At 36.5% G+C, this 251,809-nt stretch overlaps 8 protein-coding genes and 1 long non-coding RNA gene across 25 annotated transcripts; 5 read left to right on the top strand and 4 right to left on the bottom strand.

Moving 5' to 3' along the window:
- The first annotated feature begins 13,886 nt into the window (after positions 1 to 13,886).
- Positions 13,887 to 50,832, top strand: NTN4 (netrin 4). 3 transcript variants are annotated; one of them, XM_026693968.2, is made up of 10 exons: positions 13,887 to 14,497; positions 21,519 to 22,048; positions 29,727 to 30,005; positions 36,796 to 36,922; positions 38,151 to 38,339; positions 39,976 to 40,189; positions 41,095 to 41,210; positions 42,609 to 42,677; positions 48,347 to 48,517; positions 49,299 to 50,832. In XM_026693968.2, the coding sequence occupies exons 1-10, from the start codon at positions 14,302 to 14,304 to the stop codon at positions 49,430 to 49,432; spliced, it is 2,025 nt and encodes a 674-aa protein (XP_026549753.2). In that variant the 5' UTR covers positions 13,887 to 14,301; the 3' UTR covers positions 49,433 to 50,832. The 3 variants fall into 3 exon arrangements, with proteins under 3 accessions (XP_026549753.2, XP_087824249.1, XP_087824250.1); XM_087968124.1 differs by lacking the exon at positions 13,887 to 14,497 and adding an exon at positions 16,283 to 16,557; XM_087968123.1 differs by lacking the exon at positions 42,609 to 42,677.
- Positions 50,833 to 63,972: 13,140 nt separating this feature from the next.
- USP44 (ubiquitin specific peptidase 44) lies at positions 63,973 to 75,249 on the top strand. Of its 4 annotated transcripts, none has more exons than XM_087968129.1 (7): positions 63,973 to 64,091; positions 64,219 to 64,397; positions 65,246 to 66,733; positions 70,601 to 70,799; positions 71,253 to 71,319; positions 73,906 to 74,111; positions 74,671 to 75,249. In XM_087968129.1, the coding sequence occupies exons 3-7, from the start codon at positions 65,321 to 65,323 to the stop codon at positions 74,868 to 74,870; spliced, it is 2,085 nt and encodes a 694-aa protein (XP_087824255.1). In that variant the 5' UTR covers positions 63,973 to 64,091; positions 64,219 to 64,397; positions 65,246 to 65,320; the 3' UTR covers positions 74,871 to 75,249. The 4 variants fall into 4 exon arrangements, with proteins under 4 accessions (XP_087824255.1, XP_026549722.1, XP_026549727.1 ...); XM_026693937.2 differs by having other exon boundaries at positions 71,211 to 71,319; XM_026693942.2 differs by lacking the exon at positions 64,219 to 64,397.
- A 2,321-nt stretch (positions 75,250 to 77,570) lies between these two features.
- On the bottom strand, positions 77,571 to 91,524 carry METAP2 (methionyl aminopeptidase 2). The gene is made up of 11 exons (XM_026693960.2): positions 91,327 to 91,524; positions 90,331 to 90,435; positions 87,811 to 87,876; positions 86,185 to 86,287; positions 85,007 to 85,168; positions 84,362 to 84,543; positions 84,187 to 84,281; positions 84,001 to 84,097; positions 82,420 to 82,523; positions 81,459 to 81,574; positions 77,571 to 79,966 (listed from the first exon to the last, which is right to left on the bottom strand). The coding sequence occupies exons 1-11, from the start codon at positions 91,487 to 91,489 to the stop codon at positions 79,714 to 79,716; spliced, it is 1,446 nt and encodes a 481-aa protein (XP_026549745.1). The 5' UTR covers positions 91,490 to 91,524; the 3' UTR covers positions 77,571 to 79,713.
- Positions 91,525 to 103,061: 11,537 nt separating this feature from the next.
- Positions 103,062 to 105,271, bottom strand: LOC148130203 (uncharacterized). The gene is made up of 2 exons (XM_087969104.1): positions 105,241 to 105,271; positions 103,062 to 103,843 (listed from the first exon to the last, which is right to left on the bottom strand). The coding sequence occupies exons 1-2, from the start codon at positions 105,269 to 105,271 to the stop codon at positions 103,062 to 103,064; spliced, it is 813 nt and encodes a 270-aa protein (XP_087825230.1).
- A 1,630-nt stretch (positions 105,272 to 106,901) lies between these two features.
- VEZT (vezatin, adherens junctions transmembrane protein) lies at positions 106,902 to 135,582 on the bottom strand. 6 transcript variants are annotated; one of them, XM_026693901.2, is made up of 12 exons: positions 135,410 to 135,582; positions 126,688 to 126,822; positions 122,772 to 122,861; positions 121,507 to 121,682; positions 120,791 to 121,066; positions 117,052 to 117,201; positions 116,737 to 116,884; positions 115,065 to 115,396; positions 112,597 to 112,790; positions 111,423 to 111,523; positions 108,437 to 108,641; positions 106,902 to 108,077 (listed from the first exon to the last, which is right to left on the bottom strand). In XM_026693901.2, exons 1-12 carry the CDS (start codon positions 135,443 to 135,445, stop codon positions 107,560 to 107,562), a joined length of 2,361 nt encoding a protein of 786 aa, XP_026549686.1. In that variant the 5' UTR covers positions 135,446 to 135,582; the 3' UTR covers positions 106,902 to 107,559. The 6 variants fall into 6 exon arrangements, with proteins under 6 accessions (XP_026549686.1, XP_026549693.1, XP_026549700.1 ...); XM_026693908.2 differs by having other exon boundaries at positions 117,052 to 117,189; XM_026693915.2 differs by having other exon boundaries at positions 126,706 to 126,822.
- Positions 126,091 to 126,483, bottom strand: LOC148130202 (uncharacterized). The gene is made up of 2 exons (XR_015750084.1): positions 126,366 to 126,483; positions 126,091 to 126,225 (listed from the first exon to the last, which is right to left on the bottom strand). It is a non-coding gene; the product is annotated as an uncharacterized LOC148130202 (long non-coding RNA).
- A 15-nt stretch (positions 135,583 to 135,597) lies between the features above and the next one.
- Positions 135,598 to 200,743, top strand: FGD6 (FYVE, RhoGEF and PH domain containing 6). Its single transcript, XM_026693893.2, has 21 exons — positions 135,598 to 135,951; positions 150,560 to 152,930; positions 162,658 to 162,814; positions 164,008 to 164,075; positions 164,169 to 164,199; positions 170,396 to 170,547; positions 171,373 to 171,529; positions 172,367 to 172,454; positions 175,234 to 175,284; positions 178,070 to 178,128; positions 178,543 to 178,614; positions 180,129 to 180,197; positions 183,571 to 183,654; positions 190,269 to 190,348; positions 190,482 to 190,584; positions 191,368 to 191,511; positions 191,619 to 191,721; positions 192,331 to 192,458; positions 196,952 to 197,080; positions 198,063 to 198,211; positions 200,504 to 200,743. The coding sequence occupies exons 1-21, from the start codon at positions 135,939 to 135,941 to the stop codon at positions 200,538 to 200,540; spliced, it is 4,245 nt and encodes a 1,414-aa protein (XP_026549678.2). The 5' UTR covers positions 135,598 to 135,938; the 3' UTR covers positions 200,541 to 200,743.
- A 4,088-nt stretch (positions 200,744 to 204,831) lies between these two features.
- Positions 204,832 to 240,281, top strand: NR2C1 (nuclear receptor subfamily 2 group C member 1). Of its 7 annotated transcripts, XM_087968118.1 has the most exons (17): positions 204,832 to 204,888; positions 215,461 to 215,614; positions 217,340 to 217,395; positions 219,304 to 219,379; positions 219,556 to 219,663; positions 221,988 to 222,215; positions 222,778 to 222,859; positions 223,372 to 223,551; positions 225,465 to 225,612; positions 225,700 to 225,790; positions 227,240 to 227,424; positions 229,284 to 229,449; positions 230,917 to 231,038; positions 232,177 to 232,316; positions 233,359 to 233,496; positions 234,742 to 234,847; positions 238,037 to 240,281. In XM_087968118.1, the coding sequence occupies exons 4-17, from the start codon at positions 219,326 to 219,328 to the stop codon at positions 238,209 to 238,211; spliced, it is 1,923 nt and encodes a 640-aa protein (XP_087824244.1). In that variant the 5' UTR covers positions 204,832 to 204,888; positions 215,461 to 215,614; positions 217,340 to 217,395; positions 219,304 to 219,325; the 3' UTR covers positions 238,212 to 240,281. The 7 variants fall into 7 exon arrangements, with proteins under 7 accessions (XP_087824244.1, XP_026549645.1, XP_087824246.1 ...); XM_026693860.2 differs by lacking the exon at positions 215,461 to 215,614; XM_087968120.1 differs by lacking the exon at positions 219,304 to 219,379.
- A 501-nt stretch (positions 240,282 to 240,782) lies between these two features.
- Positions 240,783 to 245,878, top strand: NDUFA12 (NADH:ubiquinone oxidoreductase subunit A12). The gene is made up of 4 exons (XM_026693884.2): positions 240,783 to 240,904; positions 241,947 to 242,029; positions 243,299 to 243,386; positions 244,447 to 245,878. Exons 1-4 carry the CDS (start codon positions 240,816 to 240,818, stop codon positions 244,625 to 244,627), a joined length of 441 nt encoding a protein of 146 aa, XP_026549669.1. The 5' UTR covers positions 240,783 to 240,815; the 3' UTR covers positions 244,628 to 245,878.
- The last annotated feature ends 5,931 nt before the right edge of the window (positions 245,879 to 251,809 follow it).

The raw sequence follows: 251,809 nt of genomic DNA, 5'->3' as shown, positions 1-251,809 counted from the left end.
TATTGTTTTGTAAAATGGACTACTGTGCAGAATTATAGCTAGCTTATCAGGTATTTTCAGTTGTACTTCATATTTCCTTCAGAATTTTGCAAACAACTGTAACTCAGAAAATTCAGAAAGTTGACTATATATTTTTTGTCACAATTATCATGCAATAAATTCATTTGAAATATGTACTATAAAATAGCTACATATTGCCTTCTCTGAAGTATCAAAAATGTACTGAAACACATAGCTTCCCATGAATACAGTATGTTTGATAATAATTTTATTAAACATCTGTATTTTCAGTCAAGATAATTAAGTAGATTCATTCCCCACTTTCTTTCTTAGGCCAACATTAATCTGATTAACTCAGACTTAATAATTACATTTTATTTTTAAAATGTATTATAGAACTTGTTTTAAGAGTGAAGAGATGATATAGAATGATCTATAATTATTATCCTGATGGATGTAAACTAAATTTAGTTTCAAATATATGAACTGAATATAATTGCTACACATTCTTGAACAGTAAAATTATTTGACTCTTGAATTCATACTTCAAAGCAGGGCTTGCCAAACTCATAATTTTACATCCCAGGGACCACTAACTGGTTCTGTGGGTGTGGCCTAATTTGTGGGCGTGGCTTGGTGGTCATGTGATTGGCTGGGCATGACTTGTATGTAAATATTATAAATATTGATATAAATATTGATTTTTTTATTAAAAAAGAGCAACTTTTATCTAAAATCAGGCAAAGCAGGCAGGCAGATTGAGTTGCTCACAGAATCACAGATTCATTTAGAAAACTATCTATCTGCCATTGGCTAGCTGAGTCTGTCACATAAAATTTGCTTGCAAGCAAACTCACAAAATTAACTCACAACACACCATGTATGTAAATATTGAATTTTTATTTTAAAAAAGAGCAACTTTTACCCAAAATCAGGCAAAGCAGGCAGATTGAGTTGCTCACAGATTCATTCAGTGATCTATCTATCTGCCATCGACTAGCTCAGTCTCTCAAATTTGCTTGCCGTGAGTCTGCACTGAATTTGCTTGCAAGTAAACCTTCAGTCCTAAGGGAGGTTCGGCTGTACTTAAAAGCAGAGCCGAAGATCTAAAGACTAGCTAGAAAGCAAGAAATCCAACCATTTCCTGCTTCCTAGCTAATCTAAATCTTCCAGCACAGCAGAACAGATGATTGTTGGAAAAAGGAAAAATAGCAATTTAGCAGGCAAGTTTGCCGGGTAAGGAGTGAGTGGGTGGGGAGGGTTCCCGCGGGCCATGTGGGCAGCGCAGCCTTGTGTTTCTGCGTAGCCTGGATTAATTGCTTTTGGGGGGGTGCTCTGGGGATGAGATTTCTCTGGGGCCCAACAAAATTTTCTCATGGCCCACCAGTGGGCCGTAGCCCACCGGTTGGTGACCGCTGCTTTAAAGCACTCCCCCCCCCCCCAAAAAAAAACCACATACGAAAATTGCTTTGAAACGCTTTGGCAGGCACTGGTGTCTATGTTGTGTTTCATTGTTTTATATTCATTTGAGATAATTTCTCCCAGACAGCCTTACAATTGACTGTGGTGAAAAAGGGAAAAACATGACTAGAAACCTGAAATGAAGGGGCAGAGATACCAGTAGTGAGTAAAAAAATCCATTTATCAGTTCAGTGGAATAGAGAAGGATATCTAGGCATAGCAAGTATGATGTAATACCAAATGTATGCGAAACATAACAAGAGTTTGAGAGGAAGACTCAGTATGTATTGTAAGGAAATTTGAAAGGGTAAAAAAATAGTTGAAATGAAGAAAACAAAGCACATTATAATTTATGTAATTAAAAAGTAATTACAAAAGTAAAGTAAAAATAGTTATTCTGGTGCCATCTTTGGGGATACCTCAGAGAGAGGGAGGCAAAATATAGAAGATCATAAAATCCATGGAAGGCTATCTGAATTAGCTTTATAGTCTGCAGTAGTTTTTTTCTGATCTGGTGCCATTAAGATCTGCAGGGATTAAAGCTTTCTGGAGATCATAGTCAGTTTTGCCAGGAAACTGTGGTTCTGCAATTGAATCAATAAAATGAAATTGGAAGAAAAATGCATTTATTATGAATCATAGGGTGGAGACAGATGCTTCATTTTTGAAAACAACGCAAGAATTTGGAAAGTGATCTTTCTCATCACAAAAGGATTCAACCCACTTTTACAAATGATAAAGACTTACTAGTGTTATATTGCTTGACATATCTTTGAAAATGAAGACAGCTAGGAGTGAGAGTGGTATTAAAAAAAATACATTCCACTGTGTACTGCAAAAAACAGTACTTCTCTCCTATTAGCCATTGTTTAACATCAATCATTCCTCCAGGGAAAATAGCTAAGAACTATTTCTGAATCCTATAAGAATAAAACTGGGGTCACCACAAGCACATTCTTTTATTCTCCCTACTTCCTAAGCTCATCTATTTCAAAAGTTTGAACTATGGAAAAATTTAAAATCTCTAGTCCCTACTATGCAAATGTTAGTGTTAGCATAGTGTGAAAAAATAGTACTACAGTCCATGGTCTTAGGCTACAGCCAGTCTGAGATATTTCATTGGCTTAAGTAAAGGTGTGCCTCACCCCAAATTCAATTGAAGAGGAAATGGCTGGATTGACTCAACTGAATGCTGAGAAGAGGATAGAAGCTTCTATAACTGAAATGGGAAAAACTTTTGTGGCCTGGGATAATCCAATTGGGCAGGTTGAGGATGCAAAGTAGGTGGGACAGCTGGTCATTGTCCATCATAAAAGATTTAATAAACAGAATTGGATGGGTTATTTTTTTTCCTCTCTCTTTTATTTTGTGTTAAATCAAATGACCGGAAACCACACTGCAATTTGGGGCAGTTGTTTTCGGACAGGGTTTTGGGGGGTTGTAAGTGACTTACCCTCTCTTTAAGATTTGGAGTAAGTGAAGCGGTTTAGGAAACTCTGGGCTGGTTCTGCAGCATTTACACTTTTCTTTTCTAACAGAGTGGAATGTACCAAGTAGGTTACTTTTCATTTTCCTTCTGAGTATTAAAACTTCAAGTACAGAGAAAATATAGAAAGACAGAATGCCAAACTGTCTCTAAAAGCTGAACTTTTAACAGTCTCTAAATACTCTATAAATCACAGCCCTTGTGTGCACACCCATACTAAAGGAATCTACTGCAAGATGCAAGAGCAGATCCCCCTCCAGGGTAACTGTTCTAGTTTGGCTGTATTTTGTGTTGTATCCTACCTTTTACCTTGCTAAGGAAACTGGCAAGGAACCAAGTGGCTTGCAGCCATAAATGAAAGCAAAGGAATTCTTAGCATTTTTCATTTAAAGGTTATGTGCCAATAGAAATTCTTTCTTCTGAAGTACTATTTAAAATTACCAAGCAGCTATTTTAGTCAGCAAACTCACATGCGTTGGGCAGGTAATGAGTAACAAAACCTGTCTACTAGGCGCAATAATAGTAATATATTGCTTTTACTTTTTCAATTGAAAATAACAGTACTGCAAACAAACATATTCTTAAATTTTCCCAAATGATCCTTTTTGAGTATGAAAAGGCAAAAGGTTGAAAAAAGCTGATCTAGCTCATTTGTCACAAGCAGCAGCAAATAGTAGCAGTTCTCAACTGGACAGCAATATACTGTAATTAACAGGCATGACATCCATTATATGTTTCTTTGATCAATATGTATTATTTCTCTACTGATTTAGGCACATTTCAGAAAAGTCAATTTCAATTATTTCAGAAGTTCTAATGCAAACTAACTGTGCAATTTGCTGAACTTTCCAATTAAGTTAAAAGGCAAACTCAAATTTGAAACAGAGTTCATTTGTCTTCCTAGAGCAGGGGTGTTAAATCCTATCATCATGGCAGCATCACATGAGGTATTGAGATTTCCACCCCCTTTGCTAAAGTGGGCATGTCCAGAGCATGATGCATCCGACCCATGGGCCGGGAGTTTGACAGCCCTGTCCTAGAGGCTCTAGAACTGGAATATATTGCCAGTCAGAACAAGTCTGAGTTCTTGAAACAAATAATAAAACAGCAATAGATGCAGCTGTTTATACATTTTTAAATGAAATCCACCATCATGGTAGTTTAAGAGGGGGGGGAAGAGAGGGGGGAAGGGAGGGAGGGAGGGAGAGAGAGAGAGAGACGGGGACAGAGAGAGATGCTGATAAATAGTTCTCATTCTGAAAAATCTGAAAATTTTTACATTCTCCTCTATAATGGAATTTAACATGATCTTATTTCTAAGTTGTTTTCTTTAGAAATATTCCAAGTTATCATAAAGTATTCTAATAAACATATAGCCTTAATATTAATTTTAAAATATAATTTATAATCCATTATAGAACTTTCCCACCTTTTCCAAATGAGGATTTGGGAAAAATTCCATATGGCTCTAAAATATATAAACTGTCCATTGCTGAGGCTTTCTTTACATTTACTTATCAAATTTAGTGGAGAAATGATTATATATTCACAATTATATATAATGATTATTCATATGTTCATATAGTATATATTCATGTAGCATAAATGATTATATATTACTATTCACTGTAACATTTTTGATGGCTAAAATTCATATCCAGAGATCAATGGAAAGATATTATAAAGTATAATTTGTAAGTTACTAATAATATACTGAAGGTGACAAATATGAACAGCAGTTAACTGTTCTATATGAAGTTGATTCAATGACCCATATAAACTAGATTCAGAAATCAACTTCTAGTATGTCATTTTTTAAAAGTATTATTTGAATTTTGACCGGTTGATTCTTGTAGCTGACACTAGATGTCACCATCATTATTCAATTATGAATAATTCAATTTTAATTAGGACTTCTCCACATAATTTATGCTGGATCCCACTATCTCTTGTTATTTAGTCTATTTTGTTTCATGTGTACACCTCCCCTGTGATTGAAATTCAATGCCAATTCTTCATTATTTTTGATAAATTTTAACTGAACAGTTAAAGCTGAACAGCTGAATAAATGTTCTGATTTCACTGGTGGAATTCATAGTGGAAAATTGTAAAAGTGATAAACACAATGATTTCTGTACTTTTCAGTACTTTAGTCATGAACTATACAAACAAGAAAAATTATTGAAAAAACTAAAGAAATTAGAACATGACAAGAAAACCCCCAACAACTCACAACAACACCTGAAACAATTAGTGCACAACGTTTCCAACAGAGAACTCACCAAAACAGAAACAGATGTCCTAACCAAAGGATTCAATTATGCTATAGCACCCCAAAAAATCCCCACAGAATCCATCATATGTGCAGTAGAATCCAGCCTAACTAAATTAAATACAGATGAAGCTGATAAAATAAGACACCAAGTTACCAACATCTTATGCACAAGCAAACCACCAAAAAGCAACTTACAGAAAAATGAAATCAAAGCACTACAAACCCTGAAAAGAGATAGCAGCATAATCATCCTCCCAGCAGACAAAGGGAATGCCACTGTAGTAATGGACAGAAAAGACTACGAAACAAAATTGACAGACCTACTCCAAGACTCCACATACAAACCCATAAACACAGACCCAACCACATATCTGGAAAAATTAACCAAGAAGAAAATTATAACCAGCCACATAAGCAAAGAGATCCAACACGCGATCATACCCAGAGAGAAATCTTCCAGATGCCCCAAACTATACGGCCTCCCAAAAATACACAAAGAAGGCATACCTCTCAGACCCATAGTCAGCTCCAGAGGAGCACCACTACAAAACCTAGCTAAACACCTAGCAAAAGAGCTACAGCCCCATGCTGAAACAGCAGCTTCTCATGTAAAAAACTCATACCACTTCTTGGAAATGATCAAAGATCTACACGTGGAGCAAGAAGATCTGCTTGTAAGTTTTGACGTGGTTTCACTATTCACTCAAGTCCCGATAAAAGAGACCCTTGAAATCATCAAAAATAAATACCAACCAGCTAAACACCTCATGGAACTAACAGAACACTGCTTAACCAACACATATTTCATATACAAAGGACAAAGATACAAACAAATAGAAGGAGCTCCCATGGGATCACCACTGTCACCTGTCATTGCAAACCTGTTCATGGAAGAATTCGAATCCAGAGCCCTGGCCAATGCCATCCTCAAACCCAAATTATGGTTAAGATACATCGATGACACATTCGTGATTTGGCCCCATGGACAAGAAAACCTAAACAATTTCCTAACACACCTAAACAGCGCACACCCCAAAATCAAGTTCACCATGGAAACAGAAACAAACAAACAACTACCATTCCTAGATGTACTAATCTACAAAAAAACAGATGGCACACTAGGACACACCATATACCAGAAGAAAACCCACACCAACCGCTACCTCAACGCCCAATCCCACCACCACCCAGCACAGATAAACTCCGTGGCTAAAACACTAATTACCAGAACCAAACGCCTGGCAGACAAGACACACATTAAGACTGAACTATGCACCCTGACTAAAGTACTGACAGCCAACGGCTTCCACAAAAGCAAAATCACCAGCTTGATCCACAAAAACACACTGAAACATAATAGAGACCCAGAAGATGAACAGACCTATGGAACAGCTGTCCTGCCCTACATAAGAGGTACTACAGACAAAATTAGTAAGGTACTACACAGACATCACATCAGGACTGCCTTCAAAACAGACAGAAAAATAGCAGCCATCCTTAGCAACCCCAAAGATAAAATTGACCTGGAAAACCAAGGCATATACGAAGTCCCCTGTGCATCATGCCCGGCCACATACATTGGACAGACCAATAGAAGAATAAGCACCCGCCTGGATGAACACAAAAAATGCAGTCAAAAAGCTGGAACACACTTCCTCACTAGTCCAACACATGGAAGCCACAGGTCATAGCATCAACTTCAATGGCACCAAAACCCTGGCCACTATAGAAAACCCTAATCACAGAATCATCAGAGAAGCCATAGAGATTGAAAAAGACCAGAAAGCATGAATAGAAGAGATGATTCCACCAGGCTGTCAATCATTTGGAAGCCTGCACTCACAAACAAAAAAATCTCCACACCACAAGCCAGGCAAACACCTGGGCACAAACAGATCCCCTGATACCTCCAGCTCAAACACATCCCAACCAGGCACCCAGATGAAACCCAGCTTCCTAACTAATGATAGCCGTCCATTTACCCGAAGCCAAGCTGCACTAAAGGCCTCCATTAAAGCAACACAATGCTGCCAGCCAATCAAGATACAAAAAGAGCCAAAAAACAGACAGAAGATATTAGAGACACCAATCAAGCAGAACACAGCAAACTCCGAGACCAATAAACACAGACCAAGACTCCCAACCAATCAGGATGAAGAAAAAACCATTCTGGCACAGCAATAGGCTGCCCAAAATTCAAATCTGAAACCACTGTAAAAGTCTGACTCACAGACGGACACAATACAGAAGCCTGATGATGGCAGATGAGATTCTGCTGAAACGTTGCTACAACTTTAAAAGAACAACTACAATGACGTGGGAAAATACCCAACCAAGCCGAACACCATACATGTAAGTACCGAAAACTTAGAATTATATATATATATATATATATATATATATATATATATATATATATATATATATATATATATATATATATATATATATATTAGTCTTGCAATTTAACTGAATTCTGAAAATGTTGACAACTCATATAATTGTATAATATTGAATACATTGTGTATACTGAGGGATAGGGTATTGCCAGTAAAGGGAAAACTTTGAAGATTCAGTATTGATATGATGCTTCATTTTTCTCTTCATAAAGCAATAAATGAAAGAGACATGGAGACAGAAATTAACTTTTCCATAAAAGGTCATAGAGGAATTTTGATTGAGTGTTAGATGCCCAAGTAGGAACCTATTTTTCAGTCTCTGCCTTTCATCTTTATGAATTATTAGAGGTCAAGTGGGGCCTTGAGATTCTGTTTAACTTTTCAAGCTAGGTTCACATGGGTAATAGGTTTTTTAAAATTTTACTGAGGAAAAAGAATTAGCTGGTTATCAGAAATAGTATATGTGTGTCAGGTGAGAATAACTATTTTTACTCCTTTTTTATAGTGAATAGCATAGTTTTAAGACTAATGGTTGATTTCAGGTAATATTAATTCTAATATAAGAAATTATACTCAGGCATGGAATCCTGTTGGCTTGAAAAGATTCCAAAGCTTTCTAAAAGTAAAATTTTAGTTACTTTGCAGTCTCTTTGGTGAATTCATATAGTAGAGAAAAACCAAGGAAGAGAACACTCTAACAACAAAATTGGCTGTGCTCCTTATTTATGTTTTTTTTAATGCTTTTTAGTATTGAAAAGCATATGGCACAGGTGGATGGGCATTAACAGAGGATTGATTTCTCCAGACTGTTAGCTTGCCTACTGCGTGTTATGACCATATGCCTCCTGATTGGCTAAAGCCACCTGGGAAGTGTCATGTGGCTGGATTCTGGCAGTGGTGAATTCTTCCTTAAGGTACAGGATAGTCTTACTATCTCTTAAAGAGTCAAGAAGTCATTGCTAGATGAAAAATTGTCCAGAGTGACAATTTTCATCCAATCTTTGTGTGCATGATGAGTCCAGAGAATGATGGAAGGAGCAGATTATCTGGATTCCTTTCAGATAGGATTCAGACCTGGGTACAGAGATAAAAGCATTGACTGCACTTGTAAATTATTGTTGATGGGAGCAGAATAGGTATGGGGCATCCATCCTTAGTTTTCTGGCCTCTGAGCATCAATCAAGGTATCCTTCTGGATCAGTTTTGTGATTTGGGAGTAGCACTATTGTGTTATGCTGATACTCTTCCTTCTCTGCGATTACAATCAGTATTGGTGGGGAGATAGGTCCACCATACAGCCCCACTCATACAATAGTTTGTGTTGTTCTATAGGGTTTAGTACTATTTCCACTCCTATTCTATATGAAGGTACTGGAGTGAAGTCATTCACTTCACTATAGTGAATGCCTCACAGGATGAACTATCATTAGTTTGCTGATATTACCAGGTAAATATTATCTCTTCTCCACAGTCCAAGTGATATTGTGGAGATTCTGCTTCAATGTCTGGAAGCTGTGAGGATTTGAATGGAGAACAATAGACTTCAACTCAACCCTTGTAATACTGAATTACTTTTGAGTATAAGGGCCTCCATGGTTTCAGGCACTTTCCATCTTTAGTTCTGGATGGAATTGCACTATCCCAAACAGAATAAATGTGAAATTTGGAAGTCCTCCAGAACTCAAGGCTCTTGTTTTGAGGTGGCAGGCGTGGTCAGGAGGACTTTTGCACACTTTTATGTGTACCAATTGTGGCCACTCCTGGACAAGAAGACTTCTGATAGTCATGCTTGTCTTATTTACCTCCCAAAAGGACTATTGCAATTTGCTTTACATGGGGCTGCCCTTGATGAATATCAAGAAGCTAATACAAGCAGAGTGTGTCATCTGGCAGGACCCAGGAAGATAGCATTTTCTGTTATGGTACTTATTCTTTGGAACATTAATCCCCCTCTCCCCCCGCTCCAAGATTAGATTGGCCTAAATCTGGTAGTATTGTGTAAGATGCAGTTTTTTACTCAGTTTGGTGATCTGGATCTATAGCAGAAGCTGCATAATGGTTATGTTAATTAGTTGTTGGTTGTTCCTTTTTTGCTCGATATATGTTGTTAGCCATACAAAGTCATGGATTTGAGATGGGTCATGGATTTGAGATGGGTGGCCATACATATTGAATACATTCAAACAGTTACTCCTTGCTTAACGACTGCCTTTTTAGCAACTGTTTGAAAAAACAACTTTACGAGTCTTCACACTTACAACTGTTGAAGCATCCCTGCTATCATGTGATCAAGGTTTGTGCACTTTGCAACTAGTAAACATATAGAAACATCACAGTGTCCTATAGTGATACAATTGCCATTTACATGCTTTACAACAGGTTTCAACAGGCAGAGTCAATGGAGAAATTGATAGCAAACCAGTGGTCACATGAAGTCTTAATGATCTTGTCACTCAGTGATGGAGTTGCCAGTCCCAACTGTGGTCATTAAATGAGGATTATACATACATGCATACATTGCAGTGGAACTTCACTGGAAAAAAATGGGAAGAAAATTGACACCCCTCCCCCCAAAAAATTGACCATACCAAGCCAAACACATGACACAAATTCAGATGGCTAAAAGAATTTGAATAATTGCACCCCATGCAAAGACATCCTGTTAAATTATAACAAGAATGCTACATACTTATACAGACACCAATATATTAAATAGTGAACTTTGGTCAGGCTTGTAGTTAAAAAATAAACGCCACTGTCCACTTTTAATTATTATAATAAAATGTTTAATAATTTAAATCACCCTAATAGAAAAGTAAAAAGTAAGTATACATTTGTTTTTTTAAAAAATTAAACATTCTTTCCTAAACACTTCAGAACTCCAACTGTTGTTCCCTTTGTCCACCAGTAGAATATTCTATCTGCTGCCAAATCCGTAGCTAGTCCAGGCAACATTTTCTGTTTGCCCAGTTGCCAGAATGGGCTAACTGTCATTTTTTGAAAGCAGGAATAGATATCATTCTCTTCCACCCATTTCCAGGCCACAGTACATGCTCCTGCCTGCATTTTGAAACTTTGCTTTGCCTCAGCCATACTATTTCCCAAACTAAGCTGTCTTAAGGCCTTCTGTCTCAAGGTTCATTCCAGTCTAGGAACATCCTCAATTTCAACTGGCTACAGTATCTGGCATGCCCATATTTCTAGCACCTGATTATAGTATGGCTGTTTCATCCCAGGTTGCTGAATTGCTATGTTCTCAACTGGTCAGCAGCTTCCTTTATCTTTATATATTCCAGTTACCCCAGGGATGACCCATAAGGACCACGAAGGGCAGTAAATCTTCAGGCTACCATGTTTTCTCCACCTCTTCACCCAGCACACCTTCATTCCACCCTGGCATCTCCTAATGGACATTCTTTCAGTTTCTCTCCAAGCTGGGCAAAGTGTACTCTTTTCTTTGTGCCCCATCTAATCGTCCCCTCCCTTCCCCTCCCCTTTTTCCCTTCTTATCTTTAAGTTGCAACATGTGCATGTTGAAATCAAGTTACAAAGTACCCCTAAATGCTCCTTGTTCTTATCTGAACTATCAGTTCTTGCTTACTACAATGTTTCAATTGTCCCAAGGTGTAATAAAGAGACCAAGAAACAAGCATTTGTCCTTTGTTTTAATCATGGCAATACCAAAGAATCAATAATACAGTGAGGGCGGAGGGTGCATTAGTATCAAAGGAGAGATTATGGGAAGGGAGTGTGAAGGCATCTAAGTGGTCAAATATCTGGGAAAGTGAATGAAAAAAAAATGGGGAACCAGCAAAAAGGTTTTGAAGGAAAAGGCAGGTACTGGTAAACTAGCACATACAGATACACACACACACGCGTGCACACACTAAAACAGAGAATGAGGCTTTCCTTTCCCCTCATGGACGTGAAAGGCAAGGAGCAGGGGCACAACCAATCAGAGCCTGCAGTGGTTGTTGTCTGGACTCAGACCCACCCTGCCCCTTTGACAAATTAGTACAATCCAGACAGGAATTTTTTAAAGTTGCTTCAGAAACATTGAGATAAGGCAACATTTAAAAATCCTGTCTGGATTGCACCAGTTTGTCAAAGGGGCAGGGATGGTGCCAAGTCCAGACAATGACCATTAGAGGCCCAGATTGGTTGTTTCTCTGCACTATAGAATAACTTTGGATATGAAGCGTACTCCTTCTTTTCCTTGGCTTTTGGATATGATGCCAAGTCCTTTTCTTGAAAAGGGGTGGTGGCTAACATTATTATGATTGGGCTTGTTTTCCATGGGGGGATTTCTCATTATCTCCCCTGCCTCCAACATCTCTGCTAGGTTGTAGCATTTCATTTCCATTGGAATTTAATCATTACAGCAGCTGCAATCAAGCTATTCTCTGTCCACAACAACATCATCCAAAACCAGCAACAACAAAAGAACATAATATGCTCCTCACTACCACCAAAAAGGACCATTTGAAGAAGTATTCTGCACCTACAGTTTTACTCCCTTCTGCCAATTTTAAATCTCCAGATGCAAAAGAGTCGTAAGAGATAAAAACAAGCCCTTCACTCCATGGAAGCCCTGACCTGCCACCATTGAAATGATGCCATAATTTGCCAAAGTGATCTGCCTATTTCAGGTAGGTTGGGCTGCTGTTTTCTATGTTGAGTTATCAGGTAATTCAAGCTGAGCAATGATCTCATAAATATTCTGTCTGCAAACTGTAGATATATGAATACAAGCAGACTAAAAATATTTGTAATCTGCAATGGGTACTAAAAGGGTCCAAAAGCTATAATACGGCAAAAGTAATTTGTATGTTTACTACAGGAGCACTATGGCACAGCACCAAGCACTGATCAAGCCCTAGCTAAACATACTTAGCTAGCAGTCTAATCCAGCTGCCCCTGTGTTTCTTATTTTAAAAAGGCTTGACAATTAAAATAAGTGGAGAAAATTCTGAACTTTATTAACAAATATTGTACACTACAGATAATCCAAAGAGAATGGGTCTACTATTACATGTCATGCTAGAAGTTGCCAGTGGGTGGAAGACATTCAGCAGTCACACCATGTCTTTGGCAGATTATCTTTTTGCAGTTGGCTATTGCTATTGGCTATCAACCCTTGCTCCTAAGCAAACACAGCCCTGCTTCAGACATAGGCAAAGCTGGAACAAGTTTCTACAATACTCCAGCTTTGATTGGACAAACCTAATCAGCTTGCTTTTTTTTAAATGAGTTCCTTCTGAGACTATTGCAGTTTACAGCTTGTGAATCCAGTGAATAAAATGTTTTCATAATAAAAGCAAAAAAAAAAAAAATCAAAACCTTATTTTAGTGGAATTGAATTGTTGTACAGGAGCAAAGTAGCTTAGTGATTAAGATGCTGGGCTTGTCAACCAGAAGGTTGGCAGTTCAAGACCCAAGCATGGCAGCATGGGCTCCCAATCCTGCTCCACCTCTTGAACTTAGCAGTTTGAAAGCATGCAAATGCAAGGAGATAAATAGGTCAATTTCAGTAGGAAAGTAACAATGTTCTGTGTCTCAGCTTATAGTCATGCCAAACCACTGAAGCATCTTCTGACAACACTGGCTTCCTTGACTAGGAAACAGAGCTGAGCATGGCTCCCTAGAATGGGACAGTACAGGGGAAATCTTTTTATCTTTTAATTACTGTGTGCCACCAGAGCTGCTTTTGGGGAGATGTGTAGCTGTACAAATTTAATTAATAAATACAAATATTGTTTTCTGAAGACTTAATATGTGTAAAATGAGCAATGGACAGCATTCATGGCCAATGCAGTCAAGTCTGCACACTCCGTCTTTAATATCTGGACTGGAGACATTGGTTTAATTTTTGATTATTTTTTTTTAAAAAGTGGATTAGGAAGATGGTGCAGGAAGCAATCAGAGAAAGAAAAAGAAGGCGGCCCAGGTGGCCTTTTTTTCTATTGTGTCAAGGCAAGAAGTACCTTCCAGGGAAGATGGCCGCGGTGACTGCGGGTTAAGGAGGTCAGTCGCCCTCCGAGGTAAGCTGGGAGGGAAGAAGGCAGCGGGGTGATAAGGCTAAAAAAGAAGAAGAAGAAGCGAGGAAAGAAGCGGAGAAATCCTCTCCCTTCTCCTTGCCGCCCGCCCGGCTGAAGCACCTTGGCGTGCCGCGAAGTGACAGCGGACAAAAGTCAGTGGGTTTGAGGAATGCCGCGAGAAGAGAGCCGGGAGGGCGGCGCTGGGTCAGGGGGCAGCCCGGTCTTTGCAGTACCAGGCCCCCTGGAGGGCCGAGGCCGGCTGGGTGGGGAAGGAAGGCAGGCACCGGGGGCGACCAGGCGAGCGGGGGACGAGAAAGGCGGTCTCCACTATTCCCCAAGACAGACGGGAGGGGTGGGAGCAGCTGGAGCCGGCCCTTCTCTTCGTCCTGGGGCGCCGCCGCCGCCGCCGCCGCCGCTCTAGTATGAGCCTCAGCCTCAGCCGCTGCCACTCCCCTCTCAGGCTGTCACTCGGGACGAGGAGACGAGCCGGAGGGGCGGGATAGGAGGATCGGCGCCGCTTCTTCATGCACCTGGCCGGGGATCCCCCAGCGGGGAGAAATAGGTGGCGGCAAAGGCGACGAGGGAGCAGAGCTGGCGGTGATCGGCTACGACTAGGAGCGAAAAAGATGCCCGCGGTTGCACATGCCGTTCGGGTTGGCTCAAACGGTCCTCGGGCCGTCGCCCTGTGGGGGCCTGTGGCGAGGGAGCCTGCCTGTCGTCCTTAGCGGCGCCCAGTTCGAGAGGGTTCGCGCCCACAGGACTGCATGCCTGCTCGGTGCCCCGCGCTCCGCCATGGGGAGTCCCTTCTGGCACCTCGTGTTGCTGGGCTGCTCTGCAGGTGGGTGTCTCGGAGCCCGCGGGAGTGCTGGGTGTAGTAGTTCTCCCCCCCCGCAGGTCTGCTGATAGTTGGAGAAGAGACGCTTTTAGAAACGGTTCCTCGCGGGGGAGGTTGGCGCGCGGTTGACTCTGGGGTGCTTCTCCCGCACGGTTCCCTACCCTGCTTGGGACAGAAGCTGAGCAATGTCCCCTGTCACTCGCAGAGTTCCTCCTTCGACTGAACGCAGAGCAGAGGTGCTTGTATTGTAAATAAACGAGATTAAATTCGCTTTCTAAACTAAACGATGGTAGTGGTTCCGTGAGATTAGAAGAAAATCATTAAAGGGCTGGAGCTGCGCAAGAGAGAAAGACGAATTTCTTAAAACTATTCGGCAGATATACTATAATATACTACGTTTTTGCGTATGATTATCATAACCTTAAGGAAATGGAATTTTACAATCGCCGATTATAAATGAATTTTGTTATAATATTGCAGCTTTCCTTCCTCACTTGAAAAATAGTGGAATAGTGGGTATTCTATTGTAATGGGTGTTCAGGGAGAGCCAGTTTGGTATAGTGATTAAGGCACCAGGCTAGAAACTGAGACCATGAATTCTAGTCCTGTCTTAGGCACAAAGCTATCTGGGTGACCTTGGGCCAGTCGCTCTCTCTCAACCCTAGGAAGAAAGCGATGGCAAATCACTTCTGAAACCCCTTGCCAAGAAAACTGCAAGAATAGATCAACACTTACTCAAAGGCACAAGGCCTGTCCAAAAAAGGTATGCAGAACTGTTGATCTTATTAGTTCATTCACTGGCAGAGTGCAACAATATATGCACTCAGAAAATAAAGAGTATTTCTATAGAAAGTATACTGTACACAGAACTAAACATATAGCCCTGGATCCTAAACGGGCCTTATTAGTTCCTCAGAATCAACAAAAATGTGTAATGTGTCATTTAAGTGGAATTAAAGAAAGACTAACTAGCATACCTATGTGGAATGTAGGATGACAGAATTTACTTACTACTTACTACTTCATTCTTTACACATTAAGTAAATAGTACAATTGTTTAAAGCAGAAAAAAAGATACTTAAGGTAATTCCAGTGGCATGATTTCAAGACATTACAGAGAATTACTCTTTGGAATGTGTGTGACAGTTGTTTTCTCTGATTATCATTAGTTGCAATGAACAAATTAGAGATTATTGTGATCTACTGGCATTCTTTGTAGATTGTACATTGATTTTCCTTCTGAATATTTATACCCGAGGACTATACTTTTGCACTGATATCCATTCCATGAATGCCACATGCTGGCATTTTTACTTTAAATAGTGGAAAATAGCTCATATAGATTTGAGGAATAAAACAAAAACAAAAAAAGAAAGCTGTTAATGCAGCTACATTATTTATATTCAGACCAGGCAATGTAATATAGAAAAAGTGCAGCAAGGATTAATTAAGGGACTTGGACTACACTGTCCTGAAACTAGGAAGCACGAAAAAAGAAACTCATACTAATTCCACCTTGGGTTTTCCTTTGAGAGAAAACTTTGGACAGGTTTTCAAGATTCTGTTAATATACCTTACAACAATAAAGTATTTCTTCCCCTGGCCTACTTCAAAGGGTTGGCATCAATCTGGAAATCCTGTCCAAATTTTTCTCTGTTTTCTTTTTGTTTATACAAAACAAAATCAAGGTGGGGTTATTCTGAGTTTCTTTTTCATGCATCTTTCTATCTCTGGACTGCATAATCTCTTGTCAAAGACTCTCCTTAATGGCTTACTCCTTTCTTTCAGGCTTAATGGCTCCTTCATATCTTTCCCAAGATCAGCTCTAAATCCTTTTACAGTATTACCTCATGCAGGGTCTTGTCTGATACTACAGATTTCAGTCCTGTATGGTGTATGAATAATCAGTCCACCCTCACAGGACTGTTGTGAGAAAAAGAAGACAAAGGAATATGTACACTTCCTCGAACTCTTGCATTAACACAGGATTGAAATCTAACAAAGTGCAGCTTGACAATAAACTTTGGACTGAGAGAGGAAGAAAAAAAAGAAATATAAAAGCAGTAAGTAAAATAGGGAACTGATGTCAAAAATGTTTTTCATAATGTTGTGATTAGCTGATTAGATTTTTCTTTTTTAATTGAAGTTTATTATATAAAATACAGATAGAAACAGATATTAATGGAACTGGGAAAGGAAGGAAGAGAAGGGGGAAAGATGTAAAGTAAAAGGGAAAGAAAAAAGCAGTGACTTAAAACTTTTTCAGTACAGTGGAATATAAAATACAGTTACAACCTCAACTTTTTTGCTTTACATATTAGTAAGTACTAGCCATTTATATAACAATAAAATAATCTAATCATCAAAGCATAAGATCAACATTTCATTTTTTGTTTGAGCATAAAGTCCAGAAGCAGTTTCCAAGTAGAAACAAAACTGGATAAGTTATTTTCTTTAATTAAAGCAAGTTTTGCCATCTCTGCCAGTTCCATCGCTTTCTCCGTCACATCTTCCATTGTGGAAATGATGTGTATTTCCATTTGTGTGCCTATAAGCCACAGTCAACATATGCAGTAACAAAGTTCCACTTTTTCTCAAGTTGTTTATCCAAAGTCCTGAAAGAAAATGTTTCAATTTTATATTTGTTTTAAGGATCTTCTGAATTAAGAACAACTGGCTTTTGTTTCTTTTTTAACACTATGGCCCTGTGCGCATCTTATCAGGAGACACAAGAACCTTACTGGCATAAAATTCACAAGATTCTTCGCAAAATAATTGCCTCCTGTTTTTATGAGGTGCACTTCACCACATCACTGAGAGTATCTTTTACTGCTGAAGACCATGGTTTAAGAATCCAAATCTTTCTTGACAACACCATTTTCATAGCCCCAGGATTTCACCCCCAAGATTTTATTTCCTTTATTGTTCCTTGACAACACTTCCTACAATCCATATAGCTTCATCTTTTTACCCTAGTTTTTTTTTATTTTTTACAACCCTCTTTTAGCAACATTGCTTAACCACACATGGATAAGCAGGAATGGATCGTGATCAGATTGATGAGTCTTGGTAATCTTTCCTTCATATTCTGAATTTGTGCACCAACATGGAGTTCCCCTTACTATGGCTCCTTATATCTGGTATACTAGTGATTTTTTCACCACTACCATCACTGCACTTCTTTTCCTCCTTAGTGGAGGTTTCAATTGGGTTTCTTGGTTTTGTTGACCAGAGCTGGAGAGGCTGGAATAATAGAACTTTCTCAGGTAGATGGTGCTTGGCTTCCATGTTTGCATTCTTTGATCAACTCCTTGGTTTGGAGGACCATCATGTTCACCCCACTGTTCTTGCCACAATCCTCCAAATTCTCAGCCCTCCCCTGAAGTGCTTTCTTCCTTCTTGTGCTGCTCTCTTATTGACCTTGTCTCGAGATGACTTCCTGTGCCCTCCTCCTTAAAGGCCTCATTCTGTCAGCCTTTGTGGAAAGCTGTTTGTGCAGTTCTGCTGTGATTGTCACAATCCCTGATGTGTATGAAAAAGAATGGCTAGCCTCCAGTTCTTTCACCCTTTCCTTCTGCAAGGAGAAATGCTATTGTTTGCCACAGAGGTAATTAGCATAATTTTCTGGTAAACACAGCACACAGCTTCCAAGTTCTCATTGCTCCACTGATGCCACTGATGCCATCCTTTTGACAGTATCTCAAGCCAGCTTCTTCCTCTCCTGCTAAATTCTCTGACAAAGCTCTTATCCCTGTTTGCTCTCCTGATTTCTTCCTTTGATTGCGAATTTCCCGCTGCCTATTTTTCTAAAGAGTGTTGACCAAGACTCATGAAGCATAAGCCTAATTTTGCATGTTTTCAGTATTTTATCTAATCCTGTATGGACTAGACATTTGAGTTTAAAAGGCAAGGGAAACTTTTTCAAAAAAGACAATGTATTTTAACTCATAGGATATACATAAGATTACTTATTTTCTCTAAGGTAAATTTTTTATGCTTCTGATTTTTCCTTTGCTAGATTGCAAATAAATGGAATAGATTAAGCTGCTACCCAAAGATGCTTTTTCAAAAAGCAACTAGACTTTGTTTTTCCCTTGAAGACATTTCACTTCTCTTTCTTCTTGGATGAGAAGCAAAACATCTTCAAGAAAAAAACAAAGGAAGCCCAATTGCCTTTATTACGACCATGGGTAACTGAAAATCTCCATAGACATCAAATTGCTACAGGAAACCTGATTATATAGTAGGTAAAGGGCCTATGTAGCATAATGAAAGTGAATAATTTAACAGCCAGCATGTTAACTGAGGCAATTTATGGCAATTGTGAGTGATAACACACTTTGAAAATATTTCCTTACTTCTCAGGAGACCTATATAGATTAGTTAATGTTTGTACAGCACTTTGAAAAGAGTTGGATATTATAATGTGACTTTTACTGGTGTACTTATTTACTTTTGTAGGCTTAAGCATGCTGTCTGCATCTAAGATAGGACAATTTTTCCTTTCAAAGTAAAAAAATCAACCTTGATCCTAACCATGTTTTTTTCTGAGAAATAAGCATAATTTATTGCATATGAACATTCCATTGTTTAAGCAAAAAGTGATAGGATGAACAGAGCAGAAGAAGAAATGGCTGGAGTAGACAGCCTCTGAAAATAGTATGCATACATTTGCTGTTAACTATTGATCTTACCCTCCTATTTTAAATTTGTTTTTATTGAGTGTTTATGTAAACAGAAAACTTTGAAATACATTTCATGAGTCAAAAAGAAAAGAAAAAGGGATGCCTTAGGCATAAAACAGACAATAATATTATTATCTATGTATTCTTGACATGTATTTAATAATGATCTTCCATTTAACAATTTTTAGTAATTTCTTGGTAATGCGCAGTATATCATTTTGTAATGTTTAGACTTGCACGAGAACTTAAGTAGTTGCTTTATACTGAGCCAGTAATCCATTCTTTCCCAAATAATTGTCACTGACTGGCAGGGGTCCTTCAAGGTTTCTGGCAGAAGAGATTTGTACTTAGTGATGTTAATATTTGAACATGAAAAGTATGTGTTGTACAACTTTATAAAACGTATTATAACTGAGCAATCCTGTAAAAGAAGACCTGCTTGGAATTAATTTAGTTACCATGAAATTGAGTATTTCAAGAGTTTTGTACAAATTCATTTCTTAGTAAAAGCATTTGATATAAATGGTCAATGTTTTTAACAAAAATTATCACAATATTCCTTAAAACAGCCTTATAAAATAGTTGAGTATTATTATCTATCTAGATATACAATGGAGCTGGTCTGAGATTGAGAGTATAATGGATCCATTGTTTATTTAACTATGTTTTCTTACTGTATTTTGTATTTTGTAAGAAAACAAACTCAATATCTCACTGTGGATTGGATACATATTTTTAATCAAGTTTTTTTGTTTCAATCTACACATACACAACAATACATAAACAGTGTGGCATCAGTACATCATACATTTTAGTATAAGCAAAATTAATAATACCAATCATGTCTCTTAATAAACATATTCACATTAAATCATAATCCTTCATTGATTATTTTCAACATTTCAGTACTCTCTCCTAGTGCCAACCACCATATCATTTAAACATGCCTAGTAATTTCATTATTCAATTTCCTCTCCTATTTTTTATTTTAAATAAAAATTCTTATTTGGCAAGCAGTTTGGTTTCAGGTTTCACATCTCAGTACAAACATGACCGTAGTTACCTATTCATTTTACTTATTCAATTTCATATCCCAGTACTCCTTGTTAATATTAAATTCCTTAGACTTATTTTATCCAATCTCAGTTCATATTATAACTTATTTAATTTTTCTTAGGATATTCTCATATCTTATTTTACAGTGTTATCTAAAATTCTTGTCTCACTTCTATATTCATTTCCCATATTGCCTTTATCTGTCACATTTGCAATTTTATCAATCTTTATTCTATTAATTCTTAAAATTGTCCCCTTTGGTTAATAATTCAAGCTAACCACCCTCATTCTACTTTAATAACAATATTTCCCTATTTACTACATATCACACATACACATATTTTATATCAGATTCTGCGTAACATTTTCTTGATCACCTTATAAGTCATTTATACATTGCAAAAATATTAATATAATCAATTAATTATAGCAACTGATAAATCTTTCCATAATAATTCTCATATTTTATGCATCACTGATCATCAATTAATATATAATATTCTTATTATAAATTCCCATTTATTTCATTAAGTTCCATATCTAATGTAGCGATAATCCTTTAGTTAAAAAGAAGAAATAAAAGAAATTTAAAAAACTGATATCAGTTACAATCTTATCTATTTTCAATACTTATTCTTATATATCACAACATATTACCTTGCGGAATCACCTTCCCTATCCTTTTTTTTTTACCCATTATCTCTCACTCTCCTAACAATATAATTCCTTTTCATTCTTGTTTGCTTCCTATTTCTCTTTATTTTCTGGTCCTTTCTCTTAATTCCCTTTTTTCCCATTATTATTCCCCTCCATTTCTCATTCCAATTATTTAATTTATCTCCCTCCCTCTCTTGGTCTTTCTTCTGCGCTTCCCTTTTCTGCTTTTTCCCTTTCCTTTTTTTCATTTTCCGAACCATTCCCCCTTTCATTATCACATCAGGACCACAGATTTTTAATTTTAATTATTCCCCCACCCCCCGCTTAAATGATCGTTGTTCCACTTGATCTTCAAAGCTGGCTTCCTCTTTGTTTGACTCCTCCCCCTCTGGTTCTCTTTGTTCCTTTGCAAGCTGAATCGCCATTTCTAACTTCTGTAATAAATTGTTACCCATTTCCAGTTTCATTTTCATCATTTCCTTTATATCTTGCAAATCCCATCTTATTTCAACAAATAATTCCCCCATTGTGTCTGCTCCTTTTTTCTCCCCCCCCCTCTTCTTTGATAAATGTATGGATTGGATACATATGAGGAGTTTCATTGAAGCCTTTTTTTTCTTATTTAGGACTGAATAGTATCCTTGGAACTGGGTCTCGCTGTGAGAAGGCATGCAATCCTCAAATGGGAAACCTGGGTCATGGACGTAAATTGTGGACAGATACAACATGTGGATACAACTCCACAGAATTATACTGTTCTTACAGTGAAAATGCAGACCTCCTATGCAAGCGGCCTAAGTGTAGCAAATGCAACTCTATGAATATGCATCTGGCTCATCCACCTTCTGCTATGGTTGATTCATCTTTTAGATTACCACACACATGGTGGCAATCCGCACAAGGAATACAAAGGGAGAAGATCCAGCTCAATTTGGAAGCTGAATTTTATTTCACTCATTTGATCATGATATTCAAGTCACCGAGACCAGCAGCCATGGTCCTAGAGCGATCTCAGGATTTTGGAAAAACTTGGAAACCTTATAAGTATTTTTCCATCAACTGCTCAGCAGCCTTTGGGTTGGATGATGATGTAACTAAGAAAGAGGCACTTTGCACTTCAAGATACTCCAGCCATTTCCCCTGCACTGGAGGAGAGGTGAGTTCATTAAGATATCCCTGACAACAAACAATTCAGTGTTGTTGAAAAACTGTAATGTCCTCCACTTTCTATTTCTCAGTAAAAGGTAAAGAAGTTTCCAGTCTAGCCTACAACACTAATATTACCGGGAAGTGTCCCATCCAATTATTAAGCAGGTCCAACTCTGGTGAACTTCCAAATGCCAGGCAAAGTTGGCCAGATGCTGCCACCTGCATCTGAAACCTTGTTTTTAAATTACTATGTTTAAAAAGAATATCAGTTTTTGTTATACTAAATGGAAAGATAAAAGATGAAGATTGCTCATTTATATTTCTAGGCACAATATTGGTTGCTTGAAGACTTGTGAGCTTTGTTTTCTTTGTCTATAGCTGGGTATTTTATTACCATTCTTTGCAAATGACACTCATTCTCTTTAAATGTTGAGAAAATTATGGTAAAACAAATTGCTATAATAGAAAACCAACCTATTATTGGTATGTAGAGTGTACTTATCAAATTCTTCATCTCACACCCTGAATGCCTGATATCAGCCATTAGCCATTTCCTGCTATTTTATTCCTCTTTTTTGTCAGGAAGTCATACTAAAGAAGTTAACTGTCTAATGTAGCAGTTGATTCACTCATAGTAGCAAAACTGTTGGTAGATGTAAGTTTATTTTATCTATTAAATTTGTTTGTCACTCGTCCCAGTGAATGAAGATATCCTTGCTGTGCTAATTATGTGCTTCTCTATTTGATCTGAAGTTCTTTCAATTGTTCTAGAGTATTGTCACACAAAAATCAAGTGACCTAGTGTAACAAACAGACTTCTAGAAGAAGGTAATAAAAGATTTTCCTCTGTACTCATATGTTTTATAAACTGAGATCAAGTTATTTAGTATAGGCTGGACAATCACACTACACAAGCTCAAGAATTAGTAACTAGAAGAAGTAAAATATCTTTAGTCTTAATAAAAGTAGGCATAGACACCATGGAATGCAAACATTGGTTGGGAAAAGTAGTGATCAATTTCAGAAGCCTAAACAGGAGAATTAAAGACCAAAAGCTCTTTGCTCCTTTCCATGAAAACCAAAAATGAAATGTAAAATTGTCAAATAATTATGCTAATAAAGTGGTTTATATACATTGCGTCAGTCCATATTTTGTATGGAAACATGTCTGTGTATCTTGATGCTGTGTCTTTGTATATATAAAGTTAATATTGTGCAAGTGCATACACCTATATGTGTGCTTCATGTGCCAAATACACACACACACACAAACATATGTGCATATACATACACAAACACCACAAAGTATATGTGTCAACTCACAAGAGGAAAAAGTGATTATCCATTGCTTTCCTGGAAGAGAAAGGTAGAAAGGCACAGCAGCAAGAGAATTGTCCAATGGATGATGTAGTAGCTTGCTGTCTAATCTGAATATAATTAAACTAGTCCTTGGGTTGTGAGGGCAATTGGAGCAGAATTTCCATCACTAAGTGATGTGGTTATAAAATACAATGTCATATGACCAAATTTATTTTATTTATTTATTTATTTATTTGATTTGTCAATTGTTTACAAGATAATAAGTATACGTGTATACATAGTTGTGAATACATGAGATGGGTACATATAAGAAAAATAAAAGAATAGAGAAACAATAGGACAGGGACGGTAGGCACGTTGGTGCGCTTATGCACGCCCCCTACAGACCTCTTAGGAAAGGGGTGAGGTCAATGGTAGACAGTCTAAGGTTAAAGTTTTTGGGGTTTGGGGAAGAGACTACAGAGTCGGGTAGGGTATTGTTTAGTGACAACAATCCTGGCAGTCCCAGTTGCCATTGTAACCCCCAGGACCACACAGGTTATTAAGTGAGAACTCATGCAACTATGACTGCAAGGCCAGAACAGTTTAAACAGCAAGTGTAGATATAAATAACTAAATTCATAACTGTCTATGTCCCGTTGCACTTTATAATCAGGAGGTTGTGAAATGCAAAAAAGTTGGTGCCACTGAAGATTCACTTCTAATAGTTTAGTTTCCCTACTTTTAACATCTTGCATGCATTGTTTGCATTCAGTGCACTTGGGAAAGGCAAGAGATGCCCTTGAAGAACATCTGTTGCCTTCTGGGTCATTGCAGGTGTGGGAGCAGGAGAAGCAGGAAGCAAGCAGGGACTAAAGATTTAATTTAGAGGTTTTCAACTTTAAAATATTCAATATGACTTACTTTTTATATTTTCCCATGTGCTTTTCATAAGTTGACCAGAGTCATTGAGAAAACTTTAATCCTCCTCCTCCTCCTCCACCACCACCTCCACCTCCACCTTTTTCATTTGTTTTCTATGGCTCAAAAACAGAAAATGATTTTAGCCTGCCTTGATTTCTCAAGGGGCCAATGGCAAACAGAAAAAATGACATAAAAAGATGAAATTCCATTAAATATTCATCCTGAATATTTTAAAGTTAAAAACCTCTAAATTAGATCTCCAGATGAAATTAGTAGAAAGTCTTAGATAGCTACCTTCAGCTTCTCTATATGTGGTCATCAAGCCCCAAGGAAATCATAATTTAATTTCTGTCTTCTCCAATTATTTTATTGTCTGAGTAGTTGCTGGTATTCTTCCCATTGAGCAGTTATGAAATAATAGATAAAGGAATGCATATTTTCCTCCCAGAACTGAGAAATTTCAGTGGCTGCTTTTGTATGTTGTTACAAGGTATATACGTACATGATGCATTCATGCATATATTCATGTATGAACTTCTACTTGCATATTCTGTAGCACCTCAATTAACCATTTCCTCATACATGATCTTGTTAGCAAGAAAGATACTTATCCAGTAATTAAAACAGCTGCAACAATGTAGATTTGTTACAGCCTCAATATGTTAACAAATATTTTCTCTAATAAAATGTGCCACGTTAGAATTGCTTCATTTTTTAGAGTTAGATGCACATTATTAATTATGAAACATCTGAATGAGTCTATGCAAAAAATATGTACTTCCAGAAATCACCCAAGGCTTGTAGTTCATCCCAGATATTTACCAGGCATCTATATTGGGCAGCAGCAGTATAGCAGTATGCTTTGGGAAGATGGGTATCAGAAGAGAAGATCTATTTAGAAGAATTAGAAAATGAACTCAGATCAGCATTCCAGTCATTACTAAATTACAAGGGTACAGGAATCTATAGAATCATGGCAAGCAACCCAAAAATAGCTAGCTAGCATATCTGAGAAGAACAGTAAAACCAATGTCAAAAAAGGACACCATTTTAACAAAGAGTTCAAAGTATCACACTATTTCACATGCTAGCAAAATTATGAATAGGATCATGCTGATATAGAAAGGAGATGCCAGGTGTTTACATTCTTTGTAAAAAAAAAGAAGAATATTATTATTGATGTTTGTTGGATAATTAAGAAGTCAGTATCTCCTTTATTAACTATAGAAAAGTCTTAAATTATATCAACCAGGTCAAGCTGTGGAATATTCTTGGGAAAATGAGAATCTCAGAATGTAATTCATTTTCTTCATGCAAAATCTATATAGACTGGATGGAAGCCACAATCTGGACTGAATAGGCAAAACAATCTATTGAAAGATCTAAAGGGTCTTCCTATTAAAGCATTTTGTAAGTGGAATATATTAATTTATTCCATTGTATATGGAAGATACTAATAAAAATATTTCTGTACTCACACTGCTATTTTCTGTACTCACATTGCTACCCTACAAGCACAATGTTGATGATGGTTTTGCAGGCCTTTGCTTTTGTACATATGTAGAGCTCAGTAATAGGAGATTGTTCTGTGAATGTTCTGATGGTTCTTTATCCTGGCTAGAAAGTAAACTTGCTCATTCTGTCCCTTACTCTTTGACTTAGTTTTGGGTTGAAAATTCATGAAATTCATTTCTTTTAATCTGACAAATATCCACACACAATGATGGCATGCTGACTCCTAAGAACACAAATCTTTGGACAAAGGAAGAAACTTGTCTGAGGAATATTTATATGTCCCCATTAGAGGCCAAAAACCTTCAAAGTTCAAGGTAGAAGGGGTGATTTTTATTTTTCCCATTCAGGATAGAAAACCTCTTTTGAAAATACATTGAAATATTCATATAAAATAATTGCAAGATTAAAGAACTAATTAAAAGGAATGTATTGACTCTATCTACAAATACCTGAGACCCTCCTATTCTGTTCTCAATGAAATTTTTATCAACATTTGTCAAGAGAAAAATTTCCAATTGCATAACATCCAGACCCAGTAACTCTGAAATAGATGTTTCTTACAAGAATGCTGGCATTTGTTCATACAGCAACTGAAGAATAGGAAATATGCTGGCAGAGACAGAATATAACAACAAATAACCTATATGGGTTTTTATAGTTCCTCATCATAGAAATATTTTACCTTGTAATGTGGTTTTTTTGATCAGTTTTTCTTAGTTGTTTTAATCTAGTTTATGCATAATGGGATTATGAACAGAACTAAAGAAGCTTATAAACCTGTAAAATAAGCATGTAAGAAATGGGATGTATTTATATAATACTGACAGACACTTGCAATTCTGTTTATGACTTAGAAGAACAAGAAAAATGTATTAGCAATAGTAGTCATCTGTCTGGAAATACCCCAGCTCAACTAATGAGATTAAATGGGTTCTAAATAAATGTTTAGCAATAGTATATAGCCTTCTGAAGCATTTTTTGGAAATCAGAAGTGTTGCACAGCACTACATATAAATATTTTAAACAAATTTCATAAAATCTAGATGTGGCTAATTAAACCATTAAGGTTGATCCTCTGCCCAGTGCAAGGATCCAAATTAAAGCAGATCAATCAAACTACTCTTGCCATTTGAAGCAGATTCAGCTGGAATCTTCTTTTATATAACTTTAATCCATTGATACTTGTTCTGGACTCCAGAATGATGTAGAATCAGATTTAACCTTCTGTATATTATTGTTTTACTGTTTAGAGTGATATAATAACCTCCAACCCACCTCATCTCCTTTTCTCATGGCTAAACATTCCCAGTTCCTTCAGTATAATTTCATGGGTCTTAAATTTCTACATCTTAATTATCCTTTTTAAAAGCAAAAAAACTCTGAGACAGTATGAGCATGTCTTAAATTTTCCCGAAACTGCATTTAGTATTGTAAATGGTATCATAAATATCATTTATATGGTAAACGGAATATCTAAAAATTGTTAGAGTTCAAAAATTCTGATACAAAAGAAAATTTTACTGTAAAGGTTCTTGTTTTGTAAGTTTGCATATGTATGCATTTTGATGCTTGCTTTATTTTTTTATAAATAAATTTAACCTTTCTCTCTGTTTCCTTTCCTTCTCTCTCTCTCTCTCTCTGTTTATTATTATTATTATTATTATTATTATTATTATTATTATTATTATTATTATTATATGATAAAAAACCTTAGATATATATATTCAAAACTCATGCTTGCTGGCATTCAAATATCCAGTTGAGTTTGTCTCTGTCACATTGGCTCCTGCCTAATTTGGCATGCTGACAGAATAGACAAAAGCATGATGCATTCATTCTGTTCAGAAATGTAAATTATCTAAATCCTTTCTTTTCTCTTTCAACCCCTCCGTACCATAAGTGGCCCCAGTCTCTAAGGGAAGTTTGGTAGTTCAAAAAGGAAGCCAATACTGGGTCAGCAAAGAAACTTCAGCCTGATAAAAAAAAAGTGATTAGATATGACAATTTTGGAATTAACACCATATCTCTACAGCAGTTAGAAGGTGAAACAATCTGACAATTGGGTGTGCTAGTGGAATCAGAAACCCAACTAAATCATTCCATTAGAATTAATGAAAAGATAGGCTTTGGACAAGATTGCATCAGTTTTGTATGTCAATTTGTACATCACTTTTATTATTTTAAAAAGGGTTGTTTTTTTCCATAGAATCTTTGAGTTTACTTCTTCCATTATAGGTGAAATTGTGGCAGAATGTGGGAATGGAGTCAAGAGAGGAATCAACCTGAATTTCTATATAGCCACAAATGGACTTAATCCAACCCCTCCGTTAATCCTTATCCAGTGCCAAAATAGTGCTCAATGTTACTTTGAATACATTTCTGTGCATAGGCATAAGCAATAAATTAATTTAATTGGAACTTTGTATGCGATCCTGGATTTTTGTGTCTGACATCCATTACTGTTTTCAATGACTTACAATGCTGATTACAATTTATTGTATACTATAAAATTGAAGGAAAGAACCAGTGATTAGGCTCAATTCATATTTATCATCTGTAAAAAATCCTGGAAAACTGAGACAGAAGTTGCAACCAGATTCATAAAAACATAATGGCCTGATTTAAACCTTTTGAGTTTCAAAGTATGTTTGGTTGCATAACTTATTTATTTAGTTCCGTTTATATAATTCACAAGGCCACCTGCCTCAAACAAGCAGCTCTGAGTAGCTAGCAAAAAACAAAACCAACAAAAAACAGCAGAAAACACACAAACAAAATTCAAAATATCAATCAGCTGATGTGATTTTTAAAAATGAGAGAGAGAGAGAATGAGAGAGAGAGTCACCAATACAACCATTTCAATACAATTATTTCACGGGCTTCAACTGATCCTACAACCCCATACTTTGAACATAACCACATTTTCAGAGACTTGTAAACAGCCTACAATGTCAGAGCCAATCTGATCTCTTGGGGTGGCGGGTGTGGAATGATATTCTCTAGAAAAAGTGGTACAACAGAAAAGCCTTCCTTCCTGGGTTCCACCAGATGACAGCCTTTAATGGATGGGACATAAAACATGCTTCTTCTGCTGCAGTTTAATACAGAATACATATATTCAGATGATGTTGAGATATTACTGGAACATATTTGTTATATCCTTACTTCAGGAACAGGGATTATGATGGCAAAACGATTGGTATAGATGAGTAGTTGTATTTACATTTCACGTTTGTAGTGTACATTGAAACTAAACTACTGCAGCATTATTCAACAGAAATTTAGATGATCATTATTTCTTTTCCTCTCCCTGGATCTAGAACTTATTTGTTTCATGATTAACATAGATACAAATGTGTGATTCCTTTATTATTAAGGGAAGAAAGACAAGCTAGCAATTCTGTTTCATAAATGTATGAAATCTTGTTCATGGTGAAATATTTTACAGCCTCAAGGACAGGACAAAGCTAGGAGCTTTATTATTGGTTTATTCAAAGGCATTTTTCCAACACTAAAAACCCTCATACAATGACAATCTTAAAATCTAAAATTTAAAATCTTTGTAAATAAAGTCTAGAGGTCACAGGCTTTCAATAAATAAAATCTGCGAGGAACTATATCTTGCTCTATGTTTGAGGTGCTAACAGCTTCACAAGCTGTCAGGAACAAGAAATCAGGAGCCAAGGCAGTTCAAATGAATATATGCTAAGACTTTCTTCAAGAATTTGATTTACTAACAGTCAAAACAAATTGACTGTTGAAAAGTCAACAGAATTCAAGGCGGGATAGATTTAGATCTCTTGTGGGTGCAAAGAGACTTGAAACTGATCATAAGTGTAACCCCTCTCTCAAGCTCAGCCTGGTCATATACACAAACATTTTTAAATTCTGAGTTGATGTACTTGTTTTATTTCACTGATTAGTTTCAATTTATTTATTATTTTCAGGTTATATATCGAGCTCTGTCACCTCCAAACTCTGCTGATGACCCTTACAGTCTTAAAATTCAGGCACAGTTGAAAATCACGAACCTTCGAGTACAACTGCTTAAGCGACAATCCTGCCCATGTCATAGCAATGATCTGAATGCAAACCCACCACAGCTAACTTACTACGCAATCTATGATTTTATTGTGAAGGGGAGCTGTTTTTGCAATGGACATGCAGATCGCTGTGCACCTCTTAAAGGTTTTAGGCCTGTCAAAGCAGCAGGAGTCTTCCACGTGGTAAGTTTGTAATGTTCAAATCTTGGAAGAGCAGATAATTCTTTGAAAATCTTGTGCTCAACTAGATGCCATTTTGATGGAACATTAGAATTTCCAGATGACTTCTCTGAAATATTAAATGCCTTAGAACAGGCTTGTCCAACCCGCGGCCCATGGGCCGCATGCGGCCCAGGTCGCCTCTAATGCGGACCCAACGCCCACCCCAACCTTCATGAAAGATCCAGCAAGGAGGAGGAGGAGAGGCAGGCGCGAGGCGGGGAGGCGAGCACAATAGAAAAGGCGGGCAGCCGCAGCCCAAAGTCCCGCCCGCCACCTCCTGCTGTTGTCGCCGCCGCCGCCACCGCTGCTGCTTCTGCCCCCGTCGCCACTGCCGCCGCTGCTGCTTCTGCCCCCGCCGCCGCTGCTGCTTCTGCCCCTGCCGCCGCCCCCGCCGCTGTTGCTTCTGCCACCGCCACCGCTGCCGCCGCTGCTGCATTTGCAGGAGGAGGGTAGGCGCGAGGTGGGGCGAGGCGAGCAACAGAAAAGGTGGGCAGCCGCAGCCCAAAAGTCCCGCCCTGCCACCTCCTGCTGTTGCCACCGCCGCTGCCACCACTGCTGCTTCTGCCCCGCCGCCACCACCGCTGCTGCTGCTTCTGCCCCCGCCGCCGCCGCTGCTTCTGCCCCTGCCACTGCTGCCGCCGCTGCTGCATTTGCAGGAGGAGAGGTAGGCGCGAGGCGGGCGAGGTGAGCAATAGAAAGGCGGGCAGCCGCAGCCCAAAAGTCCCGCCCTGCCCCTCTGCTGTTGCCGCCGCCGCCACCGCTGCTGCTTCTGCCCCCGCCACCGCTGCCGCCTTTGCAGGAGGAGAGGTAGGCGTGGCGAGAGCTTTCTTCCCTCCCCCCACCCCACAAAATTTGGCCGGAAAATTAATAAAAAATAAATAATTTGCAGGAGGAGAGGTAGGCGCGAGGCGGGCGAGCTTTCTCCCCCCACCCTGCAAAATTTGGGGAAAATTATAAAATAAAAATAAATAATTTTTAATAAATAATAAATAATAATTTTATTTTATTTTATTATTTTATTAATTTAATTTAATTTAATTTAATTATTTAATTTAATTATGTGCGGCCCAAACCAAATTTTCATCTTCTAATGTGGCCCAGGAAAGGTGAAAGGTTGGACACCCCTGCCTTAGAATAATAATGAAGAAAAAATGATTCTTTATTAGGAGCCTATACTTTAAAATGTTACAGTGACAGCCAATAATGTCAAAACAGACTACTGTATATTAACAATCAATATTTTGGCAGACATCTTAGCTATATTAGGATCCATAACACAAACACTAGAACAAGCTAATAGCTTTATTGATTTTATTTTGAGAAGTACCCATGTCAAAAATATTTAGAAACTGTAGGATCCAGTATGAGTGAAGCTTTAAGTTTTGTTTCTTGTTTCTCTTTGCAACTTCTGCTGTTCAAGAATTATGTTCAAGAAACTAATTTAATAAACGCACTTAGGATTTAAAAATGTCTTTAGTATGGGACTAATTGGGGAATACTACTATTTGTATTCAGCCTTAGATTATGATTCCACTTAATATATGCATATCTATTAAATATGAAGGGGCAAAGACCCCCATTGGAGCAGAAAAATATCAGACAAAGAAAAAAAGGCATTTGTTTAATTTACAAAAATAGGAATTCTAGTTTTTATATCACACCCAACTATTATTTTAACAATATGAGCATATTGTTATACAAGAGAGAGGTGAGGTCTAGGACTTTGTATAATTGTATAATTACAATTCTATAATTCTAATCTGCTCTAGTGTAATAACAATACCTATCCTAACATGAATCACACAAATTATTCTTCACTTCTCCCAAAAAACTCAAGGGATTTGTCTGGAAAATATAATTATCCACATAACTTTAGTGACAAATACTATGGTTTTTATGGAACTTGAGGTCACTTTGAATTAAAATTGACTTATGAGTTCATTTCTGCAAAAGGCACTAATTACAAAGATTTGGCTCCATATAGATGAGCCAGTTATAATGACAGCTTTTGCTTCTCTTAGCTTACGTCATCAGGTGCCTCAGGCTAAAAGAAGATGCAGAAGTCTTGCTAGCACTTTGAATGGAATGGGTATACATATAAATGGGTATACATATGTACATACATATTTATATGCATATAAATGGATATGCTTATTAATAAAATAGATAAATATACAATGGTTGTTACTGAATCAATTCAGTAGGACCTCAAATCCCAATCTTTTGAAATGGCATTAAAGTTCTTGAAAACCTATATGGGCTGCATGCATTTATCTGTCCCTTGGACCTGAACACTTGTTTCAGATAGAAATTTTCTCCTGATTGACTGCTTTGTCGAAACTGGTTATGCCACTCCTTATTTCTGGAGGTTTTAGCATACCCGTGATCTTTTTTCCATGATCTTTTTCCAGTTGCTTGAATTATAAATGATGTTCTTTTCCCTTTATCCATGCACAATTTATGATTATCATAAAAGGTTGCCTGCTGGGTAGCAAACTCTCTGCCTAAGCTGCTGGAGACAGACTAGCTCACCCCATTTGTTCTAGTAGAAAGGGCCTATTTCAGATGCTAAAGATTTTTTTTTTTTACTATATTGGATTGAAACCTTTTGACCATTTTCTACTATGCTATGTTTTTAAATTGCTGAGCCTTCTTTCCTTCTCCCTATTATGGCCATTTGCAGTGTCCCATGGTCACATGACAATTGCAACATTTATTTCTAGTTTCCAGCAAAAAAATTGGAATAATCAGGTGTAGTCATGTGATGCCAAGGATTACTACTGCAAAGAGTAACAACTGTAATTCCAGACTAAATTACAGTCATAAATCAAGGATTATTTCTATAATAACTTCAGTGTTATTAAAGATATAGTAAATAATATCAATGTTGCAGAAGACTGGATCCAGGAGGGAATCCTGAGCTATCTCCCTCCGTGTAAACATAGATTTAGATCCAGGCACTGGATATGGTTGTTCAAACACTATAACTCCACCTGGTAGTGGGATTATCCATCCCATATTGTTTTGTTTATTAAGAAGGGAGGTTATGGTCAACTTTAACAAATGCTAAAGTTTACCAAAGCATTTTTTGATCTATTAATCAATTTGTCAGAAAAATAGTTTATTCTGCCACAATCCCATGTGGACTTCTAGTGATTGCCTTGTCTCTTCTAAGCATTTACCAACTTGCTGGTTACCTTTTTTAGAATTTTTCCAGATATTAAGGTCAAGCTGATTGGTCTGTAGTTTCATGGGTTTCCTTTGTTCCTTTTTTAAAAAAAAATAGGAACGATGTTAGTTTTTACTACAGTCTTCTGGCATTTCCCCTGTACTCCAGAAGTTCTCAAAAATTACAGTTAGTGGTTCCAAATCACACCTTCCATTTCTTGGCATGCAATCCTTCTAGCCCTAGCAACTTCATTAAAAACACCATGTTATCTCATAACATCTTTGCTAATTTGACTGCTGTTTGTCTTTTATCCCCCATGGTGCATTTTTTGATAGATTGGACTATTTTTTCTTTTGATTAAAAGGAGATGCAAAGAAGTAATTAAGCAGTTCAGCCTTCTCCCTATTATATCTAACTCTTGGCATCTTTTCCCACAAGCACTCTGATAATTTCCTTATCTTTCTTCAAGTTCCACGCATATCTAATAAAACCTTTTTTGTTCTTTTTTATAATTCATTACAACCTCAGTCTCAGAATTCTTAGCCCTTTTTAGGACCTGGTCATAGGGCTATTGAAATTACCTTCTTAGCAATCTTTCAGATAATTAATTTAAATATTTTTAAAGTTTCTTAAAAAATACTACACTTTTGTCAGTCGGTGGATGTAGACAAATAACTAGTTCAAGTTGTATAACTTGTTGGTATTTAAATGTTATCGTTAATGAATTCTTTATCTAATGAAATCTTTCATTTGTAATTTTAATAGGATGTAGGATTACTTATTCAACAGTAGAAATAGTAGAAAAGCTAATATCCAAACTGGAAAAGCCTTTTTTATTTAGGAAATATATTTGACCTCACCCCATTCCTAAGAGGTCTGTAAGGGGCGTGCATAAGTGCACCATCGTGCCTCCCGTCCCTGTCCTATTGTCCCCATTTATTTGTACCTATTTCCTGTATTCTTACTCATGTTTATACTTATACCTATTATCTTGTAAGTGATTGACAAATCAAATAAATAAATAAATATATTTCCATTTAAACATTCTCACAATCACAGTATAATTATACACTCAAAAGAAAAAGAAAAATGTAGTTAATCAAACCAGTTTCAAAGTGGCTTCAAGACAAGTCATACAATACCAAAAAAAAGCCTTTATTTTGTGTAGTTTCAGAACAGAATATATTTATTGCTGTGGCATTTTGCCTCTCATTCTCTTGAAGAAAGTGTAGTGCAAGATTGATAGTTTAAAACCATTTCCTAAGGATGGTCTTCTGTTATTTTTTTGCTATTGCTTCAAAGGCTTTTACTTTTTCAGCATGCATTCCTCTGACATCTATTAAAAACAAACCTCCCTGCACTTCTAAATTAAAACCCAAGGCATCTTTCAATACAATTAAGAATAATAAAAGGGGGTATAGAGAAGGCAACTTAGTCTACAGCTGATTAGTCACTCCTTTCTTGATACAGTATATGGAGGAACATAAGTCATGAGGGATTTTCTTAAAAAACAACAGGCAGTTTGAAAAGAACTAATTGAATATATTAATTCAAGAACAAAAAGGCAATGGAAGGAAACATGCCCTAGCAACTGTCTTCATGTGTGAAAATCAGTCACTCGTTTATCTTACATAGGTCAACTTTTGTAACACTGTTTGCGTTGTATAGCATAATAAATGACATTACGAGAGAGCTGTCAAGCTAAGAAGAAAAGCAGTCTGAGAGTGAAGTGAAAGGGAAAGGTCTAGTGACAGAATGAAAAATAGCATGTGTGTAAAAGGATTCTGGTTAAATGAACTTGCTTGTGTTGATTCACAAAATAATGAAACAGCCTGGGAAATGTGTCTGTTTAGCCATTCCTTAAGACATTTTCAAATGGAAATATTTAGATCAGTGTTCATCTAGTATCCTCTAGAAATGTTGGGATGCAACTCGTAACTGACATGCTTTTTATGAATATGGTACCACATGATGCACTATATGGGATATTGTCTTTTCCATATCACTGAGCAGGAATACTGAGATTTTTCATATTTACAAAAGGAAATGTCTATGAAGGTTCTCAGTCATCCAGGTCATGGTTGTCCCAAAGGTGCTTTTTCAAGAGACAACTGGACTTTCTGGTTTTTCTTTGAAGACATATCACTTCTCATCCAAGAAGCTTCTTCAGTTCTGAGCTGAAGAAACTTTGTGGATGAGAAGTGAAACATCTTCAAAGAAAAACCAGAAAGTCCAGTTGCCTCTTGAAAAAGTATCTTTAGGACTACCAAAGGAAATGTTTACATTCCAGAATTAACTACAGATGTTAATTGGTAATCATGCAAAATACATTTATATATAAGAATTAGGGGCTTGAAGTCTCTGCAAAAAGTCATCGTTCGTTGAAGCTGGAAGGAAACCTACTGTTATGAATGCCTCCCTTGGATTCTACTTCCAATCCTCTATATAGGACACTGGCTTCAATATGTACATTCCATCATCAATGTAAATATGTGCAATGATAAATCAAATGCAACTGAATGTCTTGTTTGAATATCCTAAATCATATAGTTGACATGTGGGTATAATAACATTGAAGTATTAAGTCCATTAAGTCTTCCCTGCCATTATATACCCTTGTCACAATATTCTAAGCAAAATTGAATAATGTTGCACTGCAGGATCGTAAGAATATTTTATAATATGGCTTCCATAAATATCCTTGCAATACTGTAAATCGTTTCCCAACACAATCAGGCCTTCTTAAGAAAATATCTTTGTCTACAATACTTTTCCTAGTCCTCCACAGATTGCATTTTCATCTTCTAGCTTGACTCTACAACACATACAGTATGATGCATGAAGTGTGTAAAGCAGATGACCACTCTTTTTTACTACTTTGGAGCCAAAATAAATCTGAAATTACAAAATACTAAGAAAAATAATATAAAAAGGAACAGACAAGTATTTAAAGGAAGGTCAATTACAATGGGTATAATTTTATATAAACTAGTTTGTTTAATATATGTATATCTTATTTTTAAATAGAATTAAATAGGAATCAGTCATTCCAAGATTATTCAACAAATGCAACAGTATCATTTATTTGCTACAGGGTGTGTTTGTGATGCTTAAGTGATTCTTTCTTTCAGAAAAATACATTTCATTTTTGGCAGAATTTTTTAAGTATTATTGCTTCTATGTTGAGAAAGTTGTGTAGTATAAGTATGTAATAGAAGACTGAAATGTGAATAATAGTTATTGTGTGAACTATAGCAGCCTCTCCCTATTCTTAGTTTCCCAGCATCTATGCATTTGCTTAATTCTATAAATGGGTTGTGTAGGAAACAGCATTAAGAATATTAAATACTCTTAAAACTAGAAAGTATTACATGCCATGAAATGCATGGTACAGAAGTGTGCTGATTATCTATTGGATGAGCTCTCAGTCATCAGTTTTCAAAAAGGAATTATTTTCGTTCCAAAGGGACGAAATTTATTGCTTTAGAGTAGTACATATTCTGTGAAATTGTGTAATGGAGATATCTGAATGTTGAAATCTGTATACATGCTATTGTAGACATGGTTGTTTTCAATTGTTAGGTCCATGGGAGATGTATTTGCAAACATAATACTGCAGGAACTCATTGTCAGCATTGTGCCCCTCTTTACAATGACCAACCATGGCTTGCTGCAAATGGCCGAACAGGTGCTCCAAATGGATGCAAATGTAAGTATAAGACCAAAGTAATGAAACAATGTATAAGCTATTGCGTAAAAACAAAGTTCTCTTCTGCAAATGATAGTTCAAGACAAATAGTTCAAGACAAAACTAAAACTACCATCTGCATCCTCTTAAAGATTCTCAGTTTTAAAAAATAAGAACAGATACTTACTGAGAAGGTATTATTTGAAGTTTCCCTGAACTGGTGGCCTTGATATCATGGACTACAACTCTCCTAATTTCAAATAGACCATGTTAGCTGAGAATTAGAATCATCATGCTCTAGAATATATTATTTGGAAATATAGGTAATCTAATTCCATTTATTGCTCAGTGATGGGATCCTGTTTGAAAATACTGAGAGAAAGCCCATTGGTTTAAAAAACAGTCCTTAACAGATTATTTAGTACTGTATGGAAAGCATCAGATTGAAGAAAGTCATATTGTTTGGTCTACTGAAAAGTCAAGGAACTCTTACTTATATTTTCCCATAGCATTTAAATAAAAGTTTCTGAATTAAAACCAGAAGGTTTGCAGCCTTCATTTAAAATATAAAAAGTACCTAGAAATAAACACTGTTTATAGCAGTAGTGTCAAACTCGATTTCATTGAGGGCAACATCAGGGTTGTGTTTAACCAGGGTGTGTGTGTGGCCAGTGGGCATGACCATCTCATCACCTGTGTCAGGGGGTACCTGTGGTGGCCTGAGCACTCTTGCCAGTGAAAACGGGCTCCTGAAGCACTGTGGGCCGGTCCTTCGCTGTTTCGGGGTGATCCCACGGGCCAGATCTAAGCAGCCTGTGGGCCGGATCCAACCCGCGGGTCCTGGGTTTGACACCCCTGGTTTACAATAATCCTAAATGTATGCCAAGAAAAACTTATTTGAAATTTGATTAAATTTAACATTTTTAAATGACAATGAATTTTTATTGCATTATCTTGCTTTTACAGTATTTTATTGGAAATATTATTAAAATAAAAATTATACCTGTCTATTTATCCATCCATCTATCCATCCATATAAAATCATAATTTTATCAATTTCACATATGACAAGCTAAATATACTAGAAAAATTAAACAGTAATACAATCTGCTCATTTTATGAAAGCATATATTCTAATATCATTTGCTTACAATATTTACAGTTTCCATGTTGTGTACCTTTCTTTACAAAACAACAAAATCCTGATTTTCTTTCTCTTCCACCCTCCTTAATCTTGGGTATGTTTCAGCTTGTAAATGCAATGGGCATTCTGACACTTGTCACTTTGATATGGACACATGGCTGGCATCAGGGAACCAAAGTGGGGGCATTTGTGACAACTGTCAACATAATACTGAAGGACAGCACTGTGAACGTTGCAAGCCAGGCTATTATCGAGATCTTAGAAAGCCTTTTTCTGCTCCTGACATCTGCAAATGTAAGCCAATACTAATTTTGCAAGCTTCCAACATTTGGATGATTTCTAAAATTAATATATTAGGGTTTTTACCTTAGGCCTCTTTTATGTATACATACCTGAAAGATGCATTCTAGTATACTTTGGATATTAAAAAAAAAATACAACTAGCAAGTACTGCAGAGGAAACAGTTCATTTCTTGCTATGGTTTAGGAGAGAATTTAAAATATACTTATTTTACATGTTATTTAATACCAATATTTTAGGTTCTCTAAATAAATACTGGGCACAATATTCATGCAACATAGAGTTGGAACAAGGGAACCTGAGTTTTAATTCAATCTCAACTACATTTCTGTTCAACCATGAATTTTATTAGCTTTAACCCAGGCAAATAGAGCGGTCAGACTTATTTATATAATTTTAGAGCTGCCATTAGAGGGATTATGTGCTTTGCATGATGATGAATTGTGCAGTGCTTTGGATTCAGTTTAGAAGGAATATAGAGTACAGTGAACACAACTTCTATCTACAATGCATTGAACAGGCTTTGTTTTATTCCTTAAAGTAGCTACACAATCCTGACAAATTACCTCTAATGAATTGCAAATAGATGCTTTATGTACATTCCTATATGTCCCAAAGTATTTTTTCAAATTTAAACCTATATCATTACCCTGATCTCATGTTTATAATTTTATTGTTCTTAATTCTTAAAAACACAACAAAACAGCAATGAACCCTTTTTTTAAAAGTGGGGATTACATTCGTAAATGTAAATTGGTTTGTTTTAATTCATAATCTCAGTATCCAGTTAAGCAGAGAGATGATTACAGATTCTGGTGGTATTTAGCTCTTTATATCTTTTTTATAAAGTTTGCCAAATGTAATTCACACAATTAATACAAACAGATATCATTTGGCATTTGTTATACAGTTGCTTTCCACATTAATAAAGTGGTAAACATCAAATAATATAAAAATCCTCAACTATACATACATTAAAATGAATTTGGTCTTTTCAAATATTAAGAGCACTTCAGAGTTTGTTGAGTGATGCCAAAAAAGATCTAAATAATATGTAATGTTACAGCCAAATCAGAAATGATGGAATCAAAGATGCCTTTAAAGCATGACATTCTAGTTAGCTGAAACAGAGAAATCAATGTAATGAGCAGAGATATTAGAAAAATGGGAAGGAAAACAACTGATGTTTATGTACACACTGGCCTTTACCTCAAATGTTTATTTCTAGTGTTATAAATGAACTGAATTCTATTACATGAGCTAAGATTAGAATAAAGCTTTTGCTGTATAATGTGCACATTATTTCATACACCTAATTTATACATGTCTTCTTGAACCTAATGCCCGCTCTGTCTATATTGTTGGGATTGAAATGTACTCATTTAATTAATTTAACCTTTTTTGCTTCGTATTTAGCTGTAAACTCATATATTTGAGAAGAGCATAATTTTCAGGAGAAGCTTTAAAGGAATATTTGGAAGACTCTAGAGGAATATTTCCCCTGGATACTATAAATAAATTAAATATTCAGGAAAAAATAACCAAGAGAAACAATATGCAAACAAAGCAAGCTGTCATTTATATTGAATATGAAGAACAGCCTCTCATATGTATGTTCTGATATTGCAGTGTGCACTTGCAACCCCATTGGATCAGCCATGCTTCCTTTTAGCAACAGCACTTTCTGTGACCCTAGCAATGGTGATTGTCCCTGCAAACCTGGAGTGGCTGGTCCTCAGTGTGATCGGTGTATGGTAGGATACTGGGGATTTGGACATTATGGCTGTCGACCATGTGATTGTGCAGGAAGTTGTGATTCAATCAATGGAGACTGCATTAACAGGTGAGTAGAAAAACTGAACAAATTGACTTATCATAAAAGGGGCAAGAATTTACCTTTAATACTGTGTCTGAAGTAGAGGTCACCAAAAAAAGCACAAATTTACAGATTCACACTATTTTATGAACAAAAATAAAAAAGCTTAGTAGTACTTGACTGCAAGATATACAAAGTTAACATTATGACTTTTCCTTCTGAGATGCATACATACATACATACATACATACATACATACATACATATTTGTTTTCGTAGATTTTCACGGGTACAGGTATGCAGGTCTTGGCGTGTTCGGGTCTTTTCCCATGTAAGATTGAGAGTATCTTGGCAACGTTTCAACGAGGTCCCACTCACCATCTTCAGGCTGGTGCTTTCGCTTCACTTAAATTGGTTTTTATGTTTAAAGTCCTGGAATAAATGGACTTTAGTGAAAATTTTATTCAAGGGGGTCAAAACTGTTTATACATCACAGCAAGCAAAAATTGTTATTAACTTAACTAACTCATGTGAAATCCGAAAGGGTACGAAATAAGGATGTCCTTTATCTCTTTGCTGTTTATCTTGGTGATGGAAGTTTTGAATAGAGATATTAGACAAGGTGGGAAAATAAGAGGTATGAATATTAAGAAGGAAGTTTATAAAATCATCTTTGCTGATGATTTGGTTATATTTCTGCAAGACCCAAAAAACAACATAGAATATTTGATGAGAAAATTGAATGAGTTCGGACCTCTAGCAGGTTTTAAAATAAACAAACAGAAAACAATGCTGATTGAAAATTCTTAACATGATTATTTTTTTTTAACTTACTTCTGACTCCTTAAATCTTATAAAAACAGTTCTCTATAATAATGCTTGAACTGAACTGATTTCTTAAGAAAATTTTTATATTATTTCTTTGATTTTAGCAATGCAGACATAGAATGGTACCATGAAATCCCTGGTCTCTATGCTGTACGTAACAAGAGTGAAGTAGCTTGGGAGTGGGAGGAAGAACAAGGATACTCTGCTCTTCGACATTCAGGTAAGAATGTGTTCATAGGCCTGCTAGTCATCTCATTAGGAGGATAGTCTTATTGATAAATAATCAATGAAAAGTTGATTTTGAGAAATGGTGGGAAAACCATTAGAAGGTCACAAATAAAAGACAAAATCTTCGGTAAATGAAACAAGATCTAATCTAGAATCATATTCGGATGAAGTGATTTTAATTACCCAAATTTCTAGGCCTATGTTTTAAAAAGCCAGAAAATTAAGAATAAACTGAGCAAGAATTGGAGCATGGGTAGGCAAGATACTGCTTTTCTGAGGGACATAATCCCCTTCCTGGCCCCGATAAACTCTCTCCATTCATTGTTTCTGGAATGAACATTACCTGTGTGCTGAAACCCAAATTTTTATGCAAATAAGTAACTAATATTGTTAGGTTTAAATTATTGATTTTAGACTTTTATGTGTATCACTGTTGGGTACTTTTCTTTTCCCTTTTCTCCCCAAATCAATTCCTTCTAACATTTTAGCTTGGTATATTAAAAGAAAGTGTATCTCATTAAAACCATCGCCTGCAGGATTGGGTAAGCTATCCCTTGTGATTTCATGACAAAATATTTATTAATATTTATATTATTGGATTGGACAGAAATATAAAGTTTTTTTCCTTTTTATATTCTTTCTAGTGCATCTAACTAAAGGAGGAAATTATTGTTAGCAAGGTTAAGAATGCCACACAGAAAAACTATGAAGTGTCAGAAGATTTAGTCTGAATTAGCCTATGATAAGTTTCTTTTCCTGAATAAATTTTAGAAGAATTGTTGGTAGTGGAAGAATATATTCTGAAGTTTTACATTTCTTTTATGAAACAAACAAGGACCAGTTGGAAACCTGGGGAGAAAGCCACAAGAACTCAAGAAAATCCTGCTGGATTAGGCCAAGAGTTATTTCTTATTTCAGCATTTTGTTTCTCATAGTAGTCATCCAGATGCCTCTGACATAAAAGGAGATGGAGACCTCCCCGCCCCCCATAGTCTTTCCACAGTAATTAGTATTTGTGGGCAATTCATTGATCCAATGTATAGCTAGAATTTCAGAAATATTAATCCCAAAATTAAGCTCCTTCAAAATGTTCCCCATTTGAAGCCTATTAAGACTTCAAGGAGCTTCTTCAAATATTCTGAGCAATCCAGGACTTGCAGTCTCACCATGATACACAAACAGTATTTCATGCAAAAATAATCCATTTCTTGAAAAAATATATCCTTCCAAATACATTACATTAAGTATTATATATTCTTATATATAATACATTCCTTTCAAGTTAACTTCAGGGAATATGGGCAACCATATCATGCATTTGGGGACTTTAATATGATGTAATAGTAGTTAGAAATGATTCATAGTAACAGGTGTTTTGGTGTTTCCACAGGCAAGTGTGAATGTAAAGACCAAGTTCTGCAAAATTTTAAGATCTTTTGTGCCATGAAATATACATATGGTGAGTCAAAATACATACACATATATCCATATGTTTCACACGTGTGTGAATAGCCTAATTAATATAAAATTAATCAAAACTACTGTAACTGGAAAAATAAGGAATAGATAACGCTATATACCATATGCAGAATTTTCAATGCCTTAGAGTACTAGTTCATTAAAGTTATATATATTTACTCTGCCAGAAAATAAGGACTGTGAAGATCTAGTCTGAGATCCTTGAGTTTCAACACTGGAAACTCCTCCCCACAGTAGTAGGATATCCAAGGTATGCCCAGCCTACATCATCACCAAGTAATCCATTTGCAGAATAACTCAATCTCAATAGTGCAGCTATTTAAAGAAGTCTTCAGGCTTGATGGTATAAACAGGTCTTGAGGGATGCCAGGAAGATTAAAAGGAAAGGAACTAACCTAATGAGAAAAATTGTCTAATGATCTTTCTCCCTTGAATTATCTCTTCTTTCTTGCCTTGTACTCATTTTTCTGCTTCAGCATTTAGCACTTTGCTACTGTTCTACCATAAGGAGATTTCTGGTCTTTTATCTTTTGGCCAAAATACAAAATATTTTGGTTGGCACTTCTTTACTGCATCTTCTTAAATATCTTCTTTCTAGTCATCCATTTCACTGAAAACCATAGTCTTTTAGGGCAGTAGCTGCATGTAACTCTAATGATTGAGGTTCTGCATTTTTCTTTTTCTAGTGAGATGTCTGAATTAATTCATGACATGCAACCCATTAGTATTTGTTTTTTTTATCTTTCCATATTATATAATTTAGCTTTAATAGAGCAATGGTGCCTTACTCTTTGCAACCCAGCTCATTAATTGGCTAGTTAATATTCTGACATTTTAATTATCCAAAATAGTTGGTGTTCTATTACTTTAGGAACCTGAACAAATACTTTAGATACAAACACTTTAATGTGCTTAACATTTAGCTTAGAACCACAGCATAATCCACATGCTGCTTCTTCTCTATCTTTAGTGAGCAATGTTGATGATTTATGCCTGTTTCCCCTCAGTGTTTGCTTGGTAGTCTAGCACCAAGAAGCATGTTTCCAAAAATGATTCATTTTTTTCTTTTAATTCATCCTCACTTTATAGCTGACTCTATGCTTATAATTTTATTTTCTAAAACAGACAGCTTCTGAACTGTATATTGCCAAGTTTCTTTTTCTCAGATCTAACAGTTCCTTTGCACTTAAGCTGAATGCTGCACTTCTGATGAGGCAAAATTAAATTTTCAAATTCATGCCTAATGTATGGCTGAACAGTTACAGAAATTAGTTTAAAAATAGGGGGGGAAATTATGGTGCACATTTAATTATGTAAATCTGAAGCAATATAACATAACAACTTTACTATCTCATGTTGTTTCTAAGCACTAGGCTGTTTGTACTCATTTCTAATAAACAAATTAGAGAAAATTATAAACACTTTTCAATGTCTACTTTTTATTTATAGTTATGCAGGTGGTATATCCTGATATTAAGAAGTTATTAATGTATCATTTTGATTGTTCTATAAATGGAAAGTGCACAAATTATCAGGTTTTTCTTGGCAGGTTTCCAGTGCTTTTAACTGTTGCATTAGGGCCAGCAGTTAATTGGACAAGAATTTTCCTGACAGGGAAATGAAATCAGACAAGTGTTAAGGACAGAGATATTACAAAAAATCAGGCAACCATAGCAGGATTCAAGTACATTTTTTTTCTTGCAGAAGATTCCTTAGCAGACATTTATTCATTTCAAATTCTTTAATCCTACAAACATGATTCACAAAAATAAATAGAAATGATTTTATACTGGATAGGTAAGAAGACATCTTGACTTCTACCATGATTTTAAGTATCTTTGTTGTGAACCTTTATAGGGTAGGGTAGGACTTAGCTTGGAGAAACAGCTTGCTTCTTTCAAATAGGAAACTGTATTTGTTCCAACTACATACGTCTTACTTTAAGGAAGCAACTTCTCTTAGTCTGGACTAAGTTGAAAAGCAGCCTGAGGAGAAATCAATAAGAATAAGGTCTACAGCAGGGGTGGGATGCTACTGGTTCGGCCCGGTTCTATAGAACTGGTAGCTCTGAAGAGCAGCAGACACTGAACCAGTTCAGTGTCTGCTGCTCCGTTTGGCCCATGCAGGTTCTTGGCTGTCCTTTATTTCCTGCTTTTTCAACTTCAGCTGCTTTGCACAGCACAGCTGAGGTTGAAAAAGCAGGAAAGAAGAGCTTGTCAGCTGTCCAGATGGCACAGCTAAGGTTTTTAGGAAACCTCTACATGGGTGTGCAAAATGCACTCTCACCAGGGTTGGGATTCTACCTAATGGAAAACCAGCAAATTGTGCCACTGGCTGGCCCCACCCCGCCCCACCCACTCACTCCTTACCTGGCATGCGCGCCATCAAACTTGCCTGCTAAGTTGCTATTTTTCCTTTTTTTCCCCCGACCATCAGCTGTTCTGCTGTGCTGGGAGATTTAGATTAGCTAGAAAGCAGGAAATCGTTGGATTTCTTGCTTTCTAGCTAATCTAAAAGCAGAGCTGAGCCTGAAGCTTCTATTATTCAGTGCAGACTCAGGTAGCAGATGGCAGAAACACAGATGTCTAAGAGAATCTGTGATTCTGTGAGCAATTCAATCTGCCTGCCTGCTCTGCCTGATTTTGAGTAAAAGTTGTTCTTTTTTTTATAAAAAATTCAATATTTACATACATGGTGTATTGTGAGTTAATTTTGTGAGTTTGCTTGCAGCGAATTTTATGAGAGAGACTCAGGTATTTGATTGCAGAAAGATCTGAATGAATCTGTGCTTCTGTGAGCAACTCAATCTGCCTGGTTTTGGATAAAAGTTGCTTTTTTAAAAAATAAAAAATTTAATATTTACATAAATATTTATAATATTTACATACAAGCCATGCCCAGCTAGTCACATGACCACCAAGCCACAACCACAAATTAGGCCACACCCACAGAACCGGCTGTTAAGAAATTTGAATCCCACCCCTGGTCTACAGTCACAAAGTTTACTGTGAATTGCTTCAAGGCAAATAACATGCATCTAATTATAGCTTTTTCAGATGCTGCTTTATAGGCAGCATCTGAACAAGTGCAACAGCAATAAAAAAATATATGATTGATTTCATAATATTTTCTTTTTTACTGGATGTTAAAACAAAGAATAAGGGAGAAGGCAAATGTGTTGTGGTCATGTTAAAAAACTATAAGCTGCTGCCTGCTGCATTGTTTCAATGAAATAGAGAATAATCTTATGATGTGTTAGGTGCACAAAATATACCATCAGCAGCAAATCCTATTGTGATAAAGAAGATATTCTTTTGACAATTTAAAAAATAGCAGATTGCAGATTTCCCTCTGCTCCTACCAGAAGATCCTATCTTCAGTATAAATCCTGTAGATGTCCCCATATTGCTACGGATATTAGCAGTAAATATGTTAAAATACCAGGGGAAAAATGTACATAATAGTATGTATGAAAATGACTATTTCTAATATTAGCAGAACTGGATATTAGTGTGAAATGATTTACTAATTATGCAGACAACATCATTCGAAATGGAAAATTGCTTATGAGGACTACATTTTTCAACTGCTAGGCTACATTATACTCTTTGATTTAGGAATTTATTTTTAATAAACTGGGAAAGCTACCAAAATATTTTTAGTACTACTTATAGTCTTTCCAACAGATTATCTATTTTATTATTGATATGTGTCCTATTAATAAGAGATGTTCCATGAAAACAGTATAATTTGATGTATGGTATGAATTCTATTCTTCCCTAAAGTACATCACTTTACTTCTGATAATTATTTGTGATGACAGAACTATTTCTAGGTTTCTAACTTTAATTCTACTCATGTTTCAGTGGGGCAAGAAATAAGTAGAAACTCTAAGGTTTTTTTCATTTACAAAGATAACTTTAAATGTCTGAATTATCTTGCTTGTAAGAAATCAACTTGTTTTATAATAATATTGAGGAAAAGCATCACTTGGAGTTTTTTGTTTTTATGTAAAAAATCTAAAATGATGAATAAGCCAGAACTCATGGTATTCTAAACAGATAAACAATAATATATAATTCTTAAAATCAGGCCATAGAACGAATCAGTTATACAGGTAGTCCTCAAATTATGACAGATCACTTAGTGATTGTTCACAATTACAACAGACCCTGCCCACCCCAAGAGTATTCACAACCTAGTCCCAAAGTTGTGTGTGTTGCAGCACCCCTGTGGTCATTCACCTTTATGATCAACTGTAAAAATGCAGCAAAATGCCCACCTATTCCTCCCCTATCTTGTTCCACAAGGTCCCCACAGGCATTGGGCCTGCATTCCACATGCTCCTTCCCACCCCTGTCAACAACCACTCATTTACCTTTCAAAGATCTCCAGAGCTCAGAGTGCTGGGGTAAGAAAGGAGGACATTGCTGGGCCACATGGCAGAAAAGCGGCCATCTTTTTCTCAAACATTGGCAAAGTGTTCTCAAACACTGGCACTTTCCTCCTCCTCACCATTAGTTCTGCTAGTCTTACAGTAACCTTTTGTCGCTAAATGCTACCTTTCTCTCCTCCCTGGAACAGAGGTGGTATTTAGCAGGTTCTGACCAGTTCTGGAGAACCGATAATGGAAATTATGAGTAGTTCAGAGAACCAGCAAATACCACCTCTGACTGGAAATTTTACAGTATCCTTCCCCTGCCATGCCCACCAAGCCATGCACACAGAACCGGTAGTAAAAAAAATTGAATCCCATCACTGCCCTGAAAATAATGGGAGGGGAAGGGAAGCATGCAACCAATGGCAAATCTCACCTTCCTATATGCTTGCCTCCTCCCAGTGAACGCATGCAGCCTACCTACCTACATGCTTGCATTCTCATTGTCTGCATATGTTCGCTGAAAGGAGACAAGCAGATAGGAAGGCGAGATTTCCCATTGTCTTCATACCATTATTTCCAGAGGGGAGAGAAGGCTACTGTTTAGCGACAAAAGGAAAACAGTTTTGCCAGTGTCTGAGAAAAAAATTGGCCACTTTTCTGTCACATGGTCACCTCCTTTCCTACTCTGACATCTGAGCACTGGAGAGCTTTAAAAAGTGACCAGTCAGTATCAGGGGATTGATATGGAGAACTCCCAAACAGCTGTGAGGACCACAAAGGGTGGGAAACAGAGCATGGGTTATCTTAGTGGATGGGAGGAGGCCTTGGGACGCTAGAGGCAGGTGATCTTGGTCCTTTATTAGGCCACCCAAGGTCTTCCCCACCCTAAGGTACACTATGCACACTTAATGACCCTGATTCATTTACTGAACCTCCTCTCAACCCATGACCATGATGGGCAAGCTCCATTATAGTTGTAACCTTGTATTAAAGATAGGATCTCACACTACTTCAATTGATTTCTCTCTTCTTGTTTCACATATATTTGTGTATGTGTATGCATGTGTGTATATGCATTATGCAGTGTACAATGGAATATGGAAATACATAAAACATCACTGTACGGCTTTTAACAGTAAGTAAAAATAATTCTGAAAGGATCTATTTACACTGCACATATTGTTTTTAGTCAATATTTATGTTTCATTCCATTCCAGTGGAATAAAAAGAGAAGATATATTCTTCCTTCTGAAATTGTCTTCCCACAGTGGTAAAGGCAAAGATTTTGTCTGCTCATGATAAAGGGTCTCATGCTGAAGTCAATGTGATGATCCAGAAAGTACTGAAATCTACAAAACTGAAGATTTTCCCAGGAAAACGGATTCTTTACCCAGAATCATGGACTAACCGAGGTTGTACCTGCCCAATACTTAATCCTGGTAGGTTTTTATATATATTTATTTCATGTTTATTTCATAAAATATTAATTATATTAATTGATTGTATAAATTATACAGATAGTTTATATATTTACATAAATTTCATTTTGTTCCATGTGCTAAAAGCTTGATGCTTCTGAAAATGAAACTGCCATACTGCCAGGGGTGGGATTCTACTAATTCGCACCTATTTGCTAGAACTGGTTGTTAACATTCTATGCAGTTAGGAGAACTGGCTGTTAGAAGAAATTACTGGCCTAATCCTGTAAGGAAGGCAGGAAGGAAACATTCTGGTGTTGCTTACAGAAACTGTCTCTCTGTTAACCCTTATTACATTCTTGGTAGGACTAGACTTCCTGTCTCAGGAACTTCTCTGGAGTTTTTTCCCCCCTCTTTTGCTGGTACTTTGTTTGTGTGGAATGACCATTCAAAGTTACAATGGCACTGAAAAAAGTGACTTATGACCATTTTTCACACTTATGACTGTTGCAGAAATAACAAAAATATATTGACTAACTGGCAATCAAGCATTGCATTTGTTACAGTAAACATGATGAAAATTCTATCTAAAACTACTTTATTTTAATTTTATTTATTAAATGTCCACACAACCTATTTCACTGAAGTGACTCTGGACAATTTACAGCAGTACTCTCATGTACATTATTTCTCCTTTGCTTGTAATTAACTAATTTTTTAATCTTTCATGATAAGTAATATTTATCCAATATAAGTTAAGCACAAATAATTAAGATATACCATATGTCTATTTTATCGGCAGGATTGAAATATCTTGTGGCTGGATATGAAGATGTTCATACAAGCAGACTGATAGTCAATATGAAAAGCTTTGTTCATCAGTGGAAATCAGCTCTGAGAAAAAAGATCTTACAGGTTTTTAAAAAATGTGTCTGAAAAGGACATTTGTTTATGCATAAAAACATATGTGTAAAACTTTATGAACAACCTCTTAGATTAAAACTGGAATGTGAGGGAACAGTGCCAAATGTAGTATAAAAAGAACTTTAATTCATAGCCCATTCACCTTGACTCAAAACACCTCATTTCAGATTGCAGAAATAGTTGAGCTTTCTTACACAATCCCCTTTTTCTATGCAGTAGGCTGAGAAGTATGAACTAAATGTAACAATCTACAAGTGAGGTAATAAGGTATACATCCACATCTGCATTCCTGCAGCTCTAGCATTTTCATTTTATCAACAATCATCAGTTTCACAAAGCATTTTGTGAACAGAATTTCCTCACAGTTTTTTTTCTGGACTGGACCAAGATACTTAAAAGTAAAACCCATTAATTTGGCAGAATTTGCCTTGTCATTACTTCCTTAAAGTTCTCATATAGATTTAATATCCAATTTAAATGTTTTATTTAAGTCGCACAGAAATGTATGGATAATCTAAAAGTTGAAGCTTTCATTTTCTTCTTTGGAAATATGTATATACACTTGCGATGGATAAAGTAATTGCTGTTATTTGTACTGTTGTAATGAACGAGATTAACTGAATATTACATTAGTTAGTATATTGCAATCATAAAGGGGAATTTGGTTAGGTTTTTATTCAGGTTTCTGTAGATATAAATGGAAATGACCAATGTATTAATGGTCAAATTTATAAAAGCAGTGCATAGAATCTTCACTGAAATACAAAAGAATGCTGACTCAAATTGGTTAAATCAATGGCTTTTGGGGGATTGTGCAGGATGTTGCAGTCATGAGCACTTAAAACAAGTAATAAAAATGGAATCTATCCCTTTAGTAGAATTTTGACTTCAAATATTTTATATATAAAGCACTTTATTGCCTGCCCCTTTCCAGTGTGAGCAATCTAATATTGGGGAACAGGGACAGCATAGGAGAAAGGATGAGGGAACAGAATCTTGCTAAACCTACTAGGATAATTGCTTTTCTTAAAGCATAGCAAAAGCCATTCAGAAAAACTAAAGATAACTTGTGAAAAAGAATATACTGTATTTACAGTGGAGCTCCAACTTCAAAATAATAATTTTATTTGCTTGGTATCAGTTATGATAAGAGTAAACATAAAAAAACCAATGGAAGTTTATGAAAAGTGTGATGAACTTTCTTAGCGTTATGCTGGCCTTAGTTTTTAGTTTTGTAATATTTAGATTTCAACTGTTTTCTTAAATTGTCATCTTCTGCTTCTACATATGGTGTACATACTCTTCCAAAATTGCATATATTTTATATATCATGAACTTCATAACTGGTATCTACATTGTTCTGTTAACACAAACATAAGCACCAAAATATCCTATTTATATGAACATACAAAGGCACACCATACAATGTAAATGAAACAGTCATCCATGGCTCATCTGTTATTTTTTACTGTGATCCTATGGATTCTTAAAAATGATACTGTTTTAGATGTTGTTTTTCTACTTTATGTATATAATAAATATGTTACAATTCTAAAAATTGTCATCATATGTTTTTGCAATAGCATAACCTGTCAAAATCTTAATTGGAAAATAATTGAAAATTTTATGTGTATTCAAATTGTAATACTGGTCACTAGGATTAGGACAAATGAGATTCTTTCTACACTTGATGGTTACATACAAATATACACCCATTAACAGATAAATTAGTCCTGCTGAGACTCACAGGCCTTACACTAAGATACATGGATACAGAACTGCAGTCTTATTTGTATTGTAGAACTAAATGCAAGTATTATAGGCTCCTGCTTGAAATTAACTGTAATATATGAGGGTCACAGTCATAGTGTCACAGTTATCTACAAATAATTGCTCTTCTATAGTCATTTAGATGATCTTTCCAATTTTAATCAAGAAAAAAATGTACAAAATTATTTGCAGTAACTTGCTCTTTCTGTGAAGGGTTGGTTTGCTCCTCTCTAGGTTGCAATGAAGTGAAGGATGTTTACCAATTACACTTGCTTGACAATTATCATCTTTCATTCAAGTGACTGTGTTTGGGTACATATCTCGGCCTTGCAAATATGCAAGTGCCCAGATAGTTTTCAGTGGGAAATTATATGAACAAGTTTGAGTTTTAATATAATTACTTCCGAGGACTATATCTTTCTGTTACTAAAAATGACGGAAAATCTAGTTCTACTACAGTATCTAAATGGAGAGCTAAGATTGCCATAAATAACCAATAGTTTTGGAACAAATCTGCAGCTTATATTTTTAGATATTCAATCAAATACAGTCAAGTGATTTTTTTAGAATGACCCCCTACTTTAAAAATCACACTGAAGAGATGAACAACCATATTTGCTGCTACTCAAAGTTTCTACATTTTCTTACTGGTTTTCTTCAGTTCTGAAATCTAACCTTGCAGAAAGGTCAAGTCTTTTCCCACAATTCAGTAAGGAAATATTTATGACTGTTCCACATTAATGAGAGAGGGGTGGGGAGCCACAGAAAGAAAAACAAATAGGCAAATATTTCTGGAAATATTCTATATATGGAAAAACTTCAAGACATACTGAAATACACTGTACATTGTACACTGTAATCTACTGTACAAAGCAAAAGATTAGAAATTAAAATATTTAGCATGCCATGATTTTGAAGCTAAATATGCTGCTACTGTGACCAAAATGCTAGGTTCCTGTTGCAATGTCAAACAAGAAAAAGTACCATCTCCTGCTTACTTTGCTTCCCATTTATCTTATGCTTTGTCCTGAGTCAAAGGCTAAGGGCAGTGGTGGGATTCAAAATATTTTACTACCAGTTCTGTGGGTGTGGCTTGGTGGGAGTGGCTTGGTGGGCGTGGCAGTGGAAGGATACTGCAAAATCCCCATTCCCTCCCCACCCTACTAACCTGCCTTCCAGCTCCATTCTCCAGTGCAGGGCAACCAAAGAAGACACAGCCAATCAGCTGAGACTCAGGAGGTGGAGAATAGATGGGGGCAGGGCCAGTCAGAGGTGGGATTTGCTGGTTCTCTGAACTACTCAAAATTTCTGCTACCAGTTCTCCAGAACTGGTTAGAATCTGCTGAATACCACCTCTGGCTAAGGGGGTATATACACCTTTCCTTTACCAGTATTTTATTGCAATAATTTCCATCTTGATTCTTTTTTTGAACTGTGCAAAAACATAACAACTTCTTCAATAAATATGAGAAAGTTCAGACAAAGACCACATTTCTAATAGCCACTGATTTACTCTTTTTCTTAGTTTGTTTATAAAGAACTTTTCTGATTCACTCAGGGCAATTCTTACTTTAAAATAATGGTTTGCAATTTAATATAGAGAAAATGCAAAACAGAAAATAAATAGCTTCCAATTCACCCAATCATTCAAAGAATTAAGATGGATATGTGCTTGTGTTTATATAAACTACTTAATGCATTGTAATCAAGGAGATTATTAATTTTGCATGTAATATACAGTACTTCATAGCCAAGAGTTATTTTGATATGTATTAGCTGTGATTTAATGCTAGAATTTATCTGACTCTTTTGACAGTGCCTCTTATGTGAATTTAATTATTACCATACATTGCATATAACCCACTTCTGTTCTAGTCTTCATATTACCTGGATAATTGCAATTTAACTCTTAGGGCAGTATGATTTATGCCACAGAATTTGCTTTAAAAGTTTATTTCACCTAACTTGAAAAAAATACGTAGAAACAAGTATCTTGAAAAAGAATTTTGCATACCCTATTAGCTTTGTTAGGATTATGGTTAAACGTTAAAATGTATACATATATTGCACTTCCTTATCTTGGCTCTAATATTTGGGAAAAAGCCAAGTTTTAACATCCTCCTGGAAGGCTAAGATTTTCTGTTTTTTAAGCAAAAAGATTAAGATAGGTTTAGGGATAACCGATTAGGTACAGAAGTGTTCCCTTATATAAGCCCAACAGCCAGAAAAACATTTGTGAGGAGAACCACTTGGGAAAGAATTTTTCCCTTTCTGTATCAATTTCAGACAAATAGCACATTTCATTCCTATTCTACAAGTGTTTAAATAGATAGAGGCTTATAGAAAACCACCTTCGCTAGATCTCTCAGAAAACTAGTTATTTCTCGATAAGAATTCCAGGAATACATATAACATTAAATTGTCAAAGCGGGCAAATACGTATTCTTCTCTTTTGATATCTGAAAAGTGAAGAAATGTATTTAGCATCCCTGAAACAAGAGCAAATCTTGTTGGCCCCAAAAGTCTTTTACTTTCACTGCAAGAATAAGATGTTCTAATATTGATAATCTGGAAAGTTCTCAATTTAAGAGATGCAGTTGTATTTAGATTTTAAACAAAAAAAAATTGGCTTCTTGTGCTTCGTATGTAACATTCACTTCTGAAAAGCTAATTGTAATTTTCCACCTTTTGCTCTGCAGGAGGTATGGAACTTGTCCACTGTGCCATGGTATTTGCATTTAAAGAATTAATAAAAATTCCTAACTGGTCAAAAGACTTTTATGAACATTATGACCTTGACATTTTTACCACCTTGTACGTGTTTCTCTGCAGCCAAACAACAGACCCAACACATATTTCCAAACTATACAAACACCATTGCTTTCTTTAACTATGAAGTTTGTCTCCACTGTTTCAAGCCTAAATGTTTTCATTTCAATATTTTGTTAGATTTTCTAGAGCATCATACAAAGCAAAATTATTATCTCTTGAGAAAATAGTATGCTGATGGTTTTAAGAAATAGCATATTGAGAACTTTTATTCAGTTAATCCCTGGGCAAATAACAGTAATAAAGCAAATGACAACTAAAACCCCAAAATATCTAGCTAAATTAGCATGACATTCTCCATCCTGAAGCCAAGCCAGTGAACGACAGCCTAGTGAGACATATTTTTATTGAAGATTTCAGTCTACAGTACCATTTCTATGAATGGTAAACAAGAATATCTTCTTAGTTGCTTTTAAATTGTTATGGGAAAAGAAAGGTTCGGATGCATTCATTTGGAATTTTATTTGTTGAAAAATGCAGTCTAAGTAATCCTTCATCAGTTTTCTCTACTCCATTTATTCCTTAAATTAAAATAATTCTAAAGACATTTCTACACCATCACCCTTTCTATTCCTAATATTTCAAAGCATTTGAAAAAGATCTATGATTGCCTTGTCCTCTACCAATTGTAGTTACAAAGATTAGGAAAGGGGGCATAGAATCACTATGCCACCTGAGCTGCCACATATCTTACAGAAACAAAAAAAAAAACCTCCAATGGCACTACATGCATAAATAAAATATTTTTGCACTTTCCTTGCCTTTTTTTGCACTTTCCATATCCTTACATTATTTTACCCATTTGTTTGAACATAGTACATATAAAAATCCTCCTTAAATATTCTAAGAAGAGGACCTGCAAACCTATAAAGTATCTTTCTCTTAAAAGACAGCTTCCAGGGTAGTGAAGAACTGGGATGAGGCAAGAATCCTAACAATTGGAGGAGCAGGTTCTCCACAAGCTGATCCTGACTTTGGACTCTGTTTGTGTTCTGTTGAGACTGGATTTCTGCCTAACGTCTCTTGTTGTGCTGAGTTAAATGACCGGACTCACTTAACATGGGTTCTACCTGAAAATCTGCTGGGTGGTTTGAATTAAAACCTTGAACTCCTTGCTATGTGAGCGTTCAGGGCAGCACAGTCGGAGGGGGAAAGGTCTAACTTAATTGTACCCCATTGCATCAGTGGCAAGACTTCTTGCCGCATGTCTGGGAAAGGTCCTACTGTTGTTGAGACATTAAAGAGAGTCTAACTTCAACACACCCTTCCTCAAAGCACTGCTCTTTCAATCGTTTACTTATAGATATTGTACTAAGCTACTTAAGCAGCAATAAGTTTACTGAATTATGCTTCTCCTGGAAACATGTACTGCCTTCTCCCTGAAGGCTATTACCAATATATTCTCCTTCTCCTTCAGCTGCCATCACACATTGTTGCTCCATTTTGCTTTGTGTTGTTTTGTTTTAAAAGTTTGTACAATAGTTAGACTTCACATACAAAAAACAATGGGATCTTTTCTTCATTATTTTATTCAACAACAGGGCAGAAAGGGCAGAGAAGCTTAAAAGCTCCGTTCATGTGAATGGAACAATTGCCTTGAGTCAACTATTTACATATTGTATATGTATTCCATTAAAATTAACACCATTATTACATAGCATAGATGCAAACCAAGTATCTGAATGTCACCCAAAAATGATTTTAAAAGAGGTGAAAAATGATATTTGGACTTGGTTTCGGGGACTGAAAAAAAAATCAAGAAATAGCATTACAGAGTTTTTCCAAGAGGAAAATAAAAAGGCTCTGCATCTTTTATTACCAGTTCCAAATTGCTGAATGTCTTATTTCCAGCAATTCTACATATTGCTGGTTTTCTCATTTTTTCTTCCATATAGGTAAACAGAGCCATTATATATAATTAATTACAGTACTAGAGTTTTATCTTTAAATATGATGCAAAGAGGTTTATACCATTTTCCTATTTAAAATGATACCAAAAAGTCAACAATTTTTCAGTGCTTTGTAATACATATGATTTCTGGGGGGAAAATCTTTAAAAAGCAAGTGGAAAGAATTTCACAAAGAATCAGGAATTTTCTACATAGAGAGAGTTGAACAGCTGTATTATGCTAAAGAGGCTAGAAAAAGAATAATAGGAAACGTTTTCAAGTAATCTAAATCAATGTTAGATCTTTCCATTTGTCTCCATGTTTGGAGTGAGCTGCTCTGGATCCAAGTTCAGCCAAAAACCTTACATAAGGCTTTGCATCCATTGAGAATCTTGTTGAAATTTGGAAAAACCTTGTCTTCTTAGGCTTATCCAAAGTATGTTTCTGTAAGATTGCAGCTTTTGTATTTCTATTATACTGTAACTATCTTGTAAGAACTATTCCTTAAATCAAGGGTCCCCAACTCCCGGTCCATGGATCGGCACCGGTCCGCAGCATGCCATAAACTGGACCACTCAAACAAGTGAAGAAGCCCCATCCACAGGATGCAAGCAACACATGAAACCACGCCCCCTATAGTCCATGGAGAAACCTCTCTCCACAAAAATGGTCCCTGGTGCCCAAAAATTTGGGGACTGCTGCTTTAAATGATTGCTTATAACTTTAGAAAGAGAAATGCAATACTGAAAAACAGATATGTAAGGATAATTGATATGTTATCTTTCAATTAGAGTGAAATTACAATTCTCCTCCTGCCTGTATATACATGTACACCTTCAAAATCTTACCCTTCTGATACAGATGTTCAAACTGCATAGAAGCAGTTTTCTTCTCTGTCCTTTAGCAGAATTGAGTTCTACTAACTAAAACATGCCATTGAATCTAGCTTGTTTATCTTAATTTTTTTTTTTTAAAAAAAACCACTGTCTCACTGTCTAATAAACCACATTTAAATAACAAAAATTATTTATTTTTCCCTTGTGCCATTTCTTTGATCATCTAAAAATCTGGAAAGGTAATCATCTTGAAACTAGTTCCTCATTTTTTAAAAATATGTTAGCAATGTTATATATTCAAGCAAGGGATTGGAATTTCTCCTCAAATATGATACCTTAAGGTTATTTATATTTATCATACAATTGCAAGTAGTATCATGTTTAAGAGGTAAAAAGATATAGCTAAGGAAAACAGATGTATAGTAGCTGCACAGTAATAAATCATTTTAAAAATGTAGTTGAAGATGAAAATAATATTTTACAATAATTATCCAATAGTGAATTATCTGAAATAAATTACTTTTAACTATAATGCTGACATTATAAATTAATGAAGTTTGTAAAACTGGCTATCAATTAAGATATTAAAAGGTTACTCCATTTTCATCTCTCTGTGTACATATATTTCATATTTTTACAGCTCCAAAGGATAATTATTTCAAACATTATCAAAGTTAATAACATTTTAGTACAATTTCATTGTTGTAATATTTGTCATTGTTAGGAAACTTTTGAATCAAATCTTTTTTTTGTTTTGGAATTTACATTATTTTGCTGCACTGTTTAAATATATATTGTTAATGGTAGATAAAAATCACATTTTGGAGCTGAAACTATATCTTTTCAAGCTGGTAAAGCTAAATATCATAGTAGGATATAACTTGCCCTTTTCTGTTAACTAATGAAAAAGGGTTCAAGGTTCCTAGAATTCACAGAAAGCAGGTGGTAAAGAGGATATTTGGGAAGATAAAATTTGCTATTCTCTGAGCATTCCTTGGTTGCCCCGAGGTTCCAAAAAAGTTCTACACCCATTTGCACCATTCAGGTGACCCTGAGGGTACAGATAAACCTCCAAGTGGCCTTAAAGACTTTCAGAAACACTCTAACAATCAGATGACAAGGAATATAAATCCTTCCATCCTCCACCTTTCAGTCAGAACTGGAGAAGCTTCTTGGATGAGAAGTGAAAAGTTTTCAAGGAAAGACAAAGTCCTGTTGCCTTTTGAAAAAGCACTGTCAGGACAAACATGGATGACTGAGAATCTCCATAAACATTTATTTTTATTTATTTACTAATCAAATTTGTATATCTGCCCATCTCTCAAAAAATGACTCTGGGTGGCATACAACTACCCTGTTTCTCCAACAATACGGCCTCCCCCAATAGGAAGTCCCAGCATGTTTTATAGGCATGAAATGAAATTAAGCCCCTCCCCAAATTAAGGCCTATATTAAAACATGCGAAATGGGAGGGGGAATGGTGGGGGGCTTGCCATTAGGAAGTACTTTTGTTGCACACCCGGATATGGTGCTGCCTGCGTTGACCCGATACGAAGTGCCCCACCAACGCCGAGGTCAACATCCAAGCCGTCGCTGCCTGCCTGCCCGAAGATGCAAGGGGGGAATTAAGTCACCCCAAAAGACAGCCTAGCCATTTTTTCGGGGCTCAAAAAATAAGACCCGGCCCTATTATATGAGAAACACGGTATTAAATAAAACAATGAATATAAAAACAACAGATACAAACACATAAAACATACAAATCCTAGGCAAACATGGTAAGAATGGCCATCTTAGCAATAAATCCATTCAAACATGTTTCCAGTTCCTTGGGAGCCCAGAACCTGATAAAGAAAGCAGGTCTTAAGGAACTTCCAAAATATTGGAAGATACTAAGATATTTGAGCTAATCTAATCTTGGGAGAAAGAATGCTCCATAAGGTGGGCACCGCAGCAGAAAAAGGCTGGGACCCACTGAAGGGTACCACTCATTTTCTGTACAACCTAGGAAGGAACAGTGATAAACCACTTTTGGAAAGAAGTACCGAGAAAACTGTAGGGACTTGTCCAGGCAACCTCTGAGAATTGGACAAAAATGAACGGAAGAAAAAAAAAATGTAATCAAATGTTCAATTGTTTCCAGCTGTCTTGAGACTTTTATTAGCTGAAAGGCAGAAACAATTTAAAATATATATTGCATTTCTGAAACCCAGGTTTTCTTTCAAAATCTAATAAATAAATAAAATATAATTATTTTAATGACATCTTAAAATTATAAAAATGAAAATTTTCAAGAAAATTATACCTGATAAACCTATGGGGGGGGGGACATTCTGGTGAGAGAGAATTTTCCTGAGGATGGGCTCCAGAACAAATCCAAAGGTTTGGAAGACTGACTGACCTAGATTGGAACCTGCAAAATTATTCTGGGACACATATTTGCCTTCATTTGGGGTGGGGGTTGGGGGGGGGGAAAAATCATTTCTGTAAGCCAAGGTTATCCTAGAGTGCCATCTTCTGGTCAAAGGCTATAAACTAAATGTAAACCACTCCAAGCTTGATTGTGGGAAGTACGATTTCTGCAACAGAATGGTCAATGTCTGGAACTCACTACCTGATTCTGTTGTTACCTGCTCAAACCCCCACTCCTTTACCCTCAAACTAACCTCTATTGACCTCACCCCATTCCTAAGAGGTCTTTAAGGGGCATGCATAAACGCACAATCGTGCCTACCATCCCTGTCTTATTGTCCCCAATTATTAGTTCCTATTTCTTGTATTTTAACTTATGTTTGTTCTTGTTTCTGTTATATTATAAGCTCTTGACAAACAAATAAATAAATAAAATATAAAGATTTCTTAGTGAAATATCTAGCCAATAAAATTTCAATTTTGCAGATGCTTACTTTTTTATTCTATCAGTAACTACTTAATCCTTGCAGGTTTATTATTTATTTACTTAAATATTGTTATGTGCTGCCTTGTTTAAAGAAACTTTTTTTTAAAAAAGCAAACAAATTAACACGAGCAAGCATGCTACCATTCCTACTAACCAGTCTATGATACTAAGAAAATCCCCTGAGCCATTGTGCCCCCTCTATTAAAGAGTAAAGTTATTACCCATCCCTGGCCTAGTTCCTGCTCAATCTCACCTCATCTAATTTATAGCCATGCATATTTTTATTCCATCTTCTTCCAATTCCTTCTTTGATGCCATGTTTCAAAAAACATTCCACTACTTTTTCTTTGATGACTTTTCTCACATTGAACAATTGTTTTCACATTATACATTTCTAATGTCTTACTAAACAACAAAAATCTAATCTACATAGACCCATCTCAGCATAAAGCCGTATCATACTTCTCAAATGTTATTACTTTTTGTCCCCTTTCAATTATAATTTTTAATTGAAATTGTTAATTGTTAAGTGAATCCATTGTTGTTAAGTGCAGTTGTTAAGTGGAATCTGGTTTCCCCACTGACTTTTAATATCAAAAGTAGCAAATAGTGATCACCAGACTCCAGAACACTGCATTCCTCATAAGTATGCACCAGTTACCAAGCATGAGAATTTTGATCACATGACCCTGTGTTGTTGCAATGATTGTAAGTGTAAAATGGTCCTAGCCAGAGTATCGCATACTGTTTCATAGTCAAGCTAGTGTGTTTTCTATGACTCGAAATTCTAGACCTAGAAAACCTAGAACTATGCCGCCTTCAGTCTGATCTACAGTGTTTCTCACAAAATAAGGCAGGGCTTAATTTCCCCCCCTCTTGCATACTTGGGTGGATGGGCATCGACAGCTTGGATGTTGACCTCAGCATTGGTGGGGCACTTCGTATCGGGAGACCTTCCGCCACCGTTGCTTTCCCTTCTCCCTTGCTGCCGTGGCGTTTAGAGCAATGCCGCGGCATTTGGCGCAGCCATGCGCGGCCAGCCAGGGCTCCTCCCTGCAACCGGAGCCCTGCGGAGATACTCGGCTTCAGGCGCTCCTGTCGCCGCTTTCCCTTTGCCTTCGAAGGTAAAGCCAATTCTTTTAAAAACGGCACCCTACTACAACAAAGCCTCCCCTGCCCGAGAGAGCAGCCCAACGCCACGTGGGGAGGCGAATCTCCCAAGGCCGCAGTGCAGGATCGGCCCACCCCGGGAGAAGCACCCAGCCGCCATCCCTGCCTGGCGCCGGGCAGAGGGCGAAGAGAGAGAGAGAGGCCGGGAGAGGCCGCCCGAGGCAGTGATAGCGCCCACCCATCCAAGGCAAGGAGACGGCCTGCGCCGCGTCCTCCTCTGAGCTGAGCCACACTGAGTCAGTGCCTCTGCCTGATGCTCGTTCCACTGCGTTTGGAGCTGACGGCGCATTTGGAGATGCGTGGGGATGGGGCCAGGCTGGGCGAGGGGTGGAAAGGATGGGCGGCTTCGGGCTCTCTCCGCCAGCCAGGGAAGCAGCGCTGCCATCACCTCGCCTCCCTGTCCGCGGATGGGTGGGCGCTATCACTGCCTCGGGCAGCCTCTCCTGGTGGCACCTTTGGGTTCGCACTGGAGGGACTTGGGAAGGAAGGCAAGCTCAGGTCGGCCCAGCTCTTTTGCTTGGCAGGCGGGCGCGCACCTGCAGCTCGCTTTCCTGGCTCTGCCCAGCCTCGCACGGCTCTGGCGCGGCCCTGGTGGGATGAGCGGAGGGTCCGTTGGGGAGACGCTCGCTGCCTTGGTGAGAGCTCTGCTGCCGGGGAGGGCCCGCCTGTCAGCTGCGCTGGGCGCCCCAGGCGAAGCTCTTCGTGCTCTGCCCGGCACCAGGCAGGGATGGTGGCTGGGCGCTTCTCCCGAGGTGGGCCGATCCTGCACTTCAGCCCCGGGAGATTCGCCTCCCCACGTGGGGTTGGGCTGCTCTCTCAGGCAGGGGAGGCTTTGTTGTAGTAGGGTGTCATTTGTAAAATAATTGGCTTTACCTTCGAAGGCAAAGGGAAGGCAGTGACAGGAGCGCCTGAAGCCGAGTGTTTCCACCGGGCTCCAGTTGCAGGGAGGAGCCCTGGCTGGCTGCACGTGGCTGCCCCAAACGCCATGGCGTTGCTCTAAAGACCGCGGCAGCAAGGGAGAAGGGAAAGCAAAGGTGGCAGAAGATCTCCCGATACGAAGTGCCCCACCAACGCTGAGGTCAACATCCAAGCTGTCGACGCCCATCCACCCGAGGATGCAAGGGGGGGGGAATTAAGCCCGGCCTTATTTTGTGAGAAACACTGTAGATCGGACCGAAGGCGGCATAGTTCTAGGTTTTCTAGGTCTAGAATTTTGAGTCTGGTGGCATAAGGTATTCTGCAACGAGTAGAGGAATGGAGAACTCTTCTTGTGAAATATTTCTGGACTTTCTCAACTGTGTTAATATCAGATACGTAATGTGGGTTCCAGACTGATGAGCTGTATTCGAGTATTGGTCTAGCAAATGTTTTGTATGCTCTAGTTAGTAGTGTAATATTACCAGAGAAAAAGCTATGTAAGATTAGGTTAACAACTCTTAATGCCTTTTTGGCTATGTAGTTACAGTGGGCTCTAGCACTTAGATCATTAGAGATGAGTACTCCAAGATCCTTGACAGAGTTTGGATCATCAACAAGGTCTTGACTATTCAGCCTGTATTTTATTTTCTGATTTTTTTTGCCAATATGTAAGACAGAGCATTTATTTGTTGAGATTTGAAGTTGCCATTTGTTTGACCATTCTGATACATAGTCGAGGTCTTTTTGAAGGGTAGCAATATTGTCTGTGGTGTTGAACAGTTTTACATCATCAGCGAAGAGAACGCAGTTGCTCTTGATATGATCACAGAGGTCATTTATGTAGAGTATGAAAAGAGTTTGTCCTAGAACACTGCCTTGGGGGACACCACTGTTGACAGGTACAGAATTTGATAGGACTCTCCCAATTTTGACCATTTTGACCATGTTGTCTGTTTGACAGGAATGCTTCTATCCAGTTATGCAGGTGTCCAGAGATACCATAAGATTTTACTTGTAGTTTGTCGTGTACCACTGAATCAAAGGCTTTACAGAAGTCTATATAGATTGCGTCTATTGCTTTACCCTGATTGAGTTGTGTAGTCCATATGTTTTTCCAGTGTAAGAGTTGTAGATTACAGGATAGTTTTTTTCCTGAAACCAAATTGTTTATTAGAGAGTAGGTTGTTTGCTTCTAAGTGGAGGATGATGGATTGGTTAATAATTGATTCCATGACTTTACAGGTGATGCAGCATAAGATTGGTCTGTAATTTTCAACTAAGCTAGGGTCTCCCTTTTTGAAGATGGGGATGACTGTGGCTTGTGACCATAGGTTAGGCAAGGAGCTGGTCCTGAAAGATTTTTCAAAGATTATTGTTAGAGGTTCTGCTATGGCAGTGGATAGCTTTTTTTAAGGAGTAGGCACATATTCCGTCCGGTCCAATAGATAGAGATGGTTTTAGATTGCGTAGTTTAAAGTTCTCTTTGAGAAATTGCCACAATTTGTTGTGATCCACACAATCAAAGGCTTTGGCATAGTCAATGAAGCAGAAGTAGATGTTTTTCTGGAACTCCCTAGCTTTCTCCATGATCCAGTGTATGTTGGCAATTTGACATCTAGTTTCTCTGCCTCTTTGAATCCTGCCTGTACTTCTGGTAGTTCTCCATACACATACTGTTGGAGCCTAGCTTGAAGGATTTTAAGCATAACTTTACTAGCATGTGAAATGGGTGCAATGTGCGATAGTTTGAACATTTTTAAACTAAATTAAATTTAACTAAATTAATTCTTTAATGTTAACTAGGCTCCACTTTATTTGGCTTAGCAAATTAGCTAAACCAGGCTGTAGTTTATTGAATGAATTTCTACCTCATTCCTAACGCCCCCCCTCCCAAACAAAGACTGTCGCTGTGCTTATCAGCTAAAAAGGGGCCGGTTAGTTTGCGGCTCGTTTTCTAGTTCTGGATTGTAGTTTCGCTCTGATCCAGCGCGCTATATTATGCGAATCCTGGTAACTGATATGAGTAAACCATAGTTTAGGTACCCAAGACTAACGCAAAGAGGAAACACGACTCGAGAGATGCGGAAGTCTTCTATTGTGACAAGTTCACCAACAGCAGTTCTGCCCACCTCCGCTTCACGCACCCTCAGCGCCCGACTCACACGAGGAATCCCCGCCGCAGAGGAGCTGCCCGAGGGAGCCGCGGCGTGACGCGCCGAGGGGGCGGGGCTTCAGAACCCCAGAAGCCTGAGGCGCTTAAGATGGCGGCTCCTGGCGAGGGTTTCTGGCGAGGTCGGCGATTGCGCGAGGGACCGAATAGCTGAGTGGCTTCGGCCACCGACATGGCTCGGGCCAGTCGGGTGAGAACCGGCGGTAGCAGGGATCCCGGGAGGGAGGGGGCAGCCGGGGTGGAAGCGGGGGAGGGAAGGAGGTAGGGGATGCCCGTTGCTTCCCACTGACCTTTGGCCCTCCCCATCTCTCGGGCAGCCCCATCCCGGTCCTCGGTGTTGACCTCGTCGAAGAAGCTGGGCGACGAACATTTATGCCGCTGGCCCTGGAAGCCGCCTTCGCCTGTATTACAGTTTTGCCTCGGAGGTGTGGAGGAGAAAGGCGAAATCTGGCGGCGCCAGGACTGCCTTGGGAGAGGAGTCCGGAACTTGGAGCGGGTTAATTTTTCTACCTGTCTTCTACTAATCTAACTCTCCCAATTCTCTTTTTCATTTTCACTCTTTTTTCTCTGCTCCCTCCCCCGTCGCAGTAATAACAGAGGGTGCTTTTTTTAAAAAAAACAACACCACATTGTTGAGCTTTATAGGTTAAAGCCTTTTTCGGCTTTTGGAAATGGTTGGCTGGTAAGGAAGTGTTTAAAACTTTCTCATGTGCGTGTATACATTGCTCTGTGTTCTGCAAAGCCAGCAAGTATGAAGTTTATTCAACAACCCATAGTATAACAGGATGAATGAATCCAATCACGGTGTTACTCTTGCTTGCTTTTTATGGGTTAACTACATCGTACCAGAAAGAGAGGCAGTGGGGGAAAAAGGAAGAGTTATGAACCGATTTTCTGCCGGCAGAATAATAGAAATAAACTTCTGGAGGAAGTAGTTGCTGCAGTTAAAATATGTTTGTATTGTTGGTAATGTCTAAAAATTAGTCTAGAAAGAATTGTGGTTGGATATTAAATTGGCTGCCTTTTTCCTGGAAAGACTATCTTGCTCATGAATCTTTGTTTTGGAAGTTGAGATACTGGTTAAGAACTTCTTTAGTTGATGGCTAACACAGGTGAGATAGATGCAAGATTAATAGTGCTGTTTTCACCTCAAAACATTTTCAAAATGGACACATTTTTTAACCATAAAACTGTCGTTCAGATTTGGATGTTTTTACATAGTTTCCTATATGTTATGAACATATATACATCTATCTTACTTTCTTTGTGTATTGATCTGAGAGTCTGAATGGTTTCATTTTTGTGGCATGATACTAAAAGCACCTTTTCCCTCCTCATTTTCAGGTGAAAATGCAAAACCTAAGAAGCTGTTGGGCTAATGAATTTCTGTAGTATATTCTCAACATTGTGAGATTGACAATGGATAAATGTAAGCATGTAGGCCGACTGCGGCTTGCCCAGGACCATTCAATAGTGAATCCTCACAAATGGCATTGTATGGTATGCAATACTACAGAATCTGTATGGGCCTGTCTCAGTTGCTCACATGTTGCTTGTGGAAGATATATTGAAGAACATGCGCTAAAGCACTTTCATGAAAGCAATCATCCAGTAGCATTGGAAGTAAATGAGCTGTACATTTTTTGCTACCTTTGTGATGATTATGTTCTTAATGATAACGCCACTGGTGACATAAAACTTTTACGAAGTATATTAAGTGCAATCAAGAGCCAGAATTATGACTGCACTACTCGGAGTGGTAGGATTTTGCGATCTATGGGCATAAGTGATGATATTTCACATAATAATGCTCAGGCTTTGCTTCGAGGTCAAGACCGTATGTTCACAGCCCTATGGCACAGGAGGTATGCATTAATGGGCAAAGTATTTAGAACTTGGTTTGAATTAACACCAACTGGGAAAAGGATTTTAGAAGAAGATAAGCTGTGTGAACAGGCAGAAGAAAGACGAATCAATGCTAGGAAGAAAAGAGAAGAGCGAAAGCGCCAATTGAAGGAGGAAATGGAAAAAATACCACCAAGGAAAAGCTTTCGCTTGCAAAAACAAAATGAATCTTCAGTATGTGTACTAAAAATGCCACAAAATTTGGGCTCTGATATAGAGTTGAAAGTAGCAGCTACCTCAGATGATGTAAAGTTAAAAAAAATTAATGATTCTCCAGCCAAACGAAGACCTACTATGACTCCTGGTGTGACAGGACTACGAAACTTGGGAAATACTTGCTATATGAACTCAATTCTTCAGGTATTGAGTCATTTGTTCATATTTCGGGAATGTTTTTTAAAGCTTGATTTAAACCAAACACAAGAGTTGTTAGCAGTTGCAGCCAGTGGCAAAACAAGATCATCTACAAAGCAGCCTCTATCTGCTAGCTTTGATGTTCAAGAACAGAAAACCTTTGTTAAGGACCTGACATTTTTCACAAGGCGATTTAGTACATCATCAGGTTTAAGTGGTGGTGGATCAAGTAATAGAAATATGGAACTTATTCAGCCCAAGGAACCAAGTTCAAAGTACATTTCTCTTTGTCATGAATTACATACTTTGTTTCAAGTTATGTGGTCTGGCAAGTGGGCATTGGTGTCTCCTTTTGCCATGCTCCATTCTGTGTGGAGACTAATCCCAGCCTTCCATGGTTATGCCCAACAAGATGCTCAGGAATTTCTTTGTGAACTTTTGGATAAAGTCCAACAAGAATTGGAGACAGTTAGAGCAAAAAGCCCAGCCCTCATTCCTGCTTCTCAAAGGAAACTCATTAAAAAAGTTTTTAATGTGGTCAACACTATTTTTCATGGACAGCTTTTAAGTCAGGTAAATATTTTAGAATAAGATGATTCAGTGAGTGAGTGATAGAAAATTCAGGGTAGTATAAGATTGAAAACTGAACTTCCTGACTGTCTTATGCTAAATAAGAATCCAGCTTAGTATTGTATTTTGAGTAAGCAGTATTTTGTACTGTTTCAAGCAGGCTTCTATCCCTGCTTACTGCATCACTTATTTCTTAAATTAAGAATTGTCTTCTTTCTTACAGTTTTGCCAGCATATTATGATTGCATAAAAAGGCTTGTGTAAAGACATACCAGTAGTTAGCAGATTCCCATTAATACACAAGCAGAATGTTTTTAAAAAGAAGACATTACTTGTGGCAATACTCTTACACTGAGTCACAAGAAAGTATAACTGGCATCAACCCAGTATTTCTCCTGGTACAAGGACAAAGATTTTAAAATTATTTTAATCTTTTTTGTGTGCATCACTGTTTGAAGGATTTTCTGCTTCTAAAATTGTTATATTTAATAACATAGAACTTAATTTCAATTTTATTTATATTACATAGGGATTCTCTATAGATGAAACTTTAGAACTACAACTATTCCTCCCTTATGACCACAATTGAGCCCAAAATTTCTGTTACTAAATGAGACTGTTGAATGAATTTTGCCCCATTTTATAGCCTTTCTTGCCACTGTTGTTAAGTGAATCATTGCAGTTCTTAAATTAGTAACACAACTGTAAAAAGAATCTGGCTTCCCCATTGACTTTGCTTGTCAGAAGGTCACAAAACATGATCATATGACCCAGGACATTGCAACTATAATAAATACGAGTCAGTTGCCAAGTGTCTGAATTTTGATCATGTGACCTAAATGAATTGTAAGTCGAGGACTACCTGCATTTTAACAAATATAAAAAAGGCTTGTTCTTTAGTACGGATCTTGAGGTAATTTCAAAAGTGAAATAATGTAAAAATAAATAGAACATCTAAAAATAAGCAACAGTATTTGCATAATTTAAAACTTGATTAAATGAAAAATTACTTCCACTTAGCTGCAGAATGGGTATTTAACTCAGTTAGAGCTGTGTTTGTCTATGGTGGTACCATCTTTTCCAACTAAACAATTTTAGCTTCGCTTAGCTTAAGCTTTTGTGAGCTGTAGCTCACATCTAATGAAGTGAATTGCATTTCACAAAATTAATGCATTTTAATAAAAATGTGTTAATTGAAAAAGGTTCTAATAGAGTCATCCTGATTTTTTAAAAATGATATGTTATATTTTTCTTACTTGTTATGTAATGTAACAATGTACATTTAAACAATGTGCTCCTTTGGATCATCTTGTCAAGCTCCCAGCACTTTGATTCATAATTCAATTACTCCAAAAGGTCTTGACTTTCTTTGATGGAACTGCTCTGGAATTTGAGGTTGAATTCCAATTCAGATAGTTTGTTAGAACTTACTCTGTTGTCCAAATATATTTTACTCTTGTATGTCATTAATGCTTTGTTTGGGGTTAATGTAATTTATCCTTATTTATTAGATTGTTAGATTTAATTAGACTTATTTATTAGATTGTTATCCCATTGCAATTATTTTTTATAAATGACTCAACACAGCAAATAAACATAATACTCCATCCTCCTCCTATTTTCTCCATCACACCGCTGTGAGTTGAGTTGGACAGAGAGAGAGTAATGCCCTATAATGATAGCTATCATTGGATAATTATTTTGTAGTTGGAAAGTTTGCTTTTAAAGGATCTGCGCTAGGTCTGATCTTTATGAGGGAAGAGTTCATTTCATAGTCAGGTGACAGATTCTTAGGTGAACATGGTCTTCATTTACACACTCCTTTGAGCCCAGGTACACAGATCCACAATTGTAAGAATCCCTTACTGTTGATCTGCAAGCAATCTCTTGTCATGATATGCAAATTCTGAGATATTTACAAGAGTTTGAAAAATAGTATAGTCCACTGAAGGCTGGTGGCATATTTACACAAATTTGGAAACAAGGGTTTTTGATGATATTTGTATGGCGATTCCCCCAGATATTTCCAAGTAACAGCATGTGCTGAGCCACCCATCTCTCTTGTTTTGTTATACAAGAAGGACCATGGGATCATGGATGAAGAGACTAACGAACCACAACTATAACTCTTCACATTTGTAAAGACAAATAGCTTATGTGTTAAGCAAAGTTGTTTTAGTTGGTGGTCTGCCTAGGCTAAATTACTAAGCAAAATCATTTCTAAAGTCAATAGTTAAAGCTAGGAGTTTTCAGTGTGAGCTCAAAATTAGATTGCTCATCCTCACTTTGCATGCCTTGAATTTTTTATTTGAAGGGAGAAGAGAAATAATGCATGTGATAGTAAATATATTTAAACTATAGCAACATTCTTTATATTTCCTATAAGACTTTAGTTATATACTATACTTCAGAGAAGAAATGTAAGAGTATTGAGATGTGAAATGGACCCTGTACTTTGGATCCTGCTTTAGCATCCTTGCTGCATCAATCATTAGTAAAAAGTCATGTCTTCTCTGGGCTTGCACATCTCGGGAAATAATGCATTTAAGATGGGGAGATGATGAAAGGGAGCCAACGTGTTATTATACTTTCCATAAGATCTCCTGAATGCATTTCCTAAAGCCACGAGTCTATCATGCAGGCTTAGGAAGAGAATAATGTTAAGGAACTGCCATTAGGTAGAATAAAGTGCCCACACTGGATCTAAAGCAACTTGTTCTCTAGATGCAAATATTTACACTGTACAAATATCCAAATAGTTCAGACTGTACTGTATTCTTTGTCATCTTCATTTCAGTTAATTTGTTCTTCAGTGGTCTTTCCTATATATTTATGCACACCATAGCATTTATTTAGAAATTAAAGCTTTTAAATCAATAAGCCTTTGAGGCTAAAAACAAATTATATTTTGTTTTGTTCAAGTTTTCTACAGTGGCATACAATTATAATATGCAGTATATCCATCCATAATATCTTTATTATACATTTTCTGGGTTTGTTTGAATTGGGAACTTAGTGCAATGTGATGATCCAAATATACTTTGCCCAGATCTGGGCTTTTTCTACAAAGTTTTTTAATTTTAAGATATACAGTTGTATGACATTATATGACTTCTATAAGACTGTACTTTGCTAACCCTTCCAGGGGTGGGATTCTACCAGTTTGCACCTATTCGCCAGAACTGCTTGTTAACATTCTAAGCAGTTAGGAAAACCGGTTGTTAGAAGAAATTACTGGCCTAATCCTCTAAGGAAGGCAGGAAGGAAACATTCTGGTGTTGCTTACAGAAACTGCCTCTGTTAACCATTATTACATTCTTGGCAGGACAAGACTTCCTGTCTCAGGATCATCTCTGGAGTTTTTTTCCCCCTCCTTTGCTGGTACTTTGCTTGTGTGGAGTGACCATTCAAAGTTCCAATGGCACTGAAAAAAGTGATTTGTGACCATTTTTCACACTTACGACTGTTGTGGTATCCCCACAGTCATGAGAGGCCAGGCGAGGAGATGCATGCCTCGATGTGAGTGATATTGAGTTGGCCATACCCAGCCAATAACATAACCACCAAGCCATATCCACCCAGTCACATGACCACCTAAGCCATGCCCACCACCTAAGCCATGCTCACAGAACCGGTTGTTAAAATTTTTGAATCCCACTCCTGAACCCTTCCCTTTCAAAGATAAACTATTTTGAGGGAAAAGCTAGTTTCCAATTTTTGATTTAATTTTTAAATGGCAGTGGATCCACTTGAAATTAAGGATGAGGATAAGTAATTTCTTTTTGCATCATTTATTCATATATAGTTAGCTGTTTTAAATTCTTTAAACAGAGCTGTAAATTCAAATTAACTGATGGTTTATATTGACAGGTAACATGCCTTGCATGTGACAACAAATCAAATACTGTAGAGCCTTTCTGGGACTTGTCATTGGAATTTCCTGAAAGATACCACTGCAATGGAAGGGAGACAACCTGTCAGTATCCATGCTTGTTGACAGAGATGTTAGCCAAATTTACAGAAACTGAAGCTTTAGAAGGGAAGATATATGCCTGTAACCAGTGCAACAGTGAGTAACGACTGTATGTACTCATGGATCTGATTTTAATATATGATGTTAACTATCTAATAGGGTTATTTTAAAAAATATTACCTATGTGAGATATTTAATAACAGAATGTGAAACAAACTGTGCTTACATCATTAGCACAAATGGCTACTCTTTATATTTTGCATGCTTACCAGTGATTGTATCTTGACTGTTCTGCCAATCAAAATGAATTTTATGATAGTTCTAGTGTGATTGCTTCTTTCTAATTTAACTTGGTATGCACAAAAAATTCTGTTACTGTATTTTGGAATAGTTCTAGAATATCTCATTTGTATTTGTATCCTGTATATTGTGCACATATTAAAGGGTATTAATCTAATTTTATAATGTGATCTGCTATAAATTAGAGGGAGGCTATTTTTCTTACAGCAAAACGAAGAAAATTTTCTTCTAAACCTGTTCTACTCACAGAGGCCCAGAAGCAGCTTCTGGTGTGCCACCTACCTCAGATTCTGCGGTTACACCTTAAGCGATTCAGGTAACTAAACTGTATTTGTGCAGTTTATTTTTTACTTTTTTCAATGAAATATTTCTTTAATGGTTAGCAAGCTACCCATTCTCTATATGGCGCCATAATTATGTGTTTAAGAAAGCAGTTAAGAAATGTTTTGTAATAATTACAGCTGATATAAAGTGTTTTAAACATTTTACCCATTCTAAAACAAGTAGATTTATGAGAGAAAGCAAAATTGTTGATTGGACTTAAATTAAGACTTTCCATAAAGTTTGAAGATGAAAGGATTTTACTGATTAGATAGCTTTGTTGTTGTAGAAATGCTAGTTTATACTATATGGAAAAGTAAAAAGTTGAGGCTTGATTTTAATGCCTTATTCTATTGCACCAAAGGGAGCTGGAAATCTACACTTCTTTTCCCCCTCCTTTTCTACACTTCTCTCTTTCTCTTTCCTTCCCTTTTGTTTCGTACTATAGGTAGTCCTCAAGTTATGAATGTAGTGGAGCCTGCCCATTTCATCCGTGACTTGAGAATTCGTGGGAGTGAATTTCGTACCTTGAACGGATATCACTCCCTGCTTTTGCTGAAGCATTTGCTAATTTAATGTGTGAATGAATGCATGGCTCATTAAATGCACATGAGTATCTTGGGGTAGAAAAGGCCGGGGGGGGGGGTTCCTAGTGAGGGAACAAGCCACCTACTTCAGACCACCCAAGGCCATCCCTGACCCTCAAGATACCTCATTCTCCCTCCTCTGGGGTCCCCACAATTGCTTCTCCCCACATCCTGCCACACTGGGTGACTTACCTTAGGAAGATCTGTCTCCTCCAGCCTGTTCCTTTGTCCCCTACTTTCTTGTCAGCAAAAGGCTTGACGAGGCCTCCAGCGCCAAGAAAGCAGCCCTAAAAGGCCCTGCACAACTTTTCAGGGTTGCTTTCTTGCCCCAAATTAGTTTGACGAGGCCTCGGGCACCAAGAAATAAGCCCTGAAAGGCCACACACAGCCTTTCTGGGCTGCTTTCTCATTGGCAAAGCACTTGAGGATTGTGTCCCTGTAGGCTTTGTCAGCCCTTTGCAAAAAGCCTTTGCCGGTAGGACCAGGGCTTCAGAGAGACGTGTCTGCTGCTTCCAAGCTCTGCTATGCCAATGAAGGCATTTTGCAAAGGGCTGCTGAAGCCTACAAGAATGCAATCTCCCTGCAGGCTTCGGCAAGGAAACGGCAAATGGAGGGAAGTCCTGAAGGACTAAAACCTTACCTCCTTTTGCAAAAGTCCAGGCCTCAATTTGCAGAGAATAGAGGCCTAAAGTGCGAGATTATACAAGATCTCGCACTACTGATCTTGCGGCATGTTAGGCCTCTGTTCTCTGTGAATGCAGGCAAAGAAACAGGGAATAGGGTGGGTGATGTTGCAGAGCCTCTGCAGTCGTTTGTAAGGATGAACAAGTGCCGTGGTGCTGCAATATTCATAATTTCAGGATTTGTTCGTAAATATTATGGAGTGCTTAATGCGTAACGTCGAACATTTGCTAACAGAACACTCATAACCTGGGAATTACCTGTATTTGCTTTTGTATTTTATATAACAAGCTAATAAAACTATTAAAACATGAAAGAAAATGAGAAAAATACTATGCAACTCACTGGGAACCTCAGTGGGAGTTCTTGGGGTGGAGTCCATATACAGGTAGTTCTTGTTTAGCAACGACAATTGAGGCCGGCACCTCAGTCATTAAGCAAAGCAGTTAAGTGAAACAACTGTGCTTATGAATTTATTTCAGCTTTGCTTTATCAAAGGTTTCAAATGCAAGAACTGGTTGTGAAATTATGTTTTCATCGCTGTTATAATTATAACGGATCACTCATCGATGTAGTAATTAAACAAACCTGTAAGAGTAGTGAATCACAAAAGCAATATACAAAAAATTAACTAAAAATAAAGTCCAGTATATTTTTCCACAACTAATAAGATTGAAACCTATACAACTGGTGAGATTCTTCCATAAAATGCCTATAAGGCCTTTTCAGAATCTATAGCTGGAACCCTGTGGAACCAATGACAATGCAGGATTATTGATTTAAGAATGACAGATTAAGAGGAATTTGAACTAATCACCCAAATATACTATAAGAGACAAATTCCAGTAGCAGGCATTAAATAGTATTAATAGACAGGGGAGATAAAATGAATTTGGGATTCTAAATTCAAAAAGAAAACATATAAGAGCAAATCTTTTGTGGTTAAATTACAAGGTATTTTAAATATTAGAAGAAATTTCTTAAAAGTAAGAACAGTTTGAAGGTGAAGTCAAATTAAGTAGCAAGATTGTTGGAGAATGTTTGCTGGTATTAGAGATCTTCAATTTGAGGCTGGTTAGCTATGTTACAGCTGTCTTAATTCAGATTTTCCTGCGTTGAACAGACGATATGATAACCCAGTTTGGATTCATTGCTGTGATACTGAACAAAAGTGATACTCCTTTGTACAGTGTTTTTAGATTATTGGACTAATATGCTATATGTTATTATAAAATAATTTATAAAAATGAAATAAATAACATATTCTTTCAGAACAAGAAAAATAATCCTAAGTTTCATTTTTCCTCCTGTAGATGGTCAGGACGCAATCATCGTGAGAAGATTGGTGTGCATGTCAACTTTGATGAGATTCTAAACATGGAACCCTATTGTTGCAGAAAATCTCTAAAATCCCTTATGGCAGATTACTTTATCTATGATTTGTCTGCTGTTGTGATGCATCATGGAAAAGGATTTGGTTCAGGACACTACACTGCCTATTGCTATAATTCAGATGGAGGTAATTCATATGAAAGTGCACAGATTATTGGATTTATATGAGAAATGCAATTAATAAGGCTATCTTTTAATGGCAATATTTTTTGGAGATTTTATGTTATAAACAATGTTTGCATTCTTGAGATTCATAATTTGGAAATCTGAAAAAATTATAGCATATCACATTGAAAGATAAGGCAGCTGTACTGCCTTGCATGAAATCCCATTTCCCCTGAATATTAAAAACTGTTTCATATACTGTAATTTCAGATAGTTGTTTCTCTATTGGACAGCTTTGAAAGGTGTGTGTGTATGTGTGTTTTGATTACACTAGGAATGTTGCCTTTGTTTGCCTCTAATTACAAATCACTACACAGAGTGAATGAAAAATGTAATTTGGTTGTGGCCTTCATAGGGAAATGGTTGTTACTATGGCAGTGCAGTGCTGCATTAGTTAAATATTTGGTCTGGTTATATACTGAATAAACTGTAGTTTCTTAAATTATAAAATATCAATTCTGTGCTTTTAGAAGAAAACATCAACATTACCATTTTTATTACTCTTATTTTTATTGTTCTAGGGTTCTGGGTACACTGCAATGATTCCAAGCTCACCATGTGCACTATGGAAGAAGTATGCAAGGCCCAGGCATATATTTTATTTTATACCCAACGAGTTACTCTAATGAATGGACATTGGAGAATGTCAGGTCTTGATTCACCATCTGGAAAACAGGCAAATACTGAAGTTAATGGCTCCAATGCGAAAAGTGACAGCTAATTCAGAACCAAATTGTACAGAATAAGTTTGGATTGCGCAATAATGTACTAAATCTGCCTTCTGGAGCCAAACCCTATTACGTGTTCAGATCTTTTGTACCTTTTAAACTCATTCATGACCGTAACTTCCCAAGTTATTAACATATATATCTCAATTGTTAAGAGAAAATTTTCCATTTGAATCTTTAAATTTTACCTCAAGCTGTTTTTCAGCATTTTAATATTTTGAAATAGGAAATTTAGATGAGGAATATGGGCGGGCAAACTCTGGACTATTTTTAAATTAAAAGCTGTGTTTTATACTACTTCTAGCAATACTGTGGATGTTGTCTACAGGAATCTGTCTTGCTTCCATGATTAAAAGATGTGATGGTAACAAATGCGTTTTAAGTTTTCTTCTGGCCATGTTAAAATGTTCTTTCTCTTCTGTAAGCAAAGAGTTTAAGTAGTACAACACTTCTCACATTTATATTATTAAAGCACTAAATCACTAGAAAGGTAGCAAGGAACATTAAAATATTATTTCCATAGCCTATTTATTGCTTCACTCAAGTATACTGCTGAACTAAGCTTTCTGCCCCAGGTTCTATATCTAATCTAGTGTACAGGTAGTCCTTGACTTATGATTGGTCACTTAGTGATTGAAGTTATGACGGACCCCTCCCCCCAACAGCATGATTGCATTTGGGGAACCCAGCAACAGGTGTTTTCTTCTGGCTCTGTAAAAATACCCATTGTGGATAGTGGATTTGTTTAATGACCATGGTAATTTGCTTAATGATCACCACAAAATACAAAATCATGTGATGACCCACTTAATAACCAGCATGACTTATATTTTAATTCCAGGGTCAGTTATGATCATAAGTTGAATAACTGTACTCTGATCTGTCACTTGCCATAGTAAAATCAATGGAAGATAATTAAAAAACTGCTTTTTTTGCTATTAACATAATATCTGGAAACCTGGGTTTTTTGATTACTAAGGTTTTACAGCACATGTGTCAGTCAGATTATTGCCTTAATTTTTCCTAAATACTGTTTATAGTTTCTACTGGAAAACAACATTCAAAATATTGCTCTATACATATTAATGATTTTTTATCTAGCGTGTCCCTTTCTAAATGTAAAGGTCTTCGTGGTCTTTTTTTTTTTTTTTTTTTGAGCGCTTCAATTTCAGCTGCTCCTTATGTTCATTTATCCAATGCAAAACTGCAGCATAGGCTAGCTTTGGCAATTAAGTGGGTCATTCAGAGCAAATTGGAGGGAAATTTACATTATGACTAGATTGTAATACTGTTCAATGTTCATACTACTGCATCAATGAGGCTCAAATTAAAATTCTCCAGAGCATAAAAAACCCCACCAAAATTGCCTTTAACTTTTTGTCCTACGGATCTAAATATGAAGGTATCTGAACTACAGTTCTCTCACATTGTGGTATTCAAAAAAATTCCTCCATGGTTTGGAGAAACCATTCTTATCTGTTGTGAAATATCCTGTGCAAGTTTCTCAATGGCAAGAAAGGCTAATACCCTACTTTCTCATATAGGAACATTCATGTGGAAAATAAACACTCGTGCCTTCTTCTGAAAACAGGTTTGCAAAAATGACTTTAGATATAGCTGAATTTACATAGAAATCTATTTTAATTCTCTTCATAGGAAACTTTTAAGAATCAAGTTAGCACTCTTGAATAATTGATTTCTTGCCACAGAATAGATCCACAGAAAGCCAAACCAGGAAGTGTAATACAGAGAAGGTCTTTGTCCAAGTTACAATAATAATTACATTGAGTCTCATTCTTAAAAAGTTTAAAATACTTGCTTCAGATATCTTATGGTGGTTAATTATGATTTTCATTTACAACAAAACTTGCCTTCCTCTGCACGTTTCATATTAATGGCTATTATTTGCAAGGCAAGCCTACTCAGCAGATACTTTTCCATGTATTTTCTGCATCACACGAGGTAGCAAAAGATATAATAGTTCAGTCTTGAGAACACAATGGAGGCAGATAACATTACAAATTTAGAGGGCACAAACTCTGTTTTTACCACTTTAAAAGATGAACAAGATTTTCTGTAAATAAAACTATGTGACAGGAACAGAACAGAAATAGATGAAAAATTATTAAGAAATTAAAAGGACTGAGGAAAATCTCAATGAGAATAATGAACTTAAAAGACAATTACAATGCATCAGATTTCATTTCCATGCTGAATTTGTATTCTATGACACAGATTTAATCTTTTAAAAGAAGCCCCAGTGTCTGTACAATCAGTTCAGGTAGTTCTTAGCCTGTGCTTTAACATTTAGGTTATCATAAATTCCAAATGTAAAACCTTTAATTTTTTTTATATGCTTGCCAAGAAAGAGTTTCTTATCCTTTAAGTAATACCATTAGCGACAATAGATATTTTAATCTCAAAGACCTTCTTGGTTTCTCTTGCAAAGAAAAAATATGCCAGGACAGGGGTCTCCAAACTTAGCAACTTTTAAGACTTGTGGATTTCAACTCCTGGGAATCCACAAGTCTTAAAAGTTGCTGGGTTTGGAGACCTGTGCTAGGGTGTGAAGGAAAGGCTCCAGCTTTATTACATAAAAAGTCAAAAATAGCATGCTTATTGTTTATACTTTGTTTTTCAAAAGTCTTAAACATAGTGCTAATTGTTCAGCTGTTTTCAGTTCTATTGTCTTGTCTCCCCTTGTTTTACCTTTTCCCTAGGACCGTGATGGTGAACCTGTGCCACACGTGCCGGAAGTGGCAGGCAGAGCCATCTCTCTTGGGCATGCCAGCAGTCTTCGCGCACGCAGGAGTACCGGAAACTGGAAGAGCAGCTGCCTGGTGCGCATACATGTACCAGCCAGCTGGTCTTTGCACATGCATGCGCATTAGAAACCGGAAGACCAGGTGGCCAGCGGGCATGCGTGCACTGGGAAGCTAAGCTTCCGGTTTCTGGTGCTCCTGCATCTGCACACCGGGGAGCTGCTCTCCTGATTTCTGGGTATGCACGCACGCACTCCTGTTTCAGCACTCGGTGCCAAAAAAGTTCGCCACCACTGCCCTAGGAATTATACTTGATTTCTCATCAGTTCTCTGCAAGGTTTGTGAAACTATTTACACTACTATAAAGCCGTATCCCAGCAGCCTGCAGATTACAACTTGTTTGCAACTTTTTACATGTATATTTTTTTGAACACAAATAATAAGAGCTCAATATTTAAAATATTTTAGTATCTATAAAAACATGGAAAGTTATTAAAACTGAAATATTCCTTCTAGCTTCTTAAGAATCCAGCATTGTGTATTTTTAATTGCAATAGCCAAGATTATAGGTTGGCAAAGCTATAATGTATTTAACAGCTTCAACCTTTCCAAGTTAAATAGTACTGCAAGTAAGAAACCTCTTAGTTTATACAATACCTTAATGAGCTCTACAATTACGACATAGTAGCTCCACCAAAATATTTTAACGATTTTAACCTTTGGATGTTCCATTAATCCTGGTTTGAATAGAACAAAAAGCACTACGGTTCAAACTTTTTGTATGTTAAGAACAGAATGATTCTGTGTGATTTTGATTGGCTTCAACTGTACTGCATAGGAGATGAACTCCTTGTATCAAGCTTTTATAAGTAAAAATTTCTAGTAAGTTAAAAATATAGAAGCTCACACTGTAGTTAATAGAAATAGCCTGTTATAAGACAGGCTTCTATAAACACTAGCTAGTGTTTATCATACAGGAATGGCAGAGAATAAACGTACTAGCCTATTTCAGTAGTAGCCTCCAGAATTCACCAAGTGAGTAGATCCCACACTTGGAATTTGAGAGGGTTGTAACAACACTGTACTTTTTAATAAGCAATACAGTGCCAAAAAAGTAAAATGGCCTTTGAGTTGATTTCACATGACTTCATGGATACACCACTGCAATTTTCTAAAAATACCATAGAAGTATTTACATTGGTTTTTTTTTTAAATTCTAAGTCTACAATACAGCCTTGGGTTTACCATATGTTGCCCCTTCAGTGCTGCTTAATTAATTTTACAACCAGGTCAAGCAGCTTCAAAATTCCCTCAAATTCTATGCCAGCCCATCATGATTCACCATTTACTTCTCTTAAATCCCTTGTAAGGTTAAAAAAATGCAGCATTTCACTGCAAGAAAAATGGCTAGTCCTAGCGCAGTCTATTATAAAGCAGAAAGAAAACCCAGTAATTTGATTCAAAGCAAAATAATGAAGCAAAATAAAAATGTACACAATGCAGCTAAAATTAAAGCATACTTTGTATTTGCTTGCTGTGCTTACACTGGAAACTTTTTCTATCAAAAGGTGGGTTAATGGGAGAGACTTTCCAGTGTGTTACTGCCTTGGATTGTGATACTTCTAAAAACTATTTGAATTTGTGATTTATTTATTTATTTATTTTACAAAATGCATTCCAGGCAGTTTAAAAGGCAACAGCAAAGACAGCTTAGGTGCAGAAATCATTTGTGATCATTCAAAGCATTCAAGTAAGAATATGATAATATATATACCTGAAAAGCATTTTTTCAGAAATATTTCAAACAATATGTATAACTCATTCCAAACTAAAAATAACACTTTGTAGCATATTTCTCACAAAAGAAAAATATAGAAGTAATCTGAAACATTCTAGAAGCCCCAGTAGCTGTTTTTTTTCCTTAGTTACATTAGAGAACTTGCCTTTGATTAAATTCTTTTCTTCTGAACATGGAAAGTTATCACATTGAGTTGACTGTTAAAACAGACTGCAAATTTATTCTGGCATAACATGTTCCAACAGAGTACATAAGTGAGGTAATGGCTTTGAAATTTCAATAGTCATCTCCTCTGCTGACAACTTCTTTGCACATTGGACGCAACAATATGGTGTGCTCAAACTGTGCTGTGTATGAGCCTTTAATATCACATAGGGGAGGATATGGGTCCACTATACCCAAGTCACATAGGTTCTTCAGTGCCATTAGATATTTACTTTCTCCCAGACGATCTAACCATCTACGGCAAAAGGCAAGAGTACCAAAATTTTCATTGATAACATTCAGCAAGTGTTTTGCTCTTGGAAGCCTAAAAGAAAGAGAATAATAAATGTATACATTTAAAGCAGGTATTAATGAAAATTGAAATAATTATACAGAATCATATCAGACATTCAATATTTGATTCCTCATCAGTTACTCTGGGCAGCCTATCAGTATGTGGTTTTCAATAACGGGAGAACAATTTATGAAAAAAAATGAAAGAAATGAGAGCAAAAGTAGAGTGAATGAAAATAATGAAATAAAAAGACACGAAAGATACTTGGAATAATTAAAACAATTGTTTTACAGAATCATATGGAACTACACAAACGGGAAGTATGAACAAGGATGCTTGGGGGAATGATAGTTTGCAGATAAGAAAATTTATATAAGGAGTCCTGCAAAAAAATTAACATGAGAGATTACATAGATGTGGGTTGCTTTTAGAGTGACTGGGCAAATTCTTTGTGTGTGAAAACTTGCTTAACAACTGGAAAGAATGCCAAGACTGTTCACTTATACAAAGGGAAAGGTAGTAAGAGTGAATGCAAAAACTACAGCAAGATTAGCCGGTTAAAACTGCCTGGGAAAGTGTTTTACAGGATTGTGATCAAGGAATATGGTAATGAGCACATTTAGGAAGTGCAGTGCAGCTTTATTTGGTTTATTGGCTTTATTTCCGTGCAGAAAAACAACTATTAATCATGGTGAATTTTCATTCTTTAGTGAGGAGACACATTCCTTAGGATTTGGGATAGAGTCTTCTCAATAACCATCCCATCCTTAATATGCAACTAACTGAAATCCTTATTGCCCACAACATGAATTGTCCTTATTACTTCATATGTGTTAGTACCATTGTTTTATTATTACTGTGATGACATGCCAATATGATTCCTTTATGAGATGAATATTAACTATCCAGAATCTGTCAGGTTAAGCATAATAAAAATGCTAGAAAATAAACAACTGAAGCCATTCATGACATTAAAATAGGCACAAAATTAGGACACTAATTTAATTGGATTGCAGATATTACACTGGTACACCAATTTCTAATTTGTCCAAATCTAATTTTTCCTCCATCAATAGATCCAAGTGCCAAAATGGTAATGTGCCAGATGAACTCACCATTTTCAGAGCAAGGCCCAAACCATGCCAAAGAAGCTAGGTGTAACTTTGAAATATGACCTCCAAATTCATCTTCAAAGATTGCTTATACCATTTTTTTTTGCTTGTTTCATTTGGCAGAGATGTCTGCTTTTAATATGCCAATGCCAGTAAAGCAGTTTTTGGTGATAATTTGCCTACTTTTTATTATTTTATTATTATTGTTATGCTGTTTATTATCTGCTCCCATCTGCTCAGAGAAATAAACACAACTTATATTTTTGGATGTTTCACAAGAGGAACTAAAACTATGTTTCATATAAGCACTATGTTCTTACCACCCTTTTCAAGTTTTGAATCTTTTCCCCCCATAACGTAAGAATACTTAAAATTACATTTTCATATAATGCAGTAAAATCAGCACTAACCTTATAGGCACATGTCCAACATCAAAGTTCTTCATATAATGAGAACATTCCATATCATCATGAACAACCCCCTTTCCTGTGCTACCAAAGGTTTCTATAGCGTATACTTCTCCTTCCTATTAAAAACAAACATATATGAATTTAGTATATGTATATACTATGTCCAAAATTATGAATCTGAACTGGGCTACCCACTCCAAAATAAATCTGGCCATAATGCTGTTTACACATGTTATACGCCAATTTTTTTTATTAAGAAGAAACGTAATCATTTCATTCGTGTCAGGAAGATTGGCTGAATTAACCAGTAAGTCTTTGTTCAGAGTGAAGTTATTTAGTTCCTGCAAATTAGCAGTTCTCAAAGGGAATGTATATTTTTCTTATAACAAAGTTCCTAATGGAGTATCCATTTAGCAGTAAAAGGTCCTTTCTTGTGAAGACCATAAGGCACCTTTTTATTCAATGTTTACATGAAGTTATCAGTGAAGGCTATCCATCTGCAAAATGGCAAGTATCAATGGACTGTACTAAAACTGTATTGTATATTATTAGATTTTTAATCTACCTCACAACATCTTAATTTTGATGAGCAACCACATTTAATCATATGAACAGTTAATTTGGAATTATTTTTAAAGAGCAATTATTGTACAGATAACAAAAGATCAGTGGTACAAGAACATAATTGTTTTGACATCCCACTGACCAGAATTTTTTTTCAACCCAGTCCATCCATATTTGGTTTCCTTAATTTGCCTTTTTACACTATGGGTGTTGTGACTGATTGCACTACTTGGCACCCAGTTTGCATTCCAGTAGCGTTTTGTAATTGCATCCATGACATTTTTACAAAATCCCAAAATGCTCCTGCTGGTCAAAACATTTAGTGGAAGTTAAAAATATTGAAATCAGTGGTACCTCCAAGTAAGCATGAGTATGATCAGACTGTATCTATACTTACTTCCATTCTTGTTGCTTCCCCTCCTTTCACAATGGGAACAGTTTTGCCTGCGTGTATCCTATATGGCCCAATAGAGTGTCCATTCAAATTCCGAATAGGTTTCACTACATAAAATGAAAAATATTAAGATAAATAGATGCATGTAAGTAAGAGGGCAGTGTAAAACATCACAGGAAATGTGAGATTTAATGGACTTTGTGCATTTTCATAAGATTTCATAAGATTTGAGTTTTACAAATGCAACTTGAATCTTAAGTTAGTTTTAGCTGATTTGCATATATTTGACCGTCATTTGCCGCGTATAAGACGACTTTTTGCCCTAAAAACATGCCTCCAAGTGGGGGGTCGTCTTATATACGCCGGTCATCGTGTCACTTGGTGCAAGAGCGACGAGGCGGGCTCCGCAGCCTGCGAAGCCCCTTCAAGCCCAGCCGGAGTCTCTCTTCCTCCTCCTCCCACCCACCCTCCGCCCGGCTCGGGCGCTTGCGGAGGCCAATCTGGAGGTGGGGTGGGGTGGAGCGGGAGGGTCTCTGGCGGGGCCGCGGCCAGCCAGCCCCGAGCCGCGTAATGGCCCGGGAGTGGGGGGAGAAGGTGGTGGGGGTGGACTGTGGCGCCTCCTTTCTGGGCAGCTGGGCGGGGGCGGCAATTTGCTCCTCCCGCTTCTCCCTCCCTCTTTGAAAGACTGGGAGGGCTGTGCTTGGGGCGGGGGGTGTCCTCAGGAAGTTCCTGATGGGACCCGCTGGGCAGGGCCACCCGGCTCCCGAGCTGCTTTCCCTTGGGAAGAAAAGGGTCCCCTGTCCCGTCCCATCCCTCCTCTTGTCCCCTCCTCCCCTCCCCGCTTAAGAGAGAAAGATCTGCCTCCCTGCACCGAGCTTCCACCCGGCGCCGCGTCTCCCGGCCAGCGTGCGCTGCGACTTGGGAACCGGCCAAGCGACTTTAAAACCGAGCGGAGGCCAGAGATAGCCGGAATTACCCTCCACACCACACACACACACACACACACACACAGAGAGAGAGAGAGAGAGAGAGAGAGTTGGCAGCTGTCCATCCCCCACCCTTGGAGTCCCGATGGCACGCACGCGGGGCTGTCACAAAGAAAGGGAGAGGAATTGAGTGCCAGCCTGAGAAAGGCGAAGCTGCCTCTCTAAAGCATTTTGGTGGCTTTGTAAGTTTGGGGGAAAGGGGTTGGGGGTGTCAATCAAGAATTATATCCAGAATACCCCAAGTGTTACAACTTACCGTATTTGCCGGGCGTATGAGACGACTTTTTGCCTTGAAAAGCATGCCTCCAAGTGGGGGTCGTCTTATACGGCAAGTATATAACAAAAACTATATTTTGAGTGGAAATGTTAGGGGCTCGTCTTATACGCCCAGTCGTCTTATACGCCGGCAAATACGGTAATAACTAGAAAAATTATATATTCTGAAATAAGCAATTTTAAAAACTCAATATTCAGAGTTTAGAAAAATATATTGATGTTTTAAAAATCAGCTTCAAAATATTTTATTGTAGATATTATATAAGCAAACTCTTCAGTTTTTATCAGGATAACCATACATATTAGTTGGAACATAAATCACCTTGATAGGTTTTACCATCAATTTCAACTTCATAAGATTCCATGACTTCCTGGATAGCTTCACCAACATCACAGAGGCGAACATCTATTCCAGCACACTATTTATATACAAGAGAAAATGAAAATTATTTTTATCTTCACTTTTACAGTATAGATAAGGACAGAATTGTACTATTTCAGAGTATACCTTTATTCCAGTATTAGTTGCATCTTTTACAGCTTGTAAGAGCCTGTCATATTTTGGATTGAATGTGACAGTAAAAGCACAGTCAATGATACGACCTGAAATTAGATACAAAGGAGATAAAATAACTTGCTTCCAACTAAATTATATGATTATGTTTTAAGAAAGAGGAACTCACCATTAATATGTGTTCCAAAATCTATCTTGCAGATATCATCATACTGCAAAACAGTTGGATCTCCAGCATTGGGGGTATAGTGGGCTGCACAATTATTCAGAGAACACCCTGTGGGAAATGCAAGCCCAGCATTTAAGCCATTTTCTCGTATCAACTTCCGTGAACAATCTTCTAGTTTTTCACTAGAAAAAGTAAACAAAAAGGTTTGTTTCCATAGGTTTACTTAGCTGTATAGAAGCCATGTTTCAGCTGTTTCTAGTTATCCATTATATCCAGGCATACCATTAACATTACATAGTACTGCATAAGACTAACATTTTGTTTCAGAAGTATAAATTCTATGGAAATTTTGATTCGGTATGCAAACCTAGAGATATTTCGCAGTATTTTAAACAGTTTTGCATAATACTAGGAGTCTACTGATAACCTTATATATCCATATTTAATTATTCAAAACAAATGAAGAACAATTTTTATTGCTTTATAGAATTGTTATGCTAAGCTTCCACATTCATCAAGGCTTGTACAGTGAAAATAATTAAAAGTTAAACCTACAAAAATGTGATCTACTATGCTATCTTTTTTTAAGTTAAAATGTTAGACTTTCATTATTTTTTTTTTAAAGTTACTATATTTTATTATTACCAAATTTCGATCATGGTCATTCCAGGCTTGATCCAGCTCATAACGTATTTCCTCACTTGTCTATGTGCTTCAGCAGCCTCTCTGAAATCATTCCAGATCTCTTCACTTGCTTGATCTAGTGCTCTCTTTTCATCACTTGTAGTCCTCCAAGCAGCCGTTCTCCTTTAATATTGAAAAGAAAAGTCAAATATTTGTCATCATAATGTGAAATCCAAACCAAGTATTAGATGAATTTCAATTTGGGGGTGGGAGAGTGCAGAGGGTGGTAGTGGAGTCCACTAAAAAAAATGTTAACTTTTCAAAATATTAATTTTCATCTAACTCCAAGTTGACATTGATATTTTTTGCCATATGATTCTACAAAAATGCCAAATAATTCTTTAAACTGTCAATTACAGTTATCTCTTTAAACATCAAAATATTGCATTCACATTATGACTGAGTTCACAGAACAAGCAGAATCATGGTTTCTTGACATCACAACTAGCCTACCTTTACATAGCCCAAGCCATTTGTCTATAGTTCTTGGATCTTGGACAAGCTATCTAGAATTGAACAAACTATGATTTGCATAGTATGTGAACCCTGTTTATTTATACAAGAAAAAATATTGGAATAAAATCTTGGAAGTTTTACTTATATAAATGAAGAATTTGAAGAATTCTACGAAGAATACATAATCTTCCAATTCTTGACTTTGAAAATGTAATAATCAGCTACATAGATCTGCCAAATTATATGCTGAGATTTAAAAAATGGGATTTGGGTACCAGTATACGTTATCCATAATTATCAGCCTTACTCTGCAATGGTTATATTCCATTTTCTCAGGATGTTCATGACACTATTAAAGATCTGGCTATTTCCCCAATCTTTGGGGTAGTGCAAAACCTAAGGCCCTATGGATGGGTTTTCTTTGGTTATACACTGTTTCTGAGGCCAATTGTGATACATAAATACATGCATACACATACATACATACCTACTGCTGCCATTATTAGAAACTTGCTGATATACTATAAATCACACAAATGCCAAACCTATTTCTTGCCCAGATATATTATAAAATGCAAAATAAAATATTTGAAGTGTAGATGAGTCTTCAAAAGTAATATCCTATCAATTAAATTATCAGTGTCTTGAACCCTAAATTGAAAAAGACATATCAAGACACATACCCATCTTGCGTTGCTGGATACTCGCATTCCTCGCCTTTTGGAAATATCCCACTGGGAAACAAGTCACATATTGGAATAGATGGTGGGTCTGTCTGCAGCTTTGCTGTTAGAGAAAGAGACTTTGTCTTAGAATAAAAAAATCATTGTCAACAGATATTTCTTTTTAAAATAATCCTTACTTATTGTCCGAGTTTTAGTCAAAAACCGAGTACATATTAAATGAACAATTCTCAGAATGCTCAAAATTCTCCCCAAAGTTTTTCTTGCCAGATAAATTGCTTGTCTTATGGATACCATGTGAATTTCTTTAAAACAATATTAACATAAATATTCACATGACTTTCACATGACTCTAGGGTAGAATCTACACCACTCATAAAGCATTAAGGCTATATTTTGTTAAAAATAAAATAGTTGTGTATTATCTGTGTATTTATGTATGCACACAGACACTACAGTTCCTTAGCTTTTAAAAGTCCCTTTAGTCTTACATTTGTATTTCATTGAGAAAAAATGGCTTATCTTTGTAAGGATCATTGTTGGAGAACTCTCCTTCACATAATACCTGCATGCTGCACGCTATATAGGTAGAATTCACTTAATAGTAATTTGGAGCAGTAACTCCATCACTTAAGTGAATGTCTACAGAGGTTTCAGTCATCCAGGTCATGGTTGTCCCAAAGGTTTTCAAAATGCAACTATTTTGCTTGAAGACATTTTGCTTCTCCAGTTCTAACTGAATGGTGGAGAATGGAAAGATTTCTACTAGGAATATAAATCCTTCCATTCTCCGCCATTCAGTCAAAACTGGAGGAATTTCTTGGATGAGAAGCAAAATGTCTTCAAGCAAAACAAAGAAAGTCCAGTTGCCTTTTGAAAAAGCACCTTTGGGACATCACTAAGTGAAGTCAAAAAGCATGACATCATATGACCAAACTGACTTATGACGGTAGTTGCTGCAGTTCTAGTTGCAGCTTTTAGGCGAATCCCACAAAGCTGAAGCACTCAATGGTCACATGATCAGCATTTGTAACTTCCTGCTGGCTTCCTATTGACTTGCTTGCCAGAGTGAAGGTTACAAATGTGACCTGCAACCATTAATTGTGAACTGGTGGCCAAGACCCCGAGTTGTAATCAAGTGTCCACAGGATGCTGCAACAGCTACAACTATGAGAAACAATTATAAATCCTCTTTCAGTACCCTCGTAACTTTAAAGTCACTGAATGAGGATTACCTGTAGTCATTTTCTGTCTGTACATATATTAATTTTTTATAAACATTTTAAAGCATTGATTAAATCCTTTGTCTCACAGATACCGATAGTATTTTACTGCGACTGGGGGGGAAAAAAACCAATTAAGTACCTGATAGTATGTTTAATCTCAGAATCCAAATGTGTGCAAGCATCCATAGAAGACCAAATCAAGATACTGTGTTGATATTACATTTTAATCAGAATGGAAGATCTGCGTTCTTTCACTGATCAACAAGGGCAAATCCAATACTTAAGAATGTTGCTCAAGAGTGTGCCAATGCTATATGGCAGCCAACTAGGCAATGAAACATTGCCTTTATTCAGAATAAAGTAGTATTTCACAAACATTTCATGTTTAACCAACACCTACGTCCTTTCTTTTTCTTCTTTTTCTTCTTTTTCTTTCCTGCTGCACTGTCACCGTCTCCTTCACCATCTACACAAATCAGATAAAATATTAAATACTGAAAATGTCCTAAAAGAATAACATTTAGACATCCAGTTTTCTTCCAGAACATTAATTTGATGATAAAGTCATAGCAATGTTTTATCGCAAATACTGCTGATATTGTGCACTAGATCACATACAATCATAGTTTATTTATACCCCAGCTTTTTTTGAACAAACTGGAAAAAAGACACAATGAGCTCCCACTTCCCATTTTTCCCCACCAAAAAAATGATCTGTAAACTATGATTAATTTTGTTCATCTCTTTGTTGCCTTCCTAGATTTTTTAAAAACATCTCTTTGAAAGGTGTGTAAATATGGTTTATCCTCATGTGTTTACCCATGGCCGATTTGGCTAAATGCCAAGCTTCCAGAAATTCCCTAGCATTTTTAGATTTGGCTTAGTCTAAGATTAGACAGAGAACATATCGTCGTCTCCAGCAGCCAACACTGCAATAAGCAGAGATCAACACCAGAAAAACAATCAAGCAGAAAACAATGTTCTAATCAAGGAACTACACAGGAGGAAACCACATTCCGAACAAAATTGAGGGCAAGATATTGCATATATAAACAGGCAGCAAATCCCAGTCAGTCGCATTGATTATGTTATCTAGTTTACTTATTCATTACATTTCTATACTATCGATCTCTCCTAAATGACTCTGGGCAACTAGTTGAATAATGAAACGTATGCAAACAACCAAGTTCAGGCAGCACAAAGAACTCTACAAAATAACATTAACTATGCGTATGCAACTTTACTGTGGATAGCACTGTATTTGAATTGATGAAACTGTTTAAACTTACATGTCATCCACCCTTTCAGGTAGCGTTTACATTATATCTTTAAACTAGTATACTGTTTAATTGTGCGTGATCAAAGTAACTGGTAGACTTATGGTCAAATAATATCTTTTAACTCTGGTGAACCTATCCTTAAGGAGGAATTAGAATCAGGATATGTCTGCCATTGGTTTACATATTTACAATTGAAAGATTTAAAGCAGATAAAAAGAGTTATGGCTTTGATTTTGTGAAAAATGACTTAGAGATCCTACTGTGTGGTAGTCATGAACATATTGCTAAAGTTTATAAACTGTTATTGACTTTGAATTTGAAGAATGAATATATAATGCACTGCATGATTCAGTGGACAAGGAATTTTGGATATAATGTCATGCTTGAACAATGGGACAATATGTGGATGAAAGGATTAAAATTTACATTAAATTATAACTTAAAAGAAAATTTTTATAAAATGATGTTTCAGTGGTATTTAACACCAGGTAAGTTTTCAAGAATGCATAAATGTATTTCAAAAGAATGTTGGAAATGTAAAAGTAAAGAAGGGACACGTGGTAGACACGTGACAAAGCAAAGAAATATTGGAGGAGTTATATCTTAATACAGAAGATTCTCAAAGTAAATATAAAGATAAAACCAGAAACTTTTCTTTTGCATTTAATGGAAGAAGACTTGGGGAAAAAATCTGGAACTTTGATGCTATATATGTTGATGGCAGCAAGATTATTTTATGCACAAAAATGGAAGGACACTTTGATTCCCACAATGGATGAATAGCTGCAGAAGTTGATGGAGTTAGCAGAGATGGCAACACTGACTGCTTTGATTAAAGACAAAAATACAACTACTTTTGTTTCTACTTGGAAGCCGGTTCTGGACTTTGTGGTTGAGGTGGAAAAAAACAAAACTTTGATTTTGCATTTTAACAATTACATAGCTTTATACTGTACTATATTTATAGCTTATACTGTTATGTAAAAGTAAGTTTTGATGTTACTTTTTTATTCTACTGCACCAAAGGAAATTGAAAGTTGCCTTTTTTTTCTTTTTTTCCCCTTTTCCCCACACTTTTCCCTACCCTAACTTCCCTACTATTTTCTTTTGTATTGATGTATCTTATAGTATTAACACATAAAGAAATAAAATTTTGGTTAAAAAAAATGTTGTGCACCATCCAGACACATTGGTAGCATACAAGTTTAATATATTATTATTATGCTCCATGTAACAGGCTGAAAACAAATGTGATATGTGTATTCATCTGTTTCTTCCAATCACCCAGAATTTTATATATATTTCATAACCTTTTAATCAAAGAGATATCAGTGTCATATGCATGCAGCATGGCTTGTTTGCGTTTGACAATCTATCAATCTACAAGATTTGTAAATCAGAGTTAGGTGACACTTCAACCTATTTATTTTTGGCATTTCTAACCTACTGCAATCCAATGACCTTTGGCAACATTATTTATTCAATAAACATAATTAAATATCCACTGCTAAAGACTATGTGAACCAAACCATATTTACTATAATCTATATAAGACTGTTTCAACATGAATTTCAGTTCTCCATTCTAGTAAACTCTTATTCTACAAATACTTCTAGCACAAAGTCACATGAATATTTTACCTTCATCGTCATCATCTTTTTCCTTTTCTTCCAGTGTTTGTTTATCTAGTTGGTTTGCTACCTCATCTAGTGTTGTCTCTAACTCTTTTTCAGCCTCTTGTTGTCCTATTTGTAAAATAAACAACAGAATGTCAAACTTCCAGATATCAGTGATCTTATGTAATTCTTCACAATAAATAAAAAACTATACATTTTAGAAAGCATAGCTATACATTCTAATCTATTGTTCACTTAGGCTAAACTCTTCTACTGAAAGAGTTTAAACCCATTTACACTTTCTATCTCCACAATCAGGTTATATTCTTATATCTTATTTTTCTAAACTATGACAATCACAGTTTAGTGCCATTTTGCAATAATTTATTTTATCCCTACTGCTCAACCTATTTAGACATTCATCTAAAAGATCAGTCACCTCTTGAAAATATCGTATTAAATAATGCATTAATTGTGAATTCTGTTAAATACAATTTCTCCTCATCTATGTAAATACTGTGCTTAAATTTTTAATAAAATCTCTCCCTCAATCCAGTTCACAAGCCCTGTTTCTTTACAGAACAGTGGAAATATGCCCTTGTTAAGACAAGATTTCTTATGCAAGAAATCCTCCTGAACACAGCGCACTAGATGTAACTTTCATATATCACAGTATTCCCACCATTAATACCAAAATGACTTATGTTCCCCGCCACCACTTCCCGAAAACATTTTTTAAATTCTCCAGCAGCAGCGGTAGGGCACCAGGGAACAAGGAGATCGTCCGGTATCATTCAAACGCCTTTCCACGGGAACCAAAGGGTTGGTCCACTGTTGTTCCACTCGAACTTAAATATGGCCAACACCTTCGTTTCCCTTTCACGCTTCCCCATATTCAGGCAACTATTCCGCCCTGCTTTCGGAAAAGTTGCTTCCTCGGCCACCCCAACCTTTCCTTTCCCTGTGGCGGCCGGGCCTCTCCACCCTAGCTTGCCTTGCCCGGCCCAGGTCCCTTCGTACCGACAGCGCCTCCTTTGCTTTTCTTTTTCTTCTTGCGTTTTTTCTTGGCGTTTTCATCGGCGGCAACCCCACCGGTGCTTTCTCTTTCCTCGGGCTCCAAAAGCAGCTCTCCGTTCAGGTGTTTTTCCTCCACGGGGATGGCTTCTTGCTCCACGCCCGCCATGTTGAGCGCTCGCCGACGTTCCCAAGACTGCCACTAACAGAAGGCACAGAAGGGGCAAGATATCGGAAAGGGCTGCCGCTCGTGCTCCGGCTACTCTATGGTGCAGGAGTGAGGCACGCCGGGAAAGTGGAGAGCTCGGCAAGGAGGCGGTTGTCGGCACGTGCGCCTGGAAGCTTCCGCGAGGTTTGAGTTGCGAACCGCTCTGTGGCTCTTCGTGGGACTTTAATTGTTGTTTATATGGAGTTAGTAGGTCTCCGTCTTTCCCACCAAACTATAATATGGTTCTGAGTTTTACAGATTTATCTTGCAGGAAAGAACACGACGAGTGATTAAAGCCGGATTCAGTTGGAAATGAGCCCCGCTGAACTGAATGAAACTAGTTTCCAGCTAAGCACCAACGGAATCACAGTTACTGCAGCAAAAGTTTTTATGCTGAAGTCTGCTTCAGATGAAAACTTTCATGAAAACTGTGGCCACTTTGTGTGTTTTAAAAGTTTACGATGACAACCCTAGGAAAAAAAGATTTGGACAGTTTTCAATCTGAAAATAACATTTAATACAGCACAGTACTTAAGCAAAATGGTTCAGCTGAGATCTGCATATGTGGGACTGATTGGGGTAGATTGCAGGGGTGACACCGAAATATTTTATCATATTTTATATGTTAAATTATTGTATTATTCCAATTTCATTTTAGACTATATTTTAGTCCAATTTCATTTTAAATCGTATTTTATTCCAATTTCATTTTAAATTGTATTTTATCCAATTCCATTTTAAATTGCTTTTATTAAATTTTAGTAATAATTTGTTTCTGGAACTTTGCACTTTGATATGGCCCAAGGGCTAATAAATAATTGAATACTGCACTATAAGGTGGTACAGAATTCTGTGACTTAGTTTAAAGCTTTTAAAAGAAACATGAAATTGGGAAATTGGATCTCATGCCTCTAAATAGCCTGTTACAATTCAACATATTCCTGATATACAATTTACAATACCTTGAAAAACAGCCTTGATTTTTTACTACCTAAGTATATCGAAAGAAGAAATGTAGACAAGTGTCTAAGCTGGATCCTCATTGTTCTGAGGCTAACCTACATTCTGTTTTGACCATAGTCTGTTGAATAAATTATAAAGCATAAGTTAGCACATGTAAAATTATAATCTATTGTTGTGTAAATTAAAACCAATTGGGTTTGCACCCAATTTGTGTGTGTGTGTATATGCAGATCTTGGCGTGTTCGGGTCTTTTCCCGTGTAAGATTGAGAGTATCTTGGCGACGTTTCGACAAGGTCCCACTCGCCATCTTCAGGCTAGTGCTTTCGATGGTGAAGACGGTGAGTGGGACCTTGTCGAAACGCCGCCAAGATACTCTCAATCTTACACGGGAAAAGACCCAAACACACCAAGACCTGCATACCTGTACCCATGAAAATCTATGAACATATATATATGTGTGTGTATGTATATGTAAATGTATATATATATACATATATATGTTTTTGTAGATTTTCACATGTTTATAGAGAGACGGCACCTCCGATCACACACTGCTTGCACTGGCATGAAGCCAAAAGCACCAGCCTGAGGATGGCGAGTGGGACCTCGCCGAAACGTCGCCAAGATACTCTTAATCTTACACGGGAAAAGACCCGAACACACCTAGACCTACATATATACATATACATATACATGCACATACATACATACATACATACATACATACATACATACATACATATATAATATTTTCCTATCCACTAAGAGATAGCTATAGATTCAATTTAATATGCAGTTAATTGATGTTTACAGCTTTTTCTATGAAAGGAGATGTGACTAGTTAGACGTAGGATGCATGAGACGACTTATTTAAGTTACAAAATGATTTTAATGTAATTTAATTTGATAAAAGTAAAATATATGTGCCAAGTACCTACAAAGCTTTTCCCAATCCAAGAAAGTCATGTGCCAAGGTAATTAGTGCCTTTGCTAGCGAACAAATATAGGAGAGAGGGAGGGACTTGTGACCATAGCCAGAACAATCAGTGGAACAACTTGCCTCCAGAAGTTGTGAATGCTCCAACACTGGAAATTTTAAAGAAGAGATTGGATAATCATTTGTCTGAAATGTTATAGAGCTTCCTGCCTGAGCAGGAAGATCTCCAAGGTCCCTTCCAACTCTGTTAACTTTCTAGTATATTTGGAGGTGAATGTGTGTATTTGCCCCACATGTCATATACAAAAGGCACATCTGTTATATTTGTGTCAAATTATCTGAATTTGATTATCAACTATTTGAATAGTCAACCATTAAGCACTTTTTATTTGCTATTATTTATAGTAGGTGTGTGCATTCTGTACATCATGTTCCCAAACTAGCTGTAATTGCACAAGATAGGCTGCATCCAAGGAAATGACTGAAAGAGTTGCCTTTTTATTCCACATCACAATGTAAACAGGGCTTTTGTTTCCCAGTTGTTAGAGCTGGGAAACTCTTAAAATGATACTTCTTTACACCCAGTGCCTCAGTCTGTTATCCTGGAAGGTAAAGAACCAAGACTGAGAAAGAAAATACTTGATTGAGGATTTCCAAGGGCAAATTTTACTTCAACCACAACTATGCCAATTTTGATGTTCTTGACTGTTATTAAGTCATATAATAAGAGGGTAAAGTACTTCGGGTTTGAATGGAAAAAGGAATTCTTTTAGAACTTATCACCTCAGTTGGCACATATACCTAGCGCTAAAATCTTGGTCTTCATTTTGTAATGTATTTGACTGATTATTGCCAAGTTTCTTTGCCAACACTATTGAGCTTGAGTCAGTATTATTAAGTGCCTGTTTTCATTTGGTCGGCAAAAAGGTGTCCTATGCCCTTCAGTCATAATGGCTTGATATTGGCTTGATAATATCAGAGCAAATTTTCATAACTCCTTAACTTTCTTTCACTTAAATACTATAGGCATCTATAATGATTTGTTACGTTGTGATGTATAATTAATAGCCTGCATGTTTTACTTTGATTAACTTTATTGATGTCTAACAGCTGCCCTGAGTTATGATTTAAGGTGACCAGCACCCATTTTAGTCTTTTAAATAAATATAGACTAAAATAAATTATGGGGAAACTGAAATAAAACTGCTATATGCCATATTTTTCCACTAAATATGATGAATTACAAGGTATAATAAACCATGCCTTTATATCTCTCCTAACTGAAATGGCGCAAGTAGTGGCTTGTATAGATACTAGTCAAAAGTTGTGACCTTGAAGGAAATTCCATTGCTGTACTCCCTTCCCCCTTTATCCTTTCAATTGTCTGTTAGGAAGCTCTTTGTACAGCTGTTACAGTATTCTTAAGGACTTTGCCATTGACAATGATAGGTGGATTCTTTTAGGAAGGAGAAAGCAATTGTTGACTTAGTATTTATTTATTTAAATGTATTGGGTGTCCAAAAGTATTAATAGAAGACTTCTATTTATAAGAATTTGTTGCAGAAAATCCATAGTATTATATAACTTGATGCCTTTCAAATGTGCTGGGGCTAAAACTTTCAGAATATTCAGCTAATGTAGTTACTGAGAGGTGAAATTACATATAACAAAAAGGCACTAGGTTGAGGAAAACATTTACAGAAAAAAGAAATAGTTATTAAAGTTACCAGGGTTATTTGTTTGCAAAAAGCTTGTTTTTATCATTCATACAGACTGCTAATTTGACAAAAATACATAACCACTTAAAATAAAATTGAGAAACTAGGCAAAATTAGGTATGTTGGATATGCTGCCTTACATTATTTGTAAGCATAATAAAGTTTTGAATACAAATAAATAAAAATTTCAAACTATTCATTAAAGAACACTCACTTGTCAGGGGTGAGAGAAAAAAAAGTATGTCTATATTTCAAAAAGGGAACAAAAGCGAATGCCCTGAGTATTTGTTATCCTTGGATATTAGCCATTGAAATTATTGTTTAAATGATTAAATGTATTGCTGTACAGTATTGCAGAGGAGCAGAGCTGTCATGGCTGTATGTTTTCATTTCTTTTTTTTTTCATCTCCAAAATCAACAATATGGAAATGAGCCATTTTTTTCAACTGGTTTCTCAAAGCCATCAAAACAGAGATAATATATGTTTGAATTTTGACAAACCTGTTATTCTCTCCCATTAAAGCAACATTACAAAGTAAATTTTTGCAATAAGTAGACTAGTCTGTCATCTCCATGGGCCTTATTTACTAAAGAACAAGCAGACTCAGCCAGCCTTTTAAGAACTGCACTATGGATTGATTGATTGATTGATTGATAGTTTAATTTAATATCATTTGATCTCATCAAATAAAAGGGAGTCTGATCATGTGATAATAGGAGGAAATGCTTTTAACATAAGTAAAATTATAAATCTTAAATACACTTATCAGGAAGTAAGCCTACTTGCACTGGCTTTGCTTTTGAATAAACATAGTTAAATTTCAGATCACTTCAAAAAAAGCTTACAAAGAGAATGCATAACCTTTTTAAGCAGTTTCTAAGTAGCTTACAATTACAAACTTTTATCTGAGGCTGTTTGGAAAAACAAGTACAGATTTGCTTTGTCTTGAATTTAAAAACTGTTACATTCTTATATGATCTATGAATATGGGTAAAGGAAAAAATTGCTAAAAGCATTCAAACAGGAAAAATAATTATCTGAACAAAGCAATTTTGGTAGATCATACCATCATTGGATAAGCCACTGATAATATAACCCAAATTTTTAAATCAGTTCTATATATATTAGTGTGAGCTTTTGTAGACTATGCTCCTTTTTTATCAGATGCAGGAAGCATTATAGCGAGATAAGAGTTTATATGAATGATAATGGAGTGATTAGGCAAGAAAAAAATATTATGAAATGGGTAGCAGCTCTTCATCCAATAGCAAATGACAAAGTCTTTGATGAATTGAACTAATCAAAGCTTGATATAAAAACATATCTCTGTGGGGGATGAGTCTGCCTACCGAGATGAGGTGGACCAGTTGCTTTCGTGGTGTGGAGACAATAACTTGGTCCTGAACACCAATAACACCAAGGAGCTTATAATTGACTATAGAAGGAACAGATCAGACATCCAGGCTGTCAGGTTTCCAAGAGATGAAATCCATTTAAAAAGAAAAGAACAAAGTCCATCTTCCAAAACAGTTCCTTTTATTTAGGAAAGCCCTTGCTTATCAATGGAGACCGAGTGGAGCAAGTGGCCAGTTTTAAGTTTCTGGGTGTTACCATAAAAGAGGACCTGGACCTGGGGTGCTCACATTGCAGCACGAGTCAAAAGGTCCCAATAGAGATTATATTATCTGAGACTTCTCAGAAAACAACTGAATGAAAAACTGCTGGTAACCTTCTACTGCTGCACCATAGAGAGTATATTAACTTACTGCACCTGTATGGTTTGCCAATTGCACAGTGGCAGATAGGAAAGCACTCCAGGGGGTTAATGTCATTGCCCAGAAGATCATTGGCTGCCCTCTTCCCCTTTTGGAATAGCTTTATAGCTCCCACTGCCTTAAGAAGGTTCAAAACATTCTCAAAGATCCATCTCATCCTGGCAACCCTTTCTTTGAACTATTACCATATGGCAGACGGTACAAAATAAAAAAACAAGGACAAATAGGCTGAAAAACAGCTTCTATCCCAGGGCAGTAGCTCTTTTGAATTCTACTGTATAGTGCAGTGTTGGTGCAGTGTCAGCGGTTTTTGGTCCAATGTGTGGAGTGTGAAGGATGTGTATTTGTGTTTATTTTCATGGTCATGATGTGCGCTGAAGATGGTGTTTGATTTCGTTGTACGAAGTGCAATCACAATAAAGTAAACTAAACGTTGCTAAACTAAACTAATATTTTTCTCTGTTTATTCTGTAAAATGGTTGAACATCTTGATGAATTATTGTTTAGCTATTGTTCAGTGAAACAACTGTAGTTATCACAGACACTTTTGGATTGTATGCTTGATATGTTACTGAAATATGTTTAAAACAATGCTTTTTTGCCAACGTTTCCCCCCCATTATAGAGAAGTTGACTACTGTTCATTTTGTACTTTTATAGCACAATAAAATATTGCAAACATTTAATATTGCAAACAATAAAATATTTAGTCAAACATTTGCAAAGCTTCAACAAAAGAAATAAAATATCAGTCTGGTGAATGGTTTTTATTTTAAAAAATTAATAGTTTTGATTTTTTTTAGTTATTAATCTATTTGTCTCCTTTTAGATATAGCAATATATGCTGTCCTAACCAAAGTTTCCAAGCTAACTGAAAATACTGGCAAGACTAGTTTAATGGTATAGCATAACTTTCTTCAAGCTGGTGAATTCCAGGTAAACATGCTTATATTCCCTACAAAGTAGCACTAGTTCATTTAAATCTGCAAGATACCAGATTGAGAAGGGCTGATGACAAAATGGAATGAAAACAACTATATACAGACATTTTACAATAATGAACATTCAAAATTTACGGCATGCCCAACTTCAGAGTGAATTATGAAAGTGACTGAAATCTGTAGGCCAGGTGATTGTGTGGCATAGAGTAATATAAATTTGGATAGAAAGAGTGATTATGTCACAACTTGCTATGTAGAGACATCACTCATTTGTCTTTTTTTTCTCTACCTGTTTGTCCTTTGTACAATTCAGGATAACTACTGCTAATGAAGAAAAACACTTGGTGTAAAGACTTCATTGGTTCTAAGAGAAGATGCAGAATACAAAAAAATATATTCTCAACCCTTTCTATGACTCTGGAGACCATGTAAGAGCATGGCCCTCTCACAGAACTTTTGAAGGATCTGGAGGTTGTGTGAGAACACATCCTATTCTCATACAGCCTTTGCAACCTTCCCAAATCATGCAAAAATGGGGTATACTTTAGAGCAAGAGTGTCAAACTCACAATGACATGTCACGTGATGTTATCACAACTTTTTTCCCCTTCACTAAACCAGGGGCGGGTGTGGCCAATGTGTGACGTATCCGGCCTAGGGCCCATGAGTTTAGAGACCCCTGCTTTAGAGAATAGTTATTTTCAGGTGTTGGAGAACACTGATGTATCACCCAAAATGTTATGGTTGACACCTTTGACATGCATGTCATTAGTGTTGTAGGGCATGTAACGTCAAAAGTTCTTTTTTTAAATATTTATCTTCCCTTGGGGAAAGGGAAAATATATTTACAATGAAAAAAATTAAAAGTAAATATTTCCATGAATATTGTTTGTAGATTAAAGTCAAAGCAACTGATATTTGGAATTTGCTTTGGATAAAAGTAAAACAAAATATATAATACATGTCAGTGAAATGCACTTGGAATAAAGGCTTACAAAATCAGTCTCCTTGAACTTTTCAGACAATTGCACATTTTATAGTTATGCTTTCCCACTGTAAAGCAATTTAATGATTCCATATTTATTTGCTTATTTCTGAATAGATTGTGCAGTCATATTTGTCATGCACACCAGTCTTGAATACTGTGTCTTGAATACTGTGTGAAAAAATATGATGGAATTATTAAAATATAAGTATGTTAATTAAAAGATTAAAATTGAGTCCTGAATTACTGTGCTTTTCTGAATTGTACCAAGAAAAACTGGTTTTGGATTCCTGCAACCACAGCATTGCTATTTAATCAGGAAGGAGGCATGGTGACTAATGAAAGTGGAGCCATCCTTCTTCACCAGTGCAAATGGTAGGGAGTAGGAAATCTTGATGACTCAGTTAATACGTAGGTCACATTAGTTTTTTTGTTTTTTTCCTGGGGGAAAATAATTGCGAAGTTATGATTGCAAAGCTTGCTTTTGAAGTAACAGTTTATGACTTGAAGGACAGACTGGATTTTGTTTTCTTCTTCTTTTCATGAAAGAAGTGCGGCCTCCAATGATTGAGTCCTGGAGTCAGAGGCTAACAGTTTGACACCTACTTGACTTTATGGTGAAAAGTCCCTTCCTATCATGAAACATTGAAGATAATTTTTACCACATGAAATGGCAGCCACACCCATTCAGACATGTCAGGTAAAACTAGTAGTGTACAATTACTGCAATATCTGATACATGGCACAGAATTACTGAGGCATGATTTTATTGTATAGTCAAATATTTGCAGATAGAAAATATTGAAGGAGGTGGCAGAACATTGTGCTACCTGATCCACATAGAAGAAAGTAAGAAGTTCTTCATGCTAGTATATAGTTGTGAAAGGGCTATTGCAGTGGGGCTGTACTGCATTAAAAAACAATCCCAGCCAAGGACCTTCCATGGTGTTGTCCAAGTATTTGTTGGAGATTGAGTTTCTTGTTTGTTGCTACCTAGTGGTAACCTTCAACATGAGATTGAGAAATAAAAAAATGTGTAAGTTTCAAAAGAAAAGATATTGTAATTTTTCAAACAATTGCCAGAAATAATTTCCTTGTTTTCTTTACTTATTCCTTTGGGATCAGTATCTGGCACTATGGTATCTGTTTTATAATAATACTGGAGTTGGGCAGCCAGTAACTTCTGATTCATTTGGCAGAGGCACATATGGTTAATTTTCATTGACGTGGCATGTTGGCCCATTCAATATAAGGCAAAGTTGAGCCTATTTATTTTAAACCTATTGATTGCTGGAGAAATACATGTACTTGTCCTTGAGTTACAACAGAATTTGCACTGCTAACTAATCCAGTTGTAAAGCATGATGTCGATGACTGCATCACTTAGTGATAGCAATTGTAGCAGCTTCCATTGCCATCTTTAAATGAGAATTGTTAAGTGTGGAGCTCATGTTACTATCATTTTCAACTTCTTGCCAGCTTCTTATAAACAAAGTCAATGGGGAAACCAGCAGGAATTGGAAACTCTAGTTACAAGGCTTTCCTTAGGCAACTTCCAAGCAGGCCAGCCATGTGGAAGTGCAAGTGGGTGGAGGGAAGGTGCTGCATCCAGTAATGTGGATGGTGCTAGTGTGCAAGTATGGCAGAGTGTACAGGTGGGTGCTATAGCATGACATGAGTGCTCCTGGATACATGGGTGAATGCTGCAACATGGTGTGAATGCGGCTGAGTGGGTAGCTGGCCCAGCCACCCACAGCCCACATTCCCCTAGCCACCCAGGCATTTTGTGGAAGATAAAACAGCAAGAGCAAGAACAACTTACCAAAGTAACTTGCAACCTCCTGCTGGCTTCCCCACTGACTTTGCTTGTGGCAAGCTAGCAAGCAAGCTCACAAATGGAAGTCATGTGACATGGGGCTCTATAACCATTTAAAGTCCAACGAGTTTCCCACCACTTGAATTACTACATGACCATGGGGATAGTGAAATAGCAGGAACTTCAAGTACCACTTGCAAGTCTCTCTCATTCAGCACTGTTGTAACTTTCAACAGTTGCTAAATGAGTCATCATAACTCAAGGAATACTTGTAAACATTAGCGATAAGATCCTGTGCTTGTCTACAAGTCATTGCATATTTGTACGTAAACTGTATCCTATTGATTGGACAGCTATTCTCAGGGTTTTCATTACTTCCTTCCATTCTCATTTCAGTTTTCTTCTGACTCTATATACTTTATAGTATATATATCTCTATACTTCAGATATTTTACCTGACTTATTTTCTCTCCAAAATGATCCCTACATTATTTCCTAAATAAAAGTTTTACACACACACACACACACACACACAAACTAAAGTTTTGTTTCCACAATTCCTTTCCATTGTCTCATGCTTGTATAAAATAGACAGGACTTTGATCATGGAGTTTGTGGCTGCCATCTAGGTTTTTAACCTCATTCTGCAAATCCCCGATATCCAGCATGAGGTTCACTGTATAATGTTCTCTCAGTGTTAGCTTTACAACTGGTCATGGTAAGAAAGAAAAGAAAAGAAAAGAAAAGAAAAGAAAGAAAGAAAGAAAGAAAGAAAGAAAGAAAGAAAGAAAGAAAGAAAGAAAGAAAGAAAAGAATTGGAGACTGATGTGAACTATTCTATCCCCACACTGGAAATGGCTATTTGGCTATATAAATATATGGCTATGGTTAGTTCACTAATATGAACTATTCTATCCCCACACTGGAAAGTAGAAGTACAGTTTATTCTCTGGATCAGCTGCCACACAGCTAAGATTTTAGCAGTTGACATATTGCTGTTAGAAGCCAGATAAATAGCAATTTAGACCTATATTTTTACAGTCAATCATTAGAGTAGTATTATTTTGTTATATAAATTACATGTGTTTTCATCAATGTTATAATAGGCAATAGTTCAGGAGAAGATGCTCCCTTAATTGCCACTTCTCTATGCCAAGAGAAAAATCTTCCAAGCTTCCTGCTGCTTATCATGTAATTATGGAAACCACACTGGTACAATAAAAAGGCAAAACATGTTAGAAATTCTTTGCATTGAGTCCCTGCATCTGTTTATTCTTCTCCAAAGAGCCAGGCAAAGAATTTGTCATCTAAATTGTCACAAGCTTTTCTGAAATACACAGCAGAACCTTACAGGAGGCAACTAAGCTTATTTTTTAAAGCAGTAATTAAGAAATTCAATATTAAAATAAGTAAATGAAATTATATTTCCACAAAGTAGGGCTAACTTATCTTTTCCACATTTTTCCTGACTCTATCCGTTATGACTGAATGAACATACCGTGTTTCTCATATAATAAGGCCGGGTCTTAATTTTTTTTGAGCCCCCCAAAAATGGCTAGGCCGTCTTTTCAGGGGTGACTTAATTCCCCCCGCATCTTCGGGAGGGCGGGTGGCAACAGCTTGGATGTTGACCTCGGCGTTGGTGGGGCACTTCATATCGGGGTCAACGCAGGCAGCACCATATCTGGGTGTGCAACAAAAGTACTTCCTAACGGCAAGCCCCCCCACCATTCCCTCCCATTTCACATGTTTTAATATAGGCCTTAATTTGGGGGAAGGGGCTTAATTTCATTTCATGCCTATAAAACATGCTGGGACTTCCTATTGGGGGAGGCTGTATTGTTGGAGAAACAGGGTAGTTTCCTATAATTTGTACTAAATATACTGATCTTAAGCATCAGAATAAATTATAAGCAAAATACTTCTTAATTTAATGCAACATTGATTTCTTATCAAGTAATGGAAGAACTTGTTTTGGCAGAAAAATAGAGTCAGTATATAAGGTTTATAGTTGTTCATGTTATCTTCTGGGAATTTTGAATTTCATACTATCCATTAAGAAGAAAAATGGGGAAAGAAAAGGCTACATAGACTAAAGTACAGATGAAAGTAATCACTGAAAGAAGAGAGGATGATGCCAGGAAGAAAGACTAAAGCAGGACATTGAATAAAGCAAATTAAAAAAGAAAAAGAAAATGGCAGGCTATTTAAAGGAATACAAAATTGAAATTATGGGGTTTAATATTTGTCCACTTATTTATTTTTATTTTTATTTTATTGGTTTGTCAAACATGTACAAAATAACAAGTATAAGTATGAACAAAGGAAGTAAATACAGATAAATGGGGACAGTAAGACAGGAACGGTAGGCATGATTGTGCACTTATGCACACCCCCTTTAAGGACCTCTTAAGAATGGGATGAGGTCCATGGTAGACAGTTTAAGGTTGAAGCTGTGAAGGTTTGAGGCTGTAATAACGGAGTAGGGTACAGCGTTCCAGGCATTGACCACTCTGTTGCTGAAGTCATATTTTCTGCAATCCAGTTTGAAGCGGTTTACCTTGAATTTGTATCGATTGTTTGCCTGTGTATTATCATGGCTGAAGCTGAAGAAATTGTTGACAGGCAAGACATTGTAGCAGACAATTTTGTATACTATGCTTAGATCGAACCGCAGGCGGCGCAGTTCTAGATTGTCCAAGCCCAAAATTTCAACCCTGGAGCCAAAGGGAATTTTATTGTGAGTAGAGGAGTGGAGTACTCTTGAGAAATATTTCTGAACCTGGTCAATCATGTTAATGTCCAATATACCATGTGGGTTCCAGGCTGATGAGCTGTATTTAAGAATTGGTCTGGCAAAGGATTTGTATGCCGTAGTTATCAATTCAATGAAGCTTCGCAAAATAAGGTTAACAACTGTTAATGCCTTTTTGGCTCTGGGGCTTAGATCATTTGAGATGAGTACTCCTAGGTCCCTGACAGAGTAAGGGTTGTCTACGAGATCGTTTCTGCCCAGCTTGTATTTGGTATTCTGGTTTTTATTGCCAATGTGTAGGACAGAGCTTTTATTAGTTGTAAGTTGAAGTTGCCAATTACGCGACCATTGTGACACATAGTCAAGGTTGCTTTGTAGGGCAGCAGCATTGTCAATGGTGTTAAATAATTTTACATCATAGCTCACTGATGTAAAGCAGAAAGAGTATGGGTCTTAAAACACTGCCTTGGGGGACACCGCTGTTAACTGGTGCCAGATTTGATAGGGCCCTCCCTATTTTGAGTATTTGTTGCCTGTTTGACAGGAACACAGCTACCCACTTGTGCAGGGATCTGGAGATGCCGTAAGAGCTTAATTTCAACAGTAGTTTGTCGTGCACCACTGAATCAAAGGCTTTGCAGAAGTCTATGTAAATTGCGTCTATTGCTTTATCCTGGTCAAGATGTGTGGTCCAAATGTTTCTGCAGTGTAGGAGATTACAGAACAAATTTTTCCTGAAACCAAAATGCTTGTTAGAAAGCAGGTTGTTTGTTTCTAAGTGGAGGATGATGGATTGGTTTATAATTGATTCCATGACTTTAAAGGTGACACAACACAGTGAGATTGGTTTGTAATTTTCTACTAGACTAGGTCTCTCTTTTTAAAAATAGGTATGACCGTGGCTAATGACCACAAGTCAGGCAAGGAGCTGATTCTGAAAGATACCTCATAGATTGTGCATTGAGGTTCAGCTAAGGCTTTTTCAAGAAGTAGGCATATAATCCATCAGGGCCAATGGATAGAGATGGCTTCAGGTTATGTAGTGCAGTTTCAATGTTATCTACTGTAAAATCAGTATGTAGTAAATAGTTACAATTTGTTGTGGTATGACTAGGAAATGGGGGGCAGCAGCCATTGCTGTCAACCAAGACTGAAGTGAAGAACATATTAAAGAGGTTGGCCTTAACAGCTTCATTGTTAGTTTTCCCCATTAGGCCCTTTTGGGGGTGGGATAGTTTTTGAGCCTTTAAGTTTGGCATTTACAAAATCATAGAAGGCTTGGGTGGAGTTCGAGTTTAACAGCTCTTCTTCCTGTTTGCAATGGTGATTGGTACATTTGGCCTTTATCTGGAAGCTTAAAGTTTTGTAGCAGTTTTTAAAGTTAGGGTGAGGGTTAGGATGCAAACTGACAGTTTTGTTTTCTCGCCAAAGAGATTTTTTTTTTTGGATTGTAACTTATTGTTATGGGTAATGTTTTTTTCTTTTGCTTTAGGGGTTATTTTAGGTATGTATAGATTAATGACTCTATTGAATTCGAGCAAAAAAGTGTTCTAATGGTCTTCTGCAGTTATACAACTGTGAACAGAAGGTGCCAATCAAGAGAGGCAAGGTTAGTAGCTATGATATCATAGTTGGCTTTTAAAGTTATAATTTGGGGTTCTATCATTATGATCCTCTTTGCAAGGACACAAATTGAGATCAAAATCAATCATGCTGTGATCACTGTTGGAAAAGGTTCATTAACTTGTAGGCCATAAATTGAGTTTAAGCTATTGCAGAAGATGAGATCTAAGTAATTGTTGAGCCAAGTGTTGTTCGTTACCAGCTGCTCCAACCCCAAAGCATAACAGCATTGTACAGGGTTGCATATATAGGTTCAGTTGTACATTTGTTTAGGGCCCAGTTAATAATAGGCAAATTGAGGTCACCAAGAAAGATAAGGGGGTGACGGGAGGAAGCTGCCCACATTAGTAGTGCACTTAGCTTGTTCATATAACTAAGGTTGTAATCAGGGGCTCTATAACATAGCAGGAAACAAACTGTGGTATTTAAGGACAGTTCACAGACAATGGTCTCAGGAAGAACAGCTCCTGTGTTTTTACTACAATGTTTGCTTGACCCCTGAATTACTAGTCAACAATAAATTACGTTTGCTGTTCAAATCCAGAAAGTTGGATGAATTTAGCAACAGTCAGTGAGATATAGAAGTTAAATGTTGGATTGACACTGGGGAAGCCCAGATTCAAATCTATCAGCTACCTTTGTAAATGGATTCTTAGAGCAGTGTAAATACTGTAATTTTAGTTGTCTTCAGATTAAGGCAAATCCGATACATTAAACAATGAACCTTTTACTAACAAGTATATTTGTTTCCATTAGCTTCTAGAATACACTGTATAAATTATATATTAAGATTCCCCCCATTCAAAAACTGGTTAAATTGTGTGTTTATGTGTGGACATCTTCTCATTGCATTCCCAAATATTCATATTTTTAGAGATAGGTATTTTTTTAATTCAACCTATACATCCATTTTACAATAATTACTTTATATATAGTATATATAGTATAGTATACTATTAATTCGTAAATATGACATGGAATTTTGTATATCCTCAGATGTTTTAGAATATTCATTTAGATACTCTGTAATATTCCAAAGGAGTGAAGAATGGAAACTGGTATTTAAACTATTATATTTCCTTTCTAATCTGCAAAATTAATAACATTCATGATTTTGAGTTGCCCACCCCAGTACAATTTTTATCTCATAAATGACTGCAGTGCAGTAGCATTAAGAGATTATCAGTAAAACAAATTTTATTCATGGATATCCAATCATCTTTGGCTCAGAGAGTACAGGATTGTTACAGGTATTATGTCTACATGTATGCAGCTTTATTCCTCTTATTTTTGTATTCAACCACTATCTCTTGAGACCACAAGGCCAAGTTGCCCATATGAACTCCTATCTAAAACAAAAATGCCCTTGCAGCTGTTAGTTTTAAAGATATAAAATGTTACTTAGCAACAAAGCCCAGCCTATCAAATGAGTGACAGAAGCATCATCCCAAACAATGGATGCTCTGAACAGCTCATCTGGAGAACTAGCACATTTATCATAAACCCATTTATTATTTTAATAAAAGTGAATATTTGCCAGTTGCTGACTTTACTCAATATTGATACAAGCCTAATCCACCCTTACTTGCTTTTTAAGATATGCAATCTAATTCATAAAAGCATGTAGTCTTAGGCCCTAACCTTATGTTTGGCAAAATAGTCTAATGTTATTTAATGACAATCAATAGTGTTAAATAATTACTAATCTGAAATATTCAGACTAAAAATAAAATAAATCGAGTTACCTGAATAGAGAGTAACTGATATAAATCAGATATGTACACTATTACAATCAAGTATCAGAAGTATCAAATTGCTTTTATTCATCAAAGAAATTAACAGAAGGAGCAAAGAGGAAGATTGGTTCAAAATTTGTTTAATTTTTCTCATGTACAAATAGGGTACTGAATAGTTATAATGAATAGGCTAGAAATTTAGTACAAAGAAATGTTGCAAATACATGATAAATTTAAATTATTTTTTCCAGTCAGAAGTGAACATAGGCAAATGATTTAATTCTTTGCTATCATACATCAATAATGGATGTGATTTTTTTTATTTCAATAGGATACTTCTTAGCATAGAACCATGATGAAGTAACAGATCAACAAAACCTAGTGATATAAAGCAGAATCCATAGAAGAAATAAAGCTGGTATGAGAACCACAAGAAACTATTAATAATTTCAAGTATTTTTATTTAAATTAATGTTGCTATTAGGGAAACAACAAATAATTTTCTATTAGGAAAAAACCCTCATAATATAAATAAATAAAATATTAATAAAACCACTCTGTCACCTCTGGCAGCAATAAGAATTGTACTGTACATCTTGAGCCTGGCTTGTATTTGCATTTGTATACATTTCAAAAGACTAGTAAATAATATGAGTTTAATAACAATAGATATACATATCCCTTGTCATCCATTGCTAAATTCTGATTTTCTTGTGCCCCTTATCTTGCTTTCAAGTCAGCAAAGCAAATTTAAAGTGAGCTTTAAAATATGTCATTTTCAGTCATGTATTTTCTGTTTTTTCAAAAATGTCCTCAGTCTCCTGAATCTCCATCGCTTCCTCATCTTCTCCAAACATCTGTTCTTTCATGGTTCTAAATGTGAGGGATTTGGCAGCAACCTGTGCTGCTAGACCTGATGTGAAATTAAAATCTGTGGATATATGGAGTTCAGCCAACCTTTGTTTGACGGAAGACTGTTTATTTTCAGATGACTCTGTCATATTTACTTTATCTACAGCACTTTGTTTAGATTCCTCATCTTCTCCGTTGCACTGGAAACATGTTCTTTTTTCAACTTCTGGTGAGGCAGCAATAGCAACAACATCATGTTCATTCATTCCAAGGCCATCAAATAAATATTCAATCGTTTCTTTTTCATTTTTGGGAACTTTCATTTTATGGTCAGAAATGGTTTCTTCTAGATTTTCACTTTTGCTACAATCCTGCATGTCTCTGTCTGAATTTTTAAGTAATTCCGAATTTTGTACACAGTTCTCTGAAGTAGAAGTGTTCATTGCAGCTTGGTAAAGAGAAAAATAAAATGAATACTCTTAAGTAACCAATACACAAAGTTTTTGCTTTAATTTTTTAAAAAGAATAAAATTTGTATTTTACACAGATGTAAGACTGTAAATGCTGTAAATCATATTTCCTCTCAAGAAATAATAGAACACAACATAATAAATTGTATATAATTTTTTGTATATACTCAGATCACATCATTCAGAAATCTTATGAACAGAAATTAATTTACAAAATACAAATTCAGATAAGTTGGAACAATTGGAATAATTTGCTATATAAATGAAGATTGCAAATACATCATGATTTATCATGTTCTATATTAAAAATAGTTACATTGTTATCATTATTACCTACCTTGATCACTAAATAGCAGTTGTTTCCACTTTTGTCTTTCTGCCTCTGAAGCTTTAAATCCCAACACAGATTTCAGTTCCTGCAGCACTCTCTTAGATTCTTCTCTTTCACGTTTTTGTCTCTGTCTGTCTTCCAGAGAAAAGTAATAAAAATCATCTTTCTTACACTCGTCCATATCTATATCATCAACATATGCTTCAAGTTCCTGAAGAAAAGTCAACAAATACTTGGTTTCAGTTATATATTACCATATCCTGCAAATTTTTAGCACTTTTGATCATCTATTAATTTATATTTTAAAGAAGCAGATTTCAAATGGAGTTAAAATTCCAAAGGAATTTTCTGAAATACTTATTTCTAGAATTTATTTCTCACTTATTCTACAAGGAGTGCAGGCAATGTACACCATTTAGGTGAGGAAAGAAATACCAGCAAATGTCTAATATAATATATATTATCCTGGCATTAATGGCTCCACAGTGATCAATCTTCAGTGATCTTCTAGAAAAGCCAAGGGATTTAGATAACCATACAAGGTTTTATAGGAAATAATCAGCACTTTAAATTCTACTCAGAAACACATCAGTAATCAATGGAAGTTCTAAGAATGCCCGGTGTTGTATTTTTGAACCAGCTGCAGTTTTCAGATAATCTTTAAGAACATCTCATGTAGAGCAAGTTACAGCCATCCAGTTGCAAGATGACAAGGGCATGAAAGTCTATCCTCAGTGCATCCTGTTCTCTGTAAGGCTGCAATTAGAGTACCAAATGAAGTTGGGTAAGGCCCCTTATTGCCATAGCTCTTCCAGCAGGATCTGAGTCTAGAAGAATCTCCAAGTGATTGGCCTATCTCTCCAGGGCAGAGGTCGCCAACCGGTGGTCCGCAGCCCACATGAGAAAATTTTGGTGGGCCGCAGAAATCTGCGCAGAGCACTCCCCCAAAGCAATTAATCCAGGCTGCGCAGAAACACAAGGCTGCGCCGCCCACATGGCCCACGGGAACCCTCCCCGCCCACTCACTCTTACCCAGTAATTTGCCTGCTAAATTGCTATTTTTCCTTTTTCCGACCATCATCTGTTCTGCTGTGCCGGGAGATTTAGATTAGCTAGGAAGCAGGAAATGGTTGGATTTCTTGCTTTCTAGCTAGTCTTTAGATCTTTGGCTCTACTTTTAAGTACGGCCAAACCTTCCTTAGGACTGAAGGTTTGCTTGCAAACAAATTCAGTGCAGACTCACAGCAAGCAAATTTGAGAGACTGAGCTAGCCAATGGCAGATAGATAGATCACTGAATGATTCTGTAAGCAACTCAATCTGCCTGCTTTGCCTGATTTTGGGTAAAAGTTGTTCTTTTCTAAAATAAAAAAATCAATATTTACATGCATGGTGTGTTGTGAGTTAATTTTGTGAGTTTGCTTGCAAGCAAATTTTATGTGACAGACTGAGCTAGCCAATGGCAGATAGATTGATTTATGAATGAATCTGTGATTCTCTGAGCAACTCAATCTGTCTGCTTGCTTTGCCTGATTTTGGGTAAAAGGTGCTCTTTTTTAATAAAAAAATCAATATTTATATCAATATTTATAATATTTACATACAAGCCATGCCCAGCCAGTCACATGACCACCAAGCCACACCCACAAATTAGGCCACACCCACATAACCAGTTAGTGGTTCCTGGGATCTAAAATTATGAGTTTGGTGGTCCCTGAAGTCCAAAAGGTTGGCGACCCCTGCTCCAGGGGACTTAGTAGGAAATTAGTAGGCTTCTGAATTAAGTGTCACTCTGTCTGGTTTGGGTTGAGTCCAATTCTGAAATGGATTCTCTTCATTCAAGCCACCAAGGACTGGATAAAGACTTCTGCCATAAACCCTATTTAGCCCAGGGTGAAATATATACCTGAAAATCTTCTGTATACTAATAATACCTTATCCCAAACTGGCACATTACTCAACCCAAGCAAGATGATAGTCAAGGCATACTAAATTCAGTTCAGTTATCTGTGATTACATTTCTATAATGTAGATACACAGATGCAGACTACAGAATTTCTAATGACTGAAATAATAAAACTACTCAAAAATTGTTTGCTATTTTCAATTCTTTATATTTATTATGTTCCTATTACTATTACTTTCCTATTACTATCACAATTGACATTCTTTTTTTAATGCCCAATCTTGATTTTTACCTTTAACCCTGGGAATAAACTCTTTTCAGCCAAGTAATTATTTTAACTGGCATTAATATTATAATTTAAACTATAATATAATTCTTTTAAAACACTATTTAGTGATAGTAAGCAGGAACAGTTATTTCTTTTGCTAATATATAGCAAACAGGAGGATATAAAATGGATTTGGTAACTATTTCTGTCCTGTTAATAGATACAGGTAGTCCTTAATTACAGGCACAAATGTAACCGGCAACTTTGTTGCTAAGCGAAGCAGTCACTAAGTGAAACTGCAACTATGCTTACGATCTTACTTCAGCTTTTCTTTATTGCGTGAACATGTGAAGTAGTGTTGCATGAAGTGACACCACTGAAACACATATTTAAGGAGTGCAATTTTGCATATTTGAAGTGCAAGATATATTTTTAAATTCCACAGCAGAAAACTAGCAATATTTGTAAATAGTGCAAAATAAAATATTAAGCTTTGTCTCTTTTCCACACAAAATATGATATTTTCTCTGCTCTAGCCTCCAAATAGGAAGTTATTTCTTACACAAAAGATGGAAAATTCTGGGGGTTGATAGGTTACACAATACTGTTTCTGAATTGAATAGAACGGTAGGATGCAAACTGACAAATATGCACTCTATTGATAACACACTTAATTCCTCCTCCCCTAAAAAACAAAGAATTTGTTGCAAAAAATTGTAGCAGTTATTAATAATGATTTTCCTATCTGAATGCATGAAGAATAATCTCTACATTTTATTTTGTGAATAAAACCTTTCTAAAGTTCTCTACTATGATTACCTGTTCTTCAGGAACAGGGTCTTTGTCTTCTATATGCACAGTCGGCTGCATTAAAGGTACAGTAGGGCAATGCTTGTTTTCACAAAATGGTTCAGGTTTACCTGGAGGTAAAAAGGTATATCATAAGATTGGAATATTTGGAATAATAATGTAGAAAGATTTTCTTAAGGAGATATTATGATCAGTTTTATTATTGGTTCATCAGTTTTGTTTATTACAATCTATACCTACTGTTTTATTCCAGTTTTTCAATGTAATCAGAATTAGAACCTTTTAGTTAGATTTGGTCCAGACGCTGTACCTAAAGCCAGGAAAGCTTTTTCAAATGGCTGTATTATATTTAATATTCCAGTTTGGTTTTAAATTGGTCTTCCTGGCTGAATTGCGATTCAAGTGAAGAGAATAATGGGCTCCATACATGATCAAATATTTGTGTGTATTATGTTCTAGTAACTTTCAGTTAAGAACAGCCTAATTCAGCAAATCTATTACTGCAGGAGTATGGTAAATGCAAGATTCGTATTTATTGGTACAGAAATATTAATTAATTGGTTTGGAAAGCAGCAAAATACCATTCAAATTGACATCTGTAGCAAATGTCAATTTAACTTTATCATCTGAGCTGACCAGAGTACAAATATTCAGTTGAACTTAAAAAGGGCGCTGGTACTTACCTGACAGGCCCACTCTCTTTAAGCTGTGAAGAGCATCCAGTAGTGGAAGGTGCTTCAGTCTCTGCATGTCTAGGCTGGGCTTAATTTGTGGAACGCTCCTCCTCCTCCACGGGACTCCTCCCCAGCGTTCCCCAGTTTTGGCGAAGACAAGAGAAATAAATGCCCTCGTCCTCAATTCCCTAACAAATACGTTGGCCGAAACAGGACCCCACCAGACGGAAAAAGGGTGGGGCTGGATGCTCTTCACAGCTCAAAGAGAATGGGGGTGTCAGGTAAGTACCAATAGACTACTACTATTTAAAGCTTTATCTGCATAGAAAATTCGCTATGAATGCCTTTAATTATATCCTAATGTCAGATGATCCATTTTGTGCACATACATCAGAAATGAGGACCTTTCCTTTTAGATCTAACCCAAACAATGTGGCTTTACAGATTCCTCTGTCCTAAACCTTCAGTTTTTGTTATATGCATTTTCATACCCCATGAAAATGGCATACCTTTTTTATCAGAATTTCTTCGAATCATTTTTTCCACCTGAGAAATAGCCTCTTCCCAACAACTATTGCTCGCATGCATGTGAGGCTGAATCAATTTAAATTTTTGATCTGCAATTTGGTAGGCCTCCCAAGTTAATTCTGGGCTTTCCTTGGAATTCATAACCTTCTCAAGTTCATCCTCAAGAATTATCATTCTGTAAAAACAAAAAATAAAAAATAAAATCTCAGACAAGTATTTCAGAAAAAACAGGGAGAAAATTACAAATAGTTTTGATCAGTAAACCAAGGTTAAGGTAAAGGTTCCCCTCGCACATATGTGCTAGTAATTTCCAGCTCTAGGAGATTGTCTCATCTCTGTTACAAAGCCAAAGAGTCAGCGCTATCTGAAGATGTCTCCGTGGTCATGTGGCTGGCATGACTAAATGTCAGAGGTGCATGGAACACTGTTACCTTCCCACTAAAGTGGTCCCTATTTTTCTACTTGCATTTTTACATGCTTTTGAACTGCTAGATTCGCAGAAGCTGGGACAAGTAACAGGAGCTCACTCTGTTACACGGTACTAGGGATTTGAACCGCCGACCTTTCTGATTGACAAACTTAGACACTGAGCGACCGTGTCCCTACAAAACCAAGGTTATTAGCCTATTAAGGAAAAAAAGGTATGCAAACACAGAAAAAAGAACCAGAACATCAAAGAACAGAGAATCTCATGACTTAAAGTCTTTCTTTACATAGAACTGAAGAATCTACACTGATAAATAATTGCAAAGCTGAAGAGAATAGATAGATAGATATAGAGAGAGAGGAGAGAGGGGGAGGGAGAGGAGGGAGGGAGATGTTAATATAAAAAAAGTCATGAACAGTAAGGAACAAGCAGTAAAGAAATACACATACTAGCATTTGATAGAGCAGCCACAAAGGCCTTGGAAAAAATATTCAGATTTGTCTATATCGACAAATATCTGAACAGTACAAACAATGGTATTCCCTGTGACACTATGAAAGTGAAAGTTAAACTTTGAGGAGACATTTTTTGAACTTTGCTGTTAGGGAAGATCCTGAGAATACTGTGGGCAGCCAAGAAAACTAAACAATGGGTCATCAAACAAATTAACCCAGAGTTTTCACTTGAGGCACAAATAATGAGGCTCAAATTATCCCACCCTATTAAGCAAATATCTAGACCTCTGGTGAAGTTCTAATAGTGAGAAAGGTGGAAGGCAAAAGTAGAACAACCAGCAGTAAGGTGGATGGACTTAGTTAAAGTGGCAGTGGGTGCATTACTGAAAGACATGAAAGGCAAACTTAGGGTTAGATTGTCATGAATAAAATCTATCTACGTGATTGCTAAGAATTGACAATAATGTGATGGAACATAATAACAAAAGTACTTGGAAGGTTCAAAAAATGAAAATTATTGCAAGGATTGAAAGTAGCAAGCTTTGCTCTTTATCTGATTATGACCTAGGTTTTCCAGAAAATTTAAAGATAAGTCCTTACATTCCTAATAAAATTAAGATCTCTCTCTCTCTCTCTCTCTTGTCCCCCCGCCTCTCTCTCTCTCTACACACATACATACACACACACACACACAGAGTTTCCCTTTATGCATAAGGGTTTATCTCACATCCTTGATCTCTTTAAATTGTTAGGTCAACTTTGTGTGAATGAGAGGGTTCAACAAAGTGATGAGCAATGTAACACCTGCCATATATAAAGTATGTTTTTATTTTTAAACCCTAAAAAGTAAAGCTACATAATCAAAACATATTTTTGTGTTTTTGAATCTGACTTGTCTCATCATGACAGCCTGGACAAGTCTATAAAGTTTTCTTGGCAACATTTTTAAAGTGGTTTATCAATGCTTTCTTACTAGGGCTGAGAGTGACTGGCTTTGTGCCTAAAAAAGGCAGGACTAGAACCCATGATCTCTGGGTTCCTAATCTGGTATGCTGCCATTATACTGTAGATGTTATATATAAATAATTGTTGATACATGTATAACTGCATGATATAGAATTATTTCAGAAAAAGTTTTATTAAATTCAGTGAACTGATCTATAAGTAGCAGGCACAAAGTTGCATTGTCAGTTCCTGCTAAACAAGTGGATCAAAATGGCTGGCAATAATAATTCTGAAGGGTTAATATGAACCATACTGTTGATGTATCTGACCACAGAAAAGTGGTTGAACAAAAATAGTACTACATTTGTATTTCTTAAGTGGAATTCCAATTTATGGTGAAATTGATTGCTAGTAGTAACAAATTCCTTAAGCATTTTACACCCAACTCTCACATATAGAAGAAAAAAATATTAGATTAATTTGGAATGGTAAGAATAAGGAGGTAACAGTAATAACTATCTCCACCAATCATGGTAAAAATTGATATTGAGTTATTTTTAAAAGTACAATCCCTAAAACTAGAATTATTAACTCTGAGAAATTATTCCTATGTTTAACTTACTCATTCAGCAAGGCTTTTAGATGGAGTTGCAAACTGCGCACAGCAGTGTGGAGATGGCTTAGTGATCCTGATTTTGGTTTAGCTTTGACTGGACGTTCCAAATAAGATTGATGATGTGTTTCAAAATACCGGTAAAATTCATAACTCCTTTTAAGTTCTTCTAAACAAGCAGCATGAGCATGTGGTAGACCTTGAATTATATCAGAAAAGATACAAAGAGGCAAACGTTCTGGTGTAATCAGGCTCTTGAGAGATGCATTAGAGGGAGATAGCAGAAGAAGTAGTCGCCTAAAGAATTCAGAACTTTGACCGACCCAAAGCTGAAATAAAACCTAAGAAACAAAAGGAATCAATTGTTATCTATTTTCCCATGAACAGCATATTTAAGCAAAGCAATGACAGTCTGATTATCTTGAAAGGTGGGAGAGGTAGATATAAATTATTTAAAAATATTTTAAATAATTTAAACTAAATAAATTATCGTGAATTAAATATTGATCTATCCATTAGAACTATGCAGATCCCTCTACTCTATCCCCCCTCCCCAAAAAAAGGCTAATTCTTTTGGGGTAGAGATTTAACACTTCCATATACTGGTAGTTCTCTCCTTTATGGGGGCAATTGGGCTCAGAACTGCTGTTGCTAAATGATATGGTAATAAAGCACATCAAATGATCATGTGAGAGCAATTCTGGCAGTTCTGATTGTTGTTATTTAATAAGGACAGTGCATGTTTGTAAATGAGCACCTCACATGACTATGACTTCTTACTTCCTGCTGCCTTTCCCAATAACTGCCTGTGGGAAGTTGGAAGGGATTGTCAGGCATAGTGATCATGTGATCACAATTTGCAGTGATGTAATCATACAGTGGGTGCCAAGTTCCCAGATTGTGATCATGTGATCTCAGGGATGGTGTTAACAGCTGAAATTATAGCTGGGGATCCGTTGTAAATACCATTTGTTCAGTGCTATCATAATGTTGAATGGTTGCTGAATGAACAGTCCTACCACAAGGACTAGTTGTACAAACATAATAAAAATTAGGTAATAATGCACATATTATAAATTATTTGTAATTTATTTTATATGCTGGGTTTCTTTTGTACAATAGTACAAATAACATGGGGAAAATTATTTTTGTATCAATTTATACTGGAAATTAAAATACTCTTTCAGAGTAAAATCATCCAAAATAATACTTATCCACCCAAAATGCAATATGCTATAACAGTTTAATTGTGAACAGAGTACATCCAAAGGTTCTTCTTGTAAATTGGAATAGACAACAAATTTTAAACATTCCTACATGACTTATTCAGAATGTTTTGAAAATCAGGAACTTGTAACAGGCTAAAGAAAGAAATGAATGGATTGGTTTCATGGTTTGATTCAAAAGACTAGGCTTGCCAAATTATAATAAGTACAATAAACCATGAACGCCTGCTCATAGTATAGCCATGAGTCATGATTAGGCTTATTCAGATCTAAGTCATAATATGTCTTAGCATGAACTAAAAACAGATTCAAAGGAAGTTACAGAATCATATAAACCTAATGTATTTAAAACTTTATAGTGTAATTCAGGATCATTTTGTTTTGTTTAGCTTCTATAGGCTGAAAGCAATGATAGAATAGTGGATGGTATAATCACTGAAATGATACTAGATTACCTTTAGTGCAGGCAAGCTGAAGCCATCCGTGAGGTTGTGTGCTTCTTCTTCAGATACTTGTTCTTCATTTAATCCCAAACCAAGCTCCTTAAAAGGCACCACACATATGTAGTTTGTGACATTGTCACTCTCAGAATTCAGTGGGTAAGTTTACTTAGTGTTAAGGTTGTTAAAGAATTGAAATGAACTTTTAAGAGAAAGGGTGGAACATAGAACTTTTAATTAAAACCTAGGCAATTTACCATATTCTTCCTGCATAGCAGCCAATCACTGTGGTTTACTCCACCCCGATATCTATTACTTTTAAAAGGATATTGTTTAAGCATATATAAGGTAGCGAGTCTTGAAGCTCTGAGGTTGGCTCTTACTGATCGATACACAGCTTTTCGAAGACCAATCAGATGCTGACAAGGATGTTGTCCACCTTTATTATATGGGCAAGCAGCACTAACCCTGTCAAGCAAACTTGAAAAGTAAAATGTGATACAACTGTACAGATGTCCTAAAGAATGACAAAAATATAAAACAATAATACACCCTTTTCTCTGAATTTATAGAATATATTTTCATATATCCTGAGATACTATTTCAATTTACAAATTGAAATATTATGTAGCAAATAAGCCATTTACTAAAATATTGACTATTAAAATTTAAATGAAAATGCACTGGGGCTTGGATTTCTACTTTCTTCTTTCCAATTCTGTAAAATTAACAGTCCTGAAATTCTTAGTTTAAGACTTATTAATTTGGATCTAAACTGCAAAATGGCCTTTACATTTATTTGGCAATGCTTAAAATAATGAAATTAACTATACAATTAAACAAAAAATGGATTTACTTTTAAAACAGGCACACTGTTTCTATTTGAAAATAATTTCTAAAGGATTCAGATAGGAAGTAAAAGCTTTTGGGGTCAGGCATCAAACTGGATTCAATTTCCTTTCTATATGTATGAAAACAAAATGGATTTTTTCAATAAGTATATATTTTTATACTTCCTTGTCATAGTCATTCCTTCTGAGATATTTCTTTTTACCTTCAAGAATTACTTTTTATATAAGTATGGATAAACATGTTTGCTTTGTTAGACCATTCTTAACATGAGAAAAACATACTTCCACATTAAGCCTATTAGTATCATTCATTGGAAGTTAAACGTATTATTTTTTAAAAAAATGGAATGTGAAAGATATATGGAATTATAAGCTAATATTCTACCACTATTTTAAAATTCAATACCTAACCATAAGAAATGAGTTTATTCTACAACTAGCTGGGTACCTGTGCTTTGCGACGAAACTTTGTAATCAGACTATGAAGGAGCCCGGGGCTTCCTCCTTTCCTTTCCTGTCCTCCTTTCCTTTCCTTCTTTCCTCCTGTCCCTTCCGTTCCTCCTTTTCCTTTCCTTCTTTCTTCCTGTCCCTTCCCTTCCTCCTTTCCTTTCCTTCTTTCCTCCTGTCCCTTCCCTTCCTCCTTTCCTTCTTTCTTCCTGTCCCTTCCCTTCCTCCTTTCCTTCCCTTTCCTTCTTTCCTTTCCTTCTTTCCTCCTTTCCCTTCCTGTCCTCCTTTCCTTTCCTTCTTTCCTCCTGTCCCTTCCCTTCCTCCCTTCTTTTCCTTACCTTTCCTTCTTTCCTTTCCTTCCTTCCTCCTTTCCTTTCCCTTCCTATCTGTCTTTCTTCCTTTCCTTTCCTCCTTTCCCTTCCCTTCCTCCTTTCTTTTCCTTATCTTTCCTTTCCTCCTTTTCTTTCTTGTCCTCCTTTCCTTCCCTTCCTGTCCTCCTTTCCTTTTCCTTCCTTTCTGTCTTGCTTCCTTTCCTTTCCTTCTTTCCTCCTTTCCCTTCCCTTCCTTTCTTTTCCTTACCTTTCCTTCTTTCCTTTCCTTCTTTTCTCCTTTCCCTTCCTGTCCTCCTTTCCTCCTTTCCTTTCCCTTCCTTTCTTCCTTTCCTTTCCTTCTTTCCTCCTTTCCCTTCCTCCTTTCCCTTCCTTTCCTTCTGTCCTCCTTCCCCTTCCTTACTTTTTCTTTCCCTTCCTCCTTTCCTGTCCGTCTTCCCTCCTTTCCTTTCCTTTTATCCTTTCTTTTCCTTTCTTTTCCTTTCCTTTCTCTGTTCCATTGCTGCATCCTTTTAGAAAGTCGCTGACGCAACTTGGAGGTTTGTCTGTATTCTCAGGTGGTGCAAATGGCCATGAAGTTACTATGGTAATGGCAACTGGCAGTTGGAACAGATTTCTTTTCCGGTGGGGAAGGGGAGTGGAACTCCTTAGCATCATAGCGTGTTAATAATAATATACGAAATACTAATGCTCTGGTGGTCATTTGGAAAAATCCTTTCTTAGTGAGCACCTAGAAGCCAAGGGGAACATACAGGCCAAATTTCCAGTTTGTAAGCTTTACAGTTCTGGAGATTTCATGATGCTGTGTGAGTGGTATTTCATTTTTATATATATAGGTAGAAGATATAAACAGGAATGCCATATTCAAACTAATTGCAATAGTTTAAAAATATTATTTCACAGACTTATGAAATATCTACCTTGCAGTATTTATATATTGTATGAAAATATAGCAAGCATATACCATATTGTTCTATAACAATTGCTTGCAATCTGTTTCTCTCTTAAACTATTGTGTGCAATATTATTTTCTAGACTTTTATATGAAACAAAATAGAGGGCTTCTATTGCTTAAATTTCATGATATTTGAGTCTTAAAATTAAAACATATGCATCAACTTATGACATTTTTTTCTTCCTAGCAGTTTTTTTTTTTTCAAGTGCAGGGTCCACTTTTTTCTGATCAAATAAGTGTTGATCCATTGGTTGTGACAGGAACTGATTGACTTGGCTTGTCACCCTAATCTTACATTGTGAGTTAAGAAAGTGTGATTGGCCCAAAGTCATCTTGCTGGCTTACATACTTAAGGCGGAACTAGAACTCAGTCTTCTAGTTTCTATCTTGGTGCCTCAAGCACTGGACCAAACTGGCTTTCAATTTTACTAGGGTTAACATACATGTCTCTTCTTATGGTATTCCCACAATAATTTTCAATGACAACAAAGAAGAATCTCTTTCATATTGCAGCTATACTTTTTGAAACCTCATGTTAACAGTGGGGTTAACATTTTTAATTGTACATTTATTTTATCAGGAATGGACCTAGGCAGCCTTATACAAGCCTGAGTATTTAAAAAGAGAAAGTGTATTTGGTAAGTGCAATGCAGATTTATTATCCATGATTTGAGAACTGAAGACATCCACAATTTTTAAACAAAGTTATTTGAACTGGCAAACAACAGTTTATTGTCTACATGTGCTTCAAAATAAGTGATCAAATATGTATGAAGTGTATAAGAATTTGACAAATTAGAACTGTTGTTTTGAACCATTCAATTTAAACTTGAATTTCACAGGTTAATTTCCCATTTAATTAGAATGCATACTTGTGGAAAACCTGTTGTAAAAATGAATTCCTAAAAATTGGGAGGGGAGGGATAGAGAAATACTCATAGATGATTCAGTCTGTCAAATAATCTATAATAATCAATAATCAAAAATGTACATTTCCATTTTTGTGTGCTAATATAAAAACAAACTAGCGTGTATTCATACATGGAAAACATCTGTAGTTAAGCCTAGTCTATTAAAACTTCACAATAGGTAGTTAGATGCTGTCCTATAAATTTTAGGAAGAGGCATACATATAATTTTATGTGCATATTGCATTTGGTATTCACATTTCAGTAGTCAAAGAGTTTACTCTTCCTTGCCTCTCTCAGTTACGATCCAACAAATACTAATTCAAGTCTCCTTGACTGAAATGTTTACACCGTTTAGTAAAAAGTTAAGATGCCAAACAATAAATTTGCCCTTGTTACAATACTGTATCATCTTTCTACACATACAGTATGCATGATGTGAGGGCCAGGAATTCACTTGTTATATCAGATAAAACTGCATACATTTTAAAAATCTGAGATTGAATTTGAAAGGAAAATTTTCTTCACCATTCATTAACTTAAGATTTGAAAAATGGGTGCAAATCAATTCAGACTCACAGAGTAAATCCCCTGGAAATTACTTCAGTTTCTTGAATGAGTCGCAATGCTTTCCTCACAAGGTTAGTGAAGGCGCGGCAATTAACCACTATATCTTCTAGTTGGTGATGACATTTTTTAAGAGACATTTGCAACTTTGCAATCCTTGTTATGTCCAAACCTCGCATAGTTATGTAAACCAAGAAAACTACTCCCAAAATGGACCCAAGGAATCCACTCCATAAAGAAGGAATCGTCACCAGTGTGCTGATGAAGAGAAATAATAATGAAATATCCCTGCAAAAAACAACAACAACACAAGACATATCTAAGTATGGCTTGATTTTCAAAGTTCTGATTCTTATTTTTATAATTAGTGATCCAAGATTATATTTTAAAGCAAATTCACACATAGAAACATAAGATCTGAAGATATTACATTCTGCTCAATGTTTCTATTTAGAATTTTAATGTTTCTAATTTTTTTTTCAGGGAAGGATGTCTAAACTTCAGGTCATTTGCCTGTTGGGAAAATATGATAAAGCAAAACATATTCCTGAAAATTAACAAGGAATACATAGAGATGTAGCCAATACCAAAATCATGAGCTATAAAACAAAGAGAGAAAAGAAACTAAATAATACTTCTATTCGCTGGGAGGTCATGTATGCAAATACACTTCCTCTAACAATATATATAATATATTCACATAACATATATGTAGCTCAAGTCAATACCAAATATTAGGAGTTGCTAGGGAGCATAATGTTGGAAGATGTCCATATTCCTGCTGTTTGAGCTGTCCTGCAGACAGGATACTAGGATCAAATAGTTCAATCAGTTCAACATCCTCCTGTAGCAGAACTTCCTGTTGCAGGATGGTGCAGAGTGCCTCTGAACGAAAACCAACATCCTTAAAGCAGAGGGAAGAGAAAAACATATCAACCCACCATGTTCATGCACAAAAGCAAGCATTAAACTTAAATCATTTGTAATTCTGTTTTTATTACATACTACCAATGCCACCAATGTATGTTTAATTTAGCCATCACTCATAATCTTCTCCTAGAGTGCTTATAACTTTAAATTTGCACAGAAGAATGGGGGGAAAGAAGAAAAAGTAAGCAACATGCAGCTGTCTGTGTTGAGGAAAATTGAGAGACTCATGAGTTCTTGAAGCAAATATTTGAAGTCTCTGACTGACCAGTTAAAGATAGAGTTTGGGTGCTAGAAAGAAAAATGCCAGCTTGGTACACCTCCTACTTTTAGGCTCTGCCCTTAGTGTAGTAATACTATATCAGGAGCCACAAATATTTGTGCCAAAGATTATAGCAGCTCTGGATCTACTCAGCCTGTCTGATGGGATTTTCATTTGTTCAAATGAATGAAACAAACAGATACTTATTTTCAAGGATCTAGTCTTCAAAAGAGATGCACAGACTATGGACCCAGCAGTAACCCGATAGCATTTTGTTTTAACAGTGCTTGTCTCCTCAATTGGTAACATTCCAGAGTGGGAAAGAATAACTGAGGCAAGAGATAGCAATATGTGTAGGAGTGATTATTTGAAATAGGACTGAGAACCAATTGCCAGCAAGCTACTCTTCTAACATCAATTTTTGGATTAAATTTAATTCGCAAGATTTTTACATGAAGATCTGTTTTTAGTATTAATGTCATATTTATTTTGAAAACAAAAATAAAAACTACAAAAAATTAAAAGATATACTTATTAGCAGCTTCATTTGTATGAGTACTTACGTTTCTAACACATATAAAAATAATGATTCCTAAGCAGTTAAGGCAGTTTAAGTTCCCTCACATCTAGATTACCTTGTTTAGATTTAAACACCAAACATTTCAGTTTGAATACTATGTAATATGATCAACAAATGCTTAATAAAATGAGAAAATATTTCATAAGGAAATTAAATATAAAAATATTAAGGAAAATGGATGAATTGTTTGACAGGAAAGTGACCTGGTAATAACAGGTGCTTACCAACTGATGAAGCATATCATGCCTTTTCTTATATAGGGAAAAAGGAAGCCAGCTTTTTAATCTCTCAAGTAGGTTTGACAGGATGTCTTTCTGTAAAGAATTAAAAACTGTCTGAAGTCTTAAATATATAAACATTATTTGCATTCAAACCAAGTTTAAAGAAACCATACTCTAAAGCAAGCAGGCCATAACATATTAGAGATCAGTTTATGGATTGTTGGCAGCACACCAAGTTAATGTATAGCAAGTCAAGTAGTTTTTAAAATCATAAACAGTACTGAATGTGGTGTTTATAAAATTGCACATTAAAAAAAATCTAATATATTATCTATGCACTTTAATAAATCTGCTTTACAATTCAATAAGACTACCCAGCATTTTAATGCATAAAATCTTATTCTAGAATGATGTGTTAACTAGTTAGCACTTGAAAATACACCAAGCCAATATTCTGTCAATATATACCAATAATGATTACCCCCTTATTAAGTTATTTATGTATCTTGGAATGACATCCTTAGATATAATTAAAATTGAAAGGATAATGACAAGTATTCTATTCATGCATACACAAAGATCCACGGACCATGTCTCCCAATCATACACTTTTGGAAAAGAATACCTCTTGTCTTCTGCGTGAGACAAGTTGCACTCATGCACATAAATTGTATATTTATTTTATGAAGAGCTTGTCCATACTATACATAAATGTCCTTGTAAGAATCACCGCCACCACACTTCTGAAGGACTTATTCTCAACACCCATCACAAAGTATTACAAACCTTTGCAAATCATCAGAAATCGTAACAGGTTTGTGCAACTTTGTATTCTGTAATGGTCTTTAGAAAACATTGACCACAGATTCACAATCTTCACCATCACAGGGGCCAGGTAACAACATCTTAGAGTGCCCAAGATGCAAAACTGCGGGCCTCAAACCAACATCATCTCTCAGTAAGTGCATTGTTCAATTTTGGCTGCTAAATTTGTATGTTGATATGCTGCTGAAAAGGGAGAAACAGATCTTGATCCCTCTCATCAGTTCTATGACTCCACTATCAATCCTAGAGCCTAGATTCCCAAAATATCACTACCCAATGTCAGATGCAAAATTAATCCATCTAAAGGAATTTATCAATGAGAGTCTACAGAAAAGTTTCATCTGTCCCACTACTTCCCCTGCTAGTGCTTTTACCTTTATGGTCAATCAATAGGATGGCCTATGTGCAATGTATGATTTATTAGACTTATATTCCGCCTTTTGCTCAAGAGCTCATGGCAGCCTACATTTCATTCTTAATCCATTTTTTTTTGCACGTAACAAATGAGTTAGGTTGGGCTATGAGATAGTATTTAGCTCAAAATCATGCAGTAAGCATTTGTGCCAGATTGCCAGAATGGGCACTTAACTTGGGTCTTCCTGGTGCTAGTCCAACAAGTAGAATCTATTCCTCCTTAGCCATCTCCCATTGGGAGGCTTTGACAATTGTTTTTAAAAACAATTCTGAACTTTGCTACTCTAACCATAACCAACACATTTTATAAAGAAGGGATATGATAATATGTAGTTGCCCATGACTTTTGCAACTTATCCAACCAACCAGAAATATTGTACTTTATACTGTTAATAAATCCCAAGAGTAGAGAGATAGCAAGGTTTTTATAACTTCCTATAGGAAGCTAAGTCACTTTTAATTTAAAGAAAAGAAAATAGAAGAGAAAAAAAGATGTAATGACTACCAGACCAAAGCTGTTGAATGTTTATTGTTTCCAGGGGGAATGTCTCTTTAACTGATTGTGAATGGAAAGAGATTTAAAGTAGCATTGAAGGAACAAAAGTACAGCCATGGAAAAATCTACCCATTGCAGATAGCTTTGAAAAAGCTGAAGAAAGAAAGGAAATGATCATATATGGCTAGCCCAGAGGAGTAAATCCCACCCGAGAATGCCAGCTTAACTAACTCTATTATCTACAGTATAATTAGGAAGTAAATATGTTAGCATTATTCAATATTAGGTTAAACTGCTTAAATGAAACACTGTATTAGAGCATATATCAAGACCTTTTTTGCCATAAATGTTGCCATACAATTCTATAAACAAACCACTTAGAACAGGGGTGGGCAAACTACGGCCCGAGGGCCACATCCGGCCCGTTGGTCTTTTTAATCCGCCCGCCTCGAAGATTGGTACAGAATTAAGGTTTGATGTGAATGATTGAATTATTGCATTCATTTGATTTTGACTTGTAAAGACAGGCATTTCGACACCAGGTAGCGGCCCATCTGTCAAATTTTAAAAGTCAATGAGGCCCCCGAGCCAAAAAGTTTGCCCACCCCTGACTTAGAAGAAGCCTAAAAAAGAGGGGAGAGGAGTGAAACCTAGTTCCACATAAGGAAAGAAGGAAATGAATAGCTGGGCAAATCTAGCAATCACCAAGAAAGATGAGGGAAGTTCAGGAAAAGAACTTGATGCTTTTAGATTAAGAATGGAGAGGAAACTGAAAATTGTGACTGACCTATAGTCCGCCAGGTGGATTTTAAGCTTAAGGTGGGGTCAGATCTCAGTTTCTACTTGGAATCTTAACCACTAAACTGAATTGATTGATTCTCTTCTTTTTCATGCAATCCATCAGAATTTTCATCATCTCATCTTATCTCTACTAAAATAAACAGACCTTGTTTTTACTCCAAATATATACTGTATTTTAAAATGAAAGCCTTCAGACTGAACTTGATGTAAACAATAAGCTTTTTTTAACTACAGGAAATAACAGGGAATTAGATTCCAGATTTCTGACCTAGTCTCACAAGATAAGTATAGTTGCTATTTTGCTTAAAACAAAAGCAGCAACCTGCAGGGGTTGTATTATCCATGGGAACTTCTGTTTTGGAACTGTAATGCTAGAACCCAGGAAAAAATACCTGAAATTAAGAACCAGTAATTTTGTGGGTAATTTTGTACCATGAAGATACCTTAGCTATGTGGCAAACCCATGCAGACTTCATTTCTTCCTGCACTGTACTGCATCACCAACCAGAGAATAATACAAATTACAAACAAAGCTTAGGATTCATGAATTCCAATATAAACATATAGGAGACTACCCCTGATCAATCACTCTCAAAAAAGCAATTACATCAAGGAACCTAATTATCAAGAGTTCTTTAGAACATTCAGTTGGAGTTTCTACATTTTTTCTTTTCCAGAAACATCATTTCCTTTTCCTCATTCTACACACATGCATTCCAGTCCAATTAATGATTCCAATCTGATTTAATACGACTTTGGTACCTGAGATTTCTTATTTTCCATCCATCCATCCATCTATCCATCCTTTCCTTTATTTTTGGACTATGGGCCTTAAGGCAATGAAAATAGCACAATAGTCAAATTGAAACAGAAAATTATGAAAACTGGTAGAGCTGCTTATTATTTCATAATAGTCCATTTCTCTTTCGTCCATAAAATGCACCCTTTGGGGTTCAAATCATTGATCTCTCATGTTTTGGCTTCTGCCAAAGAAGAAAACACACTTTAACTCTATCTCCTAGATGAGACAGAACTCTTGGAACAACTGAAAACAGAAACACAATATTAAGGTCTAATAACATGGATAAGACAAGAAAAAGTAGCAAGTGTCTTCCAAATTACTGCAACTACTCCAAAACACAGCAGGCAAAAATACAATGTCCATTACTTTACTTTAATAGCTCCTTAAAACCTAAAATTCTGAACAACTGGCATAATAGATCCAAAAGCAAAGGCATTAGCCAACAAATACACAATGTCACCAAAAGCATTATATGCAAACATAGGTCAAGTTATGTAAAGACAATGCAATTTTAAACAGATACTTGTTATCAAATTTTTCACAGCAGATTTTATATATAGTGTATAACACTACCTACCTACCTCCTGAATGACACTTACATCCATATCTTTTGGTCCCTCTTTGGATGTGCATTCTTCTGACTTCTGCAACAATGGTGAGCATATTTCAAAATCAGTATGTCCCAGATCCTGTAAGTACTGATAAAGCGGTGAATTCTAAAATGAAATTAAAAAAGAAAAAAGAAATAAGTAGTTTGTTTGTAAAGAAGACCTGGAAATTATAGTTTACTGAAATATTACAAAACATTAGATGAAACACATCGGATGCATTGTTTGCAATGCAAATGGAACCAAAAATGTCAAGAAATGACATTGGTGAGGCTACTTTAAAAGCCAACTGCATGTTTTGCAAAAACATAAAGGGAATCCAGCTTAAGTATAAGAAAACCTGTTCTCTATTGGAACTACAGGTAGTCCACAATTTATGACCACAATTAGGACCAGAACATCCATCACGAAGCAATGTAGTTGTTAAATGTTTCCCCCCAAAGTCATTAAGCAACCACCATGGATATTAAGTGAACCCAGTTTCCTCCATGATTTTGTTTGTTGGAAGACTCTGGAAAGGTCTCAAATGGCAGTCACATGACCCTGGGATGCTGCAACTGTTGTAAATATATTATGGTTGTCAGGTGCCTCAATTTTGATGATGTGACTGTGGAAATGTTGCAGTGGACCAGTTATAACTTTTGAATGGTCATAAGTTGAGGACTTACCTGTAGACCTATTCCTGGAAGGAGGAGTTCCTCTGATGAGATTTAGAAGTGCATAGAACTTTGGAAAGGCTTTCTTAAGTACAAAAGAGAGGTGAAAAAAATTAGGCAGGCATTTATGACTTTGTCAGCCTGTCCAGGTAATCCAAACAGGACTACCGTGTTTCTCACAAAATAAGGCCGGGCCTTATTTATTTTTTTTGAGCCCCCCAAAACCAGCTAGGATGTCTTTTTGGGGGTGAATTAATTTCTTCCCCCCCCCCGCGCACCAGCGCCGTCTCCAACAACAGCGTCTGAGTCGCTCCCGTGTTTCTCCTGTCCCCATAACAACAGGAAAAAAAAGATTTTGAGGTACCTGGGAGCGCTGCGCGCTGCGTTTTGGTTTAATCCCGAGCGGCTGGGTGGGCGTGAGAAGAGCCGAGCGAGCATCTCTGCTGCTGCTACCCTTGGTGCTCCAGCCTCAGGCTCTGCAAGTTTGCAAAAGTCCTGGTGCGCAGCCCGTTCCTGCATTCCAAGCGCCCAGACCGAACTGTAGCTGTCCCTCTCTCGCTAGCGCCGTCTCCAATAACAGCGGCAGCAATGGCGGGAACCGTAGAAGTTATGGAGGCAGCTCCCCCACCCGAGAAGCAGCTGAAACGCTTCTAATGGCAAGTTCCCCCACCTTCCCCCCAATTTTGCATGTTTCAAACTAGGCCTAAATTTGGGGGGAGGGGCTTAATTTCATTTTATGCCTAGAAAACATTCTGGGTCTTCCTATTGCGGGGGGGGCATATTGTTGGAGAAACACGGTAGATGACTTAAATCTACTTTATTGTAAAGCTACCTTAACAGAATCTTGCAAGTCTAAAAGTACAAAATTTCCCACTGCCACATTTAACTGCTTGATCCATTAGGGCAGGTCATTTCTAATTTTTTTTCTTTAACCAATAAACCATTGGATGCTCATGGTCTCTTGTCTGTTTCCCAGGCAGCATCTTTCCCCTCATTTCCCCAAGTTCATTTCCATAGTCCATTTTTCTAGCTACCAACAGTTGATCTTAAAAGTACATAAACCATATACTTAATTTTCATATTAGTTACTGCCTTTCGTATATTTCATCATGGCAACAGGATAATGGATAACTGACAAAGCTCACAGTTAGCATTTCATATTATACAGCACTGAATTAGTCTAACAATGGAATAGTCATTAAATATACAAGATAAAAAGTTATAAAATATTTTTATAGTTAAGATGCTGTAGCCAATTGTTTTGTTTTAGGTTTGTTATACTATATTACAATACCATGAATAAAGACTAAATGCTTCCAAAATAAACAGAAATAATCATGCAACTACAATGCAAAAATAAAAGTTAGCAGGTAGGAAAGAATAAGCACACAAAACATTATGAAAAAGTTAAAGCAAAACAAAGTTTAGTATTGCTTTTTTCACATTAACATCCTTTTAACATACTGAATGCATTCTATAAAAAATAAACTTATTTTTTAAAAAATAATTTGAAACTAAGATATTTATACACATGAATAGTGATCAAATGCATTATCATAACTGCCTATATTTAAGGCATACTGAGAACATTTCTGCTGATGCAAGGTAAAGGAAATGACTAAGACTTTCTCCATTAGGTCCTCCCTACTCCACCCTATTTTATCTCCTGTATACCAAACCTTTTTATTAATGCTTAATTACATAAATTTACAAACTGCTACATATTAAAAGACCATTATATCCTTGCTTAAAGCCACAGTTAAAGATGGATCAAAAGTTAGAAGTTAAGGAACACTCTTCAAGAATTACCTTCACCCGTCTTGTGAGACAATTTTTTAATTGCTAAAATAAATGCAGCTGAAAGTTCATGCTAAAACATATGTCCAGAAAACTTACAGGCAAAATGAATCTTGTCTCCTGAAAAATATGATTCCACCTTTCTCTTAAATACACTTCCAGTGCATCCGAGAGAATTTCTTCCACCTCCCCATTTCTTTCTACTTGTCTCTCCAGGATGACTGGAGCAGAAAATCTGAAGTATAAATCAGAGAAACTGCACCTCTACTTTCATCCAAGTACATTTTTGTGGCATCGCAGCCAGAAGCAGCTCACTAAGATGTTTCTTCTGTTCCTGTGCAATAGGAGGAACCCAGCATCAGCTGATATAAAGATATGAAAGGCTTTTAGAAAGCTGATGCTTAAACGAAATGATGCACTTCAATAAAATCTTTTGCAGATCTTGGCAAGCAATTCTATTTAAAAGTCTTAGTCATACGTTCTTGGAGCATAATCACCTTGGTTTACTTATCAATTACTCAAATCTCATTTCAGGTAAGTATGGGAGAGCGATACTGGACATGTATATGTTACCATCAATGTGTGAAATTAAGCATTTTATAGAATGCCTAGGAAAAATACCAAAAATGGGAAAGTCTCAAAGTATAAAATGCTTAATATTTCACACATTTCTTAGGCATTCTAAGCAATGCCTAAAGGCAAACAAGCAAAGTGTAAAATACTACTGCTAAAATGCCATTCTAGCCTTCCTTCTTGCAACAAGTAGGCCAATCCTTTTTCTTTTTAAGTAAGAAAGTCCTTTATTTTGCATTTCTTCTTTCATGTTCATATATGCTTTTTCAAGAAAGGGTTAGAAACTCAAACCCTTTTCATGACTCTCTTTTCATTACTTTGCCCAAATAGATCTTGCCATTCTGCATAATGCCTACAATGGTTAGGAAAAGTATATATTAAAATAATACAGACTTCATATTTTGTCTAAAACATCACACATTCTATAGATCTCCTAGGCATTCCATACAATGTCAGCTTTTCACATGTTGCCGGAAACATATATACAGTATGATCTAGGCAGTTCTAAAAATTTTCTACCTATGTTACGAGTTCTGTTGTTTTTGTATTAGAGCCTTTTTCATAAGATTCACCTGAAGAAACATTCAAAATCTCATTTTCAAGTTAACACAATTAAATACAAGATTTCAAGAACAAAAAACACACTAATCTCCTCTCAAAACTGCTTAATAACTGTGCTCCAATAAATGATCTTGGAATTTAAAATTATCCTCAACAAATGAACTGATATATTGCCTTAATCATTTAGATAAACCTTTCCCCAAAACCCATTTCTTCCATTTGCGCCAACATAAATTGCCAGTTCTGTGCGTCTAAAAATACCAACGCCATCTGCTTTTCTGGATGTGCTTCATAGTATTCCAGTGTATTCAATATTGTCCTCATGTTATTTTTGTCCTCATGTTATCTTGTCTCTTAGGCAAAAAGCCATTTTGGCCCGTGTATAAAATGATTTAAGAATCTCTTTAATCTTTCTGCCATTATTGAAGTAAATATTTTATAATCCGCATTCAACAAGGATATCGGTCTATAGTTTTTTATCTGTTGTAAGTCAGAGTCTTCTTTCAGTACAAAAGTAATATAAGCCTCCATCCATGAATTTGGTACTTTGGCTTTTATCAGTACTTCATTTAATACCTCTAACATTATATTGCAAAGAGAATCTTGTAATATTTTATATAGTTCTGCTGATAGCCCAGCCAGGCCAGGAGCCTTCCCGTTGTTTTGTCTGTTTAATGCTTCTGTTAATTCCATTCCATATCTTTTCTTCTAGCATTAATTTAATTTCTTCCGATATTTTAGGTAATTCTGCTTCCTTCAAATATTGTTTAACTTTATCTTTTGTAATTGTCTCTTGACAATTTCAAGAACAAAAAACACACTAATTTCCCCTCAAACCTGCTCAATAACTATGCTCCAAGAATGATCTTAGAATTTAAAATTATCCTCAACAAATGAACAGAATCATACAGATATTGAAAACATACATAAAGAATAAAGATTGTCACAAACCATGTTCTATTCTGAAGGCCTAAGCATTTCAAGTCATAAATGGGGGTGATAAGGACTGAGATAGGAACTAGCTTCTCAGGTATCTATTATCTCCTTCCACTAGCATCACAAGAGACCAACAATTTAACTAAGCTGCAGACTTCAAGTTAGTTATCGAGAGTTAGCCATATAAACTCAAATATAAATAAATATTTATAATATTGGCAATATATTGCTCCAATATGAGAACCAGTTAGGCCACATGATGAACCAACTACCTTGGCACGTGGGACAAACTGTCCCACAACTGAGAGTCCCCATATGTTGCAATCCTGTTGCTGGAGCAGCAATGGGCTTCAGAATCCACATATTCATTTATGCCACAACAAAATCACTTTTGATTGTCTAGAATGCAAAACTAAGTCTGCAGAAGCTTACATTTCCATCTTTTAACACTTGTCTGCAAGTATAACGTTCAATCCTGCCTGCCAAGTACACAAAGGAAGCTGATGTATTTGGAAAGGAGAAAGCCTAGAGACCTTGCCCGCCCATCAGATCTGTGCCTGCAGCCTTGGGGATAAATCAAAATGACCCATTTTGCGGGGGAGGGAACTTTTGGCAGCCTTGATTAGAGATGTCAAGGCCTGTATTTTTTCTTGTCATGCTTTTTTCCTGCCAATTTCTCATCAGCATGCTATCTGGACTGCTCTATCATCTCCCCTGGGGAGGTTTTTTCTGGGGCATTACATGTGACCTTCACAATGCTATTTTGTTGGTAGATGGTCTGTTCTGCTTTTTCCTACGCTTCTGAAATAGCTTGTTGGTCATTGAGCAAATTTTCCAAAATTACAGCTTGGCCAATCCAATCTTCATGGAAGATTTTAAAACTGCATTTCTACAACTGGATGTAAAACTTTAGTTGCCTTCTACCCATCACCCATAGTCAGATGTACAAGTGCAGAGAACAAATGCAAATTTAGAACAATACTTTCACTGCTTCATTGTAATCTAGCAGCAAGACAATGGGCATGACCTTTCTCTATGGATGGGTTTGTTATATAATAACTCAGTTCATTCTCCACTTGAATGAAGTAATTTCAGGCCAACTATGATTGCCACCTGCACTTTTTGATAAACAGTTCCAGGCCTTTTCTTCTTTCAGATAATTTGTTTTGTCTAAGAATTATCAGGTTTCTCTGCACCTTCTTAAAGATCAATTAAATCATGCCAAAGTCTTCCATAATTCTTCTGATTTCATATCAGAAAGATCCTCCCTGATTATTGTTGGGGATCATGTCTCTCTTTGTACTGGATTTCAGCTTTCTACCCAACTGGCTATGAAACTGAATGTCTAGTTTATTGTCCCCCTCTCTCTAACAGCACAAATCTAAAATATAGTTCTTCACTGTTTTCCTGGTCCTGGAACACAATCTTCCATTCAAATGGGCAGGGGAAAATAATTCAGTGTAGAAGGCATTTTTGTCTGTCAATATAGGATGGGTGGATTTGAATACTTGATCCACTGTAAAAATTATCCAGAAACTGAATATATTTGAGATATGGCAGATGACACTCAAGTAACACATCTTCTTTAACAGTTCCATTTGTAACATATAAGTCCAAATTATCTGACTGACAAACAAGGTCTTTGTAGCTGCCAGAAGTTTTAAATGCTGAGGAATTAAAAGTTAGAAACATCTCCTTCCGTGTCATAAAATGGAGGGATTGAAAGGGGGTAAATTTTTTCAGATCCAGCCAAAAGAGAAATGAAAATGGAAGAGGTGGCACAGTACCCTCCAGCTACCCATTACCAAAAATAGGGAGGTGAGAAGCATGTGACACATCCAGAGTCATAGAGGGAAGGAAAGAGAAAATAGGAAAAGTATTAAGGTTAAAACTCACAAAGAACAATTGGTTACTAGACTAGAACCATTATACAAACTTATCTCAATTGCCTTTCAAGTCCATTAAGAGACCTAGCAGAATATTCATTCACTCAGAAGGGCAGGAGGAGGATTAGAATATTCTAACCTAGCCAAATTGTATCTGAGAGTCTTCCGCAGTGAAGCTGAATGCTGAATAAGGTTTGGAGACTTATGATTTATTATCAGCTGGTCTGAAGCTTGATCTTATACATTTAAGGCCTGTTCATTAGCAATGTTATAAGCAACAATCCTAGCAATGGTATCAAACCCCCCCCCCCCCAAAACCACCACCCCCCCCCCCAACCCCCCCCCCACCCCCCCCCCCCCAAAAAACCAAAAAAAAAAACCCCCCCCCAAAAAAACACAAAAAAAAAAAAAAAAAAAAAAAAACCCAAACCAAAACCCCAACAACAACCCAAAAAAACCCAAAAAACCCCCCCCACCCACAAAAACCCCAAAAAAAACCCCAAAACAACCCCCCAAAACCCCCAAAAACAAACCCCCCCCCCCCAAACAAAAAAACCAACAACAAAACAAAAAACCCAACCCCCCCCCCCCCCCCCCCCCCCCCCCCACCAAAAAACAACCAAACCAAAAAACCAAAAAAACAAACCCACCCCCAAACAACAAACCCCCCCCCAACCCCCCCCCCCCCCCCCAAAAAAACCCCACCCCCCCCCCCCCCACACCCCCCCCCCCCCCCCCACCCCCACAACCCCCCCCCCCCCCCCCCCCCCCCCCCCCCCCCCCCCCCCCTCTTTTCTCCTTAAAGGTCTAATTATCTAAACATTAGTGTTAATAGTCTCTAATCAATACTGTATAAATACTACTATCAAAATAATAAATATATAATAATGTAATGGATTACTTATGCCTTAAGCTACATTCATTATCATAAACTACTTAACAGCAGCCATTTTAACATGCTGCAGACTTGTGCTTTATCCAACTGTAGCCGAGCCAGCAGCCACTCTGTTACACTACCTTATTTTTATTGCAGCTGATCACTAATACTGTAATGCTGCCTCCTTCCTTTCTTTGCATTATGTATTTTGAATTGTAAAGTTTAGAAAGGGATCATCTCACTAATAACTTAAAGCCAATCTAGGCTTCTGCAGCATTAGTATATATCAAAACTGCTCACATACTTATATAGTACTTGTTGCATGAATTCTAATAAATAGAGGTGAGGTTTAAATTTTTGATTATTCTGTTCACATTCAATTTACAATTGGTAGTATTTTCAAAGCAGAATTCAATTACATTCTTCTAGTGAGCCGTGGGAGACAACAGTAGAAAAACTTTTGGCCTTATTACTAACATTTTTCCAAAACAGATTCATATGGTATATCATAGGGAACTTTTATATACAGAGATTAGAATTTATAAACTAATTCAAATAATCATCTTTGTTTTTATCAATTCTATCACTTTTATCCCACTGATTAGATTTGGGTAAAGATTCTCCTAATGTTTTCTAGCAAACCAATTAATAGCGTTAGTTTTTGTTAATGTAGTTGCATGTGTTATTTTGGTTCCAGATTACAAACCATCTTGAGTCCCAGATAGACAATACACAAAAGTTGTATACAAATAAACGAAAGGATATTAACGTGGTAATTCATACATCTTGAAGAAAAACCAGTTCACCGAAATGTGTCGTAATAAAATGCTTAGCACTTATCCTTCTAGAGGATACTGTTTTGCTGAAAGCAAGTAGTATTACCTCGCTGCAAATACGCTTTATTTCTGGGAGATGTGGTGTGTAAGTTCGTACTGTACTCAGTGGCACTTACTTCGAACTAGGCATGAATAATCTGCTAGTCACACTTTGGTTCACACCAAACTTCTCCAACTCTATTAATAGCACTGTTCCTTCCCTTCAGAGGAGAGGTTTCACGACCAGAGACGCGGCTGGATTCAACCGCCCTGGGAAATGCTCCTTAGAGCAGGGCTCTCCAACCTTGGCCACTTTAAGCCTGGCGGACTTCAACTCCCAGAAATCCCCAGCCAGCTGGCTGGGGATTTCTGGGAGTTGAAGTCCGCCAGGCTTAAAGTGGCCAAGGTTGGAGAGCCCTGCCTTAGAGGGCCCTGCAAAGAGCTCCACCTGCCCTGGGCACATGCCCGTTCTACGGCGCCACCTCGTTTCGCCAACGGCAGCGTGAGAGAGAGAGAGAGAGAGAAAAAGCTAGCCTCGCCATCTCTCAGGCACCCCCAAACCTCTCCACCGACCCCTTTTGCTACGCTACGCACCTCAAACACCACTTCGTCGTCAAACTCCGGTGTCATCCTTCTCCGCCATCCGTTCCCCTCTCCTCAGGCACCATGGGAAAGCGAGTCCACCAAGCCCGGCGTTATAATGCCCCCCACCCACTCACAAAGCCCCACCGCAGCGGCCCAACAACTATGGCTACCCAATAGCCACTGCGGGAAGAAGGGGAGGAGAAGAATCTGTGGTGTTGCTGCGCAGATTGAACGGGCAGACGAGGTCTAGAGAAGCAGGGGGCGCCTGCATTGACGGCGTCTGGCCTGCAGAGGTCTCCCTGTTGCAACGCGCGCGGGGTAAATCAGGGAACTTCGCTTAGACGGCAAAGACCGTCAGAGCCCGTTCGGTCAGTCGCGCTCTTCCTCTCTTCGCTGCGGGAATGTTATACAGGAACCGGAGCGTCGGGCTGCGCTTTTCGGTGGATTTTACCCTTCTATGCAGCCACTTTGAGGGATTGTTATGCTTTAAAGAGGGACAAGGAGCGGAGTGAGGCAAAGCGAATGGAAGGGAGGCACCATGAGTTCAGCGGGTGAGTGCTCGACGCGGCGAGCGGGGAGCGAAGTAAAAGCGCTGGGAACTTTTCTGGCGACCGCCACCGCGACAGATGTGGCGGGTCAAAGTGCAGATTTTAAAAATGCCCCACAGCCAGCTGAACGAGAGGGACATAATAGGAGGAAATGGCTTCTCCTCCACAGAGCCCTCTCTGCTCCTTGCCCTTGTGCCTTAAACCACCAACAGAGATGGGAGGTGGCTTAAGGGTCTACTTGTGAGAAACTCCTCAGGGTTGGAAGTGCAGATCTTTTTTCCCTGTCTGGCGTTGGTCTTCAGTTCTGAGTTCTTTGTTTCGTTAGCCAAACTAGGTAACTTCATCAGTGCTAGTTATCTAGTTTGAGTAATGAAACGTCTGCAAGAAAACAACCAAACTCGGGGAGCACCAAGGACCCCGGAGTTCTTTGTTTTCTTATCTTTCCTGAGTGAGGGAGAAGCGAGGGAAGATCAACTGCCCTCGAAATAAAAGGTCTCCAGGACTTCCATGCCCTCCACGTTTACTTTATTTCTCAACCCCTGTTCTTATCTGTGTTATTAAGTTTTCCTAGCCCGTGTTCTTTTGAGCGACAGCAGAGAGTGAAAAAGTAACTATTCCTGAACTGTTAAATATTGTCTAATAAAGTTTTTTCCCCCCTCTCGTTCTTATCAATTGGGAGAACTGAACTACACTTTCCTTCGTTGTTGCCAGGATTGAGGAGACCTGTAGGCTAACACATCTGGAGGAAAACTGGAATAAACAAACGCTCAATTTCCTGCCTTCTGTAGTTGGAAAAGAATCCATTTTTGCTCTGTGTTTTCTTTTTCTTTTCCCACCCTTTTTGGGTGTGCGGAGATCACCTTAAATAGACCGGGGAAGTAGTGTATGAAATAAAGAATAAGTTTTTTCAAGGCAAGATTTAAGGATTAAAAACATTTATAGGATTTGTGTTTTATGTTCAAGAATTTCAATCAGTCTTGCTGTATTTTGTGCAGATACGTAAGGGAATGATTTAAGGCAGTGGTTCCCAACCTTTTTTTTGCCCCGCACCCCTAAAGAAATTTCACTCGAACCTTGCACCCCCTGAAATTTAGACTTTAGGAACTACTGAACGCATTAAATATATCGTAGGATTGAATCTTTTCAGCTATGTATGTGACGGCCACTAACTAACGATACTTAACTCTAAAATGAAAACAAAGTTAATCCATTGCATAATAAATAAAAATGCCAACATATAGCCAATATCCTATTATTTACCTGGACTTTTCTCGCACCCCCTGGAATATCATTTCGCACCCCCAGGGGGTGTGAGCACCCCAGGTTGGGAACCCCTGATTTAAGGGATCCTTTGTTGAAAAGTTACACAAGTATGTTGAGGCAATTGTTAAGGGCATTTTGTAATTAATACTTTTTGTTGACATTTTGAATATGGAATATGAAAGTAACTCTAAAGCTGTTAATTACAAATAAGTGTTCAGGAATAGACTTGAAATACCATAGTAAGAGTTTTCTGATTTAAACTGCTGTGCCATTCAAAAATATAATTGTTTATAATTGTTTTCTTATCTGTGCCTAAGTCATTGGCACGGTTTTTGCTATCTGTTACTTTCATGTGAATGCCATTGCTCTTAGAGAAAGCATTATACATTGTTTCTGTTTCAAATGTGGGAATTCACACATTAAATGGTCTGCAGTGCGTTTTTAAATAGTGTATTTTGAGAGTAAATCAAAGTTTTTAAATAGTGTATTTTGAGAGTAAATCAAAGTTTTTTTTATGACCTATTGATTTACTTATAGAACAATCGTATACATGTATATTCAAAAGTAAATTCCAGGGGAATCAGTGGAGCTTAAAGGGTGCCTTCTCTTGACATACCAAATAGCAGACTACCGAATTACATTTAAATAACATATTTTAATAAACGCAGCCTGCTAAATTAGTTTATGATCACTGTGTTTTGAAAACAGCTATTTCTTGGGAGCATGTAAAATTGAACTTAATCAGAAAACCAGACACTGGTTGACATATAATTATGATAGAAGACTTCATTTTAGACACTACTTTTGCCCAATCTTTTGTTTGCATCATACTTAATTGCAAACAATTGAATTTACAGTTTACTTCTTTTTGGATTTCATTGTTTTCTTGTAAATGCATATAGAATTGAAGCCATGGCTAGAAATGTATAGTGTGTTTCACTCTGAGTCTGGAGACTGGCCTAATAAAATATATGGTATGGCAGTAATTGTGATATTTTGTTCTCTGGGTTTCTCATAGGAGCTGTCAGTACTAAAGTGCTCTGAATAATAGTGCTTTACTGGAAAATATACTGTAAATTCACTTGCAGTGAAGTAAACAATTGGATAAAAAATAGTTGTTAAGCAACTTCATAATAAAGTGTGTATCTATAATTCCCTCCATGTCATTCTAGTGTGATGAAGAAATGGAACAGGAGATGGTTCATCTGGATACAGATATTTTAGTCTGTTTCTGTAAACATATATATACTTCTTGTACTTGTATGCTGCATTTTATTAGTATATAAAGTTATACGTTACTATTTATGAACTTATTTTTCTTTGAACTAACCAGAATTGCGTGATTATGCAGCTTCTTTTTTTCTATGAGGAATAAATAATATTTCTATATTAGGAATGAGCGCAGTCATACTAGCTAATGATAGACATGAAAAGTGGCATGGAAAAGAATCAATATAGACATGGTAGTCTAGAAATTTCTGAACCTTTGGAATTTAAGTGCATACTGAAAGCACCACTAGATTTTTGATAGTGATTGTTGTCTATAGGATTAAGTCTGTATAGGAGTAAAGCTCAAATTCTTATCTGTTATCCATTTGATGATGCTGACACATAGTTTATATTCTGGATGAGCTCTGGACTTCGTAAACTATCATTAGGTCTAGTTGCTACTTTTTATTGGAGAACTATACTTGTGTGAGATGCAATGCTGAATACATACATTTACCATTAATAGTTAATATTTCTTAATGCTATTTTGCTTTAGGTGCCTTAATATTTAATGCAACTTTCATTGTAATATTTCTTACTTTTTAAGTATATAACCTACCTTAATCAAGATCAGGATGGCCAAGGCATTAGATCTAAATTTCTTTTAAATTATCTAATCATTTGCAATAAATTGATACATTTACTACAAATCATTTGATATCTTGAAAGAAATTGTGGCAAAATCCATCACCTACCCTTCCAAGTAGGCTTTTCTAAGGAAGCTTATTTGGAGATTATCAGATGTTACTTTTTGTTTGCTGGGGCCTGATAAGTCTGATAATAATTTTGATAAAATTTTGATTTAGCCTTGTATTTGAAAGCATTCAGTTCCTTAGTAAAGTCTGCCCACTGACTTTAATTATTGGACTTTGAATTTCCAGGAAAATGAATTATGAATACATGTCCCATCAAGTTAAAATAAGACTCAAAACATTCATGAATAATACTTTTTGAAACAAACAATAAGATTTAGCTTAGTAATAATTAAAAAAAAAAAAAAATAAAAAAAAAAAAAATTTTTAAAAAAAAAAAAATAATAATTAAAATAATTTTTTATAATCTACCATTTTCTTCTAGCTTAGTAGTCATATTTTGTCTATATGAATAACATTGAAAATAAATTCTCCATTGAATCAAAGCATGATAATAAAACATATAGATTAGCTCCTTTGAGATGACTTTGAAGTAGCAATAGTAAACTATAACTGCAAAATAGTAAACTATAACTGTAAAGGACTAATTAGTAATTGTAATGTTTGATGAAGCCCATTTTCTCTTACTTTTATTCCTTGCCTTGTAGTTGATCCATAGTTGTCTATAGGTATATCTTACAATAATGTTAAGTTTCTTCATTTTGGTTAATTTTTTTACAGATTCATAACTGTCATATAAATTATAGAAAGAGTTGTTTTTCTTTTAGTAATGTTATATATTTTCCTAAAACAATATTGGTGATAGAAGTAAAAAAGAAAGAAATGCTACTAAACAGCTGTTTTTAATAAATGCAGGTAGTCATCAATTTGCAACCATTGGCTTAGTGACCTTTTGAAGTTACAATAACACTGGAAAACTGACAATCAATACTCACACTTACAACCATCACGGCATCCCTATGGTCATAGGATCAAAATTTGTGTGGTTGACATTTGGAATTTATGATGATTGCAGCATCCCAGGGTCATATGATCACCATTTGCAATCTTCCCAGCTGGCTTCCAAAAGCAAAATCAATGGAGAAAGTCAGATACCAACCTTGGAAGGATGGAAGGCTGAGTCAGGAGTGCAGAATTAGCCTTCAATGCTGCATTCTAACCAGGGGTGGGATCCGACAGGGTTAACTACCGGTTCGGTGATTTATGAGATTCAGTGATTTACGATGTGCTTCTCTGCACGCTGAGCGCACACGGCTGTAAATCGTCATCAGCATGCTGCATGCTGATAAGCAGCCTTCAAAAAGCACTTTTTTTCCTGCTTTTTAAACTGAAAAAGCAGGAAATAAAGGTGAGGTAAGAGCCCGGGCAGGCAGGTGGGCAAAAACATCGGCAGACATAGAGCTGGTTCTATGTCTGCTGCTCTTCAGAGCTACCGGTTCTACAGAGGTGGACAGAAACGGTAGAAACCCACCCCTGATTCTCATCACTGTACCACCATGGCTCCTGGGTAGAGGGTAGAGAAGCTGATCAAGATAAAACTAGCATTGTTCTGGGCTTGCAAATCAGCTTAAAGTCTTGATTTTAAAGTTGTCTGAAAGCTAGGCAGATAACATTGACATAGCAAGAACATATGAGTTAACATTTGCTCCTACTTTTAATTCTCATTAATTGAAGAAAAGTGTTGTTTTCAGTGTGTTTTTGAGGAATGTTGACATCTTCTGGACTATGACTGTTCGTTGAGAAGCAAAAGACATTATTATGAAAAGAACATTAAAGGTCTATCCAAATTTCCTTTTTTAAAAAGCTACTCTTGGTTGAGCACTATAACTCATAAGACTGTTCGCAGGTACAATAAATTGGAAGAAAATGTAGTTGAACGCAGTTGGCTTAATTCTTGTAAACATTGCATAAAGGTTGCACTCTCATAATTTTGATGATTATAGAATTTCTATTTCTTTTTCAGATTGTGTTAAGTTAGTATTCCTGTTAGCTTTGTCTTTAGGTTAACCATACATTTTCTAGGATTTGCGGAATCAGTTGAAAGGATTTGTTTATTTTTTAAAAACGCTAGTTAGTAGTTTTAGCAATAGTGAAGTTTGAATGAATTCAAACTTGTGAGAGAATTCAAACCTCAGTGGAGTTTTTTTTTCCTACCTGAAACACAGTAAATGTTTTGTTTAGAATAAATATTATTGTTGAAGTATTCCAGTATTGAGATAGGTTCCAACATTACATGGTAACTATCTTTTCTCCCTTTCTTCATCCCTTAAAGTTCTAAACAACACCTTCGGGATTTTGTGAGTGATTTCCTTTTATGTTTACACTTTCAAGCACCTGAAAGATATCACAGTCATCTTACAAACAGCATCAATTATTTTTAAGTTTGCATCAAACTGGAAGAAGAAATATGTATTTTTGTTGTGCATAATGCTAATGGCTATTATGGGAGAGCAGTGGTAAGGAAACATTTCAATAAATTAAGAAAGAAAATAAACTTATGACTGAATAAAAGGAGATATTTTATAATGAAGCTTGAAGAATACTGCTTCATTAGCAAAAGTCGAGGGAAGTATTTGTTGAAATTTCCTTTGTGTATAAGAAATTTGCTTTTATTCTGAGATTTTATAGATAGTTTTACATTTCAAAGCAACCAGTGACAGATTATTTTCTATCATGATTGAGCAAAGAAGTCTGAAGCATTTTGAAGGAAAAATGAATTACTCAATGCCGTTGACTGTGATTCATACTTGATAAAACTTTTTGTAGGATATATACTTGATTATGAAAATCAAAAGGCAAGTTTCGACCTGTGGTAAAATGAACAATATAGGAGTCGTGCATTAATTAAAACTGTCTGTGGCTGCTAAACAATTTGGGGACTTTCCTGTGAAAAATATTCTTTTATGAGATCATTGATAACTCTTCACCTTAATTTGTAGAACCCAAATTGGTGTAATGGAGTCATGACATAGGGTAAAATTGAGAGGGTAAATATTTATTGAAAATACAACTTGAGACAATGGAAACAGTAGGCTATAACTTCTAAAAATGCAAAATTTCATTTTGAATGCATATATAAAAATGGTTAGAATTAAAGTAGGTATATTTAGGATTAGGGTTAAAAGGATATTTTTCCTTTAAAATAAAGTGGATTGCTTGGAAGAAAATTTTTAGTCATCAGCTTCAGAGTAGTTATTATTTGCAGAAAAAATAGCAGGCTTTCTGTTGAGTATTGTAGAAAAAATGATCTAAATTTATTTTTAAAGGTTACATGTGGATTGATTGACCAATTGTCCATAATATCTGGTGGTCACTGACAATGAACAGAATGTATCTTGCACCAGAGCATATACAATCCAGATAATATAATATGTGACAAATCTAGAGAAAGGAGGGTTTGTTTATCTTTGAAAGTAGATATAAAGTAGATATAAAGGCAAGGACACTATTTGTATATGACAGGTTTATTCAGAAACATTTTTTTCTAAGAATCTACTTTCTGCATTTAATGTGTGATATCAGGAAAATATGTGTCTGGTGTAAAGCACCATATATCCCAGAACACTTCTTTGCTTTTGAATATAAAGTGCTGTATAACTCATGAATGAAAGAGCCTTTAGTCTTATTGGTTTGTTAAATGTGGGTGTTACTGCTTAAGTTTCACTAAAGTGGATAAATCTATAAAAGATTCTGAATTAAATGTACTGTCTTACTCTCAGCTACTAAGAGACTTGGGGTTTTTTAGACTTGTATTCCTTCTGTAAAACCTGTACAGAGTTCAAAATGATAAAACCTATATAGGATAGTTTTTCTTGTTATAGTTACACTGTTACATTTCAGATTTCTTCTGAAATTTGAAGTGGCATATATGAAGGTCTGTCCTTATTCTCACTACAATTTTCTGGGGTAATTTGAACTGAGATAGTGATTACTCAAAAGTAATCTTATGAGCATTCCACGATAAAATATTAATGAATTCAACTCTTCCCAACACTATATGTCTCCAAATAGGTCTGTGGTCCATTAGATTATTTATATGTGTTTTATGATTAAGAAAGAATAAGTTTGGAAATTAAAAAGATAGTGTTTGATTATTATGACAGAACTTATTTGTCCAAGAAGGAAAATGAGACTGATATTTAAAATTGGAGATGATGCATTGTCTTCAGGTTTGCTCAGTAGCCTAGATATTTTAGTCTTCAGAAAAAAGAAGGAATCTTCAGTTGCCAACTGGAAAATATAGTATCAGTATATGCACACAGCTTTCTATAGAAAGGTGGAATTTTGATTTCTAACAAACTAAAAGCCTAACAACAATTTTTGAAACTTCTTTTATTATGGCCAAATTGAAATCATTTGTTTGACATAGCTAGTGCATTAAAATCAAATATGATAGAAAATACTGCAGAAGAAAATACTCTTTGCCAGTTGTGTATGGTAAGCTGCTGGGATTTGTAGTTCAACAACATCTGGTAGGTCACGGGTTCCTTAAACTGATTACAACCTTTAGAGAAATGAAGTAAACCAATTGGTAAATTCACATATTAGCTGAGCTTGCATATCACAGTTATGCTATGGCCTGTTGCATGTATTTTTAGCAATTTGGTTTCTTCAGTATAGTTGAGAACTTAGCTTTTTGTATGAACCAGCCACTTGTGGTACATATACTTAATAATAGATAATGATTAAGCAAATAATGTGTAAGTATGATGTAAATCAGGGAGTCATAAAATAGAAGTGGGAGTGGATGTGATAATACTTAGTTGTTTAAAATGTTGTGAAATTGATATCTTTTCTCAGATTTGGCTGTCTATTTTAGAAAAACTAATTATGCTAGTAAGTCAGTTGCAGGTGTGTTAGAAAAATATATTGGCACATGGAGACATGAAAATCTTCCATATCCTTGAAGGTTTTGATATGTTGAATATTTGGTGGGTATTTGTGGATGATGAGAATCCAGCGGGAAAGAGTTTCTAATTTTAACTTTCAAAGTGTTTTTTAAAAAAACTAATCGCAGATATAAACCCTGAAAACTGCATTCACAGCCAAACATAAATTGTGACAACTAGTTTCTACAATATAAACTTTGGCCATTTGGGGGAAATTGCAATAGAAGTTTACAGACCAAATAATTTATCATTAGAGAGGAGATCAAGTGTCATGGCCTGACTGACTCCAAGGGAGAGGAGGAACAGCTGACAGGGAGTGGAAGTGTGGCTCCCGAGGTTGTGGAGGAGGATGGGGAAGGGCAGAGGCCAGCTGGGCAGTCAGAGGAAGACCCAGGCCCATCCCCTCTCCATCCTAGGGCACGCAGGGAGGAGAGGATAAGGGAGAGATGTGAATGGTGTGGTCTGTGGGAGAGGAAAGGGCCTTGATCCTCTTCATGGGTTGCAGCTGTGAGAACTGGTTAAAAGGACTGACATGCGTATGGGCCAGTGCTGGAAACAAAGCGTGGAAATATCTCTAGTTTGTCGTTCCTCTCTGAGTTTGGCGTCCTTCCCAGTGTGTGTTCTGATATCTGTGGATGTCTTCAAGTCCTTATCTTGCCTGGTTCCCTTAATTGCTTAAATGTGGTTTGTGTTATTTTTACTCTTTATAATTTATAGGCATTTTTAGTTTAAACGGCATTTCCTCCTTTTTGTAACTGCTTGTGGCGGGAGTTTTTTGTCTCCAGTCAAGGATATTTGGAGCTTTGAACCAAAGTGAAAGAATAAAAGGGGCTTCACCTGTTTTTGTGACTATGTTTATTTTGTATCCCACCCTGGGTCATCACACCAATCCCTGAAGAATGATAGGTCATTGTAGGAGTATATTTGTGACATATGTTGGTCTACTTACCAACTGATTACTCACTAATCATAAACATTCTTGGGGGATTTGTAAATCTCTTTTTCAATAAAAATGAAGGCGAGCTACGTAGGTGAGCCAGTGTAAGTTCTGTGGCACAAGGATAGATGAGGTTAAACGTGAATTCATTACAACAAAGGTGTACAGTGTTAGATCTATCCTTTTGCACATCAAGATCTACAGTTCTCTGCTTAAAATGCTCCAGGTTTTGCCTAGGTATAGCATAGATAAAGACTGGGGTAAGCTCACAATGAACCAGATTAGATAAAGTTTTATTCTTCCACAGAAAAAATTATCTGTCTATAAATACAAAGAGGGCTAAAATGTTGATCCTACTTATTTGTTTGAGCCAGTACTTTATCTAGTAGAGCCTCAAATGGTTTTCTATGGAGACTTATCCAGGCTCTAATCAGATATTTCTATTTACAACTGAACAAAGAGATTGGAGCATAGATCCCAAGAATGAACATTAGATGTTAGAAATAGTGTAACACAAGGCTATCCTTATATATTTTCATTTGTTAAATCTGGTTGTTAATTTTCCAGACATGGGGGTTGATTGGTATACCATTTAGTAAATAAAAGCACCTTTGTTTTATATGGCTGATTTCCTATATTTTGAACTGTTAGACTAATGTAATGCATTAGTCTTTGTCTCAGTCCTACTTAGGATACAGGAAGGATAACAATATGATCAGCGCACAATGATATTTATTTCTTAAATTATAAGGCCCCCCCAACTCCATAAGACTGTGTGATGTATAACATTACGATAGTAAAAAAAAAAAAAAAGCAAAAGAACACTGTATGTCTCAAAATAAAATGGCTACTAACAGATAAAATCCAGAAGGGCCTTGACATACTCCATAACCCAGGCTCTGCAGAACTAGCCAGCTTTTCAAGGACTTGTCAGGGTGGGAACCAGATAGATCTCTATGAGGATACAATTCCAGATGATGATACTGTGACAGAATAGGAGTGATTCCTGAGTCCCAATAGACATTGTTTAATTGCTGGAACCTGGAGCATGCCCATTCAGCCTGATACAAGATGGCAGAAAGTATTTGAGACAGGCAAATCTTTCAGATAACTAGCCCTTATGCTACAAAGAACTTTTATATATTAACTGTACTTAACTGCACTTGGAAGCCAACTGGTGATCAGTGCAGGTGGTAGTGGAGAAGGAGCATCACATGTATGTACTGAGGCAGGTTTGATATGCTCCACCTTTTTATTCTGAATCGGCTACACCTTCTGGGTGATCTTCCAGGACAGCACATGTGTTTTTTATTAGTCCATACGTGACTTCTAGAGCAGGGTTGTCAAAATGGATTTCTTCAAGGGCCGGATCAGCATTGTAATTCTCTGCGGGATGCCATACAAATTCTGACTTTGCCAGAGGTTCCTTACAAATGTAATCAATGGTGCCCACTGCCCCAATCAAACCCTACTGAAATGGGTCCAGATAATGTGGAAACTGAATTATGAACCAAAGACAAGAGAATAAAATTTGGCTTTGGTAAAGGCCTGCACAATGCAATTAATATAGAAATTACATGGTAGAGGGCTCTAGTTTGCTTCTGCATCCAATTCAAAGTGCTGGTTATTATTTTTAAAACCCTACATGGTATGGGACCAGGTTATCTGAGGGAAAATATACTATGGACCCCATTGGTTAAAAAAATTAACCAGCAGCATCCAAGAAGAGGGCCTTCCCTACCATGACTCACTCCCTCTGGAATATTTTTCTTGTAGCAATGAGGCAGGCCCCCACTCTCCTGGCCTTTTGTAGGAGTTTGAAGACCTGGCTCTGCTAAATGGGGATCAATGAGCAGGATGCTATTCTGAAGATGGTTGGTGCCTTGATGGCCATCCCTCAACCTTTTAATACATTTTATTGTTGTTTTTATCTGGATTTTTTTTTTGAGGTACTGTATTTTATATGGTTGTTATGGTTTTATGTTTTAATTGTACATCACCCAAATCAATCCATGAGTGAGATGGGTGGTATCTAAATTTGACAAATAAATAAATTTCTCTTTGTGTTCTTTGGAGTTTGAATATGTGTGGCAAATCCACTATCATCTGTACATCTAACCTTCATTGTTGCATTCTTGTGCAGCCTCATTATTAGAGAAGGCACCAATTAATGGAAAAGACTGCCATTTTTTGCCATAACTTCTGTAAAAGTAATATGCAGATTCATCGATTTAAAAGCTTAACTTTAACTAGGTGTATGTCCTGCTGAATGATTGCTGAGGTTAGATAAGAAAGTCATAGATGATAAATAATCCTTATTCTGAGCCAAATTCAGGCCAATTTTTCCAGAATTCTGATTCCTGTCTTCCATATTTCTTATTAATATTGCAGACAGTCCTCAACTTATGATCACACTTGGGACCGGGATTTTCGTTGTAAGTCATTGTGATTGTAAGTCAAATGAGACCTGATTTTACAACAATATTGACAGTGATAGTTAAGTAATCACATGGATGTTAACTGAATCCAACTTGGCCAATGGGCATTTTTTGCAGAAATTGGCAAGAAAGGTTGCAAACCAGAACCACAGTTACTGCAATGGGTCAAAAATGTTAGTTGGTTAGCACCAAAATTGCAATCATGTGAAGCGGGTGCAGTGATAGTAAGTGAAGTCGTAAGTTATGTTTTCCAAGGCTGTCATACCTTTGAACCATTGTTAAACAAAGAGTTGTAAGTTGAGGACTATTCATAAATATTTCATAATTCTAGTGACGATTATAGAATAATCAGGGGTAGGATTCTACCGGTTCTGTCCACCTCTGTAGAACTGATAGTTCTGAAGAGCAGCAGACAGAGAGCATACATAGAACCGCTGCTGCTGTTTTGGCCCACCCGCCTGCCCAGGCTCTTACCTGACTTTTATTTCCTGCTTTTTCAACCGCTGCTTTGCGCGACACAGCTGCGGTTGAAAAAGCAGGAAAAAAGGGCTTTTCCAACTGCTGTGCACTTGCACGCAGCGCTGCTCAGCTGTCCAGGCAGCTCAGCAGGTCGTAAATTGCACTCACGTGACTTGCATGCATGCGCGTGTGACGCAGAGCAACAGAACCAGTAGTTATACCGGTCGGATCACATCCCTGAGAATAATCTCTACTAGTTTGTTCATAGAGCCATAACAGATGATCGTATTTTTTTGGAGTAAAAATGTAGGTCAAAAGAGGTTATTAGGGTAAAATTTAGTCATGAAGTACAAGGGAACTGGAGAGAAATGGAAGATCATCTGATTATTCCAACTACAGCTTTTGGAGCTTCAGGATACATTTAGATGTATTAGTATCTATACTTTTTTGTAACGTGCTGAAGGTTAAAGTGAGGGTAGGCTACTTCATCTCAGTGTGGAGAGAATCTCAATTTATTTTTTAAAATTATGTTTGTTTCTAGTTGTTCAGGACAAGTGTCTGCTGTGAATAGGAGAGGGGATTCTGTTTTGAAGTGCAAAAATGTGTTTCTTAACTTATTCCTCCTGTTTTGTATCCTTTTTAGCTTACATGTTCTTTGCAAAACTACATAAATATTCAGAATGGTGCCCAGTTTGTTTTTTTAATATCAAATTTGGGCTATAGTATAGGATGGTCATTGTGTTTTAAATGAGCTCATTCCTAATAGCTCTAATACATACATTAGTTATGCTGTCCTCTGATTCCACAGTCATTGTATGTGAAGGGATTATAGATTGATAACAAATACTCATAGAGATTCTCAATGTAACAAGAAAAGGTGACCTATCAGTGTTGGGGGGAACGGTTTTCTTTAAAGGATGGGGGAAAGGGAGTTACCTTAAATTGTCTAGTGTGTAAGTGGCCAAGAATTATTGACAAAGTTGCATGGAAAATTGGTTGTTTTCTGTTCCGAATGTATTATATTGATTTTCAAGTTGCATAGGGTCTCTTAGAGTAGGCTTGCAAATAGCCAGGTCATCTATGATGAATGAAGATTTACAAACAAATGAGAGCAAGACTGAAACTTTATTTACAGATATAATATTCTAAAATAGATTCATTTCATTTCCCGTTTCCCACAGAAAGAAAACAAACCCCACACAGTTTTCTTTGAAGTTATTACATTCCTGGTTTGTTTGTTTTTTATCTTGTCTCATTCCTCAGAGCGTCAGTACTATTTTTCTTGTTGGTGCATGCTCCTGACGAGCTCCTTACTTTTCAGGGCAAAGAGATTAAAGTCAGAAACTGCAGAATTGCCTTAAGCCAGCTGTTTAACTGGTACTTTTTTTCCAGGTCATAGTGAGGCAGACAATTTCAAATGTTTGTGGGCTACGAATCATGATTTTGGTATCTTGATAGGAACATTTAGGCAAGTATTTTAGTGGAAGAAATAAACATAGTCAAGGTATAATGCTGGGTCCAGTCATTGCTTGATTGGAAAGGGGAGGGGCAAAGGATTTTTCCCCAGCACTCTCCTGTGTGGGGTGCCATAAAGTCATGCTCTCTTCCCCCTCCCCCAACAATCTCTGTATGAAATTGTTAGGGGAGGCCATCTACCAGTTTGCCTTTGGTGCCATCAGTATGTTGTTGATGCCCAATTATATATTTCAAATCTGGAATGGCTAATTAAAGGTGGCAAGATTCTATCCCAGGGCCTGGAAGCTGTGCAGGTTTGAATGGGGAGGAACCATCTCTGACTCAATCCTACCAAGACCAAGTGGTTGTGGGTGATAGGATCATCCAGATATGAGTATACTGATATTCCATCTTTGATCTTGGATGAGGTAGAACTTCCCTTTCAAGATTGGTGCACAATCTAAGGGTCTTCCTGGACAGGCAGCTCCTACTTGAAGAACAGGTGACAGCTGTGGCCAGGAAGGCTTTTGGACAACTTCATCTGAAATTCCAACTTTTTTTTTTATTGTGGGCCCTTCAGATAGTCACCCATGCTCTAGTCATTACCCAGCTTGACTACTGCAACATACTTTATAGTAGGCTGCTCTTGAAGACAACTAAAAACTTCAATGGTCCAGAATGCAAAGCCATGAGCAGTAATGGACACATGCCTTGATATGTGCATGTTATAGCCCTGCTTCATGAATCGTATTCGTTGCCAGTTTGCTTCTGTGTGTAATTGAAGGTGCTGATCATTACCTATAAATCCCTACATGGCATGGGACCAAGTTATTTGAGATAGCGTCTATCCATCCATTTTGATTTTGAAAGGTTGGTGCACTCTGAGTTCCTTAAATTAAAGAATGCCATCTACCAGGACACTGGAAACATCCTTTCTGTAACTGTGCCTTCTCCCTGGAATGAAGTAGATCCAGATGACTCCCACTCTGTTGTTGCTCAGAAGAGCCATTCTTGGCAGACAAACATTTAGAGTCACTCGGGATAGTGAGATGGGTGGTGTATCAATTTATTAAATAAATAAACACAATGATGACTCATTAGCACTAACCTTTCTTCTCATCCATTGTTGAAGCTTTTCATTAGAGAGAGAGAGAGAGAGATCTATTTCCATAAACTACAAAGGCTTGCATTTTATACCTTGCACAATAATATTCTCACTAACCTAATATTTCTCTTTTTTCCTCCTAGAAACTAAGAAGCCACCAGTGGCCCCAAAACCAAGACTGGTGATAGGACACAAAATAGTGCCACCTCCTGTAGCACCAAAACCAGAAGTTGTGGCGGTGGATGTTTTGCAGTCCTCAAGAAAAACAAAGCCAGCGATAGCACCAAAACCAAAGGTGCTTAAATGCTTGACTGTTCCTGAAGTTAAAACTGTCCCTGCTTCCATAAGGAGAAATTTAGAAGATCACAAAAAAGACTCATCTGAATACTTGGTTCATCTGAATTATAAAAATGGGATTCCAACAGACAATGCGGCTTATATTATATCACTGTGTTCTTGCAATTTTGAATGCGTTCATAAATGTGGAAATCAGGAGGATACCCACAAAAATGCAACCATTTTTGAACAGTTAGAAAACCTAGAGAACATTAATATAGATGAACAACCATCATCATCTCTAAAGTGTGGGACAATATTTGAAAGCAATAATGAAAATTTAAATAACTATAAGGTTGTCTTAAAGGCTAATGATCTAGAGGAAAAACTTGAAGATGTTATGATAAAAAATGTTTACCCTAATAATGGCCATTTGAAGCAAAAACATTTAAGTAAACTTCAAACAGTTAATACAGTTAATTCTAACAAAAATGTTAAAATAGAATTTTCAGACTTTTCCCCATCTATATCCAATGTAGAAGAACTTAAGGAGAGTTCAAGTAATGATGCAAGGTTAATTGCTGTTGAATCTGAAATGTTAGAAGTTCCTCTTTTGACTGAAAACAACAATAATTGTTTCTCTTTGAGTAACTCAGCACATGTGGAAAAAATGGATGTGGATAATATATCTATGATATCTTGCACAAAAGACACTGACAAACTTTCCTTTGGAACCAACTCGGTAATATCAACTAAACCTTTTCCAGTTCCAAAACCAAGAAAGCTACACACTCCCTCTCTAGTTCGCCAAGATGGCATAGATGCTTCAGGAGAGGATGAATGTGATAGTTCTGGGATTCATGAGTTTGCCATTAAGAATACAGCAAAAATTAATGTTCTAGTTCAAAGTGTTTCCTATAAAAATCAAGAACATCAAACTGCAGTGCATAAATCTGAAGTTGCTTCATATTCTGTAAGAAAAGTACATCCAACATCAGAATCTATTGATACCAAAGAACTGATTCCACAAAGCCAGTCATCTGAAATTGTATATGAACACTGTCACTTCTTAGAAAATATTGGGCATTCTTCAGACCCTAATTCAATAAAACCTTCCATTAACATAATGGAAGATAACAGTTTGTTGGCAACTGATGCTAAAGAGACTGGCTTTGTAAGGTGTAGTAACCTATCGATGAGTTTGCCTAAACAAATAAAATTATCATGCAATCAACCTTTACCTGACTTGGTGACCCTTGATAACTCTGCACAAAAGAAGGAAGCTAAAGATGTTTACTTAAAAGGTGAATGTTCATCTCGATTCATTCCGAAGAAACCTCAAAGACATGGCATTGTTGGGCTTTTGAAAAAATCTGCATCAGAGGAACTATTAGACACAAGTGCCTACTTTTCTAGTAAAAATAAAACTTTAGAGGCTCCTTTGGAGGGGGCTCGGACAAGGCATTTCTCAGGCAGAGAACAAAATGCAGTCCTATTGTGTGATACTCCAACATCATCTTTGGAAAAACCAATTTGGAAATTACCTCATCCTATTCTTCCATTTTCAGGAAACCCAGAAACCTTTAAAAACACAAAAAATGCAAAAAAAGTAGAAAACTTCAGTGTTGTAACAAAACCTAGAGCCAAATCCTTGTCTTCTGTAGATATGGACAGAATACACAAGCCTCCAAAAGAACCCCAAAAGAAAAGTTCACTAAAAAAATTCCTAAACATGAAATGGTCTGTTTGGATGTTGAAAAGTGACTTCCAGAAATTTCTGGCAAAGGGAGCACAGTCTACAGATTATGTTAATGGGGATATTCCTAGTGGAGAGGGGTCTGGCAAAAATGGGAATGCGACTGCCATGGCAAATGGAAGAAAAGCTAAACCAGCAAAGGCGCACTCAGCAGAAATAGGTAGCTTTTTCTCACAAAAGGGAAAACAAAAAAACAGAGCTCAGAATGAAATTAAAATCAATCAAAGATCAAAGTCTTTAGATGAACAGACTTTCTCATTACAAGGACACTTGAGTTCTCTTACTCAAGACAACATACATGAATATGAAAATGTGAGCCATTACGAAGAAATCCCAGAATACGAGAATTTGCCTTTTGCAGCTACTGACAAAAACATACATTTTGATAGGCAAAATTCTAGCATTGTTGAAAACCAGGATGCTAATATGTATGAGGTGGAAGAATTGTATGAACCTACAGGGAGCTGTTTAGAGTTTGGCAGGTAAGGTGCTAAAATGGAAAATGTATATGTGTATGTATGGGTGTGGTTTTCCCATAGCATCAATCTATAGGGTTGCTTTTGCTTTTAATTGGCTGTGTACATTCACCTATTGTGGTTTGTAAACTGTTTATGGCATAGCATTATGCATGAAAGCATACTTTTTAAAACTGCAATTAGCATGATGTGTGAAACATTTTCTTATTGCTGACATCTCTATGCTCCAAAAATAGCTTTTAACTTATGCAGAAGCATAGTGCATTTGGTCTCTATATATGTCATAATCACTTTTGTTATTTTACTGATACATGGTTTGCAAGAGAACTTTTATTGGTTGCTGTTTTAGAACAGGCTACTTCCCCATTTTTATATTTTGCTTAAATACATACTTTTCTTTGGACGTTTTTGATGGATAACGGCTTGATTTTGTCTGAAGGCAGTTTACGGCATAATAATTTGACTTTTTGAATTTACCATATTTTTCAGAGTATAAGATGCTCTAAAGTATAATAGCAATAGCACTTAGACTTATATACCGCTTTATAGTGCTTTTTCAGCCCTCTCTAAGTTGTTTACAGAGTCAGCATATTGCCCCCAACAATTTGGGTCCTCATTTTACCCACCACAGAAGGATGGAAGGCTTGAGTCAACCTTGAGCCTGGTGAGATTCGATCTGCCAAATTGCAGGCAGATGGCTGTCAGCAGAGGTAGCCTGCAATAATGTACTCTAACCACTGCACCACCAAGACTCTTATAAGACGCAACAAGAAAATAAATCTGCCTCTGTCTCCCAGCAATTTGCCTCCTTATAGCAAACAGCAAACAGCCTGGTCAGCTTTAGCACAGCCTGATTAGCACAAGCAGCCGATTGTTGGTTGGATTGGCCTCCCAATGATCAGCTGTTTCAGGCTGCAGGGATCGCCATCGCTTATTGCCGCCTCCGCTTGCCCCATTTTTGGCCTCCGCATCCCATTTACAGCTTCTGTGCGCCCCATTTTTACCCTGTTCTGGGCAGCAGGGATCGAAACGGGTGGACAATGGAGTGCACGGAGGCCAAAAATAGGGTGCACAGAGGTTGCAATAGGCGATGGCGATCCCTGCAGCCTGAAACAGCTGATAGTCGGGAGGACGATTCTACCAACAATCAGCTGCTTAGCCTAATCAGGCTGTGCTGAAACTGACCAGGCTGTTTGCTGTTCGTTGTAAGGAGGCAAATTGCTAGGAGGCAGAGGCCAAAGGGTGGAGGCCATTGGGTGGGCAGGACTTCGGCAACATTCACTGTAAGATGAATGTAAGACACACAGACATTTCCACCCACTTTTGGGGGTGGAAAAAGTGCATCTTATACTCTGAAAATATGGTAACTCTTGTCCCAATTCACTAGCAAATGTCCTTAAGCAAATACAATGAACAACTGCAAACCTGAACTAAATTTGATGAAATGATTGCAAACTTGCATACAAATCTCATTTATGACTTCAGTGGAGTTTGAAGATGATAAAAATAGATATTATTGATTCATTGCCCTCCCCAATCACAGGTTACTTCTGACAGCTTACAGCATTAAAAATCCACAACATATAAACCTATACTTGTTAGAATTATAAAATGGTCTAGTTTTTCATAGTTTCAAAACAGAAATTGCTACATTCATTTGGTAGTTGTTGAACTTGTCTATATTGCAGTATTATATTTCAGTATTATAAGATGAGCTGGCAAGCCTGTTTCAAAATTATATACTGTATGTCAGACTACATGTCAGAGACTGCAAGATCTAAATCTTTTTCCAGGAGAAAAACACACCCTACATTCCCTGCACATATAGAGAATAATTCAAATAGCCAGCTTTCTCCATGACAAGCTTATATAGGAAAAATTGAATTCATACTCCTCTATTCTTGAAGCTTGAATTTACAAAACTTAAAAGCAATTATGTGTTATAGTAAGAGTATTTCTCTAAAGATCCTTATGGCAGCAATAGGGGCTATTCTTATCTGTATTTAAGCAAAGAAAACAAATTCCTTCATAATGTGAAGCTCATTAGTACTGATGAATAGGTTCCCAGGATAAGCATAAGTTGACAGCATACCATTAATTAACATGAAGGAATACCAGTGATGGGCTTTTCCAGGCAAGAATAGCATAGTATCTGTAGCACACAATGGCAGCATTTGAAAAGGTATAGAAGTCCTATCTTGAAGTAGTATGCATTCCTGATGTTTTGATATTGTGCTTAAAAAAAAAAGATCACGTTGTTTTGAACAATAAAATAACTTGGAAATCATTTTGTCATGTTTGCTCCTGAATTGCTTCTATGATCTGTGTTGATATAAATATGCAGAACTTTCATTTGGTATTATCTGCATTACAAAAAATATTTTTACTTTTGAGGGAACATCATATTACTATGAAACTTTCTATTTTCTGCATTTTTTGCACTGGTTGTCTCAGACAGATAAGGAAGCAAACTAGTATAAAATAAAGATAACTCAGCATTTGAATTGAGAAATGATGTCATATTAAACTTGAACAAATGTTAAGAAATTGCACTAAAATTAGGAGTCACAGGACAGAATGCAAAAATATGAAATGGTGTAAATGTTAAATTATAGTTCCTTTTTTGGGACATAAAGAGCTAAAGATTGAAATTTAGAAAGATGACTGTTTAAGAAAGCAAAGATAATGTAATTTATTTTACAAACTACAGAATTTTACAAACTACAGAAACACTACCGTGTTTCTCCAACAATACGCCCCCTCCCCCGCAATAGGAAGACCCAGCATGTTTTCTAGGCATAAAATGAAATTAAGCCCCTCCCCCCAAATTTAGGCCTAGTTTAAAACATGCAAAATTGGGGGGGGAAGACAGGGGGAACTTGCCATTAGGAGGAGCTACGCCTCACCATCAGCCACTCCTAACACCATGGTGGCGCATGTAGGGCTCCCTTACCCCTCCCTTACCCGGGTCAGCAGGCAGGCGGCGTCGGCGTGGATGTCTGGCAGCATTTCAGCTGCTTCTCAGGCCTCTGTAGCTTCCATGGTTCCCACCGGTGCTGGTGCCTCTCTCGCCAGCGCCATCTCCAACAACAGCGTCTGAGTCGCTCCGGCTTTTCCCCCGTCCCTGTAACAACAGGGAAAAAAAGATTTTGAGGTACCTGGGAGCGCTGCGCACTGCGTTTTGGTTTAATCCGGAGCAGCTGGGTGGGCATGAGAAGAGCCGAGCGAGCGTCTCTGCTGCTGCTACCCTTGATGCTCCAGCCTCGGGCTCTGCAAGTTTGCAAAAGTCCTGGTGCGCAGCCCGTTCCTGCATTCCAAGCGCCCAGGCCGAGCTGCAGCTGTCCCTCTCTCGCCAGCGCCGTCTCCAATAACAGCGGCAGCAGCGGCGGGAACCGTGGAAGTTACGGAGGCGGCTCCCCCACCCGAGAAGCAGCTGAAACGCTTCCACGGTTCCCACCGCTGCTGCCACTGTTATTGGAGACAGCACTGGCGAGAGAGGGACAGCTGCAGTTCGGCCTGGGTGCTTGGAATGCAGGAACGGGCTGCGCACCAGGACTTTTGCAAACTTGCAGAGCCCGAGGCTGGAGCACCAAGGGTAGCAGCAGCAGAGACGCTGGCTCGGCTCTTCTCACGCCCACCCAGCTGCTCGGGATTAAACCAAAACGCAGTGCGCGGGGCTCCCAGGTACCTCAAAATCTTTTTTTTCCTGTTGTTACGGGGACGGGGGGAAAGTGGGAGCGACTCAGACGCTGTTGTTGGAGACGGCGCTGGTGTGCGGGGGAAATTAATTCACCCCGAAAAGACGTCCTAGCCCTTTTTTCGGGGCTCAAAAAAAAAAGGCCCGGCCTTATTTTGTGAGAAACACGGTATCTGAATTGATATAAAATGTGTTTTAACATTTAATTTTTGGAAGTGTACATTTGGAAGTTTTTAGATACTATTTTATTCGTGCTTTACAAATGCAGCGCACTTATAATTTTATTGTGTAGGATGGACTTATTCCATCTTTTTAATCTTTTGTCCTTTTTTCCTTTAATTTTCTGCTAAACATGGCACCTAATGAAATAGGTATAATAAATTGCACTATATGTAATTGCATATAATTGCATTATATGGTGCCATGTTAAAACTATTGCTTTTAAAAAAAAAAATGTGACATAGCCTTAACTTTTTTGACACCTCAGGAATTGTTTGTCAACTGGAAATGTATATATAGCCTGTGAGAATTTGTTTGATAATCAGATATTGCTTGACTGTAAATTTGGGGTCAGCTCTCAAAGTAAAAGGTTTTTTTTAGTACAAACTATTAGCAAAATATAATCAAATCTATTTATGGGATACAGCTGGAATACATCTATATCTACTTTAAATCCATAGTTAAGAAAAAGTGCTAAAATCAAATCTACTTAAGTATTTTTTTCTGTCTCCAGAAAATGACTAATCGTCTGTGATACTTTTGAGAGAATATATAGATCAATCCAAATTCCATAGAAACATATCATATGGTAAAAGATATCAGTTAAAATCAAATTGTGTAGAATTATTTAGTGAGGACAGGAAACTGTCATTCAAGTAACAGAAAATGTGTACTGATGTTTTAAGTCTCCTTTTCTGGCATAGAATTTTGTAGCTGATGAATACATTTTAAACTTTTAACTGATTTAAATAAGGTATTGTTTCTAGAGAGTGTTTGCTTTGGCCAATAGAAGTGCTACTGCTTTTTACATATAAATTATAAATTAATTCTAGAAAACATAAACTGTATGATAACACTAATCAGATATTTATAAAATACTCTGCTCAAAAAAATAAAGGGAACACAAAAATAAGACATCCTAGATCTGAATGAATGAAATATTCTTATTAAATACTTTGTTCATTACAAAGTTGAATGTGCTGACAACAAAATCACACAAAATTTATCAATGGAAATCAATTTTAGTAACCCGTGGAGGTCTGGATTTGGAGTTACACTCAAAATTAAAGTGGAAAAAAACACTACAGGCTGATCCAACTTTGATGTAATGTCCTTAAAACAAGTCAAAATGAGGCTCAGTAGTGTGTGTGGCCTCCACGTGCCTGTATGACCTCCCTACAATGCCTAGGCATGCTCCTGATGAGGTGGCGGATGGTCTCCTGAGGGATCCTCCTCCCACACCTGGACTAAAGCATCCCCCAACTCCTGGACCGTCTGTGGTGCAATGTGGCGTTGGTGGATGGAGTGAGACCTGATGTCCCAGATGTGCTCAATTGGATTCAGGTCTGGGGAACGGGTGGGCCAGTCCATAGCATCAATGCCTTCGTCTTGCAGGAACTGCTGACACACTGCAGTCACATGAGGTCTAGCATTGTCTTGCATTAGGAGGAACCCAGGGCCCACCACACCAGTATATGGTCTCACAAGGAGTCTGAGGATCTCATCTCGGTACCTAATGGCAGTCAGGCTACCTCTGGTGAGCACATGGAGGGTTGTGTGGCCCCTTAAAGAAATGCCACCCCACACCATTACTGACCCACTGCCAAACCGGTCATGCTGGAGGATGTTGCAGGCAGCAGAACGTTCTCCACGGCGTCTCCAGACCCTGTCACGTCTGTCACATGTGCTCAGTGTGAACCTGCTTTCATCTGTGAAGAGCACAGGGCGCCAGTGGCGAATTTGCCAATCTTGGTGTTCTCTGGCAAATGCCAAACATCCTGCACGGTGTTGGACTGTAAACACAACTCCCACCTGTGGACGTCGGGCCCTCATACCACCCTCATGGAGTCTGTTTCTGACTGTTTGAGCAGCTACATGCACATTTGTGGCCCGCTGGAGGTCATTTTGCAGGGCTCTGGCAGTGCTCCTGTCTCTCCTTGCACAAAGGTGGAGGTAGCAGTCCTGATGCTGGGTTATTGCCCTCCTACGGCCTCCTCTACATCTCCTGATGTACTGGCCTGGCTCCTGGTAGCACCTCCATGCTCTGGACATTACGCTGACAGACACAGCAAACCTTCTTGCCACAGCTCGCATTGATGTGCCATCCTGGATGAGCTGTACTACCTGAGCCATTTGTGTGGGCTGTAGACTCCGTCTCATGCTACCACTAGAGTGAAAGCACCGCCAGCATTCAAAAGTGACCAAACCATCAGCCAGAAAGCATAGGAACTGAGAAGTGGTCACCGCCTGCAGAACCACTCCTTTATTGGGAATGTCTTGCTAACTGCCTATGCTTTCCACTTGTTGTCTATTCCATTTGCACAACAGCATGTGAAATTGATTGTCAATCAGTATTGCTACCTAAGTGGACAGTTTGATTTCACAGAAGTGTGATTGACTTGGAGTTACATTGTGTTGTTTAAGTGTTCCCTTTATTTTTTTGAGCAGTGTAGTACCTTGAACATATCCAGTTCAGTAAAAAATGATCAAGGTCAGTTTTCTCTGATATATATATATATATTTAAGTTTTTGTTTTCAGAATTTATAATTTAATAGAGTTGATGCAAAAAATGGATTTGAAAAGAAGAAGGAAAAATTATTTTTTTTAATGAACTTACCATGCTCTTTTTCATTATTTACCATGATCAGTCTACAAACAACTTATGATTTTATAACTATGTCCCCTTAAATATTAAAGAACGAAATCTGTAAAAAGTAGATTTAGCCCATGTTTCAAAACAATGTATTGCCTGAATAATGTGTGAATTTAAATATCTGAAATTAATTACAGTTGACAGCAGAGAAGAGAATGATAGTTTTATTTTCTTCTGTTCTAAAACAGATAAAAATGGTGAAGCAAAGAGAAAATTATCCTAAGAACTAAATTAATAACAAAAACATATAACATCTTGGAGGATGATGCCATACCATGATGAGAAAAATCATAAAAGTGATTATCTTCCAGTGGTTGTGAAAACTGGACACTAAGAAAAAGTGAGAGAAATTAGACTACAGGTAGTCCTCGACTTGCGACCATAGGGAAGCCCAAAATTACATTGCTAAGCTAGACAGTTGTTAAGTGAATATTGCCCCATTTTACGACCTATTTTGCCACAGTTGGTTCAATGAATCATTGCAGCTGTTAAGTGAGTAACACAGTTGTTAAGTGAATCCGGCTTTCCCATTGAGTTTGCTTGTCAAAAGTTTGTAAAAGGTGACCATATGCAACCCAAGACACTACAACTGTCATAAATATGAATCAGTTGCCAAGCATATGAATTTTGATCATGTGACCCTGGGGATGCTGCCACAGTCGTGTGAAAAATAGTCACATTGAACTTTTTTCAATGCCATTGTAACTTTGAACGATAACTAAATTAATTCTTCTAAGTTGAGGACTACCTATACCGTCAGTCCTTTGAAGAAGGCAAGGACACATAGAACAGCAAGAATTTCAGCAATCTCTTCTTTGTTGAAAGGTAGCATAGCAAAATCTTCAAAGATACCAGTTTCACTCTACCACATTTTTTGAGCAACAGAATCAAGGCGGGGCTATTATGAGTTTTTCTCCAAGGCTTTTCCTTTTTCCCAGGACTGGCTAATACTCTTCCCTCCCTTATTGGTTCATAGCTCCCATCTTCCTACTCAAACCAGATCTACATACTTTTACATCTGCTTTGAGTTATTGATTTTGAAATAGAATAAGTGTATTGTGGACTGCAAGAACAAACAACCACATATGCAAGACAAAACTTGCATATTTGGACCATCTGGCTGGGTAATAAATTATGTGAGCCAGGTTGAAGAAATAGAAGAAAGGTAATTCAACAGATAAATTTGGATAGACGGGATTGGATAGATTATTGGTATTCTATGGAAAAGCTATACATTATTATTAGAAGCAGATCAAGACAAAGAGCATCTGTCTTGACAGTCACTGGAATGAAATTGTCTTCTGAAGTCAACATAGCAAAAATCTAGTGCAGTATTCTTTTATTTAATTGAGTTAATTTGCTTTAAAGTAAAATCAAGTAATTACATTCAGCAAACCAGAATGCTTTCTCTAGGTATGAGAAGACGTGTTGGTTTACAAGCTGTGACAAGCCATTTTTTTCATCAAAGAACAGTGTAATGACTCAGTAGTGATTTATTTCACATGACTGCTTATGCAGAAGTTTCTCTTTCCAAAAAAACCCCCCCAAACCCAAAAACCTTACTGTGTGGTAATCATTAACATGACAGTGTGGGAGTATTTTAATTGAGCCTAGTATGCTTATATTTTTAGCTTACATATTGAAATACATTGATATTCAGAATTATCCTTTTTTGATGGGTCTCTCTTGAAATCAGTATGTGAGAAATTGAGTAACCACGAATCTGGCCTTTCTGGGTGTTTGACATTTGCGCCTTCTGCTCTGCTTTCCAATATAGCTGCATATGTCTAATATCTTTATTTTATGGTAGGGGTTCTCAGACTTTGAGTTATCACAATTCTCTAAAACAAATTTTGTAGCTCTTTATGAATAAAACTAATGGTTTTACTAATGAAATATACTACTTTGATTATATTTATGTGTATGCATATACCAAAAATAATTCTCTATAATATGAATAATAATTTTTAAAGTACAGATTGTTGATCATTTAAATTTCTTTGCGCAGGAAGCAGGTATAAAACTCATAATTTATTAATTCTCAGAAGCCTAAGATCAATTATGGTTCCTGAGGCACTTTTGATACTTTCAGTTATGTCTGCAGTTTGAAAATCTATGATTTATGCCATTTGAGCTGTGGCTTAGGGCCATTCCTTAGACAAATAACCCTCAATTGTCTCAGTTCTCACAACACCCTAAATTAGAATGAAACCACATTTTAGTTAAGCTTCTTATCGTCTACATAATGTGTTCCAGAATCATCATGCCACGTAACACATCCACTCTGTACCTGAATATTTCAGACTAGAACCTGGAATATTAGAGGATGTTTAATTCTAAAACAACTTCGGGCAATTAATTTCAATTTTCATATTTTATTTCCAGCAGCATAGCTGTGCTTTGCACAAGGCAAAAGTAAACACTGTCTGCTAGGGGTGCTGATGTTGTTAAACTAGTTTATACAATTTTATTCTTAATTCAGAATATAATGCCATGCCATATTTTTGATGCTAAATTAATGTGCTTACTAGTATGCTACTCCAAAATATTTGGTAAGGTTCTTTTTATGCAACATTTAAAACGTTTCATTATTTGATATTATTATAGGAGATCAGTATATAAGATAATCTGACTAAGGTAAGTACAGCTAATGAACAATGATGATATTTTGAGGTGTTTTTATTTAGTAAGAAAGTATATTTTACGTTCTGAGCTGGCTAATACTTATATAATAGAACAGATAACATTAACATTTGGATAACATATTTTAACTGTGCCTTCAGAAAACTTCGAATATCAATATGCTTTTGTTTGAAAGTGAGTATGGGTAAACATGATTTTGAAGTCATCAGAAAATAATAAAAAACACATCTCCCATTGTGGGACAGAAAAATGAATGATATCGTGAGAAATGTTTTTACCAGTTAATATTTTTTTAAGAGATCCACCAAACAAGGTAATTTGTAAAGAGACTTGGATGATCACGTTAACAATTGTGTTTGAACAAGATTTGTGTTCCTTTATGAAACTTATTTCTTTCTTTGAAGATTGCATTACACAATTTATAGTTTTATTAATAGTTAATGGATTTCAACAGTGAATAGCATTCTGTGCTTTACCCAACAATTAAATGGAACTCTGCTTATGTTGCACAATATTGTAGGTCATCAACAGAACGTGATGGATCAGAATTAATGTTAGAAGATATACATTCAGATGATGAAATAATGCCAAGAGATGTGAACAGCTCTGATGAGGATGAGGATGATACAAATTCAGACTCCAGTAAAGGGGAGTCTGATGTACAAGAAAACAAGCAAGTAAGACTAAAACATTTAGTTAGATAATCTATTTTGTCATGAGTGTTTAGAGGATATTGTTAACAATTGGAAAAAATAAAAGCAATAGAAAAAAAGATATGCCATGACTTCTTTTATTATAGAAAAGACAATATTTATATTTATTGATGACTGGAAACCCCCTTTCGTAAGTTTTTATGACTTGGAAAAGCCCAAGTTTTTAATGAAAAAATGAAAAAAAATGAACGTGTTTTATGGTTTTGATGATTTGACAGGCTAGATAGTAAAAAGAAGTCATGAAGTAATTTTAAAGAGTGAGGCTAAAATATATTTCTAACTGCTGTAAAGAATATCAGAAGCCACTTCTTTATGGCTTTTTCTTTATCTCTTTCTTTATCTCTTGCTATTTCTTCTACAGGTTGTCCTCAACTAATAACCACAACTGAGCCCAAAATTTCCATTGCTAAGCAAGACAGTTGTTAAGTGAGTTTTGCCCCATTTTATGAGCTTCCTTGCCACAGTTGTTAAGTGAATCACTGTAGTTGTTAAATTAGTAACATAGTTGTTAAGTGAATCTGGCTCCCGATGGACTTCACTTGTAAAAGATCGCAAAAGGTGATCATATGATTCCAGGATATTGCAACTATCATAAATACATGCCAATTGCCAAGCATCTGATTTTTTTATCTTGTGACCATGGGGGGTATTGCAATAGATGTAAGTGTGAAAAGCAGTCATAAATCACCTTTTCACTGCCCCTGTAACGTTGAACAGTCACTAAACAAATAGTTATGAGTTGAGAACTACCTGTATTTTCTTATTGCACTTTTAACTTTTTGTTCATTCTTTCTGTTTTACTTTTTCTATTCTAAATTAATTTACTGCAATTCTTATTATTGTTCTTAACAAATATCTATCTATCTATCTATCTATCTATCTATCTATCTAATCTATCAAAAATGTGTAGAAATGGAACCAGCTGTCATTATAATATTCCGATTATAATATATTATCTATCAATCATTATAATAACTGAATATTCACCTGCATATGGAATATTATGCAATTGAATATAGACAATAGAGCTGCATGCAATAAAATTATAGGAGACATTTTATGTGTAAAAAAATAATGTCTAAAATACACATTATTCAGTAATATTGCTTTTTTACTCTTCTTATATTGATTTTTAAAATATTTGCTTTTATTTTTAGTTTAGGGTAGCTGAGAAGAAAACAAAGGTTTATCATATTGCTAAGGAAATCATGAGCTCAGAGAAAGTGTAAGTATCTGTGTGGTACTTAATTAAATCTACTTTCCCTTACCTTTCCTCTCCCTTTCTACTGAGATACTTTTGTTCTTCTTTTGGCAATAGGTTTGTAGATGTTCTAAAGCTCCTGCACATTGTAAGTATTTAATTTTACTTTTATAAACATATGTTTAATTTATAAACATCTTAGTTTAATCATCTCTGTAATTCTTTAAAAAATTGTCTTAAACTAGGATTGTTATAATGTTCCTCTTTAATTTTCCTCTTCCTCCTCCACCCTAAATCTCATGGAACTCTGCTAACAAGTTAAAACAGAAGGGAAGTCAAGATGTTTGATCCAAATTCTGTAAAAGTTTTGAATCGTAGACAGGACTGAGTCCTGTTTTGAAATAGGATGTTCTTAAGTCCTTAGATTCAGATCTAACAATGCTGAAAATAAGCACATGATAGACAGAAAGGAATTCATATACATTCTCAGAAAGGTCAAAATGTAGTAGAACCAGAGGTTTGTTATTGACATCTCAACATTCTTCATTTGTGTGTACATAGGTGAACTTTCATATTGTTGGGGCAATAAGCTGACTCTGTAAACCACTTAGAGAGCACAGTAAAGTGATATATATAAGTCAAAATGCTATTGCTATTAGGAAAATATAATATAACTATACGGTATAATGTTATTATATGCATTTAATCTAATCATAGTTGTGATCCATAAGCCTATAAAAAGTAGACATAGTTTATGATAATTTATGCAATTAAATGAGAGCAGAATATAATCTCTTATGAGGTGCTTTGGGAACAAATGTTACATATTGCTATTAGACAGTGGAAAATAGCAAAATGATATATTGTTATTTATTTCACTCTTAGAATATTTAAGCTTTATTTACATGTGTTAAAAACCCCAGTCAAACTAGTGATGGAGAAATATACAATAAGACTTGAATATTCTGATAGTATTACTTTAACTAAACTTTTAAATAACTGTCCCATTCCCCCCACCCGAGCATATTCGAGTATTACCAAAAATATGTGAGTTTGACTTACTAGGCACCTACACTTAAAGTTGACTGTTGAGATTTTTCTTTTCCTTTGGCAAAGTTCAGAGACCCAGGCTGCTTGACAGTTCGGAATTTCTTAATTTTGTAGCCTATCACACGTGAAATTCAAAATACCTTCACAAAATTTAAAGCAAAGATTCTACCTCCTATTTTCCTTTATATTTTGAGGAGTAAGGCTAAAAGCATGAAGTTGGATGCATATTTAAAGAGCTCAATCTAAATGTTTGTTTGTGCAGAAAATTAGACTTCATTACATGATCACTATTAAAACTGATGGAATGGGCTATTAAAAGTTTATATTTCAAATTGATAGCTCTACACAGTTCTTTTTTAAAAAGATCTTTCCAATTTTCAAATAGCACTTTTATTTATTTTTTATTCTTTGTCTTTCTTATTGTGTCATCCTATAAATTGCTTACTGTTCATTTTTAGATATATAATTTTAGCAAAACGTTTGATTTCATAAGCAGCAAGAACAAATGAAAATTTAGAATTTGGGCAAATAGACACTAGTTTAAAAAGGATTCCTTTGGAAACCACTTTGTGCTTGTTAATTCGCCTAATGCACGGGTGTCAAACTCGATTGGATCACGGGCCAGATCATGATGTATCGCAACGCTTTTTGCCTTTGTGAAGCCAGGGTGGGCGTGGCCTGCATGTGATGTATCTGGCAAGCAGACCGCCAGTTTGACAGATCTGCCGTAATGGTTATTATCTAGGTAGCATGGCAAGTATATGGGTGAGGAACATATGATAAACAAATAAAAATGGGTGAGGAACATATGATAAATATGTTAGATAAATTCAGAGCTTAGTTTATGTACCAAATTTAGAAAGCTGCCCAAATTCTGGATGGCATACAGAATGAATGCTAGGCAATGGGCATGAATGCTTTAGTACAATGATATCTGCATATAATGTTGAAGTGATAATCTGCATATTAGAAATTAATGTGATTAGTGTGATTTGGCAGTGAACATGAATGCTTTATACTTTCAAAGAACATGTAAGATTTCCTTTCATTAAAAGTACTACGAACAAACATTCTGTTTTAATATTGTCATTATTTTTCAGTGTTGTTTCAGTGTTACAGAAATAGAATTTTCTGAGCACCATATGTACTAAATTTAGGAGGGCTTATCCAAACATTATAAGTCACTTTTGAAACTGTTCCAAACTCAGTTTACAACATACAGCAGAATGCGTGTATGCTGATGAATAGTAGAAATACAGCCTCAATGTATGAATAAATATATTTGAGGGTAGCAATAAATATTCTAGTGTTAGCAAAAAATGACCATCAAAAATGATAATTTATTTAACACAAAGGGCTGCATATTGCATTATGTAATGAATGAGTTATTGTATTTAACAGATGCATATTAAAATTGAAAGGCATTATAATTAAATATTATGGTTCTGCTCAGCATAACAATATAGTAAAATAAGATTCTTGCATTTTTTTCTGTGTCATTTTATTATATGGCAATGAATTTGGATTGCATATATTGAGAAGAATTTATGATTTCTTCTTGTCTGTCTTTCTGAAAAGCTATTTCTCTTCTAATCTTGTATAGAACAAGATTATATATCCTTTAATATTTGTATCAGTGAATGAACAGATGCTCAGATATAATTTTGGGTATTCAGGGTGTTTCTCCCCCTTTTGCTTAGCTGGAGCCTTATTGGAAGTATACATCAGTTATTTTCTTCAGGGAGCTAAGTTGAGAGGAGAAGTCATTATCATGTTATTTGAGCCAAAAAAAACCTACATCTCAGTGTTGTTTTTGATTGATCCATGTTCATGAATAGGTGTGTTCAAGATTGAAGCATAAGTGTATTCAAGATTGGGACATAAAAATGGAAAGTACATACAGTACCAGCATTTTTCCCTTAGCAATTTTAAACATTTCTATTAATATTAGGAAAGTAAAATGTTGCTTATGCTGTAGGGTTCCATATGGGTTCTATTAGCAATAGCAGTTAGTTGGCTTATTTCTTTGTATCTAAAGATCATAAACCCCCAAGAATGCAAGAAATTAGTTAAATGTGGCCCCCATTGTATGAATACACTTTATTTCCATATGGACAAAGCCATCTATCTGTTTTACCTTGGAATTTAATGTACTTTAGGCTTTAATACCAAGAGGCATCTCCATCCCTTCCCATTCCAGTTTTAGGTCATGCAATGTTAAAAGGAGGTTACAAGAAACTAAAAAAAAAAGTGAAAACCTATCAATATTTATTCCTCTGATGCACTGTTTTTTAAATTGTGCGCAAGCCAATGTTTCAAACAGCTGTGCATCTGTGTATATAATTGCTGTACCTTATTTTCATTGAAAAGCATGCAGTTATTTCATTTCAAATTGGCAGATGTGGGGGCAAATAATTCTCTAGTGTGTATTTAGATTTGCACAAGAATCATCTGGTTTGTAGGTGGTATATTTTACTAATTGTGATAGAATATTGTACAAGCGATATATACATTTTGATAATGAATATAGATTAATATGTAATTTAGTCAGATCTACCTTTTGCAGGAGAGATACCAAGCAATTTAAACATAGCAGAACTAAACATTTTATAAAACACAACTCCTGTTAGATAAACTCTGTATGGTAATGTAGCTATTTTACTAGGAGATCTGCATAAAAACAATAGTAGGATTGATTGATAATGTACCATCAAGTCATTTTCAACTCCAAGTGATCATATATGTAAATAGATTTTTTTCTCCATAAAATAGCAACAGTAGTAATTTTATTCATCATATGTTTATAAGAAAAATATCAACACAATGAAACAATATTGTAACACATTACAGTAAATCATAACTGATATATAAAATAAATCCATGACATATACCAGTTATGACGAACCTTTTTGTTGTGGTGTGCTGAAAATGCGCATGTGCAAAATGGTGCACGTGCATGTGCGCCAGCACCCACAATGCAATCGCCCCTGCATGCACAACACCCCCCTTACCTGCACTGCACGCGCACGTGCCTCCCAGCTGATGTTCAGCCCATTTGAGGCCGTTTCGGTGCTTCCGGGGGCTCAAGGGAAGCCTCTGCAACCTTGGGAGGCCGAAAAACAGGCCCCTTTAGTCACTTCTGGTATTTCTGGAAATACCAGAAGGGACTAAACGGGCCTGTTTTTCAGCCTCCCAGGGCTGCAGAGGCTTTCGTTGAGCCTCTGGGAGGGTGAAAACGGCCTCAAATAGGTTGAAAATCAGCTGGGAGGCGCGTGCTTGCGTGATGCAGGTAAGTTTGGCTGGGGCTCACGTGCCCGCACAAATGGCTCTGGGTGCCACCTATGGCACGCATGCCATAGGTTCACTATCACAGACATATACTGTACTAATATAACATCTATATATTCAAATTAATAGCTGCACTTTTAATAATTTAAATGACCTAATTCCAAATGTTATTCAAGTAGGAGTCAATTCCAAGGACCAAGCCAGCTGACAAAAGATTCTCAACTATGATGTGGCTATTCTAGTATATAGCAGAACCAATTGACCATGGTCTGATAATTAGATCAAAAGCACAGATACAGGAATTACCAGCAAGTCTGTCAAATAACTAGACATGTTTATATGCAGGACACAACATGTCATTATTTTATACTATTTTTCCCAAATTTCCATCTTGTGTAGGGGTGTCAAACTCAAGGCCTGGGGGACCAGATCCGGACCGTGGGGTTCTTAGATCTGGCCCACAGGGCCGCCCTGGAAACAACAAAGGTCCGTGGTACTCTCTGCCAGTGAAAATAGAGCTCTGTTTTCGCTGGCAGAGAGTTGCAGGATGCCGTTGCAGCCAAAAACAGAGCTCGGTAGCCTGTTTTCGCTGACAGCCATAATAGGCCCCCCTGACATGAGTGACAATCCCCACCCCTGCTCCCTGAGGTAACCCTGATGTGGCCCTCAATGACACTCCTGATCTAGTGCAATACTTGGCAGTTACTAGGAGTAAAATGTACAGAGTCCAGAGTCGTACAAACTGCAGCATTTTAGACAGAAAAAGTGGAGTGAAGCCTTGAGTAATGCACACCTATTTATTTATCCAGGCTCTTTTCCTGAACTTTGCCAGCCAAATTTTTTTGGCCATTGGGATCTGAATTAGGTCCTTTCTGCTGGATCAAGTGGGATGGGCTAATCTGATCAGAGTAAGGCAATTTCTCAGATACCCTGGACCCATAAAGGTCTTTAGAGATAGCATTTAACATCTTGAATTGAAGCTGAAATCAAACTGACAGCCAGTGCAGCTCGTACTTTGTCATATATGCCATCCAAGGGGCATTCAGAACTATCCACGCTTCTGTGTTCTGTACCAGTTGTAGCTTCCAAATATTTTTTAAGGGTAATCCAATGTAGAGCATGTTAACAGTAATCCAATCAGGAGATGATCAGGGCATGAGTGACTCTTTGTGGTCATGTTCTAGTGTTCTACAATGGAAGGTGGGGGTCGGCTTTTCTGATACATGCTCTAGGATCATAAAATACTGGCTACTGTCACAACACAGGATTAATCATTTTTTAAAAAAACAGTCCATTTCTTTAACTGAATGGTCCTTGCGCAACCCTAATATGGAACATCAAGAGTTATGTATGTTACAGCTACTACTTGCTCTATAAATCTTCAAAATCTACAATCCTGGACAGACTAAGGTATTTCAAAATTTCAACCTGAATTGATACAACCTACTTTAACTATACTTTCCTCGGAAACTCTTGGACGGCCACAAGAAATAATCAATGCTGTAATTCATGCATGCCTTATCACATCAAACTTATAAAGTTGTGTTCTAATTTTATAAGTGACTCAAATGTATTCAAAGTGTATAATAAAACCTCTTACTGACAACTTTTTGGAAAAAGTGTTCTATAGAAGAATTTTTTATAAATAATCCTTCCTGCCAAACTACAATTTACTGCTTTCTTTTCAGGAAACAAGGAGAGTTAAAGTTGTATAAAATTACTTTATATATTTTCAATATAAATAAGATAGAAGTTTACTAAGTCAGAGAAATGGTTTATAGAATTAGTCATGTCTTTTCAAAGCAAACTTTCCTAGAGATTGAATCTATGTTTTGTTCAAGCTTGTTTCCAAAGTCTATTTTACCTTGGATTGCTTATCTGGTTCTAGAAAGTTGGGTAAATGGATAATCAATGTCTGTACAAAAGAAAGAAATGCAACCTGCATTGTTTTTTGGAGACTGGTTTCTCAAAGTATGTGTATATGTTTCTCACTTGCTCTGTAATAGGATTTTCGAGATTCAGTGGCACATGCTTCTAGACAGTTTGGAAAGCCAGTAATTGAAGAGAAGATCCTGAATCAGATCTTGTACTATCTACCTCAGCTATATGAGCTTAATAGGGATCTCCTGAGAGAACTAGAAGAGCGCCTTTCTCATTGGTAATATTTTCTTTATCTCTCTCATTCTTTCTATACCTTTTGCTTCTCGTGGAGATTGATAGAATGTCTATCTTGAATAGTTCCAGACATCCAATAACATTTAGGGTAGAGAATAAGATGATTGTCTAAAGCCTAGATTTCGTTCACAAGCTACTGGGAGCCCTTTGAATTTAGGTAGCTACTTGGAATATATTCTGGAATATGTTGAAAGTAAATTCCCTTTGATTTTGAGTTTATTACAGCAACTGGATTAAATTTTCAAAGAAACCTATCTCTGAATACCTAGATCTGAGTGGCCTCTTTTGTCCTTGACTTCTGGATGCAGAATATATAAAGACAGAACGGGGTAGAAAGAGAAACACCCCTCCCCCCCCACACACATAAATAGTCCTCAACTTATTCATTTAATTCATTTAATGACCATACAAAGTTACAACTGCATTGAAAAAAGCACTCATCAATACCAGTACTCACACTTACAACCATGACAGCATCGTCACAGTTTTGTGACCAAAATTTGGGCACTTGGCAACTGGCATGGCTGCAGCATCCTGGAATCACCATTTGTGACCTTCCCAGCCAATTTCTCACAGGTAAAGTTGGAAAATTGGGGAAGTCAGTTTTACTTAATGACTATGTGCCACTTAACAACTGCAGTGATTCACTTAAAAATCATGGCAAAAAGATCATAAATTGGGTGTGACTCGACAGCTGTTACGTTTAAGCAGTGGAAATTCTGGTCTCAATTGTGGTCATAAGTTGAGGACTACCTGTGTTGCATTCTTCAGCTGCAAATTCCAATTGTTTCACTGTGTTGAATTCTAGGATTGACCATCAGAGAATTGCTGATATATTTGTGAAAAAGGGGCCTTACTTAAAGATGTATTCAACTTACATAAAAGAATTTGATAGGAATATAGCCCTCCTTGATGAACATTGTAAAAAGAACCCTGGGTTTGCGGCTGTTGTTCGAGAATTTGAGGTAATTTAATCTTTTCAAATATATTGGCTTTCATCCCCTCTACAGACTCTGGGTTTAAGGACAGTTTTATGTATTGTAAGTTCAGGATATAAAATGCACATATCTCTTTTCGAGATATAGTATATACTGTATATGAATGAGGGTTTTGTGAAGGTTAAATTGCACATATGTCAACATAAGGTTAACAAACAAAACATATCAATATTTTGATATAACTATATCAATATTTTGATATAACTATATCAATATTTTGATATAACTGTCAAAATATTGACCTAAAATGCTTATAAGGTCCATGATAGCTTTGGTTAATATAATATGATCACAACACCCCATCACTTTGCTATTAAATTTTAGCATTATTCAAGACTTTTGGTAAAACCTTTTTTACTTCAGATGAAACATTTTGCCAAAATCACCACACTTCCATGTTTAGTTTCTTTGTATATCTGAATGTAAATCTATGAATCTATCTTGACTCTATTATGAAGGCATAATGCCTCAGCTTCACTAGGGAGAAAAATATCCATTTTCTTCAATGTTTTACAGTTGGGTATCTGCCTAGTATGGATGAATTATATTTGGCTCATTCACAAATGGGCAAAGACAAAACAGTAAAGCTTTTACAATCATAGCAAAATGACATGCTATTTATTTTTAGAGGACATTTCTAAAGTGAAGTCAGCCCATAATAGTTCTTTGGTGATATAAAAATTAACATATCACAAGGATGATAACTGCTTCATCTGGTTCAAATCAACTCACTCTGCAGATTTTAAACTAGGTTGCTTTAAATGAAGTTAGTTGGTGTGGAAATTCTAGAATTTTATTTTTCAGATGAGTCCCCGCTGTGCTAACTTGGCACTGAAACACTATTTGCTGAAGCCAGTACAGAGAATCCCTCAATACAGGCTTCTTTTAACAGGTAAGGCTAAACTTTACAAGCTAAAAATATTTGTGTGGGTGGGTGTATTATGTGTATAATAAAGGGACAGCAGTATTTTATATAGGCCATTTGATTCCCCCCCAAATTAAATGCTTTAAAATATCACTTTGTTCTTTATTTTAATGAGTAAATTTTGCATGTATAACAATTGGGTAAGCAATAATAGAAAATTATGTAACAAAAGTGGGAATTTCCAGTCTATGGTCATTCTTTTGCATAAGCCATTTTTGATGTGTTTTATTCTGTAAAACACTTGATCCTGCTAGTGAAAATGGGGTTTGGGGGGACAGCGGCCCCCGCACACTCCATTTTCGGCCTGGATGGCCTCCTGAAACACCCCTCTGGCCAAAATGGTCTGTGGGAAGCCACGGGCAATCCCCCACATAGCCCTGCACCACATTTTGGCCAGCAGGGTGCTGCAGGAGGCTGCAGGAGGCTGTCCCAGCCAAAAATGGGACAGGTGGACCACCCACAGCCCCTGTGCTCCTTTTTGGCCAGCAGGGTGCTGCAGGAGGGCATCTATGCTGTCTTTCTCCCCCCTCCCCCACAACCAGCCTTTCAAGTAATCCAATTTGACATCCCTGCTCTAGATCCTCCTGTCCACCTAATAGATTACTTTGACATCCACTGCTACATAATGGTAACCATTTTTATACATGCAGTAAATCTTTCACTGGGTAATAGCTATGATTGGAATTAATAACTGTGTTTTAAAATTATTTAAACCAAAAGTTCACAGTTGATGCTTTCAATAAAAATGAAGCAGAACTTCAACAGTAAATTGAATATTATTTTTGTATTCCACACTGGCATGGAAAACTGAATTTTGGGTGTGTGTATTTTGTTTTCAATATTTTGACTGCATTCATAACAAATTATGGGAATGAATTGAAACACAAGATTCTTGCTAACATAATTTTAAAAGAAATCTGATTTTTTTAAAAAGATCCAGATAGGGGTCACTCTGTGTACTGTGGGAAAGTGTCTCCAGGGCTCTTATTTAATAATAAAAATATATTATTAGGTAGTTTTTCACTCCACTTCTGCACCTTCATAATATAGCAAATTGTTTGTAAACTGAGGCGGAGAAAAGGATTAGGAAGACTCTTATCTAGTCAGGATATTGTATACAAACACTAGAGAAAGTCAAACCAAAAAAATAGCTGCACAATGTACTATTTACACATTGTATAATTGTTCAACTGCATCAGCTTATATTAACCCCGCTTCCTTTATGTGTCCTCCAGCTGAAGAAAAACTTAATGACTTGTTCTTCTTTGCATGTGCTACTTTCTTAATGTAGTGGTAAAAATGGTAGAATTCAAGTCAATCAAGATGTGATACAACTTTGGGTTGTATTTTTGCAATCATAATAATTAAGATGGTTGTAGGTTTATAGCATGTGGGCTCAACCGAATTATACATTAAATTAGCAAATTTCCCTTCTAATGTCACATAAACAGGTTAGGTCATGTTGCAAGTTTCACCTATACTTTGGAAACAGTGGTATAATTTTATATATTCCAGGGCTCCTTGTTCTAAAGAAAAGGATAGCTGGTTCTAGAACAGTTCTGGCTCAGAAGATTAATCTGTGATAGAAAAGTTCCAGCAGAACTACTTTAATAGAGGACCAAAATGTTCCTCCAGGTCTTTCTGACTCAAAAGGATCATTTATTTCCCTTCCTTCCGTTTACTCATATCCTTCTGCTCTTCCTCTTCTTTCTGTAGACTATTATTACTTGCAATATCCTCTTTTTGATAGAATAGCACTTTTGTGTATTCCTTAACTTTTGCATTAATTAGAAGTTCAAATATTTGAAACAAATATTCCAAAATTGCTGTGTTTCAGTAGAAATAAATCCCCCCCCCCTAACATTTTTGTCATGTTAAACTTGAATGTAGAAAAAAAATATTTATGTGGAAAAAAGAATTATGTTAAAGTGGATTCTGAAGATGGGTTATTTATACTGTGAATTTTAAGGAAATCTCATGGAAATAAAAAAAAATTGTGTGAGAGATCTGCATAGATCTCATATTAAGGCAGAAAAGGAGAAAGGAAGTTTGGGAGTAAATATATTAAATAAAAATATATCAGTTCCACTTCTTTGTCAGAGTCTCCTTGAATGTCTTACGTTAGATAGGTCTACTGCAGTTTGGAGATAAGACAATGCCATTTTTAAGCATTTAGCTCAATTCCAATAAGTTTTGTTATTGTAAACCAGCCCATTTTTTTTGTTTTTTTTTTTTTGTTTTAGCAAGAACCTGAAATGGGTTCTCTCTCTTCCTCTCCCTTTCTTCCCTTCTCTTCGTCATCTTTCTGCAATTTTCTTGCAGAAAAAGCAAGCACTTTAAAATCAGGGGCTTTTGTGTTTTCACAGATTTGAGGGCTAGAATTATTCTGTATTCAACTCAGCCACCTAGTGGCCAAGAGCAAAACTATTAGTAAGACCACAGTCCAATTTATTAGTGGAAAAGTGTCACTGAACACCATGATAAAAGTGCGCTGTTAGAATTTTGAATAATTTCTTTCTCCCTTGAAACTAAAAGCTTCTGATTCCCTCGTAGCAAAGAGAGAAATATTTCTCATATACAATATGCCTGTATTTTGTATCTCAATTTGTCATAACCCTTCAATACTTAAAAATCCTTGATTTAGCTTGTACAAAACTTTTTCTTCATATTTTTAAACTTCAGGTCACTAATTTTTATTGATCCCATGCCTGTTTTTGATAATAACATGATTCTGTTCCCCTTGCAGATTATCTGAAGAACCTTTTAGAAGATTCAGCGGACTTCAAAGATACTCAGGGTAATTATTTTGTTGAATATTAGTTATTGAAATAAAAATACTTGCAGACTCAAGGAATGTAAAATCTTCTGAGATCAGGAATGGGTTTATCAGTACAGCAGAGTTTCCAAAAACAAACAAGTTTTGATTTTAGTTGAAAAGGTGTTCTGGTAATTGCCTAGAAATCAGTCTTAAATAAATCCTAAAGCTACATAAAGTTTACCATTCTGGATGGTTTAATTGTAGTCAAGCAATTGAGAAGATTTATGTGCCCCTTTGGGAAACTGAAGTGAGGGTTTGGAACTTCCCCTTCTGACATGATGCTATAATTGAGTGTGATATGACATAGAGGGGAGAAGAGATAACTTTTTGGGTTGTGCACAGTTCAAAATGGATTCTGAGGAAATGCCTTAGACTTTACTTAAGAACAGGTTCTCTCTACTATTTTTTCAAGGAGTTTGACCTTCTAGATTTTCATGTTTGAAAATGAAACTCCCATAATGAATAGCAGAGAAATGCTATGCTCAATGTGGGGTCTTCCCAGCTTGGTATCCTCCCAGATGTGTTACGTTTTAAGTCCCATAATTCCAAGTAGCCGTCCATAATAATATATTAACATATGTGCAACTTGTGTAAGGAATTTAAACGATTCAAATAAATTCTGGAAGATAACACTTAAGTGTTTGCACATAGTGTTTGAACTTAATTATACAGCCAGTTTTATACTGATTGTAACTGCAGCTACTTAGAGAAAGTCATAGTTCTCTAGGGCAAGCTGAAAACATTTGCTGAAATATATTTATTAAATATTTAATTTTATTCCCTCTAAAATATGGGTTTGTTAAGAACAGATCATGCCAAACCAATCTTATTTCATTCTTTAACAAAGTGACTAAATTAGTAGACCAGCAAAATACTGTGGACATAATATATTTAGATTTCAGCAAAGCATTCGACAAAGTAGACCACAACCTACTTCTTAGTAAGTTAGAAAAAAGTGGAATAGATAGTACCACCACTAGATGGACTCACAACTGGCTGACAAACCATACTCAACGAGTAGTCCTTAATGGGTCTAGGTCTACATGGAAGGAAGTAAGCAGTGGGTGCCACAAGGTTTCGTCTTAGGCCCAGTACTCTTCAATATCTTCATGAACGATTTAGATGAGGGAATAGAAGGGGAACTTACCAAATTTGCTGGTGATACTAAGCTGGCAGGAATAGCTAACACCCAAGAAGATAGGCTCAAGATCCAGATGGATCTTGACAGACGAGAACACTCGGCCGTATCTAACAAAATGAAATTCAATGTAAAGAAAAGTAAAATCCTACACTTAGGCAAGAAAAAACAAAAGTACACATATAGACTGGGTGAAACCAAGCTCAATAGCAGTAACTGTGAGAGGGATCTTGGAGTCTTAGTAGACAACCAGCTAAATATGAGCCAGCAGTGTGCAGCAGTAGCCCAAAAAACTAATGCAATCCTAAGTTGTATTAACAGAGGGATACAATCAAGATCAAGGGAGGTACTAATACCACTCTATAAAGCCTTAGTAAGACCACACCTAGAGTACTGCATCCAGTTTTGTTCACCACATTATAAAAAAGATGTTGAGACTCTAGAAAAAGTACAGAGAAGAGCAACCAGGAAACATACGAAGAATGGTTACAGGAACTGAGCTTGGCTAGTCTAGTAAAGGGAAGGACCAGGGGAGACATGATAGCAATCTTCCAATATTTGAGGGGCTGCCACAGAGAGGAAGGGGTCAAGCTATTTTCTAAAGCGCCTGTAGGTCAGACAAGGAACAATGGATGGAAACTGAACAAGGAGAGATTTAACCTGGAAACAAGGAGAAACTTTCTGACAGTGAAACAATCAACCAATGGAACACCTTGCCCACGGAAGTTGTGGGAGCGCCATCACTTGAGACTTTCAAGAAGAAATTAGACTGCCATTTGTCAGAAATGGTGAAGGATCTCCCGCTTGGGCGGGGGGTTGGACTAGATGACCTACAAGGTCCCTTCCAACTTTGATTATCTGTTATCTATTAAAATTATACTGTCCAATGCTACGATTTTTTCTAGATATAGAATACTATGTAAAATAGCACGAGGCTCACTTAATACAATTAACTCTAGATTACAGTGAAAGAACAAACTGTCTCCTAGCACCGCTTAAGCTAAGAAAACCTACTTTAAAAGGACAGCCAAGTGTACCCTTGGGTGCATTGTGCTGCCTTGTATAGGGCAAGCCACTGAGAAGCCCCTTTTCTGATCTGTTTCCTTTTACCACATACCTGGATGAAATTCTGAGCAGGTATGATCTGGAGGTCCTACATAATGGGCAGGCTCCATCAGCCACTGCCATATGCATTCAAATTTAAAACACAGTATTTTAATTGGGCCTAGAGGTTAATTGGTAATAGGTGCAGCAACTCAAAATGGGTGATATTCTGCCAAATCTGGTTTTCCTTGCTATCAGTTTGGTCATTGGTTTTGTACTATTTGCAACCTCTGAATCATCTTCATAGACAGCCACAGATAGACTATGCTGCAGTAACCAAGTTCATGAACTACTATCATTAAGGTTTTCTCGATAGGTTGGAGGTCCTTAATAAGTTTATTGTATTTTGACTGTTTTTAAAGTGTCTTATTAATAAGGGTACCAATTTTCTTCTAATTAGAATATGTAATCTCTTTCTGATACATTTCAAGCAGTGCCTATATAGGAGAATTAGAATGTAAGTATTGAATACATAATAAAGCAATATAAAATATATAATAATAATTATATGTTCTTTTTAAGATGCTCTTGCTGTTGTCATAGAAGTGGCCAATCATGCAAATGACATTATGAAACAGGGGGTAAGTGGTGTTCCAGTTGTAAAAACTCTTAAAGTTTTAAAAGGGCAGACACCATTTTTTGTTATAATGAATTTGAATTATTGCTTTGTCACAAAGCTCAAAGGTATAAAAATAGAATATCATATTTGTACATGCTGTTGATAATTTGTTTCTATTGAAATATATTGAAATATATTGTTTTAAAAGATATATGTGTGTGTGTGTGTGTGTGTGAGGATGTAATGGCCGTATTGGCTAATTGCATGTGAATGATTTCTGATATTTATATCATGTGAGTTATTTTGGATTATTATTAAATGCTCAACTCTCAACAACTTTGGGCAGTTCATAAATAAAAGAATATAGTAGTGAACAAAAATAAAACAATAAAGATATTAAAAACTAGACAGTAACATTTCTACTTTCACCTTCTAGGATAATTTTCAGAAGCTTATGCAAATACAATACAGCTTAACTGGTCATCATGAAATTGTGCAACCTGGGAGGGTAAGTTCATTTAGATATCACAGGAAAACTATAGATTGAAGTCTTTCCTCTCATCCCCTATGCAGATTAACAGCTCTGAAAGGGGAAAAAAAAAGCCCTATAATTACTCATCCCTAGTTGGGATATTAACTTCTGTTCCTTTTGAAAAGCAAGAGAGGTGCTGCCATTATAAGAGACAGGACAAAGCAAAGTATGATGTCACAAGCACAGTCCACTATTTCATGGTGGTTGTTGGTGCTCCATGAAGTCTACATAGCTAATACAGCCTTGTCTTTCTAGCATCTAGTTTTAAAAGTAGTCTGGATTATAAATCAGCTTCCCTGTTCCTCTCCTCCTGTGCAAAAATTGCTTTGCTATCCCATGAACATTGCCTATTTTGGGGATCTATCTGTCTTCTGTGGCCTTCTTTACTTGATAGAAGGATCATACACATACTCTCGATGAAGGTGGACCAAGTGGTATTTTTTTCACCAGAAAATGCAGTATCATGTCCTACATAAACATTATGTGTTGCACAAAGGAGTCTGAAGGAACTCTGGAACCCTCAAGGTCTGATCCCCTTGCAGGAAAGCGTCATTGGACTGCCCTCTCCCTTCAGGGAATATAACCCTTGTGGCTATTTATACTGTTGCTGTAAGAGACACCCGATGTCTCTATAGCAGTTTCTTTTGGGGAGGGGAGGTTTATCCAGATAGTAAGCTCTCCCCCACCTAAAAAAATCCAGATGCAATATACATTCAAAGATGCTAGTAGAGGTCTGAAAGCACAGGCTTTTTCATTGATCCTGGAACAGCCTTTACAAAAATCTTCAAAAGCTCTAAATGAAGGTTGGGTGGAACCATTGTCAACACAATCAAAGGTTTTACAAAATTTGTAACTATTTTCAAACAGGGCTCCATGTACAGTGCATTCAGAAAGTATTCAGACCCCCTTCACTTTTGTCAATTGTGTAATGCTCAGCCTGATTCTATAGTTGTTGAAATTCATTTTTTCCTAATTAATCTACACTTAGTATCCCATAATGACAAAGTGAAAATGTTACATTCCCACATGAAAGCTAAACCAATATAATTTTCCTACAACTTCTTCACCAAAGGTCAAGCAACTTTCTTTCTTCTGTACCCAATATGTCTAATGTTTTTCCTAAACTTGACTCCTTTTGTTTTCTAGAGGAGAAAATAACTTAGAGTAAATTATTCACAAAATTAAATATTTTTAAAGAAACAGTCATGAAAAATCTTCAAGATTGTTTATTCTTAGCTTGGAAAAAGCAACACACCAGCTGCAAACAGTGGCTTTTTTCTGCCAAGAAGAACCAATCGCTACATGGAAAGTAAGGCTTGTTACTTTTTGTGTAAGAAGCAACTTTACTCTCTTGCTGCAGGGGTAGCAAGAGGTCAGAAGGAAAGCATATTCGCAAGGGCGTATCAAAAGGTCTGGAGTTTGGTACATTACTACTAGATGGGAGATTCATATTCATCTTGGTTGATTTTCTGTGTATATTTGTTAATCAGGTGTTTTTGAAAGAAGGAACATTGATGAAACTCTCCCGGAAAGTAATGCAGCCAAGAATGTTTTTTTTGGTAAGATGAACACCGTAATGCTAAAGCAGTTTTTAATGGAGAACTTAAATACCAACAGCTAGCAATTTCAGCTAATGGTTTTGAATAATTTACACTGCAATTTATGCTATTGTTTTTCTTTTATTGTGGCTTCATTAATATTCTATAAGTGAATTGAGGTAACCATTCCTCCATAGTTGGTGGTCTTCATCGTCTTTTTGTTTTTGAGAAAGATTCCCTCAAGCAACTCACTTCTTGTAATGTGAAACTTTTCATCTATAACATATTTGAAGTGTACTTGGTATATGACTAAGTACAATTCAAATATGTATTTCATAATCACATAATTCTTCTAACAATATGTTAAATATCTGGCTTAAGATGCAAAAAATTGTACTAAGCCATAGATCATTGTTTACCAACAATACTGACTGAATGTGCATAGTTGACTTAGCTGAAACCAAACAAAATGAAATGATAGCTTGTTGTGATTTATGAGCCAATCACTGAATCATATTAATCTTCAGAAAAAGCAAGATTCTAGTTACAATACAACAAATTCCATATAATAAAATACCATACAATACAACAATTCCAGCTTAAAGACCAGCAAGTAATGTAGGATTTCGTAGAACTTTTATATGGCACAGAATAGAAGGATCATCTAAGTGACCTGCTTTCTATCTCTGTTCTGCTGCTGTTATGTACAAAAAAAGACTTAAGACTGGAATAACCAAAGTCCATTTGTTTTGGACTGTCCATAATTTTTGACAGTACTGTTTGCAGTGACTCTAAAACAAGGGTTGCCAACCTTTTGGACCTCAGGGACCACCAAACTCATAATTTTAAATCTCGGGGACCACTAATATGAATTTTGACTGATGGTAGCTTGCTGACGTTGGTGGAAAAGAGGGGGTGGGGGGAGAGAGAGAGAGAGAGAGAGAGAGAGAGAGAGAGAGAGATCTGATCTAACCTATCTGTCTCTGTCTCTCTCTGTCTCTGTCTCTCTCTGTCTCTCTCTGTCTCTCTCTCTCTCTCACACACACACACACACACACACACAAAGGCAGGGGTGGGATTCAAATTTCTTAACTGGTTCTTGGGCATGGCCTTATTTGCTTGGTGGTCATGTGACTGGCTGGGCTTGGCTCATATGTAAATATTATAAATATGTAAATATTGAATTTTTTATAAAAAAAGAGCAACTTTTACCCAAAATCAGGTAAAGCAGGCAGGCAGATTGAGTTGCTCACAGAATCACAGATTCACTTAGAGATCTGTGTTTCTGCCATCAGCTATCTGAGTCTGCAACTGAATAATAGAACCTTCAGTCCTAAGGGAGTTTTGGCTCTGCTTAAAAGCAGAGCCAAAGATCTAAGGATTAGCTAGAAAACAAGAAAACCAACGATTTCCTGCTTTCTAGCTAATCTAAATCTCCTGGCACAGAACAGCCGATTGTTGGAAAAAGGAAAAATAGCAACTTAGCAGGCAAGTTTGCCAGGTAAGGAGTGAGTGGACAGGGAGAGTTCCCGTGGGTCATGTAGGTGGCGCAGCCTTGTGTTCCCGTACAGCCTTGATTAATTGCTTTGTGGGTTGCTCTAGGGGTGACATTTCTCAGCGGACCACCAAAATTTTCTTATGGATCACCAGTGGTCCGTGGCCCATCAGTTGGCGACCACTGCTCTAAAAGATCTCTCCTCTGTCCTTTTAATATAGACTTGCGTAGATAATGTTTGCCTGATTTCATGAGTCTCTTTCCCTGGTTATATCTGCCTTTCATCCACTTTTTTGCCAGTTAAAAGTTTTTGATCTTTGCTAATTTTTAATAAATAAATGCCAACTGGATTTTTCCAGCTGTTCTGTATATTCTGTCTGCTTGCTCAGATGTGGAAGTAGGAATTGACTAGAGTATGTAGGCTGCAAGCTAAACTGGAAACGATCGATAGGAGGAATATAATTGAAGTGTATGGAAGCCAGCATGATATGGACAAAGTAAACAGGGGGAAAATGTTTTTCTCTCTCAAAACACTAGGACCGTGATGGCGAACCTATGGCATGCGTGCCACAGGTGGCACGTATAGCCATTTGTGCCGGCAAACGAGCTGCAGGCAAACTTACCTCACTGTGCATGTGTACGCCTCACAGCTGATTTTCGATGGGTTTGAGGCCTTTTTCAGCCTCCCAAAGGCTTGAGGAAGGCTTCTGCAGGCTTTGCAGGCCAAAAAGTAGCCCTGTTTCATCACTTCCTGTTTTTCCAAAAATACCAGAAGTGACGAAACGGGACTAGTTTTTGGCCTGCAGAAGCCTTCCTCAAGCCTTTGGGAGGCTGAAAAAGGCCTCAAACCCGCCAAAAATCAGCTGTGAGGTGTAGTGCAGGTAAGGGGGCGGCAGGGGGTAGGGAGGTTGGGATTACGCGTGCATGCATAGGGGGCGTGGGGGGCACGCGCAATGCCTTCTGGATGCTGGCACACGAGCGTGCAAGCACACGCACAGTTTTTGGCACAGGAGCCCAAAAGGGTTAGCCACCACTGCACTAGGGCATGTTTCATCCAGTGCATTAGAAGATTTAAGACAGAAGAAATATTGTCTTGGCACAGCATGTAATTAACTTGGACAATTCATTCCCATAAGAAGTAGGGGTGACTGCTAGCTGGATAGTTTTAAAAAAGCAATTAGATACATTTGTAGAAGTAAGTCCATTAGTTTTGAGGCTCAATGTGACCTTTGTATTTTGGGGCCAAGTACCTTCCCAGTTGCAGGGGAAAAATAGCAGTGGACGGGATGTTTGTTAATCAAGAATGCGTTGCAAGATTTGCATTGTTTCATACAAAGCAAATAATTTAAATGGATTTTGTAAATTTAAAAAGGCTATTTTTAAGGATTAGCTGTTTTCACTGCTTTCTCTAATATATTACTGTAAAAAATCCAGAAGATGACTTTAAAGTACAAATATATTTGGAACAACTGAGACAAATGCTTCCTTTATTCACTGAGGTATAAGAAGGAGGGAAGGTAACACATATTTTGGATTTCCAAGAATCTGTAGTTATAACCAATTTCAATAAAATATATAATTCTAGATTTCCTGTGGAGTATGTATTTCCTGTTTGGGTCTATCCTAACAGATTGACAGTTACTCATTAATATTAATGTTTTCATGTTTATCAGTGCAATTTTATCATTTTTTGTAATTTTCATAAATGTAGAAATTGCTGAAATCTGAATTTCACTCTTGAAAATTGGGGCAGGAAAAACCCTAAGGAAGAAGACAAATCTCATGTCTATTCACAAAATATGCCCATTAAGATGGGGAATGAGATAGACCTTCCACACCAGACTTGTATAGTTGTAAGTTGATATGTCAGCTACATTAAAAAAAAAATTTACTTTGCAGTTTAATGACACCCTGTTGTATACAACTCCTCTGCAGTCTGGAATGTATAAACTCAACAACATGCTATCACTGGCTGGAATGAAAGTGAGTGATATATATATATATATATATATATTGTACAGTAGCTTGTCTTATAAAACATAGTTTGAATTTGTGCACCAAAATTAGCAGTCTGAAACTGCTATTTGAGAAATCAGTTACTCTGAACATTATGCCAAATGTAGTTATTGGCTGTCTCATTTTCAGAAAACGTTGGTACTAATAAAAAAGCAGTGCAGGGAAAGAGCAGAGATGGCAAGTTCTATCCACAGCTTGCCAGATTTTCTGGCTGTATGTTAGATTGTTCCCAGTTCTATCATTTGAGCCAGTTTACATCATACAGCCTTAACAGGTCTCACTAACAAATAAGTACCATGCTCCAGCTTATTTCAGGAGATCTCCTCTGCTGGCTGTTCTACAGGTAGACATGTCCTATGACTGACCTTCTACAGTTGTGCTCATAAGTTTACATACCCTGGAAGAATTTATTATTTCTTGGCCATTTTTCAGAAAATATGAATGATAACACAAACTTTTCTTTCACTCATGGTTAGTGGTTGGCTGAAGCCATTTATTATCAATCAACTGTGTTTATTCTTTTTGAATCATAATGATAACAGAAACTATCCAAATGACCCTGATCAAAAGTTTACATACCCCAGTTTTTTTGTTTTTTTTTTACAAATTTTTATTAACTTTTAAAGACATAAAAACATAAAAAATCTCTTTTCTGAAAGTTGCTTAATCCCGGGTCAAAACTCTTGGTATAGACACACATTCAAATTCATATTCATTTTACATACCATTCCATATCTTATTACATTTTCATTTTTCTATATAGCTTCTCCTTTCTTTTAAATTTTCTCAATTTTATTTTATCTCCTCTCAATTCAAATCATAATATTTATTCTTTGTCTGTTCTATTTCCAACTATCCGTTTATCTTTCTTCTTAAAAGAAAAAAAAAAGAAAAACCTTCTCCTGTACACTGATTGGAGTGTGAAGCCTATGTCTCTTTCCCCTATATTTATAATACTTGATTTAAAGTACATGACTTACGTTGGGATTCTGTCTGGTACATTCTAACATTATACAATATCATCAAAACCAATACAAATCTATTCATTAATATTAATATTTATTCATATCTTAAACATCTAACACATTTCTTATCAATTAGATCACATATTTCTATGGGAGCACCTATTTGCCATATTAATTCCATCCCCCACATCACATATTATAAATCATTATTACATTACATGTTCCCCTCTCCTTCTTCAAACCTCTCATTTCACGAATAGTTTCACTATTATAACATAGCCTAATCATTGGTATTAACAATCATTTATATCTTTAGACATTTTACACATTTCAATTAATTACCATACCTTTATGGGAACACTTCTTATACTTTCCAAAATTATTCCCCCCCACATCACCGATCTTAAATCATTATTTCATTAAAGTACTCCCCTCTCTTAACAAAAATTTCACTAAATTATACTAAATATTTATCACATTTTAAATTACATATTATTTCCAATCTTCTATAATTATTTCTAAATACAAATATAAAAATGCAATCTTATGTACCCTTCTAGAATCCCTTTTCCAATAAATTCTATCCATTATCTCTAAAAAACTTTTGTTTTTTTGCATTTTGCTCCCCACCATTAAAGCTTCTCATTCCTTCCTTTCTCCCTTGCTTCTTCTTCTCCTTATCCTCTTTACCCCTTTGTCTCTCCACCTCCCTTTTATCCTGTTTTCCCTCTTTCTGTTGTTTCCTAACACGATATCCTCTTTTCACCTTATTCTTCTCTTTTTGGATTGTTTTCCCAGGTCTTAAAGTCTTCTTCTCCTTTTTCTCCTCCTTCTTTTCTTCTCCAACCAAAGTCACATGTTCTTCAAAAATGGCTTCTTCTTTATCCTGCTCATACGATTTTACATAAGCACAGACCGCCATTTCTATAAACTGAAAAAGAGTGCCAAAAACATCTTTCCCTTCTTGCTTTTCTCTTTCATATTTTTGATGTATAAGTTCTAGTTCATCCACAACTGATGCCATTGTACAGAGAAATTTTTTTTCAAAACAACCACCCAAGTGCTTTTAGTCTGAGATAATTCTCATAAAATCCAAAGTCATCAAACAGTCCAATCAGCTGATTCTTTTTAATACTTTCTCTTTTTTCCACTTTCTCTTTTTGGGATAAAGTTTGATCACAAAGTTCTCTTTAAAATATATCTTTAGGAAATCTTATTGCTGTTTAATAGCTCTTTAAAATTAGCTCTTTAAAGTTTTAGGCAGTCTTCTCCTTATTTTCAGGTTGCTCCAATTTTTTTTTTTTCCTCTCCCTTCCCACTCACAGCCAAAAAAAAATCTTTTTTTTTCCCCCTTTGAATATTCAGAAATCCTTGCTCCTTCAATATTCATTTATCTCCAGAACAGATTCCCGGATTTCTCTTATGGTTCCACTGCTGTCACGTTAGGGAGGAGAGTGAAAGGCAAGAAAGAAAAAAAACTTACTCTTTTGAAATGTTCGCCGCTTGTATCTCTTTCTTGAAACAAAGTATCCTTAGCAGCCTTCGAGGTTACAGGAACTCTCTCTCTTAACTTTATCCCAGTCAGAAGCAACTTCCACAGCTCTTCCCTCTTCCTCCAGCACAAATCTTACCCGGCTGCTGGCTTCTTTGAGGCGGCCATTGCTGACCGCCGCTCATCCACCTCAGGAAAAAGGGGTTATTCCGGCTGGAAAGGGGGTCTGCGTTACCCCCAAACCTCTGTCCGGATCCCCTCTCTCTTCGACTGCCTCTACAAGGCAGCCATAGCCCCCAGACCTATTTAGATCGGGGGCACCTTGGCAGCGAATGCGGCAGGGATCGCAGAGGCGCGAATTCCTGCCGCTACCGAAGCCGCGCAAACCGGAAGCCACATACCCCAGTTCTTAATACAGTGTATTGCCCCCTTTAACATCAATGACAGTCTTTTGTGGTATGTGTGGATTAGGCTCTTTATCTTCTCAGATGGTAAGCTGCCCATTCTTCCTGGCAAAAAGTCTCCAGTTCCTGCAAATTTTTGGGTTGTTTTGCATGAAATGCACATTTGAGATCTCCTCAGAGTGGCTCAATGATATTGAGGTCAGGAGACTGACATGGTCACTCCAGAACCTTCACTTTATTCTGCTGTAGCCAATGACAGGTTGACTTGGCCTTGTGTTTCGGATCATTGTCATGTTGGAATGTCCAAGTATGTCCCATGCGCAGCTTCTGGGCTGATGAATGCAAATTTTCCTTCATGCTGCATTCATCTTGCCATCAATTCTGACCAACTTTCCTGTGCCGTTGTAGCTCACACATCCCCAAAACATCAGCGATCCACCTCTGTGTTTCACAGTAGGAATGGTGTACTTTTCATCATAGGCCTTGTTGACTCCTCTCCAAATGTAGTGTTTATGGTTGTGGCCAAAAAGCTAAATTTTGGTGTCATCATTCCAAATGACTTCGTGCCAGAAGGTTTGAGGCTTATCTCTGTGCTGTTTGGCATATTGTAAGTGGGATACTTTGTGGCATTTGCGTAGTAATGGCTTTCTTCTGGCGATTCTACCATGCAGCCCATCTTTCTTCCAGTGCCTTCTTATTGTGCATCTTAAAACAGCCACACCACATGTTTTCAGAGAGTCCTGTATTTCACCTGAAGTTATTTGTGGGTTTTTCTTTGCATCCCGAACAATTTTCCTGGAAGTTGTGGCTGAAATTTTAGTTGATCTACCTGACCGTGGTTTGGTTTCAACAGAACCCCTCATTTTCCACTTCTTGATTAGTGTTTGAACACTGCTGATTGGCATTCTCAATTCCTTGGATATCTTTTTATATCCCTTTCCTGTTTTATACAGTTCAACTACCTTTTCCCACAGATCCTTTGACAATTCTTTTGCTTTCCCCATGACTCAGAAGCCAGAAACGTCAGTGCAGCACTGGATGAAAGATCCAAGGGTCTGTCTGGAGTCCAGGAACTCATTGACCTTTTATACACACACACTAATTACAAGCAAACAGATCACAGGTGAGGATGGTTACCTTTAATAGCCATTCAAACCCCTTTGTGCCAACCTGTGTGCATGTTATCAGGCCAAAATCACCAGGGTATGTAAACTTTTGATCAGGGTCATTTGGGTAGTTTCTGTTGTCATTATGATTTAAAAAGAGTAAACACAGTTGATTGATAATAAATGGCTTCGGGCATACACTAACCATGAGTGACAGAAAAGTTTTTGTGTTATCATTTATATTCTCTGAAAAATGGCCAAGAAATCATAAATTCTGCCAGGGTATGTAAACTTATGAGCACAACCCCCCCCCCCTTTTTTTTTTTTTTTTAAATTTTTTTATTAAAAAAAAAAAAAAAAAAAAAAAAATAAAATTCAAAAAAATCCCCCCTTTTTATATCCCCAAAAAAAACCCCCCCCCCCCCCCCCCCCCCCCCCCCCCCCCCCCCCCCCCCCCCCCCCCCCCCCCCCCCCCCCCCCCCCCCCCCCCCCCCCCCCCCCCCCCCCCCCCCCCCCCCCCCCCCCCCACCCCACAAAAAAAAAAACCCAAAAAAACCCCCCCCCCCCCCCCCCCCCCCCCCCCCCCCCCCCCCCCCCCCCCCCCCCCCCCCCCCCCCCCCCCCCCCCCCCCCCCCCCCCCCCCCCCCCCCCCCCCCCCCCCCCCAACCTTACCCCCCCTGGCTTATTCCTTACAAATTCTTTTTTAAAGTCAGCTACCCCCCCCTATCTCCCCCTAAGTTAATCAAATTAATCTTTAAAATAATATCTAATACCCAATCCGATTTTGCTTGGTACATTCTATCTAACTAATACATCCAACATAATTAAGTACATAATTAGACAATAAATCTAAATATTAAAAAAGATACTATAATAAAAATTTTATAATAACATCAATACCATAGTCTTATTAAACTCTTTAATTAAAACAATATTCTAAACCTCCCTATTATTAAGTTTTAAAGCCAATCATTTTTAAACATTTTAACATTTTAATCTCTTATCAACTCTTAAATCATTACAATACTACCATCTCATCTTATGTACCTTGCAAAATCTTTTTTTTAAAAAAATTATACTTTATCCATTATCCAAAAAAAATTTCTTTTTTTCATTTAATTTCAAAACATTGTAGCTTTTCTCCACCTTTTCCCTTTCTTTCTTCTCCCAACAAACCTTTCTACCCCCCTTCTTCTAGCCTCTGTCTTGCCAGCTTCCCTTCTCTGTCGTTATTCCTTTTCCCTTTTGTTTACTATCATCATATTGGTTTTGCACCTTATTTTTCCCTTTCTTAAATGTTTTTAGATCTTAAGTCCTTAAGTCCTTTAATTTTCTTCTTTTCTCTTCTTTTCTTTTCTTTCTCTCTTCCTTCTTTCTGGATCAAGTTCTGAGATTCATTAAAAATGGCTCCTTTCTTTCTTTCTTGTTCCTCTGCTGTCTTCATCTGTTGTAATGTTTGTTGATAATTAATAAGCGCCATTTCTAAGAAAAGGAAAGCTTCTTCCACCCCATCTTTACCATTTTTTTTGCTTGTTCATTCTTTTCTTAGTTCCTCAACAGAAAGAGCCATTATAAATCTTTTCTTTTCTTTTCCCTTCTTTCTTCTTACAACAACCAGAATATTCAAAGAAAATAAAAAAATAAAACAGTCCCAAAGTTATCAGTCAGTCCAAACCAAGGCAGAGTTCTCACTTTCTCCTTCTGGGGTAATATCAATCCAAGAGAAAGAAAGTCCAAATCTGTTTAAAACCTTATTGCAATATATTCTAGTCTTCAAATCCTTAAGGCATCTGCTCCAACAAAGTCTTAGCATACAAATGTTTTCTTTTTAATCCTCTCTCTTCCCACTCATCGCTTAAAACCAATTTTCACCTAAAAGAAATAGGTTTCTTAATATCCAGTTATTTATTCCGTGAGGAAAAGAGGGAAAGCTATCCTTTCAGCACCTTCAAACAGCCGCTTTTTTCCTCTTCTGGCAGGTATTATTCAGAAAGTCATACTTTTCAGGAATTTTATTAGATATGTCTTAGAGTCCTAGGAGCCAAGAAAACTTTCTCCTCTCAATCACTTTCTCCACTTCCTCCTGCGCATTCTTACCCGGCTGCCAGCTTCTTTGTGGCGGCCATTACAGACGCCGCCGCTGCACACGTCCTGGGAAAAGGAGTTCTGCCGGCCAGGGAGGGAGTCTGCAGCACCCCCAAACCCTTCTCCGGATCCCCTACCTTCAGCTGCCCCTACAGGGCAGCCTAGCTCCGATACCCGGCTGGGTCGGAGCCCCAAAAACGGCTAGCGCGGCAGGGGATCGCGCAGCTTCGCAAATCCCTGCCGCTCGCGAAGCCGACAAACCGGAAGTCTCCTTTCAGTTTTTTAAAGTCAGTTCTAGTTCACTGGTTTGTTCCGTGGCATCTTAGACTTGATCATTTGCAAATATTGCTAAGCAGACATAATTAGAACAGTGGCACAAATGTATTAGTGAACCATAGCATGGCTAGTCCTGCCATGCAAACTGGCTTTATGGCTGGGATAATATGCCATTCTCTCATTTGTTTAATTTTTCAAAATGACAAATGATAGACATTTCTCTTTTTATACTTTTCTTCTTCTACTTTGTCAGGTTAAGAAGCCAACCCATGAAGCTTATCAAAATGAATTGAACATAGAAAGTGTAGAACGATCCTTCATCCTCTCAGCAAAGTAAGTGCTGCAACTGCCCCGCTCTCCTCCAAAAAACTGAGAGTTGGTTCGCCTCATAAAGTCAAAGGAAAATCTATTTAGTGATGTATTATGGAAAAAAGTGCTTAACTAGTCTGTGTATTTAACCCAACAGTTCTGCTACAGAGAGAGATGAATGGTTAGAAACTATCTCTCAATCAATTGAAGACTACACCAAGAAAAGAATAACTTTTAACCCTACTAAAAGTCTGGAAGAGGTAGGTTGTCTTTCCAGAGCAGAAGTCACCAACCTTTTGGACTTCAGGGACCATCAAACTCATAATTTTAAATCCCGCAGACCAGAGACCCTGGGAAAATCCCCCAAAAAGTCTTCAGGAAAATTCTTCGTTTTTCTACCGATCAATCATTCTTTATTTGGGATTGCAGGATACCACCTCCAGCTCTGTTCTCGGTGGTGGGGGGAGAGAGAGAGAGAGAGAGGCGCAGCCTTGTGTTCCCACGCAGCCTGGATTAATTGCTTCAGGGGGGTGATTTGGGGGGGGTGACATTTCTCTGAGGACCACCAAAATTTTCTTGCAAACCACCAGTGGTCCCCGGCCCACTGGTTGGTGACCACTGTTCTAGAGGGTATACATTTTTATGTGAAATTATAAACTGTTGAAACCAAGTCATGCTCAATACTCAAAAGAGGCCTTATCATTCTTTCTGTACATTGAGATGCAAGAGAAGGCTGAGCAATCAATTGTTGGGTGTATTATAACTTTCCATTTCCTGTACTGGACAGGAAAATAGTCTATTCAGTCTTTGCCCAACTCTGATTGTATGAGATATGAGAAAAGGACCTTCTTCACCTTGCTGAGAATGTTTATCCTTCAAATAACATTTTGATTTCCCATTCTTATATACTTTGAAATCTAAGAAATTGTTATGATATTGATAATGAGCCTGTAATATGAGCTTTTCTACATGAGAAACAGATGTAAAAAAACCAAAACCCTGTAAATATATTTTTCTGCATACGTTGTTTCTCACTCTCTTAGGCAGACCAAGAAAAAGAAGAAGAAAGACCTGTAGGATCCAAAGCTCCAATTTGGATTCCTGATACTAGGGCTACCATGTGTATGATTTGTACCAGTGAATTCACTCTGACATGGAGAAGGCACCACTGCAGAGCTTGTGGGAAGGTTGTAAAAATTAATATTGTTAGCTTTAAAAAAAGAAGAAGAAAATGAACACAAACGCATTTGAAAAAGTTCCATCATGTGCATATATTATCTGTTTCGTTTTTCAGATAATCTGCCAAGCTTGTTCATCGAATAAACATGGATTAGACTACATGAAAAATCATCCCGCAAGAGTGTGTGATCTTTGCTTTAAAGAGCTGCAGAAACAGGGTAAAATTAAATGTTTGCCTGTTTTTCACTTTTGCCATATATTTACTTCAGGTGTTTTTTTCAGGGATTAGAATTTTTAGGATTACAAGAGTAATCTTTCATTTAAAATGGATGGCATACAGTATATCAATTTCTTCAAGAGTTAAATACAAAAAAAAATTCTAAATATAAAACCGTATGAAGTATTTAGCAACATTTTAGTTTATATTATTGTGGTTCTTCAAGCATGAAAATATATATCTTGATTAAAACTATCTCATTTACTCTTTTAAATTATTTGCAGTCAGTCATTTTCAGTTACAATGCCTGCTACTGTTTTTTTTAAAAAACTTGCCTCTGTCTGACATGAAAATTGTTACCTTCACATCTTTGATAACCAATAATTCCACCTATGATCAGACGTAATGAGAAAGCAAAACATTCAGAATAGCTGTACAATCACTTGAACATTAAGACATTTTAAAAAGCTACAAAGTGTTTTTGAAATATTGCATACAAATATCATCAGAGATGGATGTATAACTTATAAAATTAATAAATGATAAACTAAAAACTTATTCCTTTAGTTCTCTGAATTAGAAATAACTGTAATGGTTACCTTAATTTCAGATAATATGTACACTTCTAAAAATGGATCTCCACTGAATCACCGATCGCCAACTAACGCTTTGTCTACAGTATTACACAGTATTCCATCTGGCAGAAAGCAGAAAAAAATTCCAGCTGCACTGAAGGAAGTATGTCAGATTTTCTCAGCACTATTTTTTTTTTTTGTATTTACTAATAAAGACCTGTTGCTTAATGAGAGACCAAATGTACTGACCTTAACTGTTGCTCTTTTCAAAGATAGTAGCTGTAGAATAACTGTGCTTATTTTTATTCTGTTTTTTCTGCTTTCTGATTCCCCCCTCTCTCTCCCAATATTCTTTCTGGGGACTGCAGGCAAGATTACTTGCCTTATTCTCAGCTATTGAAAGTGGAACAATGACTAGATCTATACCATGAAACACCATTATTTGTCTTAATTTGAATGTATTGATAAGACACAATGGTATATGGCAGCTTTGAAGCGGCAGCCTTAAAAAAGTTTTACACAATGCACTAAACTGGCACATTTTGTATCTGATATTTGTAACAAAACTGAGAACCATAGTTTGGCAACATTAAACCCAATTAAAATGTGCTCAAATGTAAGTATGTAAGCTCTAGATCAGTGATCCCCAACCTTTTTGACGCCGCGGCCCGGTACCGGCATCAGCTGGGCGCCGCGGCCCGGTACCGGCATCAGCTGGGCGCCGCCATCTTTTTTTGATGAAAAAGTGCTTCCGGTGAGCTTTCTACCCGGAAAAGCTCACCGGAAGCACTTTTTCATGAAAAAGATGGCGGCGCCAGCAAGCCAGCGCCCGGTAGGAGTTGTTCCACGGACCGGGACCGGTCCGCGGACCGGTGGTTGGGGACCCCTGCTCTAGATCACTTTTGCTACAATGTAATTCAAAGATCTACCAAGATAGTGAAAGGTCTGAAACTGATTTGTCAATTTTTCAGAATCCATGTCTTTGCCTCCTTCCTTGGGTTGAGAGGGAGTGGTAATAGTAGTAGTTTATTGATTTATTAGTCTTATGACCTTTCAAATCAAATATAATACATAGTCCAATTTTGCAATAAGCTAGGAAGAAATAAAGTGATAAAATATATGTGTGTAACTAATACAAAGAGACAGTAACCAAATAAACGAATCTCCCTTACAGAATACAGTGGTTCACAAAGCCACTCCCTTTGTTATAAACTTAGGAGTTCTGTGTACATTTGAGGGCAGAGGGAAATACAACAATTTGTGGTTAGGATCCCAGTGGGCTATTCTTTCCAAGAGATGATAGGTATTTAAGTCTAATCAGGGCATATAATTGACAGTCAAACAAAATATGAGAAATATTTTCAATGTCATCTTCTCTAAAGGCAAGTGGAGGAAGCACCCATATTTGGCCATGGAAACCAATAACTCAAATCTTGCTCTAGAGTAGGTCTTTAAAGATTGTGTCATTCAATGACAGATATTTCTCTGGTTAAAAATAAAAATTTCTTGTTACCCAGCATGTTATTGTTAGCCAATTCTGGGATCTATTTTTAACCCTTTAATTCCATGTTGATTTGAGTGCTAATATCCAGGACTATCTCTTTAAAAATTTCCTCTTTCTGGAAGGCCATTAAGAGTAGATGTTGGGTAGAAAAGCCATGTTGTGAAATAACTTTGGAAAGTTGGTTGACCCAGGAATTGGGCTGGGCCATACTTATCTGTTCTGTTGGGCATGTTTTGTAATGTCTATAAGGGTTCATTGAATGAATCTTCTGCCAGTATAGGAATATTTCAGTTAAGTAAGTGACTGTGCAAGGAAAGGGGAAGATGTGTTCTTATCAGTTCCCAGCATGCATCTTAAAAAGCAAGTTTTTGTTTTTTAACATGCGTACTGCATCTCAAAGAAGAATTTTGTAGCTTTATTAAGGCCCCACAATTCTGGGCATAGGTCAGCATTGGATTATTTTTGCCTTGAATACTTTCAGCTTAAGGATCAAGATAGCAATAGCAATAGCACTTAAGACTTATATACCACTTTACAGCCCTCTCTAAGCGGTTTACAGAGTCAGCATATTGCCCCCAACAGTCTGGGTCCTCATTTTACCCATCTCGGAAGGATGGAAGGCTTAGTCAACTTTGAGCCGCTCAGAATTGAACTCCTGGAGTAAGCAATGAGTTAGCCCTGCAGTGCTGCATTCTAACCACTGTGCTACCGCAGGTCTACCCAAGTAGTTGTAAATTTGTATAATCTTCTAGTACTTACTACTTACCTCTGCACTTGCTGAGTTTCTTTTGAAATGATTTAACCATGACCCAGTTCTGGTTAAAAACCACCCCCAAAATAGGTAAAAAATGCATTTGTTCAATAGGCTCCCCATATATTTCCCAGATATATTTCACACTTGTTCTGGTAAATACCCTTACTTTAAATACATTTTTATTGATATTTAAAAAATTAAGAGCACAGTAGATATTCAGCTTTTGCAGCGGTCTTCTCAGGCCCATTCGGAAATGTACAATTAGAACCATGTTCTCAACATATAAGATAAAATTATCAGGGGTCTTTGGCAATATGAGTATCTGCAGCATACAGAAATCCTAGTAAATCATTGACACAGAAATTAAAAAGCATTGGTGCTAGAATACAATCCTGTCTTGACATTGATTTGGGTGGGTATACTGTTTATTAGAGAACCATTAACACCTGTACAGTCTTTCAGATAGGTTTCTGAGTAAAGGAACTTAACCAAGAATAGAGTCTAGGTTCCATATTTAAGCAGGCCAATTTCATCCATAGAACGTTTGTTTCTAGAATCAAAAGCCACACTAAGATTCATAAATATGGTAAACAGTTTCTTCCTATTTGTTAATTGTTATGAGATAGTGTAAGGTCAAAATAATTGTCTATTGTGGAGCATTCAAGTCTGAATCCAGCTCATTTCTCCATTAAGAGATTTATTTCCATTACCCAGTTTTCTGTTTTGCTTAACGGATGTTTCATATACATTTTAGCCACAGTTCCAATAAGGCTTACCTGCCTGTAGGTTTTTGTGTCACTTTTATCTCCATTTTTATATAGGGGGAGTATAATGCCGACTTCCTATCTAACTCCCACCCATCAATATGAGTCTTCAAAAGTTCTGGGAATAGAAAATCTACAGGCGCCTTATTAGATTTTAGCGATCAAATTATAAATTTGATTCCTGATACACTGGAGGCCAGGGAGGAAGGTTTTCAAAGGCTACAGTATTAGTAATTTGTTTGGGAGACCATGGTTAGAATTAGAAAAAAGATTTGCAAAAACCCAAAATCCTCCCAAATTGATGTCAAATTGCAATTTACATTATGTTCGTTCAATAATGCTACCTGATATAACATTCCAGAAGAAAGTTGTCCCTTTTGCTAAAACTTCCAGATCTCACCATATTTTAGTTCTAGACTTTTAAAAAAATATTAACAACTTCTTGTGCTAATTTTTAGCATTTTAGCATGGTTTTCTTTGGTAGGGTGTCCCAGGGCTTGACACATTGCTGCCTTCAATAGCTTTTCTCCTACATAAACAGAATAGCAATAGCACTTAGACTTATATACTGTTTTACAGCTCTCTCTAAGCGTTTTACAAAGTCAATATATTGCCCCCAACAATTTGGGTCCTTATTTTACCCACCTCGGAAAGATGGAAGGCTTTGAGTCAACCTTGAGCCTGGCGAGATTTGAACTGCCAAACTGCAGCCAAGAGTCAGCAGAAGTAGCTTGCAGTACTGTATTCTAACCACTGCACCACTACAGCTGATCAAACCAATTTGAACTTATTTCTGACAATTTGTAATAGGAAGTTTGACTATTAAAATTTTTCTCAGGGAATGACACAGATCTGCAAATTGGGTAAGGATTTCATCTGAATCTTGGGTAGAGAAGAAAATGGAGTTTCTCCAAAGCTGGGCCTGTTCTGAGTTCAGAAAGTTAGATAATGCCTTGATGTCAATCTTGATCCAATTAAGCTTTCTATTCTACTTCACTTCAAACATTATTTTCTATATTGCATTTGTAAAATATTTTGTTTCTTTTAAAAATAGTTCTCTACTTCAGCGGTCCCCAACATTTCCGGTTTGGCGGACTGGAAGGGGGAAGGGGATAGTTCCATGTGAGTTGCAGGCGCAAACTCTCCACTCACACAAATGAAGTTCTGCACATGAGCGCCTGCCACTCACTCAAATGCAGCTTCATGTGAGTGCCTGCTGCTCATGCAAGCGGAGCTGTGTGTGCACACATGTGCGCACACAAGCACCCACCACTTTTACAGCCCATTTCTGAAGGGGCCGTGGCCCACTCGTGGCCTGGGGATTAGGGACCCCTTCTCTACTTGACTGAAGGAGGGCTAATTAGCAGGAAAGAGTGACCCCTAGGTTTTTTGGAAATGCTGAAAATGTCATAGAGCACAAAAGTTGCTGAAAAGCCAGTTAACTAGCAGAACTTGGGCATTTGGACAGTAAATCAACAAAAATGTAGCATATAAATGTAGTAAGCAGTTATGCTTGACTCAAATTACTTATATTTTAGCAGGATTATAATGAAGATAATGATCAGTACACCAGGGAGAGGAGCAGTTATACTACATTCTCTTGTAATTAAACTACATCCTTGTGTTCATTATAGGTGTCAGCTAATACAGAAGATTCTTCAATAAGTGGCTACTTGTACAGATCAAAGGGCACCAAGAAACCATGGAAACACCTGTGGTTTGTGATCAAAAATAAAGTGCTATACACATATGCTGCTAGCGAGGTAAGAAATGAAAAACCGAGAAAACACTTCATATAGGTAGAATGTTGGAATTTTACTCCTATGAATTCCATTTACAGATAGTTCTTGACTTGTGACCACAATTGACACTTGAATCCTCAATCGTTGAGCGAAGTGGTTATTAAGTGAGAGATCACATGCCTGTTTCTCTCAATGACCACAATCCCAGCACTACTGACCGTGGTATTATGTGATCATGTTGTCAAGCTATCCTTTCTGTTTGAACCTTTTTCACCAGCCACTAGAAATCAGAGGGAGTCTCCTCAGCAGGTGACAGTAGCTTGGTACCTTCCCTGCTGGTTTTCTGGGAAAGCTGGTAGGCAAGATTGCAAATGGTGATCACATGAATGCAGAACTAGGTAACAACAGATTGCAGATCAAAACATGTGACTGTGGAGACCCTGCAATGCCATAACTTCAGGCAAGGCTCATAAATCCTTTCAAATCAGCACTGTCATAATTTTGATTGGTCATTAAGTGAAGGGCACCTGAACTGAATGTAGAGAGTATCTTTAAACAAATCATTGGAAAAAAATAACATGTAAAATGATTCACACAAAACGATGAACAGTATATAGCTGGAATTCACTATTCTCAGATATAGCAATAGCCAGCAATTCTGATAGATTTCAAGGGAACTGGGTAGCTTCATGAAGCCTAAACAGACATCTAGTTTTGATGAGTGATGACATCCTAAATTAATGATTGTGTAGCATATATATCAGGCTAACCATAATAATGAGTTTGGAAGGAAGTGTAGGGTTGAAATCCTATGCAATGAGCCATTAGCTAAATAATTGAAGGATCTGAACCAAAATAATTCCATTTTGCTCACAACTGGGAGATTTAGAATCAAATTCAGGATTTGGTATTAGCCTAGAATTGCAAGAAACGTTTTTGTATGGCATTTTCATTGTTTCAAAAATGAAGTCACATCTAATTCTGGGTTTCTTTTTAATATTAGGATGTAGCTGCTTTAGAGAGCCAACCTTTACTGGGTTTTACAGTTGCTGAAGTTAAAGATGAACACTTAGAATCTAAAGTTTTCCATTTATTGCACAAAAATACTTTATTTTACATATTCAGATCAGATGATTACCAGTCAGCACAGAAGTAAGTGGACAATTATTTAATATATGTATATGTGTGTATGTGTATGTGTGTGTTATAAATTAAGGATATTCTGGCAGTTTCAAAATACAGTATTGACTGTGATCCTATTGATTATTCCCTGATTGTACAGAAATTATTTTGCCAACATATAGATATGTTTTTAATATTCTCAATGAAGTACCTAAAAACAAGAGTAAATGAAGTTTGTTTTCATTAGAGTTTAGCAGAAAAAAGCAGGCATTTGATATGTATATAAATTGAACGAAAATACAGGGGAAAAAAACATTTCTTTTTTCAAAAGCCAGGTTCAAAAAGTAGGGTGCTGTTTAATAATCAAAACTGTTGTCTTAACCATTTGTCATTTAGGATTATGCATGGTCTTTTACTTGTTTATAAAATTAATAGGCCTCACATCTTACCTCAAGGAAACTAACTTTAACATCCTCTAGTGGGGCTTTGATTGCAATTATGTTAAATCAGGATAAACTGAGTCAATTATTTAAATATTCCAATTTGGTGAATGCTCCAATTATATATATTCTGAAAATCATTATACTTGATGTAGTAACACAGCTGTAAATTTTGAAATCTTGTACTCCTAGAAGTTGTCTGGATTTACATATCTGAGCTCCCTTTCCTGACTTAGTGTTATTAGTAGTAATTACTGTTCTCACCTGTCTTCAAAAGAAATCTCTATCTAGCACAGGGGTGTCAAATTCAAGGCCCAGGGGATCCATGGATCTGGCCAGCAGGGTGCTTAAATCTGGCCTGCGGGGCTGCCCTGGAAACAGTGAAGGACTGGCCTGCAGTGCCTCTGCCAGCAAAAACGGAGCTCCGTTTCCGCTGGCAGAAGGTTGCAGGAGGCCGTCACAGCCAAAAACTGAGCTTGGGAGCCCATTTTCCCTGGCAGATTGCTCAGGCCACCACACACCCCCAACATGAGTGACATCAAGCTGGCCATGCCCACCTCAGCCCCCCGAGGTCAAACTCAACCCTGATGTGGCCCTCAATGAAATCAAGTTTGACACCCTGATCTAGCATCTTCCTCCAACCCTGACACATGAGAAAATATGGCACCCATAATCTATGTGCCTTACTAACAAAATAAAATGACAAATGGAAATAAATGCTGTAACACTATGTTGTAATATCTGCTGGCCCTCTGTGTTAAGCTGGCTGACTAGAAAATGATCAACCTCCCCTTACAGAGACAGAACAATCGTACAGAATATACATGGAATCAAAACTTTTATTAAAAAGAAATGAAAAGGATTTTTTTCTATTTTTAAATAGACACAAAACATTCAGTAGCAGAGAAGATAAAAATACTGAGCAATTAACATTACAGATAACATTTTTCCCATAGAAAAATGTATAGAATATGAAATAATCTATCAGAAACAAGAAACCATTAACCAGTAGATACAGCAAAGAAATTAAACATAAATTCCTAGCTTTTCCTATTTCCCTAGAGCCATTTGTGCGGGCACGCAAGCCCCAGCCAAACTTACCTGCATTGTGCATATATGCGCCTCCTAGCTGTTTTTCAGCCTGTTTGAGGCCTTTTGCGCCCTACCAGAGGCTTGAGGGAAACCTCTGCAGCCTCGGGAGGCCGAAAAACGGGCCTTCTGGAAATACCAGGTGCCCGCTTTCAGCTTCCGGAGGGCCCCTGGAGCTTGGAAGTGATGAAACAGGCCTGTTTTTCAGCCTCCTGAGGCTGCAGAGGCTTCCTTTGAGCCTCTGGGAGGGTGAAAACAGCCTCAAACGGGCTGAAAATCAGCTGGGAGGCATGCACATGCGCAGTGCAGGTAAGGGGGGGCTTGTGCACGCATGCATGGGGGCACATTGCATTGTGGATGCTGGCACACGTGCGTTACCACGCACATACGCACTTTCGGCATACCACAACAAAAAGGTTCGCCATCACTGCCTTAGAGAATAGATAACCCTTTGTTCATTCATACAGTACTTACTCTTAGCAAATGGTTTTTTTCTGCAAATTATACTTTAAGTCTAAATAGTTATTTTAAATCCTACTTGTTTCCAGTGTTTTGCCTAGCAACCGCCTGAGTGATTTGAAAAAAAAAGAAATGAGCAGGAAGGAGGAATTTGAAAGAAGCTGCTTGTTTCATATGTGCCAAAACCATGTGCTTCTCTTTACAACAAGAAAGAGATGCCTTAACTAGCAGCTTGCCTTCTCAATGAAGAGGCTGGTGGGCAGGTTAATGAGAGTGTATATGGGGATGGGGTTGTGGTTTTGTTATTAAAATAATGTTTTCTCTTTTTCAATAGGTGGATAGAAGCTTTTCAAGAAGCCACAATATTGTAGCACATTCTAGGTTTAAAGACAATGTCAGATAACTAAATGACATTACAGTTCTGTATGTTATAGTCAATGAATTGGCCTGGGCAAAGCCTTTTTTTAAAGAGTGGTCTGAACCTAGTCTCTGGTTCAGGCATGATTTTTTTAAAAAATGTGAATACTTGTTGTCATACAAAATATGTTATTTATTAAACTCTGCCACTGTTTTACATTTGCTAATGGTCAATCATTTCTGAAACTCAACCTGAATTTGAAAGTTTCCTTGATTACAGAACCTTATAAACCACAGTATCATTCAATGGAAAAGTGCAGCAAGGTATTTCTCTATTCTGTTCCAAGGACAATTTTCCATTTGTTATTTAATTTCACACATGCAGAATGTAAGATTTTTCAGTAAGCTTTTAGGATTTCTTGCTTTTTTAATCTTTGGTAAATCAACTGAACTACTGTGCATTCTACCAAACATATAGTACTATTTCATATTTGAAACAACTAAGTTTAAGTTTATTAATTGGCCTACATGAGGCAATGTACAAATAACTTTATAATGATTAATTGCACATTAATCTCTTATATTATTTATCTTTTTCATATTCCATAATGCTGCATCTGAACACTCTCTGGTGCTATATATGGAAGGTTTTGTGTGATACTTTTTTCACTAAAGCCTGAACTAGACCCGTTCCCAGAAAATTAATGAAACGTCTTAGCAGAAAAAGCCCAAATATTTGTAGTGGAAGAGTAAGAATATACCACTCCTTCTAGATCTCTCTCTTTGGATAGTCAAGCAACATTAGTTGTTCAGTTGGGTAACAAGCTACAGGAGGATGACTTTTTTCTTTATCTAGATATTTCTATCTATATGCCTGATTCAGGTATAAATATTTTTATCCAGAAATCACAGAGAAATTTGTATACTTAGAATCAAAAGAAAAAAATGAAATAGCTGCCCATTTTGTTTAAAAAACAACAACACTATTTTTAAGCTGGTTCTTCCAAGTTGGCAGAAGTTTCTTCACCATCACATGACCTTTCCAGGAGTTCGTGTGGGTTCAGTTCTTTTCTTTGTATTTTTGTTTTATCTTCAAGAGAGTACATTACAATAATTACAAAACCCATTAGGACATGAGACACAGAAACTAGCTTAGTAAGGCTGAAGTTAGCAAACAAAAGAAGCCACTGGCCTTGCCAACCGCTAAGAACAAACACTGTAATTTCCAGGGATAGCAAGTAAGAGAACCCTCGAGCTATGCACTATGAGAGTACTACATTGTCTAATACTGGCTACCACTTTATTGCCAGGTTTTGCAATAATCTAACCATCATCTGGATTGAGCTTCAGATTTTTAGCCATTATCCACTTTATCACCTCAAAACATCTGTCAAACATCAGTTTTCCTGATGACATATCACTTTACATTTCTGGGTCACTATTCTCAATAGACCACCACTTTCTTGTGTTCCAGAAAAACAGAACCTTCTGGTGCCTTATAATACAAGTGCCATGGGGACAAATAATTTTCCAGTTGCAACTTTCTAGCAAATACTCAACCCATTCCAGCAATACCCCCAAATCAATTTGCTAGTATTATTAAAAGTTGCTTAGAAATACAGGAATATGAGCACAGTGATATGGACTTTCTGTGCTATATCTGGCTGAAACCAGACTATACAAGATTTAAACAATTTTTTGATCATACTTGTAGTTGCATGGCTGAAATCTTTCCTAATAATTATTTTTGGGTGCTTGTTTAGAATCTATGGATGTAGTTATTTCAAGGCATCAATAATGTCCTCAATAAAGAGGTACTGACCACTAACTGGATTTATCCAATTAGATTCTACCTGAAAACTACTGGGAAGCTATACGTGATCCATAATTCAGCTGTACAGGCAGTAATGGCAAGATGTGCTTATGTAATAACTCTGCTACATGAATTGTACCAGTTGTCAATGATACTGATGCTGATGATGACCTACAAAGCCTGGGGTATCTGAGAGACAAAGGCTGGGGTATCTGAGAGACCAATTTTTTTCCATCATTTCTGTTCATCCAATAAGATGCAACGCAACCAGAATGCTTCAGATTCCAATCTTTTGCCAATCTTTTTGCCAGCTGATAAGATGCATGTATGAGTCTTTATTTATTTTTATTTATTTATTTATTTGATTTGCCAATTGTTTGATTTGCCAATTGTTTGATTTGCCAATCTTCTCACTTAATGCGCCTGGCCTCTGGAATAGAATATCCCAAAGTTCAACAAGCCTTTAAGACTTCTTTCTTTTACCAGGTGCTGGGTGAGAACTATGCACTTTTGGGAGTTTTTGTTATATTCTTGATTTATTGCCCCTTTTGATTGCATATTGCATTGGAGATTTGATTGTACTCTCTCCAGCATCATCTTATTCAAGGAACTTATAAATGTGATTTATAATTTTTTTACAACTCTGTACTCCCTTTACTTAGGGATAGTGTCAGGGTGACTGGGTGGAGCTGAATGTTTATTGGCCAAATGCCCTTCCTGACACCTATGGAGTTTGCAGCAGATAATTTTTTCTTTCTACGCTATCTAGGATTGAACTCTTAACCTTCTGAATATGAGGCAAGTGTCTTCACCACTAGGCCACTCAAATGTGATTTATAAATACATAAAAAATATGGATCTGAGTAGCCATCATGACACAACAGTGACTACATCAATATCTTGTTGAATTCTAGGTCACAGTAGTTGAAGCTGACCTGTTAAACTCTGATCAGATGGCAATCTCTTAAACTCAGTAAAATTGGCAAAAACTGTACCACATCCTTTGCAGCTGGTATATCCTCAAACATATTGCAACCTTTTGCAATGGATTCGGAGTCAGATTAGCCTTGAGCAGTCCAGCCATTATCTGAATTTTTTTTACAGAACATTTCACTAAGAGGATTTCATTGAGAAGTAAATTCTCTGTACAATCATTTGGAGTGGTACTTTGCCAGGTAGAGAGATCTGAGTCCTTGCTAGGTCAGAGTGATGTAAAACCAGATACTCTTTTTCATTAGGGATGAGAACTGTTCATGTTCCAAATTAAACTGCACTGTCTGTGAACCAGCACCAGCCTGTGACATGCCAGAAACTGGGCTGGGCAAACAAGAGAAGCCCCATCCACGGGAGGCAGACAGGACACAAAACCATGCTCCCTCCTGTCTGTGGAAAAAATTGTCTCCATGGAACCGGTCCCTGGTGCTCAAAAGGTTGGGGGCCACTGCTCTAAGTGGAAGGGGAGGTCTCCCAAGACCATTGGGAAACCGGTACAGAACAGGAGCAATCATCTTCTGGCTTCTTGATCTCTTCACCTTGCCTTCCTACAGAAGTAACCTGATTCTACTGATGACACCAAGCTTTATTTCCCTTTACTCAAGCACATAATGGCCCTTGGAGCCAACAACCTAACAAACCAAACCATATTCTTAATCCAGTAATTCTTCATCTGTTTCCTCCCCCAATTAAAGAATGAAGAAAGGTGGGTTCAAGCCTTTTCACAAGACAAAAGGGTAAGAAAAAGAAGCAGCCCCCTTTAGTGATACTAACCGATAACAAGCTCTGATAGTTTCTAACTTTGACAGCAAACAGACTTTCAGGGCAAAATTTGCCTGCAGTTCCTTCTGTCCTGACATCTCCATGTTTAAACGTTAAGTACAAAGGGATCACTTATAAAGCATACTAAATAACATGCCGGATTAAAGATGCTTTCTAAACTTGATCCCAAGGACTTCTACAGATCCAAGTGTACAGTTTCTTGGCATCAAAGTGCTCCCTCGATTTCCCAGTAAAGCCTAGGCTAGAGTAATGGTGACCGAGTACTTAGTAGATCAAGTCCTTCTTAGTGTCAAGTTTAGACGAAGTCCTTCGGGGGCTTCCAAGCGATAAAATGTATTCCTAGTATGTGTCTCTGAAAAATTCCCGGAATACTGAACGGGGATTCCAACTTCTTGTCTCCTTAATAAACCTGATTGACAGGAAAACCCGCGAGCACGCGCAGAAAATGTTTAGCTAGTTCTCGTGTTGTTTCCCTTCCCCTGCCCTCCCCTCATTGTTACGGCTACCAAAGGCGAAAGGCTTCCTTCCTTTCCTTCCCTCGCCGGCACGGTGACGTTCGTTCTTCCCCTCGCTAAGGGCTCACTTTGCGCATGCGCAGCCGTTCTGCGAGTGGCGGAGGCTAACTGCGGAGGGGGAGGGGAAACAGAACGTTACGCCACGCCACACGACGGGACAGGACCGAACGTAGAAGGCGGGGTCACGAACTCTGACCTCCCAGATCCGGAGCCGCCACCGACAAATAAACCCCGAAGAGCTACAGCTGCGCCTGACAGGTAAGAGGAGGAGAGGGCGGGGATAGAGAGCCGAAGCGCCGCCGGTGGTATCCCAGCTCAGGGAGGCCTTCCCTTCCTTCGGATCTCGGCTGGCGAGGCGTCGTCGCGGTGCTGCCTAACTGCGGCCTCTTCCGTGCCCTGTAGTGGCAGGATGCCGTTATGCATGTGCTGGGCGGTAGAAGTAGTTCCTCCTGGTGCTGCCGCCGCCGCCCCTCTGACCTTTCACCCACAGGAAAGGCTTGTATCTCCCCTCCCCGGATCCTAGCCGCGCCCCGGGGCCTTTTCTTCATTGTGGACCTCGCCCTCTGGTTTATGGGAAAGGCGATGGAGTTGGAGTCGGCCCGGTCGTTACTTAGGTTGCCGCTTTGCTGTGTGGAAAGGCTTCGGAGCGTTGCAGTCTCGCCCCGCAGCAGCCATTTTGTGTCGGCGAGTGACAGCGGGCTTGGTGCCTCCCTCCGACTGCTTGACGGACGGGTCTCCCGGTGGGCTCAGCACTTGAGGCCTGTTACTCAAAACTCCAGAGGAAGTGGGCTGACTAGGCTAATCCCTTCCTGTATCATTTGAACGTTGGTGGCCACCACAGCAACAGCACACCCTCCCCAACAACGCCTTAGGCACGTTAGGTGTCACTGAAAGGGGAGCCCTTTCCTAGTTTTTCCTGATACGTTGTTTTTACACACAGTTATGTAGCTCTTCTCTCAGAGGGCAAGAATTGCTCTCAGTCTGTACAGGTACATTGTGTAAAAGGGATGGTAACCTCTGTTCTTAATTTTAAAAGATTAATCTTAAATTTCTCGTTCTTTTATCCCATAATTTTGAGTAATGGTATAAATACTTTCTGATTCATTCCTCCTGTGCATCTATTTTTATGGGCAATGTGGCTCATAATTAACGGCAAAACGCTTTCAGTATGATTTAATTAATTTCTCAGGCTGATACAAATTTACTGTGGGCTAATCTTTTAAGCTGGCATCCATAGCTAATGTAGCAATGTACCTGTTTCTGCTCCAGAAAATATGTCCAATTACATTTCTTTTTAGCATGGTATATACAGTCCACTATTTCTTAAGTTTTACACCAGAGACAGTGCAGATGTTACATTGTCATGCCCTCTTAATGACTCCCCTTATCCCTCCCTGCAATAGCACTCACCACTAGGACTGAATATCTCCCAAAGCTAATGAATCATACAACAAGGGTCATGTTGATAAATTAATAATTATTAGCTGCAAAGGAATACCTGGCATGCTGATCAGCTGTTTAGAGGCTAGCAGTGTGTCAGCAGAACTGGAGTTGATGGCCCCTGGATCAGTGGTGGGATTCCAATTTTTTTTTTTTTACACTACCTGTTCTATGGGCGTGGCTTGGTGGGCGTGGCAGGGGAAGGATACTGTAAAATCTGCAGTCAGAGGTGTATTTGCCGGTTCTCCGAACTACTCAAAATTTCCACTATTACCTGCTGAATACCACCTCTGCCCTGGAGATGTTGGAGGCACTTGACAATATATTTGGTGGGGGGGATGATAATAGTGATGGAGCCTTTATTTTGTCTTTTGTTTTAATATTGCTGAACTGCATAATGCTGTTTTGCTGACTTCATTTTGAGGAGATACATAGTCTTCTAAAATGCAGTTGCCTGCAAATTCAATTCCTGATAAACCCATTGGAAAAGGTCTGTAATTATATATACCTAATGAGTCCCAATCATAATAAAACTAGACACATACTGCCTCCTGGTGGTGAAAATACTTCTCATTAATGACATCAAAAAGTATCTGATTTTAAAGTCTGGGATGTATTTTGATTCAATAAAAGAGATACATGTCAGGTTTTCTTTAAAAATGACATTAAAAATGTTCCCTTGACCATTCTCTTACTTAATCTTAACATGCATTTGTTAGATTGCCTTGGTGGACTGGAACTATTTCTCTTCTTTGCCCTGTATAAAACTCTTTTTTTCTGCTTCTATTTGCTTATTCTCTATTGTTAATTGTGTGTATTAAAGCAGCCATTGAGTTTTCTTAAAAATCATGGTCTAAAAATTGTTCACATATTACAACTGATAAAGTCAGTAATAAGAATAGCCAAAAAAAATCACAACTGTACCTAAATACTTCTTGATAAGTATAGATTCCCTTTTTTTTCCTGATATAAATTAACTATTCTGATACTTTCTGTAGATTATTCCTTACCCAGGAATAAGCAATCCAGATTAAAGTGCTTACAAGTAATTATTAGATGTGATTTGTACATTTGCCAAAAATAGAAACATAAGCTATAACAGGATTAAGGTGTTTGTGATGCTTAGGATATTATAGAACAGCGGTTGCCAACCAGTGGGCTGCGGCAAGATTTTGGTGGGCCGCAGAGAAATCTCACCCCAGGAGCATCCCCCCAAAGCAATTAATCCAGGCTGTGCAGAAACACAAGGATGCTCTGCCCACATGGCCTGCGGGAACCCTCCCCGCCCACTCATTCCTTATCTGGCAAACTTGTCTGCTAAATTGCTATTTTTCCTTTTTCCGACCATCATCTGTTCTGCTGTGCCAGGAGATTTAGATTAGCTAGGAAGCAGGAAATGGTTGGATTTCTTGCTCTCTAGCTAAGCACAGCCGAACCTCCCTTAGGACTGAAGGTTTGTTTACAAGCAAATTCAGTGCAGACTCACGGCAAGCAAATTTGAGAGACTGAGCTAGCCGATGGCAGATAGATAGATCACTGAATGATTCTGTGAGCAACTCAATCTGCCTGCTTTGCCTGATTTTGGATAAAAGTTGCTCTTTTTTAAATAAAAAATTCAATATTTACATACATGGTGTGTTGTGAGTTAATTTTGTGAGTTTGCTTGCTTGCAAATTTTATGAGTTTGCTTGCAAGCAAATTTTATGTGACAGACTGAGCTAGCCAATGGCAGATAGATAGATTTCTGAATGAATCTGTGATTCTGTGAGCAACTCAATCTGCCTGCCTCCTTTGCCTGATTTTGGGTAAAAGTTGCTCTTTTTTTAAATAAAAAATTCAATATTTACATGCATGGTGTGTTGTGAGTTAATTTTATGAGTTTGCTTGCAAGCAAATTTTATGTGACAGACTGAGCTAGCCAATGGCAGATAGATAGTTTTCTGAATGAATCTGTGATTCTGTGAGCAACTCAATCTGCCTGCCTCCTTTGCCTGATTTTGGGTAAAAGTTGCTCTTTTTTTAAATAAAAAATTCAATATTTACATGCATGGTGTGTTGTGAGTTAATTTTATGAGTTTGCTTGCAAGCAAATTTTATGTGACAGACTGAGCTAGCCAATGGCAGATAGATAGTTTTCTGAATGAATCTGTGATTCTGTGAGCAACTCAATCTACCTGCCTGCTTTGCTTGATTTTGGGTAAAAGTTGGTCTTTTTTAATAAATCAATATTTATATAAATATTTATAATATTTACATACAAGCCATTCCCAGCCAGTCACATGGCCACCAAGCCACACCTACAAATTAGGCCACGCCCACAGAACCAGTTATTGATCCCTGGGATCTAAAATTATGAGTTTGGTGGTCCCTGAGGTCTAAAAGATTGTCGACCCCTGTTATAGAATAACTATTAGCAACTTTAATCTGCATAGCTAATCTGCATAGCTAATATCTGAGGATTTTATAATACAATGTGACAGCTATTTTTTGTAGTGACATGGTTACCCATTTCCCATAGTAAAATGAAGATACTGTCATGCCAGATTGGTAATGTGTAAAGGTCTGCCTTTTGAGATCACCAAAAAGCTGCAATTAATGCTGACTGCTGTGGAGTTGGTTATTCATAGATTTCCAAGTGCAATTCAGAATGCTGGTTTTCACCTTAAAACCTGTGTAATTTGGCTTCTATTCTTTTTAAGATTGCCTTCTTATGTGTGAAACAGATATATGTATTCTAACACATCTGTCAATGGTATTTCATTACTTATATCTCACTGTCAAATCAGTGCTCATACTAATGATCTTCTGAAAAATAATAAAAAATAACTTTTAGGAAGCATTTGGAGGAGGAGTGTTTGCTACCTATACTATTGTAATGTATTATTACTGTATTGATACATTAGTTTTTAGACTATGAAAAAACTATTAAAGGAGGAAAATCAATTTGTTTGAGCTGTGGAGTTGGAGAAGGCTTCTGTGTGTTCCTTGGACAGCAAAGGTGACAAGACCATATAAAACCAGGCATTTCACTGGAAGGCAAAATCATAAATTATTTTGGCCATGTCATGCAATTAAACTAACTGGAAAAGCCAGATATGCTCAAAATGGTTAGTGATAAAAAAGAGGCTGCCTGAAAACATGTTGACTAGATGCCATCAAAGCCAACCCCAACCAGAACATAAAACAACTGAAAGAAGTCATATACAGGTGAAACTTGAACAATTAGGACATCGTGCAAAAGTTCATTTATTTCAGTAATGCAACTTAAAAAGTGAACCTAATATATGAGATAGACTCATTACATGGAAAGCAAGATAGTTCAAGCCGTGATTTGTCATAATTGAGATGATTATGGCTTACAGCTCATGAAAACCCCAAATCCACAATCTCAGAAAATTAGAATATTGTGAAAAGGTTCAATATTCTAGGCTCAAAGTGTCCCATTTTAATCAGCTAATTAAGCCATAACACCTGCAAAGGGGTCCTGAGCCTTAAAATGGTCTCTCAGTCTGGTTCAGTAGGAATCACAATCATGGGAAAGACTGCTGACCTGACAGTTGTGCAGAAAACCATCATTGACACCCTCCATAAGGAGGGAAAGCCTCAAAAGGTAATTGCAAAAGAAGTTGGATGTTCCCAAAGTGCTGTATCAAAGCACATTAATAGAAAGTTATGTGGAAGGGAAAAGTGTGGAAGAAAAAGGTGCACAAGCAGCAGGGATGACCACAGCCTGGAGAGGATTGTCAGGAAAAGGCCATTCAAAAGTGTTGGGGACTTTCACAAGGAGTGGACTGAGGCTGGAGTCAGTGCATCAAGAGCCACCACACACAGACGGATCCTGGACATGGGCTTCAAATGTTGTATTCCTCTTGTCAAGCCGCTCCTGAACAACAAACAATGTCAGAAGCGTCTTACCTGGGCCAAAGAAAAACAACTGGCCTGTTGCTCAGTGGTCCAAAGTCCTCTTTTCTGATGAGAGCAACTTTTGCATATCATTTGGAAACCATGGACCCAGAATCTGGATGCACTGCAAGATGCTTGAAGTCCAGTGTGAAGTTTCCACAGTCTGTGTTGATTTGGGGAGCCATGTCATCTGCTGGTGTTGGTCCACTGTGTTTCATTAAGTCCGGGGTCAACGCAGCTGTCTACCATGAGATTTTGGAGCGCTTCATGCTTCCTTCCACAGACGAGCTTTATGGGGATGCTGACTTCATTTTCCAGCAGGACTTGGCACCTGCCCACACTGCCAAAAGCACCAAAACCTGGTTCAATGACCGTGGGATTACTGTGCTTGATTGGCCAGCAAACTTGCCGCTATTGAAGTATCCTGGTCTTCCATAACACCTCAGCAGTGCCACAGGCTGATAGCTTCCATGCCACGCCGCATTGAGGCAGTAATTGCTGCAAAAGGGGCCCAAACCAAGTACTGAGTACATATACATTTTCAGAGGTCCGATATTGTTCTATGTACAATCCTTGTTTTATTGATTGCATGTAATATTCTAATTTTCTGAGATTGTGGATTTGGGGTTTTCATGAGCTGTAAGCCATAATCATCACAATTATGACAAATCACGGCTTGAACTATCTTGCTTTGTATGTAATGAGTCTATCTCATATATTAGTTTCACCTTTTAAGTTGCATTACTGAAATAAATGAACTTTTGCACGATGTTCTAATTTTTCGAGTTTTACCTGTAAGGTAGGAAAATATGGAGAGAGGTGGTCCATACAATCACTGAGAATCTGACACAATTGAACAGATATCATCATCTTAATTGTAATGTTTATTTCCAGTATTTATATTCTCCTGCAATCCTAATAGATTCTGGGCATATAGAGGCATGATAAAGCATGCAGTACAAAAATCCAAGCATAACGGAAAACAAATAAGGTACTGAAAAACACTAAAAGCATGGTCAAGAAGATGGTTTGGTAAAGGTCTGGTTTTCTCCTTGGTAGTTCCTTGGTTGATGTATTTGTTTTCCTGCTTCATTGTTAGCCTGCTTTCTCTTCTATTCCAATTTTTATACTTCTTTTTTTCCAAATAATTTTATTGAAGAGTATAAGTAGAAGAAAAAGTTTACAAATTACCATACAAAATATAGAAATGAAAAATATGAAGAAAAACTTAACTTATTTACTTGCATATCAAATTTGTATGGCTATCCATCTCACAGGTAGTGACTTTTCATTCCAACTCTTCATCCCAACAAGTGCAAACAATGTATTTATTTATTACCTGTCTTACGATACAGAATGTATTCTCTTCATCTCTTCTCTCTTAATTTATCAGCAAAAGTCCAGTGAGTGATGCCACATATAACTATCTTTCTTAATCTTTCTTAACCTTAATTGAATAAGTCAACTTTATATTCCTTTTCTATAATTTTAAGATTCTTAATTCTGAACTCCTTGCAATGGAGTGCCAGAGCTTAATTTCTTGTCTTTTTTTTTTTTTTTTTGTCCTTTCACCAAAAATCTTCTAAAACTGTTGTAGGTGTCTTCTGTGCATATAATAAGGGGACAGTTTTTTGGTCACTTTTCAAAAAATTGTTCAAGACTTTAGCAGTTCATCTCTTTTCTGGATTATTGCTTGGATAAAGCATGATCCTGTTTCATTTGTAAGTCAACTACATCCTTTTCTGTATACTGTTTGCTACTGAGTTTACCGTATTTGCCGGCGTATAAGACGACTTTTTTGTCCTGAAAAAGATGCCTCCAATTGGGGGTCGTCTTATATGCCGGGTCGTCTTATACGCCGGCAAATAGTAATTGGGAAGCACTGCGGCTGCCCGCGGCTGAGGCACTTTGTCTACCGTGGAAACAAATCCCGTGAAGCTGAAAGGAGCAGCCAGCCTTCTCCCAGCTCCCAAGGAAACGAGGCTCGCACCGCCCGAGCTCCGCTGAGGTATCCGGCTGGGGCTGTCAGGAGTTGTTACCGCTGGCGCGGCTCCAGTCCCGCGTTGCCTCAGGAAGGGAAAGGCAAAACCAGGAGCCGCTGCTGCCATTACAAAGCGCCGCCGCGGCTCTTCCTTTTTGCCTTTCCCTTCCCGAGGCAACGCGGGACTGGAGCACTGAGCCGCGCCAGCGGTAACAACTCCTGACAGCCCCAGCCGGATACCTCAGCGGAGCTCGGGCGGTGCGAGCCTCGTTCCTTGGGAGCTGGGAGAAGGCTGGCTGCTCCTTTCAGCTTCACGGGATTCGCTTCCACGGTAGACAAAAGTGCCTCAAAAAAAAAAAAAGTGCAAAAGTGGAAGGCGTGCGGAAGAGGGGGCGAGTATATAACAAACTATATTTTGAGTGGAAATGTTGGGGGTCGTCTTATACGCCGGGTCGTCTTATACGCCGGCATATACGGTATATCTAAACTCAGATTAATTTCAAATTTATCCAGAAAAAAATGTTGTTCTTTTCCTTAACAATCCATGTATTCATCATTTCTAAACATTTCAGGACCATTTTTCATAAATTTTCATCAGAACATGGTGTTAAAATATTTTCCATTCTTTATTCAATTGTCCTCTTTCTTATATTCCAGCTATCTCCAATGTCCATTATCTTGTTTGACTTAATAAAACCCAAGAAATCCCACTTTCCCATGAGGGGAATTCCAATAATTTAACATTACAATTCAAAGTCCATCTGAATCCTAAATCTATTGCTAATTTTTCACAACCAATAATCTGAGCACTCTTTTTGCTTTTATTTAATCCAAAAACTTAAAAGTGAATTTAAAAATTGTAAGGAGAAGGCAATTCATCTACTAAACAAAGTATAGCTTGCTGTTCCAAAAGGTGTCAAACATCCCAGGTAATGTGCGACTTTTTCACTCAGCTTCCAGCAAGCAGAGTCAATGAAGGAAGCTGGACTTGCTTAACGACTACATGATGCAATTTACAGCTGCAGTATTTCACCTACAAACGATGCAAAAAGACCATAAAATTGGGTGTGACTCACTCAATAACCACCTTGCTTAGCAGTGGAAATTCTGGTCCCAATTTTGGTCATAGGTTGAGCACTATCTGTACAAAATTATCATAGGTTGAGCACTATCTGTACAAAATTAGCATGTTGTGCAAATTTAGTCTATTTATGCAGTTGCATATGTCCAAAGCCTATTTGCAATGCAAACCCAGGATATGAGGTTAGTGAATAACAATATGTAGACAATATTGGCAGTCCTTGACTTATGATACAATTGAGCCAAAATTTCTGTTGCTAAGTGAGAAAGTAAAATGAGTTTTGCCCCCATTTTATGATCTTTCTTGCCACGGTTGTTAAGTGAATCACTACAGTTGTTAAATTAGTATCATATTTGTTAAATGAATCTAAGTTCCCCATTGACTTTGCTTGTTAAAAGATTGCAAAAGGTGATTGCATGATACCGGGACACTGCAACTCATAAATATGAAGCAGTTGCCAAGCATCTGAATTTTATTTCAGAAAAAACCAGAGGATGCTGCAATGGTTGTAAGTATGAAAAGTGGTGATAAATCACCTTTTTGGTGCCATTAAAATTTTGAACATTCACTAAATAAACTGTTGTAAGTTGAAGACTACATGTACATGCAGAGACATAACATTCTCAAGAAAGTTAAAACAATATTGTCAAGATCATAGTTTTCTGACTTGTAAAATATGGCTTTGAAAACATCATTCAAAAAGCCGAATGAAGAAAAATGGATGCCTTTGAAGTGTGGTTCTCAATAAATTCATTGAGAACTTTATAGAGTGTAAGAATAAAACAGTCAATACTACATGAAGAAAAATTAGACTGAAAATGCTAATAAAAAAATAAAGCTTAAATATTTTGGATATATAGTGTAAAGATAAGAATCATCCAAGAACATATCTTGCTTCGAAGAATCAAAGGTAATTGAAGACCAACAGACAATATAGTAGCTAGAAGTATCACAATGACTTAGCATGAATCTATAGGATCTCCAGGAACCAAGATTCCAACAAAATAATGTCCATTCAGTCACAAAAAAATCAAACAAGATTAGCTATGGAATAACATGTCTCAACAACTTTAACCTAAGAAATTTTCAGAAATTGTGAAGAAAAACCTTTTCAGCTACACAAATTATGATCATTTCAAATATTCCATGGATAGAAAACTTTATATGAAGCTTAAATTTTTAATCCACTCATAATGAACAAGAACTTTCTGTAAACAGATACAGTGAAGATTAATGTTATAGAAATACTTAAGGAATTGAGAATATATGGTACCTAGAGACCAATTTGGGGTAGTGGTTAAGGCATAAGGCTAGAAACTGGGATATCATTAGTTCTGGTCCTGCCTTAGTCATGAAGCCAATTTGGATGATCTTAGGCCAGTCTTTCTCAGCCCTAAGGCAATGATAAACAACTTCCAAAAACCCTTACCAAGAACACTGCAGGGATTTCTCTGAGCAGTCAATGCATTGACAAAGACAAAAACGTGGCATTAACCAAGAATTTGTTATAACGTAGTTTCTAATACATCTAGCTTTTTCTCAAGGTTGGAAAGTAATGGCTAGAAGGATGCATTCTTAGGAACTAGACATTTATTGATATAATTTGAACAAATTTTGGTTTGCAATGTACATAATGCCATATAGTGGGCATATGCTTTTTTTTTAAAAAAAAAAAACAACTTTATTGATTATTTAAAAATAATATTTAAAAATCCCAATCTGGATCTCAGCGATGGAGGCAATGATACATCCAAATAATCTAGATCTTAATAAAATGATAAAATACAAAGACCTTGATGCGCAAGGAACTTTAAAATCATGGCAAGATCTCCAAGAACAAGGGCTACAAGTAGACCGGTGGGCTTATTTGCAAATTCAAAACAGACATAGCCAGGACAAACAAAATTTTGGAATTTATACTAAGGTACAACAATTAGATAAAATCCTATTAGGTCCAGATTAAAAAAAAAAACTAAATTTTATAATTACTTATTAGAGATGGAATTAGAAGAGGAAGTAGTCAAAGGCAACATGATAGCTTGGAGCAGAAACATAGGACGTAGCATTACATTATTAGAATGGGAAAAGGTCTGGACAAGGAATAATAAAATTACAAAATCAGCAACATATAAAGAAAATGCCTATAAAATGTTTTATAGATAGCATCTCTCGCCCTCGAGATTAGCAAAAATGTCTGCTAACATGAATCCGGATTGCTGGAAATGTAAAAAGAAACAGGGAACATTCTTTCACATGTGGTGGTCCTGCACTGAAGCCCAAAGATACTGGCATAGAATAAAAAAATGGTTAGAGGAAATAGTGGTGGAGCAAATTGAATTAAAACCAGAATTCTTCTTATTGGGGATATTTAATAGACAAATTTCTAAAAAAGTCAAATATATAATACTGCACATTCTTACTGCAGGCAGAATAACCTTTGCATAGTGTTGGAAACAAGCAGATATTCCAACAGAGGAAATGGTTATTCAGAAGATAACAGCCTGTGCAGAGATGGATAAGTTAACCTTAGCACTTAAGGAAAAAGAAACATCAGAATATTATAGAAGCTGGGAATGCTGGTATGACTGGATAGAACAAAAATAGTGGGCATATGCTTTTTAATGTGATATTTATTTATTAAGAAAAAAATCTTAATTGCCATAAAAAGTATCTCATAAAGTGTGTGTATATATGTTAGGGTTAGGCAGTGATAAAGTTTCAAATGAGCAAAGTAGTTCAGAGAACAATGTATGTAGGCACTAGTGGTAGTAGCTTTATTATTACCTGTAACTACAAATAAAAACATTACGTTAAAAGAAAAAGGTAAATTCCGATAAAATGGTAGACCATTATAAAATAAATAAGAGTTTAAAAAATCTATAAAGCTAACAGTATAAAATATTCAGAGCTAATTTACTAAATTACTAAAATATTAAATTATCCATCACAAAAAACTTCAAATATTTAATTTTTAAGTTAATTGTAATTAGAATGTTTAATTTCTTAAGTGATAACTCTGTTAACATAAATGAAGTAATACACATTTGTTAGCTAACATTAATTGTTGCATAACATTATAAAATGTGATGAATTTTAAAATACTTTGCTCAGAAGATTATAAAATTATATAGGGAAAACTAAACTTATCTCAGGACAAATGGCCACTCTCCTAAGGTCATATCCAAAGGGTCTGCTATAAAGGCGTCAATAAGATTAGCATCTGTATTTTGCCTGTCTCTTGTTAAAAGAAGTGTAATCGGGTCTTTAATGCCAATTTAAATAAAAAGGGTAACATAGACATGGACATTCATTCAATTTTTCTATGTGTATGGATGTTATTGTATTAGTATGCCATTCCATACTCTTCTTGAAAAGGTGAAGATGAAACATTGACTCTAGCTAATGTACAGACTCATTTGCATCTAGACACAAAATGCTGTTAATGTATTTGACTTGACAATGGCCTTCCTAGCATGCCTAAGTTTCAGATTTTTGAAGTAAATCTTAGGGTTTAAAAAAAATCTAGGTCAAGAAACTTATGTTTATATTTCCAGTAGAATTTTATTATAGCCAATTAAGGGCCAATAATTAATTATTGTCCATAGTAGGTGGGTGGTGTTACTTTTTTGATAGTTTGCCTAATATAGAGTAGTTGAATGAAGTTGGGACAAATGTACATCCCTGCTTCATCACCTTCTGAGTATATATTGTTGGAGAGAGGAGAGATGGTCTGAATAGCTGCATGGGACTAGTATGATGTTATTTTTCATAATTAGTGTGGGAAGATAATAATCAGTGGATGAGACTTGGTTTCTCCCATATCCTGCTTCTTGAGATCCAATTAATGCTGTCTAATGAGTTTGCCATGTAATATACTTTCAGTCAAATGTTAGAGGATTAGATGGTAGTCTAGCATTGAACAGTCCTTGCTTTTCCTCTATATGGGCACTCATCTTGCACTATCAGTAATTCCTTTTCTAATTTACACAACTACTGTTACACAAATTTAATGAAAATGCATCTACTTTAAGGAGGTGCTGACAGATATGCTGTATGCATTCCCAATCACCTTTCCCTTTAGAATCCAGATCTGAATGTGTGCATGTATATATTAAATATTCATAATCAATTAAAAATATTGAAAAGTCATTGACAATCTTCACTTCAAATAATTAAATTTTAATAAAATATATGTGCTTGGTATTTGGCTAATTCTTGCATTGAATTAAAAATTCTTCTATAAATCCATTTTTGGATTTCATAATGCTTTATAATGAATTATATTTCTTTCTATAAACTCACAGGAGTCTCCAAATAATGATTATGCATACAGGAACTGAAGTATAACATTATACCTATGGTAAGAAGAATGCTTGATTTCTGTTCGTTTATATTTCATCATTCAATTCAACTGGAACAATTAACAAAAGAAAAAAATTAAAAATAATACAAACAAGGAAAATTAAACACCTGACATCAGTCTACTCATAAATAATGTTTATGTATTTAAGCACATAAAGCCTGCATTCTAGTGTGGATGAATCATTTAGGATGGATATAATTTGAAAAATCTAATACAAAAATTATATTTAATTATATTAAAAATGAAAAGAAACAATTTGAAAAAAAAAAAAGAATAGTCCTCAACATACAACCGGTGGTTTAACCATTCAAAGTTATAATGGCCTTAGAAAATGTTTTATGGTTCATTAAGTAATTACAGCTCTCATAAAACATCCCTCTCATGATCACAGTTTGTGCTTTTGGGGCACTTGGCAAGCTGTTTGCACTTACAACCAGTTGCCAAGTGCCTTGTAATTATATGATTGCCATTTGCGATCTTCTCTACCAGCTTCTCCAGAAAATCAATGTAGAAGCCGACAGGGAAGGTTGCATGCTGCAGCTGCCTGCCAAGAATTCTTGTCTCTGGGGCTGGTCAAAAAGCTGCCTGCTAAGGGAAGCTAAATTATTTCACTGGACTCCAGAAATAGATCCTGGATGCTGGAACTCCAAGTTCCGTTCCTGCAGCCTGACAAAGGCGTTTTGTTTGTGCACAGAAGGAAGTTGAACTCCACTAGGTTGCAGAAATGGAGTTCAGATCTCAAAGTTCTGTTCCACGCATGGAGAGAAACCAAAATCCTTTGGCAGGCTGTTATTTCACTCTGTCCCCTTCCTTAACCACCCTGGAGATCAGTTAATGACTTCAGCCAAGAGTGCCAGCATTACAGTGGTTGAGTGAATCAATCGTGAGCCTCTGGTTTAACAACTACTTCATTCAGCAACCAAGATTTAGATCCCAATTGTAGTCGTAAGTCAAAGATTATGTGTAGTAAAATCAAGCAGGCATTTCAGATAAAATTTATATTGCCTCTGTAGTGAGTGACAGAATCAGATCTGTGAAAGCCACCAGTGTAGCCTTTTATGGCTTCAGTTTAGATGAGGGGGGGGGAAACTATTTTCCTGTTTACCTGGATTTATTATTATGATTGCTATTTAGATATTTTCTTATACAAACTTTTTCTTCCAAAAACATTATCCTAGAAGGTATGTTCTTTGGGAGGAAATTTGTAGAAATTATGCTGGCTTTGAAATTAATACTTAATTATTAAGGAAATATACACTTCTGTAATTGATAGATATTTGTTCAAAATCAACTTTTAAAAGATGCCTTAAATAAAACTTAGTAATTATGTGTACAGTCAAGTCCACTTTTAAAAATATAGCCATATAGCATGGTCTTTTCTTTACCTGTTGTGTTAATATAGTATGTTGGGTGAATAAATAACTAGGAATGTAGAACAATAGAAGTAATCCTCATTAGTGATTGCTTCGCTTGCAGTTATACCTTGTTTAGCAACTATTTGCAGTTATGAAGGTGATGAAAAATAATTTTACGTCCAATCCTTTCATTTAAGACTTCCAGCAAAGGAAAACTGAAATAAGATCACAAAGGCTGGTTTTACTTATATATATAATAATTACTTAGTGACTGCTTCACTTTATGATCAAATTGCTGGTACCAGTTGTGGTTGCCTGAAGAAGACTATTTGTTATCAGTTGTGGTTGCCAGAAGAAGACTATTTGTTCTTTTTTGCATAAGCAGGAAATGCTAATGTCATGAACCTACATGGAATAGACCTTGAAAGGGGTACATTTTTCTCTGCAAAAAAGAGGGAAATTAAAGTAACATGAGGTCAACTACTTCTCTTACCCAAATTGTTCATTATTTGTATTATAATTTTTTAAAAGGAAAATATCTCTTTAACAGGGAATATTGATGATTCAGAATCATGGCAACTATTGAGGAATTGGCCCATCAAATTATGGAACAACAAATGGGGGAGGTATTTATATTTTTAAACAAGTTTTATAATAATAAGGAGTTTATAGAAATTTTCTAGTAGGTCATTCTCCAACACTAGAATTTTATAGACATCTTGAGTACAAAGCAAATAACTTTATCTAGTGCTAGAGGAGTTTACTTCCAATAAAGAATGCAGCTTTCACTCTTTTTTTGTAGATAACACACTCCCAAGGATCTGTTACACAGACATTAATGGACGGAACAGCACAAAGAATTCAAATTGTTCCTGCTGATGCAGGACTTTCCTTACCACAGCGGATACAGGTAAAAATCTGTCTCTTTTTGTACTTAATTAAATAATTGAAAATATTTTGGTATCTAAACACCAGATGTACGATAACATGATTTTTAAAGCCCTAGAAAAATACACAGAAAAAAATAATAAAATGGAAATATCTAGAATAACATACATTCTTTTATTACATAATATGATATTATCTTTTAAAAGAAATATTCTGTAAAAAGAAAGCTGCCAATATTTTCAGTATTAGAGGGTAATTACATGCCCCAAAGCCAGAAAATATTGGACGAAGGTACAAAGATGGCTACAGGAGATAACACAACATCAAATACAACTTAAACCCGAACTAGTCCTACTGGGAATAATTAGAGGGAAATTTAGCAAACAAATCCAATATATCACATTGCACATAATAACAGCAGCGAGGGTAGTTTTCACGCAGGGTTGGAAATTAGAAAACATACCATCTGAAGAGGTGTTAATACAAAAAATACCAGAATGTGGACAAACTTACAATAGAACTAAAAGGCAAGGAGGAATCAGAATACTACGTGGTATGGGATAAATGGTATAAGTGGGTAGAACATAGGAATAAGGATTAATGTATAGAAATAAGTGTAAGTATATGTAATATCTATGATACAGTACTGTTAACAATGAAAATAAAGATGTGTAATTTGGAAAAGAAAAAAAAAGAAAGAGGGTGATTACAAACTGTTACTCTGTTCTTCAATTTGTGTACCTCTTAATTCTTCAAGCCAAGGAACAAGTCAGAAGAAAACAGTCAGAATATTGATTTCTTTCATTTCCAGATAAAAGTGTTTTCCAGAAAAACACAAGCAACTGTGAAAGCTCCCATGTGTTCTTATGGAGAAGAGATTATCTTCTGAATGCAGAAATAGACGATACATTTGAGGGGACGGATGTACTTTATATTACTTACATACAATAGTATAAAAGGAATGGTCTCTCATTAATGCATTAGATTAGCCTTCCCATCTAATTTAGTTTTGGTCACCACGATGTAAAAAAGATTTTGAGACTCAGAGTGCAGAGAAGAACAACAAAGATGATTAGGGGACACTAGAGGCTAAAACATATGAAGAACGGTTGCAGGAACTGGGTATGCCTAGTCTAATGAAAAGAAGGACTAGGGGAGACATGATAGCAGTGTTCCAATATCTCAGGGGCTGCCACAAAGAAGAGGGAGTCAAGCTATTCTCCAGAGCACCTGAGGGCAGGACAAGAAACAATGGGTGGAAACTAATCAAGGAGAGATGCAACCTAGAACTAAGAAGAAATTTCCTGACAGTTAATCAGTGAAACAACTTGCCTCCAGAAGTTGTGAATGCTTCAACACTGGAAATTTTTAAGAAGAGATTGGATAACGATTTGTCTGAAGTGGTGTAGGGTTTCCTGCCTAAGCAGGGGTTTGGACTAGAAGACCTCCAAGGTCCCTTCCAACTCTTTTCTTCTCTTCTATTCTAATGTTGTTCAGCCCGAAATTGACATAAGTATAGCCATTTTAGTTTGACTTAATATATATATTCTTTTTCTTATTTTCTCTGTGGCAGTAATGGGGGGAAGGTTTCGGGCTTGACACATTCCTAAAGGGGGAGGAGTGGAGATAAAGAGATTGTTATGGCTAGGTGATCTTCTTTCCTGTGGGAAATGAGCCCCTGGAGGTGGAGATTTATGACATCAAGCAACGTTGAATTATTTCTATTGGAGAATGTGACTTTTGGGGGTTGTTTCTAACTTCTAATGTTGTGGGGTAATTCCAGGTTGGGTCAGATCTGGAATTACCATGGACTTTGCCAATCTGATGCTTTCCTGAATAAAAGAAATCTTTTTGAAGATGGACTTTGTTATTTTCTTTTAAAATGGATTTCATCACTTGGAAACCTGACAATGTGTTTGATAATAATTTTTATCCAACATGTTGACTGAGAAAGATGGATGGCTATCTAGTATTCTTTCTATTGTACATTTTTAGGAATAAATTATTACCTTGAAAAGAATTGAAACAATTCCAATATGTGCATGTATTTTTTAGGGTTTTGATTTCTATTATCTCATTAATAAAAGTTATAAAATCCTTTTCAGGCCAGCAAGTATAGATTTTTTAAAATTATTGGTAAATTGAGAACTCAACTATAAAATGTATTCCATTGAGTAATTTTCCACAGACGAGGATTCTGAGAGTTATCTGGGCACAATGTTTAAGGTTGAAATATTGTTGTCCTTAATTCATTTTGTCAGTCAAACTTGATAATATCTTAGATCACATCTTTAAAAATTTTTTATAATAAACCACAATAATAAGTTGAAGTAAATATGTCACCAGATCGTTACAGATCAACAGACAGGGCAGAAAATTCAGATTGTGACAGCACTCGATCAGACTGCAACAAGCAAGCAGTTCATTTTAACAAATCATGATGGTTCTGCCCCAAGTAAAGTGATCCTTGCAAGACAAGATGCTACACCAGGAAAGGTTTTTCTAACAACTCCCGATGCTGCAGGAGGCCAACTATTTTTTACAACCCCAGATATATCTGCACAGCACATTCAGGTATGAAGTCCTATTTTATGATGGTTTATTCATACACCTTTTAAAAATGAAAGCTTTGTTCCCAGTAATTATGCTAAGCATTTTCATGCTATCAACATATAGCAACTTGAGATAAGAGGAATATGCAAATACTGAGTTCTTTGATATAAATTAGATAATGAAGAATGTAGTCCATTGAATAGTTTTATTGTTTAATACTCATGAAATTAGAAAAAATATAGTAAAACTATACATAATCATTCTACATATTCTGCATCTTAAATTAAATCTTAATATTTTAAAGTAAATACAATTTAATTTTGAATAGATTCAATAAAATAGAAAAATTAAATTAAAGAAAGACTTATAAGCCTTTAATAATAATATTTTTTATTATTTTCTGTTCATTTTTTACCAAGTGCAGGATTATAGGTAAAACAATAATAATTTCTGAAATATTACCATACACACACCTTTCAAATATGCTTACCTTCCTTGATTTTTGGGGATTTGTCTATAGATATGACTTTAAGCAAACAAGTAAGTGAAAACAAGATGTATTATATTGTAATTTTTTTTCCAGATTTTAACAGACAATTCTTCAACGGAGCAAACCTTAAATAAAGTATTTGATCTTTGTGTTGTTTGTGGAGACAAGGCTTCAGGTAAATCGCTATATACTTTGAAGATTGAATTGGAAGACTGTTTAACCTATGTTCATCTTATGAAGCATTTAATTTTCTTTTTCTTTTATGAGTAATAAACATTGCATAAATATGATTGCATCAAAGCTACGAGCTGTTAAAAACAATTTGTCACATATTAGAAAGGAAAAATCAGACTGTTGAAAGCCTGAAATAATTCTGCTTAAAATGAGCCATTTTGAATAGCACTTATATATGATAAGTAGCACAGTTCTTTGAGCATGTCAATTTCTATTTCCATGTACTTGATAGGAGTATCTCTGATGAGTGTATGCAAGAAATATAAAAATGTCTACATTCCATAAGCCTGCATTCTTTTCTCAGTGGCAACATTTATCTCATTTTAAGCATAAAACATTTTGTATTTTGAGAACATTTTGAGCATACAGTAGTTCTGAGAACAGTACATTTGTTAGTGTGTATTAACAGAAGCAAACTTAGAGTAAAATTAATACATTTTGTTATGAAATCAGGACGCCATTATGGAGCAGTGACCTGTGAAGGTTGCAAAGGATTCTTTAAAAGAAGTATACGGAAGAATTTAGTGTATTCATGTCGGGGAACAAGAGACTGTGTGATTAACAAGCATCATAGAAACAGATGTCAGTACTGTAGGTTGCAGAGATGTATTGCATTTGGAATGAAACAAGACTGTAAGTTTAAAAGAAATACACTCACGTAATGTTGTATTGTTTTTTGCACCATTCTTGCATGATACATTTATCTTGGTAAATAATAAATTAAAAGTTTTAGAAAGAAAATGCCACTTAACGCTGTAAAGACTAAATTATTTTGGGAATGATCTTTCTTATTAGGATTCTTATATAGGTAGTTCTTGACTTATGACCACAATTGAGCCCAAAATTTATGTTGCTAAATGAGACATTTATTAAGTGAGTTTTTTCCCCATTTTACGACCTTTTTTGCCACAGTTGTTAAGTAAATCACTGCAGTTGCTAAATTAGTAACTTGGTTATTAGGTGAATCTGGCTTCCCCGTTGACTTTGCTTGTCAGAAGGTCACAAAAGAAAATCACATGATTCTGGGACATTATTTATTTATTTATTGAATTTATATTGCCACCTATTCGCCCAAGGCAAAGTGTTATAAATATGAATCAGTTCCCAAATGTCTGAATTTTGACCACATGACCATAAGGATGCTGCAATAGTCGTAAGTGTGAAAAATGATCATAAGTCACTTTTTTCAATGACGTAACTTTGAACGGTCACTAAATGAACTGTTGTAAGTCAGGGACTATCTGTATGTTAGAATTCTTAGATGTGTTCATATATAATAGCAATAGCACTTAGTCTTATATACCGCTTCAAAGTGCTTTATAGCCCTTTCTAAGCAGTTTACAGAGTCAGCATATTGCCCCCAACAATCTGGGTCCTCATTTTATGCACCTCAGAAGGATGGAAGGCTGAGTCAACCTTGAGCCTGTGAGATTTGAACTGCCAAATTGCAGGTAGCCAGCAGTCAGCAGAAATAGCCTGCAGTACTGTACTCTAACCACTGCGCCACCATGGTTTATAATACTGATAAAGAGGCTTGCAGTATATCTTAAAGATGTAAGATATTTTAGATTTTACAAGTCCCATTCTTTTCCGCCATTATAAAACAGAGAACTATACATATTGACATCTATGAAAAACAACTCATTCATTTACTTGGGTTGAAAGAGATCTTTCTCTGATGCTCAAAACAGTGGCATCAGTTCTTTCAGACCAATCACTTTCAAATTCTGTTTGAACAGACCACAAGATTCCTTAGGAGGCTTCTAGAGATTCTCAATAAAATAAGTAGCAATTTTCTTGGAAGTTTACCAAAGATATTGTAATTGCTTTAAAACATACAACCAAATGAGAGGATTGAGCTTGCTGTGCAAACGGACACAATTATACAATAAATAAACCTGTTATTAGTCTTTGCTAAGCCCTTTGGGCTCACTATTTCTCCAGAGAACAAATACAGACTTGAGAGAAAATAATTGAATGAATATCTTCAAACATTCCAGAGACAATATAAGATTGGAAATTACTGTTGTAGAAATGTTAACAAATATTTTCTTATGAAAATATACAGTTACATAAATTGGTAATACTGTACAAAAATGTTCTTATTTAGGTTTTGCATAATTATGCATTGATAGAAATACAATACTGGGAATGTTTCAGTAATAAAAAGTGATTAGAAAATACTATAAAGTTATGATCTTCTTATTCCTAACCTCCTGTTTCCCCTGCATGAATTCTGATCTTATATTAATTTTGATAAGCTTTATACATTTATATATATTTATACGAATGCTGTTTCTATTAGAATTTACGTATGAAAGAAATGATGGTATGCTATTCTGTATACCAAACTTCAAGCCATAAGATAATCATCAATAATATCTGAGGTTGTTTCAAAATAAATTGGTTAGATTTGATACAAGAAGCATTTACATTTAAAACTATCAAGTTGACCAAGAAACTAAAAATCCAAAACAGTTTTCTAAAACTAAAGTCAAATGTGTTGAATATTGAATTGATTTTGATAATTCCATCATTCTTTGTAGCTGTACAGTGTGAAAGAAAACCCGTTGAAGCATCACGAGAAAAATCTTCAAATTGTGCAGCTTCTACAGAAAAGATTTATATTCGAAAAGATTTGCGAAGCCCACTTACAGCAACTCCTACTTTTGTAACAGATAGCGAAACAGCAAGGTATGTAAATGTTAATCTAGTTTCAATCTCTTTGACATTGAGGCCTTTCTAAAATCATGAAGCAATATTTGTGTTCTTTCATTTCAGATCAACAGGAATGTTGGAGTCTGGAATGTTTGTTAATATTCATCAGTCTGGATTAAAGAATGAACCTGCAGTACTGATGACTGCAGATAAGGTATTGGATAAAATAAATGATTTTTACAATATTTTTATAATATTAAAGAAATGGCTTCCAAGTTTTATCATACCATCCATAAGGTAATATAATAGCATTCCACCCTCTTTTTAAAGAACAAATTAAAAAAATCTCATGAATGAAGGTGAAAATACACCTGCAAATGAAGGTGGGGAAAAAAACTTCTCCCCTTAGCCTAACTTTAACTATATGCAGTTAGGGAATTGCCATCTTTTCAGTCTTTGTTCAGCAAAAAGTCATTAGGAGTTACCATAAATATCAAACAGTTAATTTTTCCCTGATCAAATAATCCAAATTTATATTCTTTTGAACTGGCTTAGCCATTTTAACTCTTTTCTGATAAGTTCCCTGTAATGTGCATTTGCAATCTTCATCAAGTCTCATTCCTAATACAGATTTAGATCCATTTGAGTTGTTTCCCATAAGTATATTATTTAATTATATTTTTGTTTTTCAATTCTTACAACAAAAATAACAATATTCCAAAATCTTTTTGGTTTTCCAATCTGTTTAAAACTTTCTTAAATTCAAATCTTTTTCATTTTTTTCTTTTTGCTAATTGTATAATTGCTTTAAATTCTTTACTCTGTTTAAAATTTCGTAAACCTAAGAAGTTAATTTCACTAGGTGTCAAACTATTCACAGTTTTGAATATGCTATTATCTATAAAGTTCAATTAAACATTTCTGAATGTGATTAGAAAGTGAGTTCATCTGACTGTCTTTTTTTAAAGGCTTGCACTTTTTCTGTTAAAATGCATCTTTTGTACATTGTTTTAAAATACTTTCTTTTGACCTACTCTTTAATGCTTATCTCCTCCTTGTATCATCACCTCAGTGTTTATCCTAATCTTTGGATAGTTTGATTAAATCTTTTCTCACCACAAAAAGATTAAATATACATCAGAATTCAGTCAAAGACAAAAGTACTTCCTGAGTAATCTCTGCCAAAGAAAGTTGTCATAGAGAGGATATTTGGATGTGCAAGAATCCCCTTTTTATATTCAAAACCCAAATGACTTCTCTTTTAATACATGACAGAGACTGTGTTTAAATGCCTAGGTTGCAACATCATGCTAATCTCTCAAATGGAAATTTTATGGTGAGATTTATTGAGGTTCTTGTTTCTGCAAGTAAGAGTTGGTAGTCATTGTTAGTTGTGTATCATCTAATATTTCAGTGGTTATTAACATAAAGATTGTAGCAATTTCTACCAGTTTAGTATTTATAAAACGCTTTCTGTCAAAAACATTGCTAAACAATAACTTTTAATTAAAATATATAATGATTTGGCTAGTATCAGTACTTTGATTTTTGTCTATTAATCAAGCACCTTATAAAACTATCAACAAATATTCTGCAATAATAAGAATAGTGCCAGGAATACTACCTATCAATAATGACAAAGTTACTTTTTCCCATTCTTTAGGTTGAAACGTGTCAAGGAGATTTAAGTACTCTAGCAAATGTTGTAACTTCATTAGCAAATCTAAATAAGTCCAAAGATATATCTCAAAATAGTGATGATCTGTCAATGATAGAAAACTTAAGCAATGGAGATACATCATTATCAGAGCTTCAGCAAGATGAACATGCAAGTGCTGATGTTTCAAGGTAAGGAGTAATAGTATCCAAATGTTCTGTCATAACATAAGAAATGCAATCTTGAAGAAATTTGGAAAAATAATGTTGAATGTTCAACTGTATCTTAGTAGGCAATATAAATCAGCCACCTAAGTGTTTAACAGAATTTAACAGAGATACCTATTTGGAATACATGTACTTTATTTTATTAACGAGATTAATTAATTAAATGTATTTGCTGCCTATCTGGCGATGGGGCTATTCTAACCAGCTTACACACAATACAGGTAATCCTTGACTTATAATAATTTGTTTAGTGACTGTTGAAAGTTACAACAGCATTGGAAAAAGTAATTTATCACACTTAACAACCATTGCAGCATCCCCAAGGTCATGAGATCAAATTCAAACGCATGGTGACTGGCTCATATTTATGACAATTGCAGTGTCCTGGGGGTCATGTGATCATCTTCTAATAAACAAGGTCAATAGGGAAGCCAGATTCACTTAATAACTGTTACTAACTTAACAACCATAGTGATTCACTTACAGCTGTGGCAAGAAAACTTTGCAACAAAAATGTTGGAGTCAGTTATGTTTGTAAATCAAGGTCTACCTGTAAAAAGAAAGAAATGAAAAATGTAAACAAAACAAGTAAAATAAAACAATGAAATAAATAATGAAAAAACAATAAGGATATATCAATATAATAACAAAAAGGTGGATGGGTGAAGAGCAGAGAGCAAGGAGGGGAGGTCAATCAAGCATCCACCTCAAGCGTGGAACTCCCCCATTGGGTCATCAGGCCAACTGGCAAAGGCAGGTCTTCAGACTTCTATGGAAGGATAGGAGAGTGGGGACAGATATTACTCTAGAGGTTAGGATGTTTCAAAGGGCAGGCACTGTTGCAGAGATGGCTCTTCTTCTGGATCCTGATAGTCAGAGTTCTTTGACCAACATGACCTGTAGTATGCCCTTTCTGCTGGCATGAGTAGGACAGGCAAGGTAAACCTGCACCTGTGCCATTAAGATTCATCATGTAACTTAGACCTACCATTAAAGGCTTTAAAGATCATAATAGCTTGATCTTTCCTCAGAAGCAGATTGTAGACAATCACGTTTGCAGAGCAGAAGTATAAAATGGGCTCCAAACACCACTGCACTTCACGCCAGCTGAAACTTCTGAATGGATTTCGCCCCTTGGATATGCAGTAGTCCAGATGAGAGATGACTAGGGCTTGAGTAACTGAGCACTGAGAGTCAGAAACCCGAAAAGATTGCAGCTGGTGCACAAACCAGAGCTGTGCAAAAACTGGTCATGCTCGCTACCTGATTTTTGAGCAGGAGATACATGCATGAGTATTATGTTCACTTGCTCCATTATTTTGGGATTCTTATCTTTTTAGAGTGCCTTGAATCATCTTTTTATGGGTTAATTAACAATAGTTTTAATTTAGGAAACTATTTAACTAGATTAAAAAAAAAAAACCTTGCATCACAGATTGAAGTTGATTTATGATTCTGATAACTAATTTCCTGGAGGTATGTCCTAGAATTTCTTAGAATATCCTAAATATATGCTGATACTCAAAATTATGTAACAGTTTTCTTTTTAATATTGACTGACTGAGTTTTGAACTGTAGGCATATCAGATAGTAAGAATAAACTGTATGAATTAACAGGATCCTAGTGTTTGTGGCTCACACCTCAGCACTTTGTACTAAAAGCAAATTGTATCTTCAGGTTCTGCCTGGTTGGTCTTCAAAATTCAGGATTGAGAACTTATTTCTGGTTCTTCCTTTCCTCTTACAATTTAATTTAATTGGTATTCTTTGGATCAATAACTTTCATAGTTGATTAATCTTAGTATCCATTGTATTGTTTATAGGGCATTTGATACTCTTGCAAAAGCATTAAACCCAGGAGAAAGTACACCATGTCCAAGTTCTGCAGAAAGTATGGAAGCAAGTGCACATCTAGCAGGAGAAGAAGCAAGCATGAATATTGTTGAAATAGAAGGCCCACTACTTACCGATGCTCATGTAGCTTTCCGGGTACTTAAAATATGCATTTATCTATAAGTCTGCTGTTTTAACTTCTGTAGGGATTATTTTAAAGTTTGAGTTTATATATATTTAATATTTGAGGAATGTATTTGAGTTCAATTGGAGTGGTTGACAGCTCTAGAGAACATCAATTGCTTAATTGAGCAATGCAGATGCTCCTCATTTAACATTCACAAATAGAACCAGCAGCTTGGTCATTAAGCTGAGCAGTCGCTAAGTAAAACTGTCACTGTGCTTGTGATTTTCATGTTTTGCTTTACAGACGTCCAAAGGTGGTAAATGGGAGACTTGTCACAAAGTTACTTTTTATCACTACTGTAACTGTGCATAATTGTTGTATAAAGCAGTCACTAAACAAGGAGTACCAATACAGAACATTTAGTAGTAAGGAGAATTGATACTTTTGCAGTAAATAGCAATAGCACTTAGACTTATAGACTTAGACTTAGACTTCACAGTGCTTTACAGCCCTCTCTAAGCGGTTTATAGAGTCAGCATATTTTCCCCCAACAATCTGTGTCCTCATTTTAGCCGACCTCAGAAGGATGGAAGGCTGAGTCAACCTTGAGCCAGTTAGACCCAAACTGCCAAACTGCTGGCAGCTGGTGATCAACAGAAGTAGCCTAAGTACTGCATTCTAAACACTGCATCACCACAGCTCTTTGAAAATAATAGAATGGTTCAGTAGAAATTCTGATAGATATGGATGCTAAATACCCACCATGAGAGCTCTGTAGACTAATTTTACTAGATGTGAAATTAAATAAAACAGTATTAAGTAATTTATATAGGATGTAGCTATTTTGATTTTTCCAACCCAAGTTTAATTATGCATTTTAATAATATGCTGCTAAAGAATAAATTATTTCACATATCAAAACCAGTGCAACATATCTCTTAGTAAACAAAGTTCAGGTTTTTTAGAATGTACTAGTTATGGGCCTTTTTAAAATAAAACATGCCTACCACACTATTATGTGACTTAATTTGGAATTCTTGTAATATCTCAGCCTAGTGCTTGGGGGAAAAGCCAGGGTTAACAGTCTTCCAGAAGGCCTGGAGGTTGGGACCCACTCAAATCTGTTGTGCCACCTGGCACAAAAGAGAATTTAGGGAAATAAGAATGGGTCAGAAGGAAAAAGAAGCATTTATCTTTGCTAAGTTAACAGTGATATTGGAATGGAACAGATTACGTGGACATTGTTTATTCTGTAAACTATTTTGAATATGCTATTCTTTATTCTCTTTTAGTATAGTTTTATTGAAGGAAATACATTTATATTTATGTGAAGTTTTTATAATAATTCATTTATCTGAGACAGATTATTAAGAATATTGGTATTAATTAAAAAGTGTTCCAATCTGATAGTTGATACTATGCTAGGCTTTGAAACACACACACTTTATATATAACTTATATCAGACAAGTTAATTTGTAAAATTCTTTTCTGACAGCTCACCATGCCTTCACCTATGCCTGAATATTTGAATGTTCATTATATTTGTGAATCAGCGTCCAGATTGCTTTTCTTATCTATGCACTGGGCCCGTTCTATTCCTTCCTTTCAAGCTTTAGGGTAAGTACTGAAAAAGGTGAATTAATCAAGTTTCTAAGCAATATTTCTCTTGGCATATGTCAAAATATTTAGGTTGAATAGTTCTAATATAATTGCATTAATATTGTTGTTATGGTGCATGGACATTTAAAAATGTATAATTTTTAGCTGGCCAAGCCAAACATTTATAGTTGGCCAAACATTTTATGCAAAATCCTACCTATATCTGGGATGAGGACAGCATACAAGCATAAGTAGCACTGCTTAGCATTTTCCAATAGCTTCCAACCTCACTTTCAACTTTTCTTGACAGAGAGAATTTTTATGGCCAGAATATTCTAGATACTTTGCTTATTTTACACAACTGTCATAATTACCTACTATTGATCATACTTAGCAGACAGTGATAATGCACTTGCCATGACCAAATAAAATCCCTGAAGCTTGCTTGTAATGTTTGTTTTGTTTTTTGCCTTACACATGAGAAAAAAAGGCATTGTGCCATAGATTGGTTTATCTGGCCTTTATTTTAGAAACAAAAAGTAAGAGCAGGATTTTTTCCAATTGAGCTTGCTTTACCACACAACTTTATATTACTTGAGGCTTATATTAAATCAAAAATATCAAAAATTTAACTTTTTCCAATCTGATATTTTCCAAATGCAATTCCCAAAAGGCCAAGTAAGAGGATAAATTATTTTAATCTTACTAAAATACTTTATAAACATCGGCTTTTCTCAGCATTTCAATTTCATTTTCTGTCTTGTCAGAATACCTCCAACTGAACTGGTACCACACGGATGAGTAACATCTTACATATAGTATTCTATGGAAAATAATTTTACCATATTACGTGGGTGGATTGAAATGCATTAATACTGAACTATAATACTGATTTGGTTTGATTTTATGAATCCAACCATTGTAATTTATAAAGCATCGTTTATGGCATTGTGTGATATGTGTGAACCAACTACCCTATCTCTTTTCCTCTTCCTGATTGCCGCACTAAATTTATTGATGAGACACATTTTATTAAAATTATGCCTGGACATTTTCCTTGTATAATAAGAAAGACTGCATAACAGAGTTATGCACATGTTGAATTGAAGCAGATATTTTCATTAAATAATTATGGGTTTTGTTTGTTTTTAAATAGGCAGGATAATAGCATATCATTAGTAAAAGCCTGCTGGAATGAACTTTTTACACTTGGTCTGGCACAGTGTTCACAAGTAATGAATGTAGCAACAATCTTAACTGCATTTGTTAATCATCTTCACAATAGTTTACAGCAAGGTAAATATATTCTTACCAGGGTACATAGATATGGGTGGTCTCAGTAACTTGTGTTATTTGTTTTGCTATTGAAATCTTAAGGCCTATTTGCATCTAATTGTATTTCTTATATTTGTTTTTTCCTTATATACCTTTTCCTTCTTTTTTTTCTTCCATTTTAATCTGTCCAAATTTTAAACATCATCTTTAATAATAGTCAGACAAATTTAATGTACTCTGTGGGTAATACAAATAATGCTGAATTGATATGTGTATATTTAAGTGCATTCATGGCAAAAAGAGACTGTTTTCAGTCTTTTTCAGTAAAACAGAAATGGCACTATTTCATTATAAAAATAACAGGAAATAGGAAATAGTCATCATTACTTGACTAATAAAAGGACAGTAAATCACTAACTCCAGTTGTGCTTGACAGCATCTTTTAAAAGCTATTTTTTTATTATTTTCCTCTGGACAGGCTGGTAGAAATTTTTTTTTGCCAAATATAATAGTGTAGAAAAAAACATAAGGATGTGTCATTATTTAGAGATATTTGAATTCATGCAAAAAGGAGATGAATAAAACGTGGCAATTGAAAGGAAAAGAGTAAATGTAGAAACAATTATAATTCTGTTATTTTTTTATATCACTCTCCTATTACACTATCCTTCTCTATGATTTCATACTTAATTCATTATTTCTATTTATCTATTAATTGTTTGTTTATTTATTCCATTTCTATAGCTGCCCATGTCAATCCAATTGATATTAGTATATCAGTGAATTAGCTGAGAATTTAGTTAATTCTAACAGGATAGATAGATAGATAGATAGATAGATAGATAGATAGATATAAATATATTATGTATTTCTGCAGCTAGAGTAATAAACTGCTACATAGATTGTGAAAAATGTAATTGCTACATAGATTGTGAAAAGTGTAATTAACAATTTTTTGACTAAGAGTATAATAGTGGCTATCTGGATTTAAATTTATTTCAATTTAAAATAATTTAAAATTCTAAGATAGTAAGAATCTTTGTATTGCTTTGTATTAATGTAGATAAGTTATCAGCAGATAGAGGAAAACTAGTGATGGAGCATATCTTCAAACTTCAGGAGTTCTGCAACAGCATGGTGAAGCTTTGTCTTGATGGTTATGAATATGCTTATTTGAAAGCAATTGTCCTCTTCAGTCCTGGTATGTAAATAGATGGATTTAAAGCATTTGTCCTTCTTGTGAAGGACTGTGTGAAAATATGTCTGTGTGAAAATATGGAACAGAAAAGCTACCTTCTCATATATAAATTCTTATGCATGGCAATAAAAATTATTGTCCTTAGCTATTTTACTTGATATTACACTAATTTCAATACATCTAATCCAGACATATTTGAATATACAGTATTTTGCATGGAAACATTCTCTCCATGAGGGAAATAGCTTGTGCCATAGTTAACTTTTCTATAAATATACTGACTGAGATAATCAATTTTGTTCATGTTTCATCTTATCAATACATAGATATAATCAAATAATTAACAAAAATATATGGATGTCTCAATCATCTCTAAATCAGTATGTGGGCTGTGAATGTGGTCCAGATTGATGCTGAGTTATTACATGGTTATGATGCTGAAGTGGAGCAATTTGTGGAATCTGACAATGTGTATGTCTCAGTAACAAAATTTTGGGATAGGGATAGAGATGGAATAGAGTAGAGTAGAGTAGAGTAGAGTAGAGTAGAGTAGAGTAGAGTAGAATAGAGAATAGAATAGAATAGAATAGAATAGAACAGAACAGAACAGAACAGAACAGAACAGAATAACAGAGTTGGAAGAGACCCTGGAGGAGAAGTTCTAGTCCAACATCTTGCTCAGGCAGGAAACCCTAGGTCCACACCATTTCAGACAAATGGTTTTCCAATCTCTTCTTAAAAATTTCCAGTGTTGGAGCATTCATAATTTCTGGAGGCTGGATTGTCAAAATCTCAAAATATTGATAACCTAATGCAAGATCTTGGGATTCATTTAATTTTATTGGGAAGGCAGGGTTTCACTTGGAAATCTGCCATGATTGCCTAGGAAGCTCAAGTTAATAGAATGCTATCCTTTACTCTGGATAGATCTTGGAAGGAATGTACCAATTTTGTAATGTAATTGTTATTACACAAGGACTATGATCTTCCCCATAAGTGGGTCAGAAAGCATTTTTTACTTCAATAGATTTCAAGTTCTGATAATTTTTATGGGAACTATTGAGTTTTGATGTCTTTACCTGTTCAAATAAAATGTTACTACTCCAGCAAAGTATAAATGTTGTAGTCCTAATTTTCAACATGTGATGAACAATTTTAAAATCAAAATATTTGTCATAAAATATGTTTAGTTGCACCCTTCTTATAGCTGTATTATTTCAAGTAAATATAACTGTAGATTTGTTTTAGATCATCCAGGCTTAGAAAATGTGGAACAGATTGAAAAATTTCAAGAAAAGGCATATATGGAATTCCAGGATTATGTAATGAAAGTATATCCAGATGATACCTACAGGTGTGTAGAATCTGAACATGTATCTATTTCCAGTTTTTTAAATGCTTTTAAAATTTGTTTGAGAAACTTCAACCTTTTTTTATCTTCCTTGTGGGATGATATTGCTATAGTGTTAACCTTGTTGTATTTTCTTGCAGGATTAACATTAAATGAAGAGCAGATATAAATTTAAATTCATATTTGATTTCCTCCTAAAATAATAGGGTGTAAAGTTACAGACTGTATAAAGTCTAGTAAAAAAAATCCTGTATGGTTGCACACACTTTTTAAATGTTTATTAGTATAAAAAACTATATGGTGCCACTGAAGTACACATAGCTCAAGAACCTGTCAGTTATTTTGCACAAGTAAATATTTCAAATTTAGTGCTATTTGTAAAAAATATTTCTGTTCCAGGCAATATTGTGTTCACTTGAACACTGAACTCTTTTTCCTATGGCACTAAAACTTTTTTATCAATAAATAATAATCAATTATTATTAATATAACAAAATCTTATAAAATTAAGATTTGGACTGGTTAATTCCTGCCCTCCCACAAATAATCCCTGAAGGAAGTCTAAATCTCCATCTTGCTGCATAAGTAAAAAAATTTAGAATATTAAAACATTAAAACTACACAGATTATGATTTTAAAAATATACTGACATCAGAACCAAGAGTCAGGGGACATGAATGAAATCTTCTTACCCCATCAGTCACATCCATTGGTGAATGTACCTCTTGGGGTCCCATGCCAACTGGCAAAGCCAAGTTTTGATACCCTTCCAGAAGGCCAAAAGGCTGGAAGCAGTTCTCACCTCCAGTGATAGAGTTTTCCCCAGCGATGGAACACAGTGGAAATGCCTCTTCTTGAACCTGCCTGCTAGAATTCCTCAAAGGATGGCATCCATACCAACCTCTTCCACTGGCATGAGTGGGGCAGGTTAGTCTCATTTGGGAGACATAGCTCCTTAGATATCCTGCCATGCCATATAGGCCTTTAAAAGTAACAGCCAACACCTTGAATTGGATCCCGAAGGTAACCAGCACAGCATGTGCAGTTGTGGTCCTAGGATCTCCAAGTGTTGTATGCTACTGCATTCTGCATCAGCTGCAGCTTCCAATTACTCAAGGGTAGCTCCATGTAGAATATGATTAAAATATGAGGGACCATGTACAGATCCAGCTAAGGGTGCAACTGGTGCACAACACAATTGGCACAAAGACCCTCTTGGCCATGACTGCCACCCCCTACTCCTTTTGACAAATAAATACTGTAAACCTCAGTATACTATCTAGTGTGCTAGTGAACTAATCAATGACATCTAATTGCTTCCTATTGGAGGAAGACTGATGGACTAAAAAGTTACTCGGCCTAATTGTATGATCTTGTACAGTTTTTAGGACTGAATCACTTGCAAAAGCTAGTGCAAAATTACATGAATGAAATATAATAATTCAAGATCAAAATTTCCTAGCAAGGAGGGTAGCATACTTGTCTCATTGCCACGTAGGGCTACAATAAGCTGTTGAGTCTGTTAGATATACAATCATGGAGCTTTATTATACATAATGTAGCAAAATTTCACACAACAACTCTGAATTTATGCAAACAACTGATTTCTAGATTATTTGAATAATATCTTCATGTTTGCTCTCTCAAACATTATCATATATGAATAATCAATTGTTCACTTATTAATGTATTAGATTTTATAATTGGATATAATTTTATATAACATTTTACTGCACTATAAACCAAGCATTTAGTTTTAGAGTTCACTTTTAACTAATTTTTTATTCTTTTAAAAAAAATCTAACCTAATCTTAAATATTAGTTTTAGCTCCTATTTTAGTGTTAATAAAATGTAGTTCTGTGTTATTTTACTTATATCCATATAAATTATACATGCGTAGCTGGATTCTGTTAAATCTTGTTTTAAGATGGTCACTGACAAAAATGAACTTATCAAATTGCTTTTTCTGCTAAAACTAATCCATAGATAATAGTAGTGAAGTTTACCCACACAGAATATTCAATTTAATTACAATTGTAGTTCTCTTCATGATATTGGATTCAAAGCAAAAATGGTGCTTTAGAGCAGTGGTTGCCCACTGATGGGCAGTGAGAAAATTTTGGTGGGCCACAGAGAAATCTTACCCCCAGAGCACCCCTCCAAAGCAATTAATCCAGGCTGCACAAAAACACAAGGCTGCGCCGCCCACATGGCCCACAGGAACCCTCTCCACCCGCCCACTCCTTACCCAGTAAACTTGCCTGCTAAATTTCTATTTTTCCTTTTTCCAACCATCATCTGTTCTGCTGTGCTGGGAGATTTAGATTAGCTAGGAAGCAGGAAATGGTTGGATTTCTTGCTTTCTAGCTAGTCTTTAGGTCTTCGGCTCTGCTTTTAAGCACAGCTGAACCTCCCTTAGGACTGAAGGTTTGCTTGCAAGCAAATTCAGTGCAGACTCACTGCAAGCAAATTTGAGAGACTGAGCTAGCCGATGGCAGATAGATAGATCACTGAATGATTCTGTGAGCAACTCAATCTGCCTGCTTTGCCTGATTTTGGGTAAAAGTTGCTCTTTTTTAAATAAAAAATTCAATATTTACATACATGGTGTGTTGTGAATTAATTTTATGAGTTTGCTTGCAAGCAAATTTTATGTGACAGACTGAGCTAGCCAATGGCAGATAGATAAATTTCTGAATGAATCTGATTCTGTGAGCAACTCAATCTGCCTGCCTACTTTGCCTGATTTTGGGTAAAAGTTGGTCTTTTTTTATAAAAAAAATCAATATTTATATAAATATTTATAATATTTACATATAAGCCATGCCCAGCCAGTCACATGACCACCAAGCCACACCCACAAATTAGGCCATGCCCACAGAACCGGTTAGTGGTCCCTGGGATCTAAAATTATGAGTTTGGTTGTTCCTGAGGTCCAAAAGGTTGGCGACCCCTGGTGTAAAGTATGTGGGGAGGATGGAGGTCCTCATATTGTGTCTGTCAAAAATTTCAGAAATGAGGTATTTAGCTTGAGTTGCCAACAGGATTGTATCATGAAAAATATGAATAATGCTTGATTTAGCATTTATTGCTGAAAAACTACTTTTTGTTTGCTAATATTTGTTGGTATTAAAGAATCAGTCTCGTCTATACATGTAAAAGTGCCACTGTTTGTCAAATCTGTCTTCCAGGCTCTCTAGGCTACTTCTCAGATTGCCGGCCTTAAGACTGATGAGTGCAGCTATCACAGAAGAACTGTTTTTTGCAGGACTAATTGGAAATGTTCAGATTGACAGTATCATACCATATATTCTACGAATGGAGACTGCAGACTATAACTCTCAAATAATTGGTCATACTATATAAAAAAAATAATAAACCAGTTTCTATACCATGGCAATCGTGGTGATTTAAATGTACATTATCTCCAAGAGATAAAAAAAAAGTTTTCCTGTGAAGGCATAGCACAAAAAATAAAGGAAGGTGCTAATTCTTCTTTAGCAATTCATTTGGAAAACAATGGAATATCTTCACTGGTACAGGATGACTTACCTTTTATCTGATTTTCAAGAACTTTGTACATTTCTCATAATTAGTGAAAATCAAGAAGTGTAGTTCATCCTATTTTTGTAGCTTAGCTATACATGGAACTTGTGAACTTCAAGCAAATACACATGTTAACCTTTGATAAAGAGAAGCTTCAAATAAACATTTCAACCTGATACTAGGACAAATAAATTTCTTCTCCAAGTGTTCTGGATTCAGTATCTTGTTTCTACAAGTTTACTTTTGTCAGTTTCCTTTCTGCTTCCATTTCTGAGACAGAGTTTCAATTCTGGATAACTCAGCTACTTTTTTCAGAAGTTAATTTTTTATTCAGAAACAGGTGATTTTGGAATTACTTAAAACAGGGCTTTATCTCATGTTAGCGTTCCAAATCAGTGATTACATCTTTTGCAGTACTTAGATTAATTTGAAGTACAAATAATTGTTATGTTCAAAGTTATTTATCAGTTGCCAAGATTTCAGAGTAAACATAATCCTAGATATTTTAATCACATCAAAATTGTTATTCCTAACTCCTGTTATTTATACATGCAAAATCATTTGCCATTGTGATTGTGCTTGAATAATGTTTAAGCACATGTATCTAGGTAAATTTGGAGAAATATATTGAATTTCATTGTATGCAACTCTGTGAAACAACACATTCAGCCACATCCAGTGTTATGTGAGCAATGAAGCTTGCACATTGTAATTTTCCTCAGTCCTTATGTGCATCCCAGGTTTGCTCCCTTATCTTAAACCTGGAGCAAATTTGGGAAGAACATAGAAAAAATGAAAGATGGGAGAAGAGTTTTTCCACAGATCGATGCTATTCCACTATTAGAATTACACTACTGAATGAAATTATCACTTTTATTGATAAAAATTACCAACTTAAACCTTAAAGGTTTAAGACTTTAATCTGTGGAAAAACTCTTCTCCCAACTTTCATTTTCTCTATGTTCTTAAAACTTTAAGGTTTAAGTTCCAGGTTTTCATAAAAGAATTTAGATAAAATTAGAAAAAATAATCTGAAAAGGCAGTAAGTGAATAAACCTTGATGAAATATATGTATTGCATACTAAATGGCATGTTGTTCCTAAATAGCAGTGATTGCACTAGAATCCTATTTCATATTTTATGTTTCCATGTTTGAATTTGCTGCTTTGTATTTTCAGCTTTTGAAAACTTTTCCAAATGCACTTTTCAGATTTATTAAAAGTGCGTTTTTCCTTAGTTGTTTAGTAAAGGTAGTTGAGCATTAATTCAATATATTACTATATCGGGATACTGATACAGTGATGATACAATTCACCCTTACTTTAGATATTCTTAATCAGCAATAGAACCACTTTTATCAAATTATGGGCTCTACTAATTAATAAAAAGGAGTTTATGTAGTGTGTGACAGATAAGATTATTTACTTCAAGGTTTTAAAAATTATTTGACTACAAAGGGATATCTTTTATATATTTCATAATGGAACACCTAATAATAATGAATAGTTAATTTTTTATGCACACAAAATATATGCATATACTTGGGCACATGCAGAAATTAATCATATCTACAGTTGTGGTAGCTTTTGATGTATTTTGGCAACATCTTACATATATAAGTTGTCCTGTTTTAAAGCATATTTAAAAATCATTTGAATTGCACACCTCCCTAAATGGTGTCTGTAAATCTGTTCTGCAGTCAATAGAAATTGCTTCTGAATTCCATTCCAATTTTTTATTCGTTTTAGTGATTCGCTTGTAATGTACACATCATAATGTCCCAATTACTACCTTATTGTGTAATATACTGTTGTAAATGTCCTTAAACTTAAAGAAGTGTAAATTCTATTTTGCCTGTATTTTTTAAAAAATAAACTGTAACTTTTATTATAGAATCCTGTTAATTGCATTATTTAAAGAAAGTTTAGACAAATTATACATCAATATTACAGTTCAATATACAGTAATTTGTGTTTAATATTTTTCTGAAATTTAACGTGAATGATCACACTGACTCTTCATTAGGGTTTTTCCAGTTGTTTATTGCTTATCTGTTTACTTTCTCCGTTTCTATACAATTGAGTTTGGTTTCCTGTTTTAAGAGACTGTACCAAGTTTGAAAGCACAACAGAAAAAATAATCTGAGTCTGATACACGTTGGGTAATACTGAAACTGAAAATGTTATAAAATTGCAAGATAAAAGTTATATTTCCATATGGTTTAAATGTTATTCTTTTCATGTTCAATTTTGTCACGCAAATTAATTGCTATGCTCTAAATTATGCGTTAAAATTGAAAATATCGCCTTTCGCAAGCTGAGCGAAGCGGAGCAGTTTCCCTTGTTGAACCTGCAAAAATCAAGGAGCTGCGACGCAGGCGCAGAAACGAGTAAGGAGGGGCGGAGCTCCACGAGAATAGGGAAAATGGCGGAATATGTACAGGTGATGAAGAGGGCGTTGCAACAGCTCGGTGGACATGGCGGCGTTCGTGGCGTTATGTGGCAACTGCTCAGGTGAAATGAGATGGTTGCGTTAACATGAGGAACGAGGGCGCCCGGTCCTTCCCTGCTGGGGAATGCCTTGCTGGAAACTGCGTCTCGCAGGGTTGAATGACATGACCCTCAGAGGATCGTTAGAGGAAAGAGTATTTCCAAAAATTCGTGAGTTAAGCAGAAAAGGGCCGAAGGAAAGCTGACCTTTGATGTCCGGAGCGGGCATCTCTCGAGATGGGAATTGGAGCGACCTTATAGTGGCTGCAAAGCCTGTTGTTGGGAAGATCACTTTTGAGAAGATTTCTCTAACTTTGTGCTATTCTTGACTGGGGCGTAATCCCTGCGAAAGGACGGGGCTCTGTTTATGGCGCCGTCCAAGGTTTGGGATGTCCCGATTGCATTCAGTCATTCTGGCCTAGCTCTTGACTTGAGCTGGTCCTTGCCTCTCGACCTTGCTTTTTAACAAGGTTACTGTAACTGGACTAAGAAAGACATCTGCGCTCGTAGTTTCACCGGTGCTGTGCTAAAGGAAGGGATAGCAATAGTTTAAGTAATACAGCCGAGGTGGTTTAGTCACTTAGAGAACAGATAATTAATTAAAATTATTTGGGAATAATTTTTCAGGCTGCTACCCAAAACACTATTTTGAGTGAACTCATTTGGCAGATAACTTGTCTAGCTGCAAGCAAGTTAGGTAGAAATAATACTTCTGCAGTGTTATTTGTAAACTTTAAGAATGTAATAAATAATATTAAAGTAATATATAGGGGACATTATTATTTTCACCTTCCCCTAGTTTTATTTATTTGTAGCAGCAACTGAAAACAAATTCTTATCCATTTGATTGCCCTAATAAGATATTTGAAAGGTAAAACCAACCAAAGCTACCTTATACAGTAGTTTTGCATTATTTATTTAATGGTGATCTCCAGGCTTTTAGATAGAGATTTTCACAATTTATTTGAAGATGGCAGAGATTCAAGACCTCCTGCATGCAAAGCCTGTAGACTGTCACATCACTATAAACCCCTTGAAGATTTTATCTTATTTTGGACATTCACAGGGTCAATGATCTGAAGGTTGGTACCCTAGTCGGGACTGATAAATATGGAAACAAATACTATGAAGACAAAAGATCCTTTTTTGGTAAGTAAGGATGTATGGATTATCTGAGTTTATTCTTCTAAAGAATTTGGATTATTTAACATATTTACCAACAATAAAAGTATTGTTTTTTCTTATGTCTTATGTGGATATAATTCAATTTGATGTTAAATAGGAAAAGCCAATAGCAATAAGAAGTCACTATGCCACAACAGAAACTTGGATTTTTGCTCAAATAAAGATATTTTAAAATGGGTTAAATAGTATTCAGTCTTTTGGATGCTGATCTTTCTTTTCTGGCATTTTAGCTTTAAAAAGTAATTTTACTTTAAAAAAAAGTTTATGCATAGAAAAAATAAACAATGTTAGTGTCTTAATGGCTGCCTATCTCACATGCTGATTCTAGACAACCTATAATTTTAAAATAAATAAAAATATATACAATTACTAAAATAAACTTAAAAATGAATCAAAATGTGTGGCAGTTGAAGAATCACAAAAGATGTTCAACATAGTCAGGAAACTTGATCACACATGAGGGAGGGGGGCAGATTTAGATATTGAATCGGATCTTCAAGAAAGGCCCACAGAATGCGGATGAACCAAATCTCAAGATGTTCCAGAAGCAGAAAGGGGTCTTGTTTGGGTTCTACCTGCTGAGACTACTTAGCCTATGGAATCCACAACATGCCTTTCCTGTGGGATCAAATAGAAAGGGTAGAAACAATCAGGGAGACACAGACCCATAATTTAATTAGAAGAATAATTCATACATAATGATTATATTGATCATGGGTTCCTTAGTATTGCAAAATATTGTACTTTATATTTCTCATACAAATAACACTGTTAAGAGAAATTTAATTTTAAAGCTCCAGATTTGTAAATCTGAAAATGGTAAATTAGATGTATAAACAAGTAGTTTATCTTATAGAAAACCAATAGGTATTTGTGCTTGTAATTCCATTTGAAATTTTACCATTAGAAGTCCCCCCCTCCCAAATATAATAGTTATTTAAATTGTAAACTAAATTGGTTTCCGGTAAGTCATAGCAAAGTTACATATGTTGTCCTGCATTCTTCGATTTAAAAAACAACCTGTATATGTGAATGATATTTTTGGTTTCTAATTATCCTGTTTCTTTCCATATGTCAAGCTAGTCCTTCTCAAAATTGAGAATAGAAATATAGATGACCACAAAACTTGATTTTGTGTAACTGTAAGAGAATTACTTTGTAATTAATAAAATAGCATACATAGACTCATCATTTAAAAATTCTGATATACTTTTTAAAATGGTTATCTTTTAGGTCGTCATAGGTGGGTCATATATACTGCAGAAATGGATGGCAGGAACACATACTGGGATTTAGATGGAAGCATGATACCTCCTGAATGGTAAGTCAGATAGTTTGATACATACATTTATTTATGTTTTTATTAACTTGTAGAACAGGTAGCTTAGAACAATTCTGTTTATAAAGTAAATTAATTAGAGTCTTTTAAACTATACCTCAATCTCTAACACTTTACCAGCAAATGTATCATTATGAATCATTACTTCAGATCAGTGAAAGTGTTAGGTTCAAACATCACTATAAATGCATATTTATTACTGGAAATTGACCAGTGTCTTTGGAATTTTGTTTTATGTACTTGTAGAGTGATTGGTAGCATTCTGAGGAAAAATTAAATGGTCTTATTGGGTATTTCATTGTGATAAAATCTGAAAAAAAATGTCACAAAAAGTTTGATAGAACCAAAAACAATATTACATATGAAGGAGAGAGAGAGAGAGAGAGCCAATAGTCCAAACAATTGCCATAATAATTATGCTAATTTACCACAATAACACCCCACTCCTTACCTGTGCACACTTTGTTCCCTTCCTCTCCATCTTAGTTAATTTTATTTTAATTGGATTTTAAATTTATGATCCTTATTTATTGTTTTAATGTTTTAGTACATTTTAATTGAATGTATGTAGATTGCCTAAAAGTGCTTCTGGCAAGATGGGTGGCATACAAATTACCGTATTTTTCAGACTATGCTCATATTTGCTTTCATCATATTTTTATTTAGTCAGCTTGTCATAAGCATAAGTTTCTCTTGGACTACTGCATCTGTACTTCAAAACTCCTGATTACCATTCATTGGCAGCAGAAAGGTCTATAAAACTAAGTAGCATTTGCAGCTCAAATCTTGTAGCCTTAGCTTTGTCAAGTTATTGAATGATGAGAAATTGCTCTCTGTTTTTTGACAACTATATTTAATTTCCATGACTTCAAATTTATTAAATATAAAATTTAACTGATAAGTCTGCATAATTTTTTAAATGTAACTATTTTTGATGTTTTAGGTAGTATAACTGTTTCCCATAAAACATAATTTGATGTGAATCTTTGTGTGCAAATATATGTCCTTAAGAAATCTTTTTTATTGTATTTTTCTTTACAAGGCATCGTTGGATTCACTGTATGACAGAAGAGCCCCCAACTACACATCCACCAGTGAGTCGTAAATTCATTTTCCAAAATCATAAAATGAATGAAAGTGGTACTTCTAAACAATATGTACCATACTCTACAACACGTAAGAAGATACAAGAGTGGGTTCCACCATCTACACCTAGCAAGTGAAAGAAAAAGAACATGGTGATTTGTAAAGAAAAGATTATTTGTTGTGTATCTTTATTTAAGATAAAAACTTTTATTAAAAACATTTTGAAATCAAAATACTGTTGGGAAAGATTTAGCTGAGTAATGAATGGGCAGAAACAGAATAATATAAAATGCTGTAAAAGTGCATGTTGTGGAATATTTTTGTAGAATTGAGAGTCTGGTAGAATCCAGTAGCTTTCGTTACAAAATATTACCATGTATGTTTCTAATATAATAAATTTACTACCAGTATTTAAATAAATTAAATTTTGAGAGTCCACAATTCCTCAGTAACTTTGGGAAGCCTATAATTACAAGAAAACAATATACGGTCAAATAAGAATGTAGCTTACCATATTATACAGACTCTGTCCATGGTCTGGGAAAACAATCCAGCTTTCAACAATTTACATAAAGTCACTAAGAGGAAGTAGTATAGACCCCTCTGAGGATGTCATTTCAAAGGATTAGAAGGTTGTCATTAGGAAGATACAATGTTTGATTGATGGAACCTGGAACCTACCTCCTCTTCCTGAACTCACTAGATGGATGCACAGTGGTTAGAGTGCAGTACTGCAGGCTACTTCTGCTGTCGTCTGCCTGCAATTTGGCAGTTCAAATCTCACCAGGCTCCAGGTTGACAGCCTTCCATCCTTCTGAGTTAGGTAAAATGAGGACCCAAAATGCTGACTCTAAACCACTTAGAGAGGGCTGTAAAGCAGTATATAAGTCTAAATGCTATTGCTGTTAATGGATCTCTATTGTAGGATATATAAATTATTGGATATATAAATTAGATGTATAAAAGGTTCATGTCACACAGTGTGCAATCGAAAAACTAATGCTAAAAACCTTAATCAGAGACTAAATCAGAAATGAGGAATGTCAACTAACTTCAAACATGTCATAAAATAGTATTGAAGCACATGTGTGTAGAACAGTCAGTTAACCTATAGCTTAGGTCAGGGGTATCAAAGTCATGGCAGCATGTGACGTATCAGAACTTTTTTCCCTTTTGCTAAACTGGGCATGAGTGTGGCTACCATGTGACACATCCACCCAACAGGCTGGGAGTTTGACAGACCTGACCTAAGTGAACCAAAGAAAATTTCTTGATTCCACCTTGTAACATCATACCAAAAAGCTAATGAAATATAAATGTCTGTTGAATGTCCAATGTTAACACTATCAGGGTAATAAAATAAAGTGAAAATATAGTGTAATAAGAAATCAATCATTTTATTTCTTGCACTTTTGATCGGACCTTAAAAAGAATATTTCTATTGTTCAATACAGGATGTTTTAAAGTGCTTCAAATTAACATGCTTTTAAGATTTGTCTAAAGGTTTATAATACCTAAAAGAATCAACAGTGTAAAAATTTTGAACCTCAATTGTGTTTTGATAATGTCATTAGAATATTCAAAACTTACACTAGTTACCAAATTCTGAGCTAAAATAATGTTTACATCAAAATTGATCAAATAAATGAATACTAAATATTGTATTTAGAATATTTTTCCTTGTTATAGCATAGTGACTGAACTATAAATAAAGAAGTCACCCAGACGTTCCTTTTGCTAGGAATTCATTCAGCTAATGTCACCTCTGACATGTAAAAGATCTTAAGTAAGCCCTTTTCAGTGCTTTAGAAAGTTCTTCCATTGCTGTCATTTTAGAATAGAAATAGGAATAGAATAGAATAGAATAGAATAGAATAGAATAGAATAGAATAGAATAGAATAGAATAACAGAGTTGGAAGGGACATTGGAGGTCTTCTAGTCCAATACCCTGTCTAGGCAGGAAACCCTACACCACTTCAAATAGTTATCTAACATTTTTTTAAAAACTTCCAGTGTTGGAGCATTTACAAGGCAAGTTGTTCCACTGATTAATTGTTCTAACTGTCAGGAAATTTCTCCTTAGTTCTAAGTTGCTTCTCTCCTTGATTAGTTTCCACCCATTGCTTCTTGTCCTGCCCTTAGGTGCTTTGGTGAATAGCTTGACTCCCTCTTCTTTGTGGCAGCCCCTGAGATATTAGAACACTACTATCATGTCACCTCAGTCCTTCCTTTCATCAGATTAGACATACCCAGTTCCAGCAACCATTCTTTATATGCTGTAGCTTCCAGTCCCCTAATCATCTTTGTTGCTCTTCTGTGCACTCTTTCTATAGTCTCAACATCCTTTTTAGATCGTGGCAACCAAAACTGGATAAAGTATTCCAAGTGTGGCCTTACAAAGGCATTATAAAGTGGTATTAACACTTCACATGATCTTGATTCTATCCCTCTGTTTATGCAGCCTAGAACTGTGTTGGCTTTTTTGGCAGCTGCTGCACACTGCTGGCTCATGTTTAAATGGTTGTCCACTAGGACTCCGAGATCCCTCTCACAGTTACTACTATTGAGCAAGGTACCACATATACTGTATCTGTGCATTTGATTTTTCTTGCCTAAATGTAGAACCTTACTTTCTTCACTATTGAATTTCATTTTGTTAGATAGCGCCCAATGTTTAAGTCTGTCAAGATCCTTCTGTATCTTAAGCTTATCTTCTGGAGTGTTGGCTATTCCTGCCAGCTTGGTGTTATCTGCAAATTTGATGAGTTCCCAATCCATCCCCTTGTCCAAGTTATTGGTGAAGATGTTGAAGAGTACTAGGCCTTGGGGTGCTCCACTGCTTACTTCCATCCATGTAGATGCAGTTCCATTGAGGACTACACGCTGAGCCAGTTATGAATCCATCTGGTAGTGATGCTTTCTAACCCACATTTTTCTACTTTATCTAGTAGTAGGTTATGGTCTACTTTATCAAATGCCTTACTAAAGTCCAAGTAAATTATATTGACAGCATTCCTCTGGTCAACTAATTTTGTCACTTTGTCAAAGAATGCAATGATCTGGCATGATCTGTTTTTAACAAATTCATGTTGGCTTTTGGTTATTACTTTGTTTGCTTCTAGGTGTTCGCTGATTCGTTGCTTGATTACCTTTTCCAGAATCTTCCCTGGTATTGAGGTCAGGCTGATAGACCTGTAGTTTTTTGGTTCTATTTTTTTTCCTTTTTTGAAGATGGGAACCATATCAGCTCTTTTCCAGTCCTGGCAGTTCCCCAATGCTCCAGGATCTTTGAAAGGTATAGTTCAGTGGTTCTGAGATCTCATCTGCCAGTTCCTTCAGAACTTTGGGGTGTAATCCATCCGGTCCTGGTGATTTGAACTCGTCTAGGGTAGGCAGGTGTTCACTTAACATTTTCTTCCCTATTTTAACTTGTGTTTCTAACCTGTTTTTTTATGCTGTTTTTGATAGGTTGGGCTGTTTTTTCACTTTGTGTAAAGACAGATGTAAAAAAATGAGTTAAGTAGTTCTGTTTTCTCCCTGTTGCTTGTCACCTTCTTGCCATTTTCTCCCAGCAATGGACCAATTGTTTCCTTGACTTTTTTCTTGTTTTTAACATGTTGGAAGAAGCTTCTTTAAAATTATTTTTTACTTTTGTTGCAAGCCTTTGTTCATTGTGAGCCTTAGCTTTCCTCACTTCATCTTTACAGGCTTGGGCCATTTGCTGGTATTCTGCCTTAGTTATTTGCCCCTCTTTCCACTTTTTATACTTGTCCTTTTTGTCTTTCAATTTTGTCCTACAGAATTTAATATTGATTTAATTTTAACATATTGTAAAGTTAAATAATGTGCATAACTACTATTCAAGCTAAACATGAAAATAATAATTTATGTCCTAGTTGTTTCTCTTGAGTACATTTAAATATTCAAATATTTTTCTGAGTATATATCTTTGGTGCCATGTTATAAAAACTATTCTGCCTGAAGCTGTATATACATTTTAATAATTCTAATAAATCAGTTTCCTAAATATGAATCTGTGTAAAAGCTGAGGACTAGTTCAGAACCTTGCCCTTTGGGTAACTTCTTAGATGCGGCAGATATGGAATACAATTAAACCTATTTTCATATTAGTGTTTAGAGAATTAAGATTAATATTACAAATATTCAAGGCATATCCTAATTTTGTTATATATTAGTTGCATTTTGTCTCATTTGAATCCTAAACTGATTAATTTGAATAAGTAAGTGGAAACAATTTAAAAGTTATGTTTCAAGTTCAGTTTTTTAGCTTACCTATTAATTGCTAAGACTAACCATGGTTTGCTTCATTTCAGACAGTAAAACAAATTTTGACTTATCCACGCTGAATACAAAAAATTCAGAGTTCTTCCACAGCGGTGCCAGGGAGGGAGTATATGAGTTTATTTTGACACTCAGCTCTAATTTAGATTTAGCTGAACCAACACTCAGCCCTGTATTTCATACTGTCCAATAAAACTGGTGTCTGGCTATCAAGCTCTGGTGTACCTGTCTTCTGAAAAAGGCTGCTAAGTTTTCATTCTCTCCGTTCCTCTCCTCCAGTATTAATTTCCTTTCAGCCTTTTCCTTTCAGGGAAACAATGGCCATTGATCATTTCCTATCAAAATCAGAAGTTTTAAAAAATAAAAGGGAACAATTCCTTTTTGAAAGAGGCCAGCCAGATAAAGACATCTTTGTTATATATGATAAAAATAAACCTATCACTCCAGAATATATTAAATATATACATATACATATTTTAAATGTATCAAGTATGGAAAAGACATTGGTTTGGCAACCAAATGTAGGTTAGTCTACACCAGGGATGTCAAACTGAGGCCCGTGGGCTGGATGCGTCATGCACAGGCCATGCCCACCCCAGCTCTGTGAAGGGGAAAAAAAACGTCACGATACATCATGTGACGGCAATGTGACACGGCGAGTTTGACACCCATGGTCTACACGATAGTCCTCGACTTACAACAGTTTGTTTCGTGACTATTCAAAGTTATAACAACACTGAAAAAGTGAGTTATGCTGTTTTTCACATTTATGATCACTACAGTATCCCCATGGTCATGTGAGTCAACTGACTCATTTAGGATGATTGCAGTGACCTTTTGTGACCTGATAAGCAAAGTCAATGGAAAAATTAGATTTATTAACAACCGTGTTACTATTAACAACCGTGTTTACTAATTTAACAGGTGCAGCCACTTAACAACTGGCAAAAAAAATCATAAAATGGACAAAACTCAAAAATGTCTCACTTAGCAACATAAATTTTGGGTTCAATTCTGGTTGTAAATAAAGGACTATCTGTATTGTGTTACTTATGGCTACCTAGAGTTGTGAAAGTCGGGCCATGAACAAGACAGATGGGAGAAAAATCTATTTGAGCTGTGATATTGGAGAGAGCTCATTCCTTGGTCCACAAAGATGACAAGTACTGGAGCGTATAAACCCATGCATATTGCTGGGAGGCAAAATCATTAAATTTTGTCTTATTTCAGCCATGCCATATATTCAAACTCAGTGGAAAAGGCAGTTATGCTCAGAATGGTTGGTGGTACAAGGGAACAAGGCTACCAAAAAACATGTTGGCTAGATATCATCAAAGTCAATGAGCTAGAACCTAAAACAACTGAAAGAAACCATACAGCATGAAGAATATGGAGAGAGCTAGTCCACAGAATTGGACACAATTAAATGGATAGCATCTTATATTTTAAAACATTAATATTTAAAATATAAATACATTTCCTTGGCCTTAATGTATTAAGACTAATTTAATTTAATATAAGCCTTTTGTGGATAAAATATTTACTCTGAATTAATATCTGGCTGAATCTATTGCCATGGTAGAGGTGATGTATTATGTCACTTGGGAGGCTTTCAAACCTCAAGTATTGTAGACTCAAGTTAAGTACTGAGTTCTGTGTAATCTTACTTAGTTCTGCCACTTATAGATTGGACCCCTAATCCTAGCTGGCTAATTAAACTGACAGGGACTGCAAATCCAATCTCGGCTAAAGCCAATGTGTCTCTGAGAGATGGGAAAATGCCAGAAATTATTTAGAACCTTGACAGTCTGGATTCAAACCTGAGCATGGGACAGAAACTACATTAATTACTCATTGTTGACCTATGGAGGGGCTTGGATGGAAGTGGTATGATCATCCCCCTAGATGTTTTTTCAGCTGCTTTTAATACTGTTGACTACAGGCAGCCTTTGGATTATGACCATTTGTTCAGCAACTGTTCAAAGTCATGTTAGTGCTGAACAAGTAGTACTTGAAACCAGTCCTCGAAGTTCCAGCCATTGCAACACCCCTGAGGTCATATCATGATTTGGATGCTTGGCAATCAGCTCACACAATAGTTGCAGCGTCCCACGATCAGGATGGCCATTTGCAACCTTTCCTGTTGGCTTCCCACAAGCAAAATCAATGGAAAATCCAGTAGGGTAAGTTGCAAATTGCTCTGTTAAGTTGCTTCTGCTATTTTTTTCTCCTGACTAACCCCATGCTTTATAACACCTGCCATCAATCTCTGCCAACCTGGCTTGCAGTCCTCACCAAGCCACTTACAGGTTCTGCCAACCTGCCTGCACTCTTTAGTACCTGCCTGTGATATCCTACCCCCTACAACACAGAGTAGAGGTGTAGATCATTCTCTGTAGTGTAGTATGGTATCCATGCAATCCTCTACTCTCTGCCTGGGACTCCTGTCTCTTCCCACTTAACAGTGTGTACAATCCTGGGGTTGCAATAGCAATAAGGACTGCCAAGGATACTTGTATCCTTGATGGCTTAGAAGAGTTGAGAAAAGGTATTGTACACATGGTCTTTTGAGCCTTTGGCCTCAATTTTTTTTAAAGTAATAAAAATGTGTGAAGTCTTTATTGTTCTGGAGACTACTGCTGAAGATACAAGCAGGTTCAGGGGAGGCTGACAAAGAGGGGTTTGAGGTCATGTCCTAAGCTTGGTTTGGAAAAAAGAAAATGGGAAACACAGTAAATGGGTGTAATAAAATGGTTATCAGGTGATAAGTTATATCCACCTTCATTTGGTTATGAGTATCTCAGTTCAGTCTTTTTTCCCCTGTTTAAGATCCACATAAAATTACTGGAGAGATTCTTTTTGGTTGAGGGTGAAATATCAATACACAAATGATACTCAGTTACACCCTTGGCCTACTAAGAGATAGAATAGAAATGACCAAGTGTCTAGTGGCGGATTGGGTTTCAATGAGGAAAACAAATTGACACAACCCAAACAAGGTGGAGTGATGGTTGAT

This window comes from Notechis scutatus, chromosome 6, assembly GCF_049901735.1.
Source record: "Notechis scutatus isolate UNSWTSFEM ecotype Mainland chromosome 6, rNotScu1.2, whole genome shotgun sequence".
NCBI classification, from domain to species: Eukaryota; Metazoa; Chordata; class Lepidosauria; order Squamata; family Elapidae; genus Notechis; species Notechis scutatus.
Note: the sequence above shows the minus strand (reverse complement) of the source record. Positions and strands in the feature narration are given on the sequence as shown.

Bases quoted from the DNA above. Each gene is read 5' to 3' on its own strand.
- NR2C1 (XM_087968119.1), top strand. From the start codon at position 219,326: ATGGCAACTATTGAGGAATTGGCCCATCAAATTATGGAACAACAAATG. The intron at 222,860-223,371 runs GTAAATCGCTAT...TTATGAAATCAG, and splicing joins TTGTGGAGACAAGGCTTCAG to GACGCCATTATGGAGCAGTG. The intron at 233,497-234,741 runs GTATGTAAATAG...GATTTGTTTTAG, and splicing joins AATTGTCCTCTTCAGTCCTG to ATCATCCAGGCTTAGAAAAT.
- USP44 (XM_026693932.2), top strand. From the start codon at position 65,321: ATGGATAAATGTAAGCATGTAGGCCGACTGCGGCTTGCCCAGGACCAT. The intron at 66,734-70,600 runs GTAAATATTTTA...TTATATTGACAG, and splicing joins ATGGACAGCTTTTAAGTCAG to GTAACATGCCTTGCATGTGA. The intron at 70,800-71,210 runs GTGAGTAACGAC...TTTTTCTTACAG, and splicing joins TGCCTGTAACCAGTGCAACA to CAAAACGAAGAAAATTTTCT.
- LOC148130203 (XM_087969104.1), bottom strand. From the start codon at position 105,271: ATGCTGTTATGCTTTGGGGTTGGAGCAGCTG. The intron at 103,844-105,240 runs GTAACGAACAAC...GCTTTACATCAG, and splicing joins CTTTGGGGTTGGAGCAGCTG to TGAGCTATGATGTAAAATTA.
- NTN4 (XM_026693968.2), top strand. From the start codon at position 14,302: ATGCCGTTCGGGTTGGCTCAAACGGTCCTCGGGCCGTCGCCCTGTGGG. The intron at 40,190-41,094 runs GTGAGTAGAAAA...CTTTGATTTTAG, and splicing joins AATGGAGACTGCATTAACAG to CAATGCAGACATAGAATGGT. The intron at 42,678-48,346 runs GTGAGTCAAAAT...GTCTTCCCACAG, and splicing joins TGCCATGAAATATACATATG to TGGTAAAGGCAAAGATTTTG.
- METAP2 (XM_026693960.2), bottom strand. From the start codon at position 91,489: ATGGCGGGCGTGGAGCAAGAAGCCATCCCCGTGGAGGAAAAACACCTG. The intron at 86,288-87,810 runs GTAGGTGTTGGT...TTTCTCTAACAG, and splicing joins AAAGAAGAAAAAGAAAGGAC to CAAAGCTGCAGACAGACCCA. The intron at 82,524-84,000 runs GTGATTTATGTT...CATTTTATGTAG, and splicing joins TGATGGTAAAACCTATCAAG to TGAAACCTATTCGGAATTTG.
- NDUFA12 (XM_026693884.2), top strand. From the start codon at position 240,816: ATGGCGGAATATGTACAGGTGATGAAGAGGGCGTTGCAACAGCTCGGT. The intron at 240,905-241,946 runs GTGAAATGAGAT...GGACATTCACAG, and splicing joins GTTATGTGGCAACTGCTCAG to GGTCAATGATCTGAAGGTTG. The intron at 242,030-243,298 runs GTAAGTAAGGAT...GTTATCTTTTAG, and splicing joins AGACAAAAGATCCTTTTTTG to GTCGTCATAGGTGGGTCATA.
- VEZT (XM_026693901.2), bottom strand. From the start codon at position 135,445: ATGACACCGGAGTTTGACGACGAAGTGGTGTTTGAG. The intron at 121,683-122,771 runs GTAAGCACCTGT...CTCTGCTTTAAG, and splicing joins ATGATATGCTTCATCAGTTG to GATGTTGGTTTTCGTTCAGA. The intron at 112,791-115,064 runs GTAAGTTAAACA...TTGTTTTTACAG, and splicing joins CTAAAAGCCTTGCTGAATGA to AATGATAATTCTTGAGGATG.
- FGD6 (XM_026693893.2), top strand. The intron at 172,455-175,233 runs GTAAGGCTAAAC...TTCCCCTTGCAG, and splicing joins ATACAGGCTTCTTTTAACAG to ATTATCTGAAGAACCTTTTA. The intron at 191,722-192,330 runs GTAAAATTAAAT...CCTTAATTTCAG, and splicing joins TAAAGAGCTGCAGAAACAGG to ATAATATGTACACTTCTAAA.